Genomic DNA, 288,358 nt, shown 5'->3' on the forward strand with positions numbered 1-288,358 from the left:
AATTATAATGTCATGTTTAGACCTTGTTAGGCCCCCCTCCATCTCTCTTCCTTGAGGGGAAGAAGTGGCTGAACAAAAGAACAGCTGAGTTTGCCCCCACCAATCCCTCTTCGATTAAGTCACATTTGGGATTCCTTCCATGGTGGTTGGTAAACGCTTCCTGAGCTGCACCACTGCCCAATGCCACCTTTTGTTTCGTTTTATTTCACTACCAATAAGAGGAGCAAATAGCCCTGTCCGGCATTAGGGTGTGAAGGACATGCAAATACGTGTAAGCATTTTCAGTTTCACAACAGGCTTGTCAAAATCTGCCAGAGTACATATCACTTGTTTGTTGCATAGCTAAAAAGCATAATTCACTGCGTTTGTCTGACAACGATAGTTGAAACTTTTAAAAGTGATCAAATTTTGGTCTGAGACCTTGAATATTCGAGATAGAATCATACAACTTGCAGTGATATTTGTTGCGACAAAAATACAATCTATGATGGCATCCTTTGACCATATATCAATCTTTTGGAAAGCTAATAGGTTTTTGAGAATCTCGATAGTCATGACGCCTATTTTAATTTCGGTGCTTTTTATTCCATAGTGGTGGAAGCAGGTTGACCTTCAGCCAATTTAGATGCTAATGGCGAACACAAATCTCTGTGCAGCTTTACACATCGTAACTGAATTATCCAAAACAGTTCTTCACCAACAAAATTAAGGGCCGATAATGAAGCAGCATTTATATTTTCATCAATTGTTAGTAACTTTCTACACAGTTCCGAAATGATCTGTCACATCATTAATTATAGTTTACCAATATTTCTCACTTCTGGTGAATACTTTAAACTGTTTTTTAAACAATTTACACCATGATTCACTGTAGTTGTAACATAAGTGCATCAAACATTAAATCCACAGTATAACAGTAAAAGGCACACATTTAAGAAAACATTGACTTGTGAGAGGTTTCATTATTCACACAGTATCTAATAAACAAGAAACAGCTGCCTAGACTAAGAGAAAGCTAGAGTTTTCCACTCTCCTAGCAAATCATTTTCTAGAAGTAACCAAATGCATGCCCATTGACTTTTGGGAAAATTAAAGATTACCCTGGAATGGGATGATAATAGGTATCACTACTCAAATACCAAAATACTTCCATCCCACGAGCATGAAGCAATAACATTAGGTATAATGGGGTGGAAGGCAACATCTATGCATGCTTGATCATGGGCCTTGATTTTCTTCACAACTTTGGATGACTGATAATCATAAAGGAAGATAGAACCATCTGAAGAGCCAGAAGCAAGTTTTTTCCCATCCAAGCTGAAATTACACTTGATTGGGAACCCAGAGATCACATGGCCCTCATATCGCTTATATTTGTTGAGCCTGTAAGGTGGGGTGGAAGTAAAGATTGCAACATAATTTCCATTTGACTGGGCAACAAAAATTGAATCAAATGGGTGCAGCCTCACGCAAGGACATGTATAAGCTTCTGCATAAACCTGATTCAGGAGCATAATAAGCTAATTAAAGTCTAAAATTCATCAAGTCATAACAAAGTTTATATGTAAAAACGGTCAAAATGATATATAGAGATGAATTGCATACTCCAAAAATGCATATAAGCACAAACGAACAAAAGGTGGCAAGCATCATAGATATTAAAGAGTGGCCTGAGTTTGATCACAGATTTACTATATCATGGAAAGTCATCGGAAGAAAATTAAAGAGTGGTTTTTTAAGCTATTTGTGAAGCGTTACCAGTGAAAATCATGCTTCTTTGCTGCATTACTGCTATCACCTAATATTTAACAACCATCAACAAATCTAATTATTTAACAAAATGTCAGGATACCCCTGCGAGACAAGTTTAAATGAGTAAAATGTAGATAACGTAATTTAATCCAATATGCAAGGACAATGTTAAGCTTTTTGCTTCCTGCAATATAAACATGAGCACTTCACTTGCAAATATAATAACAATTTAAACTTAATTATTTCAAAAAATGAAAGCAACACGATAAACAAATAGATGCATCAGCTATAGAGTAGTAGAAGACTCTGAACAAAACTTAGTTTTCTTAAGTGATTTGAGAGTAGAAATACATGTTCCTTAGCAGTTTTCGAGCCTTCCATTTAAACTCAAATGTTTTTAGGAATTAAATTCCGAGTATGAGTATTCATACCATCGGGTATGGAGACAAGAATAGAAAAGCCTATATCCAGCTGTTTGTTAAATTATGGAGAAAATATTCTGATTAATGTAATTAAGGAAGTACAATCTCCTAGTACATAGCAGTTTTTATTTCACTCTGTTCTGTAAATTAGGACATTTACTATCTCTAATTAGGATCTTGATTTGTTGTACTCTTCTAAAGTGTCTATTTATGTCATATGTATCACACATTTATGCCTACGTTTGAAGGGGTTGATCCGATGGGATGGATATGTAATACTACTTGGAGATGTATAGTCCTAAACATTGGGGGTTGATCTGGCTAGACCCACAAATATTGGAGATGTATAGTCCTAAACATTGGGGGTGTATTAGAGATTCCCTATCAACTATTGATATGGCCAAATTATAGTACATAAAAATGTACAAATCGCACCTGACAAGTTGATTTTGACCATAAATTAGGTTTAGAATCTAATTTTTAAGAGGGTATCAACTCTAATGAGAAGGAAACTCAAATTTGTGCATTCCTTTTGGACCCACTACTTGTAGGAGTAAATATTTTAGAAATCATATATGTTTTCTGGTTTCTGTTTTTTCCTATTGTAACTTTTCATGCCAGATACAACGCTCTTTGCCACCACACAGTTAAACGCCTGCTTATTTGTTCACAGCGACTTTTGGATGAGCCATTTACAATCAATGTTATTGTTTATTGTCGACATTTTTCCTACAACTACTATTTACAACTAATGATTTCCTACAAATATTATATTTACCACCGTTTTACCAGTGAGTTGCTTTTCCACTATACCTTTTCCAACTGTCATTACTTTTAACCATGGACGTTATTCAGTTATTTTCACTTTTTTTTTCTAGAGTTTTTCCTACCAACGAAAATTATCATTGTTGTTGGCATCACCTTGCTGTGAGAACTATTTTTGCTCTCCAATAGTCACCATACGTTCTAAGAACTTTTGCTTCCAAGCCATGACTCACTCTCTTGAGCATTTTTTTCCTTTCCAGTAGCCACTATCTTCATTTAGCAATTTTTTCTTTCTGGCAGATAATTTATGCTTTTTGACAACTATCATGTCCTTCGATCACTTTTTATTTCCAATTGCGGTTGTGTTCTTTGATATTTTTTGCTTTTTGACAACCACCAAGTCAACTACTCATTTTTGCTCTCCTACAATCGCCATACCCTTTGACCATTTTTAACAAACTTGACTCAAATGATTCATGTGTTTTCAACTTGTGGGAGTGTTAAATATATGATTAAAAGGACAAAACATATTGAAGATTGATTGTCTCTAAGAGAAAGTCATCTCTGAAAATATCTACTAGCATTGTCTTACTTTGTCAGCTTCAACAACCAACTGGTTCACATGTTTACTTAGTCTCTCAAGAGGTCTAGTGTAGATGAGATTTGTTACAAGTTTGTCCCATATGATACATATACTCTAACTTAAGGGGAGTATTAGAGATATGAGTTGATTGTGTTAGAGATATGATTTCATTACATTAAATAGAGATATAAGATATGATTTGATAGGGAAATATCTTATCAAATAATTCCCATTATTATTATTTTAAAAATTCATGTTAGACACCCCTCTAATGAAACACTGACATCCCAACTTGGTTGGTACCTTAAAGATTCATAAATATTTCCCATTATAAGATATTGATTATGTTCATTATTATTGTATCCCTTCTCCATTATAAATAAGAATACACAAGTGTGTACCCTACACAAAATTCATTATATTCCATCTTAGTTTCTCTCTTTCTCAACATTGTATTGAAGTGATACCATCTTCCGTGACCTATTTTGTCACTAATCCTTCACACATAATCCATAATTGATAGAAAGTTTACATCAGGCTAATACACATTTGAATAGGGCAATAAAATCAATTGACAATTGGATACCTCACATCAACTAGAGTATAATCAAATTATAATATATAAATGATGTGTGAACCTAACCTTACAAACTGATTTTATAAGATCAAGTTAGGCTTTAAATCCATTTCATAAGATGGTATCAGATCTTATCAAGAGCCTCTTCTAGTAAGATTAGTTAGGCATTAACCCCACTTCTATAATATGGTATTAAGATTGATAGGATTCTGAGTAGGAAACCTATCTAAAATCCACACTAACACACACTAAACAAGAAGAAAGATAGTAAAACAAAGTAATTCTGTTATTAACTCTTCAATCTCTACAACCCAAAACCTCCAAGGGAGCCAAGTTCCCCCTCCACAGGATAAATGTGTCCTGTCTATACAAAGAATCCAAATATCAAAAACTAACATACAAGAATACACCAACTATTTTATAAGAGCTCTTTTCCCGCCACTAACTTTTATTACTGTTATGTTTCATTAACTCTCCTAACCTCCTTATTCCCTCTCCTCTTTCTCTCATAGACTCTCCATATCCTATCAAAGATTCTATCCTAGCAAGGTTTCTTAGACATATATCATATCCCCCTTTGGGAAAACTTAGTTAAAGTAAAATATGAATCTGCTGATTCAGTTGTTAGAAAGGCTGTTTTTATGCCTTGTTCTGCTCCTATAATTTTTACCAAATATATATTGAGTTGGTTAACTATCCCAAACAAATTTTGGTAATAAATCATACTATTCATGAAAAAATAGTTGATATGAAATGTGTTTTTCTCTGAACATGCAGTCACTTATTTCTAATTTCCAATTTTTAGATGATAATGCACAGCAAGAACAACAGCCCTATCCCAAATTCTCACCGTCGGAAAAATCCAAATCTCACATCAACTAGATATTGTCTAATATAGTATATGACAAACTAATTTTGTAAAATTGAGTTAGACTAAACCTACTTTGTAAAACTCACCAGGATTACCTATAGGTTTAAAAATATAGGAGTGCTAAAACGTTAAAAGTTTCATAATTAATGTCAATATTATTAATATTAAAAGACATAAAAGTGTGCATAAATTAAATATTAATTACAGTTTGACTACAATTTGGCCATAGTTGAATCATTAAAAATATAAATGACTCAATCACGGGCTGGTTTTAGAACATAGAACTTGCAGGCTATAACTTTTACGAGACTATCTGTGTTATTCTATTCCCTCTAGGATGACTTATTGATTCAAGAGTTATAATCAACACAAGTAACGCTGATTAAACTAACAATACACACACTTCACAGCAATTTGGTAATAACATGAACAGTAACAACACGATATGAAAGATAGTACATAGAATTCTCTCACCTGGTTAGACAATGGTACCTCCCTTGAAACATCCCAAACAATAATAGCGTTCTCACTGATATTACTTTGAGATACATCACAAGAAGAAATGAATTGCTTCCCATTCATTGTGAACTCAAGATCGAGAATTGGACCTAAATTTCGATTATAATTATGAACTACTTTGCCCGTTCTGACATCCCACAATTTGATATGGCCATTTGAACCTCCAGAAAGGAAGATATTTGAATTGTCTGGATGGAACTTTATAACTGCAACAATTTGATCTTCTCTGAAAACCTGAGTCTCCAATCCCTTTTCAACGTCGACCAATCTTGTCGTGCAATCATATCCACAAGAAAGTAGAAAGTGGCCTTGCGGAGACCATTTCACATCTTTGACTGCAGCATTGTGGAAGTTTAGCATACACGCTTTCTTCTCATTTCTGCTCCATACATTCCATATGAAAATTGTGTGATCCATCCCAGCAGATGCAAGTAGGTGAGCTGTAAGCTAACACTGATGAACAATAAACCCTAGTGTATATATAATAAGTATATCTCTCTTACACTTTCTCTCATACACGTATATATAGACAACACTTTTCAATACTTCAATTTTAAATTTATTCTAGCTGTGAACGCTTTACACATTAAAATTAAATTAAAAATAATCACAAAAACATCTTTGAATACTCAAAGTTTCATATCTGAAGCAAGATTTCAAGAAACTGCTAGAGTTTTATCAAAAGCCGCTCTCCGGGGTCGCATAGATTGGTTGAAAGGTCTGAAAGAGAACGTTGTTTTAGGGGGAATGATGCCAGTTGGTACTGGATTCAAAAGAATAATATACCGTTCAAAGCAAAGGCAATATAACAAGATTACCTCGGAAACAAAAAAAAGAATTTATGTGATACATAAAAATAATCTAGGATTTAAGAATTACTAAAATAATGATTCTTAAGGTCGTATTCATTTCCGGTCACTTTATTTTGTATAATAAAAGAAACATAATAAATAAAAGAATCATATTAAATGAAATAGAAAAAATGGCCCGATCTTTTTTTTATCAACGGCAAATTTTCAGTAGAAGAGCAGGTTCCTTCGGAACACTTATTTTTTTCTATTTCAGTATACTGGGTCTCTTTCTTTCATTTCAAAAAATTGATCTAATTTCTATTTGGAAATGAAAGAAAAGTGTGGGGATAATTCTAAATGACAAAAAGATATTGGAACATAATTTTGGAATTGCTTTACCTTTATCAACATTAGTTCCAGCCAACTCCACGATCTCCGGCCGCCGCCGCCACCGTCGCCGCCGACGGAGTTCCAGAATCGACCGACAACCACACCATCGGAATCGTCTCGGCCGGGCGACAAACGTGGTGCAAAGATCGCGGCGAACGGACCACCCAAGCACCGCCACGCGCCGCTGCAACAGTCGCTGGTGCCGCCGCTCCCCGCCGCACGTGCCGGAGCGTTGCCGGAGAGTTCCGCCGCCGATCAGGACCGTCGTAATCGCCTCCTCGCCCTCTTTCTGGATTTGTGGTCGTTGCGTCAATCGGAGCACTTTGGATTTTTAGGGTTTCTCCCTCTCCATGGCGTCTTCCTCGTCTACAAACACCTCTGTTGGTGGCTCATCTTCTGATCCCTCAATATACACCAATTATGTGAATGTACACGTGTCCATTGACAAGTTAGATGGCACAAATTATGCAACTGGGCATCCGACATCAAACTTTGGTTGAAGAGTCAGGGATACGTAGATCACCTTACTCAAAATGTGACTACTGCTACCACAGATGACACTTCCCGCTGGATGAAAATTGATAACCAGTTATGCATTGTCATAAAGTCCACCATTCACTCCTCACTGAAACAAATGTTTCGATCATATGAAACATGTTCAAAAGTATGGGCACAAGCGAAGTTCTTATACACAAATGACACTCAGCGTCTTTATGGTGTTTGTCAGGACCTATTCACTGTTATTGGTCCGCGCAGTCCTGGTCCCATGGCAGAATATTTGGGTAAAGTTCATGCCTTTCTTCATGATTTTAATGAGCTATTACCTCCTGCTTCCACTCCTGCTGAAGAACTGGAACAACGATCAAAGTTCTTCATGTTGTTGGCATTATACGGACTCTCTGATGATTTCTCTCATGTCCGTGATCAGATTTTGGGTTCTCCTGTCATACCTAACTTTACTTCTACTTGTTCTATTCTCTTGTGTATACCGAACAAACCAGTCACTGAGACACCTTCTCATACTGATGATTCCTCAGTTATGGCTGCCGAACGTGATAATCGAAGTCGGTCTCGCAAGCCAGGTAAAGGACGTCCAAAATGTGACCATTGTGGCAAGTTAGGCCACAAAATTGATAGATGTTATGCGCTTCATGGACGTCCTCCTCGACCTGTAGCAATGGCTAATTTTGATCCACCTCCCCGATCATCATCTGCAGACCATCCTACTTCATTTAATACCGTAGAAAACCCTGCAATCTTTCACGAATTTCTCAGATGGTATGAGGATCGTCAGCACTCTAGTTCCACTACATCTGCATCTGTTGCACGTACAGGTACACCTTTTGTTGGTCTGACTCACTCTCACTCCCTCGGACCTTGGGTCCTTGACTCAGGCGCCACCGATCATATCACTGGTAACAAGTCTTTGTTTTCTTCCTTGTCATGTCCGAATAATTTACCCTCGGTAACAATGGCAGATGGGTCTAGAGTCTCATCTCATGGTGTTGGTACTGTTCATATTTTTCCGTCTATATCCATTGATAATATACTTTATGTCCCTGGGTCTCCCTTCAACTTATTGTCCATAAGTCGTCTAACTCGTACCCTTAATTGTATTTCATTTACCAAAGATTCTATTTGGTTGCAGGACCGGAGTTCGAAACACATGATTGGCACAGGATGTGAGTCTCATGGCCTATATCATCTCCGCCCTTCTCCACATGTTGGCGTAATCATGGAGTCACCATCCCTTCTTCATGCTCAGTTAGGTCATCCTAGTCTTGCCAGACTACAGCAACTTGTTCCAAGGTTGTCGAAATTATCAAGTTTGTCGTGTGAGTCTTGTCAGTTAGGAAAGCATACTCGTAGTTCCTTTCCTCGTAGTGTCTCACAACGAGCGTCGTCCCCCTTTTCATTGGTTCATTTTGATATTTGGGGACCTAGTTGTGTTAAGTCCACTTTAGGTTTTCAGTATTTTGTTACCTTTATTGATGACTATTCCATATGTACTTGGTTGTTTTTAATGAAGAATCATCCTGAGTTGTTTCCTATTTTCCAATCATTTTTCAATGAAATAAAAACACAGTTTGGGGTTTCTATTCGAACTTTACGCAGTGATAATGGCCGTGAATGCCTTTCTCAACCTTTTAAACATTTTATGGCTTCTCATGGCATTCTTCACCAGACCTCATGTGCTTATACTCCTCAACAAAATGGGGTGGCTGAGCGCAAGAATAGACACCTTATTGAAACAACTTGTACACTTCTAATTCATGGTCAAGTACCCTCGCGTTTTTGGGGTGATGCAGTTCTCACTGCATGTTATCTTATAAACCGCATGTCATCTTCAGTCCTAGATAACAAAATCCCTCATTCTATCTTATTTCCTCAAGACCCTCTACATCCATTACCTCTTAGAGTTTTTGGGTCTACATGTTTTGTTCATGATTTTAGTCCTGGTCTTGATAAGTTGTCTCCTAGATCTCACAAATGTGTCTTCTTAGGATTTCCACGGTCACAAAAGGGCTATAAGTGTTTTTCCCCTTCCCTCAATCGTCATTTTATCTCTGCTGATGTCACTTTTGATGAATCTTTTTTTTACTTTTCACATCTATCTTCTAGTTTTGTACCTCCACCTGCTACTGTTGATATTCCTATTTTCTGTCATCCTCCTCGTGATGCTCCATCCATTTTGCCTCTTCCTTCTTTAGACTCTCATTCACCACAGGATCGTCCTTCACCACCACCCCTTCAAGTGTATAGTCGTCGCAATCGTCTCTCTCATGACTCACTTCCAGTGTCGTTTCCTGTGTCTCCTCCGGCTCCAGCAAATGAGTCTGACCTGCCCATTGCCCTTCGTAAAGGTATACGCTCTACCCGTAACCCTTCCCCCCATTATACTGTTCTTAGTTACCACAGATTATCTCCATCTTTTTACACATGTCTCTCATCCATTTCTTCTGTGTCAATTCCCAAGTCTGTGGGTGATGCCTTAACTCATCCTGGCTGGCGTCAAGCCATGCTGGATGAATTAAGTGCTTTACAGAAAAGTGAAACTTGGGAGCTTGTCCAATTACCATCTTGAAAGTCTGTTGTTGGTTGTAGGTGGGTGTATGCTATCAAGGTTGGCCCTGATGGCACAATTGATCGTCTGAAAGCTCGACTGGTTGCCAAAGGCTACACACAGATTTTTGGTTTGGATTATGGTTATACTTTTTCTCCAGTGGCAAAAATGACCTCTGTTCGCCTTTTCATTGCCATGGCCGCTCTTCGACAATGGGCTCTTTACCAACTTGATGTCAAAAATGCTTTCCTTAATGGTGATTTGCATGAAGAAATTTATATGGAGCAACCGCCTGACTTTGTTGCTCAGGGGGAGTCATCTCGATTGGTATGTTGTCTTCGCAAATCCTTATATGGCCTAAAACAGTCTCCTCGGGCCTGGTTTGGTATATCCAGCTGTGTTGTTCAACAATTTGGTTTGTCTTGCAGTGAAGCGGATCATTCAGTGTTTTATCGCCACTCAAGTGCTGGATGTATCTACTTAATAGTGTATGTCGATGACATTGTTCTCATAGGAAGCGACTATCTTGGCATCTCTTAGATGAAACAACACTTTTGTCATCATTTTCAAACCAAAGATTTTGGCAAACTCCGGTACTTTTTTGGTATTGAAGTATCGCAATCCAACACTTGTATTGTCATATCTAAGAGGAAGTATGCGTTAGACATCTTGGAGGAAACAGGGTTAATGAACTCTAAATCTGTTGAGACACCTATGGATCCTAACATCAAACTCCTACCAAATCAGGGGGAGCCTTTCTCAGATCCTGAACGATACAGAAGATTAGTTGGTAAATTAAACTATCTTATTGTTACGCATCCTGACATTTCCTTCGCAGTTAGCATGGTGAGCCAATTCCTAAACTCCCCATGTGAAAACCATTGGGATGTTGTTGTTCGCATACTGAAGTATATTAAAGGATCACCTGGAAAAGGTTTGCTATATGGTCCTAACAACGATACAAAAATCGTTTGCTATTCAGATGCTGATTGGGCTGGTTCTCCTTCTGATAGGAGGTCTACTTCTGGATATTGTGTCTTTATCGGTGGCAACCTGATATCTTGGAAAAGTAAGAAACAAAGTGTTGTGGCAAGGTTCAGCGCAGAAGCAGAATATAGAGCTATGGCATCAGCTATTTGCGAGCTTGTGTGGCTTAAACAATTACTTAGTGAATTGAAATTTGGAGATGTCACTCACATGACACTTATATGTGATGATCAAGCTGCTCTCCATATTAGCTCTAACTCTGTCTTCCATGAAAGAACCAAGCACATTGAAGTTGATTGTCATTTTATTCGAGAAAAAATCATATCCGGAGATATCAAGACTGAGTTTGTTAACTCAAGTAACCAGTTGGCAGACATATTCACTAAATCTTTACGAGGACCTAGAATTAACTATCTTTGTAACAAGCTTGGAACATATGATTTATATGCTCCAGCTTGAGGGGGGAGTGTTAGATGTTAAGATGTGTGTTTATGTTAATTGGTCTCAGCCCATTCTGTATTAACGGCCTTGGCCCATATCTTACATTATAAATAAACTACCCTATGTGTATGCAAAGAACACAAGGGAGATTTCTCCTAATCTTCTCTATGTATAACAATTAACAAGAAACAACTGAGGAAAATCATTTCTTATTAAGACCGTAGCATATAACACATACAATACAAGGGAAGAGTTTGTCAACAAAGAGAGCATACCATGAGTTGATGACCAATGTATAGCATTGACTGCACTAGTATGCCCGGATAAAGTTGCAGATAGCTTTTCAGATATCAGGTTTTGGCTTTGATGATCCTTTGCTTTACTTTTCAACAATGACAAAATATTATGCTGTACATCAGTAACTGAGATACTACCTAAGTTGTGCGAACAAGAAAAGGTCAGAGCAGTTGTCTATATCAAAGATTAATATACAACCATTAAAACATGCAACACCTTAGGATGCAATTGACTACTCTTATAATTATAGTACAGACATATCACAAAATATAGCTGTTATACTTATAGAAATAAGATGCACATAATTTATATTCAGTACTATCTAGCACCCACCCATTTCTAGCACCACTCACTGCTACACATGACCACATCGTTGCTTTTTCCATCCAATTTCTAGCATCCATGCACTGCTTCTCCGCAGTTTACAAAGACCCATCTCTTCTCCAGCCAGTTTGCATACTTCAACTAATTTTCTACTTCTTTTTTCTCTGTTCTGTGTAGAATCTCTCAAAAAAAGTTTAAACAACAGTGAATTCTCTTCAGTTCTTGCTAATTTTTTTTTCTACTTTATCTTTCAGCGGCATAAACTATGTTAAGGGTTTAAGGTTTATAATATCGTTATACCACTATCACGCTATATCACTCTTACAGCGCAGCTATTTGGAATTGACTACTCCGATCACAATTCAATAATTGAATGAAATTCAATGAAATTTTAATGAGAATGAAGTAGCACTCAAACAGTATGCTAATTAGAAAAAAGGTCAATAAAAAAAAACAGTTCAATTTGAACTACGCAAAAAGGTTAAAGAAAAAGTGATGAATACCTGGTAGCATGACGGGAGATGGAACAGGAACGGGATCAAGAAGAGGGACAGGGGTGGGACCCATCAGAGCGCGTTGTCGTTTTGATATATAACTTCCCGGAATGGGAGATTGCGTTCGGTGGAATAAAGGAGGAGACAGCAAAGGAAGATGTCGTTTTGGCAGATTAGAGGAAGAGGATGATAGTCTTTGCCGTTTGGGTTGTTCTTCGTCATCTGAGACATTAGAATAAGCATTCCACAGAAGATCCATTTCTATCCTTCGTCTCTTTCACTGCACAAATAATGATAATAAAAAAATTATTAATATCAATGATAAGGTTTTGGTAATTAGAAATGGTAGCTACACTCCATTTTGGTTTAGTTTGGAGAGAAAAACGCAGCATCTCTCACAAGAGTTTTGCGGCTGGAAGTGTGGAGGACGGACAGCGTCAGCAGGATTCACAGTGGCAGTCAATAGTGATGTATCAAAGATGGAGGTAACTCAGGTTTTTCGTTGATTACAATTCCACGACAGAACAGAGTCCTTTAAAATAGGTTTTTAGTTAAATAAAGAAAAAACAAATATCATTACAGTTCAACATTAAATCGAAAGTTTGCCTATATGTGTAATTCGAGTACACTTATACTTGAGATTGGAATAGAAAATATATATGTAGAGGGCTTAAGAAATCCCTCTCACTGTCTTCTATTTATAATGAAAATACAAGAGTACATGGAATAGTAAGGGACTACACTAGACTCCTAGGTACAGAACTAGGTACATCTAATAAATGATCTAATAGACTACACCTTGCCTAGGCTTAATGATGATACATAGATATAATTATTCTAACACTCCTCCCTCAAGTTGGAGTATACAGATTGTATGCACCAAGCGTAGAACAAATAAACTAAATCTGAGGTCCCTTTAATGACTTCGTCAACAAATCTGCGAGTTGGTTATTTGATCCAACAAACTCGGTACATATTTCTTTTGTCAACAACTTTTTATGAACAAAATGACAATCAATTTCTATATGTTTAGTTCTCTCATGAAACACGGGATTCGATGCAATGTGGAGAGTAGCTTGGTTATCAAGGAGGGACTGGGGCTGTGTCCAGAACAGAAGTGTACAGAGGAGCAAGGAGTGGATAGGGCACTACGAGTAACATAATCACTGCAAGGAAAGAAGGTGCTAATGCCATAGTGAGTTCCAAGATAGGAAGTAATTCAGCAGGAGATAATAGAAGCAGGTGGATAAGGAATCTGCCATACCGAGAATACATCCGAAGAAGGGAAGAAAGAAGATGTTTTCACTATGGTGGACCTTACAGTCCAGGCCACAAGTGTCCAAAAAATAATATTAGGATTTTGATCATGGCTGAGGATGAGGAGGAAGATGAAGGGCAAGAGGAAAAAGAGATGGAACAGAGGCAAATGGAACTTTCTATTTTCTCGGCAAGGGGCCTGACACAGTCCAATACAATGAAGTTGAAAGGGTGGGTGAAAGGGAGACGCGTGTTAGTGTTGATCGATGATCTGGTGGCTGAGCTAAGCTTGGTGGTGGGAGAAACACCTCCCTATAAAGTTTATTTAGGAGATGGCTTTAAGAAGATCACAAGTGGATGTTGTCACAACATTCCATTGATGTTGGAAGGTTTGGAGATGAAAGAAATTTTATTTGTTTGAACTAGGCGGTGTGGATTTGATTTTAGGGGTAACCTAGCTGGCATCATTAGGGAAGTTAAAATCAACTCGAGAAACTTAACCATGAGTTTTGGCCATGGGGAGAAAGAGGTTATGATCAGAGGTGACCCAAGACTAACCAAGAAAGTTGTCACTATAACACCCCTAATTTGAATGTCACGAAAATGCGACAAAATTAAAATTTGAAAAGATCGATAATAAATTGAAAAATTTATTACAAGAAAACTTATTACAGTTTAAGTAAAGTGTATCCAGTACTAAAGAAATTGCAGCAAAGATAAAGTTTGAGGATTTCAAAGAAACTTAATTTATTATAACTTTAAATATAATTGTTCATATCGCAATTAAATAAGTAAAATGTTGATTACGACTTATACATTATTCCTACAAACTTTTAAAACTCATTATAAAATTTACATCGTAGATCCTCTCTCTCGTCAAATAGCGACTCTAGAATCATTTGCATTCCTATTTGAGCAAACAAACAGTTATACGATCATTGCATAGGCACATACATAAACAAGCAAACAAACAAGTATGGGTGAGCTAAGACATTCATTTAATATCCAATTCAAACCTACCAACTTATGATCACATAGTACTCTTTACAATTTAAACAGATAAGTAATATCAAACAATTTGACAACTTGTAATTCATTCACCAACCATGATCCATTATACATAGCTATATTTTATGCACCTAGCCTGCCATAAAAATTTTCCATTTACATTAAGACACAAACCAACCTAATTTCTTGTAAAATTTACTAACTAATCAGCACCCAGACTCTAGATAATTCATTCTCTTATAATTACAATACATTGAAACAACTTATATTGTCTCAACTAGAATTTATGTACTATATTTCCATTGAACCAGCGCCTAGTTCAGCTTTCCTCCCCCTTAAACAATTTAAAATACAACTAACAATAGTGAACAGATTTTTTTTTTTAAATATATTAACCAAATAAAGGTCCCAAACCAACATGTATGCCCTGGTTACAGTTAAAACATAATTCAACACCCATTACCTAAATTGATACATCAATACAACTTAAAATATAATTCAATTTAACTTTAAGTACATTCCCAAGTCAACTTTACTCATATATCAGCAACCCATTATTCAAGGAACCTTTAGTTAGGTTAGAACAAACCTAAAACAGTATTACACATAAATAAGGGTTTCATACCCAACTCTCTAGACCACTTCTTACGTTTATACCAACCAAGGTTAGCTCTCTAGGTATCTCTCAAATCAACAGTGTGTCTTATAGACAAACCTGTCTAATTTCTCAATATCCAAACATACCATTCAACCTAACTAGAGACAGCTAACTCGATAAAAAGGCTAACAAGCAACAGTCAACATCAACTAATATAAGGCCAAACAATCACTCTATTTAAGTACAAAATAGTACTCAACGTGCCATAACAGTCATACCAACATCAACCAATATATATATATAGCACAAGTAATGCACATCAGAGAGATTTAAAACAACCATCAACTCTCTAAAACAATTTGAAAACATCACTGTGCCATGGTAAACGGTTCAACATCAAATCATCACACATCCATACGCTACCATCCCCATTAGATTAAATTTCATGGTATCACAACAGACCAAATCTGAACTTAATTCAGACAGTAGTAAAGCATGTATAACAACTATAAATCATTCATCTCTACACCAATCATAACAAACCAGCGTCCAGTACAATTTTATACATATATATTCCACTAGATTATAACCACTATATTTTTATAACCACTAGATTATGGCAATACTGCAACTATACAACAACTACTATATTTTTAACCAATTTCAAACAGTGTTATTTTCGCACCAATAGCACCCATTCAGAAGCAAAGGATAAAATCAATAGGTAGATATTTAACTAAGTTCAATCATTTTAACCCTTTCCCATATGCCCACATGACAGTAACCAATACTTCTAATTAAGCTCAACAGATTCAGGGATTATGGTGGCAGTTGATTTCATATCATGTGCAAGACTAATCACCCATCCAGGATAACAATAATAATGGCACCCATAATGTGAATAGCATCGGTCCTATCCCATCAATTCTTATCAACTAAACATATCCAATCAGTTTAATCGTTCATTATCAACTCCAGAATAATGATATCCTAACAATCTGAACTTTTATACTGTTCAAACAGCATTGTGCCTCATTTTATTATTTATTTATTTTTTATAAACCATACAACGTCAATTGACAATCTACATGCACACTACCAATATTATGCATATCAAAACCTTATTTTCAATCTGAAATGTGTGACGGTGTAAATTATGTGCTGTAGTGCTCTAGTATAATATGGTTGTAGGGTAAATCTGTGATAAAACCTGACAATCTACATGCACACTACCAATATTATGCATATCAAAACCTTATTTTCAATCTGAAATGTGTGACGGTGTAAATTATGTGCTGTAGTGCTCTAGTATAATATGGTTGTAGGGTAAATCTGTGATAAAACCTGTTGCGTAATCTGTTAGGGGATGAATGTATCTTATGTGTATAATATTGCTGATGAATGGATTTTGGTGTTCTAAGGGATGCTTTGGGTTGGTTGTGTTATAGCTTTAGCTATTTTATTTAAGCATATGGGTTGCGTGAACATTTGAGTTTGGTGACTCTATTCTGCATGAATATTTGGGTTGGTGGCTCTGTTATGCATGAGTGAGACTAATTCTTAGTGTAAATATGGAACAACAACTTGGATGAAGTAATTACTTGTTTTTTTCGTTGAGTTCGGTGATTTAAAATCTGATTGCTACTAGTTGAAGGAACCTAAGTGCATCACTGTAACCGTTATATACATGTTTTAGCTGATAGAACTAGAATGGCTGTCCTGTAAAATTTAAACTGTATACTCTATAAATACAATGTCTAGTAATGACGGGAAACCTTGTGTACTTTGCTGTTTGGAACTTTTAAAGGGTTAAGACTTTATGTGTTGCAATGTTTAAGTTAATTAGAGTTCTTTTAGACTAATAATTAATGACATGTGGGCACACATGACGTGAAATATAAACTCAAACTGTTTGACATTGCCTATAGTCTTAGAAGCCTTGTAGAATTTACTTTATTTTTGAAAGAGTGTCATATGTGATCCAAATGATACCAGAAATATATGCTTGCTATTATGTGGTGATTGGGTGATTAGAACTGTTGTAGATTAAGCTAATACCATGAGAATATATTTTGGTTTGTGTGTACCTCAATATTGGTAGTGTGCATGTAGATTGTCAATTGACGTTGTATGATTTATAAAAAATAAATAAATAATAAAATAAAATGAGGCACAATGCTGTTTGAACTAGTGTAAGAGTTCAGATTGTTAGGATATCATTATTCTGGAATTGATAATGAACGATTAAACCGATTGGATATGTTTAGTTGGATGCTTGATAATGTACGATTAAACTTATTGTTGCCTGTTGAGTTTTGTATTTGAGTTAGAGGGTTGGTGGATGTGGATAGAAGTTTAAATCTCTCTAATATTTATATTGTTTATATTATATACTTAATAAAAGTTTTCACCAAAAACATTCATAAAAACATATTAAAAAAGCAACACAAGGTCCTACTCAGGCTCATATCAGTTTGCCAAACTAAAAGAAGGCTAGTTGTACACTTTATCTCAATTATGAATTGAACTACTGCAGAAAATTATGCACCTAATATTTTTAAGACTAGTAACATAAATAAATCTGAAAAATATGATTCCCCTTGTTTCCTTACGTGTACATGAATTAGAAACAATGAATCAGACAACCAGGGAGTGTTATCATTCCAATAGCATGGTCAAAGACATCAAAAAGATGCGTCCAAGGGAACAATAAAAAAAAACACCTAGAACTCCTATTTTCCAGAATCACAAATTTCATAATTTAACCACTTAATAAAAATAACACAAATCCTACTCGCGTGACAAGAGTGAAGAGCAAGAACACCGAAATAGACACATTCAGTTTTGAGGCTCATTTTTATTCTATAACACCCTCAACCTACAGCAGAAAAACAAACCCAACCATGTTCAGAAGTGTAAACCCAATTTTTCCTCATCACCTTTCTCTTTCATTTTGAACTAAAAAAAGTGCTTAGTTCTAGAACAACCCAACATAAGGAGACAAGTAACAAACAACAAGCACCAATTTCGCAGATAAACACCAATTTCACAGATAAATTTTATCTAAACAACAAAACAGACTAGCTCCCCATACCTGGTAAGAATTCTCCTCACGCTAAAACCCTCGACGCGAAACTCTTTGAACACCTCTCGCTCTCCACTTCCACGCTCTCGATTGCTCACGATTCGCCTTTGTTTTCCGACGCTCTACACTCTAGGTTGCTTCCCCCTTTATCCTAGGGTTTACGGGTTTTGAAGCAAAAGAGAAAACAAAGTGGGAAGAATGGTGGTGGTTTTCATTCGAGTTTGAAGAGCAGACGAAAATTGAGGAAGAAGAGGATTGGGGTTTGCTCCAATGTTCCTCTCTGGAGACTCTCACCTTCGCCTCCTCTCCCGCTCTCAGTGGTAAGACAAATGGGTTTCGTGACCCAACCAAAAGAAGCCCAATTCTGTGCAAAAAAAAAAAACCAACAATGAAAAACATAACACAACACAGTACTATTGATCTCAGCACTCAAACGCAGACAACACTCAACTCATACCACCAAACTCAAATAATTATTTTTATAACTATGTAATATTATTTTAACTAATTTTTATTTTGCAATCATCATATTTTATATATTTCTAATACATCATATTTTATATATTTTTAATGCAAACCATTGATATATACTCATTATATATTACCTGAAAACAAGACTTTTACTTCACCCTCATAAATTCTAGTAAATTAATTATATTGTACTAAAATTAAATATTATCTCAGATATTCTAATAACTAAGTTTTATGACTCGAACAAATTAATTATGTTAAAAAGGTGGAGAAGATAGATTGCTAGTTTGGGTTAATATAGTGTAACCGTGTTTGAGTTCTTGGCATGTTACTGTGTTAATATTGTGATAGATACAGAAAACGATAGCCCAAAATATTAATGAAATGTATCTTGTAAAAAGAAGTAATTAAATGGCCCAACCCATGTAGAAGATAAAGAAAACATGTGCTAAAATAATGTGTGGTGCAAAAATTGAAAATGAATGCAAACAATAAAGTCCAACCCCAAGGAAATAGGTGTGGAATTATTATATAGAGGAGTGCACAAGAAAGCCCAATAATAATAATAATAAAGGTAGAACGGAGGTATAGGTAAAAAAGTGGGGTGCAAGTAGGTTCAGCCCATCCTAATTTCTTCGTCCCAAATCAACCAAACTAGGGTTCCTTCTCCCCCTCTCATCTCACGCGACCACCTACCGCTACGCCAGCAGTAACGTTCCTAATTTGGTTGTCACTAAAAGCCTTAATGGCTAATTTTTTGTTTTCGAATTCCCTCATAAATAAACCTTTCCAGATATATAGTTATCACAACTTAAAATCTAATTATTTAATTCAGAAGAGAATTTCTTATTTAAATCGATTCCATTCAAACTAAAGATTAAATAAATATTCATAAACTGTATGTTTATTTTGATTGTATAAACATAATTGTACACAGACAAAAACACGTATTGATTAGTTAAGCATTCAATAATTTAAATATTTTAAGAGAATAAAATATACATGTATCAACAGCCATATCAAATAAATTTTATTCAAAGAGAAACATTGATGCTTTAAAGAGATCTTGATGATGATGCACTTGAAGACTTGAAGAAACAAATACATCAATTGTTAAAAGCACTTTTTGTAAAAATAATTGGTATTAGAGTTATCCTTCATTTGTATGTACTTAGAAGTCTGATAACTTACTCTTATTATTCTTGCGGCAATAATTGATTATCATAGGAGATAATCGATTATCATAAGCAAAAGTAGAAAAAGTTTCGTCTTGATAATAATCGATTATTATAGGAGATAATCGATTATCTCCATAAGTTTTAAATTGTCTAGGGTTTGGCAACAATCAATTATCACTAAAGATAATCGATTATCGCGTGTTTCAAAACCCATAATTGCCTGAAATAATCGATTATCAGTTTTCATAATTGATTATCTCTGACAATTGGGAGTTGTCTTTTCATTTTGTGACCCCTGGCCTATAAATAGAAGTCTCCTAAACCTTTTTAAGGTTACCTAAACTATGAGAGCACATAATTGGTTCTAAGGAAGTTCTTAAGTTTAAGTGTGAGCTTGATCAAAGTCTTGAAGAATGAGAAGCTTGATTTTAGTGTGTCTAAAGGTTCAAGTGGTTCTTTACCAAGTTGATTAAGCTGATGTACATTCCCTCGTGTGTCGAAGGAAGGTGTTTTCTGCTCTTATTATTTCATTACTCATATTGTAATCTTAAAGGTATTTTTAGTGAAAAGTTAATCACTTTTTTATAGTGATTAACAGTTAGATGTACAATCTTTTGATTCGAACCAGGATAAAAATTTTGTGTGTGCTTTTCTCTATCTCTGGATTTCTTTGTTATAAATTGTTCAAAGAAACTTTTAAAAGAAAGTTAAATTTTGAAAAGAACCAATTCATCCCTCCCCTCTTAGTTTGTGTCCAATTTCACGCTCTTTAAATGTTTCGTTGCGCAATACCACTTCAACACAATCCACTTGCTTTTTTAGAGTGGGTGATGGAAGCATGATTGAGGAAGTGACTGAACTTAAGAATTTCGAACTTTCTCGACAATGAATGCAACTTAAATGGATATTGTTGAAGACGAAGATGTGAAACAATGTGTGGATCAAAGGAGAAATACGAAACCGAGGGTGAACGTACCAAAACCTAAGATCGAACTCACGGAAACCCTAGATCATGAAGAAAACTCTAGGTGAATTGATTAAACAGTTGAAATACAAGAATGATTGTTGAAAGAGGTTTAATTGAAGCATAGGTGGATTTAATCGGTCAAAATGGAAGGAAAAGGGGCAAGGAGGAAGAAACCCTAGGATTTGGAGGTGGTTCGATGTACAAAAGTGAAATAGAAGGAAGAAATGAAGATTTGAGAGGATAATGTTACTTTGTGAGGTACAAAACCTAATTAGGAGATGTCGAAGGCAAAAATGAGGCTTGCGAAATGTGAAGCCTTGGGAGAAAATGAGATGTGGTTTAGCGAATGAGGAAAACTCGAGAATGATGCTTCGAGAGAGAAATGGCTCGAAGATGTGGTTGATGATGCAATGACGTAAGCTACACAGGATGAAGATGTGGCTAGTAAAGAGCTTATGTAAGCACGAGAAGCTTATGTGGATTGATGATGGAATGTGTCGTAGAGGGGAGAGAAAATTCTATGGAGCATAATGGAAAAATGAAAAAAATGAAAATGATGAAATGTGCTTGGAAGGTGGCTAGAGGAGTATCTCTAGGATTCTCTAGCCTTAACTTTCAAGAGGGAATTGATTCTGGGTTTTAAAAATTCAATTCTCATTATTCTTAAAAGTGACAATACAGTGGTGGAGCTGAGTGTTTCTAGTAACCCATACTCCATGCAAGCTAAAAATATCATACAAAGAAGATAAAAAAATTCAAATAGAGGATGTTAAGGAAGGTTTTCCGGACAGTATTTCATCAATCCCTCCCTCTTGAAAAAGATTTGTCCTCAAATCTGACAATCATCTTTATTATGAAGAAGCTCCTATGCTACTCCTTCATCCTCCATGATGGCCCAAGTGAAGCAAAGCTTTGTTTCTCCTTCTAATGATGATTCTTCTTATAGAAGCTTGGCCATACTTCTAGTGACAAGACCCTTGGCTATGAGTTTTCCATCAAAACTGAAGTATAATGTCAAAAAAAAAAAACTAGTGCCAAAATCCTTCTATGCACTAGTGTAGGTAATTCGTAGGTAACTTCAATTTACCTACAAATTTTGGTCATAACCTTCAAATTTCGATAATAGATAATTGACATTTTTCTTGTAGTGATTGTTGAATTGTGAAGGTTGATTATTGATGTGTTAAATCACTTATGATGATGATATATTAATGAGAACTTGTAGGGTTGGGCAAAAGTAATTGTACTATACTGAATTATAGTTAACTATATTGTATTATACTTAAAAAAACCTAATCTATTTTTACTAAAAACTAAATATTATATTTTTAGTTCAGTTTAAAAAAACTAAACCTATTATATTTTAGTATAGTTAACCAGTGACCGATTTTGATCGAGAAGTGCCCTGCATAGTGTACCGACGTGGCATTGAGCGAAGCAACAGTTGCTACGTGCTTGTAATCCTAAGACTAGGGCTAGGATCATTGCTTTGGTTGGTGGTCCCTACACTAAAGGACCTAATTCGGTAAATGAATTTATGTTCTTCGCTATATTGCTTTCAAATGGGGTCATTGGTGATAATAGATTTTATTTCAAATGGGGTCGAAGGAATTTATATTTTTGCGAGGGATTATAAAGTCTGCTCATTTTCATCTTCTTTTGTTTGATGGACATTATTGTTTTGAAATTTGAATTAATAGGTTGGAGTAGCAGAAATCAAAGTTGTAGTTGAAAAAATTGGTGGCCTTGTTGTCCTGTCTGAAATTTTTGGTCATTCAGTCTTCAAGGACTCTTTTAAGAGTGTTTTTGACGATGAGGAGCAATCTCTTGGTCTTTATTTCAAGTGGGTCTTCATTTCAATCTTTTGTTCAATACTTTAATTTTAAATTCAATTTACCCCGAGGAAGTTATTTATTTTGGTTTGTTTATATTCTCATCCACATTAAATTTGTATAAACTTATTGCTTCCCTGTCTCACCATTTCAGTATGAATCATAGTTGATGCCGAGAATTTTTTCTCTAGTTTGTATAAACTCTCTAGTTTCTTCTGTAATCATTTTCAAGTTTCTGTTTATTCACTTTTCTTTCTTGAAATACATTGAAGAAGTTAAAGCCATAAGCCATGACATTATTCTATAGCCGAGAGCATGTGCAATATCAGATGTACTTTTTTCTTTCGGATGATTTTGAAAGATGGTTAGTTGTAGTGTTTACACACCTCACACTTGAGTGCTGAATTTTCATTCCACTATTGGCTAATATATGGATTGAATACTTGTTATTAAATACTCTCGACGAATTAAATGTTTTATACTTGTTCATTCCAAAATGAACATAGAGGTGTTGTATACTTGTTTTCTTCTCTAGTTTATTTATATGTTTGTTTTAATTAATACATGTAATTGTTAACCAGTGTTGTTTTCTAGGAATTACCTGAAGGGAATTGGAACTAGTGTAGAAAAGGCCTTTAACATCACCTATTACATGTTGGCTGCCCGAATATCCAACGTAAAAAATGATTGGTGCAATTTCCATAAATAAAATAACTATTCAAACGTCAGATTGAGGAGGGCACCGACGTCTATACTCACGAACTCGTCTGCTCCCCCTAATGGACGCCAAAAATATGCCAAAAAATAATTTTTTATTGGTCTTAGACGTAGACTTGAGAGCCCTCGATGTCTAAGGGCTATTTAGACGACAGATTACCCCATTGGACGCCAAAATGGTCGCTCGAGAATCTCAAAAGTTATTTTTTGACGCCATTTAGACGTCTGATCCCGCCACCTTGATGTCTAATTCGTATTTAGACGTCGGTCCCCCTCATGTTGGACGCCAAATGACTTGCAGAGGTAGGTAAAAAGTGACTGTTCCATTGCCCTTATATGTTGGCTCGTCAACCCTGACATCTAAATAGCCCTTAGACGTCGGCCCTCCTAAGGCCAAAAGGCTTTTCCATATTAATTTTTTAAATGATTTACACGTCGGCTTGGTAGGGGCCCCAATGTGTAAACAAAATTACACGTCAGATTTTTAAATTTCATTTATTACCCAAACCGCGAACTCGGGGGCAGTTACGCGCACTGTTCATCATCTTCCTCCTCGCGTTTTCTCTCTACGGCTTTGCATTTTCAAGTGTGTTTTCTCTCTTTTGGACCGTTTAAACTTAGTTTTACTTTGATTAAATTACTCTTTGATGAATTATCTTCCATTTGAACCAATTAAAATGTGTTTTCGTTGTGTTTTGATGCAGTTTCTCACGTGTTATTGACCAGCGATTTTGACCATTTTTGGCCTGTGAATTCTTGCGTTTTTGAACTTGCACTCCTCCATTTCCCTCCAGTGCATTTCTAATCTTCTAAGAAGGTTAGCTTTCTTGTTGAAAACTTTTTGTGTATGCATGTTATTGGCTTTTGGGTATGCATGTTATTGGCTTTTGAATATGCATGTGATAAAGTTTGTTGTGTTATTATGATTGGTATGTTATATTATAAGTATCAAATCATTGAGTGAAACTTAGTTTCCGTTTAAAATTTAACACAAACGATTAATCTTTTAATTATCTGTATTAAATTTTGAATTTTCCGATTGGAAAGTTTGGGAAAATTATTTTTCATAATTTGCTATAACATGTACATTGGAGTTTATGGATAAGATTGATAAAATTTCGGTTCAAATTATTTGTGTTCTCCGAATGGATATTTGATTGTGGTCATCCCTAACCACTCTCATTTCATGTATTTTGGAGACCAATGCTTTCGAAATCTTATCAAATTTATCATGTTAGACTTCTTTGCACGTGTCTTAGCAAATTATGAAAAATAATTTTTCTGAATGGGTAGAGCCTAACTTTGTGAGAGTTTAAAAATTGAAAATGATGAAGTATGTTATGAACATAGTATGGATCAAAGCTGGATGAATGAACGTCGCATCAGTGAAGAAAATGAAAATGGTGTTTCGGAGTTGTTGCAATATGTTGAACAAAATGCAAAGTCTGTGAACAAGACATATTTTTGGCCTTGTGTTTGTTGTCTTAATCAAATACTCCAAGACTTAGGCAATATGTGTGACCATGTATTCATGTTCGGCATAATGAGAACTTATACTGTTTGGACTTGGCATGGAGAAGTACTGGACCAGCCTACCATGTCACGAGGAACGAAGTATGTGGAAGAATGATTGAGTTATCATTTAGAGGACATGATACGTGATGTTGGTGAAGATAATTTTGGAAGAGCTAATTTTTATGATTCTCTTATAAAAGATTCAAAGCAACCGTTGTACCTAGGATGCTCGAACTTTGCACATCTATCTACAACTTTGAACTTGTTTAGTTTAAAATAAAGGAATGGATGGACCGACAAAAGTTTCACTGAGTTATTGGAATTGTTGAAAGAGATGTTTCCAGAAAATAATACTCTACCTATTCATAGTTACGAGGCAAAGAAAATTTTATGTCCAATGGGTCTCGAATATCGAAAGATACATGCTTGTCCGAACGATTGTGTTTTTTACATAAAGGAATTTGCTTCGCTAAAGTATTGTCCAACATGTGGTTTATCATGGTTTAAAAAGAAAAATGAAAGAAACATTGGTGATGAAGGTAATGATGGTGCACCTGCTAAGGTGATGTGGTATTTGTCTATAATACCTAGGTTGAAACATATGCTTTCTGTTAAAGAAGATGCAAAGAACCTTAAATGACACGTTGTAGGAAGAAAGTGCGATAATCTTCTTCGACACTCAGCTGATTCACCACAATGGAAGAAGATTGATGAAACATTTTCAGAATTTGGTGTAGATCTAAGAAACTTAAGACTTGCACTTGCAACTGATGGTATGAATCCTTATGGGAACTTAAGTAGAAAACATAGTTCATGGCCAGTTATGTTGATGATATATAATCTTTCTCCTTTGTTGTGCATGAAGAGAAAATATGTGATGTTGTCCATGATGATATCGGGTCCTAGACAACCTAGAAATGACATTGATGTTTACTTGAAACCTTTAATTGATTATTTGAAAATGTTGTGGGAAGAAGGGGTCAAAGTGTTCGATTCAGATGTTCAAGAAACTTTTCGTTTGCGTGAAATGTTGTTTTTCACTATAAATGATTTCCCAGCATATGGAAACTTGAGCGGTTATAATGTTAAAGGTAATTTTGCATGTTCCATTTGTGAAGAAAATACTAGTTACTTTCAATTGAAGCATGGTCAAAAGACGGTATATACAAGACATCGAAAATTTCTTCCTCGTAATCACCATTACCATAGATTGAAAAAAGCATTTAATGGAAGTGATGAGGAGGATGTTGTTTCCAGACCAAGCAATGGTGAAAAAGTGTACAACGAAGTCAAAAACATTGACATTGTCTTCGGAAAACATCAGAAAAAGACCTTTTATGAAAAACATTTGGAAGAAACGATTAATATTTTTTAATCTACAATACTAGTGTAAACTTGATGTAGGACATTGTATAGATGTGATGCACATTGAAAAAAATGTTTGTGACAGTGTCATCGGAACTTTATTAAACGTGAAAGGGAAGACCAAAGACGAAATAAAAGCACGACAAGATTTGGCTGACATGGGAATCCGTTCTGAGTTACATCCACAGTCAATTGAAAGACGCACCTATCTGCCCCTAGCTTGTCATACTCTTTCTAAAAAAGAAAAAAAAAGTTTTTGTAAGTCTTTAAGAGGTTATTCTTCAAATATTAGTAATTGTGTTTCTATGCAAAAGTTCAAGTTAGTTGGTTTAAAGTCTCACGATTGCCATGTATTGATGCAACAATTGTTACCAGTTGTTATTCGAGGTATATTACCTGCTTCTGTTGTAGGTATTCTGACACATCTGAGTTTGTTCTTTAATGTCATTTGCAAGAAAGTTGTTGACCCTCGAGTTTTAGATCAATTGGAAAATGAAGGAATTAGACTACTGTGTGAATTGGAGATGTATTTTCAACCTTCTTTTTTTGATATCATGGTTCATTTGATTGTTCATCTAGTTAGAGAAAATTCGAATATGTAGGCCGGATTTTTTAAGGTGGATGTACCCTATTGAGAGATACATGAAAATCTTAAAGGGATATGTCAAGAATTAGTATCGACCAGAAGCTTCAATCATATAACAATACATTGTAGAAGAAGCCATTGAATTTTGGTCAAGTTATATGCCAAGTTGTCAACCAGTGGGACTTCCTAAGAGCAAACATGAAGGAAAATGTGAAGGTAAGGGTCTTCGAGGTGTGAAAATTGAAAGTGTTAGTAGAAAAGAAGTTGATTAAGCTCATTTGTACGTCTTAAACAACATTATTGATGTGATTCCTTACATTTCTGAACACATTAGTGAAATAAAGGCAACACACCTAAGAATGAGTGAAAAATGGACTCTTAATCAACATATAAAATTACAATGGTTTAAGAAAAAGATTTATGCGACTCCAAATGTTTATGAAAGTTTATTGAGGCTATCTCGTGGGTCGAACATGTATGTGATTACATATGGTGTGTACTATATAAAGAATATTTCTTTTCAGACAAAGCTAGAAGTTGATAAAAGTAGAGTTCAAAATAATGGGGTTACACTACAAGCTAAGTCTGTGCAGTTTGCTAGTTCTAAAAACAAAAATCCAATCACAACATCCATGAGTTATTTTGGAATAATACAAGAAATATGGGAAGTCGATTATGTCAGTTTTAGAGTTCCTGATTCAAGTGTAAATGGGTTGATATAAATTTCGGTGTCATGACAAATGACTTTGGTTTCACATTGGTGGACCTTAACAAGATGAATTACACTGATGAACCATTTATTATGGCTAGTCAAGCAAGACAAATATTCTACATAAATGATCCATCAAATAAAAAATGGTCAGTGGTATTGGAAGAAAAAAACATGCACGGATATGATGATGAAGATTCTTTTGATATACTTGAGACAACACCTTTTGCATCAAGACCCATTGATGACAAGGTTGATGGCGTAGCCAATGACATCCACGCAATTCGGAGTGCTCACAATGAATGGATCTGAGAGAAAACAATATCTTAATAGGTTTTGTGATATTTTTTTAGTGACTTTAAATGTTGTTTTATTTATGATATTTTATGTAGTACTAACCATGTATATATTTTTCGGGTATGTCGACCTCATCATCAGGAAACACTAGATGTGGTCGATCTGTCACACTATTGCCCGATGTGACATCCCGACGCATTGCGGAGGAGAGGATACATGTTGACATTGACTCGAGATCAGGTCTGCCTTTAGGGCCAAATACTGATAGATTTAGGAGTTATTTGGGTGTGTTAGCAAAAACCCATGTTTCTATCGTTCTTGCATCTTGAGATGACATCCTAGAGGTCGACAAGAACCTTTTATGGTAGGACATTCAGGTATGTTTACTTAAAAGAAATTTGATATACTTTTTTCTTTGTTCCTATTATGTCATTAACATGTTCTTTGTTTTCAACATCAACATTATGATATTCCAAACACTGGTCAAATTAGAAGGAAAATGTTATCCCATGTAGCGATCAGATGGAGGGATTTCAAGACAAGACTGACACGTCTATATGTCTTTGGAGATAGACAACATAAGTCTCTATGTGACAAGTACAAAATAATAGAGGAGGAGTGGATGTAGTTTCGTTCATCTAGAGAGTCTGAGGACTGACAGGTTTGTTTCTTAACATATTTCTTTAGTTAATTAATGCATTTTATTATGATTTTACACTTATGAATATACATGGTTTCACAGGGTAAAAGGTTAGCCAACCAAGAAAGACAAAGGCTAAATGATGCACCACACGTGTTATCATGAGGTGGTTATGCATTACTTGAGGCACCTGCTAGGTACAAGATGTGGAAGCCTGCTCGGACTAAGTCTGATGGGAACATGACATCTTCCTCAACTGCCTTGATCTCATAAAGAATTGTAAGTTCAAATTCTAAACATTGTTTGATTGTGTATATATCATCGCATGTATTTTATGTAACAAATTTTTTTTATATGCAGGATGAGTTAGTTGAGCAGTAGACTTAGGGAACATTTCTCGACCAAGGTAGGGACGACATTCTAACAACGACCATTGGAAAGCCCGAACACTTAGGACGTGTACGTGGAATTGATGGGGCGATTGGTCTTCGTGACTACTTTGGTCCTACACAAAAAAGTATTCAATCCATGAGTCAAGAGGCACTGAGGAAGATGGATCATTAGTGGGAGGAAAGACAACCAAAGCATGAGATCTATGAAGCAGCTCCGTGAACAAAAAGAAATCCAAAGAGTGCTTGAAGAGAAGTTGCATTCCATGACACAGGGCACCATGGGATTGCCCACTGAAGCTCCCACAACACCTCGGGTCAGCACTAGAGGATCATGCTCTGTTGTAGACCCTACTGAGTATAGTGATCAGTATGAGTTGTTGGTTAATGGGGATCATCCACACATTGTGGTTGTTGGACGAGTACTTGAGGAAGGCTAGATTATTCAGACGAGGTTCGAGATCCCTAGGCTCAGGTGCCTGTACCCACTTCAGAAATTCAATTTGTGAGGAGGCCATAGGAACATTTATAACCTGGCCTAGATCATTGATCATGTCACACATTGCTACACCACATGTATAATATTTTATTATTAATATTTCTATGTTAAATTTATAAACATTGATTGATAACTTTGAAAATTTTATCTTTAGTTCATATGTCTTTAGAAGCAGCTGATGCATGAGCCAATCATAGATGAAGATGATGAGATGGCTGAAGTGGAGGATGATCCTCTAGCAAAGATCATGACAAAATTACCCAAGTTGTCTAGAGGACTAGTAAATTGCACTGGATTTGAGAGTATTTTACCTCCCTTGCCATGTGCCAGTATATATCACATCCAATGATGCACTGGAGGTCATTGGGGGAGACATGATGTTGAATATTTCCATCCTTCAACTATGGTGCATGTAAGATAGTTAATTTTGTCTTCCATATTAGTTATATTTAGATTCTTAATTTCTAACAACTTAACTTTATTGTTTTAGGTACATGGAGATAGTCATTGTGGACCAAGGTCGGTCTTCCATGTACGAATTTGTTGAACCTCAGACCATTCAACCTTCAGGTAACACAATTGAGAGCAAACAAAATTATTTGCAAACATGGATGACTAAGTCAAATAGAGACGTATACTTTGTGCCATACATTGATGGGTATGGGTTGTTTTATGTAAAAGTTCATTAAATTTTACTTAATTAGTTTACTAAATATTTATGATTCATGATAGGTTTCACTGGCAGCTGATGGTCATCATTCCCAGACAATGTAAAATTATATTGCTGCACAGGAAGATGAAAACTAACTTGAAAAACATGCTTCAATGGTAAGTGTTTCTCTTTGTTTCAAATTCATGTTGACCTTCAAGTTTTATGATAAATATACTTATATTAATATTACCTTGAGTTTTCAATGTAAATAGAGTAGTGGGTAAAGTCCGAGGTCAGCTAGTTCAAATCCTGTATCCAAAGATTGTAAGTCATTTATAGTTCTAAATCAATTTCTATGTTATTGAATGATCTAAATGCTTGACTATTTAGTTTGTCATTTTAGTGTAACAAGCATCTATATTCATGGGAAAGTGACTATTATGTCATGTCTTGGATTAAAACCATCATTCGAGCTGCCATTACAGATGACTGGATTGAGGTAATGATGCTTACTTTCAATACATTACAAATCAAATTTATCTTTGAACATATGCAAACATAATTAATCTTTCTTCATTTTCTAGCGCTTCAAGAGTACATCTTCTATACCAGAGGACGCAATTAAGAAGATAAGACAAGAGTGGGCAACTTATCTTCTCCAAAGATGGACCTAAGAAGATTTGCTATTGTTGTTGAACATTTACATTTAGTTTAACTTTAACTTTTGATAATTTAGGTTTTGGATTGTTTTTTAGTACTTTGTTAACTTGAAACGCATAACATATATTATATTATGCTATTCTGGGACAAATTTTTGTTTTTCAGGTATGGTTTTATTGTAAAAGTAAATTAATTTTGAAAAAAAAACACCAGTAGACGTCTGTTATGGTACTGCCCGATGTTTATTGACGTCTATTAGTGCACATGCAGACGTCTAATGGATTACAGTGGCAAAATTCATACCAAGGGATGAGACATCGGCTGCCCCCACAAACAGACGTCTATATAGACGTCCGGTTACGTCTATATAGACGTCCAACCTGTACAGTCTGACGTCTACATAGAAGTCTGACTTATACAGTTTGACGTCTATATAGACGTCTGACCGTGGGGTCTGACGTCCCATTGACGTCTCCCAATAAGACATCGGGGAGTGATCAGACGTTAAAATCCCTAAATAACAAACGTTAAAAGTCTTTTCTGCACTAGTGTGGTTTTTGCTTTCCAGGATAAAAAGCGAATTTGTTTCTTTCTTGGAAATGGACTTATTTGTGCTCTCTTCATCTTGTATTTATTGGGTAACAATTAATATTTTACATTTATGTTGAAGTTATATTTTCATGTATAGACTAAATATTTGTTTCAATATGTAGATTTTTCTTCAACTATAAGTGTCATGGTTTGTTATCCTTTTTCATCTAAAATTCTTCAAATCTTCATTCAAAAGGAGAAGTTTATTTATATACTCTTGGGAAGTTTTGAAAACTATGTGTTGAATTAGTTGTAATTTGATGAATGTTGGGAACTAGAATGTTGATATATTCGGCTTATTAAAAATATATTGGGTTCTATTAAAAATTATAACTGTCATTGTTCGGGTAAAATCTAATTTTGTTGGTTGTTGGATTTTCTGAAGATATTTGTTGGTCTGAGCAATCTACTAATGATAAATAAAATGTTATCTAAAATAACCAAATAGATTAAATAGTATAACAATGTGGTTTGTATGTATCGAATAAGGAATTTTACTTTAGAAGCATGATAATTCTATAGTAAATGTAAAAAGAACATGTGAACATTCTAATTCTGTTATACTCTGTCCAAACATGTTAGCTCTGCATCTAAGTATGTTTGAAAACGTGAACATTGATATATGAACAAGATTATAGTTTATTATAGAAAATTGTATGTTTCTTCATGGGTAATTACTGAAAAATGATTAAATCAATGTTGCTTGATTGTATGAACTCTATATCATGCTTTTAGGAAAATCTGACCCATGATCAGAAGTTTGTGTCTAGTATCAATTCTTTGTGCAGTGATGTTAGGTAATGGAAAGATGAATAATTCTGACCCACTTTTTCTATGAGCATTTGATAATTCTGACTTTTGCTTTATCAGAGGTCAAGTTATGGTTTCACTCATGGAATTCATCTCTATTCTGACTGTAGCATATACTCATTGGTGACTATTTAGCTAATGGGACACCAGAGTTTTCTGATTTTGGAAGTTTGGTGACTTTTTTTTTCTATTTTGGAGTGTGTGATTACTGAATTTTTATATTAGTGAAATTCATTTCAGAACTGATGAATGGGATGTGAACAGATGGGCATGGGAAATGATATTGAAAGTCACTAGCAAGGGAGAAGAATTGACGTGGTTTTGTATTGGGGTTTTTAGTTCAGTTACTCTTAACTAGAAAATAGTCCAGTTCAGTTACTCTGAACTATTTTTTAGTTCAGTACAGTTTTCCTGAACTGGTTTATAGTTAACTATAAACTTCTATAGGGCAGTGCAGTATAGTGTAGTTTGCCCACTCCTAAGAACTTGAATGAGTAGTTTAGAAGAAGACGATGTTTTGTTGAGATTGAAATTTTATATAACTAATTTATTATAAATGCATTAGCTTACCATATTCTTTGTCATTGTAGTTCATCCACCGACTATAATCATATGTTATACTTGAGTAGATGATAGTACAAATGATAGAAATGTGCAATAGTAACACTATTACTGATGGTTTGTTTAGAAAATAGTAATTATTTAGATATACATAGTATAGTATAGATCATAAGTTTTATATATATTTCAAAAATTTAATTACAATTTTCTCACAACTAATAATCTAAATTATGCTAATTAGAGTCATTATAATATTCATGTACAATATAACTGTTATACATTGATAACATATTTTTTATAGTATATAAATCTATATTTGAAAATATCATCACATTTTCTACTATTCATGCAACATAAAATGGTATTTCTTGTTGGATTTATTGAGAAAGAAAGGCTTTAATTTTTCAAAATTCATAATAGTTAATTGAAGGCAAAGGCTTTGATTCTTGGCCACCCATTTTGATCGCGAAGCTTCGCCTCAACGTTAGTCAAACTCTGAAATTATGTCACTTGGATTATGCAAAATCGTTAGTACTATAGTACAATATTTTATGTTGACTTATGACTGAACGTTTATCAAACAATGAGAGATCATGACCCATTGGAAGAGCACTACTACAAAGATTCTATCACATCAACCTACACTTAATTCCTTCCATTTCAATGAAAATATCTGGCACACAACACAGAAACTTTAAACAACTTAACCCCCAATTAGTCAACACTTAATAAATTATTAACTAAAGCACATTTGTCCAAATTAGTTTCCTTAACCGATCTTTTATCTAGTTAACAGAGTTTGATGATGATGTTCAATTTAGAAGTAAACCAAATCATGAAAAGTCTTTGGCGTGCAAGAAACTGTGCCTGTTCCATCCTAGCTTTATTCAATTTCAATGTATACCTTATTTACCGCATGTTAATTTTGCGCTGACTTTGCAAAATTCAAATAGAAAAAGCTTAAAATATGTATGTTGGAGATGACATGGAGACAAAACAAGTCAAACACGTTGCCGGATTAAGAAAAACACATGGACCATTGGACATTTGGACCTCAACCAATCAAATTTAACATCTTGTCTTAATCTTCTTCCACTCTTGTATCTTTTTTTCTTGTTTAATTTGTTTGTGCTTTCACGAAAGAGAGAATCCAAAATCGTTGGGTTTGTACTTCACCTTTTTTTGTATTCTTTCTTTCTTAATAATTCTTCACTCTCTCGTGTGGCTTTGTCCCCCTCCTTCGGTTCTCTCTTTTTTGTGATCACACTCATGTGGGGGAGGTCATCACACACTAATTTGTGTCTTCCTTCACACATGTCTTACCCTATCATTTCTCTTTTATCTATTCGTTATATTTTGCACACCTCAAGCTTACTTCATTGTGACCTCATATTTCATTTACTTTTTTCACAATTTACCTAAGCATGGGCATATATGTCCCCACAACTTAAAAATTTGTACAAATTTTTAAATGATAAGCGTATATTAAACTAATTGAAAAATAAGTAATAATTTGTTTTTATCTTCTTTTTATTATAAAAATACTATAGTCATCCTTATACTAGACCCTTTTAACTAAGTCATAAATACGGCAATTTTTTTTTTAAAATTTAGTCTATAAAAATAAAGTTATTAAAAAATTTAATTATTTTTTAAAATTATTCGTAACGTTATTGGCACAAGTTATCTTGCTGCTTTTACCGTTGCTTCTAATTAATTAATATATAGAGAGAATAATGGTCATACAATTTTTGTGTCACTAATTCGTGTTAGTCATCTTCTCTAATTTTACCGGTGAAAGAATATATCTTAATCATTTACAAAATTGTGAGACGATTAAGCGTACTTTAGTAAAAAAAAACAAAAGATATTTTGAAAATTGTGCATTGAACAAACAAATTTCTCAAAAACACTCTGTAAAGAGACAAAGGAAGTAAATGAATATTTATCAAAAGTAATTTGTTACCAAACACTCACGAAAGGACACAAGGTTATATATATATATATATATATATATATATATATATATATATATATATATATATATATATATATATATATATATATATATATATAAATACGATTAATGTTAAGGGTTTAAATTTCACTAAAATTGTAACTTAAAATTAAATTATATCAGTTGATCTATTATGTGAAGTTAGGTTCATTTTAAATATGTTAGAATCAATTTTAATTCGTGAGCTAATATGACTTATCATATATTTGAATTAATTTGAATTGAAAACATTTTTATTTTTTTTTATATGTGGATTAAAGTGAGTATGTCTTATTTAACTCCTGAGTTAAATGAGTTTGAATTAAATTGAAAGTTGAATGACTCATAACTTATTAACAACAACACTTATTAATACTTTTACCATTTTTTATAAGTTTTTTTTAAAAATTATTTACTATTTTTAATTATATAGATTCACAGTTTAATCCTTTTAAGTACTAAAATATTGTTCAATAAAATTTAAATATTTAATTTATTTGTTTGCAAAATTATATACATTAGTACTCTCATTTTCGACTACCATATTTGTAATAACATTTGGATAATTAGATAAACACTTTAATTTGACTACCATAAAAGAAATGAGTAGAGTTAATATATTTTTATTATACTACAATAAAAAAAAATTAGAAACAAAATAATCATAATATACTTGTTCCATTAACACTTGTGATAGGTCGAATCATATTACAAAATTTTTATCTCACTAAAAAGTGAATTAGATTAAATTGACTTGTTTTAACAAGTGAGTGAACTTGTATAAATCAAATTGACTCATTTTATCATTCATATAGTCTAAATTGTTTTGGAAAGAAAAAACAGTAATATAATCCAAATTGAACTTATTAATGAATGCTAGCAGGCAATGGCACTGCAAAAATTGATGAAATAGCAATACATTAGGCTAGAAAGAAGCATGCATGGTGAGGGAATTGAAGGTGGTATTTAATTAGTCGATTCGTCCGAGATTGTTTTCTTGTCTTTTTTTGCCATTATTTGACGGATTAAGTGGAGTCATTATCTTTCTGTTAATCATAGGTAACCCCTATTTAGCATCATCGTGACTTCCACGTTACAGCACAAGCAATGTGTTGGCTTCCAATAAGGACGACCTTCCACAGATTATAACACTCAATTCAGGTATCCCACTTTACTCAATTAAACTCATTTTACGGAGCAAGAACCATATATTTCATCATTGAACGGCTGAAATTCATTCTTAATATATAAATAAGTTAAAATTAAGCATTTGAATGAAGTTTTCATCTTTTATATGCTATTAAAATTTAATTTATTTTTTTGTCATCGCTAGAATTAATTTTAGTTATTTACGTGGTGTCTAATAATAGAAATAATTTAAATGGTATTAAATATGCATTTATTAGATCATATATGTTTTTAGTCTTTTAACTTGTGAAAATTAGAATTAGTTTATTTTCGAAACTTTGAATCAATTTAGTCTTCCATCTTTAGAATGACATGAATTCAATCTTTCTAACCAAATTTTGTTAAGTTTATGTAATGTTTCAAATGCGTTTTCCAGTTAACATTAGAGTAGTAATGTGTTAAAGGATGAAAAATAACTCAAATGATATCATGAAACGTGTTCGAAACATCAAATATATAAACCTAACAAAATTTAGTTAAAAGACTAAATTCACGCATTTCTAAAGTTGGAAAACTAAATTGGGCCAAAGTTTAGAAGAAGGATTATTTCCAATTTTCACTAAAAGTTAACGGACCAAAAACATATGTAACCCTATTTTATTAGTTAATTTAAAAATACTTGCAAATAGAAAAAATTAGCTATTCAAATTTTATTTCATAAAATTTATTATCTCTCAAAAACTTATTTAATGTATGTTGTCTTTAATCTTCCAAGATTTGCTTGTATCTTTTTTAAGATATGTGTTCATCTTATTCACACTAGTAGACATGGGAACTGATGGCATGCTCCTGGCCAAGGGACCAATCATAAAAAGTATCGCAAAAAATATTCAAGAAGAATAAGAGTTATATGTGGAAGGTGGATCCAAAATTTTATTATTTTGGGCTTTAATAAATTAGAGTAGATTATTTTGGGCCTTATATTATGGGCCAAGTAGTCTTGGATTTCTATTTGGGCCTTGTATTATGGGTCATGTAGTGTAGGATTTTCGCGATAGAGAAGGAGAGAGAAAAGGCACCTTTGGGAGAGTTGACCTTAAGTCAACATAAGAAGCTTTGCCTTCCAAAGTAAAGAGCAATAAGGTCATCCTTCATTGGGAAAGTAGTTGTAATGTCCCAAGTTTAAGAGTCACTTAAGGTTATCAAAGACTACAAAATTTCACAACATAATTAATTTTTTTTTCGAAATAAAAAGATTTATTACAACTTGAAATATTAAATATCCAAATCCAATAAGAAAAATAAAGATTTTATTAAAAATTCCTAATTCGATGCTTAAAATAAACTTTATTCAGAACTCCCAATTCAAATCCTTTCTCTCATCAATCACATAGCTCTAACAACATCTGCATCCCTATCTGTGCTCCAATATAAAACATACATTATATGATCATCGCCACAAACAGAAACAAAGCAAACAAATGTATGGGTGAGCTAAGTAATCAAATAAAACAATCATTACATGAAATAATAAGTAATCAACCATACATATAACCATCCTCTATCAAGATTCCCTCAATTCTCTAATAATTCTCGTAACTATACCCTTATCAGGAGTAGTCCTACCATCTTAGTAAGGACATATTTCCCCTATTCCTCAAGGTCTTACAAGTAAAAACTCTGATACATCTCACACCAAGTACTATACTCAGCTTCAATTTGGATATAGGGCTAAACAATTATCCTCTCTTCACTATTTCACATAGGCAAGACAGTACGATTTTAAGCACCTCTAATATACAAGCAAGGTATATTAGAGATGCTTAAAATCGAGTCATAAGCAACCAACTGCCTATCTCTATTCTCAACATCAACGTGGAGCATTCTAACAACCTATACAACATAAAACATCACTTTTGTACCTAACTAATACCCTTGACTCAATTCATTATATCATGGAAACCATAATTCTAAACTTTACTTCATTAATCAATTATAAAGGATATAATACAACCACACATCCTTTAATCTTTTACCAATAAAATAATAATAAAAGTGTAACACCCTTATTGGGATGTCACATGTAAAAGAACTATAAAATTTACTCTACACAAATTGTATAAAAACATTTTCTTCATATACTCAAAATCTTTATTTAAGTAAAATCGTAGAAGCAAAAAAAAAAACCACAAATATAAATGATGTCCTTACAACGAGTGAAAACTCAAAACATAACTTTTACAGAAAACACCAAGTCTGAAAATACAATTATATATAAAGATAACAAATCCCGAAAGTAAAATTTTCCTTTCTCTCATCAAGCTACTCTAAACCAACCTTATCTACAACACCATTTATTTCCGTACAAGTACGATCATCACATGTAGTAACGAGAACCACAAAGGGTGAGCAACCAGAAAAGACGTCATAACATATATGATGAATCATTATTTTGTACTATTCACTTAGCTTTCCGCACCGAATTGTATTAGTGAAGTGTGTTTAATTTTTCATTATTGTCACATTTTCACTATTTGGGCTTAATTTGACTAGTAATTCTTATTTTAATTAATTTGAATTATTTGGGCTTAATTATTCCAATTATTATTTATAGGACAAATTTTGGAATCATATTTTGGGACAACAAGAGTATGTCCTCATCATTTATTATTTTCCACATCAACAATTATTTTTAATTTTGTTTGTAATTCTAATTCTTTTAATTTTGGACCAAATTTGAGTTTTGGGCCTATTTTTGGTCAAATTAGGAGAAACTCATATGGAGGGCATTTTCTTTCATAAAAGATTTAATCAATAAATTCTCAAATGAACTCAATCACCAAATCATAGAAGTAATCTACTCATATCAACATGACTCATCTTTTTTTTTCTTGAATTCATGATCATCCTAGTTACTGATTTAAACTCTTAAATCCACTACAAATATTTATTTTTAAAAAACAAAATAAGGAACAAATTAAATTGTTTCCCCACACCCCCACACTTAAACTATGCATTGTCCTTAATGTATGCCTTATATGTAGAATACAAAGAAAAAGTATGAGGGTACTTACCTCCTTCATGGTGCAAGGAGTGTTGGAGTGGTCAAATTCACGCCATCCATCGTCCTTTTCAGCATGTTTTGATTTTCATTGAATATATGCAGACGAGACCATTAAGTTTGAAGATTTTGTGAGAACATTTTTGCATGAAAAACTCCCACAAAATTTTTTGCATCAAAATTCAAAGTGTAAGTATGTGAAATATTTTTGCAAAGTTTGAAAAAAAAAATAAAATAAATTGACCAAACATAGAAAACAACTTTTTTTGGAAACTCTAGAAGAAACAATCAACTACGCGGGACGTTACGGTGTTGGAAATTTTTTTCTACCCTAAATCGATAAATAATATTGCGAAATTGAAAAACTAGAGCAAATGTTATGATCGTTTAAATATATTTGACATTTTTTATTTTATTTTATGGGTCCATGACAACAATTCCTAAGAGAACGGCTGCCAAAAACCTAATTTTTATTTTTTTTATTTTTTTGGGTTTACTACTTTGGGTCTTTTGAATTGATGCAAAATCATGACCCTTTTGCTACAGTTGTTAACCGAGGCTAAAAACTCCTCTTTGTTTTACCTCATCTAAATATGTCTCAGTTCGAAAATCGGTACCAAATGTCAAAAATAACATTTATCATAATGTCGCAACTGGATCGCGACGGGACGACGAACTGAAAATAAACGGGTTTAAGAAAAAAAGGTTTTGGGAGTCACCACCATAATTTATTATGGAAAACTATTAAATAAGACATGGTCTACGAAAACTGGATTTTAGGTTCGGGAATCAGTTACACGTAAGGAATGTATTAACACCCTACTACGATTTCCCAAAAGCAATACCTTTATTAATTGTATAAAGTTGACTTGATTTTTCAAAATATTTAATTTTCCCTAAAAATAATAATATAAAGAAACTATTAAGAAACAAAAAAATATTTTTTGTTTTATGAGCTCGACAAAGATTGACCTTACTCTACGTATATCCATTTATGAAGGAAAATCAAGGATCGCATAGTTCTTTATTTAGAAAAAAAGTTTTTAAATTTGTTTGAAAAATATTATGGATTGTTTTAGATTTTTGGAAAGTGAACCCGACAAGGATTGACCTTACTGCTACGTATATCCATGATGGAAAATCAGGGATCGATCTCGTAATTCTTTATCTAGAAAAAAGTTTTTAAATTTGTTTGAAAATTATTATGGATTGTTTTAGATTTTTGAAAAGTGAACCCCACAAAGATTCACCATTCATGATAGAAAATTAGGGATCACATAGTTGTGATAAAAAAGTATGTTTAACCATATTGACGTTTTTTTGTTTTAAAGATTTTGTATTTTTTTTTTATTTTAAGAATGGTGAGAAAAAGGAAAGAAACCCGCCATAGGCCAACGCGCTACTTATACCCTTTATATTATGATTTATTATTTTTTTCTTTAAAAGAAAATACATGATAAGAAAATATTTTTTATTTTTGCAATTGTTTATTTATTATTTTTTTCAAAAATCAAAATGTAAAATAAATATCACGTGATGCAAGGAATATAACCAATACCAAAAGAAACGAGGAAAAATATTTTTTTTATGATTTTAAAAAAGATGTTATTTGCATGTAATAAAAATAATGCCCTTAGAAGAAAAATGTCAAAGTGAAATCAAAAGAGAACAAAACGATGTGGAGGTTAAATACCTTCCCAGCTTTGGTACTTCCCTAGTTCTTCCTTAGTGGTTGTCGTTGACGGAACTCTTTTGCGTTAAAACTTATTTTCTTTATACACTCTTCATTTCTTGCTATTTCTATTATTTTTGCATGTCTCTCTCTATTTTTTTCCATCCTCTTTTTTCTATGACAGAGTGCGTATTTATAAACACATATTGTAATATTATGGTAATCTTGCCATAATTATGAATTAATTGACAATGAATAAAATAGGAAAAAAAGTGGTCTTGGTTGCAAGAAAAACAAATTAAATAATTGTCAACACCCAATTTGGTCCGGATAAGTAAATAATTATCAATAAAGAATAAGAGAATAATAATTAATGGTGGGTAAAAAGGGATAAAATAATAACTTTAATACCAAACACGATATTTTTGAAATGTTAGTTTAATATGGTAATAATTTGATTTAATATTATGGGGAAGATTGCCAAAAAAAAAAAAATAGGTTCTCTGTCAACGACAATCACCCAAAAAGAAAGAGGGAAATACTGAAAGCTAAAAAGGTATGTCACCTCTACACCATTCTTTTTCTCTTTTTTGAAGTTTTTTCTAAAGGTATTTTTTTCTACACACAAATAATGTTTTTTTTAAATCATAATTTTTTTTATAAGTATATGTGTCGGCCTATGGCCGATTTCTTTCTTTTTCCCACAATTCTTAAATAAATAAAAATACAAAATCTTCAAAACAAAAAAAAAAGATGTCAATCTTGTTAAAGCAAATCTTTTTTCGGATTCACTTTTCAAAAATCTAAATCAATCAATAATAAATTTTAAACAAACTCACAAACTTTTTTCTAGATAAATAACTACGTGATCCCTGATTGTCCATTATAAATGGATGTACGTAGGACCAAGGTCAATTCTTGTCGGGTTCATAAAACAATAAATATTTTTTTGTTTCTTGTCGGGTTCATAAAACAATAAATATTTTTTTGTTTCTTAATAGCTTTTTTTTATTTATTTTTTTACGTAGGACCAAGGTCAATTCTTGTCGTGTTCATAAAACAAAAAATATTTTTTTGTTTCTTAATAGCTTTTATTTATTTATTTATTTATTTTTTTAGGAAAATTTAGACATTTTGAAAAACCACGTCAATCAATTTTATTAAGAAATAAAGTTTTGTGAGTTTATAATGGACAATCAGGGATCACGTAGTTATTTATCTAGAAAAAAGTTTGTGAGTTTGTTTAAAATTTATTATTGATTGATTTAGATTTTTGAAAAGTGAATCCGAAAAAAGATTTGCTTTAACAAGATTGACATCTTTTTTTTTTGTTTTGAAGATTTTGTATTTTTATTTATTTAAGAATGGTGGAAAAAAGAAAGAAACCGGCTATTAGGCCGACACATACTTATAAAAAAAATTATGATTTAAAAAAAACATTATTTGTGTGTAGAAAAAAAAATACCTTTAGAAAAAAACTTCAGAGTACAATAAAAAAAACTATTAAGAATGGTGTAGAGGTGACATACCTTTTTAGCTTTTAGTACTCTCTCTTTCTTTTTGATGAGAACCTATTTTTTTTTCTCTATTATTTCTGCATGCTTCTCTCTATTTTTTCGTCCCCCCTCTTTTTTTGTGACAGAGTGCGTATTTATATACACACTGTGTAATATTATGGCAATCTTTCCTTAATTGTGAATTAAATGACAATTAAACAAAATATGGAAAAAGATGATCTTAGTTGCCAGAAAACAAATTAAATAATATTCAAAACATTGATTATCATTATTATCAGAAAATTATATTTTCCCCTTTAAAAAGCAACTGATGCAACAAATTTTATTAATATACTATTTTAATCATTGTTTATAATTATTAGCATAATATTAAATCAAATTATTACCATATTAAACTAACATTTCAAAAATATCGTGTTTGGTATTAAAGTTACTATTTTATCCCTTTTTACCCACCATTAATTATTATTCCCTTATTCTTTATTTTTAATTATTTACTTACCCGGACCAAATTGGGTGTTGACAATAATATTCAAGACAGTGATAAAAATTATTGTCAGAAACTTTGTCAATTTTTAAGATCATGTTTTTCTTTTTTTTTAAAAAGACTCTAATGCAACAAGTTATAATATAATTCAATTAATTATTGCTTGTAACTATTGGCATAATATTGATTCAAATTATTACCATATTAAACATTCTTTTATCTAGAAATCAATATTTCAAAAATATTTTCTATTGATGTGTCCTGCATTCAACTCTCGGGCTCTTGAGCTAAATTAAAGTTTGAAAATTATGAATACATTTTTTTAAGGAAATTTATTTTATTTTTTTGTCTTCTTTTTTTACCTACAATTAATTATTATTCTTTCATTCTTTTTATTTTTATTTTTTTATCTTTATTGACTTACCTGGACGAAATTGGTGTTTACACATAATACTTTGTTGCACTAGTATTATTATACAAAATAAATTAAAATCGATATAATAAGTCATTATAAAATATGGATTTTGTATTAACATAACGATGGAATAATATACATATAAACCTTTTTAGTTGTTTTGTTAATAGTTTTTATTTACAAAGTCTCAATTAACATGAATATATATTGTTTCGGTATGAAAGGGACCGAGACTACTACACCGTTCTTCACTCTGCACTTCGTTTCACTGTCTCCCAATCCTACACTCCCTTTAGCCTCTCTTTGCACTAATCGGTAGTCCACATGCACAAAACACTCCGACGCTTAAGTTAGAATTATGTTTTAGCAGGTGTTTCGGTCGGGTTTGGAGGTCTCCTACCAAAACATGGATAGACATTGAAGACCGGATGGATGAACGGGGTTCGAAGCTCTCCAGGCTGTAGACCGGGCGGGCTTTGCTCCATGGCGGGCGGATGTTGGGATGGCAAACGTTGACGCGAAAGGACGGTTCTTGTAGCTGACGGGCGTTGAAGACTAGTCGGACGTAGCTCGCTCTCCCTCCTTCTCCAGGCCGGATGGGAGCGTACCTGTTAAAGGTGCTCCGACGCTCAAGTCAGTAAAATGACCGAACGGTTATAATAAGCAATGCAAGTGGTGCATAATGTGCAACATGTGCAATCTGTCTAGAAATCATACCTGGGACTCTTATTTATACTGGTTGTAATGAGCTTTTACCTTTCGTCGGCCTAATGAAGGCCTAATCATGCCTTAATCTTCATTAGGGGCTTTAATGAGTTATTACTGTTTATAATCTAACCATACGGTTGACCTAGTGGTTGGTCGGTCGGGATGGTCGGTCGGGTGGTAGGTCGACCTGGGTGGTCGGCCTGGGCGTTCGGCCTGGCTGTGTGCAAGAGACTGTACGGTAATCTGGGGACCGCACGGTACGTTAGGGTTTTTCTATATATTTTTTTGTAAGATATATCAAAAGTGCTTTTACCTGAACGTCAATAGTATATTTATAAGGCTTGTGGTAGCCAAGCACATTGATTATCATTAACGCAATATATTTTTAGGCAATCAAATCCAATAATACTTGCTAATATACCTGCTAGTTGTCCATTAATACCATATTCTCATGCAATATGACCTGTCAATCACTCATAAATAGCGTATATTCGCATTTAATATGGCCATTAAACATATTAATTGACCATTAATGATATTTACCGTTCCTGATTAGTGTTTGTCTGACAGCCGGTCGGTTGCCTGTTTTGGCTCCAGATTCTCCTTAGCCGATCGGTCATCAGGTGTAGTACATTAAGCCCCCAAGCCCCGAGCAGCTGTTTGCAGGTGCGAAGGGGTTTAAATATGCCGAACGAATTTAAAATGGGCGGGAAATAGTGATTATCAAAGGTTGTTTGCTTGTGGGAGGTAATTTCGCTTTTGAATCACCGATCGACATAACTTTGGAGTTCGCTTTTGAAGCTCCCTTCACCCTGGGTTAAAGTGATTTCCCTTTTGAATCACTGGGCGATGTGTTGTGGTTTGAGACCGAATGGCCGAATACTTGTGACTGCTCGGTTTTAGGACGAGAATGAGAGTTCGTGGTGAACGCTCGTCATCGCTCGGTTTAGGACCAGGAGCTCTCGGAGAGCGTTCCCTGGGTTTTGTGGACGAGAGTGAGAATTCACAAACACTCTTCACCGCTCGGTTTAGGACCAGGAGCTCTCGAAGAGCGTTCCCTGAGTTTTGTGGACGAGAGTGAGAGTTCACGAACACTCTTCATCGCTCGGTTTAGGACCAGGGACGCTCGGAGAGCATTCTCTGGATTTTGTGGATGAGAGTGAGAGTTCACGAACATTTTTCACCGCTCGGTTTAGAACTAGGGGCTCTTGGAGAGTGTTCCCTAAATTTTGTGGACGAGAGTGTGAGTTCACAAACACTCTTCATATATATATATATATATATATATATATATATATATATATATATATTATTTTTAATATCATAATATTTGAAACCTTGAATAGATTCAAAATGCTAATAAAATGCCCACAAAATATTCAAAATGCATAGTTTTTACTATAAAAATGTCATGAATACACTAATGCTTTCAATTATTTTGTAATATGAACTCCAATATAAAATTAGTTGGTTCCAAAATTCTTTGTTGAGTGTTATAAGTTTAATATAGTCAACAAAAACTTTTTACCAAACATATAAAGATGTAACCTTAGTGCACCGATGGTCAAATTGTAACACATGTGATGTCGTTGTTTGACTCTTTCCACTTGTCAACCATGTCCACTCATTCAACAATGATGCAACTTAATTAATGAAGCAGAAGTGTGACAAATCTTAAACGGGGATTTTTCAAGAGGGTGTGTGATTGGTATGTGTGACTATGTATGTGGTAACTGTTGCCCTGCATGCTAGGTTACTGAATTTGAATGAGATGTTAATTTGTGGTATGTGGTTTGAGTAGGGAATGTGAAGGTTGGTAGGGTTGGGCAAATGATTAGGACGGAGGAATATTAAAATTGCGTCATTTTCAGGGCTCGGACTCTCATGAAAACAAAGCACCCTACAGGTACAAAGGATACGAACTGGGACCCACCTGTCGTCGCACGCGTGCACGCCGCGTGGAGCCCACTCGTTGACCTGTTTCAGTTTCAAATTGCCCATTATTGTCGTTTTTCATTCTTATTTTTGTGTGTATAGGAGTTATGAATTATGATGCTCCCGTCTGGATATTTTTAAATATGGTTTAGTGTTCTTTAAAAAAGAAAATAGAAAAATGTTAAGTGTTTTCATCGTCTTGAGAAAATACTTATAAAATTTTATAGATGTAAATATAATATTAATCCAAATAAAATAAATATGTTTATCGTACTTTTTTATCTTTGGTTTTCTTCCTTTTTTTTTTTAAATTTTAATTATTTGATTATTATATTAGTAATTATCCGCGGATAAGTTCACCGATGATCCATTTATAATATGAAATTTGAACCCACCAAATGATTCTAAACTTATTCTAATGTGTTTTCTTAAGTTTCTTTGTATAGAAATTGGAATGAGTTTTTTTGTTAGGTTTTTATGTTATTACAATTTTTTTCTATTAATGTGATCTGTAACACCCCTACTAGAATGTCATGAGTGTAAAAACTTTTTCCAAAACGTTTTCATAAAACATTCTTTTAAATATTCAAAACTTTATTCAATGAAATGTGAAAGCAAAACAATACTATAAATATTGTCTCTTCAAAATAAAGATATTTGAATGTCACTTTCACATAAAAATACCAAGTCAGAAACTTTTAAACGATAAATAAATAAAAATAATTATAAGACCTGAACTTAAACTCCTAACTCTCGTCATCTACTCACATCCGGTCTTATTTGCAACTAGGTGAAAACTACAACCACAACATGCAAGGGTGAACAACTAGAAATATCATAACACACAATATACAATAATCATATTAATTAAAGAGTAAAATAATCATAGAAACATATCTCATCATATCATTCCAACACAGTCAAACTATTCATAAACTATTCATAAACTGATGTCTTTTCCTTGTATTGTGTCGTCATAAGTTGTTCTCACTAACAGGGCGATTCGAGTCATCTTTCATCGCAACTTCTGACATATCTCCCCGACTTCTCAAGGACTAACAAGTAAAAACATCGAGACTACGCGCACCGATGCACTATACTGAGCACGAGTTGAAGCCATTGGGCGAGACATCCAACCCTATCGAGTCCTCGTGCAAGAGGAAGGGTGACACTCGAATCTTTATTTCTGCTCGAGACCCAACATCCTTATCGTAACGCAATACAAAAAACTCACCCATGACCGATAGTACAAGGAAATAACATACTTTCCTGTTCACATCACAATTCCATATGTATTCTTAATAACATTCATTGCTCACCAATCACAAGACTTATAATAGAATCTTAATACATTCCACATTTAATCTCAATAATAAACGTTAACTAATCAAACACAAGGTTCTACTACCCCATGATAATCATTTAATTCAATTAAACATTACCATAAAACAATCAATCCTCAAATGATCTCACATGATCCACGAAAGTACTCCAGACTTTAATCACACTTGACAAACAAATAAAATACAAACCCCATTTGGGTTTAATTCTCTTCACTTCGCGTAAGGAAAATTGATGCCACTATTTTTCTTTTCATGTAGGAGAATCCCTTTACTCACACACACCTTCTTTCCTATTTTCTCTAAATCTTCTTCAATTACATCAGTAGGACCCACCCATCACCTACTCACCTATTTAATAATACACTCACCCAAACTCAAAAAGAACAAAGAGTTCCCCACCTATGCAACCAACTTTCTCGTGCCATGTGAAAGAGACTATTGGTCTCTCATTAGCAACATTATACCTCTTTGCATCCAATTCGAAAATCTCATTCAAATTAAAAAAAATACTTTCATCCATTTTCCTTTCTAAGTAGAACCCATATCCAACACACACACACACACACAAATATATATATATATATATATATATATATATATATATATATATATATATATATATATATAGAGAGAGAGAGAGAGAGAGAGAGAAATTAGGCCAATAATCTCAACCAAGAGGGGGTGAATTGATTTTCCTCTTTGAAAAATTGTTCTTTAAAATACTTTTCAAAATCTTTGAAGTTTTCTTAGAATGCAATCAAACACAAATATGAATAATATCAAAAGAGAAAAGATAGAAAGATTAACACAAATGTTTATATTGGTTCGGCCAATGCCTACGTCCAGTCTTCCTTCAATTAACTTGAGATGAAGGGATTCACTATATTGATAGAGTTTTACAAGCAAGACATACAGAGAACAACCCTCTCAAATGTACTCTCATTTTCTAACTCAATATCACCTATAGCATAACCTAGAAAGTTATCCCCACTTTTTGTCACCTTAGAGATATCCCAACTCTAAGAAACTAGAACCAGATTGGAGATGAACACTGATATGATAGAGTACACCATAATGTGTAGAATGATCAACAATATGAGAGCACTTCAATCTTGCAAGAATCTTGATGGATTTCCTTCCAATTAAGAAATATTGATTCTCTAAGAATATTAGGACGCTCTTGCAATTAAATCTCAACAACCAAGTTAGTTATGAAAGTTTAAGATCATCAAAATCATTGAGAACAAAGAGCAATGCATCTATTTATAGATTTTCAACTCTAACGCAATTTAATCGATTAGTCATTTAATGTAATCTATTAAGTTTTTCCTTGTGCTTTAACGATTTTACATCTGCATAAGATTTAACAGATCAAAATATGCATGCAATCGATTATATAAAACATATAAGCCAAAACATTCAAAATATGACCGTTATTGACACTTCTGGGTTTTCAAGAAAATGGTTTTCAGTTAAAACACATTTTAATCGATTAGGAAAATAACGTAATCGATTAAGTTCCATACTTAAGCAAATTTGAAGTTCACTAGTGCAAAAACAGTGTATAACGTCACACGTTCAACTTCCAACCACTGAATAACCAACGTTAAAAATGACTAGTGACATTTTTGTAAAAAAATGCAATTGTAGAACGTCGAAGCCTCATTCAATTCGACGTTCTATGATGGTAATTATTTAAACCAGCGCGTCATTCTCTTTCTTCTTTCTTTTAAACCAACAATAGTATGTTGAATCCTGTAGGGGTTCTACGTAATATTTGTCAGTCAGAAGCCAAAGAGTCACCTTTTTTTTTTCTTTTAAACAACAAATAATACGTTGAATTTTATAAGGGCTTCGACACATTATTTCTCAGCCAGAAGCCAAAAAGTAACCCCTTTTTAATTCCTTTTTTCTTTTTTTTCTTTTAAACCACATATAATACGTCAAATTTTTTAGGAGCTTCGACGTATTATCTCTCAGCGAAAAGTTTTCCTTTTTTAATTTGAGCGGGAGATTGAAAATTTATTCACTTTATCTTAGCGCGCGAGACGTTTCTCTCTTCTCAAACTTTTCTCGAACGAAGTTTGATGACCATCACATGTAATCTTTCTTTCATTTGATACAAATGAATGTTAATAACTACTTTATATATAATTTTCGTTTGACCGATTATTTTCGTGTTCTTGTCCTTCATAGGCGCATTCTGCTTTCTCTCTCACTGGTAGAAACACTTTATTTCGACGAACCCACCTTTTGAAGATTAATTTTCGTTTTCGTTTTGAAGAACTTATTTGTTGAACTTGTTTGTTGTTTTTTTTTTTTGTTGAACTTGCTTGTTATTGTTATTTGGTTGAACTTGTTTGTTGTTGTTGTTGTTTGATTGAACTTGTTTGTTGTTTGTTGTTGATATTGTACTACACATTCATTGTTCATGCTTTATAAAATATCAAAAACTGAAATTTGTTGTTTTTATGCTTTTAGGTCTCGTAGAGTTGTAAAAAAGGATAACAATTAATAAAAAAAATAAAAAAATTGCTTAACGTCGAATATTAACAAAATTCGATGTCAATTTGATTAATGTCAAATTTTTAAAATTCGACGTCAAAAAATTCGACGTCAATTTAATGTCTCCCTATATGACGTCGACCTCGAATTCGAGGTCAATTTAACGCCCACTTATATGACGTCAATTTTTGTACTAAACATTTTTTTATTTCAAACACTTCAATGCACTCATCAAACATATGTTGGCATAACAACGTGTTTTAATCGATTATACATTTAATATAATCGGTTAAAACATTGTTGTTTTGCCACTGTTAAGCATAAACATAAATATGAAAAAATTTAATAGATTTACAAAATAATGTAATCGATTACTTCTATGAAATATGCAATGTGCAATGTGTTTCAATCAATGATTCATTTTCAATCAATAAATACATATATCAAACAGTTGAAGCACAATCAAAAATATAATCAAGCAATTGTTTTGCCATTTTATTATGCAATAAACTATAAAACATTTTTTTTATCATCATAAAAACTCATGTGAGAAATGAGTTCAGAGATATAGATATCAACAATATTATATATATATATATATATATATATGTGTGTGTATGCTAACGAAGAAGCCCTAGACGTGAGTCCTCTTCCCATGGAGAACTCCATGCAATCTCCACCTCTCCCTCTTTTTATTTTCTACACCTAAAAATACTCCCCTGCATTAACCAACTGAAGGCCTACTTCCATCTCTTCGTTAAAACTCACATAAGCCCACGTGATACTTCATTTTAGTTTAAGTACCCCTTCAAAACTTACTTCTCGCTCACCATATAAGCCACGGACCCACCTATAATCTCCTACAACAACTTTAAAATTCCAACCCAAAACTAAAAGAATTCTCCCTTCTCTGCACTCCATGAATGAAGAACACGAACCCCACTTTACAAGCTTCATTCACCACCCATGCTCTCACACATGTATTTACTCATCTACTCTCTCTTTAACATCACTTTACCACTCGATGCATTCGGCCCACAACACTCAATCCCTAATACCTATTTTATTTCTCATCTACCCATATTCCCTTCCTTCTACCTTTTCCTTTCGGTCACCCTAACAACCTTCTATATTCTTCTTCCTTTGCTTCTTTTCGTCCCACCAAATACAACCCCCACTCTTCACGTTGATAAAAACGTGGCACACGAACCATGACTAACACAACCCCCATGCTTGCAGAAGGTAGGTAGCGAAACTCCCAATGGAGTGTACAGGGAGAAAAAACTTCATGGTCTCAAAAGAAACATAAACCCTCTCAAACCAGCCCACCATGCAACACACACATAATTTACCCCTACTTCATGGGAAGAGAACAAAGAAACAAAACGGAAATTAAAACTTTTAAACAATGAATATAACTCAACCCTATACTAATGTTTTATTTTCTCTCACCAAGTCCTTTTACGTAACCATGCATGAAAGGATAAATTTCACCCGATTTTAAAAATAAAGACATTGGATCTTTATGTTATGAAAAATATATAAATAAGGTCCTTAAGTTGACAGTAAGGACATTAAGTCCATTCTGATGTGGTCATACTTTTTCCCTTTTCTCTTTTGTTGTCTAACTTTTTCTATCTTTTGTTCAGTATTTTCTAAGATAGGGACAAAGTAAGGATTTAAAAAAAAAATTAAAACACCCTTCTCTCTCCTCCAAGGCCCCAAAAAAAATACTCACCAACATTCAAACTCTCGTGGGCCCACCCAGAATGCTCAACAAAAAATAAAATTGATTCAGAATTGAGCCAATTGATTTCAAACCTATGTCCTCCCAATTTCCCAAGAGCACATTCATCATCACTTACCACTAAACCAAGCTTAATTTATTTATATAATAGCAGAAACATTAGTATATAAACCTTACAACTCGTAAACTATATATAAAAACAACAGTTTTTAAAATAAAACAATTATTAATTAATTTTCATACAACTCCTAAACGTTTTTATCACCCAATAACATACCTTAAATAAATATTTATTATAAGAAAATATAAAATAAAAATAAAAATATATTTTTATTTTATTCGGATTTTACATAATTTCCTCAAATATCTTTTAAACAATCCAATATCTTCAAGATATATTTGTTTGTTATGGAGATCGAAAAATATTTTAGAAGATATTTACCAGATTAAAAATGATTTGGCAAATACTATTTTTTTATATTTACTGATATAGTTAAATAAATAAGGTTATTATTTAAGAATATCTAATAAAATATCTAATAAAATACCTTAAATAAATATTTATTATTAGAAAACATAAAATAAAAATAAAAATATATTTTTATTTTATTCGGATCTTACATAATTTTCTCTAAATATCTTCTTTACAATCTAATATCTTCAAGATATATTTGCGTGTTGTGGAGATCTAAACATATTTCAGAAGATATTTGCAAGATTAAAAATGATTTGGAAAATACTATTTTTTTATATTTACTGATATAGTTAAATAAATAAAGTTATTATTTAACGATATCTAATAAAATATCTTAAGATATATATTTTCCATATATTATGTTTATCATTAACATTTATCAATTATCTAATTTCATTTTTTTAGAAAAAATAGAGAAAACTGCATTGTTCATTTTTTTGTTGCTTGTTTCCTCTTTTTGGCTAAGCTAATTTTCTTCACTTCCTCATGTTTTTCTTGACTTCTTCATGCAATGTTTGGCTTGCATTCTTGTGCTCTTGATTATTTTTTATTCTTGGATTAATCTTTAAGGTTCCATAAAACTTTAACCAATTTATTTTCACACCTCAATATGGTCAACTTAACTATAGCTCCACTAACACACTTCAAAATATCCAAAGAATATTTATGCAACTAAAAGAATATTTTTATCATGTGTTTGTATCTCATGTTCAATAAACCCAATTATATCAAATTCTAATTAAAATATTCTTTTAAAGTACAAAAACCAATTAAGAATTCAATATTAAAGGCTATACGAGGGCATAAATATGTAAGACACAAAAATTTGTTAGCTCCATCGTCATCATTGTTCTCCTCTTCAATAACCATAGAGTCAATAATAGTGGAAGGGCTAACCCGAGTACCCTCCTCCCAGACCCCTCGCTGACACCTTATTTAGCAATAGCTTCTTGAGCCTCTCTTGCAGCTGCTATCTCGTCGACATCCAATATGCATCCTTCATAGATGTCCTTATTCACGTCAAACCTGGTGTTGGCTGACGACACTCTTTTGGTACAAGAATTTGGTTTGACGAATAGCCTTAAGGAACCCCTTGGTGCCTTCGACAAAGATGTACTTGTGGAATGCCTTAATCTCAACCTTCATCGCCAGTTTACTCTCCTGTTCCTCCTCTAAAGACAACTTCAAAGTGGTGTTAACCTCCTTCAACTCTTTGATCCTCTCTTTGGCTTCTTCTTAGAATCGAGGCACTAGGTCTTCCATGTCTTCATTCAACGAACGTCTTCCTTTAATATTTTTTTGACGATCAATACATGTTAGAAAAGTGATGCCTTATATCTCAACCAAGCAAGAGGGAGGGGGGGGGGGTGAATTGGATTTTGCCTTAAAAGATCGTTCTTTTCAAAAGCTTTGCAAAATATTTGAGTTTTCTTGAAATCAATGAAACAATTATATGAATCAACAATAAAAGAGAACGGAGAGAAAGATTAACAAAACAATATATACTGGTTCGGTCAAGCCTACATTCAGTCTTCCTTCAACAACCTTAGTTGAAAGGATTCCACTATAATGACTGAATTATAAGAATACAGAGATATAGCCTCTCAATGTAGTTCTTACCACAATCAGAGTCATTTATAGTACAAGATGTTAACAACCTCACAATCTTACCAAAACAGAGAGTAATCCCAACTCTCTAAACACTTTGAGAGCAATCCCAAATCTCAATGAAGAACACCACAGTTCTCTCCTCCTGGCTAACCAACACAGGAACACAATCCTCTAATTACAAATGATGAATATGATCTTCACAGTAGTACACTAGCAGTGCATAATTGATCAAAACTCTTTCAACTCAGTTTTCTTGAAGAATCTTGATGATTAACCCAAATGTGATCTTTGATTCTCTAAGACTTGTTCTTAGACGCTCCTACAATCAATACTCAATCAACAAGTTAGTTATGAAATTGATAGCTCATTAAATTTTATTGAAATAACGCACAAGACAATTATTTATAGGATTTTTGAATCCTGACACAGTTTAATTGATTACCCAATTAATGTAATTTGTTAATCTTTTCCTTCTGCTTTAACAATTTTACATATTTTTAAGATTTAACAGACTATACAGCGCATGCAATCGATTATGTAATTCATACAAGCCAATGACCGTTATAGACAGTTAAGGCTTTAAATGAAATTGATTTTCACAAGATAAATAATTTAACTGATTAGGAAACTTATGTAATCGGTTATGTTCAACACTTTAGCAAATTTTCAATTCAATTTCCTTTCGAAACATATCAATGCACTTGTCAAACACATGTTGGCATAACAATGTGTTTTAATCAATTATACAACTAATGTAATCGATTATTACACAATTATTTGCCCCTGTTAAGCATATATTGATAACTAGAGAAATCTAATAGATTATATACAATGTCTAATCAATTATTTGTACCAGAAATGTAGAGTGCAATATGTTTAAACTTATGATTCATTTACACACAATGAATACATGTATCAAGCATCTTAAGCACAAACATAGTAATGATAAAACAATAGTTATCTCATTGGTTATGCAAGAAACCATAAAACATTTCTTTTGTTCATCATCAAAAACATATATATGAGATGGGTATAACTAGATATAGCTCCCCTATCGACAATCTCTCCCTTTCTTGATGATGCACAACAAGAAATGTGTTTTCCAATTATTCTCCCCCTTTGTGCATTAGCACAAAATGACAGAACAAGTAACATGGAATAAGTGCTAAAAGAAACATCAAGATAGTAATCCTTACAAACCATTAAAAAGTGTGATGCTCCCCCTATCATTTAGAGACGTATCACTATACTAGAATGTGAGCAGTAAATGTTTGATCACATAATGTATATCAGAGCTCAGTCTATCACTTTGAAGCAGTATAACATATGTATATACCAGATACATATAAGAGCATTTATAATGAATTCAAATGAGTCTATCATATGATATCATGTGCAATTCCTAATACTCAAGATAATGTATGAAATGTTGATAAAGCATAAAGTATTATTGCAATTTAAATGTATGATATCAGTTTATGATGCAGCAGAATATATGAAAAATGTTTTAGATCATTTGCAATGGAGATATCATTTCATAATGATGCATATTGGATGAGTTTCAAAACGATTTTGAGCAATATGTAACAAATGATATGTATGATATGCTACACATGTATATAAGAACAATTAGAACTAGTTTAACAACTCAAAACAACATTTATAAGTGTGTAAAACCATGTTGGATCACTTAATCGATTACATTATTTATGTAATAGATTAAGAAAACCGCAATACAAATTATTTAACAGATTATGAATGTGTTTAATCTGTTAAATTTCATGAATATGATCATATTCATATTTTTAATCATTCAAACACAACTTCCTCAACATTGTAACATGTTAGTAACATAATAAAAATGATAAGAACAACAGTTGTGTAATAATAATGTATGATTTATGAATGAAAATGAGCAATGATCATATGATAGAGTATCATTCTAGATTGCATTCACTCATAACAGTTTCATTCACTCATACAAGGTATGCATTCAATCACAAACTTGATTTCAGTAATCCAATCAAGTATTTCATATATAAATTTCAAACCAATCATTCAAATTGCATTCAGAATATTAAGTACAGGGATTGTTCAAATCATAAAAACATAATTTCCATTAAGCATCCAAACATCAAAGTAGTAAATTGTTCAGAGAGCAAAACCTTATGGCTTGATTACGAAACATTTAAAACCAAAATAAAAAACAAAACTAAATCTTAATCCCTAATAATTAGAGATATCAATGAACTCTTCTTTTGCTCGGTCATCCTCATCTATCTCCTCCTATTCAGAAGAATTTCCAAATATGTTGTCATTGTCAAAACCTTCATCCAACTTTCTATGAACTCTAGTAAGGGATTATTAAATCCTAGAAAGTCTGACAGAGTGAACCTTCATCTAATTCACCATGTATTGTTCAAACTTTGTGTTAGGTTTGAAGGTATACTTGGATTCAGATTTGTCAACTTTCAAAGGCTCAACTTCTTCAACCACAGACACATGCTCATCTGTAAATGTCCAACCATTTTCATTCTTCCTTAAGCCCATATGATGAGGAACAAGTTTCTCAATTAAATTCTTCTTGTTGCAGCTCATAGTGACTTCATTAGTGAGATCAATGAAGCGGTGGAGCATAACTTTGCTCTAGAACACAACATAAGGAAGACTAACTATGTGTTGTTTGGAGACTTTGATCATATGGTCACAAACTACAACAATCCAGTCATTTTGTATCCTCCCTTTCAAAGCCTAAATGAGGTAAACATCCTTAGTAGTAAGTTGTGCATGATTACGCCCCTTGGGTAATAGGATCCATGCAATCACAAATGCACATAGTCTTTGATCTCTCTTCATACCCCAAGCTTTGAACAAAGTAAAGTCCCTGGGTTCGTCAGAGTTCCTTAGGTAGTCCTTGTATATAGTCGTTTTGTTAATCCTAGGTACGCTTAGGTGGGATTTGTGCCCATTCGGCATGAAGCCAGCGATGGTCGTCCAAATAGCTTCATCAAGCTTAATATCGCACCTTTAACCCTTGAACAGATCATACCATTTTCAACCCTCATGTTGGCATAAAAGACTTTCACTAAGTCAGGATAACAATCCCCTGACATATCCATGAATTGTGCAGGACCTTGATACACTAGTCATTCTTGAAAAATAAACCCTTCTTTCCTAAAATGTAGAAGACCCAAAAGCTTATGTGGGACTACCTTTCTGAATCCCAAAAGTAGATGAAATTTGTTTATGCTTCTTCATCCCTAATCCATACAGAGGGATTAGATGGCCTGACTGTTGGAGTAGTCCGCTTGCCGCATCTAGATGACGAAGCCATTGAGATTTTGTTCAAGATAGTCTTTTTTCAAAAAAGAGTTTGGATTCAGTTATATAGAGAGTACGGAGTAAGAAAAAATTAATCGATTTGAATAATTAATCTAGTTGATTAAGCTCATGGAGAAGCCCATTTGAAAACATGAAAAACCCAAACCTAACCAGATATAACAGATTAACCATTTTATTTAACAAATTAAGCCATTGCATTTCACAGATTCAACAAGCATAGACAACAATGGTAAAATCTAATTGATTACATTAATTTCTTAACAAATTAATTCAAGACATAACTCAAATTCATGAAAACAGAGAAAACGCTGAGAAAAGTCTAATCGATTTATTATTTATATAATCAGTTAAAATGCACAAACAATGATTTTCTCACAATCTTTTCATTCCAATCAAACAATGTTCATCACACACATCCACATGAATACAATATATGAATGATGCATGTTTTGCTATTTAGGCTTAATTCGACTAGTAATTCATATTTTAATTAATTTCAATTATCTAAGCTTAATTATTTTTGTAATTATTTTCAGGGTAATTTTGGAATTATATTCTGGACTTCAAGAGGAGTCATATCATCTACTATTGTCCAACAATCAACAACACAGACGAAACCATTGAAACCATGGGGGACCACTACCCAAGATTGTAGTTTCCCAACTATAAAAACTAGGACAATAAAACACAAACACTAACCTTCCTTTAGATTCACCTCCACTCACCACGTGCTTCAGCCTCGCATTTCCAGCGACAGAAGGTCACACCCTCACCCTTATTTCAAAACCGATGTTTTTCAACCAAGAATCCTCGCGCTTCCAATCAAACAAAAACACACTTTTTTTTTTCTCACACGAACCCTAATACGAAGCCCCAATCACACTTCCCCAATATGTTTTCGATTTCTCAGTTGTAGAGAAAGGGGCTGCCCCTAATTTAATTTATTTCCCACAATCTACCCTTAATTTAATTTTCTTTCTCCAATTTGCCCTCAACTTTTTAATTCACAAATTACAAAATATACTTCACAATCAGATTTTTACAACCACGTCAATTTAAACAATACTGTCAGCGTGCCACGTAAGGGCCTCCTAAACGACGTTTGTCCAATTTGACGACAAAGCTCTATTTGCTTCATTTTTTTCAAAAATAAGGACCCAATTGAGACACCGAATAAGTAGGGGACCTATTTGAGAATCTGGATGAAAAAAGGGACCTACCGAAACATTAAACCTTATTTTTATTTCGTTTATTTTTATTTTCTTTGTAAATTGCTTGAGATTATTGCATTGTTGTGATTTTGGTATATTGCACTTAATTTGCATTATTAATTTGATCGGGTACGATCTCGAATCAGCTAGATTGATCTCCAAGTTGCTCTTTTTTATGAGACACATGCTCTTACCATATGCATGCTCCTAATGAAGAGAATTTCTCCATATTTGTGACCATGTCTTATTCTCCTAATGGAGAAGATTGCTCCTTAGTAATGGCCATGTGTCATTCTCCTAATGAAAATTATTTTACCTTGGTTTCTAAGTTAGAGTATTAGAGTTTTCATTCTACAATTTAGAGACAACTTTAGGGTTACCTAATAAGCTTATAAATGGAGGTGTCTCCACCATGTAAATTCACCTTTGAATTGAGTATTGTTATGCTGCCAAATTTGTACCATACTATTCAACTTAAGTGACCAAGGCTAGAGCAGTCCTTCTACGTTTCGTCTAACCCTTCCTCTTGGGTTGACCCAACCTCTCTTGAGAGCACATAAACACCAACATAACTTCTTCCGTTACTTGAGTCATATAGCTTGGACGAAGATCCACCATCTTTCCATATTCCCACCATCATCAAGCTTCCAGAACCACTAACTCATTTTGAAGTCTCCACCTTGCTTAAGTCATATAGCTTGTAGGAGCTTATTCCATCGCTTTTTATCATTTCTAACATTCCTTACGTTGGAGTAGTGGCCTCTCTGTACCACTCGATGGCCGATGTGTATCCTAGCCCTTTGCAGGTTGGGACATCATTCTTTCTCACTACCCTCGCCGCTTCCTCCATTTTGCTTTGGATAAGGCAGAAGAACTTGTCATTGCCCACAACCTTTGTAGCATGATACACAATAAAAATGTTCACATCAGTGCACAAAGTGCCCAAGTTAAAGAGATATTCTACACTTACAATCTAGTTCAAAGATCAGATTGCTGCAGATGTAAATTCTAACAAGAAGTCGAGCCAACATACATTGCAACATCTTCTCTAAGATGCTGATAATTCTTTGGTCCTTCCTAGATAGAACATCCTTTGGACAACCTTCATATCTCAAGGGGTTATTAGTCCAATAAAAAGGGAACTTCTAATTCCCATTTTTTGACGTAGAGGTCTAACCAACGAATTTGGTTGATCACAACTTTGAAGAATCTTTTCTTGAAATTTTTGAAAGAGTCCAATTACGGACCCCAAATTTAAGCCTTTGACTTTCTTATTATCACCTTGCATATCCAATTGAAAGATTGAATATAGCCCCACCCATTAGGATGCAACTATGTCAATGCTACATTGAAAAGTTAAAGGAAACCCATAGTGAACTCGTCCAAAGAAAGTCGAACATGAAGCTACGTGAAGAGAGCCATATATACATAGAAGAACTCATCTTCATAACCCTCCTTTCCATGACAAACTATATCAATGACACGTGTTCTGCAGAGGGAAACGATGTCTTCCGACACCTCTTTATCGAATATATTAATACTCTAGAACTATGAATTTAAAATTAGCCCACCAAAAGTCAAGAACTGCATTTTGACCTTGGGATCTACCTAGTCATATCCCTCCCATTTTCGTTTTTCAGACTTTGCATGCTCCTCTTGTGGATTGACCCTATTCATTGTTATTACCTCTTTACTTACACCTAACCCTAAAGACGAGGAGGCATCACATGACATTGGCACCCAACTACCTATGTTACTACCGCTATCGGATTCTGACATACCTTTTGAAAAGGATGAGTACTTAATCTTGATGAAACTACACTTCTTTCTTAAGCACACGCGATATCAAATCTCCCACAAAAAACTTTGTGGCAAACTTTGGACAACTTCACCTCCTATTTATAGTGTACTGGTGATAGTTTACCTTTTGACCTAATGGGTAAAACCCATCCCAAATTGGCCCATGAAACGACTCTCCTAAGGTAGCGCTATGGATTCTGCACCTTTTCTTCCCCTCTAAAACTTCATAAGCTACCACTTTGGTTTTCACACCATATGTACTCGTATCATTCCCATCTCATCAGATTTGATATTTCATCATTCAAAACTCTTCATCGTTATGCTCCTTAAGGCTGGGGACTACTATACCATATGGTTATTACTAAAGATAACAAATTTTCTTTGCAACATTCTCTTGCAAAATCATAGACGTCGACTATTGGATACCGACACCATATTTCTAGAAGTCAACAGCAAACTGACTATTGACATTCTTTGCATGCCTTCAAGGCATGAAAAGACTGAGAGACTGGTGTACTTTATATGACTAAAGACCTTTCAGCCTTATCAACTGTTAAGACAAGATTATCTAAAGAGAATAGATAGTCTAGCATATCGAGTTCTGAAGTTTAATAAACAACATTTAACGAAATATCGTTTAGAGAAGTATAAGATTTGGACAATGTGAATTCTTATTAAATACTTATAAGACATGGAAATGCTCAAACTTGCACTAAACACTTATTTTACGAAACATGCTTCAACACTCTATTAATGTATAGATCATTAAATGCTTGAATGTACTGTATCTTGTTTGCTATGCTTTTCTCTCTCTTTATCTATGTAAATATTGACAATACTAAGATCTACTTAAAAGCACTGCACGTGGATCAAAAAGATGTTGTGAAATAGGATGAGATTTCTTAAATGTTTCCTGATGGAATATTGCCCGAGACAAACCTTCCTTAGTGTCCTCTTTTTGTATATTTTTACATTTTCTTGTATACACTTTTAGCTTGCATGGAGCATGCATCACTATAAAAACTCAACTCCACCCTTGTAATTGAGACTTTTGAGATGAATGAGAATTGATTTTCTGCCAACCAAAAATAATTCTCCTTTGAAAGTCAAGCTTGAGAATCCATGAGATCCTCCTCTAGCCACCTTCCAATAAACATAAAATTGAATATAATATAATATAAATACATCTTCACAACCAATCTCTCTTCCGGTTCATCTTCACATTCAAACAAATACAAAAAGAACCCATCAATTTAATCAATTTCTTTACACAACACAATACAAAACAAGATAATACAAATCAAATGATAAGAAGAGAAATTGAAGTCATCACCTCACAAGAAACACTAAAACCCTAAAATTTCTTAACCCTAAAAGTCTAACAGAAAGTATTCGAAATTGAGGACTCCAAGGGTGCTGAGGACGCCGTAGAACACAACAACACAAGGCGAAGACGACAACGGTAGTGCGAGAAGATGGCTGCAACGACAGCGACAGCTCGAGAGGCAACGACAGTAGTAGCAAGACGCGACAACAGTAGTGGCAACGACAAGACGTGACGACGACAATGGAAGCGACAAGACGCGACAACAACAGCAACAGTGGCAAGACACGACTATGGTAGTGGCAGTGGAGGAGGATGATCTACAACACCCATGCTCTGTGATGCAACGGCCTGTGAGGCGGCGACTACAACACCTGCACCCTTGGATGCAGAGGAGGGGGATCTAGCATGAAGATAAAGGGGAGATCTCGCACGCAGAGGCTACGACACAAGTTGTTGGGGTTGGACATGAACAAAGATAAAGAGAGAAATAAATTTCTCACGATGGAAGAAAATGAAGAAAGAAGTGTTTTGTGTTTTGAGGAAAAGAAGGAGAACCAGTGTTATGAAAATGTTGGGAATTAGGTTAAATAATTTAGTTCTGATAACTAGCAATTAAAGTCTTTTCATTTTTTAATAGACTATAAATATTAATTTAAGTCGATCAAAAAGCTCAACAGATGCAAAATTTAAGTCGGTTTGTATTTCAATAGACTTAAAATCAAAATTTTAATCTTTTATAATATTACCCTACTTAAAATATGAACCCTTATTTACCAAAATGTCACTGCACATTTACTAAGTCTATTATTTTAAGAAAAAAACTTAAATAGAGACTTAAAAGGGTGTTTTTTGTATTAGTGATCATAAATACCTCAATGTCCTTTCTATAACTTCACGCAAATATGTTTTATTTTTCTTGAAAAGTTGGAAATATCAATCTCACAAGTTTACTCGTTATATGGCAATCCAAACATACTGTCATCCAGAAAGCATAGAAGAGATCTAAAGGAAATACGAATTAACTCCTTTCGCACACACAGGAAACCTAAACGAGTCAGAAAAAAAAGTGGGCATAATAAAGTTCCAAAACAAGAGAAATTTGTTGTTTTAAAATCAACGCACTATGCTCCAAAATAAGGAAGATGATAAAAATAGTGAAAGTGGTCAACACTAACATTGTTTTCCTTTTAGAAAGATTCTTGAGATATTGGAAAAGAAGGATGGAACAACGTAAGATCCATAATCAAAGAAAAGAAAACCTATATATATGCTAACAACTAGTTGCGAGGTTTCAGTGTAAACTGTAAGTGAATACGATGATGTTTGTGAAAAATTAATCTCTTCTTTAAAGGAGTTAAGATTGAAATAAATAAAATCAAATATTTTTTGGTTTTTTAGTTTTTAAATTATTTTAAAAAAAATATATTTTACCCCTAAACTAAATTATATATAGTCTTTATATTTTATTAAAGTCAAAATATTATGTATAAAATAATTTTCATATAACGAATAAAGTTTCACCATAATTTATAATATTTAGTTCAGAAATGAAACACAATTTTAAAATAATTTGAATAAAAAATATGTTTAAGAAAAATTATATATACCTTTGTGAATCCAGTTAACTTATCAGTATTTTTTTTAAGTATGTAAGTGATTTCAGAATGATGTCCTTCAATTTAAAACACTATAACTTAAAGATACTTCCTGAACACTACTTTTAGATTTGAAAGTACTTAACATGTTAGAAAATAATAAGACAAGTAAAGTTATCAAAATATAAAAAGGAGCACTTTTTAAAATTTGTGAACTCTTTATTTTGTATAAAATTTGTATTTTGGGGGAAACTATTCTGAACTTGACTCACATTTGAATATTGTGTGGCACATTCAAGAAAATTGTTGTTTGAGAGCATCATAAGCTTGTAGTTGTTGTCTTAGCTCATCATAACCCTGGTCAGCATTGTTGGATGTAAATGATTGGTGATTCAATGTACCTCTTCTAGTAGTGTAGTTGGCACCAAGTTATCCTACTCTATATAGTCCTTTTTTTCCCACCAATGACTTATATCCTACTCTTTCTCTCTCTCTCTCTCTCTCTCTATATATATATATATATATATATATATATCAATTGCAAAGTAAATAACTTATATCACAATTGATAGGAAATGAATGAAAGTTTGTACCATACGAATTGCATGCTCATGTGTGACGATTGTGAAATACACAAGAAAACACTAGAGTGGGATGCAGGGATGTGAATAGTGTTTTCTGAAACTTTTCAGAAAGGGTGTCTGATGAGTTTTCAAAGGATTCTCAAATAAGAATATTCTTTAGAGGATGTTATACAAAACTTGATAAAGCCTTTTAAGGAAGGAAAACAACAAAGAATTATTTTTATACTGATTCATTCTACTCGAGCTACATTTAGTTCTCTCTAAGAACTCTTAAGGGCTTCCATTAATCTTATCAAAGATTAAAACGAGTTTAACCCACTCCTGGTTATAAGTATTATTACCACTCTTTTTCCCTTAGTCAATCTTGACTAGTTCGAGTACAAATCAGTCGTAGTTTACGTAGTCATGACTAGTCTGAGTTTACCAACTTGTGTTTCACTTATTCAACACGACTAGTCCAAGTGTTCTTACACCACTCCTAGTTCACCTAATAAACAAGACTATAAGTTTACCCACTCCTGGTTCATCTCGTCAACATGACTAGTCCGAGTATTCTTACACCACTCCTTTTTTACAACAAGTGTTTGATTACAAAAAGGATAATAACTCTCATTTGAGAGAATATTTTATTAAAAAGTATCACTAGTGCAGAATTGGGCTTTAACGCACCCCATAGACGTCGGACCACAAAATAACCAACGTAAATTATTGACCGGTGGCATTTTCGTAAATAAGTGGGCATATAGACATCGGTTAGTATGCGCCCCAATGTCAATAATATTATAGACGTCGGGGCCCCTCTTAACCGACGTCTTAATGCCTGATAGGTAGGTGAAATGTCATTTTCTTCCGCCTTAGAGACGTCCGATCCTTGCACCCCGATGTCTATATTCGATTATAGACGTCGGTGCCCCTCCTAACGGACGTGTATGTGTCTGACAGGTGGGTGAAAAGTTATTTTTTTCTGCCGTACACACTTCAGATCATGCCATCCGACGTCTAAATGGCCTGATAGGGTAGGTGAAATTTTTTTTTGGATGACATATTAGTGAGGGCCCCGACGTCTAGGCAAGAATAGACGTCGGTTCACCTGGGTAGCCGACATCTAGTTTGCTATTAAATCAAACATCAAACCTCGCTGTTACGAGCACTTCATCGTCTTCCTTCTCGCCTTTTCTCTCCGTGGCGTTGCTTTTCCAGGTGCGTTTTTGTCTCTTTTGAACTATTTAAACGTACTTTTATTCCGATTATATTAGTCTTTGGTTGATTATCTTTCATTTGAACCGATTAAAATGAGCTTTTGTTGTGTTTTGGTGCAGTTTTTCTCGTGTCTTTGGGTAGCGTTGTACCGCATTCTCCCTTTGCTAGTTTCCTCGTAAGAAAAGCTTGCGTCTTTTGGATGTCTTATAGCGTTTCAACCCAAAATCGAACTTCGGTTCTTGCCTAGTTCTATTGTCACCGTTCGTTTCCATTGGCAGTTTTAATGGAACTAGGCAAGGACCTAGATTCGGTTTTCGGTTAAAATGCCATAAGAGATCCAAAAGACGCAACCTTTTCTATGACAAAACTAGCAAAGGAAGAAGGTGCTACTACGCTACCTAAAGACACGAGCTGCAGTAGACGTCGGTTAATGCAATGTCCGACGTCTATGGATCCTTTGAGACGTCGGACATTGCATTGTTCGACATCTATGGATCCCTTTAGACGTCGGGGTCATGCAATAACCGACGTCTATAAAGACGTTGGCCCTGTTTGAGTCCGACATTTGATTAATGTCACCCACAAAGACATCGGTTCTGGAGCTGACGTTAAAAGGCCAAAATAACAGACGTTAAATGCCCTTTCTGCACTAGTGTATATTCCTAAATTCTTGTAATTGCTCTCTTTCTCTCCTTTTGGATGAAAGCATCAAAAGATGCAAGCTCAGAGCAAAACACTTGATTTCTATTGACTCTCTAGTTTTCTCTCTTCTTTGAGCATTTGCGTTCAGATGCTATGAGCACAAAAACAAGCTTTAGAGTGGATATATATTCTTTTAAAATCTGATCTCTAGGCTATACATACTCTTTGCCAAACTCTTTAGAAAGTATCTACGTCATTTGAGAATACAGTGTGTTTGAGGAAGTTCTCAAGTGATAGTTTTTGCTTTTGTCAAGTCTTGTGAATAGAAGAAGCTCGCGCTTTATGCGTCAAAGGTCGGACCGGTTCTCTTCAAGTGGCAGAGCTGTTGCTTCCAGTTCGTTTGTTGAAGGAAGTTTCTTCCGTTCGTTTGTCGAAGCAAGGTTTTGCTATTCTAGATTTTCATTCACTATTTTGTAACTGTGAAACTGTTTTCAGTGAAAAGGTTAATCACTATTCATAGTGATTAAAGACTGGACGTAGAATCTTTTGATTCGAACCAGGATAAAAATCATTCGTGTAATTTTTCTACTCTCTACACTCTTTATATTTTTTGCACATCAACTGTTCGATAAAACGTTTATAAGAAAATTAAAGGAACCATTTTTTAAATTGATCGTAACACGCTTTCCGTTATTTTATTCTGCTACGCGACTCGACGATAGCGGTTGTTTTCACCAACACCTTAGTGTTTTTCAAGTACATCATCCTTATCTTTTTGTTGAGTAAATCAAATTTCGGGGACAAAAATTCTTTTAAGGAGAGGTGAATGTAAGACTCAAGCAAAAATATAGAACTTGGAAGTGATAGACTAAGTTGGTGATGTGTTCGATTTTTGACCAGTGTATAATTTATGTGTGTGTCTATCTATTTTATTTTAATAAGTGCAACACATGCTACTTTTGTGATGTTATACGGGAGCAAATAATGCTATAGATGAAAATATTGCTATTGAGTTTTTAAGACAATGTAATTGGAGTTATTTTATTTTCTTCATTATTATGGTTTTATTTAAATAATGCAATTGGACAAGTATTTTGAAACTATTATGCGATGCAAGTTTAAATGTTGAGGTTTTTGAAAATACATTTATGCGCTATAATAAAATTTTGAAAATTATCGGTTTTTGTAATAACCCGGTTCACCCTGAAATTTGGGGTGTTATACTTATCACATAATTGGCTAATGCTAAGTAAGTTATGTTTAAGACCATCAACAAGTAAGACATTCTTAATGATGTATGAGGAGGGAGTTTGTACTTTACCAATACCAACAATTTTACCCTTATTATTATCCCTATACGTGACGTGCCCACTTGTTTTGTGAGACAAGCTGCTAAACCTTGAAGGATCTTCAGTCATGTGTCTAGAGCATTTGTTGTCAAAATACCACTTGGCCTCTTTGTCACATTTTTCTTCATTGTTTTCAGCTTGTGTAGATTTGGCCATCATGGTTAAATCTGTTAGTTGTTCAAAGGCCTTGCTAAGTTCACTCCTACCTTCATTTTCTTCTTGCAGGCCTTGCCTCAACTCAATGTTTCCTTTTCTTTCATATTCATTACTGGACGAGGCAGAGCCTTGATCCTTATTTCTGAAGTTCTCTTTGTTCCTTCCAAAATTCAAGTCAGTTTTTCTTTTGCATGTTAAAATTTTTGAAAACCTTTCTACCATCAGATTTGTCTCTTCATTCTCTAGACTTTGTGCAGTTTTCATAGTAGTTCCAACATCAGACTTCAAGGTGTTTATGTTTCCTTTCTCTTCTTGATTTAACCTTCTTGATGTAGAGAAACCTTTGACTTTGATCTTTTCAGTTCTTGTCTTGATTGATTCATGAGGACTATTGATCACAACATCTCATAGTTTGAGATATATTGGCCATCAAGAATGTTTTAATCGATTAAACAAAGAAAGTAATCGATTAAAATTTGAGTAATTTTTAAATTCCCAACTCTGGTGCCAATTATTAGAAAAAAGATGCCTTATATCTCAAGCCAAGAGGGGAGGGGTGAATTGGATTATACCTTAAAAGATTGATCTTTTCAAAAGCTTTGTAAAATCTTAGTTTTCTTGAAATCAATAAGCAAGAAGTCATGAATAAACAATAAAAGAGAAAAAGGTAGATAAAGATTAAGACAAACATTTTATACTAGTTCGGCCAAACTTACATCCAGTCTTCCTTCAATAAACTTAGTTGAAGGGATTTCACTATAATGATAGATTTTACTAGAATACATAGATACCCCTCTTAATGTACTTCTCTCCACACTCAAAATCACTATAGCAGAACAAGAAATGAATACCCTCACTCTCTTAAAATATAGAGAACAATCACATCTCTCTTAACACCTTCAAAATAATTACAACTCTCACAAAGAACAATCACAACTCTCTCCCCTGGCACACCTGCACATGCACACAATACTCATATTGTATATGATGTATCTGATCTTCTAGTGACACTCCAGCAGTGTAAATCAAATCAGAATTGTTGTAGCTCACTTTCATGAATGAATCTTTATGGGTTATCAACTAATGATGCATCCTTAGTGAGTTAATTTGTTTAAAATGGAAATTGGATTGAAAATTTTCTTAAGTACAGGATTAATCGATTACATAAGTTGTATAATCGGTTAAATCAGTTTACCTTGTTCAATTCCATTTCATTTAATAGTCTGAACTATCATAACGACCAAATGAATTTATAACTAGCTAGTGAGATTATATAATCGATTACATGCTTGGATAATATGTTAAAACAGAAGCAAACTTGTAAATCAGAAGGAAAAGCTTAACATATTACATAAACTTCTTAATCGATTATAATGCATCAAGATTCAAAAAATCCTATAAATATGCGTCTTGAGCTCTGTTTCAAAACAATTCAATTGCTATCACTTTCATAACTAACCGTTTCATTGAGTTTTGGTTATAGGAGCATCCAAGAAGTCATCTTGAAGTAAATATGGTCTTATTTGGCCAAGTAACTAGAAAAAAGAAATGTCATATCTACCTAAGTTACAAAACAATAGAATCAAGCTAAATATTAGAGTATAAACAAAACATAAGTAAGTCACTCAAGAAAAATAGGAATGACACATGGTGGTTCATCCATCATAATTAGGCTCAAAACTCACAAGGCTAAAAACTCTTTCACAAAAGATTTAACCAAGTATTTCTCAAATTAACTCAATTAATAATTTATAATTATGAATCAATTAGGCTAGCTTCTAATCAATTGAACATAAAACATGACTACTACTTCAAGATTACAAAAGTTATAGTTACTAATGCAAATCTTAAAATCCAAAGTTAATATGTTTTATTGAAAACAAGAAAATATTTTTGGATAAATTTCTTATGAGATATACTGTGTAAAAATTTCACCAAGTACAAGGTTAATGCTTTCACAATTTTCTCAAAAAGAAATCATGATTTTTTAATGGAAATAAAACAAAAATTGAAAAACAGAAAACAAAAAAAGAGAAAAAAATCCTAATTATTATTCGTCTCCCCATACTTATTTCAAACATTACCTTCTATAGACTTATTTTGGGGAGGAGACATAAAAGTTTTGAAACTTTGGACTCAATCTAGCCATACGTCAAAATTTATTTTCTTTAATTCTATGAAGTACAAGTCGCTGTGTACAATTTTGTTAATTTTTAAATTTTTATTTTTAATGATAACAAATATTTTTAAAATTTTAGTAAAAAGTTTTCTATTTGTGCTAAAAACAGAAAATAAACATGCATGCATCTTTAAATTTTTATCAACAATGATATCAGATGAATTTAAATATAACCTGTAAGATTCGGGAAAATAAGGGTTTTAAAGATAAAGTAGTTGAAACTTTGGGTTTTAGTTTGAAAATTAGTGTTCTTGAGTGTATATTTTTGTTAAAACATAATTGTTATGTTATTTCTTTATTTTTATATTTTTGCCTAGGGCCAACAGAGTCTTTTACCTTTATTTAATTGGTGTGGAAATTTATTAAGGGGTGGTTTGATGTTTAGAAACCGTAGAAACTCTAAATCAAAGAAAGAAAGGGATTGACGTTTTGGGAGAAGAACAAAGAGAACGACGAGAAACTCTTAGTGTAAAAGAAGATTGGTAGTGTTTTAGGATTGTAGATAAAGCCTTATGATTGGCCAAGGTATGGGGAAACTTACCTTTGTTTGTTTATGGTTGTATGTTATATTTGTTCTTAATTATCTTGATTGGTAATCCTTGTTTTGATAAATGTGTATATGATTATGATTATCTGTGGTTATGTAATATTCGTGATGATATTTCCCTATGAATGTATTATGTATGTTTTGTTGGGTTATTCCAATAGAGGGTTTGATGCTAAGGGAGAACAAAGTTATGTTGCTTGAGGGTTTCCATGCAAATATAAGTTGTAAGTGTTGGGTTATTGAGCTCCCTTCCTATGTGGAGAATATGCCAAATAATGTGGACCATTATGTCTTACTTTATTTTAGATGGGTCAAATTAGTAGGACACAATAGAGTCATTTGAAGAGAAGGGAAAAACCAAGTGACAAAGAAAGGAAGAGAAGAAGTCATTCCCGCATAACATAAAACTTGTACTGGTGTTTTCGTCAGTGTGAAGTCGTTCACTATTGGATCGGACTGAATTTTGGACAATGGGTTCGAGACGTATGGTTCTTCATTCTGACCGCTCGGATCGTCAATCGGAAGTCTAGTTTGGGAGAAAACAACCTCGCATCAACAACTTTGTTTTGGAGAATTTTCATCTTCTTGGTTCTCATTTGTAAGCATTATGCTTAGTTAGTTCATCTAATTGAAAACCTTATTTGATGTTTTTATCAGAGACTTTTTCGCACCCTATTATTTGGTATAATACGTCAATGATTAGATCTAGATGGTTCAAGTGATATATTATATGTGATTGAGTATGATTACATAAATATATGATACTTGAATGCATCTATGATGTGTTCGACATGTATGTATTTTGAAGACTTATAAACTTTTATCTTAACAGAAGATATATTTTGTTGTAATAATCTTTAAAAGGATTGTTATAGTAAAATCTCGTAGGAATCTAAAAATTGGTTTAATTCCACAATATTTACTAAGGTTATTGAGTAGAAGAAGAAAAATCAGTTTTTCTAGACGGCGGGCAGACGTGAAGGAAAAGATAAATTGTGCACAATGATAATAATAAAGAATAAGTCAAATTCTGATTTTTTAAAATGAGCTTTAATTTAATTCCACTGTCTAATCACCCCCTGAATTGTCAAAGAGCGTCAACGATATTCGTCTTAGTTTGTCACTGTTCCCATTCCCTCACCAAACCCATTTTTCTCCCTTCACTTCCCAATATAAATACTCCAAACTTTCGAACCCTTTTCCATTCATTCATTTCTGTTACTCTCAGTTCTTCACAGTTCACACAGCTCCACAAAGATACACACACTCTAATAACACAAACTGACATACATAACATCCTTAGTTTTATCAAATACTTTCATGTTTATGTGAAGGGTGAAGCAGAAGAAGTTTCAGCCATGTCAGATGATCAGTTTCAAGCAAGTGGAAACTGGTGGGAATCAGCAAGAAACGTGAGGTTTGAGAGTGGTGAAACGCAGTCTTCTTCTTCTGGCCTCACCAACATGGGAAACTATGCTTGGCAGCAAGACATGGCTAGGTCTTCTTCCATGGATAACTCTGCCTCAGGAGGTTCCTCTGCGGTTTTCCATGACCAGAAGCAGCTTCAAGTTCAGCCACATCATGACTCATCAGCCACAAATCCCACCAATGACCATCCCAACTTGCACATGATGGGCTTGGGCCTCTCATCCCAAGCCATGGACTGGAATCAAGCATCTTTGCAGCTGTAAGTGTAGTCTGTGTCAAGACAAAGACTTCTACAACAATACTACTAAAAAGTAGTACCCAAAAACTAAAATAAAAAAAAGAAAAGAAAAAGTAATTGGATCTTTCGTTTTCTGTTTTTCTTTCCCTTCTTTCATTCTACCTTACCAGAATGGAATAACATTGAAGAAAAGAAAAGCAGTTTTAAAGGTATTAAATTGTAGTGATGTTCACCGTCGAAGTTGCTTCGGTTTCTATGCAATCTTTGCCATTGTGAGAAATTGTAGAAAAATGCGACCGATGCAGCCATGATTGTGATGGCGACAGCAAAAGCCTTCACGGTTATGACTGAAATCGTGGTTGCAAACCCTTTTTCTAAAACTTTGCTAAGTTGTAACTTTTGTGTGTATGTTTGATGTAGACGAGGTGAGAAGGATTCTGAAGGCAGTTTCAGGTCGATGTTGCAAGAGAATTTGAGCTCTCCAGGCACCACGTTTCAGCAAGAAAGCGGGAATAACAATATTGCGTTGTCTCATCATCAACAAGTTCATTGGAGGACCAGAAAAATTGTTCTCTGCGGAGTCATCAAGCAATGAATTCAAGAGGGGTTTCTCCTTGGACCAAACACAGTTCAGTCCTCAATATAGCTCTGGGGACAGCACTGTCACAAGCCAAGGTTTGCCTTGTACTTTTCAGATGGATTATGTCGGTAACCCTTCTTCAATATTGCAAGGACTTTTGGGACACGAGAGCAATAACCAACAACCCCACCAAGGTGGTAGTGCTTCTTTTGAGAATCGTTCCATGAATTTTCCTTACTCAGCAACAAGCTATGGATTAAGCTCAAACATTGAGTTAGTGCCTTCTTGGTCAAAGGTGCCTCAGTTCTTAAGAGCTTCACCACCAAAACAACCACCCAATAACCAGTTGCATTTCACCAACAACGCTCCCTTTTGGAACGCTAATTCTGAACCTGCTATAAAGGAGGCTCGATCCAGCTTCATCTCCTCTTTGCAAACCCCCTTCTCGCCATCAAATTTCGATGTTCAATCAAAGGTTGCATTTCACTTTTGCTACACAGATACACAATTAAGTTATCGCAGTACTTAAGTTTAAACTTAAAACTTCATATCAACTGTTTAAAATCCCCACCACTATGCGATCATAACACTATGATATATGATGATTCGTTAATATACTTTAAATCTAGAAAAATCTGTTCAGCTTTTTGTTTTATTATTCTCTTATTTACAATTTTCTTGTCTTTTACGCTTAACTACAATAATGTACACATAAAAAGTATGACATGTTTTACTTTTATTAAGGATTAGAACTTTTTTCTTGGTTAAATACTAAAGAAATAAATAATGAAGTTTGTATTTTCATTAGGGTTGAAATGAAGCAGCTGCAATAGAGGAGTTGTTTATGTTGGTTTTGTTGACCATGGTTTTGCAGAATCTATCTGAAGTTAGGGAGTCGGGTGTGGTGAAGAAAAGTGGGAGTGAAACAGCACCAAAAAGGCCCAGGAACGAAAACCCATCTCCTTTGCCAGCTTTTAAGGTACAATAAGTGCAACTGAACTTTTAAGTTGAAGGGAAGCTAGCTTTAACCTTTTTATCTTTAATTTTTCTCTCTTTATTTATTCTTTATCACATACTTTTAGCTCATATTTTTCGATTTTTGAGTCCTTAAACATTGGATATGAACCCGTAGTGTACCTCTTTGTGTTGTTCTTAGGTGAGAAAAGAGAAGATGGGGGACAGAATCACTGCACTCCAACAATTGGTTTCACCTTTCGGAAAGGTGAGCTTCTGATAAAATCATCTATTCTTTTCTAATATCTTTTGTGGATGACCATGATTTCTTGTGAGTATTTATGATATAAAAGAAAGCAGAAAAAGATGATGGCAAGTGTGATTGTACTAATATTGTTAATTGATTTCAAGTTTTAAAATCTGTTCGCAATGTTGTGTGTCAGACTGATACAGCGTCAGTGCTCTCTGAAGCCATTGAATACATCAAATTCCTCCATGAACAAGTCACCGTAAGTCCCATCAAAACTCACATTAATATATGCATATATGATTATTCAGAAATTATAGTTTGAATTAGATAATTTTAATCTTATTCATTCTCTCCTGTTTTTAGGTTTTAAGCACCCCCTATATGAAAACCGGTGCTCCCATACAGCATCAGCAGGTACTATATATACGTATATTTATACATTTCCTTTTCTTAAAAATAGCTCCAGAATGAAACTGAATATTTTTACGTCAAACTTCTTTCGTCATATTGCTACTTTGAAATTTTATTTCTTTCACGAGTTGAATTTTATTATACTATTCCTCTAATGATTCCTGTACTGACAACTAAGATCCCGTGTATGTATAATTCTCTACAAATATATATGTATATACAAAAATTTTTAAAAAAATGAAAAGTATATAGAGCTTTTTCTGCAATACAATACTTTCGCTTTTGATTTTGTTATGAAGATAAATGATTTTTTTTTATAAAAAATAATGATACGATGATATACATTTACATTGATTAGAAACATATTAAAAAAATAAAATAGTTATAAAAAAAATTGTATATGATATAATAGTATTATTCTGTTAGATTTATTTTTTTAGTTGTTTATGGAAAAAGCAGTAGACTCAAACTTTCAATATAACAAGATTACGTGAAATTTAAATGAGTGGATCTGTTTTTTATTATAGGAAGAATGTTGTTAATGATATTTTGTTTGAATCTGAAGGGTTTATGTTGATAATGTTGTTTTGTTTGTCCTTTTATGAATTCAGAGTTCTGGTAAATCGAAGGAATCTGAGGGTCCAAAGCAAGATCTTAGAAGCCGAGGGCTATGTTTGGTGCCAGTTTCTAGTACATTTCCAGTGACTCATGAACCCACAGTTGAATATTGGACACCAACGTTTGGAGGAACTTACAGATAGCTAATTTATTAGTGGGTGGCAAAAGTGGCACGGAAGCAGTACCCTCAGCAACTATGACAATATGTCTTATCAAGAAACTGGCCAAATTGGGAATGATAAGATCAAAGAAAAGAGAGATGTCAAGTTGTAGTTAATTACTTCTTCTGAGATTATGGAAAAATTCAAGATATTAATAAAAGGATATAGAGAGAAGAGGAAAAATGACCTTCAGCAAAAGGGTCACAGTGGACCAACTTCATGATGAAAGAGGGGCAAGGTAATTTGGCCAATTTTTGGCACCATTGGAGCAAAATTTATATATATTTATATAGTTATAAGTTGTATTAATAATTGAAGAACTATAAGAGGTGGGGGATTAGGAGTGAGAAAGAATTATGTTGCGGAATATAGGGAAGTTCTTGTAAGCTTAGATAGAAAATTGTTGTTAGAGGAAGATAAAGGAGCTTTGTTCATTTTTCTTCTTGTTATTTTGTGCATAGAGCTGGGACTACTACTTTAGTTCAAGGAAAAGGAAAAACTAAATTGATTGAATCATTGAAATATAGAAGAGTGAGTGAATGTGGGATATCTCATTTGATTGGAAATCTCACTTTTCATTTCTTTATTTCTTTAGAATATGTAAGTGGAAGTCAGAGACTGGCCCACTCCACCCTTTCAGTTTTTGTTTCAAACTTTTCAATTACATCTTTACATTTTCTATTATATATATATATGTGTATATGTATATGTATATGTGTGTGTATGTGGTTGTATCGTGGTGATGGTTGCACACATGCTATTGTGCTTTGTGATGAATTGTCACATAGAGGGGCTTCTATTGGAAGCACATGTAAAAAGAAGAGAAAGCCCACAAATGTTTTCATCTTCAACAAAGTTCTGGAGATGGTCCAGATTTAGAATGACGTGTGCTTACGTCATTATTCCAATTTCTTATTTCTAACGAGAAGAATAAAAACCGTGCAAGAAATTCAGTTGCCACAAAAAATATATAATTTATCGTTTAGTTAGATTAGGTTTAAGGGTAATGAACAGTACCTATCTAGTGAGAGGTGACAGTATTACTTTTTGTTTGAAAATAAAGTAAACAACGTTTTACTATGTAATTAATCAGAAACAAGGTAAACTAAACTTTATTTAAAGGTTGTTTATATTTAAAATCACTAAATTTGAGATAATAGTAAAAGCAATCCTTTCTTAAAGGATAATCAATTATTGAACACGTATTTAATTAAGTTAATTCGTGTTTTGTTTTCAAAGGTAATTAATTATCTTTTTAGAATATTAAAAAAATGCTAATAATATAATTATATCCGTAAAATAAGCCAACCCTAGTACTCAACCATGTATATAAGGTGTAATACAGTGTATGGAAAAGGTTGTTGGGGATAAGGTCCGATGCTGTTCTTCTTTTCAATGTATTATATTAGGAAAATTGAGACATAATACAAACAAATTTCGCACAATAGAAAGCATATTATAATAGCAGAATATTAGAATTATAACTTACTAGATTGGCATATCTTCAAACATTTGGCACTAGTTATGACTTGGAGTGTATTGGCCAGAGAGTATTATAAACTATTTTGTCTTGGGCTCCAAAAGTACTTTTACCAAATCTCACTCTCAAACTTCTCAAGCAAGATCAGAACATAAACTAATTCAAACATAAAGCACTTAAGCATAAGCCATTATTGTGTTAACAAAGCTAGTTGTCATGGGGCTCCACACTATATTCAAGTCTAATTACTTTCTTCAAAAATTTGTCTTCACTGGAGAAACTGTCACACATGATTTAACTATGTTTTGGAGGGTTATCTCATCATCAACCAAAGTTTAATTTAAATAAGATAATTATGAGAGGAATCTACTATTCCCTTGTTTTTGTGGAAAGTTTTTGGCACAAAGGTATATAGTTTGGAAGAAGTTAGAAGTGAATAAGAGATATGGGAGGGGACCAGCAATAAATGTTTTCTTATTAAGTTACCATCTTTATACTTCTCCAATAGCATTAGAGTTGAGTAATAATTATATATAATAAGGTGCATAATTAACCGTATATTGAGCACATTTATTTTGAAAATAATTGGTAAATTAAATATAGTTTTTCTAACCGTTTGAAGGGCATCTTCTTTAGTATGTAGCACCTTTTCTCATGAATATGCCACTCATGAGAAATAATATTAATAAATGAATTTTTATTTTATTATTTTGGAGCTGTTTTGTGCTTTAGCTTATATAAGATATTATTTCATTGTTTTTAATAATTTCTGTCGCATAATGCTTAAACATGATTGCTAATCAATGAATTTCGTAGATACCAGAGTACATGGACCAAAAGAAGGAGGAATAGAATCTTCAAATTATTTGGGCCTATATCAATTTTCTATAGATTCCATAATTCCTATCCCTTTTCTCAACTTTTTATGGCATCCATTGCAGGACTTGAAACACACATTTGCTTAACTTTCACTTCTCTACTCTAATCATGTTTGCCATTTATATAAGCACTTGAGCAAAGTGAGAGCAATGAGTTCATCTGCTAACTACGGTGAAAAAAAAATTATTTCAATTATTGACAAAAGATTTTTCTCAATTATTCCTATACTTGATTGTATATATGAATAAGCTTTACAATTGTATACGTTAGATGAAAAATGATTTTAAGGTACATTTTTGTTTAAATTTTCTCAAAAATATTTATATGTTATAAAAAAAGGCAAAAGTGGTATAAAGTTATTTGAAAACGGATGATTTTTATTTGAAATTTTACCCATTATAAAAAAAATTATTTCCTTTGTGAAAATGTAAGACAGAATTTTATGTTGTGGTCTAATATAAGAAGCAACCATGCATACATGATAAATTTGTTAAGTTTAACAATAACTTCTTTAAGAGTCCTTTCTAATCAGAATTCCTAACTGGATAGTATAAAGAAATCTACAGTTGAGGAGCCTAAAAATTAAACCATTTTAAAATTATAATCTAGATACCAAAACATGCTTGAACAGTAATTGTATCAGTTCCTTTTCCATCAATCAAACTAAAGTGTTAGAAAAAAAAAAATCTAATCCAAACATGCTCTAGTTATACTACAAGGCCACAAGTAACTTTTTCTGCAGATTCCATTCCAAGTTTTCTGAGCTAGTCATGTGTATGTCTGGTCTACTTCATCATGTTTGAAAAGGACGGCGTCATTGGAATCTTGAAAAAGAGAAAACAAAAGATGAGAGAAAAATTTGGTGATGGAATTGAAGAGAGTGGCTAGTTTAGCTAGTTGAGAAAAGATATGAGGGTAGGCAACTTTTGCTATGAAACGGAAGAATAGGATGCCGCAAAGCTAGAAGTAGAAAATTGGACACAAACCAATGATAGGAAGGGAAAAAATGGACAAGAATACGAAAAAGCTTTGAGAATCACATGACACTGGATTTTTTTTCATATCAAAGGTAAAGAAAAAGCAATGTGTATCAGAATATTTCTCTTCTTTGTGACAGCTGCCTACTTATGTCGCATGGACTGTCTAATCAGTATTGTTTCAATTATATATAGATGGTGTGTGTGCATAGTTTTTCCACAGTTTTTTTTTTAATTTTTTTATTGTCGCATATAAAAGTTAAACAATGGCTATATTTGTAGGTTTAAGAAGGACTTTCCGTACAGAAAACATGTGATCAGAACCTATGCTGAGAGGAACTGACGATAAATTAACTAAAATGATAGTGCTAGATTTTGAGGGAGAAGGTGCCATTTTAATGGGTAGATAATGAAAAAGACATACTATAACTGAGAGTCAATATCAAGTTCAAAAATTATGTGACATCACTAATATGTTAATGAATCATATGAAGGTTATGCTGCATGGTATGGTAGGTTTGTCCTTTTCCTATAAAACTAGCTTTGCCTCTTCCATTTGATATTTCGTTTGGTTTTGGGAAACGTTTGAACAGAATATATATAACCAATAACCTATATCAGTAGAGCTGAAACATATCCCAATTATTGGCATAGGGGCTATAACTTTCATTTTAGTTTTTCTTTTTGTTAAGTAGGTATCTTTTCATCCCGTAGGACAAATAAAGTGGCTTTCTGTTCACAATATAAGATATTGTAGACTTGTAACTTCCTCAAACTATGAAATTTTCGTTATGTCTAAATGCATATTTTGTGGTTATTTGTTGGCTCTAACATTCATGAAAGGGGATTACAAAACAAATGAAAGTGTTTTCTAAGCCTCAAATTGAAAGAAAAGACTAAACTTCACAGTAGCAAATATCACTGAACACAGCACTGTCTAACACAAAAATGGAACTCAAACAGAGAATTTTCTGCTGAAAAATAAAATTGCAGGCATAGAGAATATAACTCAATATCCTCGGTTATCTAGATTAAAAATTGGGTGAATATCTTCCTTGAGCTGCTTGCAATGTTGACAATATGTTTCCCTTGTGGAATGCTTGCTCCAACTCAAGCCCAATTGGGTTTCTAGAGCCATCATCAGTGCAAGTCCCCGCACCATAAGGACTTCCACCTTTCAGCTCGCGAGCCGGGGAGACACAAACACCAATAAGATCTAAACCCAACCATATAAGACGCATTTCCAACCAACCACAATCACGAGCCGGGGAGACACAAACATCAATAAGATCTAAACCCAACCATATAAGGGATTGACACCACTCTCTACCCAATACCTTAAGTCAATGGGTTAGGTCTTTCATCTTTTTATAGTATTCTACTTTCTCATTTCTATCCAATGTGAGACTTGAACTCGTACTTGAATTTTCAACAATTAGTGCATAATGAATGATAGGATATTTGTTCAACCAGTGAGTCTAGATATATCATTGATGACATATATTAGAGGATATCCAAAGAATTAACCCTTCTGAAGTGTTGTTAGAAGAGTGAAATTCTTTGAATTGTTGACATTTCGTAAGTTATTTGCTTCACAATATGTAGACACATATAGTCTTAGTTCAATTTTCATGTCAGGTGAAAATAGAAATGGGAAAACGGTTGAAAATTCATTATCTTTATGAAGAGATGTCTAGTTATCATAAAATGATTCGTTGCTCTACTAAAAAATGGCATCACATTTTTAGAAAAAAGAAGAGGCTTTCTATAAGCTAGAACATTTCTGTCATCATAGGAACTGTTTATGAAACTATGAGATAGAAGTATCAAGAGCGCTGTTACGCTGCTGTCTCTTGTCCACCGCCTTGGGAACTGGTAGCGTAGAAGATTCCAGCAGGCTTGCTTGCAAGCATTTTCCCTTTCCATAGAAATTGAGTAGAATCAAGGAAAGCCTTAAACTGAGAATCCATCATTCCAAACCTTTCTGGGAAGCCAAAGATAAACCCATCTGCCTCAGGCAGTTTAATTTGGGTGGTGCTCTCAAATCAATACGCTCCTCTGCTGACAATGTTTCAGGTACCTGCCCATGATAAAGTCACCACTGCACCTTGTTTTTCTACAGAAATTTTGATAGAATGGATTTTGGATATCATTGAATATGATTAAAATGTGTGTCCAAATTAATCATTCACAATTTTTTGATGTCATCAAGCATGAGCAATAATTTTTTTTTATTATGAACCATTAAACAGGATAGATATGGGCATCCAAAACAAAAGCCTGTCACAAATTTGGTTGCATCAAGCATCAGAGCCTTCAAAAATGATTTTGGCCCTAAACCAAATGTTTTGCTAAAATATATAGCAAAACTAAGGCCATGAATGTATTGGCAAAGTAAAGACCATGGACTCTCCTCTTGCAAGGGGACCGTTATATGTAGTTATAGAGAAGGAACCAATCAAACTGAATGTTTGAATCTAACTTTTTGATGGTTTGAAACACAGCAATCCGGGTAACACATGCAGATTATTCCTTTGGGATTTATCTGTTCAATAAAGGAACAGAGGAACAATGATTAGGTATGGAGTCGTATTGCTTACTGTCTGCAATTTTATGCCAAGGCTAAATAGAACGGATAAATGAATTGGGATAAATGCACCATGATACATACCTTCCGTGGCCTCAACTCTTAGATAAACTTAAATATAAGGAATTTATTCGTTTTAAGTATTGTTTTATTAGTTTGAGTCTCCTAATATTAGTTTGGTAGAGATAAAATAAAGATCCGTAGTTTTGAATATTTAGATGCAATATAATTTTTTTTTTTGATATAGATTGAGTTAGATTATGTAATTTTTTTATTTTGAGTAAGTTGATATTTTGTTTCTAGAATTTTTTGTATTTGGCTCAAGGTCTTATTTACACTTATTTAAAGGCTATCAAGGTCTAAAGAAAGTCACTATAATGAATTACAATGGAGATTATCTGTGTGTGTCACTTTTTTTTTCAAAAAATGGTATCAGAGTGAAAGAGAGAGAGTGAAATAATGTGAGTGCTTGAGTGTTTGATAAAAAGAGAAAGAGAGAGATGGAGAAAGTTGTAAATGGGATGATCGTGCTACAATCAACGAAGAAGACCAATTATGATAATTGGTGCCTATAGATAAAGGTGTTGCTACCTAACATTAGCACAGGTCACTACATTGAGAAAAATGAGAGTGAGAGATGGGTTAGCGTTGTACTTTTTGTACAATGAAGTGGACGAGTCAGGGTTCAAAGAAATAACGAATGCGACACCAACAAAGGAAGCTTGAGAGATTTTGGAGGTTGAATATAAAGGTGACAACCACGTCAAATAAGTTCGGATACACCATCATAGTGAAGTAGCCATGATAATGACGATGGCGAACCTTGAGATAGAAATAACGAGGTTAAAGCACTTTAAAATGTAATGCCCCAAATTCCAAGGTCTCACGGGTTATTAAAAAACCACTAAATTTCAAAACTTTATCATAGCGTGAAAACGTATTTTCAAAACCTTAACATGTAAACGACATAATTTATTCAAAACATAATAGTTCCAAAACATTGCTCCAATGAAATAACGAAGGAAATACAATAACTTCATTTACATTGTCTTAAAGTTCAAATGTAATAACTTTAAATAAAATCTTAAGTTTGTCCCCTGTCATCTCTCGAATCTATCATACCTCGGCACCATCTACAAGATCATCTACTCACGATAGTGAGTGTTGAGGAGATAATATTCTTGGCCTTACATTGTAGTGTGCTCTCCTGCTCTCGTCTATGGTCTAGACAGAAAAGTCCTTGACCTTAATCTTACCATTCTCCATTTTTGTTGGTTCAAAGGGACCATTTATAACAACATCTCATACACCTTCATTTACTGATTCCAAGAAAATCTTTATTCTATCAAAAAAAGGTAGTTCTCACCTGCAAACAGTGTTGGTTTGTTTGTGGATGCCCTTCTCTAAAAGTCTGAGATATGTTGGCCATTAGGAACTTTTTAATCGATTATACAGAAAACCTAACCAATTAAAATTTGAGTAACTTTCGAATTCCTAGCTCTGGGGTCAATTGTTAGAAAAGTGATGCCTTATATCTCAGGCCAAGAGGGGAGTGAATTGAATTTTGCTTTAAAAGATGTTCTTTTAAAAAACTTTGCGAAATATTTAGTTTTCTTGAAATCAATAAAGCAAGTATAATGAATCAAAAGTAAAAGAAAATGAGAGAAAGATCAACACAACGATATATATTAGTTCGACCAAGCCTACATCCAGTCTTCTTTCAATCAACCTGAGTTGAAGGGATTCCACTATAATGATAGAGTTACAAAAATACAAAGATATCTCCTCTCAATGTACTTCTCACCCCACTCAAAATCACTATAGTAACAAGATGTGAACACCCTCACAATTATCAACCAGAGAACACTCACAACTCTCTAAACACCTTGAGAGCAATCCCAACTCTCAATGAGAACACCACGACTCTCTTCCCCTAGCAAACCTGCACAGGAACATAATCCATAAATTGCAAATGATGATACTGATATTCACAACAACACTCTAGTAGTGTAGATATGATCAAAACACTTCAGCTCAGTTTTCTTGAAGGAATCTTGATGTGTAAACCCAAATTTGATCTTTGATTCTTCAAGACTATTCTTAAACGCTCCTACAATTAATAATCAATCAAAATGTTAGTTATGAAATTGATAGTACAAAAGATTACATTGAAACAACATGCAAGACAATTATTTATAGGATTTTTGAATCCTGATGCACTTTAATCGATTATGCAATTAATGTAATCTGTTAAGTTTTTCTTCCTACTTTAACATATTTGCTTCTGTTTAAGATTTAATAGATTATACAGCGCATGATATCGATTATAGCATTCATACAAGCCAACAATAAATTCATATGACCGTTAGAAAGAGTTAAGGCTTTAAATGAAATAGATTTTCACAAGAGAAACATATTTAACCAATTATGAAATGTATGTAACCACTAGTGCAAAAACAGCGTATAACGTCACACGTTCAACGTCCAACCACTGAATAGCCAATGTTAAAAATAACCGGTGACATTTTTGTAAATAAATGCAATTGTAGAAGGTCAAAGCCCCATTCAATTCGACGTTCTATGATGATAATTATTTAAACCAGCGCGTCATTCTCTTTCTTCTTTCTTTTAAACCATTAATAGTAGGTCGAATCCTGTAGGGGTTCGACGTAATATTTGTCGGTCAGAAGCCAAAGAGTCACCCTTTTTAATTTTTTTTTCTTTTTTCTTTTAAACAACAAATAAGTGACAAATCTCATCTTACAAGCTGATTTTGTGGGATTGAGTTAGACTTAAAATTCATCTCTTAACATTGGTATCAGAACCATGTTAAAGTCTATTCTATTTAGAGTATATAAGTAGATGTAAACCTCACTTTACAAACCATTTTAGTTTCTTCAATAATTTTTTTAGTGATGAGAAATGCAATAATTTGGTTTCTCTTTCGAGACTTTTCATCTAGCTTCTAATAATGTGATAGTTATTTCATTCGTTGAGACAGTTCGACCTGAGAAAGAAGTTGCTGCAGCTTGATCATTCTTTATGAAGAAACCAGGTTCTTTTGGCTCAGCCAATTCACTTTCACTCCCCAACATTAGCACCACAGCAGACATTACAGGCCTATCCTCTGTATGCTGTTGGACACATAAGAGACTGACGTGGATGCAACGCAAAACCTCTGATAAAACACATGAGTCCTCTATACTTGAGTCAACCATCTCTATAGCCCTACCCTCTTTCCATAGACTCCATGCCTGAACCATGGAATAAGAAAATTCATGTCACATGGTTCCATGACACACCAAAGTTGGAAAAGCTTAAAAGTGTTTCTTAATCCCAAAAGTAGTACATTCTCCTAAAACACAGATGTTTCAAGCAAATGAATAAAGTGGGACATACTTACATGTGTTACAAGGTTAGGATATTGGTTTTCAAGATAGAAACCTCTGTTTCTCTTTCCACTTATAATCTCCAGCAGCAAAATACCAAAACTGAAAACATCAGATTTTACAGAAAAAAGACCATCTGCTGCATATTCTGGTGCCATGTAGCCACTGCAACATATCAAAATAGAAACCATTTAAACAAATGTCACATGACAATCCCAACAGATTGATATTGGGGTATACTTACTAAGTTCCAGCTACTCGCTTTGTGTTTCCTTCAGTTTGATCTCCTCCAAAAATTCTAGCAATACCAAAATCCGATATTTTTGGATTTATCTGGTCATCAAGTAGAACATTACTTGCTTTAAGATCTCTATGAATTATCCTCAATCTAGAATCTTGATGAAGATAAAGAAGACCTCGGGCAATTCCACAGATAATGTTGAAGCGCTTCGGCCAATCTAGCAGTTTGCTTTTAGTATCATCTGTTTCATATGAACTGAATTTATTCACAACATTTGCATTATAAATCTCAAAATTTAGGTTTCATAACCTCCAAGGTTGATAACGAAATCCCTAAAGTTGCTCAGAATAAGTAATGTTCTTACCAAATATCATCCAATCCAAACTACGGTTAGTCATGTATTCATAGACTAGCATTCTGTCCTCTTCCTGAACGCAACAAGCGAGAAGCTTAACAAGATTTCGGTGCTGAAGTTTTGCTATCAGTTTCACTTCATTCTTGAACTCTGTCATTCCTTGTCCAGAGCTTCTTGAAAGCCTTTTCACAGCAATTTCTTGTCCACTAACTAATTTTCCCTACATAATCAAAAAGATATTGAATTGAGATATTTTTATCACATTCACGATTTTTGAGGTACTTCTCCTATAAAATTACAAAGATCGAATCACCTTGTATACTGGTCCAAAACCACCTTCTCCAATCTTGTTTTCTATTGAGAAGTTATTAGTGGCATTGACTATTGTGGAAAGGTCAAGTGATGGGAGATCAAGATCATCTTCACTACCTTCGCTATTTTGATAATGTATAGTGTCTGAATACTCTAATAAAATGGAACAAGGGGTTCAATTTACTCAAGGCAATAAATTTGCAGCATGACATATATTTCCTTTCTTTATAGAGAGGTTGAATAAGTTAATGCTTAAAGTTCCCCTTTTCTGTTCATTTTGCCTTGTTAATGAACAGGATACAATTTTTCAAACATTTTTCCTACCTTATACTTTAGCAAAAACAGGATTGATAAATTACAGCAAGACAAAAGAAATTACAATTACTATCCAATAAAATGAAAAAAAAAAAAACTATCCATCTAACGAAATTTAAATGTAATTTTTACCGGTTATGCTGTGTCGGACAATGTAGACTCGATAGCAACCAATGAAAATCAATCCCAAAAGGATAACAATGGTGGAAGTAACTAATATTATGAGTTTCTTGTTCTCTTCTTGTTGCCCTTCATGGTTGAATTTGATAAAACCAAATAAGAAAAGAGATAATAGATGGACGAATGTACTTGTATAAAGAAAAGTTTGATTGAGATTATGAAGTCCTTGTGTATACCTATTTCTGAAGCATGCATTCGAATATGTAGATCCTGTCCATCATTGTCAAACTGCCTAATATCAATTAGATCACCGTACCACATGACACAACCACTTCCTTGACCACTTATGTTTGAATGAGTATAGGCCATACAAGAACAATTATTTAAGCAATTCCGTCTGCATTCTTCTAGACTTATTGTCTCATCTACCCAAGTATTTGTAGTATCTGGCACTTTCACACCTTTCACTGTCACAAACCCATGCTTGCCTTTCTCAGTGCAGTTTAATGGCTTATTCCGAACACATCCATCAGACCAGTCAGATGAGTTCCATGCTTGTGCTGACTTGGGACTGAACCCTGATAAACATTGACATATTTGAGAGCCTGTGATGGTGCAAGTGCCGTAGACTCCACAGATTCCATAAAAGTCACAGTTGTCCTTTGGCAGTGATTTATAGAACTTCCAATATTGTCCATCTTCCATCCATACGTACCGAAAACTCATAGAACTGGTTTGATTCATTACCAATCTTGAGATCACTGCCTCATTCTTGAGGCTGAAAGTGTAGTATATCTCATCGTTGTTGGATATGTAGTTGTAATCATAAATGGAGTTAGGCTTTTGATCTGGTATACCACTGAAATGTAGGCCATTCCATGGTCCAATTCTGACAAACTTTTCTGTTCCCTTCATCAGATAATACTCAGGATAATTATAAAGCAATAGACCCCAATAAAAGATTCCTGGGGATGGATCATTAGGACTCTTCCAAGCTGTCATTCTCCATTCCATACCAGTTCTGAGGTCCCGTCCCAACTTCATCCCTGGCAATATTGTATCCGAAGGGTAGTCAAAGCTTTGCCACAGATAGGATTCTGAGTTTGTTTCACTCTCATCTCTTACCACAAGGTTCCCTGAATCCAAAAGCTGTGCCACTGGATTCCGTGCTTGTTTTTCTGGTGTTGTTGTGTACCACACAACCTTGTCATGCTGTCTGAGAACAAGGTTTCCTGTGCTGTTCACTGTTAAGATGCCTGACGAGTCATTCGAGGCCCCATTTGCAACCCAAACAACTGTCTGTGTGATGTTCTTGTACCAAATTCCAAGATAACGATTCTTTGAGTTCTCAGGACTGAAGAAACCAAGTTCAAATGTTTCACCTTTGGAAACCAAGGTCATGCCATCACTGATGGACTGGGACAAACGAATAGTATCAGCTGCTATGAAAACTTTGAGAGAAGGGATAAGAAGTACACATGCAACAAAGATCAATGATGAAAGAATATCCATTGAAATATGTTTATGCAGGATTCAGTTGTTCTACTACGTCTATGAATAGTGGTAATGCAGGAAATAAAGGGGTAATAGGTGTACACTTGGAATAGTCAAACTAGATGTTTGGAATAGGTTCTGTAGGATGACTTAATCAAAGTGTGACAAAATAATGTTTGGTCTTGGGTTTCATACGTATTGAGTTGAAAAGCTGGGCACATAGACGAAAAAATGGGTGCGACATCAGTGTGGAAATATCAATCTAAACTGATACTCATAAATACAATGTGCCTTATATTTGAAGCCTGGTTATTTTGGAAGAGAAATTCTATGTAACTTACATAGATAAGAACATTATTAAGCTGTATCAATGTTCTCACGAATCTAAGTATGTTTTAAAACTTTCAAATTAATAAAAATATGATAAAAAATAATATATATAAGGAAAAAAAGGTCCTACGAGTTTATTATTTTAAAACTTTGGATTAAAAAAGGTGTCATAAATATGATGTTTTTCTTGTATGGAAAATCATAAGCTTTTCAGAGAATTGTGGTAACCGATTGTATAAATAATGGAACCAACAAATATCTGAATGGAATTTTCTATCGTCCCTTTTGACATTAATTGATTTTGCAGCCACCGGGGAAGATGAATTGCGAATAAAGAGAACTAAAGTCATTGATGAAAATGATATTTAATGACTTTTTGTTTAGTTACAATCACGAGTGATGATGACTTGACCAATTTTATGTGGAAAACGATATTTTCATGCGTCACTTTCAATGTCTTATGGAGACTTACAAGTAAACAGGAATGGTAAGATGAGGAATTTTTTCATTTTAGTTGTTCTAGAAAATATGCATTAAAGAAAAATAGAAGCCAAAAAGTATGTGATATTATACTTCAGTTTTGCAACCTATATATATTCAAGAAGCCAAAAATAGAAGGTTTCTTACTTGAGTTCCCAGCCTAAAGCTACATTTCTAGACTAGCTTTCAGTTGTCTTCAAAATCAAAAAATTAAAAAAATATTTAAAATGAAATAAAAATGAAGGAATAGGTTTTGTTTATTGGACTTAACTAATGTCTATATGACTATATGTTTCGGGTCCTCTATGTAAAATTAGGTTTAATAGTCTATTTTGTCCTCAATTTTGTTGAATAATGTCAATTCAGTCCCTCATGTTAAAAGTGTGTGAAATTGGTCTTCCCTTAATAAATTTTGCGTCAACTTCATCTCTTCCGTTAAATACGCACAAACGGCGTTAGCTTTTTCTTTTTCTTTCTTATGCTCCTTTGAACACAACAACTTTTTCTATTTATTAAACAGATTTTAAATTTAAACATCAAATTGTATTGGTTCATCAGACTATTATTAGCTTAATATGAAAAACTATTTTTTATAAGTACTATTGTTTTAACAACCCGTTGGTGGTGTAAAAAAAAATATTTTTTCTTTTTAAATATGAAAAAAGTTAAAAGCTAAAATATAAGAAAAATATATTATGTTTTTCAACTATTAAATCATTAACGGCAAAAATCTTAAATTTTTTCGGTTGTCTAACATGGAATAAAATTAAAATATATATATATATATATATATATATATATATATATATATATATATATATATATAGTAGCCATAAATATTCAAATACTTATTTATGTAAATATAAAGGTTGATTAAACTAACAAATACAAAAATTATACTATAAATATGTTTGAACAAGCTTTTCTATAAATATTTTTAGGAAAAAAGAGTAATATTATCTTTTATATAAAATAATTTACAAAACGATTTTATTATTTTAAATTCTCTTAGGTTATGTATAAACTAGTTTTATTTAATAAAAGCTATTTTTATTTTCTCCTTTAGAAGTATTAATTAATGAAAATGCTTATCCAAACATATCTCATACAATACTAAGTTCTCATTTGTAAGAACTAACTTAAATATAAATTTTACTCTAAAAACAGTATAACTTTAAGGTAGGTCATTAATTTGACTTAAAATTAAGTCAAACACAATTTCATGATGTTAAAATCAATTTAAATTATTTATATTTTTCATATATGAAATGTAAACTATACTTAAATCATTAAACACATATATAAATAATTTTTGTTAGAATAATATACCATTAAATCACTAGTACAGGAAGGAGAAATTGCATCAGTTAATTTTGCTTATAGGCCCCGGTTCTGCAACCGAGGCATATACGAACGAGGTAAAAAAGGAGTGGTTTTATGCCTCGGTTCTGAACCGGGTTAAAACGATATCGGATTATGCCTCGATTCTTAAATAACCGAGGCAATAACATGTTTTTTTTTTGTCTGCACAGTCCCTCTTCCTTCCACAGTCCCTCTTCCTTCCACATCCTTCTTCCTTGCACAGTCCACCGTCCAAGCAGAATTCAAGCACAGTTCAAGCAAAACAGTCCAGAACAGTCCAGAATTCAAGCACAGTTCAAGCAAAACAAAACGGTCCTACCAAATCTCAAAAATACAGAACCAAATATCAGAAGCAAATCTCAGAAGCAAATCTCAGATTCAAATCTCAGATGCAAATCTCAGAAGCAAATCTCAGAAGCAAAAATACGCTCTTGCCGCGACCTCACCGGGACCTCGCCGCCACCTCGCTATCGTCTCGCCGCGGCCTCGCTGCGGTCTCGCCGCGGCCTCGCTGCCGTCTCGCTGTGACCTAGCCGCCACCTCGCCTCCACAGAAACCACCGCGATTCGTTCAACCCTTAGATCGGCGAGCCACCATCGCGTCCCCTCTGCTTTCGACGCCGGTCAACATCGCGCCTCCCCTCCGCTTTCGACGCCGACCACCATCGCGCCTCCCCTCCGGAGCGCAAGCTGCTGCAATGGAGGAAAGAGCCTCCTCGCGCTTCCCCTTTTTTGCTGCGAGAGTTTCTGCTTCTTCTCTGCGAGAGGAAAGAAAAGCGTTTCTGGAAAATGAAAAAGGAGATACGTACGAGAGTATAGGTCTGCGAGAGGTAATAGGCCTCGGTTCTCTTTTAACCGGGTCAATACCCAAATTATAGAACTCGGTTGTACCTTTAACCGAGTTAATAGGCTGGAATGTGTGCTATATGCTTCGGTTCTCACTGAACCGAGGCATATAAATTCATCAAAACTACAAAATTGCCACCGGTTTCTGATAGGCTTCGGTTTTTCTTAGACCGATGTCTATTAAGCGAGTTAAAAAGCATTTTTTTAACTAGTGAATACTTCAATAAATTACTTAAGGCTGTTTTAACTTAACCATATCATTTAATTTCAAGACTGATTTATAGAATTGTGTTAAATATTGAAAAAAAGAAGTTATTGTTGACAATAGTGTTAAGTATTAAATATTCAAATCTAATGTTAATCATAGCAAAGAATATTTATGCTCTATAAGAAAAAACAGATATGATTATGATTTTGAAAAGAATAAATTAAGTTTTAAGTAAATTATAAATTTGATAATTTTAATTAAGTTGTTATTGAATAACAGAATATTTTAGACAAAGAAATCTTTAAACATTTAATAAAATTAAAAACTAAATTAAAAATATTTTAAATTTGTGATACTTAAAACTTAATTAAATATTTTTAAAAAGTCAAATTAAGTTTAATATAAAATTAAGCAAGATACAATATTTTTCTAACAAAAACTCTATACGATTAAATAACTCCTGTTGATTAGAGAATAATTTGATTTTTAAATTTAAAATGTGTTTAAGAAATACAAAAAGTTGTTGTGTTCAGAGAAATTCAGAGGAGCAGAAGAGAGAGAAACAAAAAGTTAATACCGTTTGTGTGTATTTAACGGAAGGGACGATATTGACGCAAAATTTACTAAATGAGAACCAATTTCACACACTTTTAAAACGATGGACTGAATTGACATTATTCAACAAAACTGGGGACAAAATAGGCTATTAAACCTAAAAATTATTTAAAACATGACAAGAGAATATGTTTTGTTTTTGGTACTGATCGAAGCCTATTCGAGAATTATTTTTTAAAATATTTATTTTTTCTTTCTGCTACGTTATGAACCTGGACAGAAACAAAACCACTATAGAAACAGTCAGACATACACCAAAAACAACAATATATAGATATCAATCTTGAATCAAACCATTTTAAATAAATAACAAAGTATATGTTACACATTATTGTACATTGGTACTATATATTTGGCACGAATTTTCCTTACATAGTTTATTGAATTCTCGTGCATTGGTTTGAAATTGTCAAATTTTTTTCATAAAAAAACAATAATTTCAATCCGTACATAAAAAATTTAAAGTTGAAAAGTATTTAAATCAATTAAATTATTATCATTTTCCAATCACTCGTAATACTACGATCACGAACAATACTTGCTATCCATTGCATAATGTAAGGCCAAAAAAATAGCCAAGTATGTAAAAGAGTTATGTACGTCTTTTTAGTATATTACTTAGGTTTTATGTTTAGCACAAGGAACGTGTAACACAAATGGTTAGGACTCTTGGTTATGGGTTGATGGTCATGTGTTTAATTCTTGTGAATGCTTAACTTGTTTTATTTACTTGATTATTTATGATTAACATGATGTGTTTAATAAGCTTATGAAAAATGTTGTGAATTGTTATGGAAAGCAATGTGTGATAGATGGTTTGGTATATGTGGTTTTTGATTGCATAGGGGAAAGAGTCCGAACCCTAGTTGGCCTATGAATGCTTGTGTTCTATGTTTTTTATGTTGTCATGTGAGACTTCAATGTTTAAAACATTTAAAACAAAACACACCGGACTTTAGTTGGGATAATCACTAACCTAGTCAAATCACAACAACGCCAACAACCTGGCTAACTAGGTTCCCAATGGCTAGCTGACTCAACAAAATTGAATAGACCAAAACTGAATAGTAGCAACCCGGTAATGACGTGGACTATCATAAACCACACGTCAAACTTAAGTTTATCTAACAATAATGAGGGGGCTAGCGACTATTTTAGGGTAGCAAACCTAGATGTTTTATAATCCAAACGAAGCACAAATGTAGGGGCATAACATCAACCACAAGAAGGAAATCACGAGTGGAAGTTAGTGGTTGTTCTATTTTGAGTGTGTAAACTAGAGGAAGGAACTGTGAGGCTAGAGTCTGTGTGGTATTGGAAGAAGAATGAGTAGGACTAGAAGGTTCGATTGGATTCAAGCTAAGGAGAGCTCACCTTCACTATTTGTGTGTGATTGCCATGATGTGTAAGGTTATTTGTTATGTTTGTGAAATTTTTGGTCGTGCTTATGTATTGATTTGGTATGTGCCATGTTCTGAATGCCATGTTGGCGATTAAACTAATGTTATTATTATAACTGATTTTATGAATGTCATGCCTTGTTTATGACGTACCTGAAAGAGACTATAAGGGAGGGGGGATTGAATAGTGTTAATGGAAAAATTCTTTTTGTAACTCTTTTGATAAAGCACATTTGTCGAGTTTTGGATTTGTAAAATGAATGCTTAAATGCTTGATTTTGTAAATGATAATAAAAGATCGTTGTTTTCAACATGTTATTCAGAACGTACACTACAGTGTTTGTAATAACTTCCTTAGTTGAAGAATAATCGTTTAGTGCGGAAGGTTCTTGTAATTAGAAATAAAGATACATGTGCAATTTTTGTAAGAGAAGTCTTTAGAAAAGAAATAAATAACAACTGCGCAAATATTTTATACTGGTTCACTATAACTAAGTTGTGTCTAGTCTCTTGTGCAGAGGGATCTACTATAATCTTCATCAATTGCAACTCAATATTTGCACCACTCTTGGTCTTCTCAATCAGCGAATAACCTTCTGTTACCCTACACTGGACGAGTATTCTTACCAATCTTGGTCTTCTCAGTCAGTGAATAACTTCTTATTACCCTAAACTAGATGAATATTTGCACCACTCCTGGTACTAAGCAATCTTGCCTAGATTTCCTTAACTCAACTGAGTTCAACAAGTGTTTTAATTCTCTTTAGAATTGCAATCAACGATTGCTTATAAGTCTTTCAGACTATTACTCTCGTAGAGAGGATGTGATTACAATACAATGCAGCCTAAACACTTGCAGGTGTTTCTCTCTTTTACAATTAGTAAGATAATATTACAATGAAGCTCCAGAGTATTGCTTTTACTCTTTTCTTTTCTTCTCTTTTTTTGCTAAAATATTTTCTTTTTTTATCTCTTTTTGTATTTTTCCTTTTAATGCTTCTTGTAACATCCCAAAATACAGTAATCACCATATAATAGAATTTAATTACATTAAACAGTTAAACAATGCAGTCTTACACTAAAATAAGGTTCAAAACCCAAAAGGCTTTAATTACAGAATTCCATACAGAATTTCAGAATTAATAGAAGTTCGAAAACGAGCGGTTTTACAAAATTAATAACCGAACGTTCAAAAACTAAAAGCTAACATCTAAAATAACAACGGCTCTAAGGCTCGGCTTTGACCTCCACGTCTACTAGGTTTTCTTCTTCAATAACGTCCTCCAAAGTAGCCTCGCCTTCTGCTCACATCCACACGGATGATCATTGCAACGACAGGACGAATGTACAAGGACAACAAACAACACAAGGAAAACGAAAGGGTAAGCTTATGCAATTTAATTCATACATCAACATATAAAATAAGCATTTCAAATCCACACAAACACATCGTTCAATATATAATATCATACGAAATCTATTACTAGACAGACCGTCCGGACTGTATGAATCTGTGTAGCTACAGGCGTCCTTGCACCCGAGTGATGTAGTAACTGGGATACACTCAACAGCTGCCACTCGAGGTTAGCCCTATCCAAAGTACCCCTAAGGACTAGGACCTCCTACCGTTCCCACACATGACCTACCCCCTCTACGTGAGGATGAGTACTCACGGAACATCAGGATGGACTGCCAGCATTAGCATAACCACAGTCATACTTTACCAAATCCAATATTCAATATATATATGAGTCGTTCCTCCCTGGAACGCTCGTCCAAAAATCCATAATCGTATAATCAATCCATATCATGTTCACCCTTTAAAATCTTATACTCTATTATCATTTTCATCTTTAGTTTCACAGACATAAAATAACGAACGTTCAGCCCTCTAAAGAACGAGGACGAACGATAAGAAAATGGACTGAATGAACTAAGAAATCTGTGACGGACGTTACTTTCTACGCGGTCAGTTAACTGAACTAACTCGTTTGAATTTACACTGGTACTTAGAGAAAATTTTATTATGAAGACCTTAGATCGAATCCAATGTAAGAAGAAGAGCCAAGAATATTTAGAACTATCTTTGGAGTAATTCGCATATGGAAGTCCGATGCCAGTAAATGACCGAACATGGAAAAATATATTATTACAGTTGAACGAACGCTATTTTATCAAGGTTTACTATACAATAATACGAGCGCTTGGTATAAGACCGAGCACTATTTAGGACGAACGCTAGGTGTAAGACCGAGCGCTACTTATGACGAACGCTTGGTATAAGACCGAGCGCTACTTATGACGAACCCTTGGTATAAGACCGAGCGTTACTAATTTTAAAGTATAAGGGTATAAATGTATTATTACTTTATTTTAGATATACGGGTACCACTAGGCTGAGCCGAACGCTCAAACATAGTATTTTACAAGACGTTCGTTCTCGATCAGAGTTTCTTCCAAATGAAAGAATTCCTTTTTAGGCACTTTACTAGAAAACCGAACGGTATAAGACCGTTCGATGACGAACGTATATTATCATAGTGAGGATTTCATATTTCAGATTTTCATCTATTTCTAATCTCAAGTTTCAACATATCAGTTCATACTTTATAACTTCATATCAAATATAAATTTACAAACTTTATATGATTCACATTAATCATCCATACTTATCAACTATCAGCATACATGTCAACCAACACATACCATATTCATTCATTATAACAGCGATCGTTCATACATAATCAATCAGCATTTATCTCATACATCCAATCAATATCGAACGTTCATAAAACATACAATATCTATTAAATCAAATAAGCTTCCCTTACCCGGATTTGAGATTGAATCGTTCTATACGTAAGAAGTGTGGCTCAACCAGCTAACGTTTTCCCCCTTAATAGTCACTTAACTCTTCCAATCAAATCTATCCACAAGAAAGTTGAGGTACTTAGACTACACACTAGCATGCAGCCAAAACTTAGTTTTTCAGAAACCTAAGAACGAACTACTAAGGGAGAAACTTACCAGTTTCAGCTTCAGAAACTGTTCGGTCTAACTTGTAGCTCACAGCTCAGAGAACGCTCCTACGGTTTCTGAAAGTTGATCGGAGAAGAGGGTGGTGAGTTACAGTAGAGAGAAGATGGGATTGTTCTAGAGAGAAGAAGGAGAATTCGAAAGATCAGAGTCTTTGGAGAAGATGAGTGCATGCAGAGAGTGACGCGGACTTTAGAAGAAATCAGTTTTGTTTAAAAACCAACGTCCGTTCTCCTGCTGACACCTGCATCCCACTTACTGATTTTCGAACCTTCCATACTCGACACCTGGCGTTAGCGCAGAGGGGTTTGGGTGCGTTTTAATTACTCTGAGCAAGTGACGTGGGGTGTATTAATTATGATTTGACAGATGATTTGCAGTGTTAAATTTCCAAGGTCTTACACTTCTCAAAGGATGAATATTTTTGTTGTAAGTTATCCTTTTGATTCTTCATTTGAATGATCTTTTATTTAAAGCTTATTGGATAAATATTCGTTAGACTAAGCTCTTGGCCTTGATTTTTGTGTCTTCTCTTTTTTCGTTTAAAGTCAACTTGTTAGATTAAGTTTGCTTTTTCAGTATTTTGCTTGAAGTAGGTTGTACTTTCTTTTAGACACCGCTTCAAGCGAAGAATATTATGTGAATATCTTTTTTGTCTCTAACGTCCACTTATGATATTTTAATTTAGGCTTGTAGATGCGTGTAGAGTAGGTTATCTACAAAGAATAGAGTAGATTGTGCATGCAGCAAATATGTCCTATCTCTTATCACTTTTGTTTTTTTTGAACGTTGAACATTTAATGTCATTTAATGCTTGCTCAGAATAACAAAGTGTTTCTTTGTTTCCTACCTGCTCATATGAGATCGAGTCTCCTCATACTCTAACTACCCAATCTCACAAAATAGACCCGTAATGGATAGGTGCAATAGATTGTTGACGTCATCTAATGTGACGGTCACCTCAACTATCGGAAGATAGAATATATTTTTCTTTAAGTGCTACTTCTCCGTAAGCGCTACGATCAATCCATGATTGGCATACTCATAAGATAAGTTCTCTAAGGAAATCAACCAAGACATTGTGATAAAAAGCTCAATAGCCTCATGATAAAATCATATTTTTCTTACATTTTTACCATGGGAGATCACCTTGATCTCCCTTCGATCCTACATAACAACAACAACAAAATTATATAAAAAAAAATTAACCAACTAAGTACGAATTAACATTTAAGTTCTGTACTAACCCGACCTTGCTATGTGACAAATGCAACATGTTTCGCGTAGTGGGTAAGCAGGAGGTGTCTTGTGGACCTCATGGGATTCCACCTTCTTCATGCTCTTCTTCAGGAACATCCTCCTACTCAACATGTTCGTCCTCAATATACTCCTCATGCTCCTCAATGACGTCCACATTACTTTCCCATGTACGTCTTCTACGAGCTAATGTCACATCTTCTACGAGCTGATGTCGTAAGTCTTCTTCTTTTATCTTGTGATGAAGATGAAGTCTTAACATCATAAATAAACGCACATCTAGTTCTAACAATATCTGACATTAGTTACAAAGAATAAACAAATATAAAATTAAAATTTTAAAAATAAAATACAAAACAAAATAACACTCCTAATTTTATAAAAAACAGAATAATATATATATCAAATATATTAAAAAAACAAAAAAAATTACATAATAAAAAATATTTAAATAAATAAATAAATATAATATTACAATTTATAAAAACATAAAACAAAACAAAAAATAATTCTTCAATTTATACAACAGATAATAAAATTCATGTAATATAAATAAATAAATATAAATTTATATATTATAAATACAAATAACAAAACAAAATTAAATTCATAAATTCATAAAATAATAATAAAATATTTAAAACGTATTTTTCTAAAAAATTAAAATATATAAATACAAAAATCAAACATAAGTTAATGTAAAAACATAACAAATTAAAAATAAAATAAAGAACAAGAAAAACATAATTAAAAAAAATTACAAAAACATAATTCGAACTACGACAAAACCTTAATCAACATTCGAATACCCACAACATCTTAATCGTACTTCAAAGTACAATTAAGATCTCGTCGATATTCGAAAGCCGGTTAAGGTTTCGTCTTGTTTCGAACAGACCTCAATCAGCTTTCAAACATTCATGAGACCTTAACCACACTTTAAAGTACGATTAAGACCTTATCGGCGTTTGAATACCGATTGAGACTTATGTGATTTGAAACAGAACAAGGTCTCAACTAACTTTTAAATGCCCACGAGACCTTAACCGTATTTCGAAATATAAAGCTTCTCGAGCCTCATTTTACAAATGCAACACTTACATTTAGAATCATAAATTTTAATTCATACGTCTCAATTCAATTCATATATTTCAATCCTTTCGGATGCATACATTTCGACACAATTCATACATTTCAATCCATCCAGATAGATATATTATATCAAAAGATAGCATAAATGAGTACAAGAAGAGGGATACAAACCTTCAGTGCACAGACGAAGAAGAAGAAGAAGGTGAGAGCATATCCACCATGCTACCACCACACCACCACCATGTTATCCCGCCACAAAACCAAAAGAAGAGAAAGGCACCGCGATGGAGGAGAAAGCACAAAGGAGGAGAAAAGGAGGAGGATGGAGGGAAGACTACGAGACACAAGAAAGAGGCGCGAGAGTGAGAATTATGTGAGGAAAAGAGACGTGAGAATGAAAGTGAAAGTGAAGCGTGAGAGTGTAGGGTTTCTTTTCAAAATTCAGAAATAATCTTTTTTATGCAAAGATTTTTATGCGTCACAGATGCACAAAAGTTCAAAACGGACATTTTCAATAAAGTTGGTGGTGGCTAAAGTTATGGAGGTGTAGAAAGAACAACTCCTTCTCAGTAATATATAATCCTATAATATATATAGGGTATCAGCAACAGTCCCCATATTGCGCACAGACATGACAAATGATTGCTATTATGATTAAACTCGTGACTGCTAAAAGAGAAGCAGCGCATCTTCCACGAAGGAGACGAGTGTTTCAAATGTCCTATGAAGAGGGTGTGTCGTGTCGCAACGAAGGCCGCAAGAAGCTACGCAATACAAAACACACTCCAAACTATTCGTTTCTTCCTCATCTTCTTTGTGCTTATATAATTCTTCCACCTTGTCACTCCCTCTAACCCCTCCTGTTCACGATTCTTCTCTTCTAAGCCACTACCAACCCTTAATTTCTCTTTTGTTATATTTTCTTTCAACCATGGAACTCGGTGACGGTTTTGACTTTGAGGACTCTTTCCCTTCCATGATTGCAAGACTAGGTGTAGAAGGGTTCATTGGGGAGCTCTGCGACGGGTTTCGTTTGCTCATGGACGTGAACATGGGGCTCATCACGTTTGAGAGCTTGAAGGTGAGCACCTACTTGCTCGGTTTGGAGGTGAGGGACGATGAGCTGTTGTGCATGCTCATGGAGGGAGATTTGGATGGAGATGGAGCTCTTAACCAAATGGAATTTTGCATTCTCATGTTTAGGTTGAGTCCTTGCTTGATGGATATGCAAGGTAATGAGTATCCAGTGCAAGCCAGAGTAATTAACCTTCTATAACCACTTTTCTGTTTCTCTTAGATTTAACAATATCATCATCCTCGTAAGAGATGGGAAGTCATTCTTTGGTTCAGAATCTCTACTTGTCTATAGTCTCGGTCAATTTCACGTCATACTAGTTAATATTAAGAAAGCTAAGATTGACCAAGATTATAAACATGTATGTATTGTTATATAAGATCATAGTTTCTAATGAAACCTACTGTTTTCTGTTGAAACATTTCTTTATTTATTATTGTAACTTACTGGTTCATCACTATGCTACTCACTGCTAGTTTTTCACGTTTTGTTCACTTTTTCTTGTCTTTTACTTCCCATACCTCAAAGGACTACAAAAGTAGCATATATCCCCTCTGACAAATGACTTAAGTAATGTCGGAAAATGATGGCTTACGCATGATACAGTAATTTCTTTATATGAAAGAGTTTATTTATACACTTGTTTTGATCAATGTGTTAAGGTACTCAAGGAAGTATAAAGTAAAAAACAAAAATAAAAAATAAAAGAAAGATTAGATAAGTATATATATATATATATATATATATACCCAACTTTTATATATCTATCTTGTAATTAGGTTATTACTAAAAAAAATAGTTTTTTCATAAATAAAAATCGTCTTTTGTTATAATATAGGATAACTTCGTCAAAATGTCTCAAATATCAACTCATTTTAACTTTTTTTAAAAAAAAGTATTTATAAAAAGGTCTATTTAAAGAATTTATCAAATTTATATTTCTTTATTATATCACCTGCATATCTCTTCTACTGTATATAGGCATCTCAACCACCATCTGAACCTGAAGTCGACACGTGCATAAAGAAAAATATTCAAAACACTGCAAAAGACAAAATGTATTTCTTATAATATGAAAAACTTTAACTATTGATATCTAACATGATTTTGTTTACAAAATTTTAACGGTTTAATATCTCCATAGGTCCCTATTTTTATCCAGAATTTCAAATAGGTCTCTTTTTTTTTTCGGCATCTCAATTGAATTTTTATTTTTGTAAAATTAAATCAAATAGGACATTTCCGTCAAATTGAAATGATGCCGTCATTATTTTCACCCAGAAATAAAGCATATCCTTCTTAACGGCGTTATTTCAATTTGACAGAAAGGTTCTATTTGATTCAATTTTACAAAAATAAGAACTGAATTGAAATGTCGAAAAAGAAAGAGACCTATTTAAAATTCTGGATGAAAATACGGACCTATTTAGACATTAAACCAAATTTTAACTGTACACCGTCATAAATGAACGCGTATAGAACTACATGAGTAAATGAAATAAAAACAATGCTAAGATTAAGTCTGATCATGCTGAATCATTTATGAAAAAAGCATATATGATTAATTTAAGTTGCATTTTTGGAATGCTGGAAAAGGCTTTTTAAATTTAAGTGGCATTTGTTGTTGTGTCTGAAATTAAAACTGAACTGAAAATTTTCAGTTTATCTACAGCGCAGATACATATACAGTGAGTGTGCAGCCATCAATTTTGTCTTCTTTTTATGTTTGTGGATGTGTCCCCGTCAATAAAGAAGAGCATAAAGATACTTGACACCTTTATGTTCCTTTCGTAATTGTGAAGTATCTTTAGGTTTAAGTCACCCCCTATTTGGTAGTGGGACACGTGAAACAAATTGAATACTTTTACTTTCTAGGGTAAAGAATGATTGTGACATACCTTTTCCACATAACAAAGCAATTTTTTTTTTCTTAAGAAAATTCTAGCATTATAATATAGTTACTACACAAGTGTTTTTTCCTCCTTATAAAATTTTTAATTTATAATTTTAAAAAATTATATTACTTTTACTTCTTTTACTAATGTAAAGATTTCATCGATGGGTTAAAAATCATTGTCTATGAATGCAAATTTCATCCTTCATTTAACTTTTAATCTTGATTTTTTTATTTTTTTATGTTTAAAAACATTTTTTAATTAGAATTGGTTATAATTAGGTTTATTAAACATTAATTACAAACATCAGTGCACTTTCGACTTTTCAAATTGTATAATATGTTTTAGTTTTCAAGAAAATGTAGAATATAAAAACACTTGGTGACCATTTTGAAAATTTTGCAAATTTATAGGCTCTAGTTATGCATATTTTTTTAATTCACTCCCTATTATCCTTGGTCAAAAAGTGCATAAAATATTTTAATTTTTTTCAAAATTTATACTATTATTTTAATTATCTTATTTGAGTTAGGGATTTAATAACCAAAGTCATCTATTATTTTCTGCTTTCGTTTTCCAACAATTGAGATAAAAAAATGTTCGAAAATATTTCTAGTACACACTAGTGCAGAATTGGCTTTTAACGTCCCCCATAGACATCCGTTCTCAAAAGCCCCAACGTAAATAATTGACTGGTGACATTTTCGTAAATAAGTGAAACTGTAGACGTCCGACCCCTCCAAGAACGGACGTGTATAATATTATAGACGTCCGTTGGGGGGTGGGGGGGACGTTTAAGGGCTGAACAAAATCAACCCTAAAACGTCCGTCCTGTGAGGGCGCGGACGTCTATAATATTATACACGTCCACCCCCACAAAACGGACGTTTAGGGTCTTGACAGGGTAATTGGAGCATTAAATATCTTCAGCCCCTTAAACGTCCGTCCTCGAGGGGGGCGGACGTCTATAATATTATAGACGTCCGCCCCTCCAGGATGGACATTTAGGGTGCTGACAGGTGGTTGTAGAATTAATGCTCCAACTACCCTGTCAGCCCCTTAAACGTCCGTCCTGGGGGCCGGACCTATATAATATTATAGACGTCTGCCCCCCTCGAGGACGGACGTTTAAGGGGCTGACATGGGGAGTTGAAACGTTTAGTTGTTCAGCCCCTTAAACGTCCGTCCTAGGGGGGGTAGACGTCTATAATATTATAGACGTCCGCCCCCCATGACGGACGTTTAAGGGGCTGACATGGGGAGTTGAAACATTCAGTTTGTTCAGCCCCTTAAACGTCCGTCCTGGGGGGCGGACGTCTATAATATTATAGACGTCCGCCCCCCAGGACGGACGTTTAAGGGGCTGACAGGGTAGTTGAAACGTTCAGTTGTTCAGCCCCTTAAACGTCCGCCCCCCACTGACGGACGTCTATAATATTATAGACGTTCGTGCCCCCCATCACGGACGTCTAAAACCCCCCGCGAACATCAATTTTAAATTACCATAGACGTCATATTAGTGACGGGCCAGACGTCTATACTATTATAGACGTCCGACACTCTGGGGCCCGGACGTCTAACAGTATTAATACGCGAAACGCGAACCCGCGAGCAGAACGCTCACTGTTCATCGTCGTCCCCCCGCGAACGCTGTCTGCCATTGATTTTCCAGGTGCGTTTTCTCTCTTTTGGACCGTTTAAATTGACTTTCAATCCGATTACATTGCTCTGTGATGAAATATCTTTGATTTGAACCGATTAAAAATCGTTTTCTGTCCGTTTTTGTGTAGTCTCTTGCGTGTTCTTGGGCGGCTTTTTTGACTGTTTTTGGACGAGGTGTTAGGCCGTTCCCTCCTCGATTTCCCTCCTTTCATTTCGAATCTACTTTTCATGTTAGCTTGTTGTTATTGATAAATTTTTTGTATGCATGTAATTGGGTTTTGTGTATGCATGTTTTTTACTCTAAAGTGTGCATGTGTTATTGGCTTTTGAATATGCATGTATTAGTTGTGTTATTATAAGTATCAAATCATTGAGTGACACTTAGTTCCCGTTTGAAATTTAACACAAATGATTAATCTTTTAATCGTTTGTGTTAAATTTTGAATTGTCCGATTGGACAGTTTGAGAAAATTAATTTTCATAATTTGCAATAACATGTCAATTGGAGTTTATGGATAAGATTGATAAAATTTCGGTTTAGTACTTGTGTTGTTCTCCGGATGCATATTTGATTGTGGTCATCGTTGACTACTCTCATTTCGTGTATTTCGGAGACCAACGCGAAATGCTGCCGAAATCTTATCAATTTTATGATGTAGACTTCAATGCACGTGTCTGAGCAAATTATGAAAATTAATTTTTTTGAATGGGTAGGGCCTAACCTTGTGAGAGTTAAAAAAACTTGAACTGATGATTTTACGAACATAGTATGGATCGAACCTGGATGAACGAACGTCGCATCAGTGAAGAATATGATAAGGGTGTTTCGAAGTTCTTGCAATACGTTGAACAAAATGCTAAGTCTGTCAACGGGACATATTTTTGTCCTTGTGTCCGTTGTCTTAATCAAATACGGCAAGACTTAGGCAATGTGCGTGACCATCTATTCATGTACGGCATAATGAGGACTTATACCGTTTGGACTTGGCATGGAGAAGTACTGGACTAGCCTACCACGTCACGAGGAACGGATTATGTGGAAGAATGGATGAGTGACCATTTAGGGGACATGATACGTGATGTCGGTGAAGATAATTTTGGAAGGGCTAATTTGTATGATTCTCTTATTAATGATTCAGAGCAGTCGTTGTTCCCAGGATGCTTGAACTTTACACGTCTGTTATCAACATTAAAGTTGTTTAGTTTAAAAGCAAGGAATGGATTGACCGATAAAAGTTTCACCGAGTTGTTGGAGTTGTTGAAGGAGATGCTTCCAGAAAATAATACTCTACCTATTCGTAATTACGAGGCCAAAAAAATTTTATGTCCTGGGTCTTGAATATAGAAAGATACATGCTTGTCCTAATGATTGTGTTTTGTACACAAAGGAGTTTGCTTCGTTAAAGTATTGTCCAACATGTGGTTTATCATGTTTTAAAAAGAAATCTGACCGAGTCACTGGTAATGAAGGTAATGATGGTGCACCTGCTAAGGTGATGTGGTATTTGCCTATAATACCTAGGTTCAAACGTATGTTCTCTGTTAAAGAAGATGCAAAGAACCTTAAATGACACTCTGACGAAAGAAAGTGCGATAATCTTCTTCGACACCCTGCTGATTCTCCACAATGGAAAAAGATTGATGACAAATTCCCTGAATTTGGTGCAGATCCAAGAAACTTAAGGCTTGCACTTGCAACTGATGGTATGAATCCTTATGGAAACTTAAGTAGCAAACACAGTTCGTGGCCAGTTATGTTGATGATTTACAATCTTTCTCCTTCGTTGTGCATGAAGAGAAAATATGTGATGTTGTCCATGATGATATCGGGTCCTAGACAACCTGGAAATGACATTGATGTTTACTTAGCACCTTTAATTGATGATTTAAAATTGTTGTGGGAAGAAGGCATCGACGTGTTTGATTCACATGTTCAGGAACAGTTCCGTTTGCGTGCAATGTTGTTTTGTACTATAAATGATTTCCCAACGTATGAAAACTTGAGCGGTTATAGTGTTAAAGGTCAACATTGGCCACGAACACCTTTAGTACACAACGACGTCAATATTTATATTAAGAAACTCATGCAACCAATTGGAAAAATAGTTATATATAAGATTGGGAAGCCTACTCTCTATGGCCTTTTTAGAACTTCTCGTTTTGGTAACCAGAGAGATGAAGTACCTATTTCTATGAAATTAAACAAAATTAATTATAACATTAGATAATAGAGGATGCATGCTCTAACACTTACCAAATCCAGTAATGCCAAAACTTTCTATAAAATAACCATAAAAAGTTCATAATAGAAGTTGTCCCATTATACCAAATTTTTGGATGTGCGAAAACAAGTTTTATTATGGATTTCTTTATTGTTTATATAATGGACACTATACGCATATAAATTCCCAAAAAATATATATTCTAAGTTAATAAAATATATACACTAGTAAAAAATTTGGATTTTAACTTTTGTATTTCACATCGGTTTCATTACAACCGAAGCATAAAATAGCATTGGCTCTGATACCACTGTTGGGTCTATCGAGAAAGAGGTTCCTTGTGGGTTACACAAACACCAATAACATCCAAGCCAACTATATAAGGGATCGACACCACTCTCTACCTAAAACCTTAAAGCAATAAGTTAATGGGTCTTTCATCTTTATATACTGCTCTACTTTCTTATTTCTATCCAATGTGGGACTTAGACTCACACTTGGATACCCAACATGGTTTACAAAGAACCGAACTCCGAGGTCTATGACCTCAGTTGTTTAGAGAACCGAAGCCATATAAAATACTTATGTTTCGGTTATATCACAAACTGAGGCATAAAATGACTTAAAATGTTTTTTTATTTGTTTGAGAGGTTTTAGGCCGCAGTTTTTAGTAGAACCGAGACCATACAACCCTTATTGTTTCGGTTAATAAAATAATCGAGGTAATATTATGTATTTCTAGGGTTATATTTCGCGAATAGACAGAACCTCTTCCAAATTTCATTTTCATTTTCTTTGATTGGTGCGTCGCTCTCCTTTCTTTGTCGCCTCTCTCCCCTTTTCAACTTTCATTTTCACAACCATCCTCAATATTCCTTCCATTTTTTTACGTCGATTATGTATTTAATTATGATTTCCTTTCGTTTTAACCGATTAGTTGTGTACAGGTACTCTTTGGATGGGTTGTTTGTGACGTTCGTTTCGTTTCAGCACAAAACTCACCTTCAAGGTTAGTTTTGTTTTAGGTTTTTCATGTTTTCATTTGATTGATAAAATTGAGAGTATGCATAAATGAACTTCAAATGACTTGAAAATTTGTATCAAGAACAAAAAATCATGAAAATTCCTAAAAAAGTATTTTAGCTCAAAATTCAAAGTGTAACTATTTTAAATATTTTTGCAAAGTTTAAAAAAATACAAAATAAAATTTTAGAAAATAAAAAACAACATTTCCTGAAAAATCTGAAAGGATTAGCGGACTATACAAACTACCACATTATCATATATTTTTTTTAATCCCAAATCTATGACGATATACACCACAAACACCCCTGAGAAAAACAAGTAATTGTGAAAGTGGCAGCTTTGAATCAAACTTTATTTATTTGATAAATAATTGCTACCAATCTAAAAGAAGTACAATTATAAAATAATGTCTGAAATGCATAGCCATGACGCTTCAAAAATCATATCTGGTAGAAAATAATTAGACAGTAGTTTAATCATTAAAAGAAAAACTTGACAGTGCCTTATGAATGAGACGTAGAAGTAAATTGAACTTCAATGTTTATCAAATTGCTTATGCATATAAAAACAGAGTACTTACAAGTGGATTTGCTTCTGACTCAAAACACCAGCACTGAGTTTCTTGTTCTAGAAACAAGTACAAAATGATAATAGACCATGTTATCTAATTACATAAATTGTGCACCAGTTTCGCTAGTTATATTGATAAGTTCATGGATGCTAGTACCTAATAATTATTTTATAATCAGTATATAAACTTATATAATTTGAATAAAGGCGTACTTTTCTTTTTTTTTCAACGAGCAAGATGGAATTTATTATTAATATATCAAGAAGCAAGAATTATAATATAACAAATAAAATTCAGAGTCCGAGCATATATTTTACCTTGTTTTCTGGAAAAACATTCAAAAGCAATGATAAGGTGAAAGTCACTCATTATTGTTCTGCTAAATTTCAATACACCATTCGAGGTACGAGAAGATTGCTTTTGGAATTTTCTTTCTTATCCATCCATGTCTCTAACTTGCTAACCCAAAAAAGTTTCCTCCCCTTCCCAAATGAATTAGTAGTTAAAGTAAATAAATGCATTAGTAGTTAAAGTAAATAATTAAATAATTGAATAATTGGAAGTCACAGCAGGTATGTTTTACGGTGATTGATTGAGGACTATCTGGAGAACATAATAGAACACAATAGAATACTCACAAGATTCATGGTAAAGAAGATAAAAGAGATTCATGGTAAAGAAGATAAAAGAGGAAGATGGAGCTTCAAAGATTCTACATTTTGTGAAGAATCAACAATTAACCTTTTCTTTTCTCTTAAACACTTTTTTAAATATGTAACATAGCTTCGTTTTGGTCCTTATATTTGGCCAAAGAACCTTGTCTAGTGTTATTCAGGACATTGACGCAATTAAGAGGAAATTAGCGTCTCACGTAAGATCTTAATGCTTAATAGCGTTACTTTTGGGGAGGCTCACTCATCCTTAGACAATAGGAGTGTTGGGATAAACTTAAATTTTAGGCATTCATTAAAATATTATTTTATTAGTTTTTGGTTTAGTAATATTTAGTTTGATTTTGATAAAGATAAAATAGATATAGATAGTTTTGATTTTCCCTTTATTTAAGAGAGTATTATTTTATTTTATTGATATAAGATAAAGATAGATTAAGTAGATTTTATTTTAAGTTAGTTGATATTTTATTGTTAGTTTTTATTATTTGTACTTGGTCCAAGGCCCTATTTGTACCTATTTCAAGGTTGTCAAGGTTCAATGAAAAGTAACCCCAGTGAATTGAAGAGTATTATTATTTGTGTGGGTCACGTTTTTCCCAACAGTGGTATCAGAGACAGGTTTGTCTTGGTGACCGGCTCAGACGAGTATAATGATCCCTATACCGAAAGTCTTCCTGGAAAAGGGTATCTAGGTAAGCAAGTTCTGTTAAGATATGATGGTTGGAAAGGGCTACTCGTAGTTGGGGTTGGTTGGGAATGCTTCCGCGGGAGGAAAAGTTTCACCTGAAGGGGAGGGCCATAAGGAAAAAGAAGAAGTCAAATATGATTGAAATAAGCAAATCTGGAGTGGGATGATGCACATGGAAAGCCGATTGAAGGAAGGAAGAATTTAAGTTTATGGGGGAGTTTGTTGGGATAAACTTAAATTTTAGGGATTCATTAAAATCTTATTTTATTAGTTTTGGGTTTAGTAATATTTGGTTTGATTTTGATAAAGATAAAATAGATATAGGTAGTTTTGATTTTCCTTTTATTTAGGAGAGTATTAATTTATTTTATCGATATAGAGATAGATTAAGTATATTTTATTTTAAGTTAGTTGATATTCTATTGTTAGTTTTTATTATTTGTACTTGGCCCAAGGCCCTATTTGCACCTATTTAAAGATTGTCAAGGTTCAATGAAAAGTAACCCCAGTGAATTGAAGAGTATTATTATTTGTGTGGGTCACGTTTTTTCCAACACGGATAACCTAATATCCAATGTAAAAAACGACTGGTGGCATTTTCGTAAACAAAATTTGTATTTAGACATTGGATTTGGGGGGCACCGATGTCTAAATTGATTAACACGTCAGCTTTCCCAAAATGGACGCCAAAAATATGGCAGAAATTAATTTTTTATTGGTCTTAAACGTCCGACTTGAGAGCCCACGACGTCTAATTCGTATTTAGACGTCGGATTCACCCTATCAGACGCAAAAATGGTCAGCCCAAAATCTCAAAAGTCATTTTTTTTTTGCACTTAAACGTCCGATCCCGCCACCCCGACATCTAAATAGCCCTTAGACGTCGGCCTCCCTAAAGTCGGACGCCAAATGGTCTGTAGATGTAGGTAAAAAGTGATTCTTACATTGCCCTTATACGTCGGCTAGTCAGCCCCGACGTCTAAATACTCTCTTAAATGTTGGGGCCCCTAAAGTTGGACACTAAAAGGCTCTGCCAAAATTAATTTTTAAATTATTTAAACGTCGGCATGAGAGGGGCCCCGACGTTTAAATGGATATAGACGTCGGCCACAGAGGGGACCACGTCTAAAACCTTTTATTAACCAAAGCACAAACTCGCGGGCAGTTACGCGCACTGTTCATCGTCTTTCTCCTCGCGTTTTCTCTCCGCAATTTGCATTTTCCTACTGTGTTTTCTCTCTTTTGAACCGTTTAAACTTAGTTATGCTCCGATTAAATTACTCTTTGATGAATTATCTTTTATTTGAACCAATTAAAATGAGTTTTCATTGCATTTTGGTGGAGTTTCTTGCATGTTCTTGGGTGGCGATTTTGACCGTTTTTGGCCTGCGAATTCTTGCGTGCACTCCTCCATTTCCCTCCACTGCATTTTTAATCTGCTAAGAAGGTTAACTTTATTGTTGAAAACTTTTTGTGTATGATTGTTATTGGCTTTTGTGTATGCATGTTATTAGCTTTTGCATGTTATTGACTTTTGGGTATGCATGTTATTGCCTTTTGAATATGCATGTGATAAAGTTTGTTGTGTTATTATGATTGGCATGTTAGATTATAACTATGAAATCATTAAATGAAACTTAGTTCCCGTTTGAAATTTAACACAAACAATTAATCTTATAATCGTTTATTAAATTTTGAATTGTCTGATTGGACATTTTTGGAAAATTATTTTTCATAATTTGCTATAACATGTACGTTGGAGTTTATGGATAAGATTGATAAAATTTTGGTTCAGATTATTTGTGTTGTTCTCTAGATGCATATTTGATTGTGGTCATCCCTGACCACTCTCATTTCGTGTATTTCGGAGACCAATGCGAAATGCTACCAAAATCTTATTAAATTTATCATGTTAGAGTTATTTGCACGTGTCTTAGCAAATTATTAAAAATAATTTTCCTAAATGGGTAAGACCTAACCTTGTGAGAGTTCAAAAATTGTAAACTGATGAAGTATTCTACGAACATAGTATGGATCGAAGCTGGATGAATGAATGTTGCATCAATGAAGAATATGAAAAGGGTGTTTCAGAGTTCTTGCAATATGTTGAACAAAATGCAAAGTTTATGAACGGACAAATTTTTGTCCTTGTGTTCGTTGTCTTAATCAAATACCCCAAGACTTAGGCAATATGCGTTACGATCTATTCATGTTCGGCATAATCAGAACTTATACCGTTTGGACTTGGCATGGAGAAGTACTGGACCAACCTACCACGTCATGAGGAACGAATTATGTGGAAGAATGGTTGAGTGATCATTTAGAGGACATGATACGTGATGTTGGTGAAGATAAGTTTGGAAGAGCTAATTTGTATGATTCTCTTATAAATGATTCATATATGTCTCATGATTACACGTCTATATAGAGGTTTGTTAGCTGTAAAACCAACGGCAAGTGTACTGGTCGCAACATAGCAAGTGATAAATATTGTTTTCTCCCAAAAAGGGGGAGCCTTTAACATCCGATCTTTTTGCTTCTGATCAAAAAGGGGGAGAAGAATAATACAAAGGGAGAAGTATAAATTATTACAGGTATTGCTAACCTTGTTGTTGTTTGTTAGCTTGTATGTTTTGCAGGTAAGCCAAACTTGCTTTTAAAATTGAATTTTTGATCATCATCAAAAAGGGGGAGATTGTTACCAATAAGGAGTATTGGTAAATCTTGAAGAAATTTGTTTTGATGATGCTACAAGAAGTTTTAGTTGAAGAAGATATTAGAATTAGTTAAAAGCAATTTGTAGAAATTAAATGTAGTAGGAAATTCTTGTAAACCTTGTAAACTTGCATTTTTAACTGCAATAATCGATTATGGAATGGCAATAATCGATTATCACAGAGTCATACAGGAATAATCGATTATCTCTTCATATAATCGATTATCACATTTTGAAAACCCTGTAACGGACTTGAATAATCGATTATCACTTACAATAATCGATTATTCATGGCAGTTGGGAGCTGTCCTTTGGCACTCAGTGTACTTGGCTATATATTTTGTTTTGGAGAAATTAGAAAAAAACGTTGTTGAACAGAAGCTCTTGCAGAATACTGTTTGTCAGAGGAAGTTCTCAGAAGCTATAGTTCAAGTTTCCTTGCTTGGTCTCGTGAACAGGAGAGGCTCGCGTGTCGTGTGTCGATAGTCGGAGCAAGCTCTCTTCGAGTTAGCAAGGTGCTCTGCCTGGTCTCGTGAATAGGAGAAGCTCGTGTTTCGTTTGTCGATAGTCGGAGCGGTTCTCTTCGAGTTGGCAGAGTGTTCTTCTTCCGGTTCGTTCGTCGAAGGAAGGTTTATTTATCTGCTTTATTCACTATTTCTTGTAATCTGTTAAATAACTTTTTAGTGAAAAAGGTTAATCACTATTTATAGTGATTAACGACTGGACGTAGATTCTTTTGAATCGAACCAGGATAAAAATTGCTTGTGTGATTTTCTATTCCCTACACTCTTTATCTTTTACGCATATCAACTGTTTGATAAATTTTCTCTAAGAAAATTTTTTTTCTAAAACGGACCATTAAACTTGATTTGTGACCGTAACACGCTTTCCGAATATTTTATTCCGCTGCGCGACTCTATAACGGTACCGATTGTTCCAATAATTGGTATCAGAGCTTGCTTTGATATTTTTTCAAATTTGTTTCGAAAATGGCCGGTCATCAAACTCAAGTATATGCCGAGGGTGCTTCCATTAACAGACCTCCATTGTTTACTGGTGATAACTATGCTTTTTGGAAAGTTAGAATGGAGATTTTTATGGGATCTATTGATAGAGGTATCTGGGAAGCTGTACAAAATGGCCCTTATATTCCTATGAATACTGTTGATGGTGTAGAGACTGAAAAATCATATTTTGATTGGACTGTTGAGGAAAATAGAAGAGCCCAATTTGATATTAAGGCTCGGAATATAATTTTTTCTGCACTAACCATTGATGATTTTTTCAAAGTTTCTGTTTATGAAAGTGCTCAGGAAATGTGGGAATTTTTAAAAGTCACTCATGATGAAGTATCGAATGTGGCTAAGTTGACTTTTTCGAATTCATGCTCTACATCAAACTCCTCAAGCTCAAGCGATTCTAATGAGCAAGAAAATCTATGCTTGATGGCCAATGATAAATTATCTGAAAGCAAAATCTTGAAGGAAAAGAAGGACTATCAAGGTTCCTCTTCAAGTTTCAAATGTTATGGATGTGGTGAAAGAGGCCATGTGAAAGCTTATTGTTCAAGCAACAAAAGAAGTAAAGAAAGAAAAGAAAAGAAAATTCACAAGAAGAAGAAGGTTCACATTGCCTTGGAGGATAATGCATCAACCACCTCTAGTTCAAGTGATTCTGTTGAAGAAATAAACTTGTGTTTGACAGCTAATTTTGATGATGCTGGAAGCCAAGTAAGTAATTCTAGCTATGAATCTAGTGAATTTGATTTGCAAAAAGCTTTTCTTGAATTGCTTGATGAATCTGAAAAATTGAATGTTGCTCATAAAAATTTGAAAAAGGAATTTAAAGAATTGCGAATTAAATATGAGAAGGCATTAGATGAGGAAGTAAGTTTGAGAAATAAAATTTGCAACTTGGAAATGAAAGAGTCTTCAAATGTTGAACATCCTGTTGAATGTCTTTCATGTAAGAATCATATGCTTGATATTGATATTCTTGAAAATCTTCTTGAAGTTGCAACTGGAAATAATAATGTTGAAATGCCTATAACTGTTAGAAAGGTTTATAAAAACAAAAGTGTTTTTAAAAGTAAGAACCAAATTAAAAGAACCCGTAGGGTATGGGTTGAAAAAGGAACTGTGTTTTATAGAAATCCAAATATTGTCACATGCTTTTATTGTATGAAAAAGGGGCACACTTCTAACAAATGTAAAATTAAACATTTTGATGTTCCAAATGGAAAATATGCTTGGATTCCTGTTATAAAGTAAATTGTCTCTAACCCCAAAGGACCCAAATGAGATTATGGGGACCAAAACTCAATTGTTTGGTTTTGCAGGTTAATTTTTCAAAAGGAAAAGAAAACTCTATGGTATCCTGGTATTTTTCAAGAGCCTTGAAATAATTTATGAATGTTAGATGTGTCTTAAAGTTGAAAATTTGGCCCAAATTTGTGTTTTCCGAAAATTAACGTAAATAATCGATTACCAAGGGTAATAATCGATTATCTCGTCCTTAAAAATTTGGATTTTGACAATTTGGCTCGCACATAATCGATTATTTAAAGTAATAATCGATTATCTTAAGTCACAGCGTAAAAAAAAAAAAACCTTTTTTTTTTGGTCTGTTTTTAAAAGGGGATTATTACATTCAGGGGAAGATGTATGAGGTATTATGCTCTTTCATGTTATGAAATTTCAGTTTTATTTATGTTTTGAAATGCATCCTTTGATTAATTGAGGGGGAGATCATATTTAGGGGGAGCCTTTAACATCCGATCTTTTTGCTTCTGATCAAAAAGGGGGAGAAGAATAATACAAGGGGAGAAGTATAAATTATTACAGGTATTGCTAACCTTGTTGTTGTTTGTTAGCTTGTATGTTTTGCAGGTAAGCCAAACTTGCTTTTAAAATTGAATTTTTGATCATCATCAAAAAGGGGGAGATTGTTACCAATAAGGAGTATTGGTAAATCTTGAAGAAATTTGTTTTGATGATGCTACAAGAAGTTTTAGTTGAAGAAGATATTAGAATTAGTTAAAAGCAATTTGTAGAAATTAAATGTAGTAGGAAATTCTTATAAACCTTGTAAACTTGCATTTTTAACTGCAATAATCGATTATGGAATGGCAATAATCGATTATCACAGAGTCATACAGGAATAATCGATTATCTCTTCATATAATCGATTATCACATTTTGAAAACCCTGTAACGGACTTGAATAATCGATTATCACTTACAATAATCGATTATTCATGGCAGTTGGGAGCTGTCCTTTGGCACTCAGTGTACTTGGCTATATATTTTGTTTTGGAGAAATTAGAAAAAAACGTTGTTGAACAGAAGCTCTTGCAGAATACTGTTTGTCAGAGGAAGTTCTCAGAAGCTATAGTTCAAGTTCCCTTGCTTGGTCTCGTGAACAGGAGAGGCTCGAGTGTCGTGTGTCGATAGTCGGAGCAAGCTCTCTTCGAGTTAGCAAGGTGCTCTGCCTGGTCTCGTGAATAGGAGAAGCTCGTGTTTCGTTTGTCGATAGTCAGAGCGGTTCTCTTCGAGTTGGCAGAGTGTTCTTCTTCCGGTTCGTTCGTCGAAGGAAGGTTTATTTATCTGCTTTATTCACTATTTCTTGTAATCTGTTAAATAACTTTTTAGTGAAAAAGGTTAATCCCTATTTATAGTGATTAACGACTGGACGTAGATTCTTTTGAATCGAACCAGGATAAAAATTGCTTGTGTGATTTTCTATTCCCTACACTCTTTATCTTTTACGCATATCAACTGTTTGATAAATTTTCTCTAAGAAAATTGTTTTTCTAAAACGGACCATTAAACTTGATTTGTGACCGTAACACGCTTTCCGAATATTTTATTCCGCTGCGCGACTCTATAACGGTACCGATTGTTCCAACAAACGGGTCGGGTCGGGCACGGATAGTGCCTACCCACAACCCGACCCGACAAAAAAAATCCACCTGTTACCCGATCCGCTACCCACACGGATATCTGCCTAAAAAATATCCGTGGATATTTTAAAACTCGCGGATACCCGTGGATACCCGCAGATACCCGCGAATACCCGCAAATATTTAAAAGAATATATTTTTATAAATTATTAAAATAAAATTGCAAAAAATATATAAAATATAATATAAATTAAATGAAATATAAATTAAAATTTAATTTTAATTAAATTTAACCTTATAAAATATAAACTAATTTTAATTTTAATTAAATTTAACTTAATAAAATATAAATTATTTTATTATTTTTATTTTTCGCGGGTAGCGGATATCCGCGGGTGCGGATAGTATAATACCCCCACCCGACCCGTTTATAAGCGGGTATTAAAATATCCGCTACCCGCAACCCGCGGGTAGTAAATATCTGTGGGTATTAACTATCCGTCGCGGGTTTTATTCAACATCTCTTCTACAATGTTTCCTTTTCTTGAGCTTTCCTGTGCTTTTCTTTTGAACTCTTTTCTTATGATGAATATTTTCGTTGTATGATATCCTTTTTATTCTTCATCTGAATGATCTTCTATTTAAAGGCTCTTGGAGAAATGTACGTTAGACTAAGCTCTTGCCCTTGATTATTATGTCTTCTCTTTCTTTGTTTACAATAGTTGTTGGTTAAAGTCAACTTGTTAGAGTATACTTGCTTTTTCAATACTTTGCTTGAAGTAGGCTGTACTTCCTTTTAGACATCGCTTCTCAAGTAAAGAACATTTCGTGAATATCACTTTTTTCTCTAACATCCACTTTTAATTTTTAAATGAAGCATGTGGATGCATGTAGAGTAGGTTATTTACAAAGAATATAATATATTGTGCATGCATCATATATGTCTTATCTCTTCTTACTTTTGTTGTTTTTGAACGTTATGCATTTAATGTCATTTAATGTTTGCTTATAACAACAAAGTGTTTTTCATTTTCTACCATTGAGGTAGCTTTTAACAAAGCTTTTCTTTTAAAGATACCAATATTACAAGGACTCTGATATACCTGATAAAAGAGGACGGTCACTTCACTTCATGAGAGACAAGTTTTTTTGGCAAACCCAAGTCACAATAGTATAGTAGAGTAACTAAGGGATGAATTATGGCTCATCCATCTCTATTTAACTTCTAAACCTAATGGGTCACTCCAATTCCATCCAAGCACATGGATTTTGCACCCTTCCGCAAACCATTTTTGTTTACAAAAGCCTCTATTACAAACACACAAACATAAATTTGGATTACCGATTGGTTCAATTATAAGACAAACTAAACACTCTTTACATACCTTCTAATCATGAAAAGACTAGAGGACTGGTGTATTGTATTAGACAAAGACTTATTGGTCCTTCCATGTAATGTTTATAGCCTCAACAATAGAATGCCAAACATCATGGACTAGATATCATAAGGATGCATGGATGAACTTGGTCAAAAGGTGAAGCTCGTTTGACAAGTAATTGGACTAATGGACTTCAAGCTGATGGGCCCACATAAGTTGTGGCCATCTAGTTGAACCCATGCTCAATGGGGTGAAACATTTAAATAGAGTATTAATGATAATTTATAATTCATTTTTGTATTAATTGAGATTTGACTAAAATTTTTTGACTAAGTACTAATTCCAGTGTTGGAGAATCTTTTGTTAAAATTCCTTTTTGTGGTTGTAGAGTGTTGGAGGATAAGCACCTAATAGTGAGGAATGCAGCAAGTGATAACAAAATCTTTATAAGATATATTTGTTCGGTTATGAAAGATCAATACTCATTTTGATATTTTATTTATATAATGAGTATCAAATGCAAGTTTTGTACTCTATTTTTATTTAATACTTTGTCTATAATGATAAAATTTATAAGAAAATATTCATTAGATATCAAAGTCGTATGTTCAGAGCAAATGATTAAGGTGTAACGTCAGTTAACTACCCAATTGGTATATATATTATAGATTCAAATGAAATTTTAACTAGCCAGTAGTTATCGCATATATGAAAGGCGTGTTACAGGTCGCTTACATATGCATAATAAAAAAAAAAGTCGTACAAAAACAAAATATCATTGGCCAACTAAGAAATTAACGTCTTACAGGAAAAAATATCATCGATAACTAGTATTCATTATATCGAACTATTTTTAATTATTGCTTTCTCCGTTTCTTGTTAAATTTTTGAAAATTTTGTGTTTGAACTATTATTACGAAATTGAAAGTCATATTAATTATTCTTTTATCAATTATAGTACTATAACAAAAAAAAAGTGTTTCTTAATTTCTATAAAAGACAAGATGAAAAGGAAAAAAAAAATGCGAGTAGAAACTATTAATATTGTAAGTGTAAAAACTAAAAGTATTGTTGATATATATAACTTACTAAAGATCTATTTAATAATTAGAATGTTCGTATGTTTCTGGATATTTGGAACAAAGTGTCAAGTATTAATTGTCCAAATTAAAAAGATTTAATTAGTTATATAAGTTTAACAGATTTTTTTCTATATACATACACATGTCCATTTCAATCCGACTCACATCTTACGTTGCTCTAGAAGTTGAACTTGAATAATCATACATTGAAGCAATCTCGTCAACTTGACCTATAAAAACAACTAAACAATATAGGCAGAAAGTAAACTCTTATCTAAGCAAAAACTCATAGACAATCTTATCCTTTTGTTTACTGATTCATCTCGACCATAAGAAAATAAGGGACTTATGGTCGAGATGAATAAAAGATTCTGAAAACAACATATAGTTAAAGATCACAAAAGGCTACGGTGTTGACTTGAAATTTAAGTTAGTTTCGATGAAGAACCAAAGTATACGTTAGAGACTCTCAGGTTCGCAGATTTTACTAGTCATACTCCTGCTTAGTCCATATATTTACATTATCCAATAACCAAGTTCCACAAAAGCTTGGATACAATATGGGTGTTATTCATGCTTTTGTGATTATATTTGCATGCATGCTTGTTCTCTCACTAGAAATTTCGGGAGCAAATGATTCAATCAACGTGGCCCAGTTTCTGAGGGATGGGAATACTTTGGTATCAAAAGGTGGAAAGTTTGAACTTGGATTCTTCACCCCTGGTAGTTCCCAGAAACGTTATCTGGGAATTTGGTACAAGAATATCCCAGTTACGACGTATGTTTGGGTTGCTAATGGGGCCAACCCTATCAATGATTCCTCAGGCATCTTAACAGTGAACACCACAGGCAATCTTGTTCTCACCCAAAATGGTTCTCTTGTTTGGCACTCCAACAACTCTCACAAACAAGCACAGAATCCGGTGGTAGAAATGTTGGACAGTGGCAATCTTGTGATAAGAAACGAGGGAGAAACAAACCCAGAAGAGTATTTGTGGCAAAGCTTTGATTATCCATCTGATACACTCTTGCCAGGGATGAAGTTAGGATGGGACCTCCGAACAGGTTTGGAACGGAAATATACAGCATGGAAGAGTCAAGATGATCCATCCCCAGGTGATGTATCTCGGGTTTTGAAACTCTATAACTATCCTGAGGTTTATATGATGAAGGGTACACAAAAGTTGCTGAGGTATGGACCATGGAATGGCGAATATTTTAGTGGAATGCCTGATCTACTGAATAACACCATTTTCGGCTTGAGTTTTGTCAGCAACGAAGATGAGATTTACTACACGTATACCCTCGTTAATGATTCTGTCCCCACCAGAACTGTTACAAACCAATCAGGTACTATTGTTCGTTATGTGTGGAAGGAGGATGAGAAAACATGGAAAACATACAGAACGTACCCGAAAGAGTCTTGCGACCATTATGACACCTGTGGACCTAACGGATTATGTGTACGAACTCAATCACAGCCTTGCAATTGTTTGAAAGGTTTCAGTCCAAAATCACCACAAAATTGGAACTCATCGGATTGGAAGGAAGGATGTGAGCGCAATAAAGCGTTGAATTGCAATAGTGATGTGTTTCTCATATTTAAAGGGCTGAAAGTTCCAGCCACTACAGATACTTGGTTGAATAAGAGTATTGATCTAAAGGAATGCAAAGTGAAGTGCTTGAAAGATTGTTCTTGCATGGCCTATACTAATTCAGATATCAGAAATGGAGGTAGTGGTTGTGTCTTGTGGTTTGGAGATCTCATTGACATGAAACAGATTGAAACTGGTGGACAAGACCTGTATATCAGGATGAATGCTTCGGAGGCAGGTGAGCAGCATCAGCTTTGATCTTTTAATTTCGATTTCTATTTTGAAAACTGAAAAATGTTATTCACTTTAGACATGACTGTTTTTGTTTTTATAATCAATTCCAACACTCAAGAACCTGGACCGAGCAAGCACACACTAACGATAGTTGCTTCTACCGTTGCTGCAATTTGTGGTGTTCTTATACTTCTAAGTACGTATATTATTTTCAGGCTCCAGAGGAACAAAGCTGGTGAGTAAATCGTTTAACATATCACTTCACTTACTCTCTACTGTTATTAGGATAATAGTCAACCAACAATTCCTTCACAACATGGCACTTACTTAGATAAAATCATGTAAAGAAATCATTGGGATTTTTTTAGATTAACTGTGTTCCTTTATCTGCTATATTATACATTCCTTTATGTGTAAGAATTTCATGCACAGAAGACTTAAGTAAAAGACATGTGGATGATCTGGATGTCCAACTGTTTGATCTAGTAACAATTGGAAAGGCGACTAATAACTTCTCCACAGAGAATATAATAGGAGAAGGTGGTTTTGGACATGTATACAAGGTAACTATTCTTTAATAATCATCACTACAATCAAAGAAAATAACACTGTTAAATATTTTCCCAAGTGTCTACTCATGGCAAGAGTATGCAGGGCATAATTGACGGGAAAGAAATTGCTGTAAAGACTATGTCAAGAAGCTCATGGCAAGGTGTGACAGAGTTCATCAATGAAGTAAACTTGACTGCAAAACTTCAGCATCGGAATCTTATTAAACTTCTTGGTTGCTGCATTCGAGGAGAAGAAAGAATGCTCATTTATCAGTACATGGAAAATGGCAGCCTAGACTCCCTTATTTTTGGTAAGAAAAATGAGATAAGCATAAATTGGGTTGCTAATGCATTGGTGAAACATGCAGATTACTGAAATAAAAAATTTTCCAAAATAAACAGATGATAAAAGAGGTAAATTTCTGGAGTGGCCTCAACGGTTCCAAATAATTTGCGGAATTGCAAGGGGCCTTGTGTACCTTCATCAAGATTCCCCACTGAGGATCATCCACAGGGATCTCAAAGCTAGTAACATCTTACTCGATAAATCGTTCAATCCGAAAATATCAGACTTTGGTGTGTCGAGATCTTTTGGAGTAGACCAATTTGAAGGAAGCACAAGTAGAGTAGTGGGGACCTGGTCAGTGTGTGTTTATCCTAAACCATTATTTTTTCTGTCTTCACAAATATGTAAAATTGTTCTTCATGCATGAAACAATCTCTTGCAGTGGGTATATGGCGCCAGAATATGCAGTTGATGGATTATTTTCTGAAAAATCTGACGTATTTAGCTTTGGAATTTTGGTGTTGGAGATTGTCTGTGGGAAGAGAAACAGAGGACTTTATCAGACAGATAAGAGTCTTAACCTTGTTGCTCATGTGAGTTCTTGAATTAATATATTTTTATTTTTCGTGTTCGTTTTGCTGAAATTTAACAAATATTTATCTTTTTTCTAATGCTTTTATTACTTTAAAATAGTCATGGACATTATGGAAAGCGGGCAAGGCAATAGATTTCATTGCCTCGAACATGAAGACATCATCGTGCGTTATGTCTGAAGTACTGCGTTGTCTCCATGTCGGTCTTTTGTGTGTGCAACAGTACCCAGATGATAGGCCTACAATGAAGTCTGTGATTCTAATGTTGGAGAGTCACATTGCACTGGCTGAGCCAAAAGAACCTGGTTTCCTTTCGAGAAATGTGTTACCTAAAGTTTTAGGCTCAAATATGAACGACACAAGTTCAACCAACGAAGTGACCATTACTCTGTTAGAACCTCGATGACTCATGAAACATTACTTAAACATAGCTATAGCTATAGGAGGATATTTGTAAGAACTTATACTACACTTTTACCCACCCATACCCGGGTTATTGCACTCTTGCGATGATATAAATCGGTTTGTTAACAAAAACCACAAAAACAAAAATTAGATTTAAAACCTTGATCATATAACTAGTGCATTGATGAGATACGACCATGGTTATTATTTACTGTTGATAATCGTTCACGAACTTAGACATATTCATACGAAATAATAAGAGGGAGAATTTTCTACCTCATTTAAGAATCGAAGCAAAAAAGTTGAGATTTTGATTATAAGAAAACTAAAGCATTAAGCCAAAAAAAATAAAAAATAAAAATAATTTGGGGTTTTTGGAGTGGTTCTATAGATAACCGTAATTATAGATCTATCAGATTTTAAATAATTATTTAATTTTAAGATCTATGGTAGCGATTCTAAGAAGAATAGTTGTCCTGGATCTTTAAAATTAAATAATTATTTAAAATCTGATAGGGTCTATGACCTTAATTGCTTTTGGAACCATTGTCAAAAGATTTTTTTGCTTTTGTTATTAGGACAATCGCTATCATAGGCCAAATATTATTAAAAATATTTTTTTTAATATAAAGGTCTATGGCTCAATTGAAGTCAGAACCGAAGTCATAGACCCTTTTTTTTCTCGGTTCTTACCACACTGCTACCTAAAGTATGTGTTTTTTTAAGATGGTGTTGTTTTTATAACATCCTACGTCACACAAAACAGACCTGCATATGAAATAAAGTATGTACAACACAAAAATGTAGACCATATTTTTCAATAAAAAAACATAAATATAACCATAAATCAACTCAATTTACAAATTAAAACATGTTAATCTACAAATTATTATATCTTAAAGTCATAAGAAACCTATTGGTGGTTTAGATAACATGTTTGACGTCAAATGGGACTGGAGTTCGACGTCGACGTCATAATGAAGGTGATAGGGGTTACTCAAATCCATAATAGTTGTGCAGTTCCCTACGGTGTTTGAATGTTGAATTCGGCTGGGCTTGGATGTCAATACTGGATAGTGGATAAGGGCAGTTAGTAGCCATAATTACTATTGTTACCATGATGAACTACTTAGTGAACGTCGAAACGTCAATTATTCTTCTATAAATATCACCCATTTAACTTAACCTCTTACAGAACTAATTGTTTCCCTATTGAACATATTAGGATCCATGTTTATTATTTCCTTTAAATTTTCTTTTCCTTAGATTTTAGAGCATTTCTCTTCTTTAAATTGCAATTTGTTAACTTGAATTTCAAAGTGGCGCGCATTCAACTTTAGTTCATATGAAGGTGCCCTTTGAAATTCAAGTCACCAAAATGTTTTTTATAGTATAGAAATGGTTAAGATATCTTACTAAAATGGAAGTTTTTAGAAAAATGAAACATGGTTCACAATATGTTTAATGCTGAAATAATTTTAATAACTAAAACAAAGCTCTAAAATAGTATCCATCTTTATCATTTTTTTGTGATTCATTTTTTAAATTGTCTACAAGTTGTTTTCTACCATTAGATTTCAGAGCTAACTGATATCTTAGGGTGAAAATTACTTGAAGACAAATTAATTGGTGAATCAATATACACATTTGACGTCGAATATTGTCTGCATCTAATGTCAACACGTTAGGGAAAGGGCAATTAGGACGCTTAATGACTGCTACTGTTACCAACCAAATATTTTTCTACAAAGACCATGCATATCACTTACCTTTGTTCCTAGAGTTGATTATGTTGTGATTGTTGATAGGGGGAGCACAGATTTAGCTTAACCCATAATCTCAGTGATATCTGAGTTTTTGATGATGACAATACATAATTAATAACACATGTGTATTTTGTGTTACATGTTCTATGTTTACATGTTATATGCTTTTCCTTAATGTGTTAAATCTGTTAAAGCATATCTAAGAACATGTTTGAGTTATGTTTGTGTTATTCATTGCATATCACTTTGTGAAATATGGGATTTTATATGTGTATGCATGACATATATTTTTTGGAAAAGAAAAATAACAAGCACTATGGTTGAACTTTAAATGTGTGGCAAAACAACAGTTTTAAGTCGATTACATTATGGGGTGAATCGATTAAAACTCGTGTGTTTGCACAAACTCTTTTGAAGTGTGTTGTGAGGCTTTTCAAAGAGAAAAGTTTTCAAAATTGTGCAAAAAGATTTCACTTAATCGAATGCATGCACTCTGTATTCGAATAAGTTAGTTGATGTTTTGAAAATCTGTTAAATGCTGGTAACAATTAACATAATGGTCATATTTTTAAACATGTTGACCAAACATTAAATGATAATCGATTGCATTAATTGTACATTCAATTATTTGTTTGACTGCTGCTAATTCTGTTATAACTGATTGTTATATTCGATTACGTTAGTCGCTCAATCGATTAAAATGTGTCTGATATGTGATATACTATAAATTGACGCAGATTTGAATTCTGTAAAAACTTTTGGTGATTCTAACAATTTCATACCATTTACAGAAAGTTGTGATCTTACAGAAAGAGAGGAAAAGCTCCAAGAAACAAGATTGACCGTGGTGATCAACAACTTGTGATTTCTTTAAGAGCAAGACTGTTGTGTTTCAAAGACTGATCAAATCTGCACACTTGGGTGTTACTGCGTGATCAGATTCTGCAATCTCTTGAAGATTGGTTTGAGTTCCCTGTTGTGACTACAGGAAGAAGAAGGCGTGTGTTCTTGACTTTGAGGGTGCCTCAAAGGGGTTAGACAACAGAAGAGGGTGTTCTTGTTGCTGATCTTGTTGTTGACTGCCTATATTAGATTAGAGGGTTAGAGAGGTGTTTTATATTTTTGACGTGAAGTCTCTATAAAAACCTTGTTGTAAAAACCTTGATCTTTATAGTGCATTGGCTTCTTGTACTTGGAAGGACACTGGATATAGGCTTGGCCGAACCAGTATAAAAACACAGCGTTTGAATTTTCTAATCCCTACTCTCTTTTATTCAATCGATTACTTTCTGTACTTATTCGATTATGTTTCAGCTGCATTGAAAATATTTTACCTTGCAATTCAAAAAAAGTATAAAGACATCATTTTTTGTGGAAAAGATTTTAAAAGCCTTTGTTTTTTACACTTCACCAATTCACCCCCCTCTTGGTGTGAGAAATTGAGTCATTCTATTTTAACAGATTCATTTTTTAAGTTTTCCACGAGTTGTTTTTAAAGGTTTAATGTCGAATTGTCTACCTGGCCGACGTCATATATCTTAGAGGATTTCTAAATGAAATCCATTTTTACAAAACATAGTGTCAAAAATGAAAACAAAACAAGAATAAATACATTACAACAAAACACAAGAAAAAAATCAAAACAAAACCAGCAAAATGGAGAATGTTTTTGAAATTCATAAGTGTTAACTTTTTCTTTTGGTTTTCCATCATACCTTCAACGTTAACAAAAACATTTCATAATGAAAATCAATCAACCATAAAGAAATGTCTTCATTTTGTTAAGGAGTTCATGGAAAACCAAAGGAAAAAAGTTAACATGAATTTGGTTATGAAAGCTCTATAGTGAAGCAAAACATTGGTGAATGGAGGTGTAGGGTTTTCAAAGGGTGAAACTCTATTTGAAATGAAATCCAAATATCTTAACTTTTTTCTGTGGATTTCTATCATATCTTCAAGCTGCACAAAAACTTTTCATAATGACGAGGAATCAACCACAATGCCTTGTTTTTGTGACCTTAAAGGAGTTAATAGAAATCCAATGAAAAAAATTAACAGAAGGATTTGGTTACAAAAGCTCTATAGAAAAGGAAAATTTTAAAAATGGAGGAGGTGTAGTGATTATCCAAGGATTCGAAAGTGTATTTAAAGAAAAACTATATTGTTGACGTCGAACATCATGGGACATTGACGTCTAATTTGGTTGACGTAGTAAAGAATTTTTCTGGGGGTTTGAGGTCGAATTTGGTTGGTATTTGACATCATATATTCATGGGGAAGGGCAATGAAGAGCCTTAATGGATGTTGTTGTTGCCAATGAAGAGGTTGACGTCGTATTTTGTAGGGGTTCGACGTCATATAAGCATAGGTATAATTACTAAGATCATTGTTTAACGTCGAACTAGTGTATGGTTTGACATCATTTCATTCCTAAATGATTGAATTTATTTACCATAATGTCACCAGTCATTGTTAACGTTGATTGTTCTGTTATTAGACGTTGACCGTATGACATTGTATGTTTGTTTGTACTAGTGGATGTTAAATACACTCAGAGGCTGACTTCAAATACCTTGGAGGACTTCTAAAAGAAAGTCCATTTTTTTTCAAAACATAGGTTAAAAAATGACAAGAAAATCAAAACAAATACATTATAGTAATAAATAGGGAAAAAAATGAAAATCAAACCTATAAAAGAAGCACGAGTTTTGAAATCCATATCTATTAACTTTTTGTTATGTGTTTCTATCATACCTTCAAGCATCACAAAAAAATTTCATAATGACGCTCAATCAAAGAAATGCCTTGCTTTTGTGAACATGAAGGAGTTAATAGGAACACAAAGAAAAAAAGTTATCAAAGGATGCAAAACTCTATTTGATTAAGAAAGCTCTGTTGGGAAGCAAAACTTTGGCGAATGGAGGTGTAGGGTTTTCAAAAGATGCAGAACTCTATTTGATGTGAAACTAAGTCTAATTAAATGACCATTTATATTCGTTTGTTTTGGATTGGACATTCGTTGTTTCCTACACCAACGTTATATGTTTCCTCAGATCATAGTTTGACGTCAAACGTGGGTGTAGTTGGTTGTTTCCTCATATTACAGTTTGATCATCGTAGGTGGAAACCACAACCACAACATGCAAGGGTGAGCAACTACAAATATCATAACACACAATATACAATAACATTTTAAACACATAATAACTAAAATCATAAAAATATATCATCACAACTTAGTGGTCTATTTCCTTTACACTACCACACCACTTAATCATCATAACCAATTTATTATGAGTCACACTACACCCTTTTCTCGTATCACCTAGCCAACGAAAACCTCTTTTTCGCATCACACGGCCAAAAGAGTCATCACTACCAAACCATCTTCTTCTCGCATCGCACGGTCGAAGAGAACCTCTTTTTCGCATCACACGACTAAAAGAGTCATTACTACCAAAGCATCATTTTCCCGCATCACACGACCAAAGAGAACCTCTTTCCCGACCAAAAAAAGAGTCATCAGTACTCTAACCATCATCTTCCCGCATCACATGGCCGAAGAAAATCTATTTTTCGCATCACACGACCGAAAGAGTCATCAGTACCCAAACCATATCATCTTCTTCCATCACATGACCGAAGAGAATCTCTTTCCCTATCGCATGATCGAAAGAGTCATCAATGCTTGAATTCCTCCTTTTCCCACATCACAAATCAATTCACATTCTCAATAATACAACCAATTACAAGATTTAACCACAATTCTCATTATATTCATAATTCTCAATCATATGCATTATCTCATCAGAACACAGGGTTTATTATCACCATAATAATTATTTAATTCAATTAAACAACATCATAACACAATCAACCAAGTTGACACCACATAATCCACCCTTTCACGCTATCACTCATTCTAATTAACAAAATCACCCACTGATCCATTATACTACCCAATGTACAACACCAACCAAAGCCCTTCAATTATTATATACTTTCTCTTTCAAATTGAGTAGTGGGACCCACCTACATTCACCTTCATTCCATATTAAAACAATAAAATAAAACTTTCCAAAAACAAACCTTCTTTCTTCTTCACCTAAAATTTACATAACTTTCATTTTCCTCTATTTATTATAAGGTTTAAACTCTCATTTGGTCCTCGTATTTGTTAGTCAATCTCAAGTGGGTCATCGCTTTTTTTTCGGTCTCAATTGGGTTCATAAACTTATAAAATTGAGTCAATTAAGCCATCTCCGTTAAGTATAAGGGTTGGTGATGGAAATGTAAAAGAGAAGGAGAAGAGAGAGGGAGGTGGGTGAGGTGTGAGCTGGAATGAAGATATAAAATTAGAATTTTTAATTAAAAGTATAAAAAGTTAATGGTAAAAGTAAAAAAAAGTTAACCTAAGAATACTTTTGAAAAAAAAATAAATTGGGGAGGTGGAGAAAAAAAACTATGATGGTGAAAGAAGCAACACCCTATAGATAAAGAATGTTTTTTGCGGATCAGGTTGCGGGTATCATGTCTGACTTAACCGTTGTTATCCCTACTCAGTACTATGTAATAATTATTAGGATAAAAAACTTAGACATTTCATTAATAAATTTATTTAGCAAGCATGCAAAATAATTTAAAATGAATATGCAGGAATATGTCATAAATTAATCCTGATAAATTATGCGGATAAGTTCTCGCAAATATCAAGATTTTGTGTATGCCCAACCAAAGTTAAGTTTCACTGTGGAGTTGTAGTTGTAATTGGTGAACACTTCTCATCCACTATTACCTGGTATTCATCTTTGTTTAGTTACATTATGTAAGTTATGGTATAAAGATCTCTGTTTCTCGTGTTAGTACTAACAATTTCTCGGTGCTCATCAATCATTTTTTCTTTATCGCGCCTGTAACAAGGTAATTGTTACATGGTTGATTGAACTCGTGTCTTTGGAATTTAACCGTAAATCTTCTTCAGCCAAAACATTTCTTGAAGTGAAACCATGTTCTTTGGGCTCAACCAGTTCCATTTGAGTCTCCAACATTAGAATCACGGACGCCATTGTAGGCCTATCTTCTGGGTATTGCTGCACACACAAAAGACTAACATGGAGACATCGCAGAACTTCTGCTACAATGTATGACTCCTTCATGCTCGAATCAACCAACTCTAATGCCCTCCCAGTTTTCCATAAAGTCCATGCCTGTGTCAAAGTAATAAGAACTGTTTTTATTTGTATATTTCAACTACACAAACATCTTTGAAAGGAGATTCAAACTCTTACATGACCAACTAGGTTAAGACTCTCGTCTGTGTGATAAAGTCCTCTATTTTTCTTTCCACATACAATTTCCAACAGTAAAATGCCAAAGCTGAAGACATCTGATTTCACAGAAAATAATCCATCGACGGCATACTCTGGTGCCATATACCCACTGCAAAACAAACATTACATCACCAACAATATTTATAGAAAAGAAATTTGGTGTTGGTTATCGAGACACTCACTACGTCCCAACTACTCTTCTTGTGTTTCCTTCAATCTGGTCTCCTCCAAAAATTCTGGCCAATCCAAAATCCGATATTTTTGGGCACAAATTTTCATCAAGAAGTACGTTGCTTGCTTTAAGATCTCTATGAATAATCCTTAATCGGGAATCTTGATGAAGATACAGAAGCCCCCTTCCAATGCCACATATTATTTGAAAGCGTTGAGACCAATCTAGCAAATTACTTTTTGAATGATCTGTTTATTCAAGAAAAAATGTTGTTAAAGACTGAATAATCATTGGGATATGCTTATATCATTGAGGTCACCAACAACCAACTCTATGATTTGTTGATTTTGCATACCAAATATGAAGGAATCTAGGCTGCCATTTGCCATGTATTCATAAACTAACATTTTTTCTTGTCCCTGAATGCAGCAACCAAGAAGTTTTACGAGATTTCGGTGCTGAAGTTTTGCAATCAATTTGACTTCGTTTATGAACTCTGTCGCTCCTTGCCATGAGCTCCTTGATAGAGTCTTTACAGCAATTTCTTGCATATCAAGTAATACTCCCTGCATACTCAGGATTATTAGGAGATTCTAGGCACACTAATATTTATGTTTCGGCCTTTTTTTTCTATTATTACCTTGTACACAGGTCCAAAACCACCTTGTCCAATCTTATTTTCTATTGAGAAGTTGTTAGTGGCAGTTGCAATTGTAAATAGATCGAACAATTGGACGTCAAGATCATCCACTTGTTTTTCACGGAGTTCTTCTTCCAATGATTTCTCTACAAAACGGAGGAAGGACTTCGTGATGTTAACAAAAAATATGGGGGTAATAAAAAATAGTGTTGAAGAAAATATTTTTCTTTTCAATATTATATAGAAAGTTGTTGAACTTGATAAAAGACTAATAATTAATAATTAATCAAATACAAAGGCATGTTAAAATGCTACCAGATCTACACTTGTTACATGAGGTTTAAGTCTTCCCGTTGCAGTATTTATAGTTTGAAAGTTTGTAAAGAGACTGAAATTGTAAACGAAAATTATTCTCGTTATATTCAAGACAAGTCTTTCAAAATTTATAATATAATACAGGGTCATAAAAGGGAAACAAAATCAATGACGGTAAAGGAAATAATTTCCCAATTAGCTTTCTAAGTAAATCCTAGGATTCTATGGTTGATTATCCTAAAAATCGGTTTATGATTAATAATCCACTTAAATTAATGAATAAATAATGTTTATTCACAATCTAATTATAAGATATTGATAACCTGAGTTGTTCAACCAACTGATGGTCATGAAAATACACACCAAACCTTCCGTCAACTTAATGAAATATGTATCAATTCAGATTTTTTTTGTCGTATTATGTTGCTCATGGTTATAGGCAATTTTACTGTGTTTGGTTTTTTTTTTTTGACGGTTGTTAAAGATTCGATAGCCTTCAATTCAATTCTTAAATTGTCTAAAATAATTGTTTACGTGTGCATGATTTCTCCAAATTCATATTGCTATGTTTTTTTATCTACTCTATGTTATCAAGTTGTAGACTTCTAACACCAGTTTCCTTCTTTAAAAAATTGTCATTTCTCACTATTGTCTCTAAGTATACTCATTATCACACTTACTAAGGATAGATACTACATCTTATCTTTTAGAACCGTGATATTGTAACAATTTTTTTAATAATATTTTAACAATAAATTATGTGTATTTTATTAGTCTGTATTTAAAACGGACTAATCACAACACGTTATAAAAAAATTGTTAAAAAATATTGTTAAAAAATATTTTCCTAATCTTTTGTTAAAAACAAGTTTCTTACCCATCTTTGATACGAAGTTGTCCTTTAGGAAGGTGTAGAAGTGAAATGTTGACATATCAAGATCAGTAACACAAAGTATTAATCCTTTTTCTCACAATTGTCTCTAATTAATGATATACTTACTGATAATAAGAAGTTATTTGGATTTCCTATTCTACATAAAATGTCTTATCTTTTTGTGAAAAAGATAAATGTTTCCTTAAATTTGTAAGTTCTTTGTTAGTTTTTAATTTTTTATAAGATTTAGATTAAAACATAATAAGTAAACGAAAGATTAATTCTAAATGATGTAAATAATCCAAATTTAACAAATATGGACAAGGTTTCCCCAGGTCAACAAAAATGACGTTGAGTTTGGATTGTTATTTCCCAAATTTTGTAAACTCTACCATACTGAGACTAGAGATTAGACAGTGAAAGAAATCCCAAGACTCTGAGACCATTATGTAATAAACAAAAAGTAGAAATACTATATTAGGTTACCCATGATTCAAGATCTATTTACATAAAGGAAAAAAAATTAATGATAGTATATAAAAAAGTTTTGTAACCAAAACAATATATAAATAAGTTTCTTCTAATATTTATATTTACTGTTTCATATTTACCTCTCTGCAGTCATGTGTTAAAGTAAAAAATTGTGAATAAACAAATTTACCAGATTTGTTCCTGCGGATTCTGCAGAATAAATAGGAGCATAATAGAACACCACAACCTGCTGCAACGGTGGAAACAACTATTGGAAGCGTTTTGATCTTATTGTGGCTATAAACATGTTCTGTAAACGGATGAAGGATAAAGTTAGGATTGATTTTAGACTTTTCAAAGTTGTAATTTAAATGAAAAGATCAAGGTTAGGATGATCTTAAGCGTACCTAACTCTGAAGCAGGCATCCTGATATATAGATCTTGTCCTCCAGTTTCAAACTGTTTCATATCAATGAGATCTCCGAACCACATGACACATCCACTGCCTGCACCTCTTATGTCTGAATTAGAATAGGCCATGCAAGAACAATTACTCAAACACTTCATGCTGCATTCCTCAAGACCGATACTCACATCCAACCATGTTTGTGTAGTATCCGGAACTTTCAGCCCTTCGAATTTGTTAAACCCATCTTCGTCTTTACCTCTGCAACTCAACGGTTCATTACGGACACAACCTCCACGCCAATCAGACAAGTTCCACTTTTTTGGCTCCTTTGGTTTGAAACCTTTCAAACATTGACAGACTTGGGTTTGGGTTCTCACGCAGTTCCCATAGGGTCCACAGAGCCCGTAATTGTCACAAAACTCACTCGGGTAGTATCCAATCGTCCTCCACTTGTGATCATCCTCAGTCCACACATAGCGATACGCTTGACCCGTTTCGTTTGTTACTGTAAATGAGATGGTTTCACTATTTGAAAGGCTATATGAGTAGTAAATCTCATTCATATTGATGACCATATTGAAATAGAAAACGGTGTTGTTAAATAGACTTGGTGTTCCACTAAAATATAGGCCGTTCCAAGGTCCAAATCTGAACCATTTTTGTGTTCCATTCATTATATAAATCTCTGGATAGTTATAGAGTTTTAAAACCCGAGAAAAGTCTCCTGGGGATGGATCGTCTGAACTCTTCCAACAAGTATATTTCCATTCGAAACCAGTTCGGAGGTCCCATCCTAACTTCATCCCTGCCAAGAGTGTATCAGATGGATAGTCAAAGCTTTGCCATAAATATTCTTCTTTGTTTGTTTCTCCCTTATTTCTTATCACAAGATTCCCACTTTCCAAGAGTTCTGCCACCGGATTCTCTGCTTGTTTGTGAGAGTCAGTACACCAAACAAGAAACCCATTTTGGGTGAGAACAAGATAGCCAGTGGTGTTGAGTGTTAAGATACCCGAGGAATCATTGATGGGGTTGGCCCTATTAGCAACCCAAACGACTTTCTGAACTGGGATATTCTTGTACCAAAGGCCCAGGTAACGTTTAATAGAATTACCTGGGCTGAAGAACCCAAGTTCATACTTTCCACCATTTGACACCAAAGTCTCTCCATCAGTCATGGTTTGGGACACTTCGATAGAACTTATTGCTATGGAAGTTTTGAGAGAAGGGACAAATATGCATGCAACCATAAGCATGAAAACATAAATGTCCATTGTGTTACCGCTTTTGAGTGTGGATTTAGCTAAGCTTATATTAAACTCATGATAAGATGAGTGTGGATTTATCTAAGCTTATATTAAACTCATGATAAGATTAGTGTGGCTGACATATATGTCTTCATTTCTATAACTTTATCTCTTTCGAAAGGTTACGTTGGTTCTTCTTTCTAACTTGACTTCTAAGTCAAGCACGGACTCCATTTATTTTGAGGCAACTATTGAATGACGCGTGAGGTTCTTAATAGTCTTCACTGTTAATTTATATTTATTCTTTATTTTAAATTGAAAGACTAATAGTTCCCTATTTTTGTACCTTTTTCTGTGTTTAGAAGTCTAGGTTAATTCAATTTAATCTTTAATGGTTTAGAATTAGGCTAGGTTTAGGTTTTTCCTTTAAATCTTTATTGTAAAATTTTAGTTAAAAATAAAATTTTAGTAGGAAATTAATCTTTTCTGAAAATCTTTTAATAAAAATCTTTTTCCTTAGTTTTTGTTTAAATAGGTTTTAATTTTTCTTTAATTGTTAAATAGCCTTTTTTTACTGCTGATTGCCCTTGTTCCTAATTTTTTTTTTATTGTAGAGATGTCCCTGGTTATTTGGGCTGAATTGGTCAAAATGTGGAATGGGCCCTTAAGCAAAATGCATAGTAGCAGCAAGTGGAACGCTGTCGTTTGGAGGCTGCATTTGGGGGTATGGGCGAGAAGAACTCATTCCCAAATGAAGGACTCCTCGAGATAGGGTTTTTGCAAGAGAAAACGAGAAAGGAAGAAGAAAGCTATGGCTCGTGTGCCACTTACCTAGAAGCGTGAAAATGAACTAGAGGCATGTGTAGGGAGGCTCAATCGGCAGAAAGAAAGAAAAGGATGAAGGCAATCGGAGGGCTGAAGACTTAGCTGGAGAGCGAGATGAATAGAGACTGTTGGATCGTGAAGATGAAGCGTCGAAGGTTCTCCGTTGCTCTTTCCCTTTTTCTTTTTCTTTGATTGGGACCCTATAAAAAGCTGATGTAAATAGTTTATCGGGGCATGAGTACTGTATAGTATGAGTAGGAGATATACATGGGTGTGTGTACAAAGTAATAGACAGAAGATCGTGTGCGAGAGAGTAGTGTAGATTTTAATTCGCTTTCGAATTGCTTCTGGATTTCACTAGTGGTGTTCATGGAAACGTGACCGTTTGTGAGTTTCTCATTTGGTGAATTTCAGTATCTTCCATTTGTAATTCTTGCTTCAAATGTAATGGAACTTTAATCTTTGTATGATTCTCTTTGTTTTAATTACGATTCTTATGCATCACCAATAGTGTGGTCAGGATTGATTCACTTGCGCTCCCTTTGTATTGCTCTGAGTTGCGCAAAGGCACCACCAGGCTAACCAGGTTGTTCTCAAGTTCAGTTGGGCTACTTGGTCTCCACACAGAAACATACTGGCTCTCCAATGGGTTTTCATCCGACCATCAACAAAATTCCTATCTCTTGCTCTGCATTTTCAGGAAGGAGATTTGTCTTCCCCCATTGTCTTAGCCTTGTATTACTTTGCAATGTGTCTGACCTTACCACAATTATAACATTTTATGGATCTGCCCTAGTTTGCATAAACTAGTCATGTTTACCACACTTAAACACTCCACTTCTGGCCCACCTCCTCAAACTTTCCCTTGTCTTTTAGTCATGCTAATTTTGTTGACCTGGTTGTTTTTCACTATCATCTCCAAAATCATCTCTACCACGTCCTCTAGTACATCATCCCTTACTGTTCCAAGTATCTTCCTTCACTTTATGTTGTGCTTGATCAAGTGGTTGAAAGTTCTTCCTTTTCAACTGTTCGTGGGCTTCAAGTGAACCAAGAAGCTCTTTCAATGAGAGAACTGACAATTCCTTTTACTCCTCGATGGCGCACACAATGTTTTAGAAATCATCCGTCAATGATCTCAAAATCTTCTCCACGACCCATCTGGCAGGCATTGGTTCTCCATTCCTACTTAGTTGATTTGCCACTTTTTTCCACCCGGTACTCAGTCACATGTTCTCTGTCTTTCATCTTCAAATTTTCAAACTCCTTACAAAGAGTTTGAAGTCGGACTTGCCTAATATGATTGTCTCCTCTGTACACAACCTCCAGAATCTCTCATGCTTTCTTTAAGGATGTTGCTTTTGCTAGTCAAAGCTGGATTCGTCTACTGCATTGTACAAAATGTACTAAGCTGATATATATCTTTTACTCCTGTCTTTTTCAACACGGTAATCTGTGTTATCGTCTCATTTACGTCCTCTGCTGGTTCTTGGTACCCACTCTCCACTATATCACATACATCTTGGGATCCCAAAAGAATGTTAATTTGTAAACACCAATTATCATAATTGATCTTCTTCAACAATTGTGGCACAAGAATATGTTAACATTTTTTACCATCTCTCTCACTTTTTTTACGCACTCTCACTTTTTTTGAAGCACTCAGTCTTTCATTCTTTTTTTTTCTCTCACTCGGCACTTAGAGTAGAAAACTCTGGTACCACTTTTTTATCTAATGCATTCTGATCAATATCATATAATGTTTTATATTAATTTTCTATGTTTTTATTGATTTCAACATTGAAGAATTTTCTCCAAGTGAATATTTCTCTAACTTAATTATCTTGTCTCTTCATGCCATATCAGTAGATCCACACTCTTCTTTAGTAAGAACAAAACTATATGCCAAAATTTATATATAACTCGAACCACAATGACGGCAATCTCATGTAAATTCAACGAATGTAGTCTTACGCAATAGTGTGTAGCGTGTTTGTTAAACAACGGTCTTTTTAAATTCAATGCGAGACCAAAGACAAGAAATTAGCATGTATTTGGCTTGCCGTTAGTAAATGTGATGCTGAAAACGGAACGTTCCTGGATGGCATCGTCGTTGAACCCGACGTTTTCATAAGCACACCATTATACTTCTCATGTGAACAGAAAATAAATGAAGTCAAAGCCATGATTAAAAAAATTAGGAACCACGAAAAGAAGTGAGGAAAATTTCGGCTAAATATTATATAAAAATCGTATCGAGAAATACAAAAAGCTTTAGATGGTAAATAATGGAAAAATATTTCACCTCAGATCGTGTTTATTGGATTATTATATAATTAATAACTTCTTTTTTTTTTTTTTTCAATTTCCATCGGTGCATTCTTAATTTCAACGGGTGCAATTTTTTTAATGGAATTACTTGACATTGAATATTATCATTCTTGTCAAACCATCTAACTTCTACTTTAGTTTTTTCTACAAAGATGCGACGTTGTCATGGTCAATCCTTATGCCAATTTATAACTACCCTCATGGTAGTTCTTCCTCCTCAATTTTTGTACAAGTGGGAGAGGCAGAAAGAAAAAAAAAATTAAGTCACAATGTTATTTGTTTGTTTGTTATTATTATCTTGCTTGTCTAGAATTTCCAATTCACTAGATAGTTTAGCAGTAAGTGAATCAATCCAAGATGATAACACTTTGGTTTCTGCAAATGGAATCACTGAAGTGGGTTTCTTTAGCCCAGGAAATTCAACAAGACGATACTTGGGTATATGGTACAAAAATGTATCCCCTTTCACAGTGGTGTGGGTGGCAAACCGAAACACGCCTCTTCAGAATAAATCAGGAGTTCTCAAACTCAATGAAAAAGGGATTCTTGTTCTTCTCAATGCTACAAACCACACCATTTGGTCATCATCCAACATCTCAAGCAAAGCAGGGAATAATCCAATTGCTCAGCTCTTGGATTCGGGAAATTTTGTAGTTAAAAAGGGACCAGAAGCCAACGATGATGGCGTCTTGTGGCAGAGTTTTGATCATCCAAGTGATACATTTATGCCAGGAATGAAAATTGGATGGAACTTAGAGACTGATTTGGAAACGTTTTTATCTTCTTGGAAAAGCTTTGATGATCCTGCTGTTGGAGAATATGCTCTGAAAATGAATCTTAGTGGATATCCTCAAATGATGAAGTTCAAGGGACCTGATATAGTGTTTAGAGGAGGATCATGGAATGGTTTGTCTCTAGTGGGAAATCCAGGTCCGACCTACGGCACGTCACCAAGATTCGTGCTCAATGAAAAAGAAGCGTATTACGAATACGGGATTGAGGAGAGTTCGGGGTTTATCATATATACATTGACGCCTTCAGGCACAGGAGAAATATTGTTTTGGACAACTCAAGCAAGAACACAGCAAGTTCTATCAAGTGGAGAGCAAGATCAATGCGAGAATTATGCCTTTTGTGGTGCAAATTCTATATGCAATTATGATGGTAACCACCCAAGTTGCGAATGCCTGAGAGGTTATGTTCCCAAGTCTCCAGATCAGTGGAATATATCAATTTGGCTCAGTGGTTGTGTTCCAAGGAATAAATCTAATTGCACAAATAGTTACACAGATGGCTTCTGGAAGTATACAAACATGAAATTGCCAGACACTTCTTCATCATGGTTTGATGAGACTATTAGTCTTGATGAATGTCAGCAGTCATGCCTTATGAACTGTTCTTGTACAGGTTATTCAAGTCTAAATGTTCTTGATGGAGGTAGTGGCTGTCTACTTTGGTTCGATGATCTAGTTGACATGAGGAATTTCTCAAAATGGGGACAAGACTTCTATATCAGAGTCCCTGCTTCAGAATTAGGTGCTCAACTATTGTTTTTTGTGTTGCAATTGTTTATTTTTTTAACTTATAAACAAACTACGCTCTGTTTATTTCAGATCACGGAAACGACAAGAAAAACATTGTAGGAATCATTGTTGGTGTGACTATTTTTGGATTAATCATGACATGTGTATGCATACTGGGAATTAAAAATCCAGGTAAGTAAGTATATAGATATAATTTAGCTTCTATTACAGACTATTAGGCCCGAAAAAAATATGTGCATATTTTATGGCCATGTTTACGTACTGTTATTCTCTAACTCATCAGAGGCTGCAAGAAAATTTTGCAACAAGCATTACAAAAATATGCAGAGGAGGGAAGTGATAGATTTGCCAACTTTCGATTTCTCAGTCTTAGCCAGTGCCACTGGAAACTTTTCAACCGAAAACAAGCTTGGAGAAGGGGGTTTTGGACCAGTATACAAGGTGATGGTGAAAACTAAGGTGCAGAACAATATTTTCTTCAAACACTTTCTAACTATAGAAGAAGAATATTTTTCAGGGCACACTGATGGATGGGAAAGAGTTAGCTGTGAAAAGGCTTTCTCAGAAATCTTTGCAAGGGTTGGATGAGTTCAAAAATGAAGTTGCATTGATGGCCAACCTTCAGCATCGTAATCTGGTAAAGCTTCTTGGTTGCTGCATTGAAGGAGAAGAAAAAATGCTAATATACGAGTACATGCCGAACCACAGCTTGGACTACGTTGTTTTTGGTTGGAACCTTTATGATTTATTATTCTAAGTTACAATTATTCTATTTCTTATTTATAGCTCAGGTAATTATGTAGACTTGAACTGCCATGTGAAATGTGTGTATTTGACTAGATGAAGGTAAAAGGAAGTTCTTAGATTGGCGTAAGCGTTTCAACATCATTAGTGGCATTGCTCGAGGACTCCTTTATCTTCACCAAGACTCTACATTGAGGATTATTCATAGAGATCTAAAACCTAGTAATGTTTTACTAGATGCGAATTTGGATCCCAAAATATCAGACTTTGGCTTGGCTCGATTGGTTTTGGGAGATCAAGTTGAGGCAAAAACTAATAGGGTGGCAGGAACATAGTGAGTTACTTTCTATATATTATGATTGTCTGATTTCTCCTGTCAAGTTTTAACTACTTCAAAAATTAATTTTTCAGTGGCTACATACCTCCTGAATATGCTGTGCGTGGGCATTTCTCAGTGAAATCAGATGTCTTTAGTTATGGTGTCATTGTACTAGAGGTTCTATGTGGTAAGAAAAACAGAGAATTTTCGGACCCAGAACACTGCAACAATCTTCTTGGGCATGTAAGCATACTGATTTGACTATATTGGTAATTAGTATAAAGTGAATTATTTACTGATACGAATTAAATTCTTACCATCTTAGGCATGGAAATTATGGAGCGAAGACAGGGCACTGGAACTAGTACTAGATGAAGTGTTAGAAGAAGAGTGCACGGTGTTTGAAGTTATAAGATGCATACAAGTAGGTCTATTATGTGTACAACAAAGACCAGAGGATAGGCCAGACATGTCATCTGTGGTTTTAATGTTAAATGGCGATAAATTATTGCCAAACCCAAAGGCTCCTGCATTTTACACTGAAATTGATGATGTTAGCAAAGCAAATTCTCCATCAGCAAATCGCAAACCGTTCTCAGATAATGAACTTTCCATCACAGTGTTAAACCCAAGATAGAAAATTAAAGCACGAAAATGTTAACCTTCACCTTCATATGTGAAATATGTTGATTATTTAAGCATAGGCAATATGATTATATAAATTGCTATTCCAGCTCCGGCTTTTTCTTTGTTCCATGTACCCAAACAAATGTGTTATCAGCGAAGAATTTTCTAACACAAGAGTTGTTAATTGTGTGAAGAAGAGTAAAGATTGAACAACTTAGAACCTTCTCGTTTTGTTCCTCACACAGCAGGAAAGTGATTGTCAGAAGTTTTACGTTACATTATCGTTCTTAATGGATTTTTTTCCCGATTCTGTTAAAATTTGGCTGCTAAGTAGTCAATCGTGACCTATAAATACAAAAACAAGCATTGTACAAAATAGTTTATATATGAAAATATGGTTAAATTACTTCTTAAACTTGGATCCAAAATTGAGATTTGTGTTTGTCCAAAACTTTTATACATTTTCCTTACCCAACAATGCATTTTTTTGTGTGTTAAATAACATTTTAAGTTGACATTTGAAGAATGTGTAAAAATCAAATAGTATCAAAGTTTGGTACATGAACAAACTTTAAATTTTTTTTAAGTTTAATGACTAAATGTTGGGAATCCAGGTGTGAGTCCAAGTCCCACATTGGATAGAAATTAGAAAATAGAGCAGTATAAAGGTGAAAGACTCGTTAACCCATTGTCTTAAGATTTTGGGTAAAGAGTGGTGTTGATTCCTTACATAGTCGACAGCCCATGGTTCAGGTTTGGTGATCGGGCTTAGATGATTATGACCCTCCATGATAAGGTAAAGCCTCGGCAGGTGGCCGGTGGCAGATAGCCAGATAAATCATGAGAGATGGAGAGTAAGAAATGCTCACATTGACCATGGATTTTGGAGTAGTGCCAAAAGTAAATCCCTATGTGTATGTGGGCTGCTTTTATATACCTGGTTAGACTTGACTAAGTGATTCTAAACCTTCATAACATCAATCTAAATTGTTTATGAACCAATTTCTACCCCAAAACTTACAATTCAACAACCTAAGGACTTAATTCATGATTTATCACTTTTGACACATTTTTCAACAAGGTAAGACTTCAAACAAGTCACAATTGACTTAACTAAACTATTACAATTGACCATTTGAACCTCTATCCCCTAATTCTCATTTTATACATTTTTCTTACCCAACAATGCATTTTTTTGTGTTAAATGACATTCTAAGTTGACATTTGAAGAATGTGTCAGGTAAGATAAAAAACATTTAATGCAATTGGATTAGAAAGGTTATATTTATTCATTTTTAAAGTTTAAAAATCAAATAGTATCTAAGTTTGGTACATGAACAAACTTTAATTTTTTTTAAGTTTACTGACTAAAAACATATTAAAGTCTATGACTTACTTTTCTTCGCTATTCTCTGAACCTTTCCTGCTCGCACGCTTCTTTATTCTAGTTCTTCGTGTTGGGTACAAACAAAGTCTTACATCAAATAAAACAAGATATAAACATGAATTTATATACACATAAGATATTTCCCTTAGAAAGAGGTTTTTTGGGATGGTACCAAAAGCAAATCTGTTGGAGAAAATCCCTAGACCATGTGCTATTAACAATTGGTATCAATTGATCCTTCCTAGGAGATTCACTTAGGCCAATGCTATTTCTTTACTTAAAAAATTTAATATAACAACTCTTCTCTTTTTATAAAACTCCCACTACTCTAAAGTATTAGAAAAATAAACTTTCTTTACTAAAAATTTAATATTACACTCTTCTCTTTTTATAAAACTCCCACTACTCTAAAGTATTAGACACTTTTTTTTATGTAAATAATTATACTTAAGAATAGTTTTAATATATATATATATATATATATAATCTTTTAAATATTAAAATATTAATTTAATGATTAAAAGGGACTAAAAATTTTCTAATTACACGTTATTAATAAAAAAAATTGTCTCTAAATAAATAAATTATTTTTATGATTACTAGTTACTAACAATATGTCAAAAATATAAATAAATTAAAAACCAATGACTAAAATTAGTTATTAATTTAGTGATTGAAATTAATTACCAATTTAGAGACTGAATTAGGGACGATTTGAGTAACTAAAAATTTGGTCACTAAATCAATCATTAAATTAAAAACAAAAAATTGTCATTCATCTGGTCACCTATAACATTATATTTTTTATTTTCTAAATTCGATCACTATTTATCACTTTTTTAATAACAGAGTGATTGATTTAGTTATTTATCTTTTATGACTGAGAATTCAGTGACTGAATTGATCACTAATTTAGTCAGTGACTAATATCTTTTATCACTAAAATTTGGTCACCATTTATTATTTTTCATTTTTTAGTAGGTTAGTTTAGATACAACTTAATGTGGGAGAAGTCAATACCAAATAAATTCTACAATAATTTAGTTTATGGGAAAATTATTATTTTTTATCTAAAATACTTTTTAATAATTTTTTTCGAATAAAGCTGAACACCATGTGATAATTGATAATTAGATACATTATCGTGTTTGATAATTTATTCTACATGAAAAATCGTTAGATCTTGTAAAATATAGTAATTATAATTTTTTTATCCTTGTAAAATTGGTTATAAAAAATTTATTGAATATTATTTATTTTCAGAATAATAAATGTTCAAAAATTATTTTCTTTTCTGTGACAAGTATATAATTTAATAAAAAATAGATAAATTTAGAAAGTATCCAGTTAAAAAATGACCTAGTGCTAAAATTTGAAAACAACAAAAATTTCTAAAAACATACGAAAATAAATTGCCGGAATAATTAACCAGAATTTATCCAATGAAAAGAGAAATAAAGAATCGCTGTTTGGTTGAACGAGTATCACACGGACAATTGAATAATGTAGTTTGTCGACAAAGCACTGGTAATCCTTGCTGACAATTTCTGCAACCTGACGCTATTGTAGTTGAATCCCGTTTCCAAGATGGAATAAATATTAAATTACACGTTACCAAAATATATTAGTCTTTAAAATTTTTTCTGTATACATTTTAGTTCACTGTGCCACCCATATTTCCTCGTGTCATAATCACGACAATAATGGAGTTGCAACTTTCTGCCACACATTCAGTATTTGGTGGCTCTACAATCTCTCTTTTGTCTGTGTCCCTCCTTCTCCATGAAAAAAAACGATGATAATATATGCAAACAAAAGTAGCAGTATAAGAGGTGAATATTGCACGTTAATTTTTGAAAAAATAATAACTAGAATTAATGTTGAATGCTACTGTTTCACAATGACAAAGGATCAGATAGTATAAGATTTTCTAGTGCCATGGTTTCATTCAATCTTTACACAACAAATTCAGATTTTATAATTTAATAAAAAATAATAACACTTAATTATATATCATGTGTTATGATAATTTAGAATCACTTGATAACTTTGATAAAACTATTTGAAAGAAGGGATTATTAGTTACAAACAAATTCATGCCTTATATGAATATAAATTTATATAAATTTATATACACAGATATCTCAATCTCAATTGGTTTGAGTTTTTTTTGAGGTTTGAGTTTTTTTTGAGGTGGTACCAAAAGTAAAATACGTGAGACTTTTGATGTGTTGTCCCTGCGTTACCTATCCATTTTTATTTTCCACTCCATTATGAACTTAAGCATGTTAATTTTATTATACTGAGAGAGATAAACATCATTCGGCTACTGTTATTCAGCATCCTCAGCCCAGACTGAAACAGGTAAGTAGGATCTCCAATCACACACCCAGCAATAAAAATCTTTTTTTGTTGTTGAACTCTTTGACTTTACATCAGAATGTGGAAGAAAATTTAGTTTGTTCCATGGGTTTTAGCAGATAAACTCAAAGAACTATGGATACTATAGCGAGCGTGGCATCAAGCGTGGCTGCACCCCTGCTGCGAAACATCACCTACGTGTTGATGTACAGCACTTACCTGACAGAGCTGGAAACGGAGATTAAGAGGCTGCAGAGTGAGGAGAAGGAAGTGAGGCACACGGTTGAAGCCGCCAAAAGGGGCGGTGAAGAGATCGAGGACACCGTGCGTGACTGGTTCGACAGAGTGCGTGCAGCTGTGGAGCAGGGGCAGGCATTCCTTGAGGAGGAAGAGAGGGAAAGGGTAGGATGTATGGACGTGTACTCGAAGTACACCAACAGCCAGAGAGCGAGAACCTTGGTGGAGATTGTGAGGGAGGTAAGGAAAGAGACGTTTGATCGTGTTTCCTATAGGCGTGCCTTAAGATGCAATGTTGGTCCAGCTGCAAGAGAGTATGTTGCTATTCAATCGAGATCTGTGATGTTGAATGATGTTGTGAAGATGCTGAAGGATGGTGGGGTGGACATTGTTGGAGTGTATGGAGTGGCTGGCGTGGGGAAAACTGCAATGGTGAAGGAATTGGCGTGGCAGGTTGAGAAGGATGGCTTGTTTGATGTGGTGGTGGTGGCCACCGTGACGGATTCGCTGGATGTGGGAAGGATCCGCAATGAGATTGCTGATGGGTTGGGGTTGAAGTTTGATGAGCTGACGGAGCTGGGGCGAGCGAGCCGGTTGCGCCAGAGGATTCAGCAGGAGCAGAGAATTCTTGTGGTGTTGGATGATTTGTGGGGGAAGCTTGATTTGACAAAGATTGGTGTGCCTTTTGGTGAGGACAACAAAGGTTGCAGATGCCAGTTGTTGGTCACATCCAGGAATCGTAATGTGTTGAGTTCTAATTTTGGGTCAGGGAAGTTTTGTAGGCTTGAGGTTTTGTCTGATGATGAAAGTTGGGAGTTGTTTGAGAAGAGAGCAGGGAATGCGGTTAGGGACCCTAGCATTCAATCAGTGGCCGAAAAAGTAGCGAAGAGCTGTGGTGGATTGCCACTTCTGATAGTCACAGTGGTGGAGGAATTGAAGAACAAGGATTTATATGCTTGGAAGGATGCGCTGGAACAGATAACAAGTTTTGAACTTGAAGGGTGTCTTTATTCTCCTTTGCGTTCTGCTATTGAGCTGAGTTACGACCATTTGGAAAGTCAGGAACTAAAAACTTTCTTCCTGCTTTTGGGTTCCATGGGAAATGGTTGTAGCACAAGAGATTTGTTGGTGTTTGGTTGGTGCCTGGGACTGCACAAACAAGTTGACTCATTGGCGGATGGGAGAAACAGACTCTACAAATTGATAGACAACCTGAGAGCTGCTTGTTTGTTACTTGATGAGGGGAAAAGAGATTCTGTCGTGGCGCTTGAGGTGGTTCGACATGTGGCTAACTCTATTGCGACAAGGGTCAAACCTTTCTTTACTGTGCAGAGAAACAAGGAATTTAAGTGGCCCAGAATGGATTTCTTAAGAAGTTGTCATCATATTTTCTTAGATTGGTGTTATATCCGCGAACTTCCTGAGGTGTTAGAATGTCCCAAGTTGAAGATACTCCAAATAAATAGTAAAGGAAACTATTTGAAAATCCCTGATGAGTTCTTTGTTCATATGAAAGAGTTGAAGGTGCTGAGTTTAGGAGGACTAAATTGTACTCCATCGCTCCCTCCGTCTCTCAGCCTCTTGACAGACCTCCAAGCATTGTATCTGTGTGAGTGCAAGCTGGAAGACATAGCTACTGTCGGGGAAATTACAAGTTTAGAGATTCTCAACTTAGAAAAATCTGAGCTTAAAGAGCTTCCGGCAAAAATAGGCGGGTTAAGTAATCTTCGGTTGCTAGATTTGACCGATTGCCCAACACTAGGAGGAATTCCTGGCAACGTGATTTCGAGGTTGACAAGCTTGGAAGAGCTTTACATGGGAAACTGTGATGTTCAATTGGAGGCTAAGGAAAGCAAAAGCCAAAACAATGATTCGAGTCTAAGTGAGTTAAAGCATTTGAACCAAGTAACAATTTTGAATGTCCAGATAGAAGATACTTCAGTTTTCCCAAGAGACATGCTTAGCTTTGGGAGACTAGAAAGCTACAAGATTTTGATTGGGGATGGTTGGAAATGGTCTGGGATGGAGTCTGAGAATTACAAAACTTCAAGACTTCTGAAGTTAAATTCGGGTGCAGACCCAACCATTCTAAAGGACTATGGGATAAAGATGTTGATGAATAAGGCTGAAGAGTTGTATTTAGCTGAACTCAAAGGTGTTCGAGAAGTACTCTACGAATTGAATGATGAAGGGTTTTCGCAATTGAAGCATCTCTGCATCCTAAACTGTGCTGAAATGGAGAGCATTATTGGACCAACGGAGTGGGCTTATAGTGATCATGCCTTCCCAAACTTGGAATCATTGATCCTTCACAATCTGATTAACATGGAGAGGATATGCAGTGACCCCCTTCCAGCACAGGCCTTTAGGAAACTACAAGTTATCAAAGTAAAGGATTGTGATAGGATGGAGTTTGTTTTCTCGCATTCCATGGTTAAACACCTTTCTGAACTTGTTGAGATTGAGATTTCTGAATGCAAATCTATGACCAATATCTTATCTGGGCAAAGACAAGAGGATGCTGATGCTGGACAAACCAACATGATCAGGCTCATCAACTTGCGTTCACTTACTCTACAATGCTTACCTTCCCTTGTTAGTCTCTCTCCTGACTCAAGTACTGAGGCTTCTGAAAACGGCAATGGTTTCTCCAGTCAACTTTTTAGTAACAAGGTACAAATACGACTTGTTCTTTATTTTCCAGACTTATAGCGGTTAATGCATTTGAAATTTTTATATTTCTACTTTTCTTTCTGATATGGATACCATTAACTTTGAAGAGAGGAGCAGTGCTAATAAAAGAACATATATGAATTTTTTAATGGAACAAAGAATGTCGATCACTTTTATAATGATAATCTAACTGGTATATATAACCTTTGCAGGTTGAATTTCCGAACCTGGAGACCCTGAAGCTGTATTCAATCAATATCCAGATGATATGGATTAATCACCATCATTCTTACTTTGAAAACTTGACCTCTTTGACAGTAGATGGATGTGAACGGTTGACATATATTTTCTCATACCCTGTGGCTGTAAAACTTGTCAAGCTTCAACATCTTTTACTTAGTTCATGCAAATTCGTAGAAAAGATATTTGTGCCGGATGAAAACTTGGGTCACATTCATCATTTTAGAAAATCCACTCAAACAGAATTGGTGAGCATTTTAAATTGTTTCAAGTTTTTCTTTAGGTTAATTCTTAGACTTATTCTTAGCATTCAATTGTGAAGCCTGAAGCATGTTATTAACTGTATGATATAGGTTCCAATTTTCCCCAACCTGGAGACATTTGTGATTTCTCAGATGGATAATTTGAAGGCAATATGGCCAGCCCTACTCCCTCAAAATTCGTTTTGTAAACTGAAAAAGATGGAAATCACATCCTGCAACAATCTCTTGAATGTGTTCCCATGTCATGTGCTAGACAAATTACAAAGCCTGGAATCACTGAATGTATGGAAGTGTATGGCATTGGAAGTTGTATATGAAATTGATGGTATAAACACAGAGCAAGAAGGTAGCAGTCAAGAAGGGCTAGACATTCCACTGAGAACATTATCTTTGGGTAATTTACCAAAGCTAAAGCATTTGTGGAATAAGGATCCTCAAGGAAATATCAAATTTCAAAACCTGTTTATGGTACAAGCTTCTAAATGTCAAAGTCTAGAATATGTGTTTCCACTGTCTCTGGCCAAAGACCTTCTGCATCTCCAATTCCTTGAGATAAGTGATTGTGGTGTAGAGGAAATTATTGCAAGTGATAAGGGAGGGATAGGGGCAGCTCTTGGGTTTGTTTTCCCAAAATTAGTATCCATAAAATTTTTTAATTTGCCAGACCTTCGATGCTTTTGTGATGGAAATCACAACCTCAGATTTCCATTGTTGAATCAATTTTTTGCTGTTGAATGCCCAAGAATGGAGACTTTCTCTCGGGGAATTTTAAGGGCATCGATCCTTAGAAAAATACATTTGACTCGGAAAGGAGATCAGTGGTACTGGCAAGGTGACCTTAATACAACTATAAGAAAGCTTTTCAATAGAGGTACGCAAGTTTTAATCAGAATTCTAGATTTTTAATTGCAATTCCTACATCTATGGTTGCAATTCCTATATCATGTTTTGTTGCGTATGCAGATCCCCAAACATGATCAAGCATTTTATAGAATTCGAAGTCTAAAGTAGCAAATTCTTTGCTTGCACTTTTACAATACGAAGTCGTGGTTCCACATGAAATCATTGGGTGCCTTTCACAAAAAGTAATTGGTGAATGATTCCTTTCACAAAGTTCTTTAGTTGTCTGAGATGGATTGGAAAGTGAAGTTTGATGTTGATTATCTTTTCTTGCCTACTTTATGAATTATAAAGTTTAGTTCTGGTGGAGCATGTTAGGAAGTTGTGCTTTGATGAAGGGACCGAGATTATCACATAAAAAAGGCCATGGAGAAGTAAGAGACACAGAACATGAGGAGAAAATTTTCTCAGTATATATGGCTGTTTTGGACGTATAGGTAATATAGGTGTCACAAGAAACGGCATCACAGCGACAAGCGCTAGAAAAATTAGATACCATTATTTCAGAAGTGATAGTACAGGATCATTATGCCAGCAAAAGTTTGAGATATTTCTGTTGAAAATTCTGTACTAATCTTATATATCAACATTATACATTATTTTTATGTCTTCGTATTCTTATCTTGCCTCAAAAGTTGAGGGACATCTCATCAGTGGATAACAAATTAGACAATCTTAATGATGATACTGATTCAGGCAAAGCACTTCCAGAATAAAATTTCGGAGGGTTTGGCTCAATTTTTCCTCATTCAGCATAAGAATACCAGAGGACATCCAAGTCTCTTGAATAAACTTAAATTTAGACATCTATTAATAATTTTGTTTAAATCTTATTTTATTAGTTTGAGTCTAGTAATATTTAGTTTGATTTTGATAAAAATAAAGTAAAAATAGGTAGTTTTGATTTTTCATTTATCTAGGTACAGTACTATTTTATTTTGTTGATATAAGATAGAGAAAAATTAACTAGTTGTTTTTATTTTGAGCCAATTATATTTTGTTTTTAGATTTTTTTTTATATTTGGCCGAAGACCTTATTTGCACCTATTTAAAGGGTGTCAAGGTTCAATGAAAATAACCACAATGGATTGAAGAGTCCAATTATTTATGTCACATTTATTTTCTACAAAGTGGTATCACAAATTTATGATCTAAGTAGCGAGAGAAAAAAAAAAGAGAAAGGAAAGAGTCGAACACCATGAAGGAAAGTAGGTGCTTTACAATACAAGAAAAGCACTGGCACTGATTGCTGGCGAACAATTACCGACGGCCTCAATTCCATCGGTAATGCATTGGTGACATAACTTACTAATGGACGGTGGCCATAGATAATGTTCATGATTGTTTAAGCTCCAAAATTGGGGTATTCGTTGACACCTTTCCCCAATTTTCCTCCCCTTTCTTCTCGTCTCAAGCCTCCTCCTTCCTTTCGCTTCCCTATTCTATTGGTGCCTTCCATTGTGTTTCCTTCTCAATAGCGGTTTGAAGAGTGATTTTGAGGCAAGTGGGGGTTGGTTGGTTGATGTCGGTTTGGGGTTCTTTGGCTTAGTTTGAAGATGGCAGTTTAGGGGTTCTGCGCCTAGGTTCGTTGAGGTTGGTTTAGTGGTTCAACGGCTGCGTTTGTTGACGCTAGTTTTTATTAAAGTGAGGGGCAAAAGAGGAAAAACCACATAACATTTTAAACGTTATGTTGCACTTTGATAAGAGAGAGAAACACACTTCAAAGATCTGAGAGTTAGAGAGAAGGCAGAGAGCGCCACCCTCGCGCTAGGGTTTCACACCACCACACTGACCGGAGAAGCACACAACTGACCGGAGCAATGGAGCACAACATAGAGAGAAAAACAGAGACACTCACAAGGTACTGAATTTCAAACTTTTTCACATTAACCAATTCTGAATGTTTTTACAATATTTATAAATCTGAACAATAAACTGTTTTTTGTTTTGTTTACATTCTAACACTCCTCCTAAACAAAACACTGAAAGAAACTTCGAATATACGTGAAACCCTCTTTTCCATCGATTGAATCTGTGAAAACTCCATCTCTTTTGATTTTTAGCTATTTCCACCGATTAAAGTCGGTAAAAACACCTCCTTTCGAGCACACACACACTTTTCACTTTTCACCGATTAAAATCGAAGAAAACTCCTCCTAGATCGATCTTCCTCTCTCCGATGAAAACCCTAAGTTTTCAACTCCTTCCTGTTGTGATCTTCGACGATCTCAGCTCGCACCATTCCAATCTACTTTCTGAGTTTCAAAAAGTGTTCACCTTTAAGGGCTTTGGTGAGTATATCTGCTAGTTGGTCTTCGGATCTGCAGTGTACAACCTCCAATCTCCTGCTACTGACCTGTTCCCTGATATAGTGAAATCTGGTCTCGATATGTTTGCTCCTATCGTGAGATGTAGGATGCTTAGCAAGGTCTATGGCTGACTTGTTGTCTACCAATAGTCTTACCCTCCCAGATAGTTCAACCTTCAACCCTTCTAACAAGAATCCCAGCCAAGTTGCTTGACAAGTAACTTCACAGGCAGCTATGTATTCTGCCTCACATGATGACAAGGTAACCACTGGTTCCTTTCTAGAACTCCAGGAAATAGGAGATCCTCCCATGAAGAAAATATACGCTACAGTGCTCCTTCTGTCTATCTTATCTCCACACCAATCTGCATCTGAGTAAGAAGTAATTTGTACTTCTTCTCCAGCCTCTCCTCTTCTTAGTAGAATTCCATATGAGTGTGTACTCTTTAAGTACCTCAGTATCCGTTTGACAGCATTCAAATGTGATACTCTAGGACACTCCATGTACCTGCTTATCACTCCAACACTATAGCTCAAATCAGGCCTGGTGTTACAGAGATATCTAAGACTTCCAACCATTCTTCTGTAAGTTGTTGGATCAACAACTTCCTCTTCTGGCTCTTTCTCTAGCCTTAACCCTACTTCTGCGGGGGTGTTTGTTGCATTACAATCAGCCATCTCATACTTCTTTAGTAGGTCTAGGACATACCTGGACTGATGCATTACTATTCCACTCTCAATCTTAGTAAACTCAATTCCAAGAAAATAACTGAGTCTTCCAAGGTCACTCATTTCAAACTCCCTTTGCATTTCAGTTTTGAAGACTGAAATCAACTCTTCACAACTTTTAGTGACTAACAAGTCGTCCACATATAGATACACAATCAACTTCTCAGTTCTGCCTTTGTGTTGACAGCACTGTACATATACCCCGTGTTCTGAAACACATTTTTCAAAGCCAATATTGCCCATTAACCTATCAATCCTCTGGTTCCAAGCCCTTGGAGCCTGTTTAAGCCCATATAGATCTTTCCTCAATATATATACTTTGTCCAGCTGCCCTTCAACCTCAAAGCCTAGTGGCTGTGTAACATAGACTTCTTCTTCAAGCTTTCCATTTAGGAAAGCTGACTTCACATCCAACTGATGTAAGGTCCAGTGAAACTTAGTGGCTAAGGACACCACTAATCTGATTGTCTCAACTCTGGCCACAGGAGCAAATACCTCTCCATAATCCAATCCAGCCTTCTGTAGAAATCCTTTAGCAACCAACCGTGCCTTGTATCTCACAACAACACCTTGTGGGTTTATCTTTGACTTGTAGACCCACTTCAATGTTATAGGTTTCTTTCAAGAAGGTAACTCCATCAATTTCCAAGTCTGATTTCTTTCTATAGAGTAAATTTCCTCCTGCATAGCCTTATACCACCTCTTATCCTTCACGGCCTCCTCAAACTCAACTAGTTCAGCCTCTGCAATTAGTGCATAGTCCACAAAATGTCCTTCTGATGTGAGAGTAGCCTCATAGGATAAGTCAAAGTCCCTTAGGTGAGTTGGCAAGTTAGTAACACGTTATGATCTCCTTCTACTATCATTATTCCCATCTTTCTCAGTCTCAACTACAGTAGTTTCATCTTCCAAAGTGATGATTGATGTCCCCTGCCTAGTTGCTTCCCACTCCCAAACTCTAGTCTCATCAGCAACCACATCCCTACTGATGCAAGCTATCCCTGATGCAGGGTTATACAACTTATACCCTCTAGTGGAGTGATAGCCAACCAAAATCAGAGGCACTCCCTTGTCATCCAATTTTCTCCTCAGCTGATCTGGTATATGTTTATAGCACATAAAACCAAAGATCTTTAGATGTTTAACATCTAGTTTCATCCCTGTCCAAGCTTTTTCAGGTGTCAAACCATCCAGTTTCTTTGTTGGGGACAAATTAAGTATGTAGGTGGCTGTCAAAACTGCCTCTCCCCACAGAAAGTTAGGTAATTTCTTACTTTTTAACATGCATCTAACCATATTCATTATGGTTCTATTCTTCCTCTCTGTTGCACCATTGTGTTGTGGTGTATAGGGAGGGGTAATCTCATGCGCAATCCCCTCACTCTCACAGAAATTTCTGAATTCAATGGAGGTATACTCTCCTCCTCCATCTGTTCTCAACACCTTCACTTTCTGTCCACATTGCCTTTCCACAAGATTTCTAAATTTCTGAAATACCTGCAACATTTCTCCCTTTCTTTTAATCAAATAGACCCAGCACTTTCTAGTCCAATCATCAATGAATAGCAGAAAATATCTGTTACCTCCAGGTGTCTCCACTTGAATAGGACCACAAACATCTGAATAGATCACCCCTCGTTTCCCTGTAGATTTCTGGGGTAAACATTTTTGAAAACTACCCCTAGTTTGTTTGCACTAAATGATTCTTTGCAAACAGTTTCTGGAATTTCTACCCTAGGCAAGCCATTCACCATATTTTTCTGGCCTAATAGAGACAAATCTTTAAAGTTTAGATGCCCATACCTTAAATTCCACAGTCATTCCTCCTTACTTTCTGATGTAGTGAAACATTGGTGATTTACTGCACTCATTACTACTCTAGAAGTTTTGTTCTGTGATATTTTAGCTTGCACAATGATCCTCTTGTGTTTATTGAAAATGCTGAGACTATTATTCTCCATTTTCATCACATATCTCTTCTGTTGTAATTGTCCCAAGCTCAGCAGATTAGTTTTCACCCTTGGTACATACAGTATCTCTTCAATTATAACTTCTTTTCCCTCTGCATCTCTTAGAACAACCATGCGAGATCCCTCTGCATTCAAACTTCTATCATCAGCAAACCGAATCTTTCCTTGAGTAGCCTCTAGTATTTTCACAAACCATTCTTTCCTCCCTGTCATGTGGGTGGAACACACAGAATCTAGGTACCACACAGAATTCTCAGATGAATCATCCTCAGTTTTAGCCATCAACATTACTGTCTCTGAATCTGATTCCTCCTCTTGAGCCATATTGGCCCTTTTCTTAGGTTTATTCTTAGCTCCTTCACCTTTCCAGCACTCTTTGGCATAATGCCCAAGTTTCTGGCAATTATAACACTTGACTTTCTTTTTATCAAATTTCCATTCTCTATTTGCATTCTTCTAATTTCTCACCTTTCCTGATTCACTGGACTCTTCCCCTTGCTGGTCTTGTGAATCTTTCACTTTCTTGCCTCCTTACCTACCTTTCTTAAACCCTTTCCTACCTTTTATCTGTGATCTGGCCTGTAGGGCTTGCTCATGACACTGCTTGCACTCATTGATGCGAAATTCATGAGTCTCTAATGAGTGCAACAGTTCCTCAATCTCCATGGTTTCCTTCATTCGAGTCTCCTCAATTGCAACCACAACATTATCAAATCTGGATGATAGAGTTCTCAAGATCTTGTCAACAATGTACTCATCATATATCCCATCTTTATAAGCCCTCATTTTATTCACCAATTATTGTACCTTATCAAAGTACTCAGCCACGGTTTCACTCTCATCCATGACTAGAATTTCAAATTGTCTTCTTAGCGCCTGCAATTTCACCTTTGTGTTTCTGTCTCCATCACCATAGGTCTTCACTAGGATGTCCCATACCTCCTTAGCAGTAGCAGCCTTAGAGATCTTGTTAAAGATCTTTAGGCTGACACACTGATATAGCAAAAATCTTGCCTTCTTGTCCAATTTCACTTGCCACTTGTAATTCTTTTTCTCTTCTTCAGTAGCCTTGTCACTCAACTCAGGCAAACCATCTTCTATCACCTCTTAAACATCCTGGAAACCAAACATAGTTGGCATTTTGATGCGCCAGTCATCAAACTGCTTCCCATCAAACACTGGTAGTGGTCCTTGTAATCCTCCAAATCCTGCCATCCTTTCTTATTGAGTTCTTGTAGTTTCTTTGATTTTCAACCACCCAAAGAAACCTTCTTTCTACTCCTCTGGATACACACAATTCCATATCACACACCAGGAACAAAACAACATGAACCTATGTTCTTGATACCATATTAAAGTGAGGGGAAAAAGAGGAAAAACACAATAACGTTTTGAACGTTATGTTGCACTTTGATAAGAGAGAGAAACACACTTCAAAGATCTGAGAGTTAGAGAGAAGGTAGAGAGAGCCACCCTCGCGCTAGGGTTTCACACCACCACACTGGCCGGAGAAGCACACAACTGGCCGGAGAAGCACACAACTGACCGGAGCAATGGAGCACAACACATAGAGAAAAATAGAGACACTCACAAGGTATTGAATTTCAAACTTTTTCACATTAACCAATTCTGAATGTTTTTACAATATTTATAAACCTGAACAATAAACTGTTTTTTGTTTTGTTTACATTCTAACAGTTTTGAGGTTCTATGGCTAGAGTTCGTGATTGGATTGTGGTTGTGGCACGAGGGGTCATGCTTCATAGATAGCGTGAGGAGGGCATTTGTGAATACATTGTTTAAATGTGTATTTGTTAAACATAAAAAAGGGGGAGATTGTTAAAAACCAAATCGTGTATATGAACAAACGATCTAATGTTTTGAAGTTTAATCAAATAACATTAAAACGGGTTAAAAGATCAGAAAGCAATCTAGAATAAAAACGTAGAGCCAAAAAACCCAAATAAACAAAACTAGAACCTGAACCCAATATTAGAAAACATAGCAAAACACTTAGGTCCTAGATTTAGAAAAACATCTAGGCTAGAACAACCAGACACTTGACCGGACGATGTTTTGTCTAAAAGTGTTTGAGAGAGAACTGAGTTAAACACTCATTGCTTAAGATACCTGAACTAGGTATTTAATTCTCTCGAAAAACGAAAACAAGTCAAGACAAGGTTGTTGATATGGGGAGCTAAACCTACCCTTTATATTTATGTTTTTATGATGAACAAAAGAATGGTTTTATAGTTTCTTACACAACAAATGACATAACAATTGCTTTATCTTAATTGGTTTTATATGATTCAAAGATAAAAGACATAGGTAAATGAAAACCAAAAAATTATAAAAAGAACAAAGAAATTATTTTAATCTAACCTCATAATCCATAATGAAATTATTACAAAATCAACTACAAGCCTTCCATGGATAAAATGAATGGATGAGAAAAAAGTGGAAAGAAAGTGGTGGACATGGTGGATGAAAGTTGTACAAAATTAAAGTGGATAAGGGTTTCCTTTCATGCTTCCCATTGGTTTCTTTATATATAACTTGATTTGGGCTTGAGTTTTGAATTTTCTATTGCTAAAATCTATTTTATGATAATGTAATATCTCCAAAATAATTAATAGATTTGATCAATTTTAAATATTTTAAAAATATTTTATGTTGATAATTTATAATTAAATAAAAAATATTTAATAAATTAACAACAATTGAATTTTGTCCAATTTTTCAATTCAGCCTTTGCAATCACGCAATTGAAATTTGCAGAGAAATCCTAATATATCAGTATTTTCATTTTAGTCCCTCTTGTTTGACCAACTTTGATTATTTCACTAGACTTTGACTACATGTTGTATTGACAATCATTTTAAGGGCTTACATCATGGGTCCATGGTTAGGCTTAATTTTAGTTTCCTTGTTTCTAATATAAAAATAATCTAGAATTGTATAGGTTTTTTTTGCACATTCTTTGGGTCTTGTATTTATGGACCAAACTTAATGTCAGGCTAGTTATGCTATCAGCCGAGTTCTTATGCTCTTGTTCGAGCTCCCCTATTTCCAATTGTAATCCCCTACTTCCAATCGGGTTCCCCTACTTCCAATCGGGCTCCCTTACTTCTCGTTGGGTTCCCCTGCTTCCAATCGGGCTCCCTTACTTCCAATCGGGCTCCCTTACTTCCAATCGAGCTCCCCTACTTCTAATCGGGCTACCTTACTTCTAGTCTGGCTCCCTTGCTTCCACTTGGGTCTCTTGCTTCCAATTAAGCTCCTCTACATCCAATCGAGCTCTCATGTTTTATTTGAGCTCCCATGCCAACGTGTTCCCTTGTTCCATCTGAGCTCTCATGACCAACATAATAAGCTCCTTTTTGCATGACAAGTTCTCATGCTTCATGTAGAGCTGATTGTCCTGCTACCAAGCTCCATATTGATTTTCGGGCTGCCAAGCTCCATTCTGATTATCCAGTTATCTAGTTGTGTACAAGAGATTGACCATCCTTTTATAACATCTAACGTTTAGCACATTACACACATAGGTAAAAGCATATAATGCGTGGCGTGTCACTTGTCCATTATTCAATGAATCACAACATGTAAATAGGCGGGTGGTGGAAATCATTTAGCCAAGTAATGAATGCATACTTATGCCCACATTTTAGGTTTAATTTAAAATTTTTGATTGAATTTGTGTTTAAATAATTTATTTGAATAAGACATGTGACAATTGAACTTATTAAGTTTAGGAATTAAAAAGTGATTGTTAGTTGCATAAATTATTTCTGGATATTCTAATGTTTGTTGATGTAACAGAAGTTAAAATTTGATTCATTCAAAGCTTGAAATTAAATGGTATAAATTACAAAATAAGGCTAAAAGTAGTTTATTCTAGAAAGAAATATACAAAGAGTTAAATGCAACCCTAGTTTTCATTTATACTCACATTTTTTAGCATTAGGCCACAAAATTAGTCTTTACTACTACACCCCTGATTTCCCTATTCCACACCCCTTCTATCACTCATAAAATCAAACTCAGATGATGAAACATGGCATAATCCCCAACTTATGACTCAAGCTAATGAGATGCTAACATTTGGGAGAATCCTTGACTAAACCAATTGGCCAACCAGAGGCTACCACATCATCATCTTCTTCATTCCCAAACCAGAAACCCTAATCATCAAACCACCATCAGTAACAACGCTGTCAGATGCTGTCAACCACCGTTGCCGATGATTTTCCATCCTTGCACACCTTCCATCTTCATCCACCACAACTTGGCCACCAAGAGCCACCGTATTTCATCGGGCCAACACAATCTCACCCATTGTTCGAACACAATCCTCAGGCTTCATTTTTCACAACATTCACCTTCGCAACCACTATGAGCACCTCAGGTTCGTTCCTTCTCCTCGCAACCTACAAAATCATAATTCCAAAATAGTAGAACCCACACACAGATCAAGAAACCATCGCGAAGTTGTTCATCTTCATCGAACAACCACCATTGCTTCACCACACTTGCAGAAACTAGAAACCACGGAGTAATAAAATTGCCACCAGCCTAGAGCACCAAAACTGTGAAACCATTTTCTTAAACAACAAACATCTGTGAATCGCAACTCCTTATAGAAAAATCCCAATTTGAAACCCTAAATCAAAATTGCGATGCATCAAAAGACAATACCTGACCATCGTCTTCCATAAGGCATGTAACACCTGTAACAGAGTGCCACGAGTTAATTAAAAAATTCAAAAATTTTGCCAATTTTATTTTTCGTTTATATAACATTGCAGAAACGAAAACCTCAAATGTTCAAATGTCTTATAACATAAGTTCAAACCTTACAATTATTGAAATCCATTATTCAAAATATAAAATAACTTTAAAACGTAATAAAATCCCAGCAGCAAATAATTTTCATTTCTCTTGTCGCGCTACTCCAGTCCTGCTTAATCTACAAAGTCATCTACTCCCATACAAGTACGCCCATTACAAGTGGAATTACAACCACAACAAGAAAGGGTGAGTAACTAGGAATATAACATAGCATACAATTCAAAATGTAAAATAATTGTTACCAATGAGAAGCATTAAAGCTTTGAAGAGATTTTGATATGATGAAGTTAAAGCGTTGAAGAATTAATTACAAACTAAGTTAAAGCATTTTTGTTGTAGATACTTTGTACTAGGCTTAGCTCTCATAATTTGTAAACCAAAAGAGGTATTGTAGTTTGATGTTTAACATAGCTATCTTGTGAAAATAATCGATTACCTCGAAGGATAATTGATTATCATGTGAAAGATAAGAAAATACTTCAATTCGGCAATAATTGATTATCTCTCAGAATAATCGATTATCACCGAAAAATATAACTGACCAATGTTCACAGATAATCATTTACTACTTGGGATAATTGATTATCACTTTAGACAATCGATTATCCTAGAAGTTGTGAGCTGTCTTTTCAGCTTTTGACCTAGCTCAAACCTTGGGCTATATATAATGTTCGTCCAAATTCTTAAAAGGTTACTTAAACCATTACAGAACACAGAGAATAGTTTGAGGAAACTCTAAGTGTTTAAGAAAGCTTGAGGTTCGGTGGTTGAGGAAGAATGAGGAAACTCTAAGTGTTTAAGAAGCTTTACTTGGCGTGTCTAAGTTGGAAATGGTTCTCTACCAAGCATAATCAAGTTTTTCATTACCTCGCATGTTGAAGGAATGTGTTTTTTCATCTCTTATCGGTTAAGAGAGGTGTTTTCTAATCCATCTTGGATTCATTCCATACTGTATTTTGAACTACATTTTAGTAAAATGTTAATCACTCTTTTTAGAAGGATTAACAACTAAATGTAAAATCCTTTTATTCGAACCAATACAAAAATTACTTGTGTGAATCTTCTCATCCTTACTATATTTTATTTATTTCCAACAAGGAAATTTTTAAAGGAAATCAATTTTTTTAATTAGAACCAATTCACTTTCACCTCTTGGTTTGGCCAGAACATGCTCTTAAACATTCCGCTACGTGATAATGATTCCAACAATAACAACAACCGTATTAATAACAATAATAATAACAATAACAACAGCAACATAATAATAATAATAATAATAATAATAATAATAATAATAATAAGAATAATAATAGCAATAACAAAAACAATTATAATATTAATAACAACAATAATAATAACAATAATAATAAAAAAATAACAATAATAATAAAAGTAATAAATAATAATAACACCAATAAGAATAATAATAACAATAAAAACAACAACAATAATGATAACAACAATATTAATAATAAAATTACAATAACAATAATAAATACAATAACAATAATAATAATAATAATAAAAATAATAATTGTATGGGTGTATAGTATAGACCGAAAAGTTAACACTCAGGACCGTTCGGTCCATCTGCTACATCAACAATGGTCGATCATGTTAAATGGTTAAATGATTTTATTGATGTTGGGCCATAATTGAGCCGGCGTTTAAGTTATTATTGGGCCAATAATGTAGTAGAAGATAAAATAAAAGTAGAATGATTAAAAGATATTAATTAAAGTAGTGTCTGTATTGATCTAGAAATTTCGTATTCGGGGTTATCCTAACATTATAATAATCATCAAATTTCAAGTAGAAAATGGTGGATTATGTCGTGAGGAGTAGTAGGAGGTCCTAATCTATGAGTTATTCCTTGGCCATAGGTGGTTGACGAACTAACCTTGTGTGACAGCTTGGGTAGGTAAGTTGTTTCACCACTACAAGTGCAAAACTCGCTAGAGTTTGACATCAATACATTTAAATGGATGCTCAGGTCTAGAATAAATGGTTGTATACCATAGGATTTGGTTTATATATATGGGTTAACATCTTTATTAATGTTATATAACAACTCTTGATACGTTAGCTTGCCCTTTATTTCTGTTTATTTATTTGTGTTTTTTTTTGTTTGTGATGATCATTTAATGGTGTGAGTAGATGAAGATATTTCAATTGATCATGTATAAGCAGACATGGTGAAGGTTAGAAATAAGGAATTTTACGCTTTTTTTAGAAATGTAAGATCTTTTATGTATATATTTAGTGTTATAGTCATGTGTGAGATAATTATAATAGCCCCATCTACAGTTTTATCATTATTAATTTATATATGTACAAAAAACAAGCGAACTAATATGAGTAAAAGAAAATTCTCATAGCCTTTGTATTAAGTTTATGAATGATAAGTAATAATATATTACACAAACCCAGAATTTAAAAATTATAATTTTTTATAGGACATTTAAAATTTTTAATATTTAAATATGCAGATCAAACCAATCTTATTTTTCTTATTTTTACACATTAAAATATATAGGTAAGTTGGTCAATATAAAAAATATGTATAAAACACAACACGATTTAACAAACATTATATATGTATAGAGAAAGACGTGCATGAGAGAGACAGACGTGCATGCGGAGAAAATATCAAATTTTCGTAACAATTAATTAAAGTATCATGAATTGCACTTCCTCTTCTCAGTTTAAGGGGCTTTGGAATATTTCAAAAAGAATATACCACTTTTTGAAACAAATTTATTAAAATAATTTAATTTTGTCATTAAAAGCATTAGTTGGATTGAGATAAAAGGAATAATAGATTTGAGGGTAATTTCGTAAAAAAAAATTATTGAAATATGAAAATGATTGTCCATTAAAAATCACATAAGCAATTTTGTCATTAATTATTTTTATAGTCATTAGCATTTGTAAGTTATTATAAAGAGGAGAAGAAATTAAGATCTTCACAAAATTATTTTAGTTAAATAAAATTCGTAATCAATTATTTTTACTTATAACTGTTTTATCTTTATTTATTGATATGTAAAAAAGAGAACTAACCCATATTAATAAAAGAAAAATCTCATATCACTTGTATTAAGTTTTTGAATGATAAATAATTAAGAATATATTACACACAACCCACAATTTAAAAAATATAATTCCCTGATAGGATAATTAAAATTTAAAATAATTAAATATGTAGATAAACCGAGGAAGAGAGACGTGCATGCGGAGGAAAGATCACATGGTTTTCTACTAAACATAAAAAAATTTCGCAACAATTAAAGTAACATAAATTGCACTTTCTCTTCTCAGTTTAAGGGCTTTGGAATATTTAAAAAAGAATACACCCTTTTTTGAAACAAATTTATTAAAATAACCTAATTCTTGTCATTAAATGCATTATTTGGATTGAGATAAAAGGAGTAATTGATTTGAGCATAAATTCGTAATAAAATTAATATTTGATTGAAATATGAAAAGAATTGTCAATTTTAATCACCTTATATGGTTAAAAATGCATGGTAACGGTGTAAGTACGTTTTCTTTATTTAAAAAAAATACATTTTTCGAATTAAAAAGATTCTAAACTAGAGGATCCACAATGTGTTTCCTTCATTGAAGCCACAAAATTGTATTAAATAAAAGAACTAAATTAAATAACAACCAAGCACTTGAGCCCCGAAGTGAATTCAAGATTCCACGATGTGAACACGAAGAGAAAAAGACTTACATGCTTAGGTTCTCTAAATATATTAATGTAAAAAGTATAAAAATAAAATTATTTGGAATATTTGAAAATTGTGATTAATGTTTTCGCGATGATAAATATTACACTCATAAGAGTTTTTCTATATTTAAAAGGAATTAATAGAATAAATTCTTTAAATATAGTGTCAACTGTTTACAGTTTCAATACATGTGTACAAAAATTAACAAGGGAGCGTATTCTTATAAATGATTTCATACCAATTATTTTGTTTATATAAACCCTTGGCCTCATATTTAATCATAATATCAACAACAAACCTAAATTTATCGTTATTCGTGTTGCTGTTCTGTTTCGGTGATGGCTAAGATTTCTTTCACTTTGATTTTCACTTATGCCCTGATCATTACAGGTATATACAACAACTTTTGTATATTTTATTATTATTATTCAAGTTGTAGTCGTGTTGTGAAACAAATGCAGTAAACTAATGGTTCTATCAGCATAGTTTTATTAATGCCTGTGATGATCTCTATGTCTCTGTATCTTTGTGAAGAACATATTTACTCTTATTTTTCTTTCATTTCCTTTAACATTATCATAGCTTTTTCAAGAACAAGTGGAGCAATGCCAGAAAAACCGTGTATACTACTATTGAATCCAAATTACTGCAACCTCAGTACGTGTCGTATGGAATGTGAGGAACAATATCACGGAACTGGATATTGCGTTGACGTATATCCTCACAAATGTGTTTGTGCATACTCTTGCTCTCATTAGAAGGACATGTTCTAATGTTTAATTTGGAATACCAAAGAATAAGAAAATAAAATGATTTCTACTGTTACTTTATACTATTAACAGTTGAAGCTTTGGTGTAGTATGTCCATATTTTATTCTTCCACGAAGATATAGAAAAGTACTTAGCCAATGATTTCTAAGCATACAACGTTGAACAGTAGAATTAATGGGGAAAATAAGTGTTGACAACGAGAAAGGACATGCATAGTCTTCTTTCTTCCTACCTTTTTTCCTGAATTCAGATCAGTATTAAGACATAATAATAAAAGAGTTTAACAAAAATAGATTTGATTTAACTGGTACATTCGATACATAATCAATTCAAATTTGAGAACACCATCATTTTAATAATCCATTTAGTACAGAGAAAATAAATAAAATAGAAAAAGTAGTCGAAATATGAGATTTTGAATTGAAAACCAAATGAAGTGAAAAAGGAAAAAGAAAATAAAAGAAGAGAAACAGATAAGAAAATTATATGGTTGAAATAAAATAAATAAATACTAAAATAAATATTGATATTTATTATTTTTAAAATTAATAAAAGTAAATATTATTATGTTTTGCAAATGTAATTTATTATTAACATTTAATTATTTTTTATTACTAACAGTATTTTGTCATTTTATTTTATGTTTTTCATTATTCACAAACATTAATATTATTATCATTTATTTTGTACTACTGTCTTAATTAAAAGAATCACGTTTAAAGGATACAGTGCACATATATAACAATTAATATATATTTAAATTTCTTATAATATATATATATATATATATATATATATATATATATATAAAAGAATTTCTTATTTTATATACATAGCCTTTTACAAAATTTGTAGGTCTAGCCTAATTTTTGGTGTCCCAACTCTTTTAAAAATGGATCACGAGAACATATTTTCCAAAATTATATGTTAACATCATTATCTTTTATTACTTATTATCTTTTTTGATATTTTTATTTTCAATAGTCTTATATGTATTATAAAATACTTGGGAAGTATCACTTTTACTTTCATATTCATTTACATTCATAATTATTATTACATATTCTTACTCTCTTATTGATATAAGTATCAAAAAGTCTTCTATGGGTCGATCTTTCCTCTAATCACAAGTGGAGCTCGATTCAAATTACTCTACATTAGCAACCTGATATTCAAGGATGTTGAAGTGGATGAATCCCTTAAGTGAAAGAATTTTGATGATAAAAAAACATTCATATATACTACTAAACAATAAAGTCTTACTTTAGTTAGATAAGAAACAAGGGACATGTGTTTAATTGATACATACAACTTAAATGCTTAATCAACATGTTTTGCATATCAAATTATATATTTTGAAAAAATGGTTTTATATGTTTAATCTTTGACATTTGAGGTTTATAATGTTTATATAAGTTGGAAGTCTAGCACCGAGTCTTAGCAAGAGGTATGGTTGGGTCATTGAAAATGACTACACCGGATGGACATGTGTGAAATTCTTGAGACATAAGGATGAGTCTGGCAAGGTCTTTTGTAAAATCATAAAACATGTTCAAAATGACAAAAGACCTTAACAATTGTTTTTGTTAGAAATGATCTTGGTGAGAAATTTCAAACTGAAAATCTTTGCTAAGTATTTAATAGCTTTGGAAAACAAGGTAATGGTGTTGTGGAAAGGAAATGACAAGAACCAGTAATTCCACATGTAAGCGCTTTTAAGCAAAAGCTATATAATAGGACTTGTTTACAAAACAAAGTTTACATAAAACTCATTAGTTTTCGTTGAAGTTATTAAATTAACATTACTTGACTAAGGAAACATCAATATTTCCATAAGTTAGTAGTTAACAAATTAAATAAAATTAAGTTAATTTTAAGTAAATACGAAATTATTCTCAACTGATTCTTATAAAATCCTGCATGAAGGGTTAATAAAACATAATCTAAATAATAAAATATAAAAGTAAAAATATAACCTAATGAAATTAATATACAAAAATGTTATACAAAAATGTAGATGTGAGATTGATAACTAAATGAAATAATAAATTAATATTTACATATTATTATTCAATTTATTATTATTTTGATCTTAAATTAATCAAATAGACTCTGAATTAAAAAGAAAAACTTTTTAGATTATATATAGTAAATTCTTACATTCTTAATAAATTATACTATGTCTAAAATACAATCTTAGGTTAACTATTGTTAAAATTTTTACCTTTAATCAAAGTGCATTCTAAAATATTGAAAAAAACTCATGAAAGCTTACACTAGTAAAAAAAACTGCTTTCTAACGCGTTCTATAGGCATCGATTTTACGAAAACCAAAGCAAATGAAAACGCGATGACATTTTTGCAATTTTAGCGATCTTATAGGCCTCGGCTCAAGAGGAGCCGAGGCATAAAGTGTATATTACCTCAGTTAATATAAGAACCGATGTATAATGTTTCGCATTTTCCCGCTAAATCATATGAAAAACATCTACGACATCGGTTGCCCTTGGACCCGAGGCAGTAGGGCCTTTGTAAGTTTGAACAAAACTTTTATGCTTCGGTTTTTTGTGCACCCGGGGCGTATAGTTCATGTTTAGGCATTGGGTCAGGTGAATAACGTTATTGCTTTTATCTGAGCTTTTATCTGTTAACAGGGGCGTATAGTTCATGCTTTTATCTGTTAACAGGGGCAATATGGTTTGATTACCTCAGTTAAGATATAACCGAAGAAATATTGCTTTTATATTTTCACAATTAACCTTACGCGCATTGTGTTTCTTCGTTCTTCAGTTATATAGAATGTATAGATTTTTCTTGCACATTCTTTGGGTCGTGTATTTGTGTACCAAATGTTAGGCTAGTTATGCTATCAATCGAGTTCTTATGCTCTTATCTGAGCTCCCCTACTTCCAATCGTATTGTCACCACTCATCGTTACTTAGTCAATCCAGATAACACTTCTTACAATGAGTAGTTGAGTTTACCCACTCCCGGTTCCCCTAGAAAATTGTCTAGTAGGCGTTTAACTCAACTAAGTTAGCCACCAAGTGTTTGAATTCTCTTCAAAATGTATAATCAATCATATTGTTTAACTCTCACAAACAAGATGTGTTTACAATACAACTCAATCTAAAAGATCTTGTAGGATTTTCTCTCTTCTTATAGGTGTAAGCTTATGACTCTATGAAGCTTGAGAGTATATTCTTAGAGTTTCTATTCTTGCACGAATATGAGTTTCACTTTATGTTAGTCGATCTTTTCGTTGTTTGTGTGCTTATCCATCTTATCTTCTTTCCAAGAGATCTTCTATTTATAGACTTCATAGGAAGGGATCCGTTAGATAATGAGTATCTTCAAACTTCAGAACTTCGTAGCCTTTTCGTAGGTGACAATCATAGGTTGAAGTTAACGTGTCAAAGCAAGCATGCTTTTTGCAGTACTTTAACCAAAGTATGTTGTACGAACTCTTCAACACGAATTTTATGGAGAGAACATTCCATTAATGTCTTCTTTGTTTCTAACGTCCACTTTTGACTTGTTCATGATATGCTTCTGCACAGAGTAGAGTAAAAATTTATGTTGACAGATATGTCATTTTTTTATTACTTTTCTTGTTTGAAACATTGTGCATGTAATGTTTTGCATTGCATGTTCAAAACAACTTTGTCAATTTTTCTATATATGTAACTCATTTGAACATTTTTGAAAAGATATCAAGTACTGATTCATAAAGGTTTCATCGTTGTATGAAAATGTTGTTTAGTATAAAGGTGTTGTTTAGGCTATTAAATTACTAACAACGCATCGCTTAATGATCTTTGTTTAGTACGAAAGCACGTTTAAGAAAGTGTTACTCAACATATTGTTTTTGTAGTTTAGAACGTTTGCCAAAAACATCATGTATCATCATTGCATTATTTTCAAAGATACAGTAGAAGTGCATTTAGCAAATATATCATGTAGCGTATTGATGTGTTTGCAAAAATATCATTTAATGGTGCATCTACTATCATAATAGTGCGTTTACTAAAATATCATTTAATAGTGCGTTCACTAAAATATCATTTAATAGTGCGTTCACTAAAATATCATTTAATAGTGCGTTTACTAAAATATCATGCAGTAATCATTTCATAATAAGTCATCTAGGAGTAGTGTGTTTACTGAAAATAAGATCTTTGGTCCTAACATATTTACTTAAACTTTTCTTTTGTTTATTAAGATGCTATAATGTTTTTTTCACAAGATGTGTTTCATTCAACGATATTATTTTCGCAAAGATAATACTTTGTCTAATATTCATTTCGTTTATCTTTGTTTGTTAAGCTTCAAAATATGAAGGTGTTAGACGATCTTGTCTTATAGACAATCTTATCTTAACAAAGAATTATATAATATGATGAGGGACATAAGCATGAAGCAACTAGAAGAGATCCTTTGTGTACATGACACGATGCTCATGGTTTGTAGGAGAAGGTGAACTAACAAGGAGTTAAAGAGACAAGTGAAAAAAGGAAGAGGAAACGGTGAGTGTAAAGGTAAAAATTTTTGTATTTGTTTAGGCAAACCGTTTACCAGCCAGAACAAAATTTACCCTACAAATTAAATCTCATCTAACACACTTTTACGTGAAAAAAATATATTAATTAGTCTTTTACAATTTTATTTAAAATCGTATCATGACTACTGTTATTATTATTTTATTTAAAATCGTATAATGACTATTATTATTATATAAATGAATTATTATAGAAGGAAACAATATTAATGCATGTAAAGACTTAGAAAATGGATTTTGGAAGTGATAGTGGTTTAAAAATAGTGATACTCAATTATTTTAATATTAAATGGTTTTAATAAGAATTATTTCGTTATGATCGAATTTTGTTTTTATAAAACATACAATCTCTCTAGAAATCTCTTTTCTAAAGTTCTTTGACTTCTCTCTAAAAGTTGCTGGTGTGAATTATGTTGAATGTGTGCTTGTTTTAATGTACAATTGGTGGTATAACATGTGAAATTCTGTGGTGATGGCTTGTGAATGACTTTAATGTTGGCGGACTGAGTTTATGCAATTTAAGACTTGGTTAGCTATTTGTATTGTTGAATTTTTTATCATTTGACATGATGAACTGATGTTTGAACTTTTGTTAATATTATTGGTTTGATCTGATGGATTAAGTCGTTGGCCAATTAAGCAAATTGATATTCAATATGATGTTTAAACTTGTTTTTTATTCAATCACGGTGTCAAGAATAGCCATTTGGTAATTTGGATAGGTTTTGAGTGCAATCAAAGCAACATTTGAAGTTTCTAGTTTCTAGTGTGGTGATGGCGATTCTTTTAAGTGCTAAGTGTCATTTCTTCCCTTGCAGGTCTGGAACTTTTTCTTTGTAATTTGTTGGGTGAGCGGTTTAGGCTTGCTAGGCTAAAGTGTTTGCAAGAGCTTTGGCATTGGATGCCAAGACTGGCGTTGAATGCTCTTGTTTCAAAGTTAATCCATGTTTTATGTGATTTCATCATTCTTGCTTGGTTTGGAATGTTTATATAGATTATATGTATAAGTTTTACTTTTTTATATAGTTCAAATCCTGGAACGGGTGTTGGTTCCCTAATTAAGTTTTACGTTTTCAAAAATTAAAATAATTAAATTCGAAGTAATGCCACCAATTCACTGTCAAGTGGTTAATATTTGTTATCCCAGCATGCCACGTGACTCAAAACATAATAACGTCTATTTAAATTAACGGTAAGGGTTCAATTGATTTATTTCGCACAAATAGGGACCTAATTGAGTTAAAATTTAACTGAATGATCAATTTGATATAAATCTACAAGGGACATAAAAAATTATTAAACCTTTTAGTTAAGTGTTTTATCATTATTAATTTATATATGTACAAAAACAAACGAACAAATATTAATAAAAGAAAATTCTCATAGCCTTTGTATTAAGTTTTTGAATGATAAATAATAATATATTACACAAACCCAGAATTTAAAAATTATAATTTCTTGACATTTAAAATTTTAAATAATTAAATATGTAGATAAAACCAATTTTATTTTTCTTATTTTTACACATTAAAATATATAGGTAAATTGGTTAATATAAAAAATATGTATGAAACACAACAATTTAACAAACATTTTATATGTATAGAGAGAGACGTGCATGAGAGAGAGAGACGCGCATGCGGAGAAAAGATCAAATTTTCGTAACAATTAATTAAAGTATAATGAATTGCACTTCCTCTTCTCAGTTTAAGGGCTTTGGAATATTTCAAAAAGAATATACCACTTTTTGAAACAAATTTATTAAAATAATCTAATTTTGTCATTAAATGCATTAGTTGGATTGAGATAAAAGGAGTAATAGATTTGAGGGTAAATTCGTAAAAAAATTAAAATTTTATTGAAATATGAAAATAATTGTCCATTAAAAATCACATAAGCAATTTTGTCATTAATTATTTTTATAGTCATTAGCATTTGTAAGTTATTATAAAGAGGAGCAGAAGTTAAGATCTTCAGAAAACTATTTTAGTTAAATAAAATTCGTAGTCAATTATTTTTACTTAACTGTTTTATCTTTATTTATTTATATATGTAAAAAAGAAAACTAACCCATATTAATAAAAGAAAAATCTCATATCACATGTACTACATTTTTGAATAATAAATTAGAATATATTACACACAACGCACAATTTAAATGATATAATTCCCTGATAGGATATTTAAAATTTAAAATAATTAAATATGTAGATAAATAGAGAGAGAGACGTGCATGCGGAGGAAATATCACGTGGTTTTCTACTAAACATAAAAGTTTTCGTAACAATTAAAGTACCATAAATTGCACTTTCTCTTCTCAGTTTAAAGGCTTTGGAATATTTAGAAAAGAATACACCATTTTCTAAACAAATTTATTAAAATAACATAATTTTTGTCATTAAATGCATTATTTGGATTGAGATAAAAGGAGTAAGTGATTTGAGCATATGGTTAAAATTAATATTTGATTGAAATATGAAGAGCATTGTCAATTTAAAATCACCTTATATGGTTAAAAATGCATGGTAACGGTGTAAGTACGTTTTATCTATTCAAAAAAAAGTATTTTTCGAAATAATGAGATTCTAAATTAGAGGATCCACAATGTTTTTCCTTCATTAAAGATTCCACGATGTGAACACAACGAGAAAAAGAGTTATATGCTCAGTTGCTCTAACTATATTAATGTAAAAAATATAAAATAAACTTATTTGGAAGTTTATGTTAGAAATAAAATATTACTACTATACACTCTTCAGAATTTTTCAATATTTAAAAGGAATTAGGGTACAATTAACCCCTCTAAATATAGAATAAATTCTTTAAATATAGTGTCAACAGTTTACAGTTTCAATACATCTGTACAAAAATGAATGAGGGAACGTATTCTTATAAACGATTTCGTACCAATTATTTTGTTTATATAAACCCTTCGCCTCATATTCAATCATAATATCAACAACAAACCTAAATTTATCGTTATTCGTGTTGCTGTTCTGTTTCGGTGATGGCTAAGATTTCTTTCACTTTGATTTTCACTTTTACCCTACTCATTACAGGTATATATATAACATTTTTTTGTATATTTTTTTATTATTATCCAAGTTCTAGTGGTGTTGTAAAACAATCTAGTGCTCTTCATATATCCGTTTAGCAGGTCGTACAAATGCAGTAAAAAATAATGGTTCTCTATGTCTCTTTATCTGTGTGAAGAACATATTCGTAATATTCCTTACACTTATTTTTCTTTCATTTCCTTTTACATTTTCATAGCTATTTCAAGAACAAGTGGAGCAATGCCAGAAAATCAGTGTATGCTAGTATTGGATCCAAATGAGTGCAACCGCAGTTCGTGTCATAGCGATTGTGTGAGACAATATCACGGAACTGGGTATTGCGTTGACATATCTCCTCACAAATGTGTTTGTGTATACGATTGCCCTCGTTAGAAGGACATGTCGTAATGTTTAATTTGGAATACGAAAGAAGAAGAAAATAAAATGATTTCTACTTCCTACCTTTTTTTCCTGAGTTCAGATCAGTATTAAGACATAATAATAAAAGAGTTTAACAAAATGTGATTTTATTTAACTGGTACATTCGATACATAATCAATTCAAATTTGAGAACACCATCATTTTAATAATCCACTTAGTACAGAGAAAATAAATAAAATAGAAAAAGTAGTCGAAATATGAGATGTTTGAATTGAAAAAAAAAATAAAAGAAGAGAAATAGATATTAAGATTATTTGGTTGAAATTAAATAAATAAATACTAAAATAAATATTAATATTTATGATTTTTTAAATTAATAAAAATAAATATTATTAGTTTTTGCAAATGTAATTTATTGTTAACATTTAATTATTTTTTTATTACTAACAATATTTTGTCATTTTGTTTTATTTTTTTCATTATTCACAAATACTAATATTATTATCATTTATTTTGTACTACTTTCATATTCATTACATTCATAATTATTACCACACCAGATGGACATGTGTGAAATTCTTAAGACATAAGGATGAGTCTTGCAAGGTCTTTAGTAAATTCATAAAACATGTTCAAAAATGACAAAAGACCTTAACAATTGTTTTTGTTAGAAATGATCTTGGCGAGAAATTTCAAACTAGAAATCTTTGTCAAGTGTTTAAAAGCTTTGGAATTAATCATAATTTTTCACTCAAAGAACCCAATAACATTATGATGTTTTGGAAAGCAAAAATAAGGCTTTGCAATAAATGGCAAAAACCATTTTAAATGGTAATTCCACATCTAAGAGTTTTTAAGCAAGGCTATCAATAGGAATGGTTGTTTACAAAACAAAGTTTACATATAAAACTCATGAGCTTTTGTTGATGTTATCAAATTAACATTACTTGACTAAGAAAACATCAATATTTTCAAGTCAGTTGTTAACAAATTAGATAAGATTAAGTTAACTCTGAGTCGTATCTCAATTAATACGAAATTGATTCTGAACAATTGATTCTTATAAAATCGTGCATGAAGGGTTAATAAACCATAATCTAAATAATAAAATGTAAAAGTAAAAATATAACCTAATGAAATTAATAAATAAGAATTTTATACAAAAATATAAATGTGAGTTTGATAACAATAAATAAAATAATAAATTAATATCTACATGTTATTGTTCAATTTATTATCATTTTGATTTCAAATTAATTAACATTATTTCTTAATTAACTGTTGATGTTCTCACTATCAATCAAAGTAAACTCTAAATTAAAAGAAAAACTTTTTAGATTATATATACTAAATTCAATCAAAGTACATTCTTAATAAATTCTACTATGTCTAATCATGTATATTCTTTTGTCTCCTTACCAAGTAAAAGAGTAATTAATTAAACTACAATCTTAGATTAACTATTATTAAAATTTTGATCTTTAATCAAAGTGCATTCTAAAATATTGGTAAAAACTCATGAAAGCTTATAACTTTAGTCAAAGTACATTCTTAACTAAAATTAAAAGCCATGAGATATGATCAATATGCATATAGATTAAAAACCTCACTAGTTCGCTATGATTTAAAGACCACTAATTTTTATATGATTCAGAGATAAAAGACATAGATAAATGAAAACCAAACAATAATAAAAAGAACAAAGAAATTATTTTAATCTAACCTCATAATCCATAATGAAATTACAACAAAATCAACTCAAGAAGTTTATCCTTCCATGGATAAAATGAATGGATGAGAAAAAAGTGGAAATAAAGTGGTAGACATGGTGGATGACAGTTGTACAAAATTAGAGTGGATAAGAGTTTCCTTTCATGATTCACATTGGTTTCTTTATATAAAACTTGATTTGGGCTTGTGTTTCGACTTTTTGTTGCTAAAAGCTATTTTATGATAATGTAATATCTCCAAAATAATTAATAGATTTGATCGATTTTAAATATTTGACAAATATTTTATGTTGATAATTTATAATATAATTAAGCCTTTGGAATTATCAACAATTGAATTTTGTCCAATTTTCCAATTCAGCCGTTGCAATCACATAGTTGAAATTTGAAGAGAAACCATAATATATCAGTATTTTCATTTTAGTCCCTCTTGTTTGACCAACTTTGATTATTTCACTAGACTTTGACTATTGGACATGTTGTGATGACAATCATTTTAAGGGCTTACATGATGGGTCCATGGTTAGGCCCAATTTTAGTTTCCTTATTTCTAATATAAAAATAATCTAAAATTGTATAGGTTTTTCTTGCACATTCTTTGGGTTTTATATTTGTGGACCAAGTTGCATGTCAGGCTAGTTATGTTATCAGCTGAGTCCTTATGCTCTTATCCGAGCTCTCCTACTTCCAATCGTACTCCCCTACTTCCAACTAGGTTCCCCTACTTCCAATCGGGCTCCCTTACTTCTCGTTGGGCTCCCCTACTTTCAATTGGGCTTCCCTGCTTCCAATTGAGATCCCCTACTTCTAATCGAGCTCCCCTACTTCTAGTTTGGCTCCCTTGCTTCCATTTGGGTCTCTTTCTTCCAATTGAGCTCCTCTACTTCCAACCGAGCTCTCATGTTCTATTTGAGCTCCCATGCCAACGTGCTCCCTTGTTCCATCCGAGCTCCCATGACCAACATAATGAGCTCCCTTTTTGTGTGACGAGTTCTCATGCTTCATGTAGAGCTAATTGTCTTGCTACCAAGCTCTATATTGATTGTCGGGGTTTCCAAGCTCCATATTGATTGTCCAGCTACCGAGTTGTGTACAAGAGACCGACCATCCTTTTATAACATCTGACGTTTAGCACATTACGCACATGGGTAAAAGGATATAACGTGTGAGGTGTCACTTGTCCATTGTTCAATGAATCACAATATGTAAATAGGCGGGTGATGGAAATCATTTAGCCAAATGATGAATGCACACTTATGTCTGCATTTTAGGTTTAATTTAAAAATTTTGATTGAATTTTTGTGTTTAAATGATTTATTTAAATAAGATATGTGACAATTGAACTTATTAAGTTTAGGAATCAAAAAGTGATTTTTAGTTGCATAAATTATTTTTGAATATCCTAATGTTTGTTGATGCAATGAAGTTAAAAATTGATTCATTCAAAGCATGAAATTAAATGGTCTGGGTTACAAAATAAGGCTAAAATTAGTTTATTGTGGAAAGAAATATACAAGAAGTTAAATGCAACCCTAGTTTTCATTTATACTCACATTTTTCAGCATTGGACCACAAAATTAGTCTTTACTGCTACAGCCCATGATTTCCCTATTTTACACCCTTCCTACCACTTATAAAATCAAACTCACTCAGATGTCGAAACATAGCATAATCCCCAACTTATGAATCAAGCCAATGAGATGTTGACATTTGGAACAATCCTTGAATAAACAAATTGGTCAACCAGAGGGTACCACATCATCATCTTCTTCATTCCTAAACCAGAAACTATAATCATCAAATAACCATTAGTAACAATGTCGTCAGCTGTCGTCAACCACCGTCACAGATGATTTTCCATCCCTGCAATCACGTAGTTGAAATTTGCAGAGAAATCCTAATATAGCAGTATTTTCATTTTAGTCCCTCTTGTTTGACCAACTTTGATTATTTCACTAGACTTTGACTATTGGACTTGTTGTGATGACAATCATTTTAAGGGCTTACATGATGGGTCCATGGTTAGGCCCAATTTTAGTTTCCTTATTTCTAATATAAAAATAATCTAGAATTGTATGGGTTTTTCTTGCACATTCTTTGGATCTTATATTTGTGGACCAAGCTGCATGTCAAGCTAGTTATGCTATCAGTCGAGTCCTTATGCTCTTATCCGAGCTCTCCTACTTCCAATCGTACTCGCCTACTTCCAACTAGGTTCCCCTACTTCCACTCGGGCTCCCTTACTTCTCGTTGGGCTTCCCTACTTTCAATTGGGCTTCTGTGCTTCCAATGGAGTTCCCCTACTTCTAATCGAGCTCTCCTACTTCTAATCAGGCTTCCCTACTTTTAGTTTGGCTCCCTTGCTTCCATCTGGGTCTCTTGCTTCCAATTGAACTCTTATACTTCCAGCCGAGCTCTCATGTTCTATTTGAGTTTCCATACCAACGTGCTCCCTTGTTCCAACTGAGCTCCCATGACCAACATAATGAGCTCCCTTTTTGTTTGACGAGTTCTCATGCTTCATGTAGAGCTAATTGTCCTATTACCAAGCTCCATATTGATTGTCGGGGTTTCCAAGCTCCATATTGATTGTCCAATTATCAAGTTGTGTACAAGAGACAGACCATCCTTCTATAACATCTGACGTTTAACACATTACACGGGTGATGAAAGTCATTTAACCAAGTGATGAATGCATACTTATGTCCGCATTTTAGGTTTAATTTAAAAATTTTGATTGAATTTTTGTGTTTAAATGATTTATTTAAATAAAATGTGTGACAATTGAACTTATTAAGTTTAGGAATTAAAAAGTGATTTTTAGTTGCATAAATTATTTTTGAATATCCTAATGTTTGTTGATGCAACTGAAGTTAAAAATTAAATCATTCAAAGCATGAAATTAAATGGTTCGAGTTACAAGAAAATAAGGCTAAAATTAGTTTATTCTGGAAAGAAATATATAAGAAGTTAAATGTAACCCTAGTTTTCATTTATACTCACATTTTTCAGGATTGGACCACAAAATTAGTCTTTACTGATACAGTCCATGATTTCCCTATTCCACACCCTTCCTACCACTTATAAAATCAAACTCACTCAGATGTCGAAACATAGCATAATCCCGAACTTATGAATCAAGCCAATGAGATGCTGACATTTGGAAGAATCATTGAATAAACAAACTTGTCAACTAGAGGCTACCACATCATCATCTTCTTCATTCCCAAACCAGAAACCCTAATCATCAAATAACCATTAGTAACAACGTCGTCAGCTGCCGTCAACCACCGTCACTGATTATTTTCCATCCCTACACCTTTCATCGTTTTCCACCGCAACTTGGCCACCAAGAGCCACCGCATTTCATCGTGCCACATAATCTCACCCACTATTCCAACCCAATCCTCACGCTTCATCTTCCACAACAATCACATTCGCAACCACTGCGAGCATTTCAAGTTTGTTCCTTCTCCTTGCAACCTACAAAATCAGAATTCCAAAATAGTAGAACCCACGCACAGATAAAGCAACCACCGCAAACTTGTTCATTCATCAACAACCACCAGTGCTCCACAACACTTGCAGAAACTAGAAACCACGTAGTCATAGAAATGCCACTAGCCCAAAGCCCCAAAATTACGACACTAATTCGCTTAAACCACAAACTTTCGTGAATCGCAATTCCTTACAGAAAAAACCCTAATTCGAAACCCTAAATCAAAACCGCGATGCACCCGAACACAAGGGCAGACCATCTTCTTCCATGAGGCATGTAACACCTCTAACAGAGTGCCACGAGTTAATTAATAAAATCCAAAAATTTTGCCAATTTTATTTTCATTTATATAACATCCGAAAACAAAAAAAACCTCAAATGTTCAAACATCTTATAACATAAAGTTCAAACCTTACAACTATTGAAATTCATTATTCAAAATAGAAAATAACTTTAAAACATAATAAAATCTCAGCAGCAAATAATTCTTATTTCTCTTGTCATGTTACTCCAACCCTGCCTAATTCGCAACACCATCTACTTCCATACAAGTACGATCATTGCATGTGGAACCACGAACACAACAAGAAAGGGTGAGTAACTAGGAATATAACATAGCATACAATTGAAAATATAAAATAACTATTACCAACGAGAAGCATTGAAGCTTTGAAGAGATTTTGATGATGATGAACTTGAAGCTTTGAAGGATTAATTACAAACTATGTTAAAGAATTTTTGTTGTAGACACTTTGTAGTAGGCTTAGCTCTTATTTGTAAACCAAAACAGGTCTTGTAGTTTGATGTTTAACATAACTATCTTATGGCAATAATCGATTACCTCGAAGGCTAATCGATTATCATCGAAAAGTATAATTGACCAAGGTTCGTAGATAATCATTTACTACTTGGGATAATTGATTATCACCGAAATGAAATCCTTTATAACGACCTAAAATAATCGATTATCACTTTAGATAATCGATTATCCTGGAAGTTCCGAGCTGTCTTTTCTGCTTCTAACCTAGCTCCTACCTTGGGCTATATATAGTGTTCGTCCAAATTCTTAAAAGGTTACTTAAACCATTATAGAGGATAGAGAATAGTTTGAGGAAACTCTAAGTGTTAAAGAAAGCTTGAGGTTGGGTGCTTAAGGAAGGAGAAGCCTTACTAGTTGTGTTTGAGTTCGAAATGGTTCTCTACCAAGCATAATCAAGTTGTTCATTCTCTTGCATGTCCAGGGAATATGTTTTGTCATCTCTTATCGATTAAGAGAAGTGTTTTTTCTAATTCATTTTGTATTCATTTCATATTGTATTTTGAACTACATTTTAGTGAAATGTTAGTTATTCTTTTTAGAGAGATTAACAACTGAATGTAGAATTTTTTAATTCGAACCAATATAAAAATAACTTGTGTGAAGTAAGAATAATAACAACAATAATAAAAACAGTAACAACAATAATAACACGAATAAGAATAATAATAACAATAACAACAACTATAATGACAACAGCAGTAACAATAACAATAATAATAATAACAACAACAAGAACAATATTAACAATGACAACTACAATTACAATAACAATAACAATAATAATAATAATAATAATAATAATAATAATAATGATATAACAATAATAATAATAATAATCCTAAAAAATATATTGTTTTAATTATTTCATTCAAAAAATAATTTTGATTTTTTTCTTCTTTGTAATAATTTTTACAATTAAATATATTATTAACAATGATTATTTTATATTACTTTACCACTAAAATCATTTGGTCACATTGGTTAAATCATAGATTAATTTTACAAACTTACTTTTAATTTCATCTCTAAATTCTTTGACAAAATGAATCTTACTCTTAAATTTCAAACTCATCCGCTTATTGTCTATCAAATTCATTCTTTAATACGAGCACAGCCTAAGAGCTTTGAATATTTAAAAAAGAATCTACCAGTTTTTGAAACAAATTTATTAAAATAATATAATTTTGTCATTAAATGCATTATTTGGATTGAGATCAAAAGGAGTAATAGATTTGAGGATCAATTCGTAATAAAAAAAATATATTTTACTGAAATATGAAAATAATTGTCCATTTAAAATCACCCTATAAGCAATTTTGTCACTAATTATTTTTATAGTCATTAACATTTGTACGTTATTATAAAGAGGAGCAGAAATTAAGATCTTCACAAAACTATTTTAGTTAAATAGAATTCGGTAGTCAATTATTTTTACTTAATTGTTTTATCTTTATTTATTTATATATGTAAAAAAAAAAGGTAACCCATATTAATAAAAGAAAATTTTCATAGCACTTGTATTAAATTTTTGAATGATAAATAAGAATATATTACACACAACTAGGGATGGCAACGGGTCGGGTCGGACACAGATAGTGCTTACCCGCAATCCGACAAAAAAAAATTCACCCGCTATCCGCACGGATATCCACTTAAAAAATATCTGCGGGTATTTTAGAACCCGCGGATATCCGTGGATATCTGTGAATACCCGCAAATATTTAAAAAAATATATTTTAATAAATTATTAAAATAATTTGAATAAAATTACAAAAAATATATAAAATATAATATAAATTAAATTAAATATAAATTTAATTTTAATTTTAATTTAATTTAATTTAATTTTGTAAAATATAAATTAATGTTAATTTTAATTAAATTTAACTTAATAAAATATAAATTAAACTTTTATTTTTATTTTTTGCAGGTAGCGGGTATCCGCAGGTACGAATAGTATAATACTCGCACTCGACCCGTTTATAAGCGGGTATTAAAATATCCGCTACCCGTACGTTGCAGATAGTAAATATCTGCAGATATTAAAATATCCGCTACCCATAGGTTGCAGATAGTAAATATCTGTAGGTATTAAAATATCCGCTACCCATAGATTGCGGATAGTAAATACCTGGGATATTAACCATATGTGGATTTCATCCACGGATATCTGTGAACGCTTATTTTTTGCTATCCTTACACACAACCCACAATTTAAAAATTATAATTCCGTGATAGGATATTTAAAATTTAAAATAATTAAATATGTAGATAAAGAAAGAGAGACCGAGAGACAGAGAAAGAGAGGTGCATGCGGAGGAAAAGATCACATGGTTTTCTAAAGTTTTCGTAACAATTAAAGTACCATAAATTGCGCTTCCTCTTCTCAGTTTAAGGGCTTTGGAATATTTAGAAAAGAATATACCATTTTTATTATTATTATTATTGTTGTTGTTATTTATTACTGTTATTGTTATTATTATTGTTATTGTTATTATTATTATAATTGTTGTTGTTATTGCTATTAATATTTTTATTGTTATTATTATTATGTTGTTATTGTTATTATTATTTTTATTAATATTGTTGTTGTTATTGGTTAAATCGGCATCACGTAGTGAAATGTTTAAGAGCATGTTCAGGCAAAACTAGGTGGAGAAAGGTGAATTGGTTCTAATTAAAAAAACGATTGTTTTTTAAATTTTTCGATGGAAATAAATAAAATAGAATAAGATGAGAAGATTCACACAAATAATTTTTATACTGGTTCGAATCAAAATATTTTACGTTCAGTTATTAATTAGTGTAGTTCAAAATGCAATATGGAATAAATACAAGATGGATTAGAAAAACCTCTCTTATCTAATAAGAGAAAATAGAACACCTTCCTTCTACACACGAGGGAATGAACAACTTGATTATGTTAGGTAGAGAACCACTTGCTATTTAGACACACTAAGTAAAGCTTCTCCTTCTTCAAGCTCCAAACCTCAAGCTTTCTTAAACACTTAGAGTTTCCGCAAACTATTCTCTATGCTCTGTAATGATTTAAGTAACCTTTTAAGAATGGTGAAGAACACTATATATAGCCCAAGGTTCAACCTAGGTCAGAAGCTGAAAAGACAAATCGCAACTTTTAATGATAATTGATTATTTTAGGCCGTTATAAAGGGTTTCATTTCGGTGATAATCATTTATCCCAAGTAGTAAACGATTATTTGTGAACCTTGATCAATTATACTTTTCGGTGATAATCGATAATCCTAAGATAATCGATTATTACCACAAGGTAACTATATTAAACAACAAACTATAAGACTTCTTTTGGTTTACAATTGAGAGCTAAGCCAACTAAAATGTATCTACATCAAAAATGCTTTAACCTAGTTTGTAATTAATCCTTCAAAGCTTCAAGTTCATCATCATAAAATTTTCTTCAATACTTCAATGCTTCTCATTGATTATAACAATTATTTTATATTTTGAATTATATGCTATGTTATATTTCTAGTTACTCACCCTTTGTTTTCTGATGGTGGTCTCACTTGCAATGATCGTACATGTATGGAAGTAGATGATGTTGTAGATTATGGAAGTAGATGATGTTGTAGATTAAGCAGAACGAAAGTAGATGATATTGTAGATTAGATAGGACTCGAATAACGCAACGAGATAAATGAGAATTATTTGCTCCGGGAATTTTATTATGTTTTAAATTTATTTTAAGACGTTTGAACATTTCAGGTTTTCGTTTACCTGACGAAATATAAATGAAGAAAAATATTGGCTAAATTTTTAATTTTATTAATTAACTCATGACACTCCGTTAGAGGTGTTACCGGCCTCATGGACGAAGATGGTCTGCCCTTGTGTTCTAGTGTATCACAATTTTGGTTTAGGGTTTCGAACTGGGGTTTTTCTGCAAGGAATTGCGATTCACGGAAGTTTGTGGTTTAAGCGAATTGGTTTCGCAATTTTGGGGCTTTGGGCTGGTGGCATTTCTATGACTTCGTGGTTTCTAGTTTCTGGAGGTGGGGTGGAGAAATGGTGGTTATTCGACGAAGATGAACAAGTTCGCGGTGGTTGCTTGATCTGTGCATGGGTTCTACTATTTTGGGAGTCTGATTTTGTAGGTTGCGAGGAGAAGGAACGAACCGGAAGTACTCGCAGTGGTTGCGATGGTGAATGTCGTGCAAGATGACGCATGAGGATTGGGTTCGAACAGGGGGTGAGATTGTGGTGGCATGATGAAATGTGGTGGCTCTTGGTGGCCAAGTTGTGGTGGACGAAAATCGAAGGTGCAGGGATGGAAAATCACTTGCGACGCTTGTTAACGGCGGCTGACGGCGTTGTTACTGATGGTGGTTGGATGATTACAATTTCTGGTTTGGGAATGGAGAAGATGATGATGTGGTAGCCTCTGGTTGGCGAGTTTGTTTAGTTGAAGATTATTCCATGTTTCAGCTGATGTGCACTGTATCCTTTAAACGCGTTTCTCTTAATTAAGATAGTAGTACAAAATAAATGATAATAATATGAATATTTGTGAATAATGAAAAATATAAAATAAAATGACAAAATAGTGTTAGTAATAAAAAATAATTAAATGTTAATAGTAAATTACATTTGCAAAAAATAATAATATTTATTTTTATTAATTGAAAAATCATAAATATTAATATTTATTTTAGTATTTATTTATTTTATTTCAACCATATAATCTTCTTATCTATTTCCCTTCTTTTATTTTTTTTCAGTTCATTTATTTTTTCAATTCAAACATCTCATATTTCGACTAGTTTCTCTATTTTATTTATTTTCCCTGTACTAAATGGATTATTAAAATGATGGTGTTCTCAAATTTGATTTGATTATGGATCGAATGTACCAGTTAAATCAAATCTATTTTTGTTAAACTCTTTTATTATTATGTCTTAATACTGATCTGAATTCAGGAAAAAAGGTAGGAAGAAAGAAGACTATGGATGTCCTTTCTCGTTGTGAACACTTATTTTCGCCATTAATTCTACTGTTGGACGTTGTATGCTTAGAAATCATTGGCTAAGTACTTTTCTATATCTTCGTGGAAGAATAAAATATAGACATACTACACCAAAGCTTCAACTGTTAATAGTATAAAGTAACATTAGAAATCATTTAATATTCTTCTTTCGTATTCCAAATTAAACATTAGGACATGTCCTTTTAACGAGAGCAAACGTATACACAAACACATTTGTGAGGATATTTGTCAACGCAATACCCAGTTCCGTGATATTGTTCCTCGCAATCCTTACGACACGTACTGAGGTTGCAGTAATTTGGATTCAATACTAGCATACACGGTTTTTCTGACATTGCTCCACTTGTTCTTGAAATAGCTATGAAAATGTAAAAGGAAATGAAAGAAAAATAAGTGTAAGGAATATTACAATTATGTTCTTCACACAGATACAGAGACATAACATAGATATCATTACAGGCCTTAATAAAACTATGTTGATAGAACCGTTAGTTTAGTGCATTTGTACGACGTATAACGGCTGCTAAAAGAGGATATATGAATGGCACTATAGAACTTGGATAATAATAAAAAAATATACAAAAAATTTGTTATATATATACCTGTAATGATCAGGGTTAAAGTGAAGATCAAAAAGAAAGAAATCTTAGCCATCACCGAAAGAGAAGAGCAACACCAATAACGATAAATTTAGGTTTGTTGTTGATATTATGATTAAATATGAGGCGAAGGGTTTATATATAAACAAAATAATTGGTATGAAATCATTTATAGGAATACGTTGCCTCATTAATTTTTGTACACATGTATCGAAACTGTAAAGATTGTCTATCCTCTAATTTAGAATCTCTTTTATTAGAAAAACATTTTTTTAAGTAGATAAAACGTACTTACACCGTTACCATTCATTTTTAACCATATAATAGGGTGATTTTAAATTGACGATTCTTTTCATATTTCAATCAAAAATTAATTTTTTTATTACGAATTTATGCTCAAATCAATTACTCCTTTTATCTCAATCCAAATAATTAATTAATGCCAAAAAATAGGTTATTTTAATAAATTTGTTTCAAAAAATGGTATATTCTTTTCTAAATATTCCAAAGCCCTTAAACTGAGAAGAGGAAGCGCAATTTATGGTACTTTAATTGTTACGAAAACTTTAGAAAACCATGTGATCTTTTCCTCCGCATGCACCTCTCTTTCTCTGTCTCTCGGTCTCTCTTTCTTTATCTACATATTTAATTATTTTAAATTTTAAATATCCTATCACGGAATTATAATTTTTAAATTGTGGGTTGTGTAAGACCCTTGATTTTAGCAAAGATAATTTTCTGACATCCTCACCATTAATGCACGCCACATCATTACTCAGCCAGTAAAACCCACTACCTAATCTGATCCCCTCCCTCTCTGTCGTACACGGAAAATCCGCGCCCATCATTTCTCTGAAACATTAAAAACGTACCAAACACTGCATGCACACACGCAACCTGTCGCGGGAGAAGCTTCCCATTTCAGAGTTCGGTGTGCAGGTGTCAACTTGGGAGACGTTCGTCGACCGAACGTGAGTTGACATAACTAGAATTTTTGAAAATTCTCTCTCACCTGCACCATTCATCTTCTTCCTCAGAACCCAACCTTTCGTTTTCTCCAACTTCTCTCTAGAAACCTTCACCTTCTCCTTACTGTAACTCATCCTCTTCTTCTCCGATCACGTTTCAGAACCGTAGGAACGTTCCTGGCACCGTGAGCTTCAATCCTCAAAGAATATATACACACACACACACATATATATATATATATATATATATATATATATATATATATATTATATAAGAAATTCCAATATATATTGTTATACATTTCACTACGTGATGCCAATAAGAATATTAATAAAAATAATAATAACAATAACAACATAATAATAATAACAATAAAAATATTAATAGCAATAACAACAACAATTATAATAATAATAACAATTATAATAATAATAACAATAACAATAATAATAACAATAACAGTAATAAATAACAACAATAATAATAATAATAATAATAACAACTAACAACAATGAAACAATAATAATAATAACAATTACAATAACAATAATAACAATAACAATAATAATAACAATAATAACAACAATAATAATAATGATAATAATAATAATAAAAGTAATAATAATAATAATCCTAAAAAAATATATTGTTTTAATTATTTCATTCAAAAAAATAATTTTAATTTTTTTCCTCCTGAAATAATTTATACAATTAAATATATTATTAACAATTATCATTTTATATTATTTTTACCACTAAAAGTTTTTTGGCAATATTTCATTTTTACTAATTAAACCATTTTTGTTAATAGTAAAATTTCTGTCATTAATTATTTTTATATTTTGTTGAAATATGAGAGTAATTGTCCATTTAAAATTACCTTATAAGGAATTTTGTCATTAATTATATTTATAGCCATTAACATTTGCACGTTATTATAAAGAGGAGCAGAAATTAAGATCTTCACAAAACTTTTTTAGTTAAATAGAATTCGTAGTCAATTATTTTTACTTAACTGTTACATCTTTATTTATTTCTATATATATAAAAAAACTTAACCCATATTAATAAAAGAAAAATCTAATAGCACTTGTATTAAATTTTTGAATGATATATAAGAATATATTACACACAACCCACAATTTTAAAATTATTCCCTGATAAGATATTTAAAATTTAAAATAATTAAATATATAGATAAATAAAGAGAGAGAGACGTGCATGCGGAGGAATGATCACATGGTTTCCTACTAAACATAAAAAGTTTTCGTAACAATTAAAGTACCATAAATTGCACTTTCTCTTCTCAAGGGCTTTGGAATATTTAGAAAAATAAACCATTTTTTGATACAAATTTCTTAAAATAACCTAGTTTTTGTCATTAAATGCATTATTTGGATTGAGATAAAAGGAGTAATTGATTTGAGCGTAAATTCGTAATAAAAAAAATAACTTTTCATCGAAATATGAAAAGAATTGTCAATTTAAAATGACCTCATTATATGGTTAAAAATGAATGGTAACGGTGTAAGTACGTTTTGTCTATTTAAAATAAATATTTTTCGAAATAAAGAGATTCTAAATTAGAGGATCATAATGATTTTCCTTCATTAGCCACAAAATTCTATTAAATGAAAGACAACCAAGCACTTGAGTGAATTCAAGATTCCACGATGTGAACACGAAGAGAAAAAGAGCTATATGCTTAGTTGCTCTAAATATATTAATGTAAAAAATATAAAATAAAATTATTTGGAATATTTGAAAATTGTGATTAATGTTTTCGCGATGATAAATATTACTACTGTACACTCTTCAGTGTTTTTCTATATTAAAAAGGAAATAGGATCAATTAACTGCTCTAAGTATATTATAACTTCTTTAAATAACAGTTTACAAAAAAATTAATAAGGGAAGTATTCTTATAATATTAAATGATTTAACACCAACTATTTTGTTTATATAAACCCTTCGCCTCATATTCAATCAGAATATCAACAACAATTTATCCTTATTCATATTGCTGTTTTGTTTCGGTGATGGCTAAGATTTCTTTCACTTTGATTTTCACTCTTACCCTAATCATTTCAGGTATATATAACAATTTTTCTATATATTTCTTTTATTATCATCCAAATTCTATATAACCATTTTTTTATTACCCTAATCATATATGAAGTTTTACTGTTATTACTTGAGCATTCTCTTTATTTCTATTTCTACGTATCTCCTTTAATTATTTCTATTTCTACGTATCTCCTTTAATTACTTAGAAAACATTACACTTCCTTGAGTTCTTTAAAGACATTACCACTTGTACTGTATTAGAAGATTACACTGAGAAAAAGTTTATAAAGTATTTATTTAATTTTACTTTCTATGTTATTATATAGTTTCAGATAAACGCAACTGAGTAAATTTGTATGAGTTTTAAAGACACATATTTCTGTTATTATATCATTTGACTTGCCAGCATATGAAATCAGAACAAAACCTTCTACTTGATTCGATATTTTTTATATCTGAAACTTAACCTGTATGTGATTTTTAATGAGAAATTGTCTTTTCTTTCTCTTCCTTTTACATTTTGATAGCTATTTCAAGAACAAGTGGAGCAATGCCAGGAAAAAAATGTACGAGAATATTGAATCCATATGCATGCATGTACAGTTGTAATGGGGATTGTCAGGATCAATATCACGGAATTGGATATTGCGTTGAATATCCTCAAAATTATAAATGTGTTTGTGTATACGATTGTCCTAGTTAGAAGGAAATGTCCTATGATGTTCAATTTGAAATACGCAATAATAAGAAAATAAAATGATTTCTGCTGTTACTCTATATTGTTAACAGTTGAAGCTTTGGAGTAGTGTATCAATATTTTACTCTATGTTTTAGTCTTTGAGGAAGTAATAGAAATGTACTTAGCCAATGATTTCTGGGCATAAATCGTCTAACAGTAGAATTAATGGAGAAAATAAGATTTGAGAACGAGAAAGGACATGTAGAGTCTTCTTGCTTACTATTTATTTTTTCTGAATTCAGATGAGTATTGTGACCAAATAATGAAAGAGTTCAATAATATCATTTAATTCGATTGGTGCATTTAAAATGTAAATAATCAATTCAACTTTGCGAACACCAGATCATTTTAATAATCCATTTAGAGAGAGAAAATAAATAAAATAGAAAAAAAATCGAAATATCATGTTTTATAGAAAAAAATGGAGTGAAAAAAAAACAAAACAAAAGAAGAGAAATAGATAAGAGGATTATTTGGTTGAAATAAAATAACTAAATACTAAAATAAAAACTACTATTATATGATTTTTAAAACTAATAAAAATAAATATTATTATTTATTGTGAATGTAATTTAGTGTTAATATGTAATTATTTTTTATTACTAACAGCTTTTTTGTCGTTTTATTTTATTTGTTTTATTATTCACAATAATATTATTATTATCATTTATTTTTTTACTACTATCCTAATAAAAAGAATCACGTTTAAAGGATATAGTGAATATGTATAACAATATATATTGGAATTTCTTATATAATATATATATATATATATATATATATATTCTTTGAGGAGATTATTTCTACGTCGTAGACTAATACTTGGAGTCAAAACTAACTTATACAAAGTATTCAACACTTCTAAAAATGAATCTTGAGATATATGGGCACATTCCCAAAATTATGTATTAACATTATTATATTTTATTAGTTATTATCTTTGTCTGATATTTTAAGTTCAAAAGTATCATTCACTCTCATATTCATTATACTTATAATCATTATCACATTTTTTTCTATGGATGGATCTTTTCACTGATCACACTTCGAGTTTGATCCATACTACTCGATAATAATAGTCTGACATACAAGGAGTGTCTATTCTTTTGAGTATATCAGTCTCTCAATTGAAAATAATTTTGATAATAACAAAACACTGAGACTACTAACCAAGAAGTCTCTAGTTAGATGAGCAACAAAACTTGACAAATAAAGGAGAGTGTCTAATTGTTAGAACAATTTTCCAAGATTTAAAAAAAACAAGATCATCAATAATGTAAACTTTATATAATTTTCTTGGCGTAAATACATATTTTTTTAAAAGCAATATTTCATCCCTTATAAGAGTGAAGGAGACCACAAAATCCGCTTTTGAAATACAAAGAAGAAATAGAATGATAATACTTTTTAGAACTACAAAGCATAAGTGCAACTTGGTTTCCAACTTGGTAAGCAACTTCTGATCAACCTTCATTGCACAAAACAAATAGAGAATTTAGGGACTCCCTTAGCTTCACAATGCATATTCTTAAATGTGTTTGTGTATACGTTTGCTCTCGTTAAAAGGACATGTCCTATAATGTTTAATTTGGAATACGAAAGAAGAATATTAAATGATTTCTAATGTTACTTTATACTGTTAACAGTTGAAGCTTTGGTGTAGTATGTCTATATTTTATTCTTCCATATAGAAAAGTACTTAGCCAATGATTTCTAAGCATACAAGGTCGAACAGTAAATTAATGGGGAAAATAAGTGTTGACAACGAGAAAGGACATGCATAGTCTTCTTTCTTCCTACCTTTTTTTCCTGAATTCAGATCAGTATTAAGACATAATAATAAAAGAGTTTAACAAAAATAGATTTGATTTAACTGGTACATTCGATACATAATCAATTCAAATTTGAGAACACCATCATTTTAATAATCCATTTAGTACAGAGAAAATAAATAAAATAGAGAAACTAGTCGAAATATGAGATGTTTGAATTGAAAAAATAAATGAAGTGAAAAAAAATAAAAGAAGGGAAATAGATAAGAAGATTATATGGTTGAAATAAAATAAATAAGTATTAATATTTATGATTTTTCAATTAATAAAACTAAATATTATTATTTTTTGCAAATGTAATTTATTATTGACATTTAATTATTTTTTATTACTAACACTATTTTGTCATTTTATTTTATATTTTTCATTATTCACAAATATTCATATTATTATCATTTATTTTGTACTACTATCTTAATTAAGAGAAACGCGTTTAAAGGATACAGTGCACATCAGCTGAAACATGGAATAATCTTCAACTAAACAAACTCGCCAACCAGAGGCTACCACATCATCATCTTCTCCATTCCCAAACCAGAAATTGTAATCATCCAACCACCATCAGTAACAACGCCGTCAGCCGCCGTTAACAAGCGTCGCAAGTGATTTTCCATCCCTGCACCTTCGATTTTCGTCCACCACAACTTGGCCACCAAGAGCCACCACATTTCATCATGCCACCACAATCTCACCCCCTGTTCGAACCCAATCCTCACGCGTCATCTTGCACGACATTCACCATCGCAACCACTGCGAGTACTTCCGGTTCGTTCCTTCTCCTCGCAACCTACAAAATCAGACTCCCAAAATAGTAGAACCCATGCACAGATCAAGCAACCACCGCGAACTTGTTCATCTTCGTCGAATAACCACCATTTCTCCACCCCACCTCCAGAAACTAGAAACCACGAAGTCATAGAAATGCCACCAGCCCAAAGCCCCAAAATTGCGAAACCAATTCGCTTAAACCACAAACTTCCGTGAATCGCAATTCCTTGCAGAAAAACCCCAGTTCGAAACCCTAAACCAAAATTGTGATACACTAGAACACAAGGGCAGACCATCTTCGTCCATGAGGCCGGTAACACCTCTAACGGAGTGTCATGAGTTAATTAATAAAATTAAAAATTTAGCCAATATTTTTCTTCATTTATATTTCGTCAGGTAAACGAAAACCTGAAATGTTCAAACGTCTTAAAATAAATTTAAAACATAATAAAATTCCCGGAGCAAATAATTCTCATTTATCTCGTTGCGTTATTCGAGTCCTATCTAATCTACAATATCATCTACTTTCGTTCTGCTTAATCTACAACATCATCTACTTCCATAATCTACAACATCATCTACTTCCATACATGTACGATCATTGCAAATGAGACCACCATCAGAAAACAAAGGGTGAGTAACTAGAAATATAACATAGCATATAATTCAAAATATAAAATAATTGTTATAATCAATGAGAAGCATTGAAGTATTGAAGAAAATTTTATGATGATGAACTTGAAGCTTTGAAGGATTAATTACAAACTAGGTTAAAGCATTTTTGATGTAGATACATTTTAGTTGGCTTAGCTCTCAATTGTAAACCAAAAGAAGTCTTATAGTTTGTTGTTTAATATAGTTACCTTGTGGTAATAATCGATTATCTTAGGATTATCGATTATCACCGAAAAGTATAATTGATCAAGGTTCACAAATAATCGTTTACTACTTGGGATAAATGATTATCACCGAAATGAAACCCTTTATAACGGCCTAAAATAATCAATTATCATTAAAAGTTGCGATTTGTCTTTTCAGCTTCTGACCTAGGTTGAACCTTGGGCTATATATAGTGTTCTTCACCATTCTTAAAAGGTTACTTAAATCATTACAGAGCATAGAGAATAGTTTGCGGAAACTCTAAGTGTTTAAGAAAGCTTGAGGTTTGGAGCTTGAAGAAGGAGAAGCTTTACTTAGTGTGTCTAAATAGCAAGTGGTTCTCTACCTAACATAATCAAGTTGTTCATTCCCTCGTGTGTAGAAGGAAGGTGTTCTATTTTCTCTTATTAGATAAGAGAGGTTTTTCTAATCCATCTTGTATTTATTCCATATTGCATTTTGAACTACACTAATTAATAACTGAACGTAAAATATTTTGATTCGAACCAGTATAAAAATTATTTGTGTGAATCTTCTCATCTTATTCTATTTTATTTATTTCCATCGAAAAATTTAAAAAACAATCGTTTTTTTAATTAGAACCAATTCACCTTTCTCCACCTAGTTTTGCCTGAACATGCTCTTAAACATTTCACTACGTGATGCCGATTTAACCAATAACAACAACAATATTAATAAAAATAATAATAACAATATCAACATAATAATAATAACAATAAAAATATTAATAGCAATAACAACAACAATTATAATAATAATAACAATAACAATAATAATAACAGTAATAAATAACAACAATAATAATAATAATAATAATAATAACAATAATAACACTAATAAGAATAATAATAAAAATAATAACAACAATGAAACAATAATAATAATAACAATTACAATAACAATAATAACAATAATAACAATAATAATAATAATAACAATAATAACAACAATAATAATAATGATAATAATAATAATAAAAGTAATAATAATAATAATCCTAAAAAAATATATTGTTTTAATTATTTCATTCAAAAAAATAATTTTAATTTTTTTCCTCCTTGAAATAATTTATACAATTAAATATATTATTAACAATTATCATTTTATATTATTTTTACCACTAAAAGTTTTTTGGCAATATTTCATTTTTACTAATTAAACCATTTTTGTTAATAGTAAAATTTCTGTCATTAATTATTTTTATATTTTGTTGAAATATGAGAGTAATTGTCCATTTAAAATTACCTTATAAGGAATTTTGTAATTAATTATATTTATAGCCATTAACATTTGCACGTTATTATAAAGAGGAGCAGAAATTAAGATCTTCACAAAACTTTTTTAGTTAAATAGAATTCGTAGTCAATTATTTTTACTTAACTGTTACATCTTTATTTATTTCTATATATATAAAAAAAACTTAACCCATATTAATAAAAGAAAAATCTAATAGCACTTGTATTAAATTTTTGAATGATATATAAGAATATATTACACACAACCCACAATTTTAAAATTATTCCCTGATAAGATATTTAAAATTTAAAATAATTAAATATATAGATAAATAAAGAGAGAGAGACGTGCATGCGGAGGAATGATCACATGGTTTCCTACTAAACATAAAAAGTTTTCGTAACAATTAAAGTACCATAAATTGCACTTTCTCTTCTCAAGGGCTTTGGAATATTTAGAAAAATAAACCATTTTTTGATACAAATTTCTTAAAATAACCTAGTTTTTGTCATTAAATGCATTATTTGGATTGAGATAAAAGGAGTAATTGATTTGAGCATAAATTCGTAATAAAAAAAAATAACTTTTCATCGAAATATGAAAAGAATTGTCAATTTAAAATGACCTCATTATATGGTTAAAAATGAATGGTAACGGTGTAAGTACGTTTTGTCTATTTAAAATAAATATTTTTCGAAATAAAGAGATTCTAAATTAGAGGATCATAATGTTTTTCCTTCATTAGCCACAAAATTCTATTAAATGAAAGACAACCAAGCACTTGAGTGAATTCAAGATTCCACGATGTGAACACGAAGAGAAAAAGAGCTATATGCTTAGTTGCTCTAAATATATTAATGTAAAAAATATAAAATAAAATTATTTGGAATATTTGAAAATTGTGATTAATGTTTTCGCGATGATAAATATTACTACTGTACACTCTTCAGTGTTTTTCTATATTAAAAAGGAAATAGGATCAATTAACTGCTCTAAGTATATTATAACTTCTTTAAATAACAGTTTACAAAAAAATTAATAAGGGAAGTATTCTTATAATATTAAATGATTTCACACCAACTATTTTGTTTATATAAACCCTTCGCCTCATATTCAATCAGAATATCAACAACAATTTATCCTTATTCATATTGCTGTTTTGTTTCGGTGATGGCTAAGATTTCTTTCACTTTGATTTTCACTCTTACCCTAATCATTTCAGGTATATATAACAATTTTCTATATATTTCTTTTATTATCATCCAAATTCTATATAACCATTTTTTTATTACCCTAATCATATATGAAGTTTTACTGTTATTACTTGAGCATTCTCTTTATTTCTATTTCTACGTATCTCCTTTAATTATTTCTATTTCTACGTATCTCCTTTAATTATTTAGAAAACATTACACTTCCTTGAGTTCTTTAAAGATATTACCACTTGTACTGTATTAGAAGATTACACTGAGAAAAAGTTTATAAAGTATTTATTTAATTTTACTTTCTATGTTATTATATAGTTTCAGATAAACGCAACTGAGTAAATTTGTATGAGTTTTAAAGACACATTCTTCTGTTATTATATCATTTGACTTGCCAGCATATGAAATCAGAACAAAACCTTCTACTTGATTCTATATTTTTTATATCTGAAACTTAACCTGTATGTGATTTTTAATGAGAAATTGTCTTTTCTTTCTCTTCCTTTTACATTTTGATAGCTATTTCAAGAACAAGTGGAGCAATGCCAGGAAAAAAATGTACGAGAATATTGAATCCATATGCATGCATGTACAGTTGTAATGGGGATTGTCAGGATCAATATCACGGAATTGGATATTGCGTTGAATATCCTCAAAATTATAAATGTGTTTGTGTATACGATTGTCCTAGTTAGAAGGAAATGTCCTATGATGTTCAATTTGAAATACGCAATAATAAGAAAATAAAATGATTTCTGCTGTTACTCTATATTGTTAACAGTTGAAGCTTTGGTGTAGTGTATCAATATTTTAGTCTTTGAGGAAGTAATAGAAATGTACTTAGCCAATGATTTCTAGGCATAAATCGTCTAACAGTAGAATTAATGGAGAAAATAAGATTTGAGAACGAGAAAGGACATGTAGAGTCTTCTTGCTTACTATTTTTTTTTTTCTGAATTCAGATGAGTATTGTGACCAAATAATGAAAGAGTTCAATAATATCATTTAATTCGATTGGTGCATTTAAAATGTAAATAATCAATTCAAATTTGCGGACACCAGACCATTTTAATAATCCTTTTAGAGAGAGAAAAAAAATCGAAATATCATGTTTTATAGAAAAAAATGGAGTGAAAAAAAAACAAAAGAAAAGAAGAGAAATAGATAAGAGGATTATTTGGTTGAAATAAAATAACTAAATACTAAAATAAAAACTACTATTATATGATTTTTAAAACTAATAAAAATAAATATTATTATTTATTGTGAATGTAATTTGGTGTTAATATGTAATTATTTTTTATTACTAACAGCTTTTTTGTCATTTTATTTTATTTGTTTTATTATTCACAATAATATTATTATTATCATTTATTTTTTTACTACTATCCTAATAAAAAGAATCACGTTTAAAGGATATAGTGAATATGTATAACAATATATATTGGAATTTCTTATATAATATATATATATATATATATATATATATATATATATATATATATATATATATATATATATATATATATATATATATTCTTTGAGGAGATTATTTCTACGTCGTAGACTAATACTTGGAGTCAAAACTAACTTATACAAAGTATTCAACACTTCTAAAAATGGATCTTGAGATATATGGGCACATTCCCAAAATTATGTATTAACATTATTATATTTTATTAGTTATTATCTTTGTCTGATATTTTAAGTTCAAAAGTATCATTCACTCTCATATTCATTATACTTATAATCATTATCACATTTTTTTCTATGGATGGATCTTTTCACTGATCACACTTCGAGTTTGATCCATACTACTCGATAATAATAGTCTGACATACAAGGAGTGTCTATTCTTTTGAGTATATCAGTCTCTCAATTGAAAATAATTTTGATAATAACAAAACACTGAGACTACTAACCAAGAAGTCTCTAGTTATATGAGCAACAAAACTTGACAAATAAAGGAGAGTGTCTAATTGTTAGAACAATTTTCCAAGATTTAAAAAAAACAAGATCATCAATAATGTAAACTTTATATAATTTTCTTGACGTAAATACATATTTTTTTAAAAGCAATATTTCATCCCTTATAAGAGTGAAGGAGACCACAAAATCCGCTTTTGAAATACAAAGAAGAAATAGAATGATAATACTTTTTAGAACTACAAAGCATAAGTGCAGCTTGGTTTCCAACTTGGTAAGCAACTTCTGATCAACCTTCATTGCACAAAACAAATAGAGAATTTAGGGACTCCCTTAGCTTCACAATGCATATTCTTAAATGGTTGTTTGGTCTTATTTAATGGGTTGGTTGACAAAATTTTCGTGTACAATTGTGTACTAAAGTACCCTACTGGTTAAAGTTTCAATCTGGTGCTACCAAACTCGTTGAACCATCATAGATAAGGAGTCATAAGATGAAACATGCACCACAGGAAAGTAGAATCAAACGAAAGACAGAATTGCTTTGATGGAACCTGAAACAACCCTTGACAATAGTAGTAGGAATGTACAAAACTAGAGAAAAAGGTTTCTAAGAAACAAACCTAAGCTATTACTACTACAACCCTACTAAGGAAGCACTATTTAAACGGGTTTCTAAATGACCAGTCAAGCCTTTATATAGGCTAAAGCAAAGAGCTAAAATTGGAAAAATGAATGAACAAGACAAGTAACAAACCCTTGGTCTCGAACAATAGTCACCAACAAACCCTTGGTCTCGAACAAACCCTCCAATGAAGCGCCACCAAAGTCGGCTTCTGTGAATGGTTGTGCGAAGGATGAAGATGGCGTCCGTGAATGAAAGTTTGCCAAGGAGGTTCGAAGCAACCAATTTAGCGAAAAGCTGGCGAGGGTTCAATGGCTCGAAGAAGAAAGCGAAATTCTTTGGTTCGAAAAATGAAAGATAGGTTAGGGAAACCCAAGTTTTGGGGTTTATTAATCGAGCATCTTACTAACGGTCATATATCCTTCGGTAAGGTAATTCACCAAGCCAAAATCGACGGCCTAGAGGCCGTCGGTAATATTCCATCGTAAATCATGTGTTTTCCTGTATTGTGCGAAACCAATTCGCTTAAACCACAAACTTTCGTGAATCGCAATTCCTTGTGGAAAAACTCGAATTTGAAACCCTAAATCAAAATCGCGACGCACCAGAACACAAGACCAGACCATTTTCATCCATGAGGAATGTAATACCTCTAACGGAGTGCCACGAGTTAATTAATAAAATCTGAAAATTTTGCCAATTTTTTTTTTCATTTATATAATGTCGCGGAAATGAAAACCTCAAATGTTCAAACGTTTTATAACATAAAATTCAAGCCTTACAATTATTGAAATCCATTCTTCAAAATATAAAATAACTTTAAAACGTAATAAAATCCCAGCAGTAAATAATTCTCATTTTTCTCGTCACCCTACTTGAACCCTTCCTAATCTGCAACATCATATACTTCCACACAAGTACAATCATTGCAGGTGGAACCACAACCACAACAAGAAAAGGTGAGTAATTAGGAATATAACATAGCATACAATTCAAAATATAAAATAACTATTACCAATGAGAAACATTGAAGGTTTGATTTGATGATGATGAACTTAAAGCTTTGAAGGATTAATTAGAAACTATGTTAAAAACATTTTTGTTGTAGATGCTTTGTAGTAGGCTTAGCTCTCATTTGTAAACCAAAAGAGGTATTGTAGTTTGATGTTTAACATAGCTATATTGTGGCAATAATCGATTACCTCGAAGGATAATCGATTACCATGTGAAAAATAAGAAAACACTTCAATTCGGCAATAATCAATTATCTCTCAGGATAATCGATTCTCAATGAAAAGTTTAATTAACCAAGGTTCACGAATAATCCTTTATTACATGGGATAATTGATTACCACTAAAATGAAACCATTTATAATGTCCTAATCGATTATCACTAGAAGTTGCGAGCTATCTTTTCAGGTTTTGACATAGCTTGAACCTTGGGCTATATATAGTGTTTGTCCAAATTCTTAAAAGGTTACTTAAACCATTATAGAGGACAGAGAATAGTTTGAGGAAAGTCTAAGTGTTTGAGAAAGCTTGAGGTTCAGTGCTTGAAGAAGGAGAAGCTTTACTCGGTGTGTTTGAGTTGGAAGTAGTTCTCTACTAAGCAGAATCAAGTCTTTCATTCTCTCGCGTGTTGAAGGAAGATGTTCTGTCATCTCTTATCGGTTAAGAGAGGTGTTTTCTAATCCATCTTGTATTCATTCCATATTGTATTTTCAACTACGTTTTAGTCAAATGTTAATCACTCTTTTTAGAGGAATTAACAACTAAACGTAGAATCTTTTGATTTGAACCAATATAAAAATTACTTGTGTGAATCCTCTCATCCTTACTTTATTTTATTTATTTCCATTGAAGAAATTTTTTAAGAAATTCGATTTTTTTTAATTAGAACCAATTCACCCTTCTCCTAATGGTTTTGCCCGATCATGCTCTTAAATACTCCGCTATGTGATACTGATTCCAACAATAACAACAACCATATTAATAACAACAATAATACTAATGACAATATAATATTAATAATAACAATAAGAATAATAATAGTAATAACAACAACACTAATAATAATGACAATAATAATAATAATAATAATAATAATAATAACAACAACAACAACAATAGTAATAACAACAATAATAACTACAACAATAATAATAACAACAATAACAATAACAATAATAATAACAATTGTTAAAATATAATGACTTAGTTTCTCAAACCAAGAAGGGGGGGGGGGGGGGGGGTTTGAATTGGTGAAGTGTAAAAATATAAGGTTTCAAAATCTATTTCACAAAATAAGATGTTTTTACACTTTTCTTGAATCGCAAGTTAAAAGATATGCAATGCAGTAGTAAGCTTAATCGAATATACTGACAACTTAATCGACTTAATAAAAGAGTGTAGGGATCAGAAAATTCAAACGCTGATTTTTATACTGGTTCGGCCAACCTACCTACATCCAGTGTCCTTCCAACCACAGGAAGCAAATGCACTATAAAGATCAAGGTTTTTACAACAAGGTTTTTATAGAGACCTCACGTCAAAAGTGTAAAACACCTCTCTAACCGTCTAATCTAAATATAGGCAACAAACAAACAAGACCAACAACAAGAACACCCTCTTCTATTGTCTATCCCTTTGAGGCACCCTTAAAGTCAAGAACATTGTTCTTCTTCCTGCAAACACCACAGGGAATCCAAGTCAATCTTCAAAGATTGCAAATCCTAATCACGTAGAATACACCCAGTTGTGCAGATTGATCGAACGTTCAAATCAGCAAGCCCTTCTTCTCAAGAAACCTCAAGTCTTTGATCACCACGATCAATCTTGGTTCTTGGAGCTTTTACTTTCTCTATAAGATCACACAGCTTTCTGTAAAAGATATGAAAGTGTCAAATGCACAAAAGTTCTTACAGATTCAAATCAACGTCAATTTATAGTAATACACACATCGGACACATTTTAATCGATTTAGCTACTAATGTAGTCAAATACATCTTGCAGTTATAACAGACTAACATCAGTCAAGCTCATTAATTGAATATACATTTGATATAGTCGACTTACGATAAATGTTTGGTCAATATATTTAAAAGTATGACTGTTAAGACAGTTATGTCAAACATTCAATCAGTTTTCAAAATAACAACCAACTTAGTCGAATACAAATTGCATGCAGTCGATTAAGAAAAATCACTTAGCACATTTTTGAAAAATTTTCTCTTCAAAATAACTCACAACACACTTGATAAAAGTTTGTGCAAACACACGATTTTTAATCGATTCATACCATAATGTAATCGACTTAAAATTGTTGTTTTGCTACACATTAAAGTTCAACCAAAGTGCATGTGGTTTTCCATTTCCAAAAACTTATGTCATACATACACATATAAAATCACATATTAAACACAATGATATGCAATGAACAATACAATCATGTTCACAAATATGCTTATACAAATTTATCACAGTAAACAAACGCATATAACATGTAAGCATAGAACATGTAACACATAATACTCATGTGTTATTAATTATGTGTTGTCATCATAAAAAAACACAGATATCACTGAGATTGTGGGTTTAACTAAATCAGTGCTCCCCTATCAACAATCTTAACAACAATAATAGGACCAATAATAATAATAATAATAATAATAATAAAAGTAATAATAATAATAATAATCCTAAAAATTGTTTCCTCCTTATAATAATTTTTACAATTAAATATATTATTAACAATTAATATTTTATATTACTTTTATCACTAAAAGCATTTTGGTAACATTTCATAGAGCTGTCAAAACGAGTAACCCGACCTGACCCGACACGACCCAACCCGGCTCATTTATTAGCGAGCCGAAAAAATTTGAACCCGACCCGACCCAGCACGAGTTGGTGGGTTAAACGGGTTGGCTCATTGGCTCTTCTGAGATTCTTATAACATGTTACTTTGATTGATCAAATTGAAACAGTAATAATTAGACCAATTGATATAAAAGAAAATGAAACAAAAAACTCTATTGTTATATATTCTAAGCTATCAAGCATAAAATTTTTCCAATTTAGTTTAATGAGACATACACAACTGTTTGACCAAAAAACTACATATAGCAGTTAACAAAAATATATAGTAGCCGACGCCGTTAACAAAAATATACAACACTAAAAGCTCTACTGCGAAGTAAATGTTGTGTGTTTTGAATAATTAATTTTATTTCAATTAAAAAAATAAGATTTGAATAATTAATTTAATTAATTTGATTTCAATACAAAAAAATAGGTGGGTTGGTAAGCCAACCCAGCTCACCACGGGTTCAACTCGGGTGAGTCGGGTTCTTAGAGAGCCGGGTCAAAATTAGCTCGCATCAATATTTTTACATTTTTTCAACCCAACCCGACTCAAACCCGTGGTGAGCCGGGTTGGCTCACGAGTTTGAACCCATTTTGACAGCACTAATATTTCATTTCTATCAATTAAAACATTTTTGTTATCTATCACATTAGTTAAATCATAGACTAATTTTTATAAACTTTATTTTCAAATTCACTCTCACTCACATCTAAATTCTTGAAAAAGAATTCAAATTAATCTTAAATCTCAAATCCATCCGCTACCTATCTATCAAATTCATTCTTTAATATGAGCACAGCCTAAGGGATTTGAATATTTAAAAAAGAATCTACCATTTTTTGAAACAAATTTATTAAAATAATATAATTTTGTCATAAGGCATTAGTTGGATTGAGATAAAAGGAGTAATACATTTGAGGATTAATTCGTAATAAAAAATTTATATTTTATTGAAATATGAAAATAATTGTCCATTTAAAATCACCTTATAAGCAATTTTGTCATTAATTATTTTATAGTCATTAATTTTTGAACGTTATTATAAAGAGGAGCAGAAGTTAAGATCTTCACCAAACTGTTTTAGTTAAATAGAATTCGTAGCCAATTATTTTTACTTAACTGTTTTATCTTTATATATTTATATATGTAAAAAAAAATAACCCATATTAATAAAAGACAAATCTCATAGCACTTGTATTAAATTTTTGAATGATAAATAAGAATATATTACACAAAACCCACTATTTTAAAATTATAATTCCCTGATAGGATATTTAAAATTTAAAATAATTAAATATCTAGATAAATAAAGAGAAAGAGAGACGTGCATGCGGAGGAAAGATCACATGGTTTTCTACTAAACATAAAACGTTTTCGTAACAATTAAAGTACCATAAATTGCACTTTCTCTTCTCAGTTTAAGGGCGTTAGAATATTTAGAAAAGAATAAAGCATTCTTTGATACAAATTTCTTAAAATAACCTAGTTTTTGTCATTAAATGCATTATTTGGATTGAGATAAAATGAGTAATTGATTTGAGCATAAATTGGTAATAAAAAAAATATTTTTTTTATTGAAATACGAAAAAAAATGTCAATTTAAAATCACCTTATTATATGGTTAAAATTGAATGGTAACGGTGTAAGTACGTTTTATCTATTTAAAAAAAATATTTTTCGAAATAAAGAGATTCTAAATTAGAGGATCGACAATGTTTTTCCTTCATTAGCCACAAAATTGTATTAAATGAAAGAACTAAATTAAATGACAACCAAGCACTTGAGTGAATTCAAGATTCCACGATGAGAACACGAAGAGAAAAAGAGTTATATGCTTAGTTGCTCTAAATATATTAATGTAAAAAATATAAAATAAAATTATTTGGAATATTTGAAAATTGTGATTAATGTTTTCGTGATGATAAATATTAATACTGTGTTTTTCTATATTTAAATGGAAATAGGATCAATTAACCGCTCTAAGTATAGAATAAATTCTTTAAATAAGAGTTTCAATACATGTTTACAAAAATTAATAAGGGAACGTATTCTTATAAATGATTTCACACCAACTATTTTGTTTATATAAACCCTTCGCCTCATATTCAATCAGAATATCAACAACAATTTATCCTTATTCATATTGCTGTTTTGTTTCGGTGATGGCTAAGATTTCTTTCACTTTGATTTTCACTCTTACCCTAATCATTACAGGTATATATATATAACCATTTTTCTATATATTTTTTTATTATCATCCAAATTCTATATAACCATTTTTTATTACCCTAATCATAGTTTTATTTAGGCATGTGATGATCTCCCGTGTATTAGTTTGGATATAAAAATACTTCAATTTAAAAAAAATGAAATATACGAATTCAAACTACTTGAGTGGATACATCTAGAAAATTCAACATCAATTACCACAAAAAATAATATCTTCATCTTTAATCTAAAAATATTAATAAAAAGTAAATTCTTTTTGAGCATCTATATAAAAGAAAAAGTTATAAATCTTAGAAAATGTAACCATATTTATCGTAGAGTAAATTAAACTATTCATATATGAAGTTTTACTGTTACTACTTGAGCATTCTCTTTATTTCTATTTCTACGTATCTCCTTTAATTATTTCTATTTCTACGTATCTCCTTTAATTATTTAGAAAACATTACACTTCCTTGAGTTCTTTAAAAATATTACCACTTGTACTGTATTAGAAGATTACACTGAGAAAAAGTTTATAAAGAAATTATTTAATTTTACTTTCTATGTTATTATATAGTTTCAGATAAACGCAACTGAGTAAATTTGTATGAGTTTTAAAGACACATATTTCTGTTATTATATCATTTGACTGGGCAGCATATGAAGTCAAAACAAAGCCTTCTACCTGATTCTACATTTTTTATATCTGAAACTTAACCTGTATGTGATTTTTAATGAGAAATTGTCTTTTCTTTCTTTTCCTTTTACATTTTGATAGCTATTTCAAGAACAAGTGGAGCAATGCCAGGAAAAAAATGTATGCTAGTATTGGATCCATATGCATGCATATACAGTTGTAATGCGAATTGTCAGGATCAATATCACGGAATTGGATATTGCGTTGAATATCCTCAAAATTATAAATGTGTTTGTGTATATGATTGTCCTAGTTAGAAGGACATGTCCTATAATGTTCAATTTGAAATACGCAATAATAAGAAAATAAAATGATTTCTGCTGTTACTCTATATTGTTAACAGTTGAAGCTTTGGTGTAGTGTATGAATATTTTAGTCTTTGAGGAAGTAATAGAAATGTACTTAGCCAATGATTTCTAAGCATAAAACGTCTAACAGTAGAACTAATGGGGAAAGTAAGTGTTGAACGAGAAAGAACATGTAGAGTCTTCTTGCTTTTTTTTTTTCCTGAATTTAGATGGGTATTATGATCAATGAAAGAGTTCAAAAATAGCATTAATTCGATTGGTGCATTGAAAAATTCAATAATCCATGTATAGAGAAAATAAATAAAATAGAAAATATTAGAAATATGATGTTTTATTGAAAAAAAATGGAGTTGTTTCGGATGTGTAGGGCTGTGCTCTCTTAATTCTCCCAGTTCTCCCGTTATCTCGCTCCAACGGCTGGCTTCTCTTCCAGTCTTGGTTTCCTCGTTGGCCCTGAGGGGTGGATACCTGCAAAAGGTTCTCCGATGCCAAAGTCAGTTTCAGAGCAGTGGCTTTTCTTAGGGATAGTAATAAATGTGCATTCAATGTAACCTATCTACCACTCACCCTGAACTTGTATTTATAGTTTTCGCTATGGGCTTGGGATTAGTAAAAGGTTAATCACGGCCCATGACAGCCCAATAGCTTCTAAACTCTACTTACCTTAAACCAAGTCGATTCTCATTAAGCCAGGACGATTAGTAGCTTGGCCGGCCATTTGTCACGAGGTCTAATAATCGGGCGGCCGGCCTTGGGATGTGGAACTCATTTCGTATAATATGGGCGCCCGCCCCCATCGTACTCAAACGTCACTATGTTATTGGTAATGTAATCTCACGGGTTTGCAATGTTTGAAATGGGCGGGCGGTCATTAACCAGTCTAATATCGTGTTGAAATGGGCGTCCTTCCGTAGGGCGCCCGCCCCTTGCTGGTACACAAGCCCCCCAAGTCCTAGTGCACGTAGTGGACGTAGGATTTCAATTGTAGCGTGGATTTGGGCCAGTAGTCCGCGTCTGGGCCGTGTGCTGTGGGCTTTTTTGAATTTGGACTTTTGGCGGGAAGAACACGTGGTTCCCTCCTAGTGGCGGAAGGGGGAGCGTCTTCGTATCTGGAGCGTTGATCGTGCTAAATCTGGACGGCGAGGATGTGTCCAACGGTTACTAAACTTCTCCTATAAATAGGGGATGGGACGTGGTCATTTTCACTCGTCTTCATCATTCAAGATTTCTTATTCTTTTTCCCTCAGGTAATAAATGGCAGTTACTTCTATCGAGTCGGGTTCTGAGTCTTCGAGCGGAGTCCGGGGAGGGGCGGCAGGGAGCGGCGGTGATTCTCTAAGCTCGGTTTCTTCTCATTTTTTGGAGGAGGCGGTTGGGTCCTCTGGGGCGGATCCAGAGGTGCCGGTCGTCATGGGCGATCGGATATTTCATGGCGTGCCCATGTTCTTGCTTAAGGGCGGTATTCGTGTTGACGGCTCTCCTTTCGAGCCGGACGGTCAAGGGGTAGTGGTGAGCGAGGGGGCTCCTTATGTTCCTAGCCTGTTTGCTTCCGCCTATCCCTTTCGTCAAGATTTGGAGCAGAGGGTCGGCCGGACCCACATTGTCCGGGACGTAGAAGATTCCCGGTTGATTCGTGCGGGAGTTAGTCTGAGGAACGAAAGGGTTTACTATGGGAAGAGAGCAAGCCCGGATGACTTCTTCTATGTGTACTTGACCTTCTTCACCCATCTTCATCTCCGGGTGCCTTTCACCAAGTTCCAGATGGCCGTCCTTCGAGAGGTGAATGTGGCTCCTACCCAGTTGCATCCTAACTCTTGGGCGGTTGTGCAAGCATTTTTGGCCATGTGTTTAGCTGTGGGGGTTACTCCCACTATCCCTGTGTTTTTCCATTTCTTTGAAGTTCGTCCAGCCCCCAACGACGGATGGGTCTCTTTTACCTCTGTTAGGGAGAGGACTTTGTTCCGCCCGTTCTCTGATTCTTTCAAGAACTTCAAGCAGTACTATTTCAAAATAATAATTGATTCAACCGGCCGCCATGAATTCCATGACGCTGATGGGAGGCCGTTGTTCCCCTTTTACTGGACGAAGGATCCCGGCGAATAAAGGCGACTTCCGTAGGAGCCTTATCAGCATCCGACTTAGAGGCTGTGCGCACCATCAATTCCCTCCCCCGCCGGATTTCCGCTCGATATTTGGTCGAATGCCTTAGTCTTGAGGATTATGGACAAAAGGCGTTCGGTATGGTATTATTATATTGAGTCTTTATCTTTAATGTACTGACGTTAACTTTTCTGAATTGTTTTGTTTCTTCTCAGAGCCCATGACGACCCCTATCCCCCGCCAATCCAACTTTATGGCCGCCCGGAAGAAGACCGAGGCTAACTCATCGTCGGCCAAGCCAGCAAATGTTTCCGCCATGCCTCGTCCGCCCCCTCCACGACGTTCTATATCCGGCGACCGTGTGCCGCCTGTTCGCCTGGCTCAGAAGGCAGGAGGCCCCTCAGCTGATGAAGTTGCGGGGGCGGGCGTCCAGGCGCCAGGTTCTGGTCCTCAGCAAGATCTGGCGGCCGTTCACGTGGATCCGTCCTTGAGGCGGCCACCGCCTCTGCTGCTCCCTTGATCCGCAAAAGAAAGGGTCATGCTGCCGAGGGACGCAAAGACAAGGAGGGCTCCTCGTCTCGATCAGCGTCAAAGAAAGCCCGCAAGGGCAAAGATAAAGAGAAAGATCGGGAGAAGGTCCCGGCCGTTCCCTTGCCAGGCGGCATCTTCAGTCCGGCGTTTAGTATGAGCGACCGGGCCAAGTTCCATATGAGCTCTTCCCAACGGGCGCTCATTGAGCCTCTCTCCGAACTGGAACTGACTAACGCTATGTTGGAGATGTCCACCCGGACGTCCGCCCTGGCCTGGTATTTGAAGGAGTTCGCCGATCGTCCGGGAGTGGCGGAGGTTCGTGCCGCGCTGGACGCCGAGAAGAAGAACTCAGCCTCCCTCCAGCTGGCGATGGAGCAGATGCTCCTGGTTCAAGATGATTATGATAAAAAAATTGAGCAGCTTGAGGCTGATCTTGAGAAGTCCCAGAGGGAAGCTACGGAAGGTTTGGCAGCCGCCCGGGGCGAGCAAGAGCGCATGGCCGAGGAAGGGCGCCAGCTGAGGGCGGAGGTGGCCCGCCTAAAGGATGCCGAGGCCGAATGTTCCAAGGCGAATGAGGCCCTCTCCCTTGACTTTGCCAAGGCCGAGGAGAAGATTGCCGAGCTGGATTCGACGATTGTGTTCGAACACGAGGAAGGGTTCAACAAGGCCCTGCGCCAAGTGTCTCTTCTGGCGGGCGTTAATGATCCATACTCTCTTGGCATTGATATCGAGAAAGACGTTTTTGATGGCGTCCTAGTGGACCTGAATGCAGTCGAGGGGGACGAGCCAACCGTGGATGCGGGGGCCGGGGGAGATAATTAGGATTTTAATCTCATCATTTTTTTTTTGTATTTTGTGGCCGTCCGCCCAACGTCTTTGAGTACCTAGAGGTTGGCCGGACGGTCCTTTTGTAAAACTGAGCATGTTTTCGTGCAAACGATTAATACACAAGTTATATTTTCTTTCAATTTCGAAGCTTCCTCTTTTGCTTCTTTAATTTTCTAGAAGGGGCGATCCCCTTGTAAAGTAATCGTCACTCTCATCGTGGTCCGGCTCGGGTAAGAGTTGTTCTTTGGAATACTCTTTTGCGAGCGGACGACAACTTTTGTCTTTGGGGTTTATTTGAACTTTTATTGCCCGACCAAGTTGAGAGTGATTCTCGGCGGAACACTCTTTTTTACCAACTTGGTCTTTTATGGGGCGGACGGTTCCGTGCTTCATGGCCCAACCAAGTTGAGAGTAGTTCTTGGTGGAACGCTCTTTTTTTGCCAACTTGGTCTTTATGGGGCGGACGGTTCCATACCTCGCAGCCCAACCAAGTTGAGAGTAGTTCTCGGTGGAACGCTCTTTTTTGCCAACTTGGTCTTTATGGGGCGGACGGTTCCATGCCTCGCAGCCCAACCAAGTTGAGAGTAGTTCTCGGTGGAACGCTCTTTTTTGCCAACTTGGTCTTTATGGGGCGGACGGTTCCATGCCTCGCAGCCCAACCAAGTTGAGAGTAGTTCTCGGTGGAACGCTCTCTTTTGCCAACTTGGTCTTTGTGGTCAACTTGGGGCGGACGGTAGTTATGTGGTCAAGTTGAGAGTGGTTCCCGATGGGAGATTCTTCGCCAACTTGGTCTTGATGGAGTTATATTTGTGTAAGAAAAGAAGCATCCTGTCATTTATTTATTGGAAATAACAGTACATGACATCAAATTAGGGGAATTAACTAAAATAAAATTTCAGATGTGTGGCGTTCCACGTATTAGGGATTGGGCGTCCGTCTGGTCGTTGCAGTCTGTATGCCCCGTTTCCTAGCGCTTCCATTATTCGGAACGGCCCCTCCCATTTGGCAGCCAGTTTTCCATGTGCTGGTATTCGGCGGGCGTCACCAGCTTTTCTCCATACTAGATCCCCCTCCTTGAAGCTTCTTGGCCGGACTTTGGAGTTGTACTTTCTTTCAACCATTCGCTTACATGCTTCCGCCCTCAAAGCCGCTCGGTCACGCCGTTCGTCCAAGGAATCTAAGTCGATCCGCAGCTCTTGGTCGTTGATCTGTAGGTCTTCAATCTGTCGCCTCAGTGACGGTTCTCCCAGCTCAACCGGCAGCATGGCATCAGTACCATAAGTTAAGTTAAAGGGGGTTTCGCCGGTGGTTCCGTGAGGCGTGCATCTATACGCCCATAGGACTTCGGGTAGCTCGTCCACCCACGCCCCCTTCCTTTCTCCTAAACGTCGCTTAAGCTCCGAGACTACGGTCTTATTCATCGCTTCGGCCTGTCCGTTCGTCTGGGGGTGTTCTACTGAGCTAGTAATATGCTTAATCCCCAATCCTTTAAAGAATTCGGCGAGCTTCTTGTCAATGAACTGCCTGCCATTGTCTGTGATGATGGAGTGAGGGAGGCCGAAGCGGCATATCAACTTCCAGCAAAACTTCTGAACTTGGGCGGCCGTGATGGTTTCTAGGGGCTCGGCCTCTACCCACTTGGTGAAATAATCCACCGCCACCAAGAGGAATCTTTTCTGTGCCCGCCCTACGGGGAACGGTCCTACGATGTCCATGCCCCATTGGGCGAACGGCCAAGGGGATGCGATTGAGTGCAGGGCATGCGGGGGTAAGTGGGAGTTGTTGGCGTGTGCTTGACAGCTGATGCGTTTTTGGACGAACGCCTTTGTATCTGCCTCCATGGTTGGCCAGTAATATCCAGCTCTTAGTAGCCGGGCCTTTAGCGTTCGCCAACCCGTATGGAGACCACAGATGCCGTTGTGAAGCTCGTCCATGACGTAGCGCGCCTCTGCCTCCCCCAAGCACTTAAGGAGGGGAGAGGAGAATCCTCTTCGATACAGGTCGTCCCCCACCATGAGATAGCGAGCGACCTTCTTGGCGTCACTTGGGCCTACCGCCCGTCCTTCGTCCTGGCGGATCATGATTTCTCTGATTTCTGTCCGCCAATCTTTTCCCCCGTCGGACACCGCCAAACACTCCACTGAGGGCTAAAGTAGAACCTGCCGCACGACAGTAGTTAACTGTCCCTTTTCTCTTCCCGAACTGAGTTTAGACAGTAGGTCGGCCCTTGTGTTCTGCTCCCTGGGGATGTGCTGTATGGCAACCTTCTCGAACATTCTTGCGAGCTCCGTTGCTCGTTGGAAGTATTGTAGCAGTCGCTCCTCCCGGACTTGGAAGTTGCCATTCATTTGGCCGACCACTAGTTCTGAATCCGTGTGGCAGGTTATCCTCCTTGCCCCCATGTCCTTTGCAAGCTCGAGGCCGGCCACCAGGGCCTCATACTCGGCCTGATTGTTGGAGACTTTGAATTTGAAGATCAGGGAGTGTTCCAGTAAGAATCCATTGGGGCCCTCCAAGACGATGCCGGCTCCACTGATCGATTGATCGGACGCCCCATCCACATACAAGTTCCACTCGTCCTTGCCGGACGAGGGTAGCTCGGCCGCAAAATCTGCCAAATGTTGGCCCTTGATCGACCCTCTGGGCTCGTAGCGCAAGCCGAACTCCGAGAGCTCCACCGCCCATGCCACCATACGTCCGGCTAAGTCCGGCTTTCTCAGGATCTTTGAGACAGGGAAGTCGGTCCTGACTATCACCTGATGACTTTGGAAGTAAGGGCGGAGTCTTCGGGACACGTTCAACAAGGCCAATGCCACCTTCTCTACCCGTTGGTATCGGCTCTCGGCGTCTAAAAGCGTGCGGCTTACAAAATAAATTAGCCTCGCCTGAGGCCGTTCTTGCATCAACACGGCGCTAATGGCCGTCTCTGACACCCCCAGGAAAATGTGCAAGTCCCCTCCGGGTATCGGGCGATTCATGACCGGCGGGTTGACAAGGATGGTTTTGACATCCTGAAATGCTCGTTCGCACTCGTCGTCCCATACCGGGCCGGCCCCTTTCTTCAGTTTACGGAGGACCGGTCTCATCCTTTCGGCTAATTTTGGGATAAACCGTGACAAGGCGGTGAGGCGCCCGACCAATCTCTGGACTTCCTTAAGGGTGGTCGGGCTTTGCATTTGCAGTATCGCCTCGCATTTGTCCGGATTGGCCTCGATTCCTCGAGACGTCAGCATGAAGCCCAGGAACTTTCCGGCGGCGACCCCAAATGTGCATTTGGCGGGGTTCAAACGCATGCCAAATTTCCTTACTTGGCGAAACACCTCTTCAAGGTCCCTGATGTGCCCCTCTTCATCCGCGGACCGGACGACCATGTCGTCCACATATACATCCATGCACCGGCCTATCTGCTCCTGGAAGATCCTGTCCATTAAGCGCTGGTACGTCGCCCCTGCATTCTTCAGGCCGAACGACATGACCTCATAACAAAAGTTGGCCTTCTCGGTGATGAAAGCCGTCTTTTCGATGTCCAGCCCATACATGGGTATCTGGTTATATCCAGAGTACGCATCCAGGAAGCTTAGTATCCGATGTCCAGAGGCGCCGTCCACCAAGGCGTCTATGTTGGGCAGGGGGTGTGAGTCTTTCGGGCAAGCTTTGTTCAGGTCAGTGTAGTCAGTGCACATGCACCATTTTTCGCTGGCTTTCTTCACCATAACCACATTGGCCAACCACGTGGTATAGGTGACTTCCCAGACAAAACCTGCCTTCCTCAATTTCTCGACCTCCTCCTCCACGGCCTTTCGCTTTTCTTCGCCCACCCTCCGTTTTCTCTGGGCCACCGGGCAGGCGTCTTTAAAAAGCGAGAGCTTGTGGCACACCACCGCGGGATGAATCCCCGGCATATCAGCCGCCGTCCACGCAAATAAATCCCGGTTCCTCCATAGGAGCGCCCTTAGCTCCTTTTCCGTCCCAGGGTTCAGCTCCCTGGCGATGAGTGTGGTCTGAGAGGGTTCCCTCCCTATCAAGATAGGTTGGGTTTCCCCAATAGGTTCTAGGCGGTCCTCCGTATTCGTTCTTGGATCGAGGTCAGCCATGGCCACCTCAGAGCCGACCGCCCGCCTCTTCACTAGCCGGGTGTGCAACTTTAAACCTGCCGCATAGCACTCCCGAGCCGTCTTCTGGTCCGCCCGGACCGTGCAGATAGTTCCCTTTTCAGAGGGGTACTTCATCGTGAGGTGGGGCGTAGAAACGATTGCTCCGAACGCATTCAAGCACGACCTTCCAAGCAGTACATTGTACGAGGTGTTAGCCTCTACTAACAGATATCAGATCCTCCTCTCCTCGCTAGAGCGGCCGGTCCCCAATCTCGTCCTCAATTCCACATATCCCCTCGTATCGACCCTTTCTCCTGCAAACCCCACTATCTGTCCGTCATAGGGGACGATCGGATCCTCTGAGATGTCCATTTGCAGGAAGGTCTTCCAGTAAAGGATGTTGACCGAACTTCCCTGGTCAACCAAAACTTTGCTGACTCCGTATCGCGCTATCTCGGCGGTTATGACCATCGGATCGTCCTGGTCGGGGTCAGGTGCGTGGAACTCTTCGTCCGAAAAGGTAATGGGCGGCATGGAGCGACGCGGTTTGTCAACCAAGTGCACAGACTAGAGGGCTCGTACGTGGCGTTTCCGAGCGGAGGAGGACGACCCTCCTCCCGCAAATCCTCTAGAAATAGTGTTGATGTGCCCCCGCAGGGGGCGCTCTCGACTGCGGCTGCGACTTCTGCTAGCCCGCCGTTCTGAGCGAGGGCGCTCGGTCCTTGAGCTTCTCGCTCTGTCTGAACGGTAGGTCGACCGTTGTACGGGCCGTTCCGTCGTCTGTGGAAGACGTTCGTCACGGACGTACCTCTTAAGCTTTCCTGCCCGGATGAGTTCCTCTATCTTATCCTTGAGGGTCACGCACTCCTCAGTGGTGTGACCCATGTTTTTGTGGTAGGCGCAGTGTTTGCTGCCGTCCGCCCCCTTCGGAGTTGGGCGTTTTTCCGTCTCCTGGTTCAGATCCGCGCTCAGCGCTTCCCGAAGGATTTTCTCCCTTGGGGCGTTCAGGGGGGTGTACTGTTGGAAACGAGGCCCCCTTCTCTGCTCTCCGTGCTTAGGGCCGGGCGGCTTTCCTGCTGAGGAATTGGACTTACCACCGTCCGCCCTTTCTCCCCGTGCCTCCTGGTTCTCCCTTTTATACGAGAGCTTCATCTCCTCCACCCTTATTTCGTCTGCCGCCCGCTCTTTCAGCTCTTCCATCGTCTTAGGCGCTCGTCTGCAGACGCTATCCTTAAACGGCCCTGGCTTGAGAGCCGGTAGGATGTAGTGGAGGGCGAGCTCTGGCGTCAGGCTCTTCACGCGTCGGACGGTCTTTTGGTATCTATCCATGAACGCCCGCAACGTTTCTTCCTTCCCCTGTTTGAGGGTCATTAATTCGAATACGGTCAAGTCTTGGGTACTATTGGCCGCGAATTGTTTAATGAACAGCTGTTTCAACCCAGCAAAATTTTCTATGGAATTAGGCGGGAGGGTGTTGAACCACTCCAATGCTTCGTCCTCCAATGAAAGCGAGAACGCTCGACACCAAATGGCATCATTGCCCGTTCGGAATGCCATTGCATTTGAGAACGTCTTGATATGGGACTCGGGGTGTGTCGTCCCGTTATACATTTTGAATTGCGGAGCCACAAACTGTTCCGAAATTTGAACATCCATTATGTTTCGGGTGAAGGGAAGTAACAAAGTAGACGGGGGCTCCGATTTCACCACCATTCGTCTTTCCTCGGCAGCACTCTCCGCCTGCACCGATTTAACTTTACTTCCCTCCGCCTCGGACCCGGTAGGCCTCCAAGTGCTATCACGCTCGGTGTCTTGAGGCGTACGTTCTTCCGCCGCCGCCTTCCCTTTATCCTTCGCTCTCTCCTCTCCTCCATCCGTCCTTCCAACCTCCCGGGCTATCCGGGCTTCATAGTCGGCCTTTACCGCCGCCAATTCGCCTTCATGACGTTGCTGCATCTCATCCATTTTTTGCTGCAGGACTCGGATCATCTCAACGGGGTCGTCCATGCTCATGTTTCTCGTGGTCACCATTGGGTTTTAAAAATCACACGGCCCCACGGTGGGCGCCAAATGTTTCGGATGTGTAGGGCTGTGCTCTCTTAATTCTCCCAGTTCTCCCGCTATCTCGCTCCGACAGCTGGCTTCTCTTCTAGTCTTGGTTTCCTCGTTGGCCCTGAGGGGTGGATACCTGCAAAAGGTTCTCCGATGCCAAAGTCAGTTTCAGAGCAGTGGCTTTTCTTAGGGATAGTAATAAATGTGCATTCAATGTAACCTATCTACCACTCACCCTGGACTTGTATTTATAGTTTTCGCTATGGGCTTGGGATTAGTAAAAGGTTAATCACGGCCCATGACAGCCCAATAGCTTCTAAACTCTACTTACCTTAAACCAAGTCGATTCTCATTAAGACAGGACGATTAGTAGCTTGGCCGACCATTTGTCACGAGGTCTAATAATCGGGCGGCCGGCCTTGGGATGTGGAACTCATTTCGTATAATATGGGCGCTCGCCCCCATCGTACTCAAACGTCACTATGTCATTGGTAATGTAATCTCACGGGTTTGCAATGTTTGAAATGGGCGGGCGGTCATTAACCGGTCTAATATCGTGTTGAAATGGGCGTCCTTCCGTAGGGCGCCCGCCCCTTGCTGGTACAGGAGTGAAAAAACAAGGAAAGCAAAGAAGACATATATAGATAAGAGAATTATTTGGGTGAAATATAATAAATAAAACATAAAAAATTATTATTTATGATTTTTAAAATTAACAAAAACAAATTTTTTGGTGTAATTTATTATTAATATTTAATTATCTTTTAGGGTTAAATATGTTTTTAGTCCTTTAACTATCTCTCTTTCCAAGTTTGCTTCACTTTAATCCTTCTCTATGATTTTTAGGGTTAAATATGTTTTTAATCCTTCTCTATGATTTTTAATCCTTCTCTATGATTTTTATATCTTGACAGTGAGATTCTCTCCCTCCTTTATTCATCTCCATCATTCTCCGAACTCTCTTCATTGCCAGACTGTCCCCTCTCCCTCCATCTCCACTCCTCAACCACCCTGTCTTTGAGCAAAAACTCGATGAATCCGTGATGTACGAGTAAAAAGGCGTGCTCTGGTTGCCATGCCGCGTCTTCGATTTCGAGTGTGTTAACTTCTTGTCGAAAGAATTATCCCGAAAAGTAAATGAAATCAGAATACACAACTCTTAATTTGGTTGGATCTTTTGTTGGTTTTGTTGCGCTGTAAATACATGTTAGGAACTTGAGTAAAAAAGGCACAAAAATTTAGGGTTTGTAATTGTTTTTCCTTGATTCGGTTTCTTCATATTGGTGATATATAAACATAATATATATCACATGGTGGGTAAGACACACTATGCAATCTGTACCTAAACTTAGGGTTAATGTGTTTGTTGTGATATCTGGTCCGATGGATGCACCTGTGGTTGTTGTTCAACCCTTTTCAATGGCTTCTAGCTCTTTTTTATTTTTTATTTTTTTATTACTTTCGTATAAGGTTGTTTCTTTAAAACCAAAGCGAAGTTGAGAATTCTGGAGACACCTGGTGAAGAGCGTGGGCGTCTGATTGGGTAATGTTTGATGAGGTATCTGTTGATCATGCCTTGTTAACGAATCATATACGAAATGTGTACTATTGTTTTGCATATGAATGTGCGATGGGAGAATGACCGTAATGTATGTGTTGTTGACAGTTTTTCTTTTGCCATGTGATCTTCGTTTTGACCATATAAAGGGTAGGAGTTATGTGTTCCCTCAGGCTAGTAGAAACTGTGGGTTCTGGGGTTATGGGTAAAACAACTTTATCTTAAAATTATCACACCAATTCAAACACACCATCCAAATCATTTTTTAGTCATCATCATAAACACACAAAACGGATATAAATTATAACTTGAAACAGAAAGTAGTAAGCTTCCTTAGCTTTTTAGAAGCTCAAACAACCCTATATAATCTAGACCATTCTCACCAAACAGATACTTTATCGGCACCTACTATCTATAAAATTATGATCGAAACATATCTTTAGAACCATTTATTAATAAATAATACAATAAAAAAACTCAAATAACACATGCATGGACTAATCCACGTGCATGAGTGTCAGAACCAGTAAAATCCAAACACGTATCGTTAGTGGAATTCACGTGTCAAGAGGGAGGTTCGACACTCAGATGACGAACGCCAGGTGTCAAGCGAAGGAGACCCGAAAATCAGTCAGTGGAAAGCAGGTGTCGACAGATGAGAGGACGTCCGTTTTGAAGTGTGAAGCAAAACTTGGATTTTCAGAAAAACCTACCACACTCTCTGCATGCACCCTCTTTTCAGATTTCTGAAGAATCCCAATCTCTCCTCTTTCTCTCTACATCCTCTTCATCTTCTTTATGAGAAAACACCCACTTTCTCTCCTCCAATCACTATTCCGGGACCGTAGGAGTACTTCCGGCGTCAAGAGCTTCAAAATAAACCGTTCGGTTTGTGAAGCTGAAACTGTTTGGAGAATTGTTGATCGTTGAGGGTAGAAAGTTGTAGTCGGACGAACCAAGAACCTACATTTAGGACTTTCAATCACGTATCCAGGTAAGGGAAGCTTATTTAATTTAATTGGTATTTGTATGTTGTTGTACTGGATGAACGTTTGTTATTTGACTGAATGACTTTGATGCATGATGATTGATATGATTAGATTGCATGAACGTTCGTTTGTTTAATGAGTGGAAATGAGATATGGTTGAGTTATGTTTTAATGCATGGAAGATATGAACCTTATATGATATGGATTGTATGAAGTATGAAAGTTGATCATGATATGAATGTATAAAGTTATGAAACTATATGTTAAGAAAGGAGATAAATACAAATAGATTCTGAATATGAAATTTCTCATATGAAAGTGTACGTTCGTAACTGAATGGTTATTGACCGTTCGGTTTTTCTGGTAAACATAGTTGAAATGGGATTCTTTCATTTGGAGAGAATCCTAGTTGAGGACGAGCATCCTCGTGTGGTAATACTATGTTTGAGCGTTCAGCCAAGCACAGTTGTAACTGGGTATCCTTTGATAAACTCAATATATATATATATATATATATATATATATATATATATAATGGTATATTCTCGTTGTTCGTAAACACTACTTCGATAGTATCTTATTCTATTTATTAGGCCTTTTATTTTAAGTTCATTAGTGCTCGGTCTTACACCAAGCACTCGTACTGAGTAGTGCTCGGTCTTACACCAAGCGCTCGTACTCGTTTCTTGTATAATCTATCTTGATGAAAATAGCGTTCGTTTAACTTCAATAGAATTTTATTCTCTACCGTGCTCGGTCATTTACTAGCATTCGGATTTCTTGATGTAAAATCAAATAAGTTAAATATTCATAAGCGTTCGGTTTCTTCATGAGAATTCTTCTAAGTATTATTGTTGGAATATCTTGAAGTGTCTGTATCGATTGGTTCCAGCCTAGAGTCGTAGCCTTTGGCGAGGTCTTTTCAACGTTCGGTCAGAGTTATCAAGAGTCGGTTCATATAATTGATTCACTTTGTAATGAACGTTCGGTTCATTCGTTCCTTGCTATATCTATTACACTCGGTTCTCTCTCAAACCGACAGTAAACCTCTTGGACTTATTCTATTATGTAACTGGAGACCTATCTGTCTCGTCTCAAGTGTTCGTCCTTGTTCTAAGTGAGGATTTACGTTCGGTTTGGCGTCTTTATAAATTTTTGATCAAATAGGAAATTGAAATGGTTGAAAGTGAAAGATGAAACTAAAATGATTGATAATGAAAGACAAACTTGAGATGATTGATAAAGAATGATGAAGAAAATATGAGATGAATAGAATGTTGTGGATTTGTACGAGCGTTCCAGGGAGGAACGACTCAGGATTGAGAATTGAGATTTGTAAAGTATGACTGTGGTTATGCTAGTGCTGACAGTTCATCCTGATGTTTCGTGAGTACTCGTCCTCACGTAGAGGAGGGTAGGTCATGTGTGGAAACGGCAGGAGGTCCCGTCCTTAGGGGTACTTTGGATGAATAGGATTAACCTCGGGTGGCAGTTGATAAGAGTATTCCAATTACTACATCACCCGGGTGCATGAACGCCTGTAGCTACACAGATTTCATACAGTCCTGACAGTCAGTCTAGTACTAGGCTTCGTATGATATGTATGATGAAATGTACTTTGTTTTGTTGGATTGTTTGGAATGTATGTTTATGCATGAATTAAATTACATAAGCTTACCCTGCGTTTCCTGTCGTGTCTGGTTTTGTACGTCCGTCCTTGTCATTGCAATGGTCATCCGTGTGGATGTGAGCAGAAGGAGTCGAGCTGCTGGATAAGGCGCTGGGAGAAGAAAATTTGGAAGAAATCGAAGTCAAGACCGGAGAGTAGGACGTTCGGGCAATAGTCTAGTTATAGTAAGGTGGATGTCCGCTCACCTTTCCTTTTGTTTAAGTATGAACGATCGGTATTGTTATTTTGTAAACCGGTCGCATAGTTTGGGTGGTGAGGTACAACTTTAATTTGTAACTTTTTCTGTAAGGCCGTTCGGCCATGAGCGTACGCTCGTCTCTAGTTAAGACTAATCTGGATTATTATTAATGTAATTATTCTATCATATGATTTATTGCTGTAATTTTGGGATGTTATAATGAGGAAGGTAGAAAACGAGAGAGAAGAACAATAAAATTTAACTTACTCTTCTACAACATTTAATCAGAGAGAATTGAAGATCTTATCATAACTTAAGAGTTAGAAAACTAAGAAATATAACATAGATTATTAAAGAAATGAGTTTTAAGTAAATGATATATGTTTTAACTAACGAGACTCATTAATCAAAACTCCATTTATATTTTTAATTTTTAATATTAAAATAAACAAGTTTTATTATTTAGAACATCCTGTCACCACTAATACTTTGATTTAAAGAGTCTCACAAAAATAGTATTATAGTACTTAAACATGTTTTTATTTTTAATAGATAAGTTTATTGGAAAAGATATCTTAGAACTTAATTAATATAGGAAAATATGTTTAGAAAAACATGTTTATTAGGCATTACTTGTTATTATATTTTTAATATTATTATTTAATTTATGTTTGTTGAAAAATGAATTTTTCGGCTGATCAAAGTTTTTATTTGAAGATTATTTTTGTAAATAGATATAATTTTAATATTTAAATAAAATAATGTAAATAATTTATTTATTTAAATATAGTGAAAGTTATATAATATTCAATGTTTGAAATATTGAAATTAAAATTTATAACTAAAATTTTAAGTTATATATTATATTATGCATTGTTAAAGTAAGATTTAGAAATATTGGAAAATATGATCTTATATAAAATAAAAATAACGCAAAATAAATTTTAAAATTTGTAAATAGAACATCATTAAATATAAACAAAGATATATATTGAAGGATATTAATATATAAAATAAGAGATACTATTATTTTTTAATAATAAATATCAAGGTTAAAAATAATCTGTTTTTGTAACTGTCAGTTTTAACAATTATTTTTTCTTTGTTTTGCTTTCAATGAATTAATAATTTTAATAAAAGGAAAAAATATATGAAGATTTAGGCAATTAAAAAATGACTCAAATTTTCTTCTAGTGTGCAGAATCACATACAACTTAGGGGAAAAAGGGTTGATTGGCTTCGGAAAAATGTTAAAGATCAGTGATATTAAAATAGATTGAAACTCGTGAGTTATGTCTAGTTTGGCTAAGTTGGGTGGAAAAAAAAAAGTTAAAATTTTAAATACGGGTTAATTTTGAATTAACTCACTAAATAAATTAACCCATTAAAAACTCCATTCACCTGTATTGAATTTATGATGAGTTAGTTTTGCTCGCAAACTCATCTAATTTATTTTTTATGTTTGCTTTTAAATTATATTTGGAGTTTAAAATAAGTTTAGATTGTATTATATTTTTTTAATTTATTTTGAATTTTTTAAAATTTAACATAAAAAAAACTTGTAAAACTTTTAAAAAAGTCAATAAGTCATGTCCTTTAACCTATTAACTCGTGATCAGTCAGATTCAAATATCAACCGCTGTCTGACTCGTTTTTACCGTGCTAGTTAAGATACATTATCAAATTTTATTATATTTTCAAACAATGCAATGCATTATGACACTTACATCCTTTCTCTGTATCTATTAAAAAACACAAAATCACTGCATTCTAAACATTTTCCGAAAAATTCTCAGGTATCTCTGCATTGTTTGTTAAAGTTGCGTTCTCTTAGTTTATTGTTTTTCTAAAGTTGTTTTGCATAGTTGTAATGATAATGGTATCATCTTCTTAGCAAAGGAATCTGACTAGTCTCCTTTATTCTTTGTAGTTGAAACTGACACAACTTAATACCTTAATACTCTTATTTGAGTTTCAATCAAACGAGTTTAAGTTGCGGTGGCTATGAACTGTTTGTGAAAATGCCTTTGTGCCGGAAAATTGGGGGGTAAGTCTCGAGAGTAAACTTGCCTAGTTGGTTTTGAAAATAGTTTCTTAACGGGTTATGGTGGCACGTTCTGTGAGTTTGAGGCTATTTGTTCTTGTCAAACCTTTTTTTCTTTTCAATTTCGGGGAACAAATATAGTAGCTCTTAATGTCTTCAAATTAGAAAATGGTTGATGTAAGTAGCACTGAGGTTGATGAAAGTAGCACTTACCGAGTAGCCATGAACTTTTTGGCTCATACGTAGATTTGGCTACCAATTCCCTCTTGAACTTTTATGGGTATTTGCTTCTTTATGAAAATTTTCTCAGACTTTGCTGCTTCCGGAATTTAACATCAGCTTTGCTTTTTGTGTGGCCAATTGCCTCTCCCATGTTAGCGTGTTGTCTATCATTCAGGTTCTTCATGATGACTTAACGGAGTGGAATATAGATAATGGAACAATTTCTGTTAAGAAGAAAACTGATGGCTCAGTCAGGCTTGATTCCTTGTTGGAGAAACACATGGTGCTGCTCGTTCTGACTTTGACAAGGACTTGCAATGTTACCGGGGATGGTTTTCTCACCCAAGCAATTTTAGGTACCTGGCTTTGTGATTATAATTTTGTTTTATGAACTGTGGTTGGATGCCGTATTTTTGTCTGTGCAGTTTTTTCTTGGAAATTGATGTATTTTCTTACGCAACAAAAGCAAGATTTTTATATTGGAGATTGGACTATATTCTAAAGTAAAAAGTAGGGGTACATATAATGTCAATATGACTAGATAAATTAATAAATAATTTGATTTAAATCAATTATAAATGCAACTTTAGATATATACAAATCCATTGTGCAATCATGAAATTACCTAGGTAAAGTAATGGAGGATGTTATATCATAAATGGAACGATTGTTGGAACTTCTTGATGTGGAGCCTTTCTCTGAGACCATTCTTCCTACTGAAAAGGCTGGGTGCTTGGGTTTTGGAATGGCCACTGTGTCACTCACCAGCATTACAACAACATCGGACATGGTTGGTCTATCTCTTGCGTCTTCTTGAACACACAACAAACCAATCTGTATGCACCTCTGTACTTCACTGCCTATGAAGGATTTTTCTAGTATTGGATCCATCAATTCCAAACATTTTCCTTCATACCATATTCTCCAAGCCTACACATGTATTTGTAGTTTTTTTAATAAGCTTAAGCCTTAGTTCTCTTAGCATTGTAAATAATTTCTATACCACATTAGAGTGGAGACTTACGTATACAAGGAGAATTTGACCATCTGACAGGTAGAATCTACCATTCTTTCTCCCACAAATGATTTCTAGAACAAGAACTCCGAAGCTGAAAACATCAGATTTCACTGAAAATAGTCCTTCCATAGCATATTCAGGAGCCATGTATCCACTAATAAATGGAAATCAATAGACCTTTGTTATTATCTCGTGTCAAGAAACATATAGCAAAGAATTTTATTTTACTGTAATTAAAAACTAAAATATGCATTGATAAATCGTATTGTTTTCAAAGTATTTGTCATAAGTAAACTCACTAAGTGCCCATAACTCGTTTTGTATTTGCTTGGTTCTGTCCCACTTCAAATGCCCTTGCCAATCCAAAATCTGATATTTTGGGATTCATGTCATGGTCTAATAGAACGTTGCTGGCTTTGAGATCTCTATGAATTACTCTCAGTTGAGAGTCCTCATGAAGGTAAAACATACCTCTTGCTATTCCATTGATAATGCTTAATCTTAGTTTCCAATCGAATTGTTTTCTTCTCTCAACATCTGAGAGCACAATAAAATCATAGAGATTTGAACAACAAAACGGTGTGGTAAGCAGAAAAATAGAAAATACACCAAATGCTATGATTTAGCCACACGAAGAGATAAAAAACCAAAAGAATCTATCACTTCCCCTTGAAAGATGAGTTATAACATGATATAACTGAATTTAGTGTAATGTGTATATGAAAGAAAGAAAAATATGGTATGACTGTGTTAGCTATTATGATCGTGTTCTCATGCTCTTAGTTTTCTCACTTTACTTGGGAACCAATTCTATTTTTGTACTGTCGAATGCTGAAGAACAAATTGCAGTGAAAGCAACACTGCTACTGGGGTTATGTGTGTTGGATAAACGTAAATGTGATGGGGCTCATTTGTTGAATAAGGGAATGAATGTTCCCCACCTTTTGTGCAAAGTAGAAAAGTCCTTTGTTTGGATGTGCAAAGTTTTCCACGGCAGCAGCTTTTGTATGTTGCAAGTCTTTGGTTGCAAGACTTTGGTGCATGATTGATGTCATGGCTAGCAACCGTGAAAGATGGGAAGTGGAGTTTGTTATAAATAGAAGAGAAAGCAAGGGGTTACATACCCACCACGGAGAAGAAAGAAAATATAGAGGAAGGTGTGGTCAAGTGTGGCACACTTTCATGTGTGTGCACCATGGAAGAGATGGTGAAAGTAAAGAAAGAGAGGGATAGCCACGGATGTATTTGTGTGAGCACCGTGAAGTGGAGAAAAATATGTAGGAGTATGTGGGAGAGAGAAGAACCACTGTGGAGAAGAAAGAAGAGAAAGAATTATGTATTGTGAGTGAAGAAAGGAGAGTACCCACGGTGAAGGATAAAAACAGAGTTGTGTTGTGTTGTTGTTTGTGAGTTTTGAAGAGTATATTATTGTTGTATTGTGAGGGTAAAATGTTGTTTGTATTTGTGTGTTCTGGAAAGTTTTCCAGAAAATTTATAATGGAGTATATTTTCATAATTCTACAAAATTGGTACCAGAGAGCATATTTCCATATTTTACAATGTGAAAACATACCAAATAGGTGAAAGTCGAGACTTTTATTCGGCAAATACTCATATACGAGTATCTTTTCATTTCCCTCCGAGCAACATGCTAAAAGTCTTACTAGGTTACGATGCCTCAATTTAGCTATAAACATTACTTCATTTTTGAACTCCTCTGAGCCTTGACCAGAAAATTCTGAGAGTCTTTTTACTGCAATTTGCGTTCCATCAGGCAGAGTTCCCTGATAAAAATTTGCAATAAAGAAAACCATATAAAAAGTTGGTAAAAATAAGGAATCTATATCTGAAACTTCAAATCATCCAAACCTTGTAAACGGAGCCGAATCCGCCTTCCCCCAATTTAGATGCTTCTGAAAAGTTATCAGTACTCTCTAGAATTGTGATTAATGGGATTCTAGGCAGGTCCGTGTTCCACATTTCCCCTGGTTGAATTTTGTGAAATGATGGTAGAGGAAGCCGTTCTACAGAGAGAAGGTTGTGAGTTTATATATGAGAAAACTATTTTTATTTGACTAGGAGAAAATCAAGGAATGTGTGCTTGGAGAAGTTACATTCTCTAACTCCACCCTTCATTTTTTCTTGATAATTACCTTTTCTCACGCTTTTCCTATGCCAGAAGGAATACACGCTGAAACATAGTACAATTATTGGCCCAGTCACACTGAAGGTAATGATCAATATTTTTGACCTGTTATTACTCCCTTGTTTATCTGCGACAATAAGAAAGATGAATGAGAATATAAGGTAGATTTGGTGATAAAAGAGGAAGGGACGGAGGAGGGGATATGCCGTTGGTTTGAATGCTTCCACTAATAAAAACTAATATTTGTTGATAAAAAGATGGATTCAGATTCACCTTGTACATTGGGAGCAGGAGCTGAAGGTGGTTGGGTGTTAAGAAGATAGAACATATAATCATCATACCGAATCAAACAACTTCCAGACCAAATATTCCATACTAGTTTTTGTTCACAGCATTTGTGAAGTTCAGCTAGTATGTCCTCCAAACATTGTCTGCACACTTCATTTGTGAGATCTCTAGAGCATTGCACCACGCTATACCTACTCTCAGTGGCACTCAAATTGAAGCCGTCCTTATAATACAACTGGTTGGTTCCATTAGTTGCTTTTCTGATCAAACTTCTCAAAAAATCCTCACCTATCTGAATCTCTGTTATATTCGATATGTTTTTTGTTCCAAGAACATGCCATGTTGGATATGTCATAGCTTTCCCAAAGAATTCTTCATTTGAGTACCTTATAAGGCAGTAATCATTCCACACCACAGCAGACACCCTATTGGAGCAGAGCCGAGGGGTTTCTCTTGCAGCAGTGGAAATACAAACATGACAAAAGTATCCAGCCAAGCCACCCCCACAATAATAGAGGCCGTACACAGAGCTATTGTTGGAGCCTATGGTGGTGATGTTGTAACCATTGCTTGTGCCTGAATCTGAGGACATCCAAGTCAGGATTCTATCAAGGTTGGTTTGGTATGCAGTGCTGAGAGTTTGTTGGGCGGTGTTATTGCAGCTACTTCCCAGGTATGACTGTTCTTCAGCCTTTGTAATGAATGACCTGAAATTCAGCAGTAACAAGAAAGTAAAACTTATCCTTTGTATTCCTATCATGGAGTACATGTTTAATTTTGTTATTTCCTACAACAATTGAAACATATAGCAAGCTATTCATTTCACAACCAAGAGTTTCATGTGTTTTTCATTCTCAATTGTCAATTTTGTTGATTGCTAAATAAAATACCATTTTTAACAGTAAATATTAAAAAAGATAAACTTGGAATTTTAAAATTTAACATGCATTAAATTTCAACTAACCTACCCAATAATTGAGGGCATGTCTGGGCAAAGTTATGACTAGTTCTTATGAGTTTGAATAAGGCAGCGCTTCTGATATCAGTTACGTATGCAATTTTGCTTATAGATAACAGTATTATTCTAACGGTAACTATAACCAAGAAAATATCGATTATATTTTAAAATAATGTTGTTCCTACGTCTGAGAAATTTTTAATTTGGGTTTTTAAGTAAAATTTATTAAATCGGTTTTGTGCGTGTAAAGTGCTTTTGGTCTTCGTATATGTATTATATTTTAAATTTGATCTTATATATGTAGTGCATTTTTATTTTATCTATTAAATGGCCAAATTAAGAACGCGTTTATATATATATATATATATATATATATATATATGGAGTTTTTTAACTTCTTAAAATATACCAAATTTAAGTTGATAAAAAAATTATTTTTAATTTAAAATAAAAAATTACAAAAAAAAACAAAAATTATTTAAATATCCTTAACCTTAAAATTTAGAATTCACAATATATGAAGGTATTTTTGTCAACTAAAATTTGGTACACTTTAAGAGATTACATAAATGTGTGGATCATATTTATCAATGATTTCTTCCATTATTGTCTCTTCTTACCTCCCTTTTTGTCACTATTGCGATTGAACCATCCATGCTTTTTCTCCTGTAGCAAAGATGGTTTTTGTTAGTTTATTTATAGTCGTGGTAGCTCTTCAACAATGACCTCTTTATCTCTTGGATGTCAACAATGCATTCCTCAAGGCAATTTCCAAGAAGACATTTACATGAAGCAATCTCCCAAATTTTTTGTTGAGGATAGTCTTTTGGGTTGACATTTCATCTTCTATGTCGTATTCGAAAATCATTAACAATTTGGTGTCACTAGAGTGCATAAGCAGATATTTTCAACAAGTCTTTATTGATTATATTAGTAACAAGCTTGGTATATACGATTTGTATGCACCAACTTGAGGGAGAGTGTTAGATATATTATCTTTATCTTTTATCTTTAGTTAGTTTGCTATTATTTATTATTTGTATTTTTTGCTTAGTCCATATTTCTAAGTACCCTATGTGTGAATTTAACACGAGGAAGATTAATCCCACAAATACTTTTTCACTATATTCAACAAAGTTTGGCTTAAAGTCCACTTCTTAATGTGGTATCAGAGCCAATATTAGAGCCTATCCTAGCAACATTTGTTGTTTGTTGGACATATTGTTTCACTCGCTATCGGACTATTCATTAATGTTTAGTCCTACGCACGAGATGTATATATCTCGACATGAGGAGGTGTGTTAGAAGTCTCACATCAATTAGAGATAAGGTCAATTTAGCGTATATATAGGTACAAACTTCACTTACAACCCGATTTTGTAGAGTTTAATTAGGTTTATTGTCCATTTCTTAACAAAAGGTACCACAAAGAAGCAGAAAAGGAAATTCTATGAAGTTACGAAATATAAAGCAGGAAATGGTGTTATACACATTGTATTTTGTCACCAACTATTTTTAGGGCCCTTTTGGGTAGTAGTGAAGATAGTTGTAAGAGATGGCTTGACTTAAAAATCCTTGAAGTATTTTGTGATTCTCTTTGTAAATAAACAGGGAAAGAATTGGAATACCCGAAGTGTTGCATCATATATAATATTGTTTATTTCTGATAAAGAAAAACATATATTTGGCTGCCAAGTCCTACTTGAACATTTATGGATATTTGCTTGTTTTTGAAAATATTCCCTGACTTTCCTGTTTCGGGAAGGCACATCAGCTTTGCTCTCCACTTGTTGTGTTTCCCATTGCCTTGCTCGTGTTAGCGTGTTGCTTATCATACAGATGATAACTTAACTGAGTGGAATATAAAGAATGGAAATATTTCTGTTAATGAGAAAACTGATGGCTAAGTCAGGCTTGATTCCTTGTTCGAGAAACACATCATTCTGCTTGTTCTGTCTATGACAGGGACTAGCAGGGTTACTGGGGATGGTTTTCTCACACAAGCAACTTTAGATATTTTGGCTTTGTGAAGATAATTTTTTTTTATGGACTGTGGTTTCATAAGGTGGACATATAAGGGCTCATTTTGTGTGCTTTTTTGTGTGTGCAGTTTTTTCTTGGAACTGGATCTATATTACGCAACAAAAAGGAAGACAATTATATTGGGCATTGAACTATGTTCTAATTTAAAAAGTATTGGTACATTAAATGTTAATATGAAATTAATGACTAACTTGATTCACATCAGTTATAAATACAACTTCATTGGTCACTTTTGAACAGATATATACAAGTCTGTTGCGCAATCATGAAATTATCTTGGTAAAGTAATAGAGGTTGTTATATCACTAATGGAAAGTTTCTTGGAACTTCTTGATGTAGGGACTTCCTCTGTGGCCGTTCTTCCAACTGAAAATGCTGGGTGCCTGGGTTTTGGAATGGCTACTGTGTCACTTGCTAGCATTACCACAACATCCGACATGGTTGGTCTATCTCTTGCATCTTCTTGAACACACAACAAACCAATCTGTATGCACCTTTCTACTTCACTTCCTATGAAGGATTTTTCCAGCATTGAATCCATCAATTCCAAACATTTTCCTTCATACCATGTTCTCAAAGCCTACACAAGTATTTGTGTTTTTTTTTTTAATATTCTTAAGTCTTAGTTATCTTAGCATTGAATAATTTCACGACCACACTAGAGTGAAGACTTACATATACAAGAAGATTTTGACCATCTGACAGGTAGAATCCACCATTCTTTCTCCCAGAAATGATTTCTAGAACAAGAACTCCAAAGCTGAAAACATCAGATTTCACTGAAAATAGTCCCTCCATAGCATATTCAGGAGCCATGTATCCACTAATAGAAATCAATAAAGCTTTGTCATTATCTCGAGTCAAGGAACATATAGGAAAGAATTTCATTGAAATACTAAAATATGCAGATAGAACTCACTAAGTTCCCATTACTCGTTTTGTATTTGCCTGGTTCTGACCTACTTCAAATGCCCTTGCCAATCCAAAATCTGATATTTTGGGATTCATGTCATGGTCTAATAGAACGTTGCTTGCTTTGAGATCTCTATGGATTACTCTGAGTTGAGAGTCCTCATGAAGGTATAAAATACCTTTCGCTATTCCACTGATAAGGCTTGATCTTATTTTCCAATCGAATTTTTTTCTTTTCTCAACATCTGACCACACAACAGCATTGAGATTTGAACAAAAAACAGTTAGTGAAGAAAATATATATAGAAAATACACCATATTCTATGGTTTGGCTATAGAAATGGGGAAACAAAATACTAGAAGAATTTTTCATTTTCTCCATAAAGATAAATGATGAGATTATTATTAATTGCATGATATAATAGTACTATATACAAGCCAGGACAACTACGTTCCCATAGTTTCCCATTTTACTTGGGAACAAATACTATTTTTGTACTGGAGATTGCTGGAGACAATTGCAGAAAATACAACACTGCTGCTGGAGTTATGTGAAAACATACCAAATAGGTGAAAGTCGAGACTTTTATTTGGCAAATACTCATATACAAGTATCTTTTCATTTTCCTCCGAGCAACATGCTAAAAGTCTTACAAGGTTGCGATGTCTCAATTTAGCTATAAACATCACTTCATTGTTGAACTCCTCCGAGCCTTGACCAGAAAATTGGGAGAGTCTTTTGACTGCAATTTGCTTTCCATCAGGAAGAGTTCCCTGATAAAGTTTGCAATAAATAAGAGTACATAGAAAGATGGTAAAAAAATAAGAAATCTATATCAGAAACTCCTCATCTTTACAACCTTGTACACGGGGCCAAATCCACCTTCTCCTAGTTTAGATGCTTCTGAAAAGTTATCAGTACTCTGTAGAATTCTTATTAATGGGATTCTAGGCAGGTCTGGGTTCCACATTTCCTCTGATTGAATTTTATGTGATGAAGGTAGAGGAAGCCCTTCTACAAAGAAAATTTTGTGAGTTCATATCTCAGCCATGTGTTCTTGCAGAAATGAGATTCCCTATCCCCACCCGTGGTTATTCCTTGATAGTTACCTTTTCTCAGTCTTCTCCTATGGCAGAAGCAGTATAGGCTGAAACATGAAATAATTATTGGCCCTACCACGCTGAAGGTAATGATCAATATTTTTGATCTGTTATTACCGCCTAGTTTATCTGTGACAAAATAAAAGATTAATGAAAATATAAGATTGATTTGGTGATAAAAGTGGAAGGGAGGGAGAAGGAAATAGATCCATTAACAATAGCTAATATATTAATGACTGATATTTGCTTATGAAAAAAACGGATTCAGGTTCACCTTGTGCATTGGGCTCGGGAGCTGAAGGTGGTTGGTTGGGAAGAAGGTAGAACATATGATCATCATACCTTATCAAACAACTTCCAGACCAAACCGTCCATGTTACTTTCTGTTCACAACATTTGGGAACTTCAGCCAGTATGTCCTCCAAACACTGTCTGCACGCTTCATTTGTGAGATCTCTAGTGCATTGCACCACGCTATACCTACTCTCAGTGGCACTCAAATTGAAGCCTTCCTTATAGTACAACTGGTTGGTTTCATTAGTTGCTTTTCTGATCAAACTTGTCACAAAATTCTCACCTTTCTGAATCTCTGTTATATTGGATATGTTTCTTTTTCCAAAACTATGCCATATTTGGGATGTCATAGCTTTCCCAAAGAAGTCCTCATTTGAGTACCTTATAACGCAGTAATCATTCCACACCACAGCAGATACCCTATTGGGGCAGAGCTGAGGGGCTTCGTTTGCAGCAGTGGAAACACAAAATTGACAAAAGTATCCAACCGCGTCACCGCCACAATCATAGAGGCCATACACAGAGCTATTGGTGCCTATGGTGGTGTGGTTATAACCATTGCTTGTGGCTGCATCCAAGGGCATCCAGGTTAGGATTCTATCAAGGTTGGTTTGGTATGCACTGCTTAGAGTCTGCTGGGTAGTGTTCACACAGTTACTTCCCAGGTTTGCTTCTTCTTCGGCCTTTGTGATGAATGATCTGAAACTCAGCAATAAAAAGAAAGTAAAGCATATTGATCTCATGTTTCTTTGTATTCCTGTGATGAAGTACTTGCTTAATTGTGTTATTTGCTGCAATGATTGAAACACATAGCTAGTAATGCATTTCACAGCCATGAGTTTAATGACCTATTAATTCTAATTGTCAATTTTGATTACTAAAGTACCATTTTTTTATCCTTTAACAGTGAATGTAAAACAAGATAAAGTTCAAATTTGAAATTCAACATGTATAAAATGTCAACTAACGTAGCCAATAGTTGAGGGAAAGACATGGTAAAGTCATGACTAGCTCACTGAGAGCTTGTATCTAGCAGCCCTTCTGACATCAGGTACGTAGTCAACTTTGCTTACAGTTAAAAGTATCGTTTTCACCTAAACAAAAAACAAAGAGAATATTCTTCTTTTTTTTTTGTATTAAATTAATTAAATCCGTTTTGTACATGTAAAATGTTATTCATTTTTAATTTGGTCTTCCTATACATGTATTATATTTTAAATTTTCTCCTTACACCGGTATGCCTTTTTATATTTGATCCTTTAAATGACCAAATTAAGAATGTATTAAAAAAATAACCTTGAGTTTTAAAAAATTATATTATATTTTATAGATTTTTAAAATAAAATATATATAAAATTTAAAAAATTATAAAATATAATATAAATTAAATTTTTACTTTAATTAAATTTAACCTAATAAAATTTAACTTAATTTTTTATTTTAATTAAATTAAATTTAATATAATATAATATAAATTTTAACTTTAACTTTATTAAGTAATGAATATGCAAAGATACTAATAATATAACATCTGTATTTGATTTGTTTAATCTGATATTAAAATACTTATTATTCACTATATTTGCTTATAATAAATATTTTTGGATACCAATTCGTCATTGTGATGAATGGATAACTACTTATGTATGGATAACTAGATATTTTTGTAGTCATTCCTTTTACGGATTTACACATATCTAAAAGTTAAAAGTAAATATATAGGGCTGGAGGCAACATGAGAGGATCACTTCCATCCATTTGCTCTTATTTTTATTATCCGTATAAATGATTAAAATTTGGATATCTTTAATAAATTTTATAATATTGTAGAATCTAATAAATTTTGATCCAATCTTTTATAACTTTTTAACCCTTTATAATCTAATAAATTTGTATTTAGTTTGATCCAGAAAGTTATCTATTCCAATATATAAAAGAAATAAAATTGTTGTAACTGTATTTGTATATAATTTTACTTTAATTCTCTTAACATTTTGGTAGCCATTATATTGGTTTAATCCTTTCGAACATCCCTATTTCTGTAGGATTGTCTCAAGTAGGTCCTCGTATTGTAAATATTCTCGATTAGGTCCCTTATTATGAAAAATTGAATCAATTTAGGCCTTACCGTTAGTTTCATACTAACACCGTTAAAGGGGGTGACACGTGTCAGTTCGTGGTTTTTTTGAATTTTTGAATTATATTTTTATTATTTTTATTTTTATTTTTTATTTTTTATTTTTTATTTTTTTTAAAGTAAAATTTAAAAATGCCATGTGTCAAACTGATAGTGTGCCACGTGGCAATGGCAGTGTGACATGACACTGACAGTGTCACATGTCATTGTCAGGCCACGTGTCATTACATTAGTCTCAATTTGGTCCCTGTATTTTTATTATGTTCCAATTTGATCCCTGTATTTTCATTTTGTCTCAATTTAGTCTTAATTTTAAAAATTAAACAATTTTTCCCTCCTCAAATTCAAACAAAGTTTAAATTGTATACAAATCTTAACAAATTTTGTTTAAATATATACAAAAGATATATATTTAAATATATACAATTTAAATATATACAAATTAAAAAAAAAGAGTTTAATTTAAATATATACAATTTCAAAAAAAAGAGTTAAAATTGAGGAGGGAAAATTTAAATATATACAATTTAAAAAAAGAGTTTAAAAATACAGGTGTTATGTTATGTTAGGGTTTAAAAAAAAGAGTAACATAACATGCTGGTGTTATGTTACGTTATTTAAATATATACAATTTAAATTTTGTTTGAATTTGAGGAGGGAAAAAATTGTTTAATTTTTAAAATTAAGACTAAATTGAGACAAAATAAAAATATAGGGATCAAATTGTAACATAATAAAAATACAGGGACCAAATTGAGACTAATGCAATGACACGTGGCCTGACAATGACATGTGGCACTGTCAGTGCCATGTCACACTGCCATTGCCACGTGGCACACTATCAGTTTGACACGTGGCATTTTTAAATTTTACTTTTAAAAAAATAAAAAATAAAAATAAAAATAATAAAAATATAATTAAAAAATTTAAAAAAACCACGAACTGACACGTGTCACCCCTTTAACGGTGTTAGTATGGAACTAACGGTAAGGCCTAAATTGATTCAATTTTTCATAATAAGGGACCTAATCGAGAACATTTACAATACGAGGACCTACTTGAGACGATCTTACAGAAATAGGGATGTTTGAAAGGATTAAACCTTTTCTTTTTTATGGAAACTGTAGGAATACGATGCATGAGGCAGCAATGACAGAAATTGTAAAGAGTCTCATAATACATATAACTTGTTATAACGATAAATATTAAATAAGAATGAAAAACAATTAAACAATAATTATCGAGAAAAAGGTCATTGAAAATATATTTGAATAACAAAATATACTAAAGAAAATATGTTTGGATAAGAAGAATAATATATGACATTAGTTGATTGAACATATTGCGTAGAAAGTTATTTGATCAATAAAAAAATAATAATGACAATTGATAATAACTGCTAATTAAAAAAAATTCAAAGTAATCTAATTTGAGTTTTGGAAGACTTCTTCATATATTTGAAGTTGTATTATGATATATGTTTCATCATCAATTATCAGTAATTTCAATCCTCTTCTAACTGTGACTCTAGACACTGCAATATATAATTGTCTATGGGAGAAGATAAACTTTGGACATTTTGAGATGTTTGAAAGATTGACATTGACTTTTATTGAGTCATTGCAAACTATACACCAATAGAAAACTCTCTTCTGTAGAATTATATTTTCTGAAGAAGTCAATGGCTACGTAGGAATGAATACTTTGGGTCCATATTTATTCTAGAAATGATTTTTGCTTTGACACAGTACCTAGCTAAGAAAATGTACTAATGGACAAACTTGGACACAACCTCTCGTAATTTGGTATGTTATTTCTTCTCTAGAAACTAATGACAACATATGTTAATCCAAGTTGAAATAGCTCAAGATTGAAAGAAGGATGCATAATGATGTTTTGTAGTAATGAAGGATAAGTACTATCCAAATTAAAGTGATTGAAATCAACAATATTAATTATCTTATATGAGTAAATAATTTGGAATTTTAATGTTAATGTCTCCATCATTTGGTTCCCCAATGGTTCCATCTCTAATTCTTTCTAAGCACCCATTATTGGAATTTCCATACTTCATCCAAATTAGAGCAACTAATTTGTAGCCTCGTAATTTTTTGTTAATGTCAAAACTTTGACGATGTCTTATGATTCATTATTACTAGCATGAAACTCATCTGGTCTTGATCCTTTTATGAATTACAAGTATTTGTCTAAAATCTTCTTCAAATGCTATCACTTGCCCTTCAAAAGATCTATTTAAGCTATAATTGTTGAAAATACACATTGTCTTGAAATGTTCTATAAATCCTCAAAAAAATTACATGTCATTAGTGTTTCACCCCAAATAACTAATTTTCTTTACGCAATCAATTTTTGCAATTCACTTCTTTGTTTGAAATTTAATTAAAAGTCTCATCCACATTTATCATACTAGAAAATCTTGAATGAGTGATCTACCTCTTAGAATTAGTAAATATCGTGTGCTGAATGCAACATTAAGCATAGTTTCTCTCTTGCATCTAGAAAAATTGTTGAGATAATTCTCGTTGTTCATTCATCTTCGTTCTCAGGGTTCATCTTCGTTCTCACACTCTCGATTGTAGTTTCAAGTTCGTCTTTTGTTGCGCTTCGCTCTCGTTGTTTGGTGGAAAATGTTTCTTTAACAACTATATTTTGCCAACTATTTGACAACGCCACGTGGCGTTGTTTCATTGGTTGGTTTTAAAAAGTTTTTTAAAAAAAGGTTGAATTTGTTTAGAAGGGCAATTTTGGAAAGAATTTGGATAGAAACTCCTTTTGGCGGTTTCTTTTTTTTTTTTTTTTTTCAGATACACTCTTTTTTGTAGCTTGGTTTTCTCAACTCTCTCTCCATCATTGAAGCTTTCATCTCTCTCCACCATTGAATCATCTATCTCTCTCCACAGTTTCGGTCTTCTTTGTTCCTTGCTTTTCTTTACTCTCTCTCCACCATTGAAATGTTGTTTCTCTCTCCCCTTTGAGTTTGAGTTTGACTCTTCTTACTTCGTTTCTTGGGTCATTTGGTCACTGTTGAGGATTTCGTCTCCCTCTTTACCCATTTCCCCTTTTTTTGATGCTGTGACTATGGGCTCGTTGACGGTATATATCCCCCGTTCTGGAATTTTGTTGATTTTGGCGTGCATTGTCGTTGGCGACATTTCTTTGGTTGTGTAAGTCTTCGACTTTTGTCTCCCATTGTGGTTGACGGTATTTCTCCCAAGGTTTGGGCTTTTTCGCACACACCATCGAGGTTGGTATCACAAAGGTTTGGGCTTTTTAGAACAAACCATTGATTCATTACCAAACTTCACATTACAAGTTGTAGAAACCATCAACCATGACCAACAAGGGTCCTTCATTCATAAAATATTAAAAACACACTCATAACAAACAAAAAAACAATCATGGGAGCGTGGTTGCCACACCTGGGTAGCACAGATAAATTTTCAATACAAAACTGCAAATTTAACTTGGTAATCGATTACAGCCTTTTTGTAAGCGATTACAAGTGCATGTCTCCAGTGTGTATGGTGTAGGACCTGACCTACGTTGCTAAGACCACCCAGGATGGGTCTTCCTTACATAGAAGACTTACCAAACTTCACACTACAAGTTGTGGAAACAATCAACCATGACCAACAAGGGTCCTCCATTGACAATATCTTAAAAAGACCCTCATAACAAACAAAAACAATCATGGGGAGTGCAGTTGTCACATTTAGGTAGCGCAGATCAACTTTTAGTACAAAACTGCAATTTTAACCTGGTAATCGATTACAACCTCTCTGTAAGCAATTACAAGTGCATGTGTCCAATGTGTATGGTGCATGAACATGTTAGGTCATTGAATTGTTGAGAAAAAATGTCATTTAGGTGCTTTCATGTAAGTTAGATGAGCTCCATAAGCATTTTTGGCCAATTTTTGCCCTGGTAATCGATTACAAGGGTCTTGTAATCGATTACCAGAGGAAAAATGGCCATTTGTACAAAAATTTCAACTATACTCCCCAGCTGGATGAACAACACTCCCCAACTTTGTCACTACAAGAAATGCGTTAATTACCGAAGGCTTATTACCGAAGGCCTTTAGACCGTCGGTAAATAACGTTTTCCGAAGGCTTGTGAGCCGCCGGTAATGTATTCGATTAATTAGGGCCAAAAATAAGATATTCCCATTCTCAAATTCATTTCGCACCAAAGTAATAATCTTCGTCTCCTCTCAAAGCCGGCCACGAAAACCCCCTTCCCCCTTTGCTCGAAACCCTTCGCCCACAAAACCCTTGTCCTTTGCATCAATCCTAAGCACGAAACCTTGGAGGAGTGATTTGCAGTCATCCCTGTCCCAGCTGCCAGTGTGGTTTTGGGCTGTATATCGCAACGTGGTGGGTTGGGAGGCTCTAGGAGTTCAATCATGAAGAGAGGGTTAGAAATAGACTAATGCAAGTGATTGTAGAAACTAAAGAGTAAAGAAAGGTGCGAGTGCAAGCTAGGAAGCATTTCGGGTTGAGTGCGAGACGGGTGAGGTTACAGAGAAGTTTTTGTAATATGGTCATGAGCATGTGATTTTGAGGACTAAGTTAATATGTAGGAATGTTAAATACTGATGCATGAATGTATCATATTTGGGTAATGGGGTTAAAGTTATTTGTTAATTTGTTTGGACTATTTAATAAGAGAATGAAAGTTTATTTTGAGATACTTAACTGCTATTAAGATCAATTCAAAAATAAATCTATAAAAATCATTCAAAAACAGAGGTAAAATCCATTTAAACAAATTTTGAATGACTAAAGAAAGCTATAAATCAACTTAAAAATTAAAATCTTCAAGAATTCAATACTCAAAACCTACCAAAGCACTCTAAAACTAGGCTAAACAAGGTAAAAGTAAGAACTAAACTAAAACAGAAACAAACTTGTAAAGAAACTTCCTAATAAAGTCTTAAATGTCTAAAGAAAACTAAGAGCACTTCAAAAGTCACTAATTCTAAGAGATTCTAAAACTCACTAAAGAAAGCCTAAAAGTACACTCAAACTAGTATAGAAATGAGGACTACACTAATTGCAGTGCAGTAAAATGCACTGCAGCTTTGTAAACAAGTTTTAAATGTTAAAAGCAAGTTAAGAAACAACCTAAAACCTACCTCTCTACAAAAACTCAAAAATTGACTATTGAGAACCTAAAACTATGCTAGAAATCTCAAATCATGAAAAATTCTCTAAACTAACAGATGAAGTTGTAATGTAACTATCTAAACATGTTTTAAATGGTATAAGACTATTGAAAACTATGGTAACTAATGAAAATAGGAAAGAAATCAAAATCTGCTTATGAAAATCGGAAAGATGCACTAGAAAGGTCAAAAGTTGCAAATTGCACTAAAGTAACCTAAGAATGTGCAATGTTCTTATCCTTGGCTATTTGACCATGTGGGAAGAGCATGCATGTGGAAGGATTTCTTATTTTATTTCTGTAAGGTGTGGGTGATGTGTTTCAATAGAAGAGCCACAGTATGGTGGTGATGTGAAGAAAACAGAAGAAGAATAGACAAGAGTGTGTGGTTGTGAAACTGTAGAGTAATGGTGTGTGAATAAAAAGAGAAAGGAGATAGAAGAGGTTATGGCAGCTGTAAGTGCTAACTTTAGTTCAAAAATATACAATCTGTGAGTTTTTTTTATTCATGTCATCCATAATGAATTTCCTACCATTCTAGCTCTGCATTATTGAACTTGATCATTCTTGACTATTGAGGTTGAATTTTAATTATTTGTTATGATTGGTGTTTTTGCTTCTGGTTCAAACATTCCTGTAGACATAGTGAGGGCAACACGTGAATGTAAACAAGGTATAACAACAACCCAACCTTTTAAAATTTAAGTACAGTCAATTTCATTACACCAATTCATGATGTAAGAAGGTAATATACCTATGTTGATGTTGGTTTTAGTTCTCTTCAAGTTGCAGTAGTAAAATACATAATCCAGATTGAGGTTTATATCTCTTAATTTTATTGTATAATATCTCTTAATTTACAATCATATGTTTAACACTCTAGCATCACATTCTGCAGCAGCCCAGCGCCCTGTTTTTTTTTTCGCCCTTCGGAAATTACCGAAGGCTTTTGGCCCTCGGTAATTACCGAAGGCTTTTGGCCCTCGGTAATTACCGAAGGCTTTTGGCCCTCGGTAATTACCGAAGGGCGAAAGCCCTCGGTAAATGTTAGCGACAAGGGATTTACCGAGGGCTCTTTGGCCGTCGATAAGCCTTCGGTAATTACCTTTTACTGACGGTTTTGGGCTGTTTCCGAGGGCTTCTGGCCTTCGGTAATGCCCATCTTTTTTGTAGTGTGTTTTTCTGACCTTTGGTACTTGTTTTGTTCTTAACTTTCTCCATCGAACTCCAAATGACTTAATTCTTGTTTTGTTGGAATCTAGACTCAAAGAGCTTTCAAATGACTGCTAACTCAATTTTTAGACCACTCTACTAGGTGCAGTTAATTTCACAAAAACAAAGTTTTTCTAAGCTTTCTAAATGAGTTTACTTTTAAGTTATTGTTTCATGTTTGTTATTTTAGATGGGTGAGTGAGTTTAATGGTCATGAGTGGTCTCTAGTGCACTAATGAACATGTTAAGTCATTGAATTGCTGAGAAAAAAATGTCATTTAGGTGCTTTCATGTAAGTTAGATGAGCTCCATAAGCACTTCTGGCCAATTATTGCCCTGGTAATCGATTACAGGGGTCTTGTAATCGATTACCAGAGGAAAAATGGTCATTTGTACAGAAATTTCAACTATACTCCCCAGCTGGATGAACAACGCTCCCCAACTCTGTTTTTCTGACCTTTGGTACTTGTTTTGTTCTTAACTTTCTCTACCGAACTCCAAATGACTTGATTCTTGTTTTGTTGGAATCTAGACTCAAAGAGCTTTCAAATGACTGCTAACTCATAATTTTTAGATCACTCTACTAGATGCAGTTAATTTCACAAAAACAAAGTTTTCTAAGCTTTCTAAACGAGTTTACTTTCAAGTTATTGTTTCATGTTTGTTATTTTAAATGGGTGAGTGAGTTTAATGGTCATGAGTGGTCTTTAGTGCACCAATGAACATGTTAAGTCATTGAATTGTAAGTTAGATGAGCTCCATAAGCATTTCTGGCCATTTTCTGCCCTAGTAATCGATTACAAGGGTCTTGTAATCGATTACCAAAGGAAAAATGGTCATTTATACAAAAAGATTGTTGAGCGTTGAAATCACAAACTCGAAAGAGAAAGAGAGACTTCGAACGGGGCCAACGATGACGGAGATTGCTGAGCGTTGAGAGAGATTGCTAAACGTCGAGAGAGAAATGAACAAAATAAAGAGAGAAGTTCAAATGAAACTGAAAACCCTAAAATTGAGAGAGGAGAGAATGTTGAACGAAGAAGGGTACTTTCGGAATAATGAAATCTGGAACCGTGATCCCCTTTTGAAATCAGATTTCTTTTACAAAAAAAATATTGAAAATGATCCAATACAACACTGACACGTGTCGTTGTCAAAATGTTGTCAAACTTGGTTGTCAACATATCGCGATCCTTGTTTGATCTCACTTTCGATCTCGTGCCTTGCGATCCTCGTGCAAGGGTCTTCGTTCCCATTGTTTGCACTATCATTGTCGATCTCGTCCTCGAACTCGCACATGGTGTAAGTGTAAACCCTCTGCCACCGAGACTGAAATTGTGTTCGTGCTGTTTAAATTAATTTTAACAGCAAAGTATTTTACAACAAAGTATTCATTTTATTCATTTTACAGCACTGTTATTCATTTTATTTTTCAAAAAATAAAGTGTTGCACTACACTGATGACAAAACCATGCTGCTACAATATTTTAAGCTCTTGTGCATTTTATTTTTTATGTTTGTAGTTAAAAAACATATCTCATTATATTTGGAAACGCACCAAATTTAGTGGAAGTTAATCTGAGTGCATCTTTATCAGTTAAAAATAAAAGTAAAAATGCTCTGGGAAATCGATTTGATGGAAACATGGATTTGATATTGGTAGTGGGTAAAGTGAAATATAACCATTGCTCAAAGATTGTGAGTGAAATCATATTTAGATTTAAGCATCATCTTGTTGGAATCAACGAGGATTATGAACCTTGTGCTTTTGTTTCATCAAAGAAAAGAAAGTTAAATATCATTGATGAAGACGATGAAGAAAGTAAAAGGGTTGAAGGAGGACATAGGGTATTCAATTTTAAAGGAAAACAAAAAGTTGATACTACTAGCAAAGGGGAGTCTAAGGAACTATAAATCAAATGATGGAACCAAGATACAAAGAAGAAGTTGATGCTCAAGTGACTGAACTCTTTTACACTAGTGTCATTCCTTTTAATGTACCTAGAAATCCAACATTTCCAAAGATGTGTGAAATGATTGGTAAGTATGGAGTTGGATATAAACCACCATCCTATCATGATATTAGAGAGAAGCTTTTGAATCATGATGTGAACAAAACAGATACAATCCTTGAGCATTATAAGGAGGAATGGAAGAGAATTGGGTGTACAGTTATGTTTGATGGTTTGATAGATATAAAAAGGCATTCAATTTGTAAATTTTGGTGAATAGTCCTAAAGGGAATATTTTCTTTATTCACTTGACACTTTAGACATATCAAAAATAGCTGATAAAGTTTTCAAAATGTTAGATGATGTTGTCGAGTTTGTTGGAGAAGAAAATGTTGTTCAAGTTGTCACTGATAATACTGCAAATTTCAAGGCAATTGGAGAGTTGTTTATGCAAAAAAGGGAAAATTGTATTGAACTCCATGTGCAACACACTGTATTGATTTAATTTTTGAAAATTTTGAAAAAAAAATTGAAGGTTCATGAATTGACAATTAAGAAGGGAAGAAAGATAACAATTACATTTATGGAAGATCAATATTGATTTCCTTGTTGAAAAAATTCCCTAAAGGCATAAACTTGATAAAATCATGTGTGACTAGATTTGCCAAGGCTTATTTAACTCTTGCTTGTCTTCATGAATTGAAGCCACATTGTTGACCATGTTTAGTTCTAAGGAGTGTAAGACAAGCAAGTTTGGAACTTCACAAGAGGGGAAAAGAGTAGATAATGTGCTATTAGATAGTCGGTTTTGGAACAATGTCTCCATATGACTTAAAGTCATTGCCCCTCTTATGGTGGTCTTAAGATTATTAGACTCAGATGTAAAACCTGTAATGAGTTTCATTTATGATGAAGAGATGGATTGTGCAAAAGAAAAGATTAGGTCCAACTTTAACAATATAAAAAAGAGGTAAAATTTCAAACTTCCATTCATTCAAAGTTTAATTACTTAAGTGTGAAATTATTTTTAATATATCATAATTAGTTTGGTAATTATATTTAGTTATGAAGAGGTTTGGAGAATAATTGATGCTCGATGGGATAATCAACTTCATAGGCCTTTGCATGCAACTGTTTATTTTCTGAACCCCACTATGAACCTAACTTTAGATGTGATGATGGTAGAGAGGTGAAAGAAGGATTATATGTGCATGAGAAGATTGGTACCAAATATGGCAGAAAGAAGACAAATTAATTTACAAATTGTTGAATTTCATTATGCATGGAAGATGCAAATAAATGCATGAAAGAATTAAATCCTGAGAAATGGTGGGAGATGTTTGGTGATGGAACTCCAGAGTTCAAGAGATTTTTTATTTGAATTCTAAGTTTGACTTGTAGTTTTTCTGGATGTGAGCGTAATTAGAGCTCTTTTGAAATAATAATTTAAATTATTTTTAATTTATAATTTTCTTTATTATGTTTATATATTTACTAAAAATATTATATTCCATTTTAGGCTCATAAAAAGAGAATGAATAGTTTGTATAAAAAAAGATGAATGTTTTAGTTTATGTGATGTACAACTACAAGTTGAAAATTAGACAAATTTGAAAAAATGTTGCTTTCCATTTGATAACATTGAATCAGATGATGAATGGATAACTGCAGAGACAGATGATGAATGGATAACTAAAGAGGCAAATGATGTTGTTGAGATTGAGAAGGTTGAAGATGAAAATGATGGTGAAAATTTTCACTTAGATGGAGCAATAACATATCCTGCTCTAGATGTTTTTAATCTTGATAACATAACATTTGGGAACAATGAGTATGCACAACATTCATCAGAGAAAGAGTTGGTGAAGATGATGACGGAGATGATGATGCCATCATCAGAGAAAGAGACATAGACACTTTGACATTTCTATTTATATTTTTCAATATTTCTATGAATAATATTTCTATGAACTTATTTATTTGAATTTATATAATTTTAGTAACTTATTTGAATTAGGATGTTATTAATTTTGTTATGTAAAAGAAGTTTATCAATCGAGTTTACTGCACTATGATAAGTTTACATAAATCATAAATTTGATAACCTTGTAGGTGTGAAGCTAGTAATCATAGCCGGAAATAATACCCTATTATAATTGCCAACAGTGAATCCATAGCAGGCTAAATCATGTCAAAGGAAAGAGAGAATTCCTTAATGAAGTACAAAATTTCACGCAAAGCATTATCTAAAACTATTAAAAAAATTATACTTATACCACTACTATAATTTACAAATTGAACAATAATTAATTTTGTAACGGTAGGATACAAAATGTAGGATAGAAAAGATAAATAACTAATGAACAATAATTAATTTTATTCATGTATTTTTTTTTAAAATGTTCTCTTAGCATTTTGTTGTTTTTCAAGTTAGGTTTTTTTTTTTTGGCTTGTAGTAATAATAGTGTTATTCATTTTCCGAGCAAAGGAATATGCACGTTTGTGCATGCCCAGAGGAAACAGGAATCTCCTTTAGTTTTTGTTGTTGAAACTGACCAACTTAACACTTTAATAATCTTATTCGAGTTTCAATCAAACAAATCTGAGTTGGGATGGCTATCACCTGTTTGTGAAAACGCCTGGGAGAAATATAGTGATGTTTACGTAATGTATGATAAAGGTTTTTGGGCCTGAAAATTGTGGGATACGAAGTCTTGAGAGCATTATTTGCCCGTGTGAGTCAATTTGCGTAGTTGGTTTTGTAAATAGTTTGTTAATGGGTTATTGTAGCAAATTCTGAGTTTGAGGCTTTTGTTCTTTTCAAACACATTTTAGCTGATGCATATATTTGTCTATCAATTCCCACTTGAACTTTTACGGATATTTGATTGTTTATGAAAATTTTCCCAACTTTGCTGCTTCAGGAATGTACATCAGCTTTGCACTTTACTCGTTGTTGTGTTCCCAATTGCCTTACACATGTTAGCGTGCTACCTATACCTTCAGCTTCCAGATTAACAGAGTGGAATATTCATGGAGAAAACTCATGGCTCAGTCAGGCATGATTCCTTGTTGGAGAAACACAGGTGCTGCTTGTTCTGGCTTAGACAGGGAATTGCAGGATGACTGGGGATGGTTTTCTCACACAAGCAATTTTAGGTATTTTGGCTTTGTGATGATAATTTTGTTTTATGAACTTCGGGTGCATGCCGTGGACATATAAGGATTCATTTCGTGTTGTTTTCTCTCTGCAGTTTTTTCTTGGAAATTGATCTATATTCTAACTCAACAAAAGGAAGATTTTTATATTAGAGATTGAAATATATTGTAAAATAAAAAGTATGGGTACATTCAATGTTAATATGAGTAGATAAATCATTAAATAATTTCATTCAAATCAATTATAAATACAACTTTATCTGTCACTTTTAAAGTGCATTATGAAATTACCTCGGTAAAGTAATCGAGGACGTTATATCATTAATGGAAAGATTCTTGGAACTTTTTGATGTAGAGATGTCCTCTGAGGCCATCCTTCCAATTGAAAATGCTGGGTGCTTGGGTTTTGGAACGACCACTGTGTCACTCGCCAGCATTACTACAACATCGGATATGGTTGGTCTATCTCTTGCATCTTCTTGAACACACAACAAACCAATCTCTATGCATCTTTCTACTTCATTTCGCATGAAAGATTTTTCCAGCATTGGATCCATCAATTCCAAACATTTTCCTTCATTCCATGTTCTCCATGCCTACACAAGGATTTGTAGTTTTTTAATACTCATAAGCCTTAGTTATCTTAGCATTGTTGAATAATTTGTCAACCACACTAGAGTGAAGACTTACGTATACAAGAAGATTTTGACTATCTGACAGGTAGAACCCACCGTTCTTTCTCCCACAAATGATTTCTAGAACAAGAACTCCAAAGCTGAAGACATCAGATTTCACTGAAAATAGTCCTCCCATAGCATATTCAGGAGCCATGTATCCACTAGTGGAAACCAATAGAGCTTTGTTATTATCTCGTGGCAAGGAACATAAAGCAAAGAATTCCAGTTTACTATAACTAAATTCTAAAACATGCATAGATATTGTATTGAAAGTATTTGTTACAAGTAGAACTCACTAAGTGCCCATCACTCGTTTTGTATTTGCCTGGTTCTGTCCCACTTCAAATGCCCTTGCCAATCCAAAATCTGATATTTTGGGATTCATGTCATGGTCTAATAGAACGTTGCTGGCTTTGAGATCTCTATGGATTAGTCTGAGTTGAGAGTCTTCATGAAGGTATAAAATACCTCTTGCTATTCCATGGATAATGCTTAATCTTAGTTTCCAATCGAATTGTTTTCTTTTCTCAACATCTGACAATATATAACAGCATAGAGATTTGAACCAAAAAACATTTAGTGAAGCAAAAAAAATAGCAAATACGACAAATTCTATGATTTGGCCATAGCAATGTGAAAACATACCAAATAAGTGAAAATCGAGACTTTTATTTGGCAAATACTCATATACCAGTATCTTTTCATTTTCCTCTAAGCAGCATGCCAGAAGTCTTACAAGATTGCGATGCCTCAATTTAGCTATAAACATTACTTCATTATTGAACTCCTCTGAGCCTTGACCAGAAAATTTTGACAGTCTTTTTACTGCAATTTGTCTTCCATCAGGTAGATTTCCCTGATAAAAGTTTGAAATAAATAGAAGTTGGCAATAAGAAATCTATATCCAAAACTCTAAATCATTACTACCTTGTAAACAGGGCCGAATCCACCTTCACCTAATTTAGAGGCTTCTGAAAAGTTATCAGTACTCTGTAGAATTGTGACAAATGGGATTCTAGGCAGGTCGGTGCTCCACGTTTCCTCTGATTGAATTTTATGAAATGAAGGTAGAGGTAGCTCTTCTACAAGAGAAGTTTGTGAGTTCATAGCTGAGAAAAAAAGTCTTATTTGACTGGGACAAATTAGCCATCATATAAATCAAGGAATCTGTGCTACGAGCAAATTACCTTCTCTAACCCCATCCCTCGTTTTTTCTTTATAATTAGCTTTTCTCATCCTTTTCCTGTACCAGAAGCAATATAGGCTGAAACATAGTACAATTATTGCCCCGATCAAACTGATGATAATGATCAATATTCTTGTCCTGTTATTAACCCCTTGTTTATCTGTGACAGTACAGAAGATGTAGATATAAGATTGGTTAGATGGTAAAAATAGAAGGCAAAGGGAGAGATAGGTTATATTATATTAACAAAACAATCGATTTTTAAAATTTGTTTCGCAAAGTAAATAACAAGTTCTGTAATAGGATTAAGATTCACCTGTTTGCGGATTGGGGGCAGGAGCTGAAGGTGTTTGGTTGGCAAGAAGGTAGAACATATAATCATCATACTTCATCAAGCAACTTCCAGTCCAAACCATATATGCTATTTTTTGTTCACAACATTTGGGAACTTCAGCAAGTATGTCCTCCAAACACTGCCTGCACCCTTCATTTGTGAGATCTCTGGTGCATTGCACCACACCATACCTACTCTCAGTAGCACTCAAATTGAAGCCATCCTTATAGTACAACTGGTTGGTTTCATTAGTAGCTTTGCTGATCATACTTCTCCAAAAATCCTCACCTCTCTGAATCTCTGCCGTGTTGGATATGTTTTTTGTTCCAGGAGTATGCCATATTGGGTATGTAATAGCTTTCCCAAAGAAGTCCTCATTTGAGTACCTTATAACGCAGTAATCATTCCACACTACAGCAGACAGCCTATTGGAGCAGCGCTGAGGGGCTTCTTTTACAGCAGTGGCAATACAAAATTGACAAAAGTATCCAGCCACATCACCACCACAATCATAGAGGCCATACACAGAGCTATTGGTGCCTATGGTGTTGTGGTTATAACCATTGCTTGTGGCTGCATCCGAGGACATCCAGGTTAGGATTCTATCAAGGTTAGTTTGGTATGCACTGCTGAGAGTCTGTTGGGTGGTGTTTTCGCAGTTACTTCCCAGGGATGACTGTGCTTTGGCCTTTGTACTGAATGATCTGAAACTCAGTAATAACAAGAAACTAAAGAATATTGATCTCACTTTTCCTTGTGTTCCTATCATGAAGTACTTGCTTAATTATGTTATTGGCTACAATGGTTGAAACATATGGCGAGTAATGCATTTCAAACCATAAGTTTCATTTATTATTCATCCTCTGTTACTATTCTTTAGCAACAAATATTAAAGACGATGAACCTTAAATTTGATATTCAACACTTCTAAAATGTTAACGAACCCGTCAACAATTGACGGCGAGCCCTGTTAAAATTCGTACTAGTTGACTTTGAATTTGTATCTGGAAGCCCTTCTGACATCAGGAACGTGTGCAACTTTGCTTATAGATAATCAATCATTTTCACCTGAAGGAAATCAAAGAGAAAATACAAAATATTGTAGAATAATGTTGTTCCTATACGTCTCAGACATTGTTAATTTGATCCCTATACATGTGACGAATTTTTATTTGATGCCTTATATACCAAATTAAGAATGTGTTAACTATCCAGATTAAAAGAAAAAAGGCATTTTACATTCTTAAGCTTAATCTAAAACTGATAAAGTATCGAAGGATCGATTGAAATAGAATATAAATTATTATGATATCTATTATTAATTGAATAAAGTTTAATCATCCATATCCATCGGAAAGGATATTACCTCGCAAGTCCCAAGGTAGAAGCTCTTGGTTTTCCATTTTAATGGTCGTTGGTGGAAGTGAATTTCATATCATTCACACTAGATAGTTAACATTGACACTAATTTTAAATACATTAATCGATGAATGGTCTATTACTTGTAGACATTTCAAACAATAACATTGAAGTTGGTGATGTTGTAAATATTTGAAAGTATAATTATTAAATTACTAACGTGTGTGTCTGCGATATTGTTTTGGTGGAGTATACGATGATGAAAGTATGTTTCATATATTCATAAACTCATAAATATCATTTTTAATAATTTTAGCAGTACTATTTTAAAAATTAAATCAAATGTATAATTAAAAATATATTAACAGCACAGCTAGCTAAAAAATGAATTGGGAAGTCATGATTTTATATTTTAATTGATTTTGCTTCTTTATTATATTTTATTCCTTGAAATTTTATTTAATTTTAAAGTTTATTTTAAAATTTGATATTTTGATCACTGACTTTTGGAGATAATACAATTATTTTTCTGGAAATAATAATTAATAAGATATTTTCTAAAGAAATTATGTTTAACATATATATATATATATACACAGTAATGTTTATTATAAATTCTTACTGCTTTAGATATGAAAGATACTATCATACTAACAAGCAATTTTTTATTAATTGAGAATGTAAAAATCACTCAGATCAATTTTAAATGATAAATGCATACATTTAATAGATAATTTATATATGTATAAATCAATGATAAATACAACTTGGTAATATTAATTGAGAACTGGCAAATCCTTTATGCAATTGTTTATCATCTTGGTAAAGAAAATAGAGACAGTTAGATCATTATTGGAAACCTTCTTAGAACTTTTTGATGTATACACTTCCTCTGATGCCATTATTCCAATTGAAAATGCACAGTGCTTGGGTTTTGGAAGAACCATTTAATCACTTGCCAACATTAAAACCACATGAGACATTGTTGGTATCTTTCGCATCTTCTTTAACACACAACAAACCAATGTGTATAGAACTCTCAAGTGCATTACCTAAGAAAGATTTTTCCAGCATTGGATCAATCGTTTCCAAACATTTTCCTGAACCCCATGTTCTCCAAGCCTACAAGCATATGCAATTCTGTCAACAATGTTAAACTCATTAAGATTTGTTGAATAATTTGATGACCAATAAGGGTGAAAGACTCATATAAAAGAAGAGTTTGACCATAAATGATCTCTAGAACAAGTACTCTAGAGTTGAAAACACCAAATTTCACTGAATGGATGTCATCTTCATGGATGACTTCCACCTTCTTGTACTATCTTTTTGACACGACTTTTGATGGAGAGAACATTTCGTGAATGTCCTCTTTGTTTCTAATGTCGATTTTCATCGAATGGAGCAGGTGGATGCATGTAGTAGGTTATCTATGCGAAGTAGAATAGATATGCTTGCAACATATATGTCTTTTCTTTGATCACTTTTGTTGTTTTTGAATGTTGAGCATTTAATGACATTTAATGCTTGTTCAAAACAACAAAGTGCTTTTTACGCTTTCTACAATTCGGGTAGCATTTTATCATTTAAGCCTTTTTACTAAGATACCAAGCATTGATTAAGACTTAATCGCTGGACATATCAAGAATAGTTTTATTCTTCCTCTCCGTCACACCATTCTGTTGTGGTGAATATGGAGCTGTTAGAAAACACTTTATCCCTTACTCTTCACAATACTCCTAAAACTTTGCTGATGTGAATTCACCTCCCCTGACAGATCTTAACGCTTTAATTTTCTTGTTAATTTTCTTTTCCACCATCAGTCTAAACATCTTAAATGCTCCTAGTGCTTCCAACTTCTCCTGTAAAAAATACACTTAATTTTTTCTAGAGAAATCATCAATAAATAAGATGAAATACCTTTTACCACTAAATGAGCTAGGAGTAATAGGTTCACATAGGTCGATGTGTACTAATTTGAGTTGCTCTTTTACCTTGCACATGACCGAGTTTGGAAACTTCGTTCTTGACTGTTTTCCGAGCACACATTCTTTATAAAACTTCTTCTTAAATTCTATACCGGGTAATCCGAGTACTAATTCTCTCCTTGAGAGTTCGACCAAGCTTCCAAAGTTAAGGTGTCCAAACTGAAAGTGCCATCTTATAGCATCTTTCATGTCCACCTTTAAACACCTTTCCTACAAAATCTGCAACTCCATTTTAAACATTCGATTTCTCTCCATTCTTACCCTGGTTATGAGACGACCATTCTTCTCCTTCAAATATAATACCTAGTCCTTTATTAAAATTGAGTTACCTTTTTCCAACAACTAAACCACACTTATAATGTTATTCTCCAGCTTAGGAACATAGTAAACATCCTTAATCTCTTCAACTCTTCCATCCTTCTACATATGCCAGATTGTTCCACACCCATTCATGACCACCTTTCCGAAAGACACAAATCTGACCTCCACCTTGGTGAGTTCATCAAAGAGAGTTTCATCTCCACACATGTGATTGGTTGCTCCAGTATCTATATACCATACCGAGTTGGTATAAATCTCCTCAGCTTTTGATTTCAAGCATGGTCCAACATCTAAATTCTCCACCTTTGACTCTAAGATCTTTGACATCAACAAAATCCCCATCTATTCTTCATCTTCTTCATTTGTAAGAAGGTTTCTCTCACTTTTCTTATCGGCTCGAAAAAATTTTGCAATGTGACTAGACTTACCACAATTGTAGCCCTTTCTTGATCTACATTCGTTTGCATAGTGGTCATGTTTGCCACACTTAAAACACTCAACTCCTGACCAATCTCCTCGGCCTTTCCATTGTCCTCTGTCACGTTCACCTTGTCCTTGACTTCCTCGTCCACTACCTCTAGGACCTCGACTTTGAGTAATCCGAGTTTTCTTCGAGTCAAACTGTACCTGTAGTGCTTGATCATCGGGTTCAACCTGATCATCCTAACTCCTTCTCCTTTGTTCGTGGGCTTCTAATGACCCAACAACTTCATCCACTATGAGGACTGATAAGTCCTTCGATTCTTCGATGGCGCACACAATACTTTTGAATTCTTTTGTAAGGGATCTCAAAATTTTTCCCATTACCTGGCTAGATGACCTTTGTTCTCCATTCTTACCAAGTTGGTTGGCCACCTTCTCCACCTGAGTTATGTACTCGGTTAAATGCTCTTTGGGCTCCATCTTCAATTGTTCAAACTCTCCTTTGAGAGCTTGTATTCAGACTTGTCTAACACAATATTGTCACCTTTATATACAACCTCAAATATCTCTCAGGCTTCCTTTACTTATTTAGGATTCGCTATTTTTCGAATCCTGACTCATCTACTACATCGTAGAGAAAACACAATGTTAACCCATCTCTTGCACATGTTTTCTTCAATGCTGCCTTCTGTGCCAACATCTGGTGTTCATCCTCATCAGGTTCAACGTACCTGTCTTCCACCATATCCTAAACATCTTGGGATCTCAATAATGCCTACATCTATAAGCATCACTTATCATAATTGGTTTTTCTTGTCAATTGTGACACACTCATACCATTGACAACCTTTCACATCTCTCTCACAAAAAAATCAAGCACTCACTATTTCTCTCATAGTGTTTGACTCTCCCCTCTCTCCTTTTTTTTTTCTCGATACTCAGAGCATAAAGCTCTAATGCGACTTTGTTAAAATAAAACCTCATGCACACACTCAAATATTTATGTGAAATTGAGTCTTAACTTTTTATTCAATACTGATGACTTTTAATAGCCACGTAAAATTCCAAATGCCGAAACCGTTTTACAAATAAAATAATAACTAGAAACATACTTATCTTTTCAGCCGGATTTGCATAATAACAACTTGTTATTATTTATTAATATAATATTGTAAAATATAATTTAACATTGATACATTTCGCAAGTTTCGTGTGATGTGGTTGCCAACGTTAAATTTTTTAATGTGCAACGTTTAAATTGTTGCTGCATGGTCAAAGCCACTTCCGGAAGGCACGAGATTTTTCCCATTGGCGTTGGGCCTTAGGCCAATCTTTGTTGATTTCCCACTCTATAAATAGAGTGGCTTTCTTCATTCCAAAATACGCAGATTTGCACTCTCTTCCCTTTCTCTCATTCTCTAATCTTTTTGTATTCTTTTCTTCTAAAATTATTTTGGGTTTTTAATATTTCTCTTTAGATATCCTTGCTAGTTCTGAGATCCTCATAAATTCTGAGAAGTTCCTGTTGTATCTTGGGGGGCTTGCGCAATACACCGCGGATAAGTCCTTAAGGACAGTGATCTACATGCCTCAGGAAGTATTTTGTTCGTGATCTTTATTCTTTATTGTCAGCTTCTACAACAATCTTAAGGACTTATGGCTGACAACAACAACAACTCAATCCCGAAGAATCAGAATATTGTTTCTGGAACTCAGACGGTCTTCGCGAAACCTTTCTCGGATGTATCAAAAATTGAAGTCTTCTCTGGTCAGAATTTTCGGCGCTGGTAAGAACGCGTGTCAACCCTCTTAGACATGTATGGAGTCGCTTTTGCCCTGTCTTCTTGAAAACCCGACTCCACTCTTCCACCAAATTTAGAACAAGTTGAAGACTGGGTTCATGCAAACAATGTATGTCGTCATACTTTACGTAGTGCACTCTCTAATGATTTGTTCGATGTATATTGTTCCTATAAGGAAGCGAAAGAAATTTGGGATTCGTTGATTCTCAAATACACTACTGAAGATATAGTCAAGCAAAGATTCATCATTGGGAATTACTATCGCTGGGAAATGGTTGAAGATAAGGACATAAAGTCGCAAATTAATGAGTACCACAAGCTACTCGAAGATATCAAAGCGGAGAACGTTCTTCTTCCAGATGACTTTGTTTCAGAGCCTCTGATAGAGAAATTGCCGCCTTCCTGGACTGATTACAAGCAACAACTAAAACACAGGCACAAGCAAATGTAACTTTCAGAGTTGATCACTCACATAATTATTGAAGATACCAACAGGAAAGAATGTGTTGCTGTGAGGGCCAAAGCATTGTCTACAAAAGCAAACATGGTAGAAGACAAACCTGCTCCAAAAAGGTACGAACACAAACCTGATCACAATAAGAAAAATAATTTTCGAAAATTTCGCCCCGACACATCTAACCCCACCTTTAAGAAGAAAGGAAATTGCTTCGTATGTGGGAAGTCGGGCCATCATGCACCGCAGTGCAGGCGTAGAGTAAGAAACGACAATCCTCCTAAGGCTAATATAGTCGAAGGAGATGACATTATTGCTGCGGTCGTTTCTCAAGTAAATCTGATGACAAATGTAAGCAAGTGGGTGGTAGACTCTGGTGCTACCAGGCATATTTGTGCAAACAGAAGTGCCTTTACCTCTTACACTAGTGTAAGGGATGGAGAAGAACACGTCTACCTCGGTGATTCTAGGACCACTCCTGTTTTGGGAAAAGGGAAAGTTCTTCTCAAACTCACATCTGGAAAGACTCTGGCCTTGAGTGATGTGCTACATGTGTCATCAATCAGAGTTAATTTAATCTCTGTAGCACTACTGGGAAAAGTGAGGGTTAAAGTGTCATTCGAATATGACAAGATTGTAATGACAAAAAATAATGTTTTTGTGGGGAAAGTGTCATATTGTGATCAAGGTCTCTTTGTACTTAACATTTCTGAAAATATTAATGAATCATCTTCTTCTGCTTATATTATTGACTCATATGATATATGGCATGCTAGATTAGGACATTTGAATTCTTCCTATGTTATGAAATTACAATGACTAGGATTAATGAATATGCATAATAAATAGAGTAGTAAGTGTGATATATGTGTAGAATCTAAAATAACAAAGAAAACATGTTTCTCTGTAGAACGCCAAACTGAATTGTTAGGGTTAATTCATACTGATTTAGCTTATTTGAAACAAACAATGTCTAGAGGAGGTAAAAATTATTTTGTGGCCTTTATAGATGATTATTCTAGATACACCGAAGTTTACTTAATCAAAAATAAAGATGAAGCCTTTGATGTGTTTCTTACCTATAAAGCAGAAGTAGAAAATCAATTAAATAAGAAAATTAAGAGGATTAGATCAGATAGAGGTGGTGAGTATGTGTTATTTAATGACTATTGTGTTAAAGAAGGTATCATCCATGAGGTAACTTCACCATATTCAGTTGAGTCTAATGGAGTAGCTGAGAGAAAGAATAGAACTCTTAAGGAGATGATGAATGCTATGCTTATTAGTTCTAGTGCACCTGATAACCTTTGGGGAGAAGCCTTGCTTACTGCATGATTTTTACAAAATACGCAGATTTGCACTCTCTTCCCTTTCTCTCATTCTCTAATCTTTTTGTCTTCTTTTCTTCTAAAATTATTCTGGGTTTTTAATATTTCTCTTTAGATATCCTTGCTACTTCTGAGATCCTCAGAAATTCTGAGAAGTTCCTGTTGTATCCTGGGGGGCTTGTGCAATACACCATGGATAAGTCCTTAAGGACAATGATCTACATGCCTCAGGAAGTATTTTGTTCGTGATCTTTATTTTTTATTGTCAGCTTCTACAACACAACTACATCTACCAAATATCAGCTTAACCAAATATATGAGTAAAAATATAATTATCTACTTAACCAAAACATTCTCTCAAAAATTACAAATAAACCCCTCTCATAATTTAAAGTTTATCTAACAAAGCCTTGATAAAATTACGACTAGTTGTGTCACGTCCCATTAATTTCCCTGCTGAATCACCTCTTTGCTTCCATTAATGCACCGTGCCACGCGTCTAGTGCCATTAAAACGCACTCACACCCACTCTGCATGCAACTGCCAAGTGTCACTTTGGAACATTCGAAATAATGAGTGGAATCCATGTGGCAGCAGGAGAATGGACGCTCGTCCTGCTTGGGAAGGGAAAATGAATTTCTGGAAAACTCTCTTCCCACTCTTCTGCATGCTTCGTCTTCTTCCCCAAAATTTCTGATTTCCAAATTCTCTACCCTCTCTCTAGAACCTCCATCTTCTCTCTACCCTAACTCACTTTCTTCTTCTTCGTTCACGTTTCAGCACCGTGAGAACGTCCGCTGCACCGTGAGCTCCATCTTGGACCGAACAACTTCCAGTTCTGGTAAGTTTCCACTTGGACGCTCGTTTCTGGAACTCTTGCAAACCGGATTCAGCTGCATGCAAGAGTGTAAACTAAGCCCTTTCGTTTTCTTTTGGTTAGTTTTAGTTGGAGAGCTTAAGAGAAAGGTTGAGAGAGTCTTAGTTGGACGAATCAAGATCACTCACTCATAGAACGCACACTTCTAATCCGGGTAAGGGAAGCTTATTAAATTTAATTCCTAAGTAATATTGTGTTGTATGAATGTTCCGTGAAATATATGCAATGTACTGTATGCATATTCTGTAAATTGTATGCAGTATGAGCTTTTGATATTGGATGTTGGTATATGATCATAAATTTATGTATGGAAATGATGAAATGTTCTATGGTTTGATTAAATTGAAAAAATGAGCTGTATGATGAGATGATGTATGAAAAAGTATGGATTTGTACTATGATATGAGCATTGTAATGTATGAAAATCTCTACTGGAAAATGTGTTTACTGTAAGTTGAATCTGAATATGAAATTGTATGATACTGAACGTTCGTAATCGAAACGGTCTTTGACCGTTCGGTATTCTCAGTAAAATCTTTGAAATAGCTGAAACCTTTCATTTGGAAAGGATTCTATTTGAGGACGAATGCCCTCTTTTATATAGCTTTACGTTTGAGCGTTCGGCCAAACGTATAGATCATGAGTGTTGTGTGTGAAATTGAGAATCTTGAGAACCTACATACAGACACTTAGTCAAATTGTTAAAAACAAATCCTTAAGTATCCCATCTTATATAAATTCAAATTTTCTATGATTTTGATTCAGCGAATGGTCTCGACAGAAAAGTACGTCTTAAGTGGCGCTCGGTCTTATACTGAACGCTCGTCCCAAAGGGTAAATGATAAGTAGCGCTCGGTCCTATATCGAACGCTCGTTCTTTCCGTAATTTTCCAACGAACAGAAATAACGTTCGTCCTAACTTTCATAGCGTTCGTCCGTAAACCTAAATAGCGTTCTTCCTAAAATTTCAATTAATTCCGCGTACCGCGTTCGGTCATTTACTGGCAGTCGGTTATTCTAACTAAATTGTACTTAGTACATTTAGTACTCGTCTTTGGTATTTTCATTCAGTTGGATTGACTCTGAATCTTGGTCCTTGAATTATTTTAAGTATAAGTTGAATCGTTCTAGAGTCAGTTCATTTAACTGATTCAAACTTAAATGACGTTCGTCATGAAAATTGTGTCAGCTTTATATTTTCAGAAAAGAATACCTTTTGGTCTCATTCTTGACGTTCGTCCTCGTTATGAAGAGGATTGAACGCTCGTCTTTTTATGAAAGTGGAACATAGAATGAAAATGTATTTAAGAGGAAGTATTATGATGTGCGAAAACTATAAGAACTGAATTTATGATTGTGGATTTTGAACGAGCGTTCCAGGGAGGAACGACTCTTGAATGAGAATTGAGATTTGTAAAGTATGAACGTGGTAAGCTTAGATGGTGGTTCATCCTGATATTCCGTGAGTGCTCGTTCTCAAGTAGAGAGGAGTATGTCATGTGTGGGAATGGCAGGAGGTCCTAGTCCATAACTGTAACTTGGACAGAACGGACTAACCTCAGGTGACGACTGATGAGTATTCCAGTTATTCTACCTGGGTGCACAGACGCCTTAGCTACACAGGATTCATACAGTCCGGACAGTCAGTCTAGTATCAGGAAATTGATTGAGTTGATGAATGAATTGGATGTATGTATGGTGAATTAATTGAAGTGTTTGATATGTATGAATTGTATGTTTTACTTGAATTAAATTCAATAAGCTTACCCTTGCATTTTCCATTGTGTTGTCTGTATATGTATGTCCGTCTTGTCAATGCAATGATCATCCATATGGATGTGAGCAGAGGGAGATGCTTCTCTGGAGCAAGCGCTTGAAGAGGAAATCATAGCTGAGGAGAATCTCGTAGAGATGGAGGTGAAGGCCGAACAGTAGGACGTTCGGTTATTGGTTAGTGTAGTTAGGCTAGCGGGCCATTTTTGGAGCGAACGCCCTTTTGATTTATGTAAATGCTTAGACGTTCGGTATTTAACTTTTGTAAACCGTTCGTCTTTAGTGATTTGTGAACGCTCGTAAACTCATGTATATATATATATGTAAGGCCGTTCGGCCACTTGCGAACCTTTATCCCTTTAATTGTAAAACTGTTTTGCCATATTAATACATGTGATTATTCTAAGTATATAGTTGATGACTGTATAATTTTGGGATGTTACAAGTTGACATTGAGTTTGTACCTGCAAGCCCTTCTGATGAACGTATGCAGTTTTGCTTATAGATAAAAGAATCATTTTCGCCTCAAGGAAAACAAAGACAATATACAAAATGTTTTAGAATGATGTTGTTCCTTTACGTCTCAGACATTCTTGATTTCATCACTATGACCAAATCTATGATGTCTATATGTAGAATAGAGTTTAACGATAATATAGTTCTCTAAAAAAATCCATCCATATCCATCGTACCATGTCAAGAAAGGATATTACGTCACGAGTCCCATGGTAGAAGCTCAGTTTTTCATATTAATGGTGGTTGGTGGGAGTGAATTTTATATATAGTCTCATTCACATAGTCAACAATGGCACCTTAACGATGAGACCGTTGGTTGACTTGACACTAATTTTAAACATATTAATCGATGAATGGTACATTATTCGTAGACATTTCAAACAATAACATCGAAGTTGGTCTATGAATGTTCTAAATCTTTGAAAGTATAATTGTTAAATTACTAACATGCGTCTGTGATATGTGAATATGTTTAGGTGGAGTATATGATGATGTATTCATTTAAAAAAAAATAGTTTATTTAAAAAATAATCAAAGTTAAATATGTTTGATATATATCTTCTTAAACTCATAACTGTCATTTTTATAAATTTAGCAGTAATATTTAAAAATTTAATAACATTTATAATTAAAAATATACTAAAAGTACTGCTAGCGAAAAAAAGAATTGAGTAGTCATGATTTTATATTTTAATTGATTTTGCTTCTTTATTATATTTTATCCTTTAAAGTTCTATTTAATATGGCATTGATGTTAGAGAGTATTACAAATTATTTGAATTTGTTGTTATTCTTCTACCTTTAAAATAAAACATTGGCAACATTGGAAATTAACAAAACATACTTTAATTTGCATTCAATTTTCTGGGTTGCTTTTGGAAATATAATATTAAAAGTCTTTGGAAAAATATAATCTCACAATTCTATAGAACTCAGTTTAGTTAGAATGTGATAAAATTTGGTATACTTCATAGCATAAGACATTAGAAATCTAAGGAAAAGTATGATGAAAAGTTTATTTTAGGTTGAATTTGATATTTTGATCGGTGACTTTTGGTGAGAGGAGTCATTGTGTCTCAAAATTTGAGTAATACAATTATTTTTTGGTAATATAATTAATAAGATAGTTTTCTAAAAAAATTATGTTTAACATATATAAACAGTAATGTTTATTATAAATTCTATGTACTCTACATCTGATAGATACTATCATACAAAGAAGCAGCTTTTTATCAATTGACAATGTAAAAATCACTCACATCAATTTTCAATGATAAGAGCATAAATTTAATAGATAATTTATTTATCAATGAATGATAAATACAACTTTACTTTGTTACATTTGAGAACTGTCAAATCCTTTATGCAATTGTTCATCATCACCTTGGTAAAGAAACAGAGACAGTTAGATCATTATTAGAAACATTCTTGGAACTTTTTGATGTATACACTTCCTCAGAGGCCATTATTCCAATTGAGAATGCAGGGTGCTTGGGTTTTGGAAGAATCATTGTATCACTTGCCAGCATTAAAACAACCTGAGACATTGTTGGTCTATCTTTTGCATCTTCTTGAACACACAACAAACCAATGTGTATACACCTCTCAACTTCACTGCCTAAGAAGGACTTTTCTAGCATTGGATCAATCGTTTCCAAACATTTTCCTGCACCCCATGTTCTCCAAGCCTGCAAATAGTTGCAATTTTGTGAATACTGTTAAACTTCTTGAGACTTGTTGAATAATTTTCTGACCGATAGGAGCGAAAGACTCACATATAAAAGAAGAGTTTGACCATGTTCTGACATATACAATCCATTGTTCTTTCTCCCATAAATGATCTCTAGAACAAGAACTCCAAAGCTGAAAACATCAGATTTTACTGAAAACAGTCCTTGCATAACATACTCTGGAGCCATGTATCCGCTAAAGGAAATCAACAGAACTTTTTCAGTTCCTTAAACAAAATATAGCAGGAATCTCATTTTTGAAATGACCAATTGTTTGAAATTGCATTAGAAAAATCCTATTACTCAAAGAAATGTTAGAAATGGGTAGAACTCACTAGGTGCCCATTACTCGTTTTGTCTTTGCCTGTTTCTGTCCTATTTCAAATGCTCTTGCCAATCCAAAATCTGATATTTTGGGATTCATGACATGGTCTAATAGAACATTGCTAGCTTTGAGATCTCTATGAATTACTGTCACTCTGGAGTCCTCATGAAGGTATAAAATACCTTTTGCTATTCCATTGATAATCCTTAATCTTAGTTTCCAATCAAACTGCTTTCTCTTCTCATCATCTGACAAAACAAGGACAGTGAAGTGATTGGAACATGAAAACATATTGGGGTATAGATATAACAGATACCAAATGACATATATAACTTAGTTTCTTTTTATGAAAGAAGAAAACTACTTCAGAGCTCATAGTAGCAGCACTTGACTTGTTAGCCAAGACTAATTTTCAACTAAAAATTGCTGTGGATAAAATGCAGTAAAACAATTTATCTTTGAAACCGGGAGAAAACACACCAAAGAGGTGAAAGTCTAAACTTTTATTCGGCAAATACTCATATACAAGTATGCTTTCATTTTCGTCCAAGCAGCATGCCAAAAGTCTCACAAGATTGCGATGTTGCAAATTAGCTATGAACAGGACTTCGTTATTAAACTCCTCCGAGCCTTGACCTGAAAACTTTGAGAGCCTTTTGACTGCAATTTGAGTTCCATCTCCTAGAATTCCCTGATACAAGTTTGCAATAAATAAAAGCTGATATAAAACATAAGAAATCTGTCATAAGTTCGAGTCTCTAAAACCTTGTAAACAGTGCCAAATCCTCCTTCTCCTAATTTACATGCTTCTGAAAAGTTATCAGTACTCTGCAGAATTGTGGTTAATGGGATTATAGGCAGCTCTGCGGACCATGATTCCTCTGTTTGAATTTTGTGAAACGAAGATGGACGAAACCAATCTATAAAGAGAAGTTTGTGAGTTCATACTACAAAATAGCCATATTAACAAGTTTTCATACAAATTATTGCATGTGTAATAGCAGGAACCTTTTCTAACTCTTCTCCTGTAGCACAAGCGATATACGCTCAAACAGATAATTATTGACCCCATCACACTGATGCTTATGATTAAGATTTTTGACATCCTATAACCCCTTTGTTTATCTGTGACAGTATTAAAAGAAGAATAACCAATCTTTCTAATCTTACAAAACAATAACAGATGAAAAAAAAAAAGTATTATTACAAATTTATAGTCTTTAGATTCACCTGTTTCATCATTTGACGGTGGAAGTGAAGATGTTTGGTTGCTAAGACGGTAGAACATTTGATCATCATACCTTATCATACAGGTTCCAGACCAAATAAACCATCCTATATTTTGTTCGCAACATTTTTGAGTTTGTTCTAATAAAGCCTCCAAACACTGTCTGCAAGATTCATTTGAGAGATCTCTGCCGCAGTGCACCATGCCAAACCTTTTCTGAGTGGAACTCAAATTGAAGCTACCCAAATAGTACAAGTGGTTGGTTTCCTGAGTTGCTTTTGTGATCATACTTTTCACAAAACCTTCACCTCTACGAACCTCTTCCATGTTGGATACATTTTTTGTTCCTAACCCATGCCATGTGGGGTGTGTGAGAATTTTCCCAAAGAAGCTCTCATTAGAATACCTTAGCATGCAGTACTCATACCACACTATAGCAGATACCCTATTGGGGCAGCGTTTAGGGGCTTCTCTGCTTGCGAAGGAGACACAGAATTGACAAAAGTTTTCAGCAACATCACCACGGCACTCATATTGGCCATACACTGGGGTGTCGATGCCTATGCGGGTGTGGTTATAGCCTTTGCTTGTGGCTGCATCAGAAGACATCCATGCGAGGATCTTATCAAGATTGGCTTGGTATGCACTGCTGAGAGGCTCTGGGGAGGTGTTTTGGCAATTACTTCCCATAAATATCTGTGCTTTTGCCTTTGTAACTATTATTCCCCAACTTAGCAATAAGAAGAAACCAAAGCATGTTTGTGTCACCACCATGGAATAGTTGCTAAGTTTACGAGTGACACAAGGACTTTTCTTGTTTCATGAAAATGATACAGAAAGTGCGAACTGGTTTCACCATACCAAACACAATTTAAGGAAAGTCACCTTTGAGGAAAGTAACTGTAAGGAAAGTCAACAGCTGGCTCGAACATGTACCAGCAGTGCATTCGATTATGAAAACAGAAATGACAGAAGGTGCGAACTGGTTTCATCGTACCAAACAGAAAGTAAGGAAACTCAACTGTGACTTTTTCTTTCAAGAGAAATTTCAAAACTATGCACTAGCGTAAATATTAATTAAACTATATATTAATATAAAAGTAAAAGCTCATAATATTAAACTATATATGCCTTCCCTTTTGTTCTACTTCCTTTCCTTTCCTTCTCAAATATTTTTTCAAATTGGTTCAACGTGTGGCGGCCAATTTGTTAATACTCCAACTCTACTATACTCTGAATCCACGAGAGAAGGTGGGGTGTTATTTATTTTTCCTTATTTATATGATGAACATAAAGTAACAGTAGGATCACACACATTTATATTCATTTAATATTTAATATCGTATAAGAATAAAATTGTCATAAAAATTTTATATATTTTTTTAAGAAATAAATAAAAATAAAAAGAATAATATAATATAAAAAATTTATGTGTGATAAAGTATTAAATTTTTTCTTGGGCAAAACTTAAATACGCTACCATAAATAATATTTGTGTTTTTTTTATTAATTTGCAACAACTTATTTCGTCAAATTTTGTATTATTGTTGAACGTTTAATTATGATTAGACAATATTACAAGCATATCTGCATGCTACTTATGGCAATATGAAGTTACCCATCAAATAAAAATAGACCAGTCGAAGAAAAATTAATATAGTGACCAATACACCTATTATTGTAAAGTTTTGAAGTATCACATTACATAAAAATGAAAAATATTTATGCTTTGTTCTTTTGTAGTGATTTTGGGGAGATAATTTGAATGGATTTGAGGGTAATTATTTTGTTGTTTTTTTTTAGTGGATTTGTGGGTAATTGAGAGTGGATTTGGAAATAAAATTTGTGAGAATTAGTGTAGGATTTGATTGATGTGACAAATTTAAAAAATTAGTTTAATTGGTAGAAATTAAAGATTATCAAAATGCCCCTAGTTATTAAAATAATATAGAATGTTATTTATTAATGTTATATTTAATAGTAAAAATGTTTATAAAAAGACCAAAATTATAAATAATTTTTAAAATTAATTTTTAAAAATTATAAAAATTGTAATGTAGTAAAATGAATTTATTTTTAAATGTAGTATTTGTTTGTAATATAATTTACTACCAAGTAGTGTCAATTTATTTGTTACGGAAGTGAGATTGATTAATTTTAAACAAATATATAATTAAACAAAGTTATAATATTACATGACCTAAAAAAAAGTGCCAACATAATAACAAACAAATATATTTGTAATAGTTCATGATGACCTTGCTTCAGTGAGGTATCGTTGCAATATATTGAAACGATATTGTATTGACATTCCTATTAGACGTCTTATATGAGATGGATGCGAAGATAAAAAGTCGAAGCACTGTCTGAATAAATTTTGATCTTCAATGTTCATAGTCCGTAATAAGTTTTGAATTTCTTCTGTAGTTGGATCAGATGATTGAATCTTAGCATTTACCAGGGATATTCGACGCTCCATGGCTTGTGTATGTCGTTCAAGAGCAGCACATAGTCTTCTTCTTTGATTATTTACTTCTTGCAGTTCATCTACGATTTGAGAATCCATCTTATTTATATTTCATTAAGTTGACCAATAAATAAAAGTATGAAAACTGATGTCAAAGATTCCTAACATTCAAAAATAGGTAATATAAGTTATCAAACACATAAGTCAATTTAAGCAAAAAAGTCATGTAATACATTCTCGGAATAGTAATCAACTTAATCATCTAAATGGTGAAGAATTAAGTTAACATTTTGATTCAGGTGAGCAAATTGGCGGTTCATGTCGAGGGATAGGTTTGTCAAGTTATCTTCAATACATTGAATCCGCACTTGCATTTGTTCCATAACTTGCATTTTGTGTTGCAAGTCTTGTACCCTCTCCCACATTTGAGTCATCATATTAGGATTTGAAAGATTTGGAGGAGGTTGCACATGGTTGTCATGATGGTGTGGTTGCTCTTCTTCATCATCACCGACAGCGTGTTGCCAAACACCGTTGACATTAACAATATTCAACCTCTTCAAAGAATTTATTGAAAAATGATGTCTGGTCCCAATACGAGTGCTGGCATCGACATCAATATGTACTCCACAATATTGCATGATTTGGGTGATCAGGACACCATATGGTAGGGAGGTGTCACTGGCCTTGCATTTAAGCATATGTTGCACGATGTGATGAGACCAATTGATAGCTATATTATTTTTAAGCACCCATATCATAAAGATATTCTCTTGCAATAACTTTACAAAATTTCCAGGTGTGGAGTCAACATGTGGACAATAACATAATGTAGAAGTCTATCATTAATATTCAAACACCCAACTGTGCTAAGACGTTGACCCTGCATTTCTGGTCTAACCATAGTAGCTAATGCCATCTCCCGATCATACGAAAAGTCATTTGGGACATTTGAATAAAACAATTTTTGACCCTCATACTTCATATTAGCAACATTCAACCAATCAACACGTTTCAATTTAATTCCTCTCTTGTTGACCTCACTGAGCAAATATTCATTTGCAGAAATCTTTAGATTTGAATAAAAAACTTTGATTAAATCCAGATAGAAGGGTCCCTGCAATGTAAGAAATTCGACCACCCCTTGAAATTGAAGATGATGTTGGAAAAATAACCCTGAACCGGCAAATGATTCGAAATTAATTATCTTTGGACCAACAATATTCCTTGTGTAGAAATAAGTTGCATAGTTTTCCATCTGATGATTGTGAGTGAAGAAACAATGTTGATCTAATTGTTCTGCAACAGATGGTCTGACATAGGCTGCATCTTCTGGCTCAGTGGGGGTTTCTTTTCCCTTACGACTTTTTCTAGACCTTTTGGTTGATGATGAGGCCATTTGATAATTTCTTCAACAAAACAATTAATGAAAACAATAACAAGGTAAGTTATAACAAATTATTGAATATTAAAAATAACAACAAGCAAAGACAAACCATTAGATCATAACCATAACCATAACTTAAAAATTAAAGATGGATGAAAACCCATAAGTCATAATTACATTACAGGTACATCTCATAATATAATAGTAATACAACTAGTCAGATAACACATCCTAACAGTCACCACCCGAAATCATTTTACATAATATATTTCACCGTTGGTGTGGTGGAAGTCCCATCAACCTCTTTGTACATGTGGGGTTTCCACATAAGAAATCATAACATTGGTCGAGCAAGTTTTCATCAGCAATGTTCATAGCACTCAACATTTCATAAATGTCGCCCTCTGTGTATGTGTACGTCGAGGTGCGACAGAGTATTTTATTTCTATCTTCCATTGCTGAGACTTGACGCACGACTGCATCAAAAATTACACCAAAATGAACATTTGATGAGCTAAGGACATTTGTGAAACCATCCAGGCTGGTCGTCAACTTATCAAATTGAGAATCAATGACATCGATCATAGGTGCCTTCCTTTTGGAACCTCGTGAGGATGAAGTTCCATCGGATGGGACGGAAGGCACATATTGAGTCTTCCCTAAACTATATTCATCCATAGATGGAGGAGGTGATGGTGGAGTTGGGTCTCTATACCCCGTCCACTCAGGCTATTCTAGAATGTACTCAATATTTTGATTCAGATCAATACTCACACAAGGCCCAACCCATTATCGACGTGCTTGACGAGCGGTCCGAACACCACTCCTAGTAGCTCTATCAATTGCCCATAACTCCACCATTAAATCGTAGTGTATGATACTATTAACTCTCCACTTTGCCACATTTGGCCTCGACTGAAACAACATACATTACAAACACACTAGTTCATATTATGTATTTTAAGAATCCACAAAATCTAAGTATTTATTTTAAAATACCTGAATGAGGTCCATCCGAACTTCGTCCTCAGCTTCAAATCTCATACTTACGGCGTTCCAGGCAAATCCACTCAATCTAGAAAAGAGGTCATGTACCTCACGCCATTTATCATTATTTTTAACATTATTTTTCGTAATTGCGACATACCCAAGCTATGAAGATGATAAACTATGTTACTATATGCTTGGGATGTCCAGCTTCCGTCAACCCTATTACCGATTCATGATTCCTCAATCATAAAGTGTAGAAGACGTGCATCCATGTCCTCTGTCCACTTCATGAATTCTCTAGTAGGACCAGAGGACTCAATGGCGACTGCCTTACCTCTAGTCATTTTATATCTATTTGATAAAAAAAATGGTAAGAAGTTAAGATTAAACATCCATAATATAATGTTCTTGTCATACCCATAATATCAAATAGTCATACAACACAATAAAATACAATAACTAAGAGTTTTGATAATCTTGCCACATATGATCTGCTATAGAATCCCTAATACTACTACCAATCCTATGGTCTTCTTCTCTAACTTGAGATGATGAAACATTATGCTCTTCCCTTTCATTCAACTCATTATCAACTTCATCAAGTAATGAATCATCGTTATCCACGCCACGAAGGAAGTTGTGTAAGATACAACAAGCTAATATAATGTCTATCATTGTCTCCAATCCATAGTGTGGTTCAGTGCCACTTGCAATGATAGGGAATCATTTTTTCAACACACCAAAAGTTCTTTCAATAACATTTCTCAACGATGAATGTCGATGATTAAACAACTCACGTGGATTTTGTGGTCCTCTACGTGTATATTCTTTAAGGTGATATCTTACGCCTCTATATGGAGTCAAAACTGTGCTTTTCAACATAAATCCAGCACCACCGAGGTAGTATTTTCCTACAATTTTGCACATATACAGGTAATTTGTCACTACTAAATAAAATCTTCAACATTGCAATGTAGATACTGACCTTGGGGGATAACCAACGAATCATCTCGATCAAGAGCATTTTTTAAAATTCTTGAATCAGATGCACTGCCTTCCCACTCAACAAGAACGTATATGAGTTTCATGTCAAAATCACATGCCGCAAACACATTTTGAGTTGGCCAATCTTTTCTTCCTCGAAATCTCGGAGTATCACATCTTGACACCTTTATACGAACATGAGTACCGTCTATGGCCCCTAAACAATCCTAAACATACAAATAAGAAGTCATCATAAAACTCAAAATTTGTTATCATCCTTTGATCAAAGAACATCTACAAATATGTTGAAATGAGTACCTTAAAGTACAGGTAAAATCGATTGTTGTTGAAGACATATGGATGAACCTCATTTTCTGAGGGTTGAATTAGAAATTCAGATTCCAAAGTTAAGATAGCCTCCAAGACATTGTGAAAGTGTTTGCTAACCATCGAACCAGATCGATGAAAGAAAAATGCGACACTTCGATTCTTAACATTATGGCCAATTATATGAAGAAATTGAGCAACTTGTTGCTCCACTGTCAACCGAATGTCGTTCTTAACTAACCCAGTTGATCTTAGTCTCTCACAAAGATTAATAAATTCCTCTGGACCCATCCTAATAATGTCGTGAGACCGATTAATATGCACAAGATATGACATTAATTGCTCCCTACGACGGTCTCTGTCTGGTAGGTAATTGCTTACACTACTCGAATCACTCGAGTACATATTCAAGATACTCAACACGTGTGCAACAATGCATAACATTGTTAGTGCAGCCAATGAAGTGGTTATTTGTAATTGTTGACGTATCATTGCGATAATATTGAAGTCTACACCAACCACATCATCATGTATATCTTCACGGTCCAAATATGATAAATCTATTTCTTCTTCCATCTATATTTACTTAACAAAATACATACAATTTAACAACTTTATACATACAACTAAAATCAACAATATCATTAAATTCATATATTCATATATTCATATAATCATATCCTAATTAAAAATATTCATGCATTCATATAATAATTAAACAAAATACATTATATTTATTCAGTAAATAAACCACATTCATGCATATTAATTAAATATAGTAATATGAAACATACCTATTGAAGACACTTATGAAGCTTTCAAGCAAGGTTTGAAGCAAGACTTGAGCCAAGATTCAATACGCACTCATAGTAAGATCCCAATAAGATACTAATTTCAATTGTCAATATTCAAATAAAATGAGTGACAATTCCAAAAGGAACCTGTTAAAAAAAGGACATCAATATCTTATATCATATAATGGTTAAAAGAAATTAAAAACTTTGTTAAATTTCTACCTTCAACTCACTCTACCCAGTGATTTAACACAACAAGTTAGGAAGCTCAACCAGGTAATGGTAAAAACTTATTAACATACACCCACCAAGCTTTTTCCACCTCAAGGATGCTCTAATCATAGTATAAGAGGAAGTTCATTAGTAGACTACACATGTTATGGGAAGAAGAACATTGTCTTTAACACTACAACTAAAAAGCAAATGGACACAATAAACAGGTTCTTATCCCTCACCTATTTTCCTTGCTGGTCAAAGATGGTGAGCCTCTCAGCTATGGTGTGACCTTTTCAGAAGCTACTTTGGGAAGTTTGAGTTTGCTGGATTGGTTTATCAAGGACCACTCTTGCTTTTCTGGATTCAATTTCAACAATAAGAACAATTTAGATTGGAGAGAGTTTGCTCCAAAGGTTGATAATTACAATCATTTTCTGGCCAAGGCAATTGCAAGAGGAATTGGTCAAATTGTGAACGACATCTTCATCTACAGCAATGCTTACACCAATAAGGTATTGTTCTCTTGTTCACTCAATTACATGAGCTTTTTCAGACTAAAACTCAAATGCAATTAATTATAAAGACAAAGTTATAAACATCAAGTGAATAGTCTGTGTGAAGAAAAAAGAAAGAAAGACAACCAAAATGCTTGTTTATACCAATAAATGTCGAAAACTTGTTGGTTGGAAAATCACCAGGTCCAGAAAGGAGGACGAACGTTCTGTAGTAGTTCTGCACATGTGAAAAATGGTCTTGTTGTGGCCAGGAAAAGTGTGAAAGAACAAGATTAAAAATCTCAAACGGTATTCAAGGAATGAAACTGGACACATAAATCACTGTGTTTACTACACATGTGAATGAGTAACATTCTTCGTAGCTTACCAAATACTTCACCTCCGTAGCTTACCGGTAGCTTACCAAATGCACCTTATCGTTACATAAACCTGCAAGACATACAAATGGCCAGGCTATTGACAAAAAAAACCAAATCCTTGAACTCCCTCTTACTCTCGGGCTCCTGCTGCATCTACAGGTTGAAAAAGTTTCCGTAAAACCTCCACAGCACCGTCGTCCTCCTCCTCTCCACCTCCATCCCCATCAACCTCTCCTCCACCGCAGAAACCTTCATATTCTTCTCCATGGCAGACATCTCCCTCCTCTTCCTCCTCCCCTTCTTCATCTGATGGATGTGTCTCTGTCTACCTCCAATGGTAGTCGTACGAACCCACCTCCATCATCTGCGCCTTTCTCGTCAACCCCAAAGGCAACATCGCTTCCATGCATGAAGTTTAACACGCTGGAGCTAACCAATGAATGTGAGGGAGGAAGGAATGTAGCTATGGAAGTCCAAATAACTCACAGACCACAACTTGGCGAACCGGATACGATGCCACTAGAACCAAATAAACACGTGCACACCTTGCCTAGAACCGGATACGGGACTGTGTAACTGAATACGCCTCCCTTGGAAGTTGTTGGAGAAGCTGGAACCGGATATGGGACTGTGTAATTGAATACGCCTCCCATGGAAGTTGTTGGAGAAGCTGGAACTGGATACGCCAACCTTGTAACCGAATACGCTTTGCAACTCCTTCTCAAAAGCTCGAACCAGATATCCTCTTCTTGGAACTGAATACACAGCCATGAACATCACTTCTTCAACCCCTGCTTCCACGTTTGGTCATCTTTATCCACTCGCTCATCATTATCAACAGCGTTCTTGCTCCTCCATTAACGATTGTCTTCCTGTTCAACTAAATCACAGAGCTTCTACCTACAACAACCACATCAAAATGGAAAGAAACATTACCTCTACTCCACAACTGGTCACTCTGAAGGCAATGCTTCAGCACATAGACTCACGCAAAGCTGCTCAAAGAAAACCTCTTCAAACTTGGCTGTCTCTCTATGTAAACACACGCATGAGTTAATACACAAACCAAACTTATCTACCAACCAGCGTCTTATTAATGGTGTGGATGGTCAGACCTTTGTTTTGAAATTCAAACCTCTTTGCCACGATTCTCTCCTTTGCAGTCAAGGCCACTGAATGGTTGTGTCAAGCAGGGAATCTCGCCACTGCAATGGGCTGCAAAAGCATTTTAGAAAAGAAAGAAATGCATGGCCAAGACAGTGCAAACTGGGTCATCTCATGGGCAGCCACAGTCCACTTTACTCGTGAAAGCACAATACATGGCTTCTTTCTCGTGAAAGCACATTGCATGAGTTTTTTTTATTATGTTTCATATGCTTGGAATCGGTTATTAAATATCAGAATCGAATAATGTTTCTAACATTAATATTTTAGTTCATGTGTGGAAGCACAGTCTTGGAATTTTAATATCCGGACAGGGTATATAAGTTTTTCTCTACTAAATCAGCACAAATCCTCTCAAATTAGCGAGATGACTTCAACAGTGAATTCTCGAAAATCATCGCTTTTCTAACTGAGCAAATCATCTCAAGAGAACAACGCTGCTCTCCCAAATCCATCGCCGCTTATTCGCGTGAACAGTATTTTTCCTTCAAACGAACACAACGTTAGTGAGAGGAAGAAAAGAAAGAAAAAACCCACAAAGACATCATCTTCCAAAAGATGTGAGAAGGAAAATAATAGAGATCCTTCCTGTATTGGCATACACATATATCGAGTCAACATCTCAATATGCTATTGGGACTGATGTTCAATATTATGATAACATTTTTTTCATAGGAGTTATATTATTATATTTTATTTTCCTTTTTGTAAATATTATTTTATGGATGGGTTCCAACAACTTAATTGTTATTATTTAATATATTCATTTTTATATAAAGTTTTTATGATACAAGAGTCATAAAGATAAACAACTTTTAATATTTTTTTATTAGACTCCTTTAGTTTTTCAATTCCTAAATAACGTATAGGCAATTTCTTCGCCCTGAAGACTTACACCATGATCAAATCATATTCTTATAATTTCTGGTTAATAAATAACCATAAAAATGACTCTAGGAGCACGTGTAAGCCAAAACTATTTGCACGCAAGAACTATTCAAGGTATATAATACTCAGAATGAATTTAAAAGAGAGTTTAATTTATGCAATAATCAAATATGACTTATAAGCTTTACAATAAAATTGAAAAACGTAAAAAGTACATACTGCATAGCAGTAAAGTAGGAGAAATAACAAGCACGTAAAGACTAGATTACTAAACACTTGTTCATCCAATAAAGCAGGATATTTTATTGATGCATAACTAAATCACAAAACAAAACTTAACATTAACATTCTTTTCCGTAAGCTATACGATGGTTACATTTAGCTTATTTTAGCTACTACTACTACCCTAAGTGTCAAGTTCTTTCAAATTGATCAAGCTTTAATGCCTTGGTTATAATGTTGGCTACTTACTTAATTATCAATATAGCAATAACTAGTGCGAATTATGTGGTCATGTACCAGGTCTCCAAGAACAATAGACTTAGTTGTTCCATGAAAGACATCTTGGATAATTGAATGGTAGAATTATTGTCACATAGAATTTCTATTGCTTCTTTTTCTTTTAATCCAACATGTTCTAAAATTCTTCAAAACTAAATGCACTGACCGGCGCAAAATGTCGCATCAATGTATTCAGCCTCAATGGTGGATAAACTTACCACTATTTATTTTTTTTAAGCCCATAAGATAACTTCAGTTCCAATCAAACCATAGGTACTTCTTCTATCATATAAATCTCCACCGTAGTTATTGTCACTATAGGCGGTTAAAACACTCTTTATTCCTTTTTGATAAAATATGTCATATTCAATAATACCTTTAGCATAGCGTAGGATCCTCTTTGTCACAACCGAATGTGACTCCTTTGGATTTTCCATGTAATGACTTATTAAGCTCACTCCAAGCATTAAGTCTGGTTGAGTAATTGTTAAATACATGAGGCTCCTAGTTACTTGTTGGAATTTTGTGACATTTACCTATCATTTGGAAAATATTGTGATAGCAACCTCTTTGGCTAGGTTGGGCTAAAGCTAGGAGATGTGCATGGATGGGTGTTTCTCGAATAAATGGTGTGAAAATATGGTGATAAATCGTCCAAGGATGATGAGCTAAAATGTGGATGAGGTAGAAGCTCATGACCTCTAGGAGATATGGTGGTGGTGGTGGTGTAGTGTTTGGTGGCTCCAGGAGAGGTTAGGCCAACTCAAAGAGGAAGGTGACTAGAGGGGCCTCATGGGTTGCTCTATTCTTGATCTAAGATGAGTAGTATGGCCAAAAATGGGCAGCATAACATTACTCAACATTAAAGATGAATACATGATATGAGACAACTCTATTTATCGGCTAATGGTATCTCCTAAAATCCCTAAAAGCATGATCTCTCACCTTTGCTCTCATTGGCCAAAAATGGGGCCTTATAAGGAGTGGACAAGTGTCCACAAATCCTCTCTAATGATGGGAGGATATGTGGCCACTCACAAAACACAATCCTCTCCGTTCCTAGAGTACCATGTAATCACTACTAAAGCTAAATCCTCTCCAATGGAAGCATGACACATGGCACATACTTTCCACATGGTTTGGAAGAAAAAACCCTACACTAATTAGGCCTTAATACAAGCCTTAAACAAACCTACTTACTTGGCCGAAATACATGGCCTAAAGAAAGCTACACTACTTGGCCAAAATACATGGCCTAAAGAAACTTACACTACTCCAAGCTATGCTCCATGATGGCTCCAAATATGGTCCAAAGGGTAGAGTTTATACCATCTTCATGGATGACTTTAACTCTTCTTGTAGATGCTTGACCATGGCTAGGTGGTATGCCATCACTTGTGCGATGTAGTGGAGAGGGGAAAGATGTTTCGTTGTTGCTGAAATTTGTTTTTAGGTATAGTGCTCGATGTGAGATTCGTCGAAGTTGTTGCTGAAATATGTTTCGTTGAGCTTGTGGGTTCAAGTACAAGTATATCTTCACTAATGAAAGATGACTTATATAAGCATTACAATAAAACTGAAAAGCGTAAAGTACATACTACATAGTAATAAAGCAGGAGAAATAACAAACACTCCTAAAGACTAGGTTACTAAAGAGGAAACTTTATTGACAGAAAAATAAACTTAACATTAACAAGAACAAAGGTAGATTTGAACGTTAAAAGAAGGAAAAAGATGTACTCGAATAGAGAAATATTGGCGGTAGGAATTGAAGACCTCGTTGCAAATATCACTATAACAGTTTCAGATATTTAATTAGACAAATAGAGAATGAGAAAGAGAAAGAGAATACAAAACTCTAGAAAAATAATACTAGAAATTTAATGTGTTTTTAAAGTAAACAGTCTGGCTTATGACAATTCTATTTATAGTTAAGTTTTTTAATACTAGAATAATTGAGCTTCCTGTTTTAAATACACTACCAATTCTGAAATATCATTTTATAAGCACGTCTATATGTATTTTTATGAATGTTAATCTTCTTTGAGCATAATAGGTTCATTATTAACAACAAAACTTTGATTTTGAATATTTAGCCACGTTTAGGATTTGAAGTTGAAAAATTGTTTGAAGAAATTCTTCTATAACTCGAAGTGAAAAAATTACGAAAAATTAAAATAACTTTTTATAAGTTAAAATTATTTTACACATGTTAATTTGTAAAATTTTAATCATATAACATAATTTTTTTTAATCTGAATATTAAGTTAAATATAGAGAAGTAACTTATACATAAATTATTTTTAATTGATAAAGAAGATATTTTTTTTTTCTTAGAAGAGGTTTACCAAGAAACTAGTCACCTTATGCAAAAATCTCTTATAACAACACTACAGTAACCTTTGCACATGCATATGCATATGCATATTTATGTATGTGTCAACAAATATGATTTTACTCTCTAAAACTTTCAAAATTCGGTGTGATTTAGTTCACAGGAAATCAAAATATGCTATACTATCGATCCAATTCAATAACTCAGACACAGCACCATGGAAAAGGACACGTGTAAATATTAAATTAAAATTTCTAAAATATAAATATTTCTCCACAATGTCATCATCCCACAGCAATTTTTTTTTTATATATATTTTGATCCGGTTACACATTATGATATCTATGACTTTGGATATTTTATTTTAAGAAAAACTAATATCTTCATTATACATGAGAATTTTTGCTTGAATGTAAAAATTCTTAGACAATTTCACACTTTTTTTCTTCTCAAAATTTGTTCCAAAAATAATGTAAATTGTTTTGCCTTTTCCTAGCTGAGGGTTTACCTAATTTGATCTAATTTCAGAAAAGTGAAAAGAGTTGTCATTTTCTTATCTTTTTGGCATGTGATATGATTAAGAGAGATCATGTAAGACCCTAGATAATTACCTCTACAAAACACCTGTCCAATCAGATTTAATGCAATTAAACCACTCTGCCGTGTATTGAAAAATGCACCACGACATTACTCAGACCATTAAAATCCACTCACACTCTCTGCCACCCGTCTGCCATGTGTCAAGTTGGAACCTTCTAAAAATCAGTAGTGGAAGACAGGTGTCCGCGTGTGAGTGAACGTCCGTTTGACTTGGGAAAGAGAATTGAATTTTCTGAAACACTCCTTCCCATTATCTGCATGCACTCACCTTCTTCCTCAAAACTGATTTCTCCATTTTTCTCCACCTTCTCTCTAGAACCAGTTCACCTTCTCTCTACTGTAACTCATCACCTTCTTCTTCGTTCACGTTTCAGAACCGTAGAAATGTTCCCTGAGACGTGAGCGTCATTCTGGACCGAACAGAATTGGGATCTGAGCTGGTAAGTTCTCGTCTCTGACCGTTCGTCCATTAGGTTTCATGCGAAACCAGATTCTGGGTTCATGCATGGGTGATATCTGAGTTATTTTGATTTTGGTGTTTAGATTAAGTGAAAGATATTAAGTGAATATGAGGGTAGAACGTGGAGGACGAACCAAACCTTTGCATTAGGACGTCTCACTCACTGATCCGGGTAAGGGAAGCTTATTAATTTAATTTATACTTGTATGTTGTATAAAAGCATGATATGGATATATGTATATCGTCTGTTTGAGTATGCATGAACGAACATTGTTGTACTGGATGAATATGATTTCTGTTGGTTGAACTGTATGTTGATTTTGATACGTATGGATTGAAAGATGGATGACTATTGTATAGTTTGACTTGTTAATATGATGAACTCTATAAAGTATGTGAATTAATGATGGATATGAATTTATAAAGTATGAATCGTTATGAGAAATGTTGAGTTAAGATAGTTGAAAAATCTGAATACGATAATTCTCCCTATGATAAATTACGCTCGTCATCGTACGGTCTTATACCGTTCGGTTTCCCTGAAAATGACTTAGAATGGAATTCTTTCATTTGGAAAGAACTCTGATCGAGAACGAGCGTCCCCATTTGAATTACTATGTTTGAGCGTTCGGCTTAGCATAGAGATGTCGTATACCTTAAATCAAATAATATTAAATTACACCTTAAAATAAGTAACGCTCGGTCTTATACCAAGCGTTCGTCCTAAATAGCGCTCGGTCTTATACCAAGCGTTCGTCCTAAATAGCGCTCGGTCTTATACCAAGCATTCGTTATAAATAGCGCTCGGTCTTAAACCAAGCGTTCGTCTTAAGTAGCGCTCGGTTTTGTACCAAGCGTTCGTCATAATTGGTGCTCGGTCATCTACCCAGCGTTCGTTCTAATGTAGTGTTCGGTCTTATACCGAACGCTCGTCCTTACCTTTGATTTTCTTAACGGACGTAACTAGCGTTCGTCCAAATACTTCGTAAAAGTATATTGTCGCGTTCGGTCATTGACTGGCAGTCGACTCCTTTAAACTAATGGTTCACAGTGTAGTCAATTCCTCATCTTGTTGTATCTTCATCCGATTGGATTCTGCTTAACATCTTGGTACTTAGAATATTCTGAATATTGATGGTATCATTCTAGAGTCATTTCATTCAACTGAATTGAGTAGCAGTAACGTTCTTCAAATAATCATATGTCGAGTTATTCTGATTGGCGACGAGTACTTCTCGGTCTCGCTGTTCACGTTCGCCCTTATCCTTTAGAGGGTTGAACGTTCGTTATTTTGGGTATTTGAAACGAATGATGAAAATGATAATAAAGTATGAAGATTTAAAAGGTGAACATTATATGGAACGATTATACAATTATGGATTTTGGACGAGCGTTCCAGGAAGGAACGTCTCATACATGTTGAATATTGGATTGGAAAGTATGACTGTGGGCATGCTAATGCTGGCTTGGTCCATCCTGATATTCCGTGATACTCATCTTCATGTAGAGGAGGGTAGTTCATGTGTGGGAATGGCAGGAGGTTCTATTCCTTAGGGGTACTTTGGATAGAGCTAACCTCGAGTGGCAGTTGATGAGTGTATTCCAGTTACTACATCACTCGGGTGCAAGGACGCCTGTAGCTACACAGTTTCATACAGTCCGGACGGTCTGTCTAGTATATATATATTTCTATGTTATTCTATGTTAAGTTACTTGCTGTGTGTGAATGAAAATGTTAACCGTATATGTTGATGTATGAATTAAATTATATAAGCTTACCCTTTCGTTTTCCTTGTGTTGTCCATTGTATATGTACGTTCGTCCTATCTTGCAATGATCATCCGTGTGGATGTGAGCAGAAGGCGAGGCCACCTTAGAGGATGTGATCGAGGAAGAAAACTTAGTGGAAGTTGAAGTGAAAGCGGAGCAGTAGAACGCCCGTTTTTCTTTTAGTTTAGATGTTCGCTTTTGAAATTGAACGTTCGGTTATTTATTTTGTAAAACCGTTCGTCCTAAAATTGTATTATTTCCGTTTCTTGTATAGTGGTTCTGTACTTTAAGCCGTTCGGCTTTTGTGCTTCGTTTTATTAATATAAAGACTGCATTGATTTACTGTTAATTGTAATTAATTCTGAATTATAGTAATTACTGTATTTTGGGATGTTATAGATCAACGTAGTTTTAAGGTTATTATAATTTTTTATTATGTTTTTAAATTAAGAGAATCAAAGCTATACACTAAGAATAAAAAGAATAAGAAACTGTACATGATAAATTTGTGAAAATATACCATCACGTTATTTTGTACATGCTAATAAAAAACACGAGTTAAATTTAAAAATAAGATGCGAAATTCAACTTTAGTGTTCTTAATCTTCCTTATAATGTGGGTATTGAAGAGTCAATAACATTGTGAAATGAGTAGTGGGAATTTATGTGGAATATAGTGTTTTACCTAATTTTGTTTATAAAAGCAATTTCCATTGTAATGTACGGAAGAAGAGGCATATGAATTTTGATATAAAATTGAGTTTGTTTGTTTCTTAATTTTTTTTTAGTTATGAGTTATAACAATTTAAAATGGATTTTATAATGTGAGGAATCATGTAAAGAAAATGAGAATCAATATTCCTAATTTCATTGTTTCTATCATCTTAAAAACATCAAGATAAGAAGAAAGAAACATACCACGCTTGATAAGTGCTATGGTCTTAAATTCAATGAATACGTACTCCTGACCAACGGAAAACATTCCCTATTATCTTGCTAAAACTGTTGAGAATGTTACATCATTAATAGAAAGATTCTTGGAACTTCTTGAAGTTGATGCATCATTAGAGGTCAATCTTCCAACAGAATATGCAGGGTGATTGGGTTTTGGAAGGGTCATTGTGTCACTTCCTAGCATTAGAACAACCGTGGACATGGTTGGCCTATCTGCTGCATCTTGTTGAACACAAAGCAAACCAACGTGTATGCACTTCACAACCTCACTGGCTACGAAGGATTTTATCAATGCTTGATCTATCAATTCCAAACATCTTCCTTCACACCATATGTTCCAAGCCTGCATGTAATTGTGATTTCTTAACGATGTAAGTACTAGTTAGTATGGTTCAATAATTCCTGAATCAATACGAGGGAAAACTCACATATAAAAGAAGACTTTGACCATGTTCTGATCGATGGAATCCACTGTTCTTTCTTCCACAAATGATTTCTAGGACAATAACTCCAAAGCTGAAAACATCCGTTTTCACGGAAAATAATCCTTCCATAGCATACTCTGGAGCCATGTATCCACTGCAGGGAAGCAATACAACTTTCTTATTCCTCTTATACATTGAATGATTAATACATAACAAAAATCTAATTTTTCAAATGGTTAAGTAGTTAACACTGCATCAGAAAAATCCTATTACTTAAAGCGGTGCTAGGTATTAGTAAAACTCACTAGGTGCCCACTACTCGTTTTGTATTTGCTTGGTTCTGTCCTATTTCAAATGCCCTGGCCAATCCAAAATCTGATATCTTGGGATTCATTTCATAGTCTAATAGAACATTGCTACCTTTGAGATCTCTGTGAATTACTTTGAGTCGAGAGTCCTCATGAAGATATAAAATACCTTTTGCTATTCCATTGATAATGCTGAATCTTAGTTTCCAATCAAGTTGATTTCTCTTCTCATCGCCTAACAACATTAAGACAGATAAGATATCTCAAAAGAGAAAGAGCAAAAAAAAAACTTAAGAGCTCAGCAAATACCAAATAGTAATTATTGGACAGAGCATGGAGGGAAAAAAAAGCTATTCACTAAATTTATCTGTAAAACATACCACCAAAGAGGTGAGAGTCAAGGCTTGCATTACACATATACTCATATACAAGTATATTCTCCTTTTCCTCTAAGCAGCATCCCAAAAGTCTGACGAGGTTACGATGTTGCAATTTAGCTATAAACATTACTTCATTCTTGAACTCCTGTGTGCCCTGACCAGAAAATTTCGAGAGCCTTTTCACTGCAATTTGTCTTCCATCTGGTAGAATTCCCTGATAAAAGTTGCAATAAATTAGAACATATAGAAAGATGCCAAATGTAAAGAATCTATATTACAAATTCCAAATCACTAATACCTTGTAAACAGGACCAAATCCACCTTCCCCTAATTTAGATTCTTCTGAAAAGTTATTAGTACTATGTAGAACTGCGATTAACGGGATTGTAGGAAGGTCGCCATGCAACGTTTCCTCATCAAACATCATCTTATCTACAATGACAAGTTTTTGAATCCATATTTGAGGACCTGAAAGCAATCTTTTTTAAAAAATCAAGCAAGTGTTTACTTACTGCAGCAAATTACCTCTTCTGACTCTTTTCCTGTACCAGAAGCAGTAGACACCGAAGCATAGTAGAGCTACAGACCCCAACACACTAAAGGAAATGATAAACTTTCTTGACTTACTTGAACCTCCATCGCCTGATACGGTATAAAAGATGAACAATTACATTTTTAATCTTTTACACATTATTCAGATCACATTCTGCAAATAAAAAGAAAAGATAAATGTACATTATCATGGTGCTACTTCACAATTTAATTACCATATACATTCAACAGAGTCCAAATAAACAGGACAGGAATAAAAAGAATTCATATTACACTATCCCAAATAATTTTAAAGGACATCAATAAAGATAAACTCATTAATGAAAAGAATTAACATACTAGAAAAAAGAAAAGATTCACGACACCTGTTTAACCACATACAAGTTCCATCATCGCACAAGCTATACGATTTGGTAGATCAAGTTTAATCTGTGCATTAACTTAAAGGAAAAACCATATATAAGTAATGAATAAAGCCTTAGAATCAACCTGAGGGCATATAAAAAGTAATCAAGGTTACCCTCTTCATTACCCATCAGTTTGAGTTTCGAATTGCACATAATCTCTGTAATAAATCAACTCACATCCCAAGAATCTACCAAAAAACTATTATTTCTATTTATATACATAAAAAAGAATTAAAGCTATCGATCAATATATTGTAACGTTACTCTTTTTTAAACACTTAGTTCATGGTACAGTTCCTCTGCTTTAAACATTTTCCCAAACACCTCAAAGGCACAACGAATATAACACAATAAATTTAACTGGAACCCTGTAAAATAGTGGGATCATACAGATGAAGACAAAATCTACAAGAGATTGAAATTACAAATCTTACAATTTTACAATTTTAGATATATATAATTTCTCCTAAAATTAAAAGAATAGTTTTTTCCCTTTGGGATCACTTACACAAATAATCCAAGAGACCAAAATTAAAAGTAAACTATGCCAAACAGAAAGAAATGCTATTTTTTTCTTTTAATGAGTTAAAAAGGTCATTTTGAAATTATATGTGTGTAAAATGGAAAAAACAAATCCAAATGTCTACCTCGTATTTCTTTCTAAAAAGATAGTTTTTAAACATTATAAAAAATTCAAAATAGACCCTAACCTGAAGTCTGGTAAAACTTCTCATCATCCATCCTGATGCCACAACTTGGACCAAAAACTGCCCACTGTGCGTGTGTTGAACAACACTCTGGAAATATGTCTAACAATGTATGCAAACACTCACTACATTCATCACTTTTAATATCCCTATCACACTGCACCCAACCATATCTTTTCTCATTGTCAACCCAATCAAACTCATCCACTGCCCAAAACTTCTTCGTCTCTACGGTTGCTTTCCAAATCAAACTCTGCACAGAGTCCTCAGCTTTCCTAGATTCTGATGAATGCTGTATTTGGATGAAGAAATTTCAGATAGAAGTTTGATTTTAAAGTGAATTAGCATAGCACAACCTCAAAATGTTAAATATAAAGGATTTTTAAAAACCCAAAAAACTTTAGTAGTTTTACTCATGGAATCACAAATTATAAGTATTAACTTAAAAATCATACTGAACTACATTGCAAAACAGTTTTATACTCTATATACACAGTCATAATAGACATTTTTTTAATGATGAGAATATTATTGGAGAACACACAAAAAATAAATAAATAAAATTCAAATAAAAATGCTGTATATAAATTATCAATTGACATATATGCATAATACATAAGTAAATGACTATATGGTGTTATTCAATCCTAAACCATGATAGTAAAGTTTGTTGATTGTAGAATAATTTTTGAAAGTTATATTAACAAACTTTTGATTGATTGGCTGTGTAATTTTTCTTTTACATTAATACAACCTAACTGTTAAACAGAAATTAAAATATTCTATCTAATAGGATTTAAAACACAAAGAAACATGAATTTCATCATCTAAATATAATATGTTAAAATTCTAAAATTTTAATTGGAATTAAAAATAATATCTTACCAACAGGTCGTTTGTGGGAATGAAACTATACTTAAATCTCTTGTTCAAAGTTTTACCTTTGACTTTTGCATATAAAAACATAATTAAACTGGAGAGAAAAAAAAAAACTTCTAAAACTAATCAGACTTAACCTAAGAACCCCTTCTATACTTCACAATAATCATGTTTAAAAAAATAAAACCATCTATCTTAAGCTATCCGAATTTCCATATTCCTTACTGAAACATTACCTTGATTATTCTGGGTCCTGTAATATTCCATGTTGGGGTTAAAGTAACATTGCCAATGAAACTTTGGTTTGAGTAACGGATGATGCATACATCATACCATATGATAGCTCTTACAGCGTTGGGACACCTCCGAGAGAGTTCAGTGGCAGCAGTGGTGATGCAGAACTGGCAAAAATACCCTGTGATGTCGTATCTGCAGCTGTACAATCCATAAACATCATCATCATTGTTGTTGTTGTTGCTATTTACAGTGGTGAAGTTGTATCCGTTGCTTTTGAATGAGTCTGTGGTTAGCCATGAGAGAAGGGTTTCAACGTTGTCTTTGTATGAGGAGCTAAGAGTTGAGTTCTCACAAAAATTGTACATGTAAATCGGTGGTTGAGCACTTGCGGTGGTGAAAAGGAGAAACATGAAACTAAGACTAATCCCAGTAGGGATCATGGATATTTCTGCTTTGATCCTCATGAAGTTTTGGTGCTGTATTAGAGAAGTGTAAGAAAGAAAGGAGAAGATGATAAGTTTAGTTTATTAGTAATACACACATCAAACAGTTGTATACACAGTGATGTATAAAGGAAAAGAGCAAGAACTGATATATAGAAAAGCTGTTATATATCTGTTATATTAGTTTACAAGGCTGATAAAGTGAAGTGAATTATGGTGAGACAACAGTGCTAGGATTAATTTACAAGTCAATTTGCTAACGACATAAGTTGATTGTTATTATTATTATTTTATTTGAATACGTTGTTAATCTTTTGATGTGATAAGTTTGTTTTTCAACAAGTAGAGATATTAAAAATATAACACTGAAGAGTTTGGGGATTGTATATATATACAATTGACTTTTAACATTTGGAACAAACATTTGTATAAAGATACACGTTTTAGTATTTTTCAAACGATTCGTAAGGATTAATGTAATTTATAGTTGAAGTCAGTGCAGTGGTATTAAAAGAATCAACTTTGTATTATTGTATGTAAACAAGACCTGTCAAGTTTGAATTATCGTATATTAATGAACTTATCTGACACGCGACCAACGGTTTGATTATTGAATGGAACATTTTTCATGTGATGATTACGTTTTCCTAACGAGAGTGTTTGAATTGAATGCTGTGTTGGATTGTAGCTTAAAAGGAAGAGAAATTTACATTAAGAATTTGTCACTAGTCAAGAAAACAAACATCACCGACACACATTTTTCTAACCACTGATCAGATGAGTCAAATTCGCGTTTTAATTCTAATTTGACTTTTTTGGTACGCTTTGTATTTCTAAATTTATAACCCTTGTAATTAACATTCGTCAAAATATCTTTATCGGAGCAAATTATAGTTTTTTCTTAGGTTTGGTCTTCAAAATAAATTTATGTAATTTTTTATTCTCATAATAAATTAACAAACTTTTTATATCTCATAACTTTTTTTGTTTTATATTTTGGTCCACCACCATGTGGTTCAAGTAAGTAAATGGTTACTCTTTTGTCTTTTATTTATTATTTATTTTGATTTAGAGTTTGTGCCATGGCTTTGATGTGTAGTATTGAGCCGCATGTTACATGGTGGACCATCCATTGGAGGATTAAAGTAATAAACTTTTTGAAACAAGGGTTGTCATTACGATGTCTTTCTATTTATTTATGGAAGTGTAAACAGCATCCTTCACCTCCATATCTTCCACATAGAATTATGAATTTACTTCTTTTTTTCTTCCATTTTCTTCCTCTACCGGTATACCTTTCTCCCCCTGTTTAACTTCCTTCTTCCTTGATTTGTCATATGGGTATGTGAAACTGAAGTATGTGAAACTGGAGTTGAAGACATTGATTTGTCATTTGGGTATGTGAAACTGAATACTGATATTGAAGATTTTGAAAGTAAAGCACAACCATGGAAGGTCTGTCCACAACAAAAGGAATGTGAGGTTGCAAAGAAGTTAAGATCTTCCGAAAAGGTAAAGTTAAGTTAGACAATGGCATGAAGGGAAAGAAAGTTATGGTCTTACTCTGCATAATTGCAACGGGTTAATGTTGGCAAAAGTTGTAAGTTGCAATTAGGAATTTCAGCTGGAATGTTGTTAACTAGGTCTGGAAACTGTTACATGTTCCTTGAACACAAAATGGCATGTAGACCAATCATGGATTTAGATGGGTGTTATTTGATAACAAAGTTCGAGGGAACTTTGAATGGTTTTTGCAAGAGATCCCAATACTCAATATCTTGTTCATGATTTTGCTGTAGAGGAGCAAGAACCTAATGAGACTTTAGACTGCTTCTTAGACTTACTTCTTGATGACATTGATAATGCCATCAAACAAATGGTATTCCTAAGTGACAAACAAAAGGTAATTAAGGACATGTTATTAATGTATCTTTGTGTTATTAATGTTACGGTTTTTAATGGAAAGAATACATACTTCTCAATAACCCAAAATATTCCCTATTACCTTACTAAATCGGTTGAGACTGTTACATCATTAATAGAAAGATTCTTGGAACTTCTTGAAGTTGATGCATCATTAGAGGTCAATTTTCCAACAGAAAATGCAGGGTGGTTGGGTTTTGGAAGGGCCATTGTGTCACTTCCTAGCATTAGAACAACTGTAGACATGGTTGGTCTATCTCCTGCATCTTGTTGAACACACAACAAACCAATGTGTAAGCACTTGACAACTTCACTTGCTCTGAAGGATTTTATCAGTGTTGGATCCATCAATTCCAAACATTTTCCTGCGCACCATATTCTCCAAGCCTGCATGTAATTGTGATTTGTGAATGTTCTTAAGCTCTATGGTTCAATGACTTCTTAAACAATAGGAGAGAAAACTCACATATAAAAGAAGACTTTGACCATGTTCTGATAGATGGAATCCACTGTTCTTTCTTCCACAAATGATTTCAAGGACAATAACTCCAAAGCTGAAAACATCCGATTTCACAGAAAGTAATCCTTCCATAGCATATTCTGGGGCCATGTATCCACTGCACGGAAGCAATACAACTTTGTTATTCCTCTTATACATTGAATGATTTGTACATAACAAAAACTTCTTTTTTCAAATGGTTAAATGGTTAAAACTGGATTAGTATAACTCACTAGGTGCCCACAACTCGTTTTGTCTTAGCTTGGTTCTGTCCTATTTCAAAGGCCCTGGCCAATCCAAAATCTGATATCTTGGGATTCATCTCATGGTCTAATAGAACATTGCTAGCTTTGAGATCTCTATGAATTACTTTGAGTCGAGAGTCCTCATGAAGATATAAAATACCTTTTGCTATTCCATTGATAATGCTTAATCTTAGTTTCCAATCAAGTTGCTTTCTCTTCTCTTCGTCTGAGAGCATCAAAACAAAGAAGATAACTCAAAAAGTAAAAAAGAAAGAGCAGCATGCGAAGAAAAAAAAAAGCACTTAAGGACTCAATTTCACATTATGAATAGAAATGAACATAGCCCCACAACTTTCTCTGGGAATATTATTATTATGATCTTGATTTCTTGCTCTTGTTCTTAAAGAAAACTACATATCAAGATCATCTAGCACTTGTCATATAAGCTAATAAATAATATACCCTGTAATCAGTTTCACATCAATACTTTAAAGCCAATAGCACCTCTACTTGATTGGTTTCCGTAGGCCATGATTAATTTGGAGCTCAGAAAAAGCAATAAAAACTACAAACGCTCATGAAAAAGTTATTCACTAAAACTATATGTAAAACATACCACCAAAGAGGTGAAAGTCGAGGCTTGAATTAGACATATACTCATATACAAGTATCTTCTCATTTTCCTCCAAACAGCACCCCAAAAGTCTCACAAGATTACGATGTTGCAATTTAGCTATAAACATCACTTCATTCTTGAACTCTTGTGAACCCTGACCAGAAAATTGTGAGAGCCTTTTCACTGCGATTTGTCTTCCATCTGCTAAAATTCCCTGATAAAAGCTTGCAATAAATTAGAACATATAGAAAGATGCCAAACGTAAAGAATCTATATTCCATATTCCAAATCATTAATACCTTGTAAACAGGGCCAAATCCACCTTCCCCTAATTTAGATGCTTCTGAAAAGTTATTTGTACAATGTAGAACTGCGGTTAATGGGATTGTAGGTAGATCTCCATTCAATGATTCCTCATCAAACTGCATCGTATCTACAATGACAAGTTTGAGTTCAAATTTGAGTATGGAAAACCAATCTTTTTCAAAAACCAAGCAAGTGTTATTGCAGCAAATTACCTTTTCTGACTCTTTTCCTGTGCCAAAAGCAGTAGAGACTTAAAGATAGTAGAGCTACAAACCCCAACACACTAAAGGAAATTATCAACTTTTTTTGCTTGCTAACACCTCCGTTGCCTACAACAGGATAAAACATATGAAAACTTATAATTTTAATCATCTACACATTCAGATTCACATTATGCAAACAGAAAGAAAAGATAAACGTACTCAAAGCCTAAATAAAGTGCTTATCGTTATAACAGTAGCAATAGTAAATGTGAAAGGTTTGCAGAGTAGGTATAGAAATTATAGAGAGGAAATATAAAGTCAGTGTCACATGTTATGGATCAATATCACATCTATTCTATCCTAATCAGGCCCTTTCATAAAAGTCCTTTTTGGATAGTAATTTGTTAATTGAGTTTTTGTTTTTCACATGTCAGCTTGAATCACAGGGAAAACAGAATCTAATTGTTGTAGGAAAAATGTAACATCTTAAGGGTACCACCCAATGATACTTGTTCTTAGCATGGAATAAAAGCTACAGTAATGAGTTGCTTCTCAGTAAAAGATTTCCTAAAGTACGCTTATCTTGAATTCCATAAGAGAATATGTGCATAAGCAACTCTAAACATTCATAAACTCCAATAGCGTGCTGCTAGGCTACACAGAGGAACACTAATAAATAGTCCTATCTACTCTACACCAAAATTCTGTAGATAAAATGGAAAAATCTAAATGTGAAGAAGTTTCTCTCTTTTAGCTCATAAAAAAAATTATGTATTTATTCTTCTTTATGTTTATGTTTTCAAAATCAGAATAAATCAAAGTATTTTGAACAACAGAAGACAACACAAAAAATTTCAGTAAAAAATCTAATTTCATATCAACTTATTTTAAATAGCATAAAGATAACACCAAAGTTTCAACAGAGGACCCATATTATAAACGCTAACCTGAACTCGTGTAAAAAATTTGATCATCCATCCTCATGCTACAACTTGGACCAAAAATTCCCCACTGTACATTTGTAGAACAACACTGTGGAAATATGTCTAACAATGCATGCAAGCACTCACCACACTGATCATTTTTAATACCTCTGTCACACTGCACCCACCCATATCTTTTCTCATTGTCAACCCAATCAAACTCATCCACTGCCCAATATGTCTTCATCTCTACCGTTGCCTTTCTAATCAAACTCTTCATGCAATCCTCAGTTTTATTAACTTCTGATGAGTCCTGTGTTTGGATCAAAATTTACGATAGAATATTGAATTGTAAGTGAACTAAAGAACATTCAAAAGACTAGAAAAACTTCAGTACAAAATAGTTTTATACTGTCATGGAGTCACAGACTAGTATAGTTTATTAATTTTTAGTATAACTTTCTTAAAAATAGTAGTGAATGACATTGTAAAACAAAGTCATAATAAAAGCTTCTTTTTTTTAATGGTGGGAATTTTATTAGAGAATATTTTAAAAAACAAAATTAACTATAATAACACATCAAATGACATATGCATATCACGGACAAAATATGCAGTTAACAACAGTATAAAAGGTTTTTATATTGTTATTCAATCCTAAACTATATATAGTAAACTTTGTTTACTTTAGAATATAATTTTTTACATTTACAATAATACTGTATGTCATTTGTAGGAATGAAACTAGGCTTAAATCTCTCTTACTCAAAGTTTTAACTTTGCATTTGGCAGATAAAAAACCTTAACTAAAAGGAATAAAAGCTCGGAAAGCGAACAATCAGACTTCTTAACCTCAAGAAGTCTTGCATACTTCAAACTGATGTCGTGTTAAAAAAACGAAAACATCCTTAAGCTATCTGAGTTTTTATGTTCCATACTGAAACATTACCTTGATTTTTCTGGTTCCGGTAGTATTCAATATTGGAGATAAACTAACTTGGCCAATGAAACTGTGGTTTGTGTAACGGATGATGCATATGTCATACCATATCATAGCTCCCACACTGTTGGAACACCTTCGAGTGAGTTCACTGGATGCACTGTTGATACAGAACCGGCAAAAATACCCTGTGATGTCGTATCTGCAACTGTACCGTCCATAAACAGCATCATCATTGCTGTGGTTGTCGCTATATACAGAGGTGTAGTTGTATCCATCGCTTTTGTATGAGTCTGTCATTACCCATGAGAAAAGGGTGTCCACGTTGGCTTTGTATGAGGAGCTAACAAGAGTTGAGTTTTCACAGAAACTGTTCATGTAAGTTAGTGTTTGAGCACTTGTTGTGATGAAAAGGAGGAGCATGAAGCTAAGACTAACCCTAATAGGGTTCGTCAACATTTCTGTTTTAATCCCCATGAAGTTTTGGTGCTTCATCAGAGAACCATTTCCATGGATTATGGTGAGACAGTGGTAGGATTAATTTACAAGTCAATTTGCATGTGACATAAGTTGCTTATTATTCTTTTTATTATTATTTATATTATTTGATGTGGATATGTTGTTGATCATTTGATAGAATAAGTTTGATTTTTTCCCTCTAATTTTGAAGATTTATAACAGAAGTCAGCGTAATGTTATTAAAATAATCAATTTCTTTAATAAATTTGTAAATAATACAAGTCGTTAGTATTATATGCAACAAGACCTTTATAAAGGTTGAATATTAGCCTGATTAAACTAATTAACTTATCCGACACGAGCAACTGTTTGATTGTTGAAGCGAGCATTCTTACGATGGGAGAACATTTTTGTAATGAAAGTGTTTGAATTGAACATAGATGTTCTGTAAGAAGAAAAGGTATTGGGTGTTTTACTTTAAAAACAAAAATTGTCACTCGTCAAGAGCAACATCACCAACATGCATTTTCTTAACACGGATAAGATCATTCAAATTTGCCTGTTGATTTTATTAAAGAGTAAATTCTAGAATAATAAAAAAAAAAACTTAAAATATAAGGGTAATGTAAATTTTAGAATAATATAAAAAATAAGAATGACAAAAATATTTGTGGAATTCACATATAAAATTTGTGGTGAATAGTTAGTTCTACAAGTATTTATTATTGGTATCATTCGTGGTGAATAGTTAGTCCTACGAGTATTTATTATTGAACATAAATATTAGGTAAGAAGAAAAGGTGTTTTACTTTAAAAAACAATAAAAATGGTCACTCGTCAAGAAAAACATCACCAACATGCATTTTTTTAACACGGATCAGATCATTTAAATTCGCGTGTTGATTTTATTAAAGAGTTAAATTCTAGAACAATATAAAAAAAAGCTTAGCATATAAGTATTAAAGTGGAATAGAAATTTTAGAAAAATATAAAAAATAAGATCACAAAAATATCCTTACTTGCCAATATTTGTAGATAAAATTTGCGGAAGTATGATAGTAACCACGAATATTTATTATATGCAAAAAATTAAAATAAAATTTAATTTGTATTTTATTAAATTTAATTTAATTAAAATTAATTTATATTTTATTATGTTAAATTTAATTAAAATTATTTTATATTATATATATATATATATATATATATTTTTAATTTTATTTATATTTTATTTTCAAATTTTATAAAATATACTCTTTTAAATAACCACAAGTATCCAAAAATAACTGAGTTTTAAAATATTCATAAATATTTTTTAAATAGATATCCAATAATAATAATACGATAATGGGTAAATTTTTTTTGTTATAAGTAACAGTAGATATTATTCAACTCTAACTCGTTGTCACCTTTAATAGAAAAGTTTAAGATAAGAGAAAAAGCATAACATTTCACATAAACATAATAAATAAATTCTAACTAAAATTTTATAGAATGAGATGAATCTATGAATATTCATGTATACTATCATTTTGAACCATGTCAACAACTTACATAAAATTACAAAATATACTACTTTAAACTATGACTAGTATTTTTACAATTTTCTCTATCACATGAAGTATTTCTTTCAGAGTCTTAAAATACTGCCATATTTCTATATTTACGTTTTGGTACCTTTTGTATTTCTAAATTTATAACGGTTGGTTCCACCATCTTTGCTAATTAAATTTATTTATTTTTCATGTAAGAATTACATAAATTACCAAAGTGTTTGGATTTTCATAAATTTTGTTGTCTATATTCGTCGTTGATAAATATTTACTATTTCTTATTTCATCCGCTAATTAAATTTCATTGAGTTTGTTAATACCAAGTAATTTAATAACTCTCCACATAAGCTTCATTTAAAAGTGATATTTATGCATTTAATGATTTGTTCATTTACTTTAGGAAGTAATTAAATTTAAATGTTTTAAACAATAAATTTTTTCCACATGTTATTTAGAATATTCACTACAATGTTTTTAAGAACTTTCTCTTAAGGAACAATCATTTAGTATGGTAAGCTTTTGTAATCAAAACCAAAATGCAACTACATGGTTTATAGGAGAAGCATTGAAATAAAGTTAAACAATAAATACACAAAATTTTTATACTCATTCACTCCAAATGAGCTATACGTCTAGTGTTCTCTATCCTTAAAGGGTTCCACTATAATCTTCAACAAGATTATAACTAAATTTTCTCACCAATCCTAGTATCCTCTGATACGTTGTCTGGTTTGAGTTTCACCCACTCCTAGTTGTGCAGTATTCTTCATCACTCTTGGTCTCTCCATAACTCTTGTTACCCTAGACTGATTGAGTTTCAACACTCCTAGTACTAGATAATCCTAATACTCATTGATACGCTATCTATATTTCCTTAACTCGCCTGAGTTACACAACAAGTGTTTTAATTCTCCTCAGAATTGTAATCAACTGATTGTTTACAAGTTGTTTGGACGATTACTCTCGTAGAGAGGATATGTGTTCAAGACAATATTCTTTTTTCTCTCTTCTTACAATAGTAAGCAGATATTACAATGAATCAGGAGAGTGTTACTTAACTTTTTTTCTTTCTTTTCTCAAATACTCTCTTTGAGCTTGAGCTTTTCTTTGCTTTTTTCCAAACGTTTTTCGTAGGATTGATATTTTCGTTGTAACCTATCCTCTGGATTCTTCCTTTTAATGATCTTCTATTTAAAGGCTCTTTCAAAAGATATCTGTTAGACTGAGCTCTTCACCTTGAATCTTGTGTCTTCTCTGTCATGCGTGTGAAGTAGTTGTTGGTTAAAGTCAACTTGTTAGAGTAGGCTTGCTTTTTCAGTACTTTGCTCGAAGTAGGTTGTACTACCTTTCAAACATGACTTCTTAAGAGGATAACATTCCACAAATGTCTTCTTTGTCTATAACGTCCACTTTTGATATATTTCAAATAAAGCAAGTGGATGCGTGTAGTAGGTTATCTGCATAAAATAGAGTAGATTGTGCATGCATCAAATATGTCTTATCTCTAAGTAGTTTTGTTGTTTTTGAATGTTGAGCATTTAATGATATTTAATGTTTGTTCATAAAAACAAAGTGCTTTTTACATTTCTACCCTTGAGGTAGAGTTTATCATTTAAATTTTTCATTATTTCAAGCGTTGAGTAAGAACTTTATCATTGGACGAAGTAAAGGTTTTAGCTCATGGTATCGTCTAGTCTGTTGTAAACGCATTTTGGGATATTGCCTTTTTAGAGCAAGAGCGTTTGAGTTTTGTTTTGTACATGTGTTTGAATCTTTATTTCATACTGTTAAAGGTTTTAGTCAGAGACATTGTCTCGACATCTTTTCACTTCTTGAGAGTTCAACTGATTACCATTAAGTAAATATAGTTTACGCGTTAGCATAACTCTTTTAGATGCTTGACTTGTAAGTCGTTTAGTGTTGTGTTTGGAAGTTTTAACTTAGATGTTTTGCTTTTCTTATAACCAAGTGTTTTCCTTAGGCTTTTCTGCCTATCCTATTCTTCTAGTTAAGCATTTTAGATTCTCATCTCGTTTAATGTTATTTGATTAAACTTCAAAACATGAGAGCGTTTAGGCATATAAGTCTTATAGACGATTTTGTCTTAACACACTTGACACTCCTATTGATGATTTCATTAAATGTATGCTGCAAATTATTCAACAATTGTAATGGTAAAATTTACTATAACCTATCATCGATCAAAAACATTATTCCCATCTCCACTAATTAATTTATATATATATATATATATACATATATATATATATATATATATATACATATATATATATATATATATATAAATATATATAATAACAGTTTTTTTGAGAATTCCAAATTAATTTACCTTTTATCTAAATCAAATCAAACTAAAACATAATGCAAATTTAAAATCATAATGAAACACTAAGTTCCAATTACTCATAAATCCAAAAGTAATGTAAATAAAGTAAACATACATATCGCAAATCACGAGACAAAAAACATCAATCGTTTACTCTACCTAATAAACATGACTTTAACACAAGTAAACACAAAGTTACTCAAGAATTAATTAAAATCTTAGAATATGTCTTAGGAGAATGGTTGTTTCTTACTAGATTGTTATACACTAAGGTGCATGATGATGGCCTAGTTTTCCAAGTGTAGGGAGGGACAACACACACATAGATCTCCACACTGGTAAGATATTGTCAGCTTTGGGTCAAGTCCTCACAGATTTGCTTTTGGTACCACTCCAAAAGGCCTTTTACCAATGGAGGTATCTTATGTGTATATATTTGTTTGTACCCAACATCCTCCCCTCAAACAAAGGACTATAGTTCTCCACCTCCTCTACAGCAAAAGTCTTTTCTTATCCTCGAGTACACCATGGTAAACATTGTCATCTCCACACACACATAGATCTCCACACTAGTAAGATATTGTTTGCTTTGGGTCAAGCCCTCATGGATTTGCTTTTGGTACCACTCCAAAAGCCCTCTTACCAATGGAGGTATCTTATCTTCTTTTTTATTAAATGTCAATGTCACTCTCTAAATTACTTAGAACCCGATGTCTTGGAGAACGAAGCCTATCCTTAATTACTAGACCATAATGTCTTGCATCACTAATAATTAATTCTGCATTACGAACGGAAGCTTAAGACAACCAAGTGTTTTATCCCTATGTGTAGGCAATAGTTCTCTTGGGAGAAATTCCCTAGATCCTGGTTTCTAGGTATTTGTCAATAATAAAGAGGACCAAATATAATAAACATTGAGAAAAGGAGAAAATCCCTAACAATTAATGAAATAAGCATATATAAATCAGAGTCAATTCAAATACATGAGAGTTTAAGAGGTTACATCTTTCCCAACAACAAATAAGGTTTAGTTCTCGATTATGATGGAGAAACTAGATGAATAATGGAATGGAAGAGATAGAAAAACCCTAGAAACTGAAGAGGAGAGCTCCCACATCCCCAAATCTGCCTCCAAGGGGCGAAAAGTGTGTTTTTATGCTCAAGCCATCAAGAGATACCAACCCTAGGGCGAGTAAATCCTTAAATAGATCAAAAATAAAGTCCAAGCCCACGTCACTGGCGCTCAGTGACCTATGGGGCGCCCAGGCGTGCTGCGACACATGAAGACTGGTGCTCAATGCCCTGGAAAGGGCAACCAGACAAGTTTGCGCGAAGACTAGCGCTCAGCGCCCCTAAGGGGCACTCAACCTTGACTGGCTGGCGCTCAAGGCCCTTGAGAGGGCCCTCAGCCTTACTTTTCTGCATTTCATCTTTTTCTCTTTTTCTGTAGATCCGCCTTCTTCTTGAGTTCTGACTCCATGACATTTTTGCTCTTCTTCCAAATCATACCAATAACCTACAAAATTAAGGGAATTTAGTGATAAAATCATTAAGTATACCCTCTACTCACTTATTCACAAAACTAAGCTAAAAACATGAGTTCACGCAAGCTTTTAAGTCAAAAAAGGTTGATTTAGTATCAAAATTGCATCACAGATAACGGTATATTCAATTGTTATCATATATAAACCCATGTCCATCTCTTATTTTATCCAATGTGGGACTTTCTTTGTACCCAACACCAAGGATAAAGAAATTTCCTTTTTTCTTGAAGTTGGGTTTATATACACTAGGACGAGAATATTTAAAATTATTTTTCTTGTAATTAGGTTTTTTTCTCATACATTTTGCGAGCTAGTTTGTCTTGTTTTGGCTGATAATGCCTTAGCCTTCAAGTACTACACTTTTTTTGGTTGATATCTTCAATGGTGATATGCGTGACAAAGTTTGGGAGGGAGATTTGTTTGAGCCTATGCTTTAGTTGTTGTTTGTACTCCATGCATGATTTTGGAAGCTTTTTGAGAACAAATTTTGAAACAACTCCTCGGGTTGGACTATGTATTCTGATTTAATATATATCTTCAAGTAGCTTGTGGTTCTCATTAAAAAACATAATTTCCTTGTCTTCTAGTGGTAGTAATTTCTAATGACTAACCTTTGCCTCACAATATCTTTGACTATATTTGAGAATTATCAAATCTCAAATATTTTTGGCTTCCTTATATATAGGAACAATACATATTAAACAAATCATTAGAAAATGCACTGAGCAAAGTGTGTTGGCTTACCTCATTCGAATGACTCAAATCTTAAATTTTTTTTGTAGAAGTATTACATTCGAGTGTGTAGGTTTTAAGAATAAAAGCAACTTTATAAATGTCTAACAAAATATACATACATTCTTGCCAATGTCGGTTTCAGAAAAGTAGTTTGAGTTTTGGAACATTGTTTTTCTTCTTTGGTGTAGACTTATTTTGGAAACATTGTTTTTCATTTCATAATGAACCACCAAATCTCTAGAAGTTTCACATAAGAGAACTCTACATATTTGCTTAATCAAATATGAAAACAAGATAAGTTCACTTTTTTGTTTTATTTTATTAGAATTTTAACGTTTTGAGGTACATGTACTCAGAATCAACATGCCTCAAAATAGTTCAAAGTAAATCTCTGTTTAATTGTGATTGTGGGGATATACTTAATTATCTCATATGATGTATCTGTAGGTAGTTAATTTCATTAGGTTAAAAAAATGAAGAAGGAAAAGGAAAGGAAAAAACAAGAAGAAGAAGCTAGATACTAAATTGGTAAGACAATTACATATTCACTTCTTGAAGACCTTAATGACATGGTTTCAAACTAATTGGCATTTCTTAGTTACAAACAAAAAAAAAAAGATTGTTAGATATATTAGATTATTAAATATCTTATCTTTATCTCATATCTTTAATTAGTTTATTATTATTTCTTATTTGTATTTTGCGCTTAGCCCATATTTTTTCTATTATAAGTATAATACCCTATGTGTATATTCAACACACGGAGATTAATCTCATACATAATTTTTACTATATTCAACATGGTATCTAAAAGCTAAAGTTCTTTTAGGAAAACTTTTCATCGCCTCTGCTACTACACTCGTCGTCGTTGTCGTCGGTGGCGTTGTCTACCTTCATCACTATCAGAGTTATAGTTTTGACCAATAACCACACGGTTTTGATCATCTCAGCTAGACGACTATTGTGCCTTCAACGGTGACTTCACCCGAGCTCCTACACACTCTCAACACCTTCGAAGTTGTGGGCCTACTACATTCACTAGTGTAGTCAAGGGAAACGACAGTGGTTATTTTCGCCTATAGGCACTGGTTTCGCAACCGAGGTATATACGGGCAAGGTATAAATGTGGGCGAATTTTGGCCTCGGTTGCAACCGAGGTAATATCTACAACATTTATGCTTTGATTCTCCTACACCCAAAGTAGTAAGGAAGAAAAAACAAGTGGGAGGGTTTATTACCTCGGTTCAATCGAGGTAATAACATGTGGATATGACAACAGTTCAAGCTACAACCGATGCCAAAGCCTTTTGTTTTTTTTTTTAAAAGTCACATGCAACCTACTACATTAGGTGATCATCGCAATAGAGAAACAACATACAAAGATAGACACAGAAAGCAAGGTTAAGCTAGATAGAAAACAATATATCAAAAGTTTAAAGCATTTCATATAAGAATCATGTATAATTTAATCCAATCCAAACATCTTAACATGCAAAGACCTAAACCGACTATCCGGACATAGAATGAATACCGAACTATGACGGGTTATGCACTTGTGGTGGCCTCTACTGCTTTGCAAAGCCATTGCCAATGGGTTTTACCCTACCACACACAAGGTTAGTCCATTACCGTGCGATAGGCCTCCAAGTAGCGCCTATATTAGGACCTCCTACTACTCTCACCACATGCATCAATTCTCTCTAAATTAGAATGAAAGATCATTAGAGTGTTAAGATAACCCCCAAGACTGAGCTCCCTGTATTCATTCTAAACAATACAAGTA

At 33.9% G+C, this 288,358-nt stretch overlaps 12 protein-coding genes, 8 long non-coding RNA genes and 2 pseudogenes across 32 annotated transcripts; 12 read left to right on the forward strand and 10 right to left on the reverse strand.

Moving 5' to 3' along the window:
• Nucleotides 1-911: 911 nt before the first annotated feature.
• LOC124827073 (Transducin/WD40 repeat-like superfamily protein) lies at nucleotides 912-18,571 on the reverse strand. 2 transcript variants are annotated; one of them, XM_088110302.1, is made up of 6 exons: nucleotides 18,235-18,571; nucleotides 12,677-12,809; nucleotides 12,287-12,557; nucleotides 11,438-11,596; nucleotides 5,445-5,929; nucleotides 912-1,499 (listed from the first exon to the last, which is right to left on the reverse strand). In XM_088110302.1, exons 3-6 carry the CDS (start codon nucleotides 12,534-12,536, stop codon nucleotides 1,128-1,130), a joined length of 1,266 nt encoding a protein of 421 aa, XP_087966428.1. In that variant the 5' UTR covers nucleotides 12,537-12,557; nucleotides 12,677-12,809; nucleotides 18,235-18,571; the 3' UTR covers nucleotides 912-1,127. The 2 variants fall into 2 exon arrangements, with proteins under 2 accessions (XP_087966428.1, XP_087966427.1); XM_088110301.1 differs by lacking the exon at nucleotides 12,677-12,809 and having other exon boundaries at nucleotides 18,235-18,570.
• A 51,746-nt stretch (nucleotides 18,572-70,317) lies between these two features.
• On the forward strand, nucleotides 70,318-74,520 carry LOC124827072 (transcription factor bHLH123-like; annotated as a pseudogene). The gene is made up of 7 exons (XR_015785315.1): nucleotides 70,318-70,883; nucleotides 71,283-71,917; nucleotides 72,317-72,421; nucleotides 72,599-72,664; nucleotides 72,840-72,905; nucleotides 73,010-73,060; nucleotides 73,669-74,520. The product of XR_015785315.1 is annotated as a transcription factor bHLH123-like (transcript).
• Nucleotides 74,521-81,431: 6,911 nt separating this feature from the next.
• On the reverse strand, nucleotides 81,432-86,288 carry LOC124827074 (G-type lectin S-receptor-like serine/threonine-protein kinase At4g27290). Its single transcript, XM_088110304.1, has 7 exons — nucleotides 84,728-86,288; nucleotides 84,504-84,620; nucleotides 84,058-84,209; nucleotides 83,754-83,964; nucleotides 83,393-83,630; nucleotides 83,163-83,313; nucleotides 81,432-83,013 (listed from the first exon to the last, which is right to left on the reverse strand). Exons 1-7 carry the CDS (start codon nucleotides 86,001-86,003, stop codon nucleotides 82,714-82,716), a joined length of 2,445 nt encoding a protein of 814 aa, XP_087966430.1. The 5' UTR covers nucleotides 86,004-86,288; the 3' UTR covers nucleotides 81,432-82,713.
• Nucleotides 86,289-96,787: 10,499 nt separating this feature from the next.
• Nucleotides 96,788-98,168, forward strand: LOC148202506 (calcium-binding protein KRP1 pseudogene; annotated as a pseudogene).
• A 17,652-nt stretch (nucleotides 98,169-115,820) lies between these two features.
• LOC124846319 (G-type lectin S-receptor-like serine/threonine-protein kinase At4g27290) lies at nucleotides 115,821-119,323 on the forward strand. 3 transcript variants are annotated; one of them, XM_088110307.1, is made up of 7 exons: nucleotides 115,821-117,333; nucleotides 117,448-117,564; nucleotides 117,816-117,892; nucleotides 117,984-118,191; nucleotides 118,283-118,520; nucleotides 118,609-118,759; nucleotides 118,860-119,323. In XM_088110307.1, exons 1-7 carry the CDS (start codon nucleotides 116,061-116,063, stop codon nucleotides 119,163-119,165), a joined length of 2,370 nt encoding a protein of 789 aa, XP_087966433.1. In that variant the 5' UTR covers nucleotides 115,821-116,060; the 3' UTR covers nucleotides 119,166-119,323. The 3 variants fall into 3 exon arrangements, with proteins under 3 accessions (XP_087966433.1, XP_087966432.1, XP_087966431.1); XM_088110306.1 differs by having other exon boundaries at nucleotides 115,823-117,333; nucleotides 117,765-117,892; XM_088110305.1 differs by having other exon boundaries at nucleotides 115,824-117,333; nucleotides 117,762-117,892.
• Nucleotides 119,324-125,561: 6,238 nt separating this feature from the next.
• On the reverse strand, nucleotides 125,562-130,633 carry LOC124846322 (G-type lectin S-receptor-like serine/threonine-protein kinase At4g27290). Its single transcript, XM_047323558.2, has 7 exons — nucleotides 129,140-130,633; nucleotides 128,923-129,042; nucleotides 127,073-127,218; nucleotides 126,788-126,998; nucleotides 126,443-126,680; nucleotides 126,219-126,369; nucleotides 125,562-126,137 (listed from the first exon to the last, which is right to left on the reverse strand). The coding sequence occupies exons 1-7, from the start codon at nucleotides 130,413-130,415 to the stop codon at nucleotides 125,832-125,834; spliced, it is 2,448 nt and encodes an 815-aa protein (XP_047179514.2). The 5' UTR covers nucleotides 130,416-130,633; the 3' UTR covers nucleotides 125,562-125,831.
• Nucleotides 130,634-133,556: 2,923 nt separating this feature from the next.
• LOC124846321 (G-type lectin S-receptor-like serine/threonine-protein kinase At4g27290) lies at nucleotides 133,557-136,966 on the forward strand. The gene is made up of 7 exons (XM_047323557.2): nucleotides 133,557-135,080; nucleotides 135,158-135,259; nucleotides 135,372-135,529; nucleotides 135,606-135,816; nucleotides 135,929-136,166; nucleotides 136,244-136,394; nucleotides 136,477-136,966. Exons 1-7 carry the CDS (start codon nucleotides 133,814-133,816, stop codon nucleotides 136,786-136,788), a joined length of 2,439 nt encoding a protein of 812 aa, XP_047179513.2. The 5' UTR covers nucleotides 133,557-133,813; the 3' UTR covers nucleotides 136,789-136,966.
• A 3,386-nt stretch (nucleotides 136,967-140,352) lies between these two features.
• Nucleotides 140,353-145,458, forward strand: LOC124846320 (disease resistance protein At4g27190-like). Its single transcript, XM_088110963.1, has 5 exons — nucleotides 140,353-140,529; nucleotides 140,646-143,436; nucleotides 143,649-143,924; nucleotides 144,030-144,810; nucleotides 144,903-145,458. The coding sequence occupies exons 2-5, from the start codon at nucleotides 140,662-140,664 to the stop codon at nucleotides 144,914-144,916; spliced, it is 3,846 nt and encodes a 1,281-aa protein (XP_087967089.1). The 5' UTR covers nucleotides 140,353-140,529; nucleotides 140,646-140,661; the 3' UTR covers nucleotides 144,917-145,458.
• Nucleotides 145,459-158,301: 12,843 nt separating this feature from the next.
• On the forward strand, nucleotides 158,302-159,264 carry LOC148202507 (uncharacterized). The gene is made up of 2 exons (XR_015784683.1): nucleotides 158,302-158,824; nucleotides 159,017-159,264. It is a non-coding gene; the product is annotated as an uncharacterized LOC148202507 (long non-coding RNA).
• A 7,421-nt stretch (nucleotides 159,265-166,685) lies between these two features.
• On the forward strand, nucleotides 166,686-167,282 carry LOC148202508 (uncharacterized). Its single transcript, XR_015784672.1, has 2 exons — nucleotides 166,686-166,822; nucleotides 167,037-167,282. It is a non-coding gene; the product is annotated as an uncharacterized LOC148202508 (long non-coding RNA).
• Nucleotides 167,283-178,368: 11,086 nt separating this feature from the next.
• LOC148202509 (uncharacterized) lies at nucleotides 178,369-178,997 on the reverse strand. Its single transcript, XR_015784720.1, has 2 exons — nucleotides 178,875-178,997; nucleotides 178,369-178,630 (listed from the first exon to the last, which is right to left on the reverse strand). It is a non-coding gene; the product is annotated as an uncharacterized LOC148202509 (long non-coding RNA).
• A 2,819-nt stretch (nucleotides 178,998-181,816) lies between these two features.
• On the forward strand, nucleotides 181,817-182,679 carry LOC148202510 (uncharacterized). The gene is made up of 2 exons (XR_015784639.1): nucleotides 181,817-181,931; nucleotides 182,435-182,679. It is a non-coding gene; the product is annotated as an uncharacterized LOC148202510 (long non-coding RNA).
• A 5,810-nt stretch (nucleotides 182,680-188,489) lies between these two features.
• On the forward strand, nucleotides 188,490-189,351 carry LOC148202511 (uncharacterized). Its single transcript, XR_015784700.1, has 2 exons — nucleotides 188,490-188,604; nucleotides 189,107-189,351. It is a non-coding gene; the product is annotated as an uncharacterized LOC148202511 (long non-coding RNA).
• A 7,750-nt stretch (nucleotides 189,352-197,101) lies between these two features.
• LOC148202512 (uncharacterized) lies at nucleotides 197,102-198,237 on the forward strand. The gene is made up of 2 exons (XR_015784756.1): nucleotides 197,102-197,217; nucleotides 197,993-198,237. It is a non-coding gene; the product is annotated as an uncharacterized LOC148202512 (long non-coding RNA).
• A 15,708-nt stretch (nucleotides 198,238-213,945) lies between these two features.
• On the forward strand, nucleotides 213,946-218,498 carry LOC148202513 (uncharacterized). The gene is made up of 3 exons (XR_015785115.1): nucleotides 213,946-214,035; nucleotides 214,170-214,861; nucleotides 218,378-218,498. It is a non-coding gene; the product is annotated as an uncharacterized LOC148202513 (long non-coding RNA).
• On the reverse strand, nucleotides 214,869-218,764 carry LOC124842539 (cysteine-rich receptor-like protein kinase 10). Of its 2 annotated transcripts, XM_047319045.2 has the most exons (7): nucleotides 217,943-218,764; nucleotides 217,677-217,796; nucleotides 217,393-217,547; nucleotides 217,097-217,307; nucleotides 215,823-216,060; nucleotides 215,530-215,677; nucleotides 214,869-215,435 (listed from the first exon to the last, which is right to left on the reverse strand). In XM_047319045.2, exons 1-7 carry the CDS (start codon nucleotides 218,724-218,726, stop codon nucleotides 215,127-215,129), a joined length of 1,965 nt encoding a protein of 654 aa, XP_047175001.2. In that variant the 5' UTR covers nucleotides 218,727-218,764; the 3' UTR covers nucleotides 214,869-215,126. The 2 variants fall into 2 exon arrangements, with proteins under 2 accessions (XP_047175001.2, XP_087966450.1); XM_088110324.1 differs by lacking the exon at nucleotides 217,677-217,796 and having other exon boundaries at nucleotides 217,907-218,764.
• LOC148202514 (uncharacterized) lies at nucleotides 218,494-223,798 on the forward strand. Of its 2 annotated transcripts, XR_015785113.1 has the most exons (5): nucleotides 218,494-218,630; nucleotides 221,298-221,398; nucleotides 222,871-223,057; nucleotides 223,240-223,498; nucleotides 223,659-223,798. It is a non-coding gene; the product is annotated as an uncharacterized LOC148202514 (long non-coding RNA). The 2 variants fall into 2 exon arrangements; XR_015785114.1 differs by lacking the exon at nucleotides 222,871-223,057.
• Nucleotides 221,093-224,284, reverse strand: LOC124842542 (cysteine-rich receptor-like protein kinase 25). 2 transcript variants are annotated; one of them, XM_088110323.1, is made up of 7 exons: nucleotides 223,246-224,284; nucleotides 222,939-223,100; nucleotides 222,731-222,900; nucleotides 222,434-222,644; nucleotides 221,878-222,115; nucleotides 221,634-221,781; nucleotides 221,093-221,538 (listed from the first exon to the last, which is right to left on the reverse strand). In XM_088110323.1, exons 1-7 carry the CDS (start codon nucleotides 224,099-224,101, stop codon nucleotides 221,230-221,232), a joined length of 2,094 nt encoding a protein of 697 aa, XP_087966449.1. In that variant the 5' UTR covers nucleotides 224,102-224,284; the 3' UTR covers nucleotides 221,093-221,229. The 2 variants fall into 2 exon arrangements, with proteins under 2 accessions (XP_087966449.1, XP_087966448.1); XM_088110322.1 differs by having other exon boundaries at nucleotides 222,731-222,885; nucleotides 222,981-223,100; nucleotides 223,246-224,283.
• A 12,840-nt stretch (nucleotides 224,285-237,124) lies between these two features.
• Nucleotides 237,125-239,969, reverse strand: LOC148202515 (cysteine-rich receptor-like protein kinase 25). 4 transcript variants are annotated; one of them, XM_088109776.1, is made up of 7 exons: nucleotides 239,092-239,969; nucleotides 238,777-238,935; nucleotides 238,517-238,668; nucleotides 238,235-238,445; nucleotides 237,886-238,123; nucleotides 237,603-237,750; nucleotides 237,125-237,508 (listed from the first exon to the last, which is right to left on the reverse strand). In XM_088109776.1, exons 1-7 carry the CDS (start codon nucleotides 239,876-239,878, stop codon nucleotides 237,200-237,202), a joined length of 2,004 nt encoding a protein of 667 aa, XP_087965902.1. In that variant the 5' UTR covers nucleotides 239,879-239,969; the 3' UTR covers nucleotides 237,125-237,199. The 4 variants fall into 4 exon arrangements, with proteins under 4 accessions (XP_087965902.1, XP_087965901.1, XP_087965900.1 ...); XM_088109775.1 differs by having other exon boundaries at nucleotides 238,517-238,671; XM_088109774.1 differs by having other exon boundaries at nucleotides 237,886-238,445.
• Nucleotides 239,970-251,193: 11,224 nt separating this feature from the next.
• On the reverse strand, nucleotides 251,194-254,195 carry LOC124827265 (cysteine-rich receptor-like protein kinase 10). 2 transcript variants are annotated; one of them, XM_047300291.2, is made up of 7 exons: nucleotides 253,236-254,195; nucleotides 253,014-253,130; nucleotides 252,771-252,925; nucleotides 252,486-252,696; nucleotides 252,016-252,253; nucleotides 251,726-251,876; nucleotides 251,195-251,638 (listed from the first exon to the last, which is right to left on the reverse strand). In XM_047300291.2, the coding sequence occupies exons 1-7, from the start codon at nucleotides 254,005-254,007 to the stop codon at nucleotides 251,330-251,332; spliced, it is 1,953 nt and encodes a 650-aa protein (XP_047156247.1). In that variant the 5' UTR covers nucleotides 254,008-254,195; the 3' UTR covers nucleotides 251,195-251,329. The 2 variants fall into 2 exon arrangements, with proteins under 2 accessions (XP_047156254.1, XP_047156247.1); XM_047300298.2 differs by lacking the exon at nucleotides 253,014-253,130 and having other exon boundaries at nucleotides 251,194-251,638.
• Nucleotides 254,196-269,827: 15,632 nt separating this feature from the next.
• On the reverse strand, nucleotides 269,828-274,404 carry LOC124846262 (cysteine-rich receptor-like protein kinase 25). The gene is made up of 8 exons (XM_088109629.1): nucleotides 273,839-274,404; nucleotides 272,727-273,015; nucleotides 271,583-271,699; nucleotides 271,356-271,489; nucleotides 271,058-271,271; nucleotides 270,675-270,912; nucleotides 270,373-270,523; nucleotides 269,828-270,287 (listed from the first exon to the last, which is right to left on the reverse strand). The coding sequence occupies exons 1-8, from the start codon at nucleotides 274,301-274,303 to the stop codon at nucleotides 269,979-269,981; spliced, it is 1,917 nt and encodes a 638-aa protein (XP_087965755.1). The 5' UTR covers nucleotides 274,304-274,404; the 3' UTR covers nucleotides 269,828-269,978.
• A 1,802-nt stretch (nucleotides 274,405-276,206) lies between these two features.
• LOC148202516 (cysteine-rich receptor-like protein kinase 25) lies at nucleotides 276,207-280,414 on the reverse strand. 2 transcript variants are annotated; one of them, XM_088109940.1, is made up of 8 exons: nucleotides 279,947-280,414; nucleotides 279,022-279,310; nucleotides 278,084-278,200; nucleotides 277,865-277,998; nucleotides 277,569-277,779; nucleotides 276,938-277,175; nucleotides 276,672-276,822; nucleotides 276,207-276,592 (listed from the first exon to the last, which is right to left on the reverse strand). In XM_088109940.1, the coding sequence occupies exons 1-8, from the start codon at nucleotides 280,412-280,414 to the stop codon at nucleotides 276,284-276,286; spliced, it is 1,917 nt and encodes a 638-aa protein (XP_087966066.1). In that variant the 3' UTR covers nucleotides 276,207-276,283. The 2 variants fall into 2 exon arrangements, with proteins under 2 accessions (XP_087966066.1, XP_087966064.1); XM_088109938.1 differs by having other exon boundaries at nucleotides 277,566-277,779.
• Nucleotides 280,415-288,358: the final 7,944 nt, after the last annotated feature.

The sequence above is a fragment of the Vigna umbellata genome, chromosome 3, assembly GCF_029865625.1.
Source record: "Vigna umbellata cultivar VRB3 chromosome 3, Vumbellata_1.0, whole genome shotgun sequence".
Classification (NCBI taxonomy): Eukaryota; Viridiplantae; Streptophyta; class Magnoliopsida; order Fabales; family Fabaceae; genus Vigna; species Vigna umbellata.

Excerpts from the sequence above, each read along its gene's own strand:
- LOC124827073 (XM_088110302.1), bottom strand. The coding sequence starts at position 12,536 with ATGGATCTTCTGTGGAATGCTTATTCTAATGTCTCAGATGACGAAGAA. Across the intron at positions 5,930-11,437 it reads ACATTGGTCATCAACTCATG|CTCACCTACTTGCATCTGCT; the intron begins GTATGCTCTCTT and ends GTTAGCTTACAG. Across the intron at positions 1,500-5,444 it reads AGGTACCATTGTCTAACCAG|GTTTATGCAGAAGCTTATAC; the intron begins GTGAGAGAATTC and ends CTCCTGAATCAG.
- LOC124827074 (XM_088110304.1), bottom strand. The coding sequence starts at position 86,003 with ATGGATATTCTTTCATCATTGATCTTTGTTGCATGTGTACTTCTTATC. Across the intron at positions 84,621-84,727 it reads AATGCATGCTTCAGAAATAG|GGCAACAAGAAGAGAACAAG; the intron begins GTATACACAAGG and ends TCAACCATGAAG. Across the intron at positions 83,965-84,057 it reads GTTTTGGACCAGTATACAAG|GGAAAATTAGTTAGTGGACA; the intron begins GTGATTCGATCT and ends TTGATTATGTAG.
- LOC124846319 (XM_088110305.1), top strand. The coding sequence starts at position 116,061 with ATGGGTGTTATTCATGCTTTTGTGATTATATTTGCATGCATGCTTGTT. Across the intron at positions 117,334-117,447 it reads GATGAATGCTTCGGAGGCAG|AACCTGGACCGAGCAAGCAC; the intron begins GTGAGCAGCATC and ends CCAACACTCAAG. Across the intron at positions 117,893-117,983 it reads GTTTTGGACATGTATACAAG|GGCATAATTGACGGGAAAGA; the intron begins GTAACTATTCTT and ends AAGAGTATGCAG.
- LOC124846322 (XM_047323558.2), bottom strand. The coding sequence starts at position 130,415 with ATGGACATTTATGTTTTCATGCTTATGGTTGCATGCATATTTGTCCCT. Across the intron at positions 129,043-129,139 it reads GATGCCTGCTTCAGAGTTAG|AACATGTTTATAGCCACAAT; the intron begins GTACGCTTAAGA and ends ATCCGTTTACAG. Across the intron at positions 127,219-128,922 it reads AATCCGCAGGAACAAATCTG|AGAAATCATTGGAAGAAGAA; the intron begins GTAAATTTGTTT and ends TCCGTTTTGTAG.
- LOC124846321 (XM_047323557.2), top strand. The coding sequence starts at position 133,814 with ATGTTATTTGTTTGTTTGTTATTATTATCTTGCTTGTCTAGAATTTCC. Across the intron at positions 135,260-135,371 it reads ACTGGGAATTAAAAATCCAG|AGGCTGCAAGAAAATTTTGC; the intron begins GTAAGTAAGTAT and ends CTAACTCATCAG. Across the intron at positions 136,167-136,243 it reads AATAGGGTGGCAGGAACATA|TGGCTACATACCTCCTGAAT; the intron begins GTGAGTTACTTT and ends TTAATTTTTCAG.
- LOC124846320 (XM_088110963.1), top strand. The coding sequence starts at position 140,662 with ATGGATACTATAGCGAGCGTGGCATCAAGCGTGGCTGCACCCCTGCTG. Across the intron at positions 143,437-143,648 it reads GTCAACTTTTTAGTAACAAG|GTTGAATTTCCGAACCTGGA; the intron begins GTACAAATACGA and ends TAACCTTTGCAG. Across the intron at positions 143,925-144,029 it reads AATCCACTCAAACAGAATTG|GTTCCAATTTTCCCCAACCT; the intron begins GTGAGCATTTTA and ends TGTATGATATAG.
- LOC124842539 (XM_047319045.2), bottom strand. The coding sequence starts at position 218,726 with ATGTACTCCATGATAGGAATACAAAGGATAAGTTTTACTTTCTTGTTA. Across the intron at positions 217,797-217,942 it reads TCCTGCTCCCAATGTACAAG|ATAAACAAGGGAGTAATAAC; the intron begins GTGAATCTGAAT and ends TTATTGTCGCAG. Across the intron at positions 215,436-215,529 it reads GTCAAATTCTCCTTGTATAC|GCTTGGAGAATATGGTATGA; the intron begins GTAAGTCTCCAC and ends ATACATGTGTAG.
- LOC124842542 (XM_088110323.1), bottom strand. The coding sequence starts at position 224,101 with ATGGCTGTGAAATGCATTACTAGCTATGTGTTTCAATCATTGCAGCAA. Across the intron at positions 223,101-223,245 it reads TCCCGAGCCCAATGCACAAG|ATAAACTAGGCGGTAATAAC; the intron begins GTGAACCTGAAT and ends ATTTTGTCACAG. Across the intron at positions 221,782-221,877 it reads AAACGAGTAATGGGAACTTA|TGGATACATGGCTCCTGAAT; the intron begins GTGAGTTCTATC and ends GATTTCTATTAG.
- LOC148202515 (XM_088109772.1), bottom strand. The coding sequence starts at position 239,878 with ATGATAGGAACACAAGGAAAAGTGAGATCAATATTCTTTAGTTTCTTG. Across the intron at positions 238,936-239,091 it reads TGCCCCCAATCCGCAAACAG|ATAAACAAGGGGTTAATAAC; the intron begins GTGAATCTTAAT and ends GTACTGTCACAG. Across the intron at positions 237,509-237,602 it reads GTCAAAATCTTCTTGTATAC|GCATGGAGAACATGGAATGA; the intron begins GTAAGTCTTCAC and ends ATCCTTGTGTAG.
- LOC124827265 (XM_047300291.2), bottom strand. The coding sequence starts at position 254,007 with ATGGTGGTGACACAAACATGCTTTGGTTTCTTCTTATTGCTAAGTTGG. Across the intron at positions 252,697-252,770 it reads GATTTGGCACTGTTTACAAG|GGAATTCTAGGAGATGGAAC; the intron begins GTTTTAGAGACT and ends AACTTGTATCAG. Across the intron at positions 251,639-251,725 it reads GTCAAACTCTTCTTTTATAT|GCTTGGAGAACATGGGGTGC; the intron begins GTGAGTCTTTCG and ends AACTATTTGCAG.
- LOC124846262 (XM_088109629.1), bottom strand. The coding sequence starts at position 274,303 with ATGAGGATCAAAGCAGAAATATCCATGATCCCTACTGGGATTAGTCTT. Across the intron at positions 273,016-273,838 it reads CAGGACCCAGAATAATCAAG|CATTCATCAGAATCTAGGAA; the intron begins GTAATGTTTCAG and ends ATCCAAATACAG. Across the intron at positions 270,913-271,057 it reads TGACTCTCACCTCTTTGGTG|GCGATGAGAAGAGAAATCAA; the intron begins GTATGTTTTACA and ends TAATGTTGTTAG.
- LOC148202516 (XM_088109938.1), bottom strand. The coding sequence starts at position 280,414 with ATGGGGATTAAAACAGAAATGTTGACGAACCCTATTAGGGTTAGTCTT. Across the intron at positions 277,176-277,565 it reads CGACTTTCACCTCTTTGGTG|ACGAAGAGAAGAGAAAGCAA; the intron begins GTATGTTTTACA and ends TGATGCTCTCAG. Across the intron at positions 276,593-276,671 it reads GTCAAAGTCTTCTTTTATAT|GCTTGGAGAATATGGTGCGC; the intron begins GTGAGTTTTCTC and ends AATTACATGCAG.